The sequence below is a fragment of the Canis lupus genome, chromosome 15 (assembly GCF_003254725.2).
Source record: "Canis lupus dingo isolate Sandy chromosome 15, ASM325472v2, whole genome shotgun sequence".
NCBI classification, from domain to species: domain Eukaryota; kingdom Metazoa; phylum Chordata; class Mammalia; order Carnivora; family Canidae; genus Canis; species Canis lupus.
In genome coordinates, this window is record NC_064257.1 from 13,720,016 (window position 1) to 13,939,355 (window position 219,340).

The 219,340-nt window shown below is 46.4% G+C and overlaps 7 protein-coding genes across 24 annotated transcripts; 6 read left to right on the plus strand and 1 right to left on the minus strand.

The window, feature by feature from the left end:
* The first annotated feature begins 37,384 nt into the window (after nt 1–37,384).
* On the plus strand, nt 37,385–82,352 carry EFCAB14 (EF-hand calcium binding domain 14). Its single transcript, XM_025420197.3, has 11 exons — nt 37,385–38,329; nt 39,793–39,941; nt 45,872–46,017; nt 56,473–56,571; nt 60,507–60,617; nt 62,680–62,784; nt 63,737–63,928; nt 65,355–65,441; nt 67,737–67,848; nt 68,882–69,007; nt 78,961–82,352. Exons 1-11 carry the CDS (start codon nt 38,148–38,150, stop codon nt 79,134–79,136), a joined length of 1,485 nt encoding a protein of 494 aa, XP_025275982.3. The 5' UTR covers nt 37,385–38,147; the 3' UTR covers nt 79,137–82,352.
* On the minus strand, nt 79,337–85,636 carry TEX38 (testis expressed 38). Of its 3 annotated transcripts, none has more exons than XM_025420203.3 (2): nt 85,571–85,636; nt 79,337–85,033 (listed from the first exon to the last, which is right to left on the minus strand). In XM_025420203.3, the coding sequence occupies exons 1-2, from the start codon at nt 85,572–85,574 to the stop codon at nt 84,441–84,443; spliced, it is 597 nt and encodes a 198-aa protein (XP_025275988.3). In that variant the 5' UTR covers nt 85,575–85,636; the 3' UTR covers nt 79,337–84,440. The 3 variants fall into 3 exon arrangements, with proteins under 3 accessions (XP_025275988.3, XP_025275987.3, XP_025275989.3); XM_025420202.3 differs by having other exon boundaries at nt 85,480–85,608; XM_025420204.3 differs by having other exon boundaries at nt 79,337–84,954; nt 85,480–85,592.
* Nucleotides 85,637–89,181: 3,545 nt separating this feature from the next.
* ATPAF1 (ATP synthase mitochondrial F1 complex assembly factor 1) lies at nt 89,182–120,161 on the plus strand. Of its 5 annotated transcripts, none has more exons than XM_049094421.1 (9): nt 89,182–89,285; nt 93,162–93,270; nt 97,736–97,786; nt 98,397–98,459; nt 101,134–101,184; nt 102,338–102,385; nt 107,015–107,110; nt 109,006–109,113; nt 117,306–120,161. In XM_049094421.1, the coding sequence occupies exons 1-9, from the start codon at nt 89,248–89,250 to the stop codon at nt 117,498–117,500; spliced, it is 759 nt and encodes a 252-aa protein (XP_048950378.1). In that variant the 5' UTR covers nt 89,182–89,247; the 3' UTR covers nt 117,501–120,161. The 5 variants fall into 5 exon arrangements, with proteins under 5 accessions (XP_048950378.1, XP_025275983.1, XP_025275984.1 ...); XM_025420198.3 differs by lacking the exon at nt 89,182–89,285 and adding an exon at nt 89,825–90,141; XM_025420199.3 differs by lacking the exons at nt 89,182–89,285; nt 117,306–120,161 and adding exons at nt 89,825–90,141; nt 113,189–113,379.
* Nucleotides 120,162–132,587: 12,426 nt separating this feature from the next.
* Nucleotides 132,588–142,399, plus strand: MOB3C (MOB kinase activator 3C). 6 transcript variants are annotated; one of them, XM_025420206.3, is made up of 4 exons: nt 132,588–132,654; nt 137,184–137,652; nt 139,954–140,156; nt 140,481–142,399. In XM_025420206.3, exons 2-4 carry the CDS (start codon nt 137,235–137,237, stop codon nt 140,508–140,510), a joined length of 651 nt encoding a protein of 216 aa, XP_025275991.2. In that variant the 5' UTR covers nt 132,588–132,654; nt 137,184–137,234; the 3' UTR covers nt 140,511–142,399. The 6 variants fall into 6 exon arrangements, with proteins under 6 accessions (XP_025275991.2, XP_025275993.1, XP_035555123.1 ...); XM_025420208.3 differs by lacking the exon at nt 132,588–132,654 and adding an exon at nt 133,059–133,224; XM_035699230.2 differs by lacking the exon at nt 132,588–132,654 and adding an exon at nt 133,071–133,198.
* A 3,221-nt stretch (nt 142,400–145,620) lies between these two features.
* Nucleotides 145,621–186,855, plus strand: MKNK1 (MAPK interacting serine/threonine kinase 1). The gene is given in 15 exon segments (XM_035699108.2): nt 145,621–145,739; nt 155,632–155,803; nt 157,513–157,663; nt 163,439–163,540; nt 165,622–165,719; nt 168,858–168,937; nt 170,497–170,570; nt 173,127–173,231; nt 176,790–176,845; nt 180,363–180,458; nt 182,171–182,272; nt 182,274–182,366; nt 182,996–183,160; nt 184,395–184,438; nt 185,528–186,855. Coding segments are annotated over 13 exon segments (1,353 nt in total). The 5' UTR covers nt 145,621–145,739; nt 155,632–155,803; nt 157,513–157,560; the 3' UTR covers nt 185,763–186,855.
* Nucleotides 186,856–188,099: 1,244 nt separating this feature from the next.
* Nucleotides 188,100–197,515, plus strand: KNCN (kinocilin). Of its 7 annotated transcripts, none has more exons than XM_049094424.1 (9): nt 188,100–189,697; nt 189,994–190,105; nt 190,971–191,055; nt 191,179–192,080; nt 193,197–193,265; nt 194,139–194,213; nt 195,002–195,024; nt 195,132–195,635; nt 195,726–197,515. In XM_049094424.1, exons 4-8 carry the CDS (start codon nt 191,930–191,932, stop codon nt 195,240–195,242), a joined length of 429 nt encoding a protein of 142 aa, XP_048950381.1. In that variant the 5' UTR covers nt 188,100–189,697; nt 189,994–190,105; nt 190,971–191,055; nt 191,179–191,929; the 3' UTR covers nt 195,243–195,635; nt 195,726–197,515. The 7 variants fall into 7 exon arrangements, with proteins under 7 accessions (XP_048950381.1, XP_035555009.1, XP_035555008.1 ...); XM_035699116.2 differs by having other exon boundaries at nt 188,100–189,427; nt 189,503–189,697; nt 195,554–197,515; XM_035699118.2 differs by having other exon boundaries at nt 188,102–189,697; nt 195,554–195,635.
* A 479-nt stretch (nt 197,516–197,994) lies between these two features.
* TMEM275 (transmembrane protein 275) lies at nt 197,995–204,823 on the plus strand (the record flags this gene model as incomplete). Its single annotated transcript, XM_049094552.1, is given in 3 exon segments — nt 197,995–198,034; nt 204,410–204,719; nt 204,721–204,823. Coding segments are annotated over 3 exon segments (453 nt in total), but the record flags the coding sequence as incomplete, so codon positions are not given.
* Between the last annotated feature and the right edge of the window lie 14,517 nt (nt 204,824–219,340).

Here is a 219,340-nt window from a genome sequence, read left to right on the forward strand (position 1 = left end):
CTATGAGGACCGACCCACACTACCCTGACTGGCTCCTCTTCAGGAGCCATCCTTCAAGCCTCAGCCTGGGAAGCCTTCCCCAGTCCACGGGCACCCAGGCAGAGTGAACCCCTCCCTCCTGAGAGTCCCTGCAAGCCTCTCCCAAGGATTGCAACTTCTGCGGTAATGCCTGGAGTGCTCAGTTCTTTAGATGTGTTGATTTTCTTTTTCTTTTTTTAAGATTTTATTTATTCATGAGAGACACAGAGAGAGAGAGGCAGAGACACAGGCAGAGGGAGAAGCAGGCTCCCTGCGGGAAGCCGGATGCAGGACTCAATCCCAAGACCCCACGATCACGACCTGAGCCAAAGGCAGACGCTCAACCACTGAGCCACCCAGGTGTCCCCTGCTTTTATTTTCATTTAACCTCATAACACACCGCCTATCCGCAGGAATTACTGTCCTCATTTCACCTAAGGGAGAACAGAGGCTAAGAGAGATCAGGACAGTTGCCAGAGGTAACTCAGCCAGGACTCTGACTTGTTCATTCTGGCCACAAAGCCTATCCTTTCCACTTAGCCAGAACTCTGCCATGACTCTGCCCTGCTCTGACTTGTGGGCTCTATGAGGAAAAGAATAGGGGCAGCAGAGCCAGCATGGTGCTCAGTAATATTTGTTGAGAAGACCCCAGAAACAGATGGTCTAGCATGATCCTTTCAGACTGATAAGGAAACTGAGGTCAGGAGAGGGAGAGGGACTCACCAGGCTCGCCCAGCAAATCGTTACTCGTGCTAAGTTAGGACACAGGAAATAAAAATAAAAATAATAAAAATAAAAAAGTTAGGACTCAGATATGCTGACTCTGAGGCCAGAGCTAGGCCCACAGAACCCAGAATTAGATTTGGTTCCTTTTCCTGGGGCCACAATCTCACTTGTAACTAATTATTTGCCCACTAATCCTATTATATACTAGGTCAGAAACAGACTCCAGAACCTGGGAAGGCTGCCTACCATACCTCCCTTCTCCTTCTACCCAAGGAAGCCATGCCAGGAAGCAAAGCAGCCACCCTGCCCAGGAAATCTGGGCTGGGAGCTGAGCCCACAGGCCAAAGTTTAGGCTGGGGCTCCCTTGGGGACACTAGAGAAGTCACAGTTCAGAAACATTTAAGTAAAGGGGCCCAGACATGATTTAGAGAAGTAGCAACATTGTCAAGACCTTAAGGATATGGAAGAGATAGCCAAACACAGAGGGGTGAAAAGTGGAAAGAATATCACAGGTTCAGGGCGGCTGCAACGAAGTTGCCTCCAAGGACATAGTGTTCCCGAGTAAGTGGAGAGGATAGAGTGTACAAGGCTGAGGGAGGCCAGAAATGCTTCTTGAGCAAAGAAAAGAATGGCACTGGGGCCCCCAGGTAGGGAGAACGGAATGAGCAAATGCCACAAGAGGGAACAGAGAAGCTGTTTCAATTACAGCACTGCTCAGTCTAGAAGCTACCAATGGGATCATACCACTCGCCCTCAGGATGGAAACCAAATTCTTTCCCACTCAGGCCTGGCACAAGTGGATTCCTGCAGGTCACCTGGCGTCCCCCCCTCTCCTCCTGCTCCTCACAACTAGGACAAACTCCGCAGCTCTGCTCATGTGGTTGCCTCTGCCTGGAATGCTCTCCTAGTTCAAATGTCACTTCCTCCAGGAAGTGACAACTGCAACCTGATTTTCCCCGATCTCTGCCACAAGGTCCCTAGTGCTGAGTCTACCACAGCTCTGTTTACATAGTTTTGTAATTATATAACAGGAGAGGAGACTTAAAAGTCATCTGCAATCTGGGCCAATTGGGCTTAAGAAGAAGGTAGAGCTGTTCTTAGGGGAAAAATGTTCTGGTTGGAGAAGGGCCCTAAGGAGGGCACTTTTGATGAGATGTCCCAGCCAGGCATTAGATGTGAGCTGAGTGGACAAGTTTAAGTGACTTCGTGAGAAGTTTCCTTCCCGGAGCTCTGCTGTCTCCCCTCTCCTTGCAGTTAGGAAAGGGCTAGGCCTGGGCTTTTGCGATCAGAGTTAAATCCTCGATTTGGGAATTCAAACGCTGAAAACGTTAATTGAAAAAAAAAAAAACCCAGGTTTTGAACTTCAAAAGCCTAAGCCCTGTAGGATTGGAGCATCAGCTCTAGAACATAAAAACAGTAGATCTGGAGAAACACATGATCGGAGCCACTTTTCAGCAGGGGAGACTAGAACTGAGCTGAAGGAGGGCAGCAGGGAGAGAAAAGGCTGGGTGAGGAAGAGACTAGACTCTGGTGAGTGCCTGGGAAACACAAAGGTCCTTGTGTTGTCAATGTGGGAACTCAGGAGAGAAAGAAGGAAAGCGGCAAAGCCAAGCGTTGCTTTGGAAAGGTGGCAAAGAGGGGGGTAGCATGGTTCTTCTGGGCTCCTGGCTCTTAGCCCCACGGCATGGGAGCAAATGAGTGTATTCTGTGCACCCCAGGGTGGGGGGCGGCACAGGGGCGACCGGGAGGGAGATGGAGCTGGAGAGGCTTGCGGTTGGGAATAAGGGAAGACCTGGCCACCCTCTCAAGCACATACAGCTCAGGACATGCCCCCAAGATCAAGCACCCCAAGCCCTAGACTCCCCACCACTGCCATGACTCCTAGACCTCGACACGCACCTGGCAGAAAGAAGGAGGAAACCCCGAAGTCACTGGAACATGGTTCTGCTGCCTGGAGGGCGGGCATCGGAAGACAAGCAAGAGTTTAAAAGTAGAGAAGTAAAATTTCATTTCTGGCAGCCCTCCCATTTATGGACTAAGAATCTAGCTGCTGGGTGGCTCTGGCTAGGAAAACAGGACTCACTGGGGCTAAGGAGAGATAGGAGGACTGAGGGTGGAGGGAGAGAGGCCCAGATGACAGCACAGGGCCAGCAGAAATCCCCTGCGACACCAAGTGCCTGCGAACCTCCACTGGAGTGAGTCTAACTCTCAAATTTGGGTTCCCACTTGTCTAGTCTTTCCTGCAGCTCCCCTCCCGGCCCCAAATCATCCATCTTACCCGCTGCAGACACTAGCCTTACATTGGTGTTGCTTTGTGAGGATGAAGGAGGAGGGGCAAAGGCATGTGTGGAACCCGAGCAGAAAGAGGACCCCCCCACCCCCCGCCAGGACATAGAGTGGGTGCAGCCAGCCAGTGGCTGGGGCGGGGGTCTTCTCAAAGGCTCCCTCACTCGCATGCACTCACATGCCACTCCTATGTCACCTGGGATGTCAGCGGAGGCTTTTGACTAGAACACACACACACACACACACACACACACGGCCTCACACATGTGGCCTGGGCTCCCTCCCAGCAATGGCAGCTGAGTTCCACAAGCAGAGAGAGAGCTTGACAGAAGCTCTATCATCATGTACGGTCTACACTCAGGAATCCAGCTGCATCACTTCCGCCTCATTCTGTTTTTTAAAAACACATCACTGAGGTCATCCCATACTCCAGGAGAGGAGATTAGATGCAACTTTTTGATGGGAAGAATATCACAGAATTGCAGACATGCTTAAAACCACCAGAAAAACCAAAAGGTCACCAGGAGAAACACAAGTCCCTGGGAATCTCTGAAAATATTGGTTGTGAGGGGTCAGCTAGTTTCTCCACCGTGGTAGAAATGGGTCTTAGATTATTCTATTTGATAGCAAAGGGCAGAATGACCTAAGAGGCTAGAGGACTTTAAGGAACCAAGGGCAGGGACACCAGTTTGCCTGATTGACACCCTCAGCAGCAGACAGTACATTCATTCCCTGCCCTCTGCCCTGGGCATTGGACTGTGTGGGTGAATGAGCATCCCAGGGCAACTGGAACGGCTCAGGGTTTCAGCTTCCATGGGGCTTATGTTTGCTTCAAATCTGATAAACATGCAAAATGCATGATGTTCAAAGGATCATTGCTACAAGAGAGGGTACAACACTTTCAGACAAGAGAATGAGCATCTGGAATTGACTCTGGGACTAACCACAGTCTCACATCTTCTGGACACACCCAGGGGTGGGCGATGGTTCCTCCAGTGATCAAAACTCCCAAACTGAACCAGGCAGTTAAAATCAGCAGAGCTGGATTGCAAAATTAATCCCTCCACAACATGGTTAGAATCTAATAATAAAACAATCAGACCATATGTAGCGCAAACATGTCTGTGAGTAGGAGAGGACAAGACAAGGGCAGACAATGTGAATCAGGTTCTGCCAAAAGAAAACAAAAAAATAAAAAAAAGAAGAAAAAGCCTGGGGCTTGCCAGCGCCCCCCCCCCACCCCGTTGCCTCTGAGGACCCTCCCCAGGGGAGATGCAAAGGATCTTGACAGTGAATCGTTCACCTCCTTCCCTGCCGCAAGTGCCGAGTGCCGAAGAGGAGAAATTATTTCTGCTTACTCAGTGCTTGCCACTTCACCCAGAAGAGGAAGCCCTAGAACACAACATGTACATGCTACTCCACCTCTCCACTTTGCCCTCTCCACTTTGCCCTCTCCCATCTTTAGGCTCACCTCCCTCGTCCTCTCTCCTGATAAGCGACAACAGGCGATGAGTAATGTGGAGGCCAGGAGCTGCACAGAGATTTCATAAAGACTGTGGGCAGGGTCACCTGGGTGGCTCAGCTGTTGAGAGCCTGCCTTCCTGCCCAGGACATGATCCTGGAGTCCTGGGATCGAGTCTAACATTGGGCTCCTTGCATGGAGCCTGCTTCTCTCTCTGCCTGTGTCTCTGCCTCTCTCTCTGTGTGTGTCTCTCATGAATAAATAAATAAAACCTGAAAGAAAGAAAGAAGAAAGAAAGAAAGAAAGAAAGAAAGAAAGAAAGAAAGAAAGAAAGAAAGAAAGAAAGAAAGAAAGAAAGAAAGAAGAAAGAAAGAAGAAAGAAAGAAAGAAAGAAAGAAAGAAAGAAAGAAAGAAAGAAAGAAAGAAAGAAAGAAAGAAAGAAAGAAAGAAAAAAGAAAAAGAAAGACAGACTGTGGGTGGAATTTCGGGGCGGGGGAGTGGTTGGGGAGAAGGAAGAAGGAAATGTGCCTCCAAGTTTATACCAAGGTAGAACTCAAAGATAGGCTCTGCCTGTCACCATGGTGGGTGTGGGGGGTGTGGGGAGGAGTTGGGGGGTGGGGGATGTGCCCTAATTGTGCCCGAGGAAGGGGGAGCCTGCCCAGAAGGGACACTGAAGCCAGCTCTTTCTTCATACCACATGGCACATTTTTCCCAAAACCTCAGAAGAGATTGGAGCAGAGAAACCTAAAGCTACAGACCTGAGCAGTGATGCCATCTGAGGTCAAGTTCATACATTCAACAGACACCCTCTAAGGTACTACTGTGTGCTGGACACTGCTATCTCAGACATTGCCACTGGGGTGAGTGGAAGAGAAAGACACAGAACAAATTAAGCAGTCAGGAATTTTCAGGGTGGAACCCTGGGAGGGGAGGAATTTGTTCTAGCTGCGGGGCAGAGAGAGGTCACAGGAGCTTTCCCAGGCAGAGGTCACTAGAACTGAGTCTGGAAAGAAAAACAAGCATTCCCTAGCAGAGGAAGTAACAGGGATGACCAAAGCCACAGAGGTGGAGGACGGCTGACCAGCTGTCGGATTGAGATTGAGATTGCACTAGTTAGAGGATGAGGCACTGATGGAAGAGCCTGGAGAGGCAGGCCAGGCCCAAATCATGCCCAGCTTTGCAGAAGTCGGAGAAATTGGAACTTTACCCTGGAGGCCATGGGGAGCTCTGGAAGACTTGAAGGGAAATGAGGCATTGCCAGCAGGGTGCACTCTGGCTATGATGTGAGGATCTGTGCAAGGAGGTGGAAAGGCCTGGAGAGTGGGGGATCAGTGGGGGAGCCTGACAAGAGATGGTGGAGGCTAATACCAGGGCAGAAGCTATTGAGCCCGAATGCAGGATGAGCAGCAGCAAGACCAGGACAATTGATGAGGCCAGTGGGCAGGATCCAGCCTTGTTCAGTGCCCCAGATTCTAGCCCCAAGCACCTTTTTCCAAGCCCATCTTCAGATGGAAAGATGATGTGATACTGTGATTTATGATAAAAAATATATGTATGACTATGTCCTTTGGTTTCTGGCACAGAGCTCCTTAACACTTCTAGTAAAATCTAAGTCATAGGAGCAATGGGAGCCTCTTTTGTTCTCATCTGTTGTTTGACCCTGGTTTCTGACACAGGGCTCCTGAAACCCTTGTAATTCACTGGATGATAGGAGTGTCTTTTGTTCTAACCAGGCAACTCTGGGCAGATCCTGGATGGCACCTGGATGAGGGCTAATCACCAGAAAAACAAAACCATAATTGGGAACTTAGAATTTTCAGCCTTGCCTCCTATTCTCTTGAGAAGGGTGGAGGGCTGTAAGTGGAGTTAATTATCCATCACGTCTACAAGATAAAGCCTCCATAAAATTCCAATAGTACAGGGCTCAGAGAGCTTCCAGGTAGGTGAACATATCCATACCAGGAAGACAAAAACTCTTAAGCTCAGAACCCTTTCAGACCTTGCTCTATGTTCCTCTTCACCTGGATGTCATCATATGCTTTTATAATAAATTAATAAACATAATTCAACTGTTTTTCTGAGCTTGTGAGCCAAGTTAGCAAACCAATTGAACCCACGAAGGGGGTCATTGGAACTTTCGATCTATATATAGCTAATTGGTCAGAAGCCAAACTGGACTTGTGACTGGGGTCTGGGGGCAGGGAGACTTACACAACTGAGCCCTTAACCTGTGGGCTATTTCCAGGCAGATAGTGTTAGAATTGGCTAAAATTGTAGGACACCCCACTTGGTGGGAGCTTGATGTGGAGAGAAACCTCCACACATTTGGTGACCAGAAGTGAGGTGCTCTGTGTGAGCAGTGAAGGAGACTCACTGGAAGGAAATGCACAGAAGGGAAGAACCCAGCTTTTCCTGCACAGATAAAAAGCTGACAGTTTGTCCATTTTAGAAGGATTAGGGCCAGCTTCAGAAAGAAAAGAAAGAGAGAGGAAAGCACCATGGAAGACGCGGAGCAGTAACAGAATCTGGCAGGGGAGGCAGGGATCTGGGGATATGCGCTCAGCCCTGTGTGATGTTGACTTGGAACAGCAGGATGGCTGGGAAGGAGGAGGATCCTTCCTTGACTTCATTTAACAATTCTTTTTTTTTAATAATAAATTTATTTTTTACTGGTGTTCAATTTGCCAACATACAGAATAACACCCAGTGCTCATCCCGTCAAGTGCCCCCTTCAGTGCCCGTCACCCATTCACCCCACTCCCCGCCCTTCTCCCCTTTCACCACCCCTAGTTCATTTCCCAGAGTTAGGAGTCTTTATGTTCTGTCATTCAACAGGCTTTTGTCCTGGGCCTGCTAAGAGAGACGCACTAATCCTCTGGAGACAGCAGACCTGCTTCACAACCCACTTACCAACTTCGTAGCCTCAGGCAAAGGACTTATTTTCTGAGCCAGTTTCCCTCTGGAAAATGGAAATGGTCATCCCTTCTATGCATAATTGATTTAAGGATTAGAAATAATAAGAATAATATTTTTGTATATTTTTTATTGGATTTCGATTTGCCAAAACATAGTAATAATACCCACTGCTCATCCCGTAATAATTTTATGGCACATCGCAAGTATTCAGTAAGTAGCAGTCATTACTATTTGCCTAGAACTCAGGCAGAGGTTCTGATCACGTAAAGTGAGGCCGAACCCAAACCGGTCCGGGCTTTAGAAAATCCAGTATTTCTGTGCTTCCCTCTGCCGGCCAAAAGGGGCAGACTCCACTGAGAGAATAGTAGGATGCTAATACAGAGCTTTCGGTCTCCCATCCAAAGTAGGAATAGTGAAAGGGAAAATAAGGGAAGGGAGAAGAAATGGGTGGGAAATATCAGAAAGGGAGACAGAACGTAAAGACTGCTAACTCTGGGAAACGAACTAGGGGTGATAGAAGGGGAGGAGGGCGGGGGGTGGGAGTGAATGGGTGACGGGCACTGGGTGTTATTCTGTATGTTAGTAAATTGAACACCAATAAAAAAAAAAAAAATCCAAAAAAAAAAAAAAAAACAAAGTAGGAATCCCTTTGCACGGAGCATCCCCTGTGGGAGGACATCAGCCTCAGTGTGGTGTCACCTCCAGAGGTGACAGATGCGGTGCAATATATAGACTGCCCAGCACTGTGAAATTGGATACATCCCTTCAACCTCTCTGAGCCTGTTTCCTTGGCTACAAAATGAGGTAATATTCCCTGCCAGGTTTCACAGATTTTCTGTGAACCACAAACAAGGTTATATCCGTAGATGTTCTATAAAACACAAGCTATCCTACAAACATTAATGGTCAACACTTTCTGATGCCCCTTGCCCACCATGCTGGGTGCTGGGGGTCCCAGGAAGATGTAAGAAGCTGACCCTGCCTATGAGGAGCTCCAGTCTGCTGGGAGAGACAGCCATGCTTCAGGCAGGTATCAATACGGTAGGTTGGAGACTGTGCGTGTCTAGACAAGTCAAGGAAAGGCCTGTTGTTAGGTCAGTTAGTTAGTTCAGCCCTGAAAGGGCAGAGGTTAAAGCCAAATCCAGGATGACCTACAGGTTTCCAACTCTTGCATCTCTTGGCATGATCCTTCTTCCTACTCCTCAAGTCCATCTCCCCCAAAGCAGTGAACAAGGAAATGTAGAAAGAGGTCACCAGAGTCAACTGGCAAAATCACGGCTGCTTCTGAGTATAAACCCAGCTTATACTTGGGTAAGGCTCTCAAGACCTTACTGTACTTTGTACTACCCTCTCACTGGAATTCTTGGACCAACTCTCAAGGAAGATACCCTCATATCCAAAGTTTTGTTTTGACTTCACCTCAGTGACCTTGTTAGATCACCCAAGAAATGCATTCTGGACGCCTAAATCTGTAGACATTTTTGAGGATGGATACTGACAAAGAATCACAGGGGGAAAGTTTCAGACAGACAGACAAGGACAAATTGGCAGGGAAACAGACATATACTTGGCCCTACCTTCTTTTTTTAAGATTTTATGTATGTATTTATTTGAGAGAGAGCATTAGTGGGGGAAGGAGCAGAGGGGGAGTGAAAAGGGGAGGAAAAGAATCTCAAGCAGACTCCAGCACAGAGCCCAATACAGGGCTCAATCTCATGACCCCAAGATCATGATCTGAGCTGAAACCAAGAGTCAGATGTTTAACTGACTGAGCCACCCATATGCCCACATTTTTTTAAACTTGGCCATACTTTAGAATTTAACATCAAGAAAAAAATTTTTTGCCTGATGAGGAAAACTATATAAATGACCATTTTCCAAACTGAGCAACTCAAACTGATTCTTTACAAGATATTAATAAAATTTCCATGAGAAAGGGATTCCATGATAAATTAAATTTGGGAAACTGTGCACAAAGAGAATTTGATTTTGTTTCAAGAGGTCTCAGCCTTCAATGTTTATTGTTACTAAAATTTTCAAACAGGATGTGCACTGTAGTATATGCCATGTTTCTCAGTTTATTTGACTAAGGAGCTGTTTACTAAAGGTACACTTATTTAACATCTTATGAGACTCAGTTGATTTTGTGAAATTAAATGCTGATATCTGTTGTGATTCCCTTTATGCCTTGGCTTCTAGGGAGCTCAGTGCTAACCATAACGCTCATGTGTAATTGCAAGAAGTATGTTGCTTAGATTTGAGACATAATTATCTCCCCCAACAATATTTCAGGACTTCTGTATAAGACATAGATGTTTTTCCATAGCAATATAGCACAGATGCTACTGAAGATAGTAAAATAATTCCTCTCGCCCCTGATCAGTTTGCGTTTGAATGACTTCAGTTCCTGTAGTTTGCATTTGAATGGTGTCAGTTTATGTCCACTTTTCAATTTGACCTAAGGAAGCACTACTAGGTTTTGAGTGTGCCTAAGTGTTTGAGAAGCTTAAAGTCATTAAAATAAAACCTAACATCAAAAAATCGGAAGCCAAGTAACTTGTGCAGAAGGAATACACAGAAAACTTGGGGTGGTTTGGTTAGAGTATAATTAGGGGAGGGTGTGCATAAGGTAGATTTTTCTGGTTTTCAGAAATTGTAATTTTTTTGATGTGCTATTTCAATTTTTAGTAGCAAATGTGTATGTAGAGGATTATTAAAATTGAGACTTATTTGAATACTTAAAAAAAAGGGGGGTTTAGACCATGTTCACCAACATAAGTCCCTGAATCTTAGGTCTGGCTACTCCCAGGCCTGCAAAAGCTGCACAGCCTGAGACTGAGAAGGCAGCTTCAACTGAGCTTTCCAGCAGGAAGCCTAAAAGCTAAGAATGGGCCCTTAAGGGACTGCCCCCAGGAAATTCCTAGGCTGAACACTTACAGGCCATCTGCTGCCAAAGCTGGGGACAACCAAGATACATGATGACCCCATGATCCACGAGAAATCAGAGTTATCTGGCCATCCTTTGGGACAATGGAAAAGCCTTAGCCCTCAGTGGTTTAGCACCGCCTTCAGCCCAGGATCTCTCCTGGAGACCCGGGATCGAGTCCCACGTCAGGCTCCCTGCATGGAGCCTGGTTCTCCCTCTGCCTGTGTCTCTGCCTCTCTCTCTCTCTCTCTCTCTCTGTATGTGTGTGTGTCTGTCTCATTAATAAATAAATAGAATCTTAAACATTAATAAAAAAGAAAAAAGAAAAGAAAAGCCTTAGCCCATCTCTTGAATGGCTTGAATTGGTAAGAGTTGTCCCAGGATAGCAGCCCCTATAATATCCCTGCTAGATCCTCAACCCCTAACATATTTCTGCTCCCATGGACAGCTGGAGGGACTCTAGAATGTAAGATGGGTTTCACTATTTTATTGGGGAGACCACTAGGGCTTCCAAAGGTGACCTAGAACCAATAAGCCTCAGTGCTCAAAACTTTCCAAAGAAACAGAGATCCCAAGAGACCTTCCAAAACCCCTGGACATGGAAGGAGGCACCCCAATCCTTCTTCCCACTCATTTGCTCATTAATTCACTGGGGAAGCTATAAACAATAGTGATTAAGAGGAAAGTATCAGGAGTTAGACCTGAGTTCAAATCTAAGCTCACCTTTTTCTGACTATGCGGCCTTTGGTAAGTTGCTTAACCTCTCTGAGTCTCACTTTTCTCATTTAAAAATGTAGAAAATAGGGGGACCTGGGTGGCTTAGTGGTTGAGCCTCTGCCTTTGGCTCAGGTCATGATCCCAGGGTACTAGGATCAAGTCCCACATCAGGCTCCCTGCATGGAGCCTGCTTCTCCTTCTGCCTGTGTCTCTGCCTCTCTGTGTGTGTCTCTCATGAATAAATAAATAAAATGTTTTTTAAAAATGATAAAAATGTAGAAAATAATTGTACTCATCTTATAGTGTATTGGGAGTATTAAATAAAATTATTTATGGGGTATCTGAATGGCTCAGTCAGTTAAGTATCTATCTTATGCTCAGGTCGTGATCTCAGGGTCTTGGGATTGAGCTCCATGTCAAGCTCCATGTGTGTAAGTCTCCTTGTTCAGCGGGGAGCCTGCTTCTCCCTCTACCCTTCCCCACCCCTGCCTGCTCGTGTGCTAGTGCTCAATCTCTCAAATGAATAAATAAAATCTTTATAAATAAATAAATAAATAAATAAATAAATAAATAAATAAATAAATTTGTGTAAAATACATAGCACAGTGCTCTACAGGTGGTTATTATTCTCAAATATTCACTCTAGGACAAGACTTGTTTGAGTACCATGGATTCAGAGACAAACCGATCTATGTCCTTAAAGAATTCTGAGGCTAATAAAGGAGACAGAGAAGTGATTGGTCAATACTAATACAATCCTATCAGTGCCAAGAGTGAGGGAAGCATAGGGCTGAGAGCACAAAGGCATAACTGCAGCCCTGATAAGTAAAAGAGACATTCAGGTACAAACAATTGAAAAGGGAGAAATAAAGCTGTTACTATGTACAGGTAATATAATTGTCTTCATAAAAGAAACAAAACAAAACATCCACAAATTATTAGGATTATTAGGTAAGCATGGCAAGGCAACTGGATGTAATGTCAATACACAGAGATCATTGCATTTCTATACACCATCAACAAACAAATGCCATAGAAGATAATGTTTTTTTAAAAAAAGAAAATAATATTTAAGAAAGAGCAACAAAATCATAAAGGACTTAGGCAAAATTGTAACTAGAAGTTGTATAAGATCTATATACAAAAAAACCACAATACATTGAGAGATACATCCTCCACCAAGTAATTAAATCTAATGTTACCAACAAATACACAAATAGCATTGTGTATCCTGAGATGTGAAACTTAGTGACACAGTAGTCTGGCCAAAAATGGTTAACTTGAGTCTAAGCATGAGGAAACAATCATACAAAAAATTGCTGGCAAAAGTGTAGTCAGCACAATCGTTTTAATCTAAATTGAAGGATATTTTTGCAAAACAACTAGCCTATATTTTCAAATATCATGAAAGATAAAATTCACATAGGTCAGTGACAGGCTGAAAACTGTCATTTAAAAAAAAAAGTTGGCTACAAAACACATTAAGAGAGCAATCATTCACCATGATCAAGTGGGATTTATCCCTGGGATGCAAGGCTGGTTAAACACTCATAAAGCAATCAATGTGGTAGATCATATCAACAAGAGAAAAAACAAGAACCATATGATCCTCTCAACAGATGCAGAGAAAGCATTTGACAAAATACAGCACCCATTCCTGATCAAAACTCTTCAGATTATAGGGATAGAGGGAACATTCCTCAGCATCTTAAAAGCTATCTATGAAAAGCCCACAGCAAATTTCATTCTCAATGGGGAAGCACTGGGAGCCTTTCCCCTAAGATCAGGAACAGGACAAGGATATGCACTCTCACCAATGCTATTCAACATAGTAATAGATGTCCTAGCCTCAGCAATCAGGCAACATAAAGAAATAAAAGGCATTCAAATTGGCAAAGAAGTCAAACTCTCCCCCTTGCAGATGACATGATACTGTACATAGAAAACCCAAAAGACTCCACCCCAAGATTGCTAGAACTCATACAGCAATTCGGCAGTGTGGCAGGATACAAAATCAATGCCCAGAAGTCAGTGCTATTTCTATACACTAACAATGAGACTGAAGAAAGAGAAATTAAGGAGTCAATCCCATTTACAATTGCACCCAAAAGCATAAGATACCGAGGAATAAACCTAACCAAAGAGGCAAAGGATACCCTAAAAACTATACCCTAAAAACTACAGAACACTTCTGAAAGAAATTGAGGAAGAAACAAAGAGATGGAAAAATATTCCATGCTCATGCATTGGAAGAATTAATATTGTGAAAATGTCAAAGCTACCCAGGGCAATTTACACATTTAATGCAATCCCTATCAAAATACCACGGGCTTTCTTCACAGAGTTGGAACAAATCATCTTAAGATTTGTGTGGAATCAAAAAAGACCCTGAATAGCCTGGGGAATATTAAAAAAGAAAACCAGAGCTGGAGGCATCACAATGCCAGATTTCAGGTTGTACTACAAAGCTGTGGTCATCAAGACAGTGTGGAACTGGCACAAAAACAGACACATAGATCAATGGAACAGAATAGAGAATCCAGAAATGGGTCCTCAACTCAATGGTCAACTAATATTCGACAAAGCAAGAAAGACAATCCACTGGAAAAAAAGACAGTCTCTTCAATAAATGGTGCTGGGAACATTGGACAGCCACATGCAGAAGAATGAAACTAGACCATTCTCTTACACCAGAAACAAAGATAAACTCAAAATGGATGAAAGATCTAAATGTGAGACAAGAATGTATCCAAATCCTAGAAGAGAACACAGGTAACACCCTTTTTGAACTGGGCCACAGCAACTTCTTGCAAGATACATCTATGAAGACAAGAGAAACAAAAGCAAAAATGAACTATTGGGACTTCATCAAGATAAGAAGCTTTTGCACAGCAAAAGAAACAGTCAACAAAACTAAAAGACAACCTACAGAATGGGAGAAGATATTTGCAAATGACCTATTAGATAAAGGGCTAGTATCCAAGATCTATAAAGAACTTATTAAACTCAACATCAAAGAAACAAACAATCCAGTCATGAAATGGGCAAAAGACATGAACAGAAATCTCACAGAGGAAGACATAGACATGGCCAACAAGCACATGAGAAAATGCTCTGCATCACTTGCCATCAGGGAAATACAAATCAGAACCACAGTGAGATCCCACCTCACGCCAGTGAGAATGGGGAAAATTAACAAGGCAGGAAACCACAAATGTTGGAGAGGATGTGGAGTAAGGGGAACCCTCCTGCACTGTTGGTGGGAATGTGAACTGGTGCAGCCACTCTGGAAAATTGTGTGGAGGTTCCTCAAAGAGTTAAAAATAGACCTGCCCTACGTCCCAGCAATTGCACTGCTGGGGATTTACCCCAAAGATACAGATGCAATGAAACCCCGGGACACCTGCAGCCGATGTTTCTAGCAGCAATGTCCACAATAGCCAAACTGTGGAAGGAGCCTCGGTGTCCATCGAAAAATGAATGGATAAAGAAGATGTGGTCTATGTATACAATGGAATATTACTCAGCCACTAGAAACGACAAATACCCACCATTTGCTTCGACGTGGATGGAACTGGAGGGTATTATGCTGAGTGAAATAAGTCAATCGGAGAAGGACAAACATTATATGGTCTCATTCATTTGGGGAATATAAATAATAGGAAAGGGAATAGAGGGGAAGGGAGAAGAAATGTGTGGGAAATATCAGAAAGGGAGACAGAACATGGAAGACTCCTAACTCTGGGAAACGAACTAGGGGTGGTGGAAGGGGAGGAGGGCGGGAGGTGGGGGTGACTGGGTGGCGAGCACTGAGGTGGGCACTTGACGGGATGAGCACTGGGTGTTATTCTGTATGTTGGTAAAATGAACACCAATAAAAAATAAATTTATTATTTTAAAAAAAGGAATATTACTCAGCCATTAGAAATGACAGACACCCACCATTTGCTTCGACACGAATGAAACTGGAGGGTATTATGCTGAGTGAAATAAGTCAATTGGAAAAGGACAAATATTATATGGTCTCATTCATTTGGGGGATATAAAAAATAGTGAAAGAGAATAAAGGGGAAAGGAGAGAAAATTAGTGGGAAATATCAGTGAGGGAGACAGAACATGAGAGACACCTAACCCTGGGAAATGAACAAGGGGTAGTGAAGAGGAAGGTGGGCAGGGGGTTGGGGTGACTGGGTGTCGGGTACTGAGGGGGGCACTTGACAGGATGAGCACTGGGTGATATGCTATATGTTAGCAAATTGAACTCCAATAAAAAAAAAGAACAATCAGAATTTTTAAATACGGACTGTATATTCAAGAATAATAATGTACTAGCGTTAATTTTCTAAATGTGATCATTATATTGTGCTCTGTATATTCAAGAATAATAATGTACTAGTGTTAATTTTCTAAATGTGATCATTATATTGTGCTCATACAGAAGAATGTCCTTATACTTGAGAGTTATATGTGGAAATATTTGGGAGTAAAAATTCATAATTTGAATGTAAGCTACTCTCAAGCAGTTCAGAATAAAAGAACATATTAAAACATGTAAATAGGGATCCCTGGGTGGCGCAGCGGTTTAGCGCTTGCCTTTGGCCCAGGGCGTGATCCTGGAGACCCGGGATCGAATCCCACATCGGGCTCCCGGTGCATGGAGCCTGCTTCTCCCTCTGCCTGTGTCTCTGCCTCTCTCTCTCTCTCTCACTGTGTGCCTATCATAAATTAAAAAAAATAAAAAATAAAAAAAATAAAAATAAAAATAAAACATGTAAATATAGAGAGCTAAAGTAAATGTTACAAGGTTACACAGCTGCTAATTTACTACTCTTGTTGATATTTTATATAGCCCTGACATTGTTCCAGAATAAAAAGTTGGAAAAAAAAAAAACCTTATAAGAGCTATTTGTTTTTAAAACAAACTTTTTTTTCATAAGATTTTATTTACTTATTCATGAGAGACAGAGAAAGAGGCAGAGACACAGGCAGAGGGAGAAGCAGGCTTTATGCAGGGAGCCTGACATGGGACTTGATTCCTGGTCTCCAGGATCAGGCCCTGGGCTGAAGACGGCAGCGGTAAACCACTGAGCCACCCGAGCTGCCCCTATAAGAGCTATTTTAAAGGATCTAGGTAGGGGCAGCCTAAGTGGCTCAGTGGTTTAGCGCCACCTTCACCCCAGGACCTGATCCTGGGGACCTGGGATCAAGTCCTATGTTGGGCTCCCTGCATAAAGCCTGCTTCTCCCTCTGTCTGTGTCTCTGCCTCTCTCTCTCTGTCTCTCATGAATGAATAAATAAAGTCTTTTTAAAAAAAGATCTACGTAATGGAGACAGTATTTACCCATCTTTCTAAATAGAAATACTTTAATATGATTACTATAGATTCAATGGATCCCCAATCAAAATATCACAGGGCTCGTTAAAAATTAAACTTAGGCAGCCCAGCTGTCTCTCATGAATAAATAAATAAAATCTTTAAAAAAAAACAAAAAACTTAACTTAATAAGCTGATTGTAAGGGCCAAAAATATCCTAGATATTTCCAAGAAGAATAGGGAGGAAGGATGTGTTGTCCTACCAGTTATCAGAACATATTATATAACAAAAGTAATTAAGACAGTAGGATGGCTTATATTAGCCAATATGGTTTAGAATAGACAATCCCAAAGCATACCTATCATATAACATGACAGAAATGAAAAATGTGGAATTGGATCCATATTTCCCCATACATATAAAAAAAATCCACTCAAAATGGACTAAGGACCAAAATGGAAAATGTAAAACTTCAAAGCATTTAATATAAAATGCAGGTTAATATTTTTATAACTTTGATGTAGGGAATCATTTCTTAAACAATTTACAAAAAAGAGATAGAAAAAGAATAATAAACTGAACTATGTTAAAATAATTACTTCTGAACATTAAAAGACATTTGAAAGTAAAAGAAGCAATAATTTACAAACTGGGGGAAAATAATTGTAACAGATAACCAACAAAGGATTTATATCAAGAACCTATAAAATGCCTCAAATCATTCAGAGAAGGAAAAACAATAGAAAAAGAACAAAAGTCATGATTGGGCACTTTACAGAAAAGGAAACCATACCTTCAATAAACATATGTTCAATTTCATTCATAATTGGATAAATGAAAATAAAGACTAAATGAAATCCCAATTATTCCCCCTCAATTTACAAAGACTAAGAAGTCTAACAATAACAAATCTTAGAGAGAATGTGAGTCAACCATTCTACTATACATTGAATATATACTAGGGGTGGAAGTGTCGATTGGCACAAACATTTTGAAAAACAATTTAGTATTATCTTCAAAAGTTGAATTGCCATAAACTCTACAACCCAGAAATTCCTCCTCAAGATATGTATGTATAAGTGTGCGTGTATAAAAGGAGACATGCACCAAGAGGTATGTATAATAAGATTTTTTGCAGTATTGTTTGTAATAGCAAAATAATGGAAACAATTCCAATGTCCATTGACAGGAAAATGGATAAATAAATTGTGGTATAGCATTTACATAAAGGAATATGTATAGCAGCAAAATTGAATGAACTATGGTCCATATTAAAATTTGGATGAATCATGGTAACATTTGTATTGAAAGTAAAAAGTAAGTCTCAGACTGCATACAGCATGATACTCTTTTTATAAATTTCAAAAACAACTAAAACTAAAAAAACATGGTGTGTGTATGTGTGTGTGCATACATATAAAGAGAGGGAAAGGTGAGAAGGAGAAAGGGAAAAGAAGGAAAGAGGGAGAGAGAAGCAGGGATCTGTGCAAGGACTAATGATGACAATGTTATGAGCCAAGATTATAGATAAATTAGTTATGATCTCAGGATTGTGAGATTGAGCCCTGTGTTGGGGGTCCATGCTCAGTGGGAAGTCTACTTGAGATTCTCTCTCTCTCTCTCTCTCTCTCTCTCTCTCAAATAAATAAATAAATCTTTTAAAAAGAAGAAGAGGAAGAGAAACCTAAGTAACCTGGGAGGGATTGGGGAAGGATTTCCAGAATCAAGTACACCTGAAGAACACTTAGGATTTACCCAGGTGAAGGAGGTATAAAAGGACTTTTCAGGAAAAATTAACATGCAAAGTCAACAAATCAGAACGTTTGGGCCTACTGGTTGCTAAAAATATCTGCATGGGATAAAAATATCTGAGTGGGAACTAGGCCACTGTGACAAATAAGACTTAAAAACTAAGAAGGTTTTAACCCACCTCCAACAGCCTCAACCACAAGGGGTGAGGTAGGACCTAGGAATATGACTGGGTCAGGGTCCTCCATTCCCTAGGTATAAGTTTTTCTCAATCTGTTTGGCCAGCAAGACTTCATCAAAGCAGCTATGACCTGAGGGATCTGAGCAGAGGTAGAATCAGGCACACAATTCCAAACCATCTTTTATCAGAACCCAAGGCCTCTGAGCCATGTGACAAAACATGAGAGGAGGCGGGCTAACTGGGTGACAGGCACTGAGGAGGGCACTTGACGGGATGAACACTGGGTGTTACACTATATGTTGGCAAATTGAGCTTCAATAAAATAAAAAAAATAAAAATTAAAAAAATAAAAATTAAATTAAGCACACACACACAAAGAAGAGGAGGTTGGAGGGAGACTAACAAATCAGCACCACGGACAGAGGCCTCAGCAATAAATTTCTTGTCAGAGTGCAGGCCAAGCCTGGAAGACCTAGCTGAAATCTTTGGAAGACAAATCCCTGAAGACTCTGACATTTCAGGCTGGAGGAGTCCACTGACTGGAAGATCGAAGATCAAGAAACCATCATCCCTTATCTTTCCTGATATAATGGCTTCATGATTTCTCTTGTCTCCTCCCTGGTCTTCCTGCCTGCAGGCTCACACCACCCTAACCTCCATTTCATCCCCTCAGTGCTACCAGAGTGATATTTCTACATCTTGAATCTGACTATGACTCTAGAAACTTCCTAGCCTGGCATTCAAGGTCCTTTATGATTTCTCCTGCCTATATTTCTGACATGATTAGTCACCCCTGCTCCTACATTCTTTTGTTCATGACAAAGCTTTTCCTCCTACTTCTCTGATGACCGCCCCCCCCTCTATCCTCCAAGCTCTACATGTTGGAAAATCATTAAGACTCTGTTCTTGGACATTTTCTCCTTCTATTTCTACTCACCCCATTAGTAATCTCATCCCATCCCATGGCTTTAAACATATCTAACCTAGACCTCTACCGTGGACTTCAGATTCATAACTCCAACTAACTACTTGATAGTTCCACTTGGACATCCAATAAACATCTCTAACAGAACACTTCACGTCATTCTCACAAAATGACTCCTCCCACCATCTTCCTCACTGCAGTAATTAGCAACTTTGTCTTCCAGTTTCTCGGGCCTTAAATTCTCCTCTCCCTTTTTCCCCCATTCATTTCCCATAGCTAATCTATCAACAAATTTAGTCAGCTCTACCTGCAAAATGTGTCCATAAATCAATCATTTCTCCCTACCTCCACCTTGACCCAAATCACCATGACCTCTGTATTATTGTAGTAGCCTCTAAACTGACTCCCTGTTTCTGCCCTTGCCCCTTTCATTCTATTCTGATCATGTCACCTGGAGTGATCCAGTTAAAACATTAAGTGGGAACATACAATTTCTTTTATCAAAATCTTCTAATGGCTCCCTAATTCACTTAAAGTAAAACTTATAGTCTTTTCAACAGCCTACCCAGCCCTGAGTTATCTAGCCTCCTACTACCTGTCTGATCTCATCTCCTGCTACTCTTGCATGGATAATTCTGCTGTAGCCATAGCAGTATCTTTCACTGTTCCTCAAAGGTGACACATATGCTCCTACCTTACAGCTTTTGCACTTTCTCATCTCTCTGCTTGAATACTTTATCCCCAGATTTTCACATAGCTCATTCTCACTTCTCCCCCAGGTCTCTGTTACTGCTGCATTCTATTGTCTTAGAATCAATAGTTTAAATCTTTCAACTTTGCCTTCAAAAAGTTTTTGGCGGGGATCCCTGGGTGGTGCAGTGGTTTGGTGCCTACCTTTGGCCCAGGGCATGATCCTGGAGACCCGGGATCAAGTCCCACATCGGGCTCCTGGTGCATGGAGCCTGCTTCTCCCTCTGCCTGTGTGTGTCTCTGCCTCTCTCTCTCTCTGTGACTATCATAAATAAATAAATAAATTAGTTTTAAAAAAAGTTTTTGGCTATTCCAGGTTCTTTGCACTTCCATGTATATTTTAGAATCAGCTCATCAATTTCTACCAAAAAAAAAAAAAAAAAAGGCTCCTGGCATTTTGCTTAAGTCTGCACTGAATCTATACTCAATTTGAGGAAAACTTTCATAGTAACAGTATTATCTTTCAACCACTGAATATGGTTCATGTCTTAATTTATTTAGGTCTTATTTTGGTTTCAGCAATAATTTGTGGTTTTAGTGTACAGATTTTACACATAACTTGTTAGACTCATTTATAAATATTCCATGTATTATATTGTTGGGTTTTTTAGTTATATTTTCTAATTGTTTGTTCCTAGTATATAAAAATACAATTATCAGGGCACCTGGGTGGCTCAGTCAGTTAGGCAGCTGCCTTCCACTCAGGTCATGATCTTGGAGTCCTGGGATGGAGCCCCAGGCCAGGATCCCTGCTCAGAGGGAAATCTGCATCTCTCTCTCTCTGCTCCTCCCCCTACTTGTGCTCTCTCTCTCTCTCTCTCTCTCTCTGAAATAAATAAAATCTCTTTTAAAACTACAATTGTGGGATGCGTGGGTGACTCAGCAGTTGAGCGTCTGCCATTGGGTCAGGGCGTGATCCTGGAGTCCCAGGATCGAGTCCCACATTGGGCTCCCTGCATGGAGCCTGCTTCTCCCTCTGCCTGTGTCTCTGCCTCTCTCTCTCTCTCTGTGTCTTTCATGAATAAATAAATAAATAAAATCTTTTTAAAAACCCTACAACTGTGACCTTTTATCTTGTGACTTTGCTAAATTAATAATTATCTCTAATAGTTCTTTTGTACATCCCCTATGATTTCTTATTTATAGGCTATGATCATATATCACGTGTAAATAAAAAAGTTTTACTTTTTTATGTCTAACTATGTTCCTTCCTTGTCTTTTTTTTTTCTCTTTGCTTATAGCACTGACTAGGACCTTAGTACAATATTAAGTAGAAGCAATGAGAGCAGGTATCCTTGACTTCTCCCTAATCTGATAGTAAAAGTATTCCATCTTTCATCATTAACTATATTAACCATAGGTTTTTCATAGATGCCCTTTATCACATTAAGAAACTTCTCTTCTACTCTTAATTTTCTTTCAGAGTTTTTCTTAAGAATAGATAGTGAATACTTTTTTTTGCATGTATTATGATAATTGTACAGCTTTTCTCTACTTACTGTATAATATGGTAAATTACACTAATTTATTTAGGTCTGGATTTTCTTCTTCTTTATTATTCTTTGGCGGGGAGAGAGGGAAGAGATTTTAATTATAAATTTCATTTCTTTTATGATAGAAGGCTACTCAGGACAATCCTTTTTTTTTCTTGAGTAAGCTTTGTAGTTTGTACTTTACTTTTTTTAAGATTTATTTATTTATTTATTTATTCATAAGAGAGAACCTTTTTTCTTTTCTAACATAAGAATTTAAATTATAAATTTTCTTCTATAAGTATTAGTCACAACTCTCAAATTTTAGTGTCCTTTGTTCTCTTTTCCTACCTTCCTTTCAGTAGAGTTTTTGTTTGTTTTATTATTTCATCATATTTCCACCATTAGCCTGTTAGCCACACATCTTTTAATAGTAACTTACCACAATCAAATAATATGCTGCTTCATTCATATTGAAAGAAACGTAATAATATGCTTCTGTCTTCTTCCTATCCTTTGTTGTCACACATTTTACTTCTACATATGTTATAAACATCATAATACATTGTTATTTTTTGCATTAAACAGTCAATTTAAATTTTTTTAACTAAGAAAAAATTTCTATATTTAACATTCCTGGTGCTCTTTGTTCCTTTGTAAAGGTCCAAATTTTCAGCTGGTATTATTTTACAATTTCCTTTAGCCTTTTTATAGTGAAAAACTGTATGAATTCTTTCACTTTTTGTTTGTCTGAAAATGTCTTCACTTCCCTTCACTTGTGTAGAGTATTTTCACTGATGTATAAAAAGATTGGCATCTTTTTTCCTGCTCTTTCTGTTTGTAAAAGAGATTATCTCTTTGTCTTTTAGCTTGCACTGTTCCTAGTGAGAAATCGATGATAATTCTTATCTTTATTCTACTGTATATATGTCTTATTTTCTGTCTGCCTCAAACATTTTCTCTTTAACTAGGTTTTTAGTAAATTTGTTATGGTGTACCTTGGCGTGGTTATCCTGCTAGAGTTTATTGAATTTCTTGGGTCTATTGTTTATAGCCTTCATATTTTAAAAAAAGTTTGGCTCCTATTTCTTCAAATATTTTTTTGCCCCTACACTCCTGAGGCCCTGGTTACACATTTATTGTATCACTTGCAGTTTTCCACCAGTAATGAGGCTCTATTCACTTTTTAAAGTCAAGTATTTTTTTTTCTTTCTCTGCTATGGTTTGGATTTTTTTATTGCTGTGTCTTCAAGATCACTGATGTTTTCTTCTTCCTTATCTAATCTAGTTTTTAAGTTATACAATATAATTTAGTTCAGATATTATACTTGTAAACTCTTAAAGTTCCATTTGGTAACTTCCATTTCTTTCCTCATACATTCATGTTTTCACTTAAATCTCTCTCGAGAGAGAGAGAGATAAAGATATATATCTTTATAAATATATATATATTTACACTAGCTACTTCAAAGTCTATGTCTGTTAATTCCATCATCTTTGTTGTTTCTGGGTCTATTTCTATAGATTAATTTCTTTCCTGGTTATAGGTCATACTTTCCTGTGTCCTTTCATTTCTAATCACTTTTATTGAATGTTAGATATTGTGAATGTTCCATTGTGGAAGGTCTGAATTTTGTTTCCTTCCTTTAAAGGATGTTAAAAGAATGTTGAAGGTTTTTTTTTGTTGTTTGGACAGGCACTTAAGTTACTTGTGGATCAGTTTTATCCTTTTTTAAGCTTTATTAAAGTAGCCTTAGAGTAGCCCTTACTTTGAGGCTATGTTAGCCTACTACATGATCCTTTTGAGGTCTCTACTGAATGCCCAGGTGCTCAGCAACTTCTCTCCCCTGTAGCCAGCCAGAATTTGAATGTTTCCCAGCCTGGCTCAGCTATACCTCTCCAGTAGTTATGATCTGCCCATCTTCATGGAGTTTCAGCCTGTGCGTGTACAACTTAGGATTTAGACAAAGACTCAAGGAAGACTCCTACATAGCTTTCTGGAGCTCTTTTCTGAGTGGCTTCTTCCTCTCAGATATTCTACCCTCACACTCTACTTGAGTTTCCTCCCCCGGGTCTGCCAGAAATTGCCTTCAGTCATAGAGCTAGGGTGATCATTAGACTCTCCTTGTTTGCTTTCTTTCTTTCAGGGAATCATGGTCCTGTGCTAGCATTGTCCAATGTCTGAACAATTGTTTCAAAAATTTGTCCAGTCTTCTAGTTATTTATGCAGGAGAGAAAGTCCTTTACAACTTAATCATATTCAGAAGTGAAAATTTATTTCCTTTAGGTCCATATGCAGGTGTTACTTCAAAAGTTGCAATCACTCCAACAATGCTCCCAGTCCTCTTTTCCTGCTTCATTTTTCCCTTTTTTTTTCATTTTTCCCTTTTAGTACCACCTTGCAACACTATATATATTTACCTGTCTTATTTTTGCATTATTTCCCTTCATTAGACTGTAAGCTCCATGAAGGCAGGGATTTTTGTGTATTCTGTTACCAGTTGTAGCTCAAGCACAAAGACTAGTTTTTATAAAACATTAAGAATTCAACAAATACATAATGGATGGATGGATGGATGGATGAAAAATCACCTCTTTTCAAAAACTTTCCTTAATGACATTTCTACCCTTTCTGCATCTTGTATCATGGTGCTAATATACTTTTATTGTTTACGTATCTGTTTCTCTCTCCCTCTCTTTCTCACTGCGTGTGTCTGTCTCTCTCTTACACACACACACACACATCAGGAGTTCTTGACTAGCAGGATGTGATTTCGTCTATTTATGAGTTCCCATCTCCCAACATGGGGCTGGTCACGAGAGATAATTACCATTTGCGTGAATGGAAATTCTTCCCATCTTAAAAGTGCAGTTTTCAGGACACCAGCAGAGGGCAGCACAGGGCCACGCATGTCTTTACTGTCTCCCGCCTGCTTCTCTAAGCAGGGATTGGTCTCAGATGGACCTGGACCTTCAGCCTTAGGCGGAGACACTCGCTCTCGCTCGGAGCTAGTGCTATTCCCCCAAAAAGGACCCTGGGGTGGGGGGAGGGCAGGAAGCCTCCCCTAGACTGTCCTGTCACATGGCTTTGCTGGCTCAGCATCTCCCATCATTTACTCCTTCATCCCTAAACATCCTGCTTCTATTGAGGAAGCGTAAACACACACACACACACACACACACACACACACACACAGCGCCCTCCTTTCATGATCCCATCACCTTCTCTCCCAGCCTGTGTGCTATTTAAGTTTCATGGTTCAAATGGGATTTCTCAGAGGTCTGTTTCTTGGTCTCCCTGTTCACTTATTTCACTTAGCAATTCCCTTGAAGCCTGTTAATGCATACCATTTAAATTTAATCCTTACCACAGGCACTGTCAGGAGGTAAGTTTTGTTAGTTCCAATTTATTGATGAGGAAACAGGCTCAGAGAGGAAAAGCAACTTGCCTAAGATCACACAGCTAGTGGGTGGAAAGGGTGAGACCTGACCCCAGCTGTGCTAGTCCAGGCCTCCTGGGGCTACTCGCAGCCCCTTGTTCAGCTCAAGCCCCAGGGATAGGGGGCAGGTGCACTGGAGACCACAATGCAGGTTCTTTCCTCTCAGGATTATTGTTCTCTTCCTAAAAATAAACCCAGCTGAGTGAGGTAAGTCAGTCGGAGAAGGACAAACATTATATGTTCTCATTCATGTGGGGAATATAAATAATAGTGAAAGGGAATAGAAGGGAAGGGAGAAGAAATGTGTGGGAAATATCAGAAAGGGAGACATAACGTAAAGACTGCTAAGTCTGGGAAACGAAATAGGGGTGGTAGAAGGGGAGGAGGGCGGGGGGTGGGAGTGATTGGGTGACGGGCACTGGGGGTTATTCTGTATGTTGGTAAATTGAACACCAATAAAAAAAATAAAAAATAAAAATAAAAATAAATAAAAAATAAAAATAAAAATAAAAATAAACCCAGTCACTCCACACTTGCTGCCCCCCCCCCCATTATAGACTTCTTTTGTGGCATTTGCCCCCAGGGCCATTTCCTCCTTCCTGGGAACTCTTGCAGGGCTGGGCGTGTACTCCAGAGCTTCAGGCAGCAGGCTGCAGGGGCTCCCTCAGAGCAGCGTTGCTGGATGGATGGCTAGATGGATAAAGGAGACAAAAAAGAAGGACAAGGACTGAAAACTCTAGGATTTCATCTACTCCTCTAATAATTTAATTCAGCAAATAGTCCCTGAGGTCCTCTCAGCACTGGGTCCTGTTCTGGGGGCTAAGACACAGTCGATAGATGGGGAAACTGAGGCTATTACACATCCAAGACACCAAAGCTGGCAGCAACTCAAAGGAGGCTGTGCCCAGAATAGAAGGAGAATCCCAGCGGGGGCAGCTCTCACCCCTGCCCACAATAATGCTGGGAACCAGTTGCTGTTTCCGGCTGCCTGGGACCCACCGGGAGAGAAACCATTGTTTAGCTTGGAGCTTGGCCTCTTTCCTACCACCCAATCCTTCCCCTTCCCATTGTCCTGAGGCCTCTCATCAGGGTACAGGATGCAGCTGCTAGCAAATCAGCAAAAAGAATAGTGGAAAGGGTTGGGGAAAGCAGATGAGGCCATCCCAGGAGAGGAAAGATACTTACTGGTGGTCCCTTTCCAGATGAGCTGCAGACAAAGGCCTCAGGCAGCAGGCTCCCTGGGTGCAGAACTCAGGCTTCAGAGGCAGACAGATCCAGATTCAGGACCCAGCATCTGCCACTGATGTGCTGTGTGTCTCTGAGCAAGACTCTTTTTCTGGGCATTGATTTCCTTCTTAGTTAGAGCAGGGGAAGATGCTTGCCTAGCAAGGATTGGCTTATTGTGGTGAGGACTAACACAAAAAAATCCCTAATAACTAAGTATTTATTTATTTATTTATTTATTTATTTATTTATTTATTTATGAGAAAGAGAGACAGAGAAATAGCATGTGAGGGAGGAAGGGAAGAGGGAGAGGGAGAGGGAGAGGGAGAGAGAGAGAGAGAGAGAGAGAAAGAGAATCTCAAGCAGGTTCCACACCCAGCGTGGGGCTTGATCTTACAACCCTGAGATCATGACTCAAGCCAAAATCAAGAGTCAGAACCTTAACTGACTGAGCCACCCAGGTGCCCCCTTAAGTATTTTTTTAAGGTTTTATTTATTTATTCATGATAAATATATAGAGGCACAGAGACACAGGCAGAGGGAGAGGCAGGCCCCATGCAGGGAGCCTGACATGGGACTCGATCCCGGGTCTCCAGGATCAGGCCCTGGGCTGAAGGCGGCACTAAACCGCTGAGCCACCAGGGCTGCCCCCCGCCCAAGTATTTTTAAATGTTCATTTATCTTCCTTCTCCCCATTTTAACCATAGCAAACCACCAAGAAATGTGATGATGGTAAAGAAGCTTTTTATAGCAGATGGCAGCAGCGCTTTCTATTAAGTAAATGAAGATGTATTGCCAACTGAGTCATCATCAAAATCAAATTTTAAGAATCTGTAATAAGTCACATTTAATAATTAATAATGACCTTAATGGGACAGCTGACATTTATTGAGACATTTATTGACATTTACTATGGACAGGCATATTCTTCACAGCTACTCTGAGCCTCATGGATGTGTAAGCAGTGCAGTTGTACAGAGCCCTCCACTCAGAAAGGTGCTCCGTAACTGGGGTTCAATGCTCTGTGATTAAAATTGAAATTCTTAACAATTTTATCTTTGAATTTGTGTTTTGTAAGTGAAGTCTGGTGACATAATGGGGCATGCACTGGGGACTTGGAAACAGCTGATTGTCTCTGGTTGTCTCCCCCCAGTCTCTCCCCAGAATGGGTTCTTGGCTGCCTATTTCCTGGCCTCTGGCCCAGGCAGGGGCTTGGATGCCAGCATAGGGAAAATTGGGTTGAGGATGCCTGCCAAGTCGTGAGGCAGGGCTCCATGCCCCTGTGAGTATCCCCATGCCCAAAGGAATGCAACATTAAATAGTGAATAATAAACAAGTTGAGTGAGAAATCACAGAAGAAAGGAAATAAGCTCTTTTCCTGCTTTTTGAACAAGGAGCTCTGCATTTTCATTTGCACTGAGCCCCATAAATTATGTAACTGGTCCTGGGTATATTACCATCACCATTTTGCAAAAATGAAGGCTCAGAGAGGCTCAGTAATGTCCCCAAGATCACATGGCTACCAAGTGACAAAGTTCAGGCATGGACTTAGATCCTAGAGGAGAAGATTCTGAGGTCTTAAAGAGCCAGAACACAGAAAGGGTCTCAAGATTTGGCATTGTCACTTATACGAGTTGGGATTTTGATCACAACTTGTATAAGTGATCAAAATATCATCTTTGCCCACCTTTCTGACAGAGCTACTAAGAGGATTCAGTAGGCATCACCCATCCAGCATGATACTTCACAGTGTATAAAGCGCTTTCATTCCACTCCCTCCTCTGAAAAGTACTGAGCAGAAAGCAGGACCAGGACTATTCTTATTCCCATTTTACAGACAGGAAAGTTGAAGGACCAGAGCTGCAGAGTGCACCATGGACTTCTCGGTGCAGGAACCCTTGCTCTGAGGAGGTTGGCTTAATCCCTGGCTTTGAGAGACCCAGGTATGGGTAAGGAGGCCAGAGAGGTACCAAGAACTCCTGAAAGAAGACACATGGCCAGCAACTTTCAAAGGTCCTCAGAATCCTTTGGGTTGTCTCCCCATCACAGGACATCTGTTATCCATAGATCAAAAGACACACAGGACAGCTGTTATCCATAGATCATCCCACAGGTGGACAGAGGGACCAAATGACAGATGCAGCAGAAGTATCCCCTTAGCTCTCAGCTCCATTCCTCAAGCCTCCCTACCCATGACTAGTCAGTCCACTGGCTGGTCCTGGGGGAGGGCCCCATCTGCAGAGAGGGTGGGGTCTGACCACCAGAAGTCATTGCAGCTAGGTCATGCATCCTTGGCTCTGCCTTACTTCCCTGGGTTCCTCAGTCCCTGGTTCCCTGGGTGAGGATATGACATCTACAATGCAGGAAGGCCTGTCCAGGGCTATCCTGGGCTATCCACTTCTCTTCCCTGAGGCTTCACATAGCCCCAGAATGTGTTTGTGAAGTGGTTCCTGAAGTCAGGACCCCCTTCCTGTCCATCCTCAGACCTTCCAGGAGGCACTAGAATGGAGCTGTCCAATAAAACATTCAATAGTGATGGAAATGTTCTGTGGTGCCTGACAGCCACTAGCAACATATGGCTACAGAACACAGTGGCCAGTGAGACGAAGGAGCTAATTTAAACTTTTTTTATTATTAATTTATTAATGAGAGAGAGAGAGGGAGAGAGAGCGGCAGAGAGAGAAGCAGGCTCCATGCAGGGAGCCTGACATGGGACTCGATCTCGGGTCTCCAGGATCAGGCCCTGGGCTGAAGGCAGCGCTAAACCACTGAGCCACCCAGGCTGCCCTAATTTAAACTTTTAATTTCATTTTAATTAAGTTAAATGTCAGTGTAAATTGCCATGTGTGTCTAGTGGCTACCATATTGGGCAGTACGGTTCTAGAAACAAAAGGAAGCAGCAAAAAACAATAACTGCACAATAATTGCAGCTTCAAATGCTTTCACAAGCATCTTCTCATTTGTCTGATCTGTGAAACAGATGTCCTTTTTTTAAATTTTTTTTAAAGATTTTACTTATTTATTCATGAGAGACACAGAGAGAAAGGCAGAGACACAGCAGAGAGAGGAGAAGCAGGCTCCATGCAAGGAGCCCGATGTGGGACTTGATCCTAGGTCTCCAGGATCATGCCCTGAGCCAAAGGCAGCCACTCAACCACTGAGCCACCCAGGTGTCCCTGTGAAACAGATGTTAATCCCCATTTTGCAGAGGGGAAAACTAAAGCTCAAAGTAAATAGCTTTTGTGCTGACAGAGCTAGTACTAGAAGCATGGTTTCATCCCACATCTCTTGATTCCAAAACTCTGCTAGTACCTCTATTCAACACTGCCTATTTATGTATGGATTGAATATTAATTGGGTCATTGTTATTAGATGCCTAGTCCTGGGCTAGACATAAACAGACAAATAAGAGACAGGCCCAGGCTTTGGGTGGGTATCTCAGATAAAGATAGAATAGTTACCACAATAAAATGTGGGCATAAAAATGACTTCAAGTGACTTTTTTCCAAGTAGTTCAAAGAACTTTGCTTTATTCTTTTTTTAAAAAGATGTTATTTATTTGAGAAAGAGACAGCATGGCAGGGGGAGGGGCAGAGGAAGAAGCAGACTCCCCACTGAGCAGGGAGCCAGACAAAGGGGCTCAATCCCAGGACCCTGGGATTATGACCTGAGCTGAAGATAGATGCTTAACTGACTGAGACACCCAGGCACTCCAGCACTTTGGTTTAAAATCACCTACATTTGATAGCTCTCACATTTTTATTTCAAGCCCCAGCCTCTGCCCAGAACTCCAAACAGACAGAGGTATACCTCATTTTATTGTGTTTCATTTTATTGCACTTCACAGATAATGCATTTTTTTACAAGCTGAAGTTTTGTGGCAACTCTGAGTCAAGCAAGACTACTGGCACAATTTTTCTGACAGCATTTGTTTGCTCTGTGTCACATTTTGGTAAGTCTTTCACAGTATTTCAAACTTTGTCATTATTATATTTGTTATGGCGATCATGATCAGTAGTTACAATCACTGAAAACTCAGATGATGGTTAGCATTTTTTAGCAATAAAGTATTTTTAATTAAAGTGAGATTGATTTTTAGACATTCTATTACACTTAGGAGCTGATAGTATAGGGTAAACATAACTTTTATATGCACTGGGAAACCAAAAAATTCATGAGTCACTTTATTGAGAAATTTGCTTTATTGTGGTGGTGTGGAACCGAGCCAACAGTATCTCCAAGGCAGGCCTATATACCAAGCAGCTCATTTGAATGTTGAATTGGCTTCTCAAGTTTACCCCCAAACAGCTCTTTCCCTTCTCGGTAAACAGCGATTTCCTTCTTCCATTTGTTCCACATTAAGATTCTGGAGTCATCTATTACTCCTTTTTTTTTTCATACCTTTTATGTAATCCATCAGCAAATATTGTTAGCTCTGACTTCAAAAAGCCAGAGTGCTCTTTTCAAAATATGAGCCAGAGCATGATTTCTCTTAAGTTTTTAGAATCAAAAACAAATAGAGACCAGCCTTGAAAATTCCCTGAGCAGACAAAACCAGTTTAATCATACAAACAAAGCTTCATTTAGCTTTAAGTTAGCAAGATTAATTTGATCTGGGTTATTTCTTGCTTGTGCCTCTGGAAATCATAAGCAAAATTAAACTGTTTCCCAAGGTTGACATGAGGTTACCACTGGCCAATTCCCAATCACTTAAGGAAATTCTAATATTATAAGCAGTCACTGTGAAGAATAGTCGTTGCTTTCCTACTATTTAAACTGCCTTATGACAACATAACCCTGAGCCTCATTCCATATTTTGGTTTGAGTGCCCCAGTTTGCAAATTGTCTTTTTGGTGTATGCACAGTATACTTTTACTAATTATGACGTCTAGGATCCATTGTTTTTACTTCTGTTATTTTTGATCTTCTGACATCAGAAGGGGGTCCCAAAGAAGACCTCCAGCAATGCCAAAGCAGGTGCTGGTACCCAGAGACCCCACTGCGCTCAATGCTTTCTCACCAACCCTGGAGCTTGACAGTGAGTCTGTCTTGCATCCAAGCTCCACTCTGTGCTTTGGAGCTCTTCAACTTTATTGTACATACCTGTGTTTCATTTGTTGGAGCTTCTTGGTAAGTCACCCTATTGTGTTCAAAGGTGAGGGGGGGAATACATGATTCTCTGTGTTTTAGAACAACTGTTGGAAAATATGGCACCTCGTCGTTAGGACATCTTCAAGAATTGAAAGCAAAGATGATTTCCACCTGATCTATGGACCACAGTCTTGTGCCATTTTGAAAAAAAGGGTGAAATTTTGGAATCCTTGTGAAATCTTTCGCTAAGTCCATCTTAAGAGGGTACCCTTAAAAAGAGATGATTCCAAACCTCTTAAAGATGGTAGGATGCATTCTTTAATTGATATGTAGAAACTTCTAAAAGACAAAGACTCCAAAAACAACTCTAAAAGGATTCTTTCAGCATGCAAATAAAAAATCTTTAGTAAAAACTCTTTTGTCATCTGAACAGATAGCCTTGGTCCATCTCCCAGAAACACAATTTGTACCCAACTATTCATTTGAGTTCTGTACCTGAAACATGGCTAAAATATTTAAAACAAAAGCAATAAGATCTCTGTTTGTGTTTGTCTGTATGTATTTTGTGATATTTTTCAAACTCCAGATGATACTGCCAAAATTAATATGTAAAGAGTTCTATTTAATTGGCTTAAAGAAAACTAAGCATTTATACAAATCAAGTATACTCTCAGAAATATAGAAACTAATCCAAATGTTTTTCAAGTTCATGTGATTTGAGATAATCTTTGATAAATAAAAGCTGGTTTAATTTGTGGGTTTAACAAAAGCAGGCCTGTCCTCAAAGCTTGTCAACAAGAAAAATAACTTAGGATGATTAGTTGTTTAATGTCTAATCCAAGCATAACTGTTAAAAGCAATTGTTAAGTAAATATAAATAAAAGTTTATATAAAATTAAACTAAATAATAGATATTCATTGAATATATAAATCATCTGCAAATAAGCATTAAATGCCAGATGTAAGTTTATCTACTTTTGACTTTTTAATTTTTTCAGAGGCAAAAATACTTGGGTTTATTAACCATGTTTTGTGCCACATTTAAAAATTTATTATGAAAAAGAATATACTTCTAGAAATTTATAAAATGTGTTTATAAATTTACTATTCCAACAAATACTAATTTCTTGGTTTTTACTAGGAGTTAAGGATCTTAAGGGCTAAGAATTTTAATTAATATATGTAATAACAACTACTAGAAATAATGAGTTAAAAAAACAACTGTCTATGCAAAGTAGAATGTATTTTTTCAATAAGGAAAGGTATGAAGGACATAGGGTTTTTTGGGTTTGGGTTGTTTTGTTTTTTAAGAGAAAAAAGAATGTAATTTTGTCCTAAAGTAAAACCATTATTCCTAATTAAGAAAGGTAAAAGATAAGACAAAACCTGAATAGATAACAGAAAGTTTTATAAGGTATGTGAAAAAGGAATCTTGAGAAGGTAATTTTGGTCAAGCTGATTAAGATTGAAATGGATTTATTTGTTTTTAAAAAAGGAGAGTTTTAATATCAAAAGTACACCGATACAAAATTAGAATTTTGTTTTCTCTCTGTTAAAAGGACAAAGGCTTCTTAGATCATTAGTTGGCTCTTAATAAAAAATTACAAAGGTTTTTCTTTACCTTTAATATAACTGGCCTAAAAAAGAGTCTGTGTTTTGTCTTTATCAATTCTTTGATTATTTAGAAAGAAATCTAAGTCTTATCTATTAAAAAGCTGAGGTTTGTTTTTTTTTTTCAACTATATAACTTTCTGTATTTGTTTTTTAGTTTTTAATTTTTTTTAATTTTCTTTTTTTTAAAGATTTTATTTATTCATGAGTGACACAGAGAGAGAGAGGCAGAGACATAGGCAGAGGGAGAAGCAGGCTTCCTGCAGGGAGCCCGATGTGGGACTTACTCCCAGGACCCTGGGACCACCACCTGAGCCAAAGGCAGATAGATGCTCAACCGCTGAGCCATCCAGGTGCCCCTGTATTTGTTTTTTAAATCTTTCAAATGTCACTTTGGTTTAGTGGATAACTAAGTATTGTTTCACAGTAATCGATGATTGTATTTTATCAAATGTTTTAAGTCTTTTGACATTTTTAACAAACTTCCCCAAATGAAATTCTGAATAAAGTAATAAGAGAAATGTTAATTTATTTAGGGTCATTTGAAGTGTTAAATTACATGGGAAGCATTGCCAAATGAGAAGTAATTCTAAACTTTCTTTAGTTTATTCTTATATATGTTAACATAAGTGTTCCAGAGATGGTATGAAATTCCTAAACATCTATGTCCTGGTATAATGTTATCAGACATGATTTTAAAATCCACGTCACAAAAATAACCAAAGCTAGTTGTCAGTTTCATCACTCTCTTTGCATGTTTATGTGAACAGATCTTTCTTTTAAAGTCTTTTGTCACTTATAGACAGTTATTGTTTTACTCTGATGCTTTTGCAAAAGTATTCCTGCAAAAATGTTTCCTCTTCAAAGAGATTTATGGAAAAGACCCTGAGAAGTACTCTAAAATTCAGGTTTCTGACTTTTTAAAAATTTTTATTTATTAATGAGAGACACAGAGAGAGAGAGAGAGAAAGAGGCAGAGACACAGGCAGAGGGAGAAGCAGGCTCCATGCAGGGAGCCGGATACAGGACTCGATCCCAGGACTCCAGGATCACGACTGGGGCTGCCCAGTTTCTGACATTTTTAAGATCATAACACAATATAAAGTAAGAATTTCTAAAGCTCCAATGGAAAATTGATTGATTCCTAAAGCCGCTAACTCAAGATGAAGCAAAATTAGGATTAATTACATAACACAAAATGTACTGATGAGATTATAATTTTTATGATTTCAGTTAAAACATTGCTAATTCTTTAATGTTTTATTTTCCACTTTAATGACCCCTTTTTTTCCTCCTCTCTTTTATGCTATTTATAACTTATAGCAATTTGGTAAAATGTCTTGTGACAAATGTTAAGACATTTATCTTTTTTCTTCTTACCTGATCCCTCCAGTATTCAGAAACTCTTATTAAATATTCTTATTTTTATGATAAAATATATATTTGCATAACTTCAATAAGAACCTGTTCTCCTTGTAACAGGACACGAGTGAATAAGTCCTTGGCTTGGCTTCCTAGTCTCTGGAGGCTTTGGAAAGTTCAATCTGAGATGCCTTGTGACAAGTTCTAGCAAAGCAGATTTAAAAGAGCCTATATGGTCAATCACTATTCTTGGCTGCACTTATAATTTTTTAAGATTTTATTTATTTGAGAGAGAGAGAACATGAGCGGAGGAGGCAGAGGGGTAGTGAGAGGGAGAAGCAGACTCCCTGGTTGATTCCAGGAACCTGAGATCATGACCTGACCAAAGGCTGATACTTAATTGACTGAGTCACCTACCTAGGTGCCTGTATTGCAGCACTTATGTAAATAATCAGGCCCAGTTTATTGAAACTACTTAATTTGTAAACAAACTAGTCTTACTATGGTTATCCTTGATAGAAATGGGAATGATTATAGGGAGAAAAATTATGTTCTAGTCATACATCTTTGGGGTTATCAGATTCTAGTGCTGTTAATTGTTTTGGAAGTTTTGTTTTCTACCTCTGAACTGGACTGGATCTTGAATTCTTCCATTTTCCTCCGATATTTGGCGAACTCTCCAAACAAACATTTTCCATTTTCTCCTACTCTTTTTGACTTGGAATCACTATGGAACTAAAACTATGTGTCCACTCAGAAAAATCACCAGAGACATTGACACTGCAAACCAGGAATATCTGTCTGATTGCCATGCTTGCCCTCACTCCACCTAAAGATGCTTCAAATTTGGTATCTAGAAATTTTCTCAACTGGCTGCTCTCCAGACTCAGTATTTATAATTTACTTGAGTAAATTTGAGTAACCTTTGTTTTTCTTTTGTTTCCATAGAAATCTCTCTCATTAAATTACCTGATTCCTCACATCAATAGAAGCCAAAATTAGGTGGAAGTTCACCTGTAACATTGCCTTCTGAAATACAACATCCTAAAGTTCAACCTGTCCTAACTAATCATGATGGTATGTGTTTGCTAATATGTCATGTTGTGCCTATAGAAATAAATAACTCAAAAAAATAGAAACCCAACTGCACATTTTTTTAAAAAAGTGTAGATTGGCTTAAGTAAAATATGAATTGATTATAACCCATCTGAATTATTTAGTTAGTTAAATCTTCACTCCTGGGAACCTCTGCTCTGGGAAATTTCTCAGTCTGGGTTTTGTTTTCCTTATAGTCAACATACCAGCCTCCCTAGTGTGTTGTACATGCTAGAGGGTTTTAAGTGCCTGCCAGCAGCCACTCGCATGCCAAATGGTAGCCACCAGGATCAGAAAACTGGATGAAATCAGCAATAATCACATAAATGATGAAGGTGGTAACTACATGGCCCTCCAGCCTGATGACTCAACTAGTGGAAACATGGAACGTGTGATTCTTTGGCCTGACTACAACAATGGTGGTAACCAAGAATATTGCTATACTGTTTGGTCATACTCTCAGCATGCTGAAACAATGACCGAGGCAATGGGGGGCTTGGGGGGGGTGGGAATGTTATTAAAATAAAGAACAAATGGAGACCAGCCTTGAAAATTCCCTGAGCAGACAAAACCAGTTTAATCATACAAACAAAGCTTCATTGAGCTTTAAGTTAGCAAGGTTAACTTAATCTGGGTTATTTCTTGCTTGTGCCTCTGGAAATCATAAGCAAAACTTAAGCTGTTTCCAAGATTGATATGAGGCAACCACTGACCAATTCCCTATCACTTAAGAAAATTCTAATATTTATAACCAATCACTGTGAAGAATAAACAGTCACCACTGGGTCATTATACGAGCTTCTTTATATCAATATACCCCTGAGCCTCAGTCCAAGTTTTGGTTTGAGAGCTCCCAGTTTGCAAACTCTCTTTTTGGCGTATGCATAATACACTTTTACTAATTACGACTTGTAGGATCCATTGGTTTTACTTCTGTTATTTCTGACATTTTGACATAGCCTTCAGCACCAATGGTTTCACAACATCTCGCCCATGCTCCATAAAGCCCTACAAGATCTGGCCCCTGATGCTTGTCCGCCTTCATTTCCTACCACTCGCCTCCTTGTTCTTTAGGTCCAGCCACACCAGATCTTCCAGGTCACTTCTTCCTCAAGGCCATTGCACAAGTCCTTCCCTCTCCTCCAGGACCTAAGGAAGAAATGTCCCCTTATCAGGAGCCGCTCCCTATCCTCTTATCTTATTTCAATTTTCCTCATAACATTCATCACCTCCTGACATTTAATATACTTGCCTATCACTGCTCTCCTTCACTAGAGTATAAGCTGCAGAAATGGGGTTGACAGATAAAATATGGCACACCCAGTTAACTTCGAATTTCAGATTAAAAAAAAGAATGAACTTTTCAGTATGAAGATGGCCCCGATGTAATATATACTTTGAATACAAACCTCGGGATATAATTATACTTTGAAAAAAAACCTCGTTGTTGATCTGAAATTCAAGCTTTCCTGGTGTCCTGTATTATTTTTATTTTGTTTTATCTGGTAACCCTAAGGCAGGTGGTTATTTAGCTCATCGCTGTGTCCCCAGGGCCAGAGCTGCTCCTGGCAAGTAGCTCTCAATACATATTTATGGGATGCATGACTGTCTTCAACTAGATCGTTTCTCTGCAACACGCCTAGTCTAGGTGCAGCGGGCGAGCGGGGGGTGCGCAGCCCAGAGCACAGCCGGGGGTCTGGCGGCTGGCGAGCTTTCCACGCAGGTCCCGCAGCCGCGCGTCTCGCCGGCCGGTAGCCCCGCCCCCGGCGAGGAAAACTCCGCCCCGCGACTGGAGAGCGGCGGGTCCCAGGGGGCCGTCCTGGGGGCGGGGCCTCCGCAACCGCAGGCGGGACCCCGCCCCCGCCGGAGCCCCGGCCCCTTTAACGCCCCGCCTCCCGCCGCCACTGGCGTCCCTGGTGTGACGTCACCCAGCGGGCGGCCAATGGGAGCGCGGGTTACTGGCAGGCGGCCCCGGCGGCTGCTGCCAAAGGGGAAGTGAGCTGGGGCTGGAGCGATGGCCCGGGTCTGGAGCCCGCGGCCGCCGCCGCCGCCGCCGCCACCGCCAGCGCGTTGGGAGCAGCTGCGGCTGCAGCCGGAGTGGGGGCCGGAGTCGCGGCTGGAGTGGAGGCGGCGCGTGTGAGTTGCCGAGTGTCGCCGGAACACCTCAGACTCCGGGCGGGAGCGCTTCAGGTGGGCTGAGCCGCCGTCGCCCCTCCGCACCCCCCAGACCCGCGGCCGAGACAGCGGGGCTGGGGGCTCCCAGGTGCGGCGCTGGCACCTGGCAGGCTGGGCCCTCCGAGCCGGGCTCTGGGCCTCCCTCGCTCTCGGGCCGCCTTGGCGCCCAGACTGTGTCGGGGTAATAGCGGCCGCGGCCCCTGCTGCTGCCGCCTCCAGCTGGGAGCGACTGGCGCCTTCCCCCCGGCTGGCTCTGCACCTCCGCCGCCTCTCCCATTCGGGAACAAGTTTCTTTTCGCTCTCCCTTGGGAGTCCTGCCCCGGAAGGGCAAAACACCCATCTGTGAGTCCTTCCCCAGCTCCGGGAGCGCACTTAGAAATACTACCTACTTACCGGGAGGTGAAGGTTGCTCCCTTTTCCACTCCCTTACCTGGGACTCCATGCCCCGAGCCTTACCCGTTTTGATCACCAGCTCCCTGGCCGTCTCTATGTGACTTTCCTCACCCCTCCGAGTTCCACTTTCCTCTGAGCTCCGATCTCTAGCCCCCAGCGGATCGGGTCAGTCCCACCCCTGGGTGGGAGTGACCCAGGGCTCTGGCCCAGATTCCCCACCCTGGAAGGCAGCTCCAAGGCAGCGAGAGAATTGGGCGTTGGGTACGAACCTGGCAGCTCAGCAGTGGGTGCTCCGCTCACCCCACACAAAAAGATGAAGAAGCGCAAAGAGCTCAATGCATTGATCGGCTTGGCTGGGGACAGTCGGAGAAAGAAGCCCAAGAAAGGCTCAGGCCACCGCCTCCTTCGCACTGAGCCTCCGGACTCAGACTCTGAATCCAGCTCGGAGGAAGAAGAGGAATTTGGTTTAGTTGGAAATCGCTCTCGTTTTGTCAAGTGAGTGATGCAGTTGGTGGGATGTGAAAAAGGCATTTCCTTGCACTTAGCAATGGGGACATTTTAAAGGAAGGAGAAGGGTGTTCCTAGAAGGAAAAGGATGTAGACCTTGGACGGCAAACAGGAAGAAAAGGTGTTAGGGAGATGAAGCTCAGGTTCTGAGTGAAGGGTTGTCTCTAAGTGTATGAAGAACTCTGAATTCAGGGTGGAAATCCACAGACTTGGGGAATGTGCCAAGAGCCCAGAGCAACCAAGTTGGGAGTGGCAGAAAAGCTAAGAATAGGTATATGGGAGCAAACAAGCCTTTGGAGCTAGACCTTTTTAAAAAGTGCAGTAGAGACAGGGACTTTAAGACTGTAGATTATTCTTTGCACGCTCAATGAGTCCGAATCTTGGAGGTGGGGGGATGCCGTGAGGAACTTACAAAGTATGAGCCTCCCAAGTAGGTGGAGGGTGGGAAACAAAAAGAGACAGCTTCTCCCCAGACCACTTTAGGTGGTGAAGCCACTAGGAAAAATCCAAGAGTGAGCTCTGAGGACCTTGGGAATTGGGGCTCAGGGTGCGAAAAGGCTGAAGGGAACCTTGAAAGTGTCCTTGGACCCTCTCAGGGAGCACACTGAGGGAAAATAATATTGTGCTGAAGATGTGGAAGCAAGGGCTGGCTAGGCAGAAGGTTGGGGTGCTGAAAGAGTTTAAATCCTTTGAGATTTTGTTTGTTTAGAGTGTCTTTGTCCTTTTATTTTGTTAAAGAAGTTTGGTATTCTAATAAGCTTTGTCAGATTAAGTAGTTAAGGGCAATCTTAGATTTGGGAAATGAAGGTCTGATGAAAGGGAGCAGTTCCACTGGAATAGTTGCCCTGTTGAGGGAGTTTAGATATTGAGTGTTGAAGTTTGGTGTGAAATCTAACCCCTTTCCATGTTTCCTGGCTTCTGAGCCAATAAGCTAGAAGGCACACCAGGTGTCCACTTAAACCTACAGTTCCTATTTCTTCCATTCTATTTGCGGTAAAACTTGCTCAAAGGTTTATGAAGTTTCAGTAGTCTGAAACAGGGTCCCCTGGGAGGGTGGGGGAGTGAGAAATAGGTAAATTACAGTGCTGTAATGGACTTTCGCAGAAGCTCTAGTCCTGACACTTTGCTAACCCGAGCTTGTCCCCAAAGACCTGAATCCTTGATGACTTCTGTGGGCTGCAGTGCCCATAAGATCTGTGTTGTGGGAAAAAAAAAAAAAAAAAAAAAAAAATCTGTGTTGTGTATGTGAAGTTCTGAAACCTTTGTGTCCAAAAGATGAACTCTTCATAGGTCATGTTATTTAGTCACTTTCAACCTGTTGTTCACAGTTAAGAATGTGTTGCCCAGTGGTTCCTGGTAAATAACTATATGGTGACACGTGTGCTATTTTTAATACAGCTGTACCCATAATCACTTTTTGTACTCCTGGTTGAATTTGTTCTTATGATCAGGGGAGACTATTTACGATGCTGCAAGATCTGTTATCCCCTCTGTGCTTTTGTCATCCTTGCCGCCTGCGTTGTGGCCTGCGTTGGCTTGGTGTGGATGCAAGTTGCCCTGAAGGAAGATCTGGATGCCCTCAAGGAAAAATTTAGAACAAGTAAGTGTTGCCCTTTTCAGAGTGTTATGTTGTTTCTGGGTTCTGGATCCACAAATTGGACCATACTGAGTTAAGAGTTTTGCCCACTCAGATGAAGCAATTATATATTCCTTCCAGTGTTATAACTCTTTCTTAGCTGTTTTGAATGTGGGAACAATTGTTTGTTTGCTTGTTTTTAAACCTACAAATAAAAAATAGTGCTTATGCATCATCAGGACAAACACCATCTGAAATAATGGCTCTCTGGTCGACACTTAAGGTGCAGGAAGAAAGTGCTAAGGTCCAGGAGACTGGAACCTTGGTTAACCTCCACTATTGCCAACCTCCACTTTATACTTAGGGAAGTATAAAGTGGCAGTAGCAACACTGGGCTATTTTCTTCCTTCTCAGGAGACCATTTGAGAAAGAATGTGGGAGCATTTGTCAATTTCCTCCTTAAGAAAATCTGTATGGAATGAGCAGTAATAATAGCTAGCATTTATGGAGTGCTTACCATGTACCAGATCACAAATAAATATTTGTCTCACGAATGAGTTTTAAAGTTTGAGACTTACTAAGTTGAAGAGTTTTCTATGTTCTAAATTACAAAGTTGTATTTTGTCATATCCAAGGTACTTTATCTGAACAGTGTGTTTGCATCGTAGCTTCAACCAGATTTGACCTAAATATCTTCCTTTAGCAATGCAGATCTTTGGTTCTAGGTTTCAAGGGTTAATTTTCTAAGCTAAAGAACCAGTTTCAAGTTAATCACAAATGGCTTAAGCTTAGCAGCATTAGCACATGGGCAAACTGACCACTAAGCTTTCTCAAGGTCATAACAAAACCTGACCCCAGAACTGGAATTAGAGTTATGTTCTTACTTCTCACCTTAAGCCTTCGGAGATCACAACTTCCAAGTGTTCCTTCACCCCAGCTTCTTTTTGCTCTCTGTAGTTATTCAGGTTCTGAACTTGACCTAGGAACAGCTAATCCTTGGTTACTGTGTTAATGATGTTCTTAAGGATGTTGTTGAAAAAAAAATGTTGAAATACTAATTTTGGTTTTCTTTTGAATCAAAGGAAGAATTGGGTAAACCATAATTCTGTGTCTGAATCATCTTGACTTGTATGTTTAATCAATTGGTGGAATCAGAGTACAGTATAAGAAAGAAGGAGATTTTGTATTCTAGTTAATTTCCTTTCTTAGTGGTTGTCTATCCCAGTATTGGAAAATGTTTTTAAGGCCAGTGGTTTCTTTGTAAGTGGTAATCATAACTTGGAAATGAGGTTCTAAGAAACAATGCTTAACTATAGGTAACCACTAAAGATACCCGTCTGTGCCCTCATCTCTCTGTAATTAACTGGGCCTCCTAAGTTTGTGCTGCAGCATGTTTTGATCACATATAGTAGTTATTTATTTACACATCTCAAAACATTGCTCACTTCTACCCTCCAGGGACTCCTTTCTCTGACTGCTCTGTACCTGTGTTTAGAGGACACCCATGTAACTTACACCTTAGCTGAGCTTTTCAGGGAATTTCTTTTCTTAGAAATGTACATTTGAAGTGTATACAGGTAATAGACCTAACAATCAATCAGTCAACAAAACTTTGTTGAACATTTGTTAATACCAATCCCTGGAAATACTATATTCAAGAGATGCCAAGATTTATACCCTGAACTATGAGACCTGCTTTCTACCACTGAGCAACAGTCCCCTGGGACTCTGACTGCATTTGTCAGCCAGCTGAATGAAGCAGATTTGGAAATGTCAGTCTAACTGCTTTGTTGTCTTTGGTTTGCTGCAATAGAAATGCCAGCCCTGTAATGTCTAAATGGTATTTCTAGAGGGTGGAGCCTGGGGCATAGTCTGTCCATTGGCTGAACCATTGTGGACCACTTGCCCAAGAGTTTTTTGGGAAAACCATTATCTTGAGTAAATGAGGTCAGTCTTGTTAAGCTTAAATAGCCTTTCTTTGAATTACATCTTCTTTCCCTTAGACATATTTCAATAAGTTTATTTTTATTTCCTGTTTTTCAAGAGGATAGTGGAAGTCACTGATTCAAATAAGACCACCTCTGCTGTTCTGGCTTTAATACCTTTTTGAGAAATTCAGAGCTCTTGTTCTTTATTTCAATAAATTTTCAAAGACACTCATCAAAAAAGGAGGCAGGATTCCTGAAATATCTGAAATAGAAAGCAAAGCAGATAGACTTGGTATTTTTTCTTGCAGTCAAGGAACAACTTGGTCCTTACACTGAAGGTACTGAGTGGCATTGAAACTTAGTTCAGTATTCTTTCCAAAACCGGGTACTTCAGAAGACTGCACAATTATTTTAAGGAAAATTCTGTTCTCAAACCATCTTTCCCTGTCACTCAACAATGGAACACAAGAGTGGAGGAAGAGAATTTGGAAGAGAAGGAAAGAATAAATCTGGCTGTTTCTTTTTTGGTCACACAGGCAGGGTAACAGTTTGATCATTTACTACAGAACTTAAAAATGGTCTTGTGGTAATGAGGGCATTGGGGTGTAAGCATCTGACGGCCGTAGTATACTAGAGAGTGTTGGTCCTAGGAGCAGAAGGTTTGACTGTCGAATCCTGGGTTGCTCATTACTAGCAGGAAAATGTGGATAAGTCACTTATTCTTTCTGTGCCTTCATTTTCCCATCCACAAAACCCAAAGACATATTTATGCTACCAGAGCACTTTGGTCATCTCTGTCATACCAGAGATACAACACCACACTGTGTAGTGGTTCTGTGACGACATCTTGCCATCCCCCACTGCCCCCACCCCCAAGTGAGAGCTTCAGGGTCTTCTGTGTACACTGGTGCTAAGTGCAGGGCTGGGCACATGATAGGTACCCACTAACAAGTTGAGTGATTACATAAAAGTTTATTGCAAACTGAAAAGATATTTAAATATAAAATACATTGCTGTTAGCATTATATGTGTTCTATCTAAAGAGTGTATGCAGAAATCTCTACTTCCTGATCTTAGAGACCAGGAAGAGAGCTAGGTAAGTTCTTTTAAGTATTAATATACTAAATTTTAAATGAGTTGTTTTGAAAGAACGTAAATTAGTAATCGTAAGTTGTTTGCTGTACTTCCTCTCGTTTTTTTTTTGTTTTTGTTTTTGTTTTTGTTTTTTAAGATTTTATTTATTTGAGAGAGAGAGAGAGAGAGAGAGAGCCCGAGCATAAGCAGTGGGAAGGAGACAAATGGAGAGGGGGAAGCAGACACCCTGCTGAGCAGGGAGCCTGACTCAGTACTCGATCCCAGGACCCCAGGATCATGACCTGAGCCAAAGGCAGACACTTAACTGTCTGAGCCACCTAAGTGCCCTTACTTGTCCCATTTATAAGTAGCCAAAGTGCCTTGACACAGGCTACTCTCTCCTAAAAAGCCCCAAATAAGATAATGAAAATGATCCTCTCTTGGCTCACACAATCCTAAGTATCCAGAAGGTTTTCAGGGCTTGTCAGCTTTATATGTTTGTTAGTTAATAACTGTAACCCAGGTTATTTATGTATTCATCTTATTTCCTCTTCGACCTCTACTTTCTACTTCTTTCATATAGACTGTAGGACAGAGACCCCCCCTACACACACACACATACACAACCACCTGAGAATGGCAGACATGTGTGGGATAGGTTTTACTTTACAACCTCACTGAAAATGTAAAAGAAAATCATCAAAATGCTGTATTAATTTAGACTGACATAATGTTCTTACTGTTTGAGATGGATGTATTCCTGTAAACTGATGAAAATCAAATGTTAAAGTAAAAGCACTGAGGGAAATCTTTCATTTATAAAGAGATCCTTTCACACTTATTTTATTTATTTACTTTTAAGATTTTATTTATTCATTCATGAGAGACACAGAGAGAGAGAGAGGCAGAGACATAGGCAGAGAGAAGTAGGTTCCCTGCTGGGAGCCTGACCTGGGACTCTAGGATCACGCCCTGGGCCGAAGGCAGGCGCTAAACCACTGAGCTACACAGGGATCCCTCACACATATTTTATATCTCATTTAAAAAAAAAATAATTCTGAATTTTGAGAGAGTGGGCTTGTTTGTAGTAGGGGTACCATCACCTCCACCCTACTCTTTGATTTTTGTGGGGATTTTTTGTTGTCGAGTTTGTTTGATTGAATTTTCTTTGTTTAACTTAATAGGACAACATTAACTCCATTTCATACCCTACAATTATTTCCCTGGAGAAGTATTAGACTGCTGACACTGTGTTGGAAATACATGACAAAAGATCTGGTCCCCATCCTTAAGCAACTGTCTCTCACTTAATCTGGTAGAGGAGACAGATGAGTAAACAGTTAAAGGACAGTGTATTGGGATCCCTGGGTGGCGCAGCGGTTTAGCGCCTGCCTTTGGCCCAGGGCGCGATCCTGGAGACCCGGGATCGAATCCCACGTCGGGCTCCCGGTGCATGGAGCCTGCTTCTCCCTCTGTCTGTCTCTCTCTCTCTCTCTCTGTATGACTATCATAAATAAATAAAAGTTAAAAAAATTAAAAAAAAAAAAAAAAAAAGGACAGTGTATTAAGTGCTTGGTAGAGTTTGGAGTGGTGAAGAGGTGGGGGTCCAAGCTGGGAGCCCAACTATTTGTGGTGAGTCTTGAAAGGAACTAACTAGGCTAAGGTAACAGAAATGGAGAAGAGGCAAGCCAAGGGCATCAGGGCAGAAAGAATAGTGTGTACAGAGTCACTGAGGCTTAAAGAGATTGGTGTGTCTGGAAACTCCACTTGTCTAGAAAATAGATTGAAGAGGAAGATTATGAGAAACGCGGTTGAGAGGTAAGCAAAGGCCAGATTTACTCAGTCAGTGATACTTACCAAAGGGCCTATAATGTGCCAGGTGTATTCCAAGTGCTGACCCCACAGAGAGGAACAAAAAAAGTCATAGCACTTCAATTTTAGTAAATTGTTTCATATCTGTCCTGTATGCCAGTTTTTTTTATTTTAAACAAAGTATATAATAACTAATTAGACAATTTGTGTCTTTAAAGAAAAATTATTTGTGGGTTTTATTCTGGAGGACCAAGCATGACCAATATTTTATTTTTCATGAAAAGGAAAAATACTCTTTAAAGACGGAAGAGAAAGCATTCTTTCAGGCCTCTGCCTTCAGGTTGGCAAATCTCTAAACCAGTCAGGAGATAGTTTCCCAAAGGAAAAGCCAAATATCACCTTATACTTCACCTGACATGTTCCTTTATCTTCTATTTCACTTTGAGCTTTTGAGTTGATTTAAGAGTTAGGAAAACATCGTTTGCTGCTTATGAAAAAGATTTAAAATCATAGTCCACATAATAGCACTTGAAAGGTGGTTAAGAACCCATCTTGCATATGACCAGTTTGAGATAGGAAAAAAGTATATTTAAGCATTTAGAGAGAGAACTTTTGATGTCACCTTGAGCATTAATGGAGTGAAGTTTATAAATCTTCACTGACTAAACAAAAAGCTTAATTGCTCTGGTTAATACTTAGTATTTATTTATCACATGTTGTATGCCTACTGAGCCCTTTTAGTACTTTACAACCATTCTTTCACTTAATTCTAAAAATCCTGTAAAGTATATTTTATCTCTATTACAGATGAGGAAACTGATCTCAAAGAATTTGAGTAATTTACTCAGGATCACAGTAAGTTACAGAGTTGAGATACAAGTTCACTTCTTTCTGCTAATACTTGTTATCATTTTTAGCCATCTGACTTTTAAAAGTTGTACTGCCAATAGTGAAATAGCCCCAGTAAAAATGATGCTTTAGTATTAAAAATGTACATTTACATAAACCATGTAGCTGGTAGATAGGAATTCAGCCGTCCTACCAGGATCACTTCTATTAATCTGTCTTCCTTCATACTGTAAGATAATTTTTTCATCTTGGAGTCAAGATGGCTATTATCATTCTTGTTTTTGCTTTTAGTGGAATCTAATCAGAAAAGCTCATTCCAAGAAATTCCCAAACTTAATGAAGAACTACTCAGCAATCAAAAGCAAGTTGAGAAGATTGAATCTGGGGAGCTGGGCCTGAACAAAGCCTGGATCAACATCACAGAAATGAATAAGCAGGTAGCATATGTGTGATTTTATTTCTGTGTAAGCTGTGAATGTTTAGTTTTGTTTGTTTAGTATGCATTTGTAGGTATAGAGCACTCACTTCTGATTGTTTTACTTTTTGAAATCATGTTTTGCATACTGTGATCCCAGCACATTAAGGTCAGGTAAAATGGGTAATAGTTGTGCATTTACCAGATATATAAGATGTTAGCCCTTTCTGCAAAGAAACGGTCTTATCAAGTAGAGTAGTTTGGAAGGAGTTGGAAATTCTTGAGTCACCTTTTCCTTAGGAGCAGTGTAGGATAAAATAAAGAGAAAGAGTGTCATTCTAACCTCGAGGAAAAATGGGTAGTCTCTTTGTATTAGATAATGAGAGCTTACTTTGTTTAATAGAGTTCACAAACTTACAGCCTTGGGCATAATGCTATACACTGGAGTAACACAAATCTGTAAACCATCCATAGCTAATGATAGTTATTCTAGAGTACCACAGCAGGAGGAGCAGAGTTGGTTAAATACCTTGGCCAGGCAAGCAAGCCTAGAGCAAAAACTTTTCCAGTTCCCAAATTGGCCAGATCTCAGTAGGCATTGATTCCAAAAGAGGGATTCTCCCAGAGGGAAAGGGCTAATGCACAGGAGATTGATCAAGCATCTCCTGTGTAAAAGGTGCCAGAGTTGCCATGAGGTACTGTAGCCGCTGTTCTCGGTTTTTGCAGTTTAGTTAAAAAAGATGTGTGTTGGGGGCAGCCCAGGTGGCTCAGCGGTTTAGCACCGCCTTCAGCCCAGGGCCTGATCCTGGAGACCCAGGATCGAGTCCCACATCAGGCTCTCTGCATGGAAGCCTGCTTCTCCCTCTGCCTGTGTCTCTGCCTCTCTCTCTCTCTCTCTCTCTCTCTGTGTCTCTCATGAATAAATAAATAAAATATTAAAAAAAAAAGGTGTGTTGGCAAGAAAACTCGAGTACAGAAAGAATGGTACAGCTGCAGAGTGCTTAAAAATAGATGCACCATCTTCATTGGGGCTAAGAAGATATTCTCTTCAGAATGGAGTGCCAAAGTTCATAATCAGCCATTGGCAGGGAGCACTGTGCTCTAATAAAGTGCTTACCCACATTTCTGAAGCTACTGCCAGCTTTCAGCAGCAGTGTGGGAGTGGGGCAGGTCAGCACTTAAGTCCAGGGGTCAGTGGTGTGCAACAGTGGCCTGCAACAATGGCTTTCAGATTTCGCCTGCAACCCACAAAAAGAAATGTTTTATGTCATTACCCACTAAACATATACCTACATACATACATGTATAACTGAAATAACAGTTTCTGAAAACAATAACTTACCCTTAGTATGCCTTATGATATCTTCTATTAAGTTCTATTTCCCTTTAAAATTACTCAAAGAGGGGATCCCTGGGTGGCGCAGCGGTTTGGCGCCTGCCTTTGGCCCAGGGCGCGATCCTGGAGACCCGGGATCGAATCCCACATCAGGCTCCCGGTGCATGGAGCCTGCTTCTCCCTCTGCCTGTGTCTCTGCCTCTCTCTCTCTCTCTGTGACTATCATAAATAAATAAAAATTTAAAAAAATTTTTTTAAAAAATTAAAAAAAATAAAAAATAAAATTACTCAAAGAATAACTGACAGGTTGTAGCACTCAGTATCTGCTCATTATCACTTATCTTTGAACTCCAAGTAATTAGAGAAAAACGAGTAGTCACTCCCTTTTTATAAAAAGAATAGGATAAATTGTGGACTTGCTTTTATTGACAGCAAATTAGCAGTTTGGTCAGAGATTATATTAAGTGAAAACAGACCACAGTGAAGCACTGAGAAGTAATTCATTAGCATAATCTCACTGGGGCAAGCCGTGGATTCCATGGAGTCTGTCATGGAGAATGCTGTTCTGAGGCAAGGATGAAATCTTTCAAGATGAAGAGTCAATGTCAGCTCTGTCTCATCTTTTTCATGTAAATCAGCATTGTGGAAAGAATCAAAAGGGGAAATTGGTACTCGGTGTGAGAGGACACACAGGTTTTCAAGTCTTTGCTACATATTTTGGCTTTTGAGTTCTTATTAACCAGGAATCTAACAACAAAGGAATCATTTTGTTCTTGGCCTGGCTCTTTTAGTGCAAGAAGTACATGGGAAAGCAGGTATACAAGAAAAGTTTACTCTAGTTCCAGGACTTCTTATATATAACAGGGAGACATTGAACTGAAACTCTTACCATTTTAGTCTCCGTAGATCTTCACAGATGAGGGGACTGACTGCTGAGACCAGCCTGAAGCAGAGGAATTCTCTGCTAGTGTGGGCACAGAAGGGTGGTGGTAGTGAAGTAAACTTTATATTGGTCCTAGGGGAGCTCATCACTCTGTGAGTGATTTTCTGAAATTAATGTCTGTGTATATCTGATGGTCTGTTCAAGGAAAAGGGATATGTCCTAAATTAGAATAGCTATAAAAATAAAATTGGTATTTAACTATGTTACTATGTCTAAGGGTAACTGTCAGCTAAGATGGCTTTTATTGGCAAATTATGTTTAATTTTTTTTTTGACAATGGATTGGCAAATTATGTTTTAAAGAGTAATTCAAAAGTGACTTAAACAAAAAAAGTGACTTAAACAAGGATGCCTGGGTGGCTCAGTGGTTGAGTGTCTGCCTTTGGCTCAGGGCATGATCCCAGATTCCCCGGATCGAGATTCACATCGGGCTTCCTGCAAGGAGCCTGCTTCTTCCTCTGCCTATGTCTCTGCCTATCTCTCTCTCTCTCTGTCTCTTGTGAATAAATAAATTTTTTTTTTTTTTTAAGTGGCTTAGGGCAGCCCGGGTGGCTCAGCAGTTTAGCACTGCCTTCAGCCCAGAGACCTGGGATCAAATCCCATGTCTGGCTCCCTGTATGGAGCCTGCTTCTCCCTCTGCCTGTCTCTCTCTCTCTCTCTCTCTCTGTCTCTCATGAATAAATTTTTAAAATCTTAAAAAAAAAAAGTGGCTTAAACAATAAGAAAATGGATTATATCACTTAATGAGAACTGCCTTATCCCAATGTAAAGTTGAAATTATTGCCACCTGGGGGGGGAAGCCATTAGTTTGAAATAAGTTAAAATCCAATTTTGCATTGAAAACCTTTAATAGCTAAAATCTTACTTTTCTGTTTTATTCATGAAACCTCTGATTTCATACCTGTAGCCATTCTCAACCACTATAGGGAGTCTCTTCTCTCTTTTTTGAAGACTGTAACTCAACAGTTGTTTAATGAGCTACTTGTATGGGCCTTGGATTCAAAGCCAAAAATGATAATTCCTGCCCCCAAGGCTCTTACAGCCAAATAGAGGAGACAGAAAAGTAAACAATTGTAAAATAGCTTGATGAGCAATAAGAGTCAGGTCCAGATGAGTGCTATTGGGCATTTTTAAGGATGTTTTTAACCAGGGGTCACACAAGCTTCTCACATATCTTGAGCTGAGTCCTGACCGGCACATAGTGTTGGCCAGGTGAATTCTACAGAAAGAGAGAAGTGCATCATCGTTAAAGCATCAATAGAATTGATCCTCATTTGCAGATTCCATATTTGTGAATTTGCCTATTTGCTAAAATTTGTCTGCAACCCCCAAATCTATATCTGTGGTGCTTTCATAGTCATTCACTGACAGGTGTACAATGACAGAATATTTGAGTCACTCAACACAGACATTTCCAATGGATGTCAAGCGAGGTGACACTCTGCCTTGTTTCGACTCTCCTAGTGTAAACAGGTTTCCTTTTAAAATTATATTTAGTGCCATGTTTTCATACTTTTGTGGGGTTTTTTTTGTTTTGTTTTTTGTTTTTTTTTATGATTCTACTGCTTGAAGTCCCTCAAGCGTAATGCTGAAGTACTGGTTAGTATTCCTAAGTGCAAGAAGGCTGTGATGTGCCTTATATAGAAAATATGTGTGTTAGATAAGCTTCAGGCATGAGTTCAGCAATGCACACTTAATAAGATGTCTTTAAACAGAAACACATATAAAACAAGTTTATATATTATATTGATCAGTTGACAAAAATGTGACCAGACAGTTCTCAAGAACCTAAGCCTATACTTCCCTTAGGAGTAGTGGTTCAGTATTCACTAATTCAGTGTTTGCTGCAACTTTCTAGAGCATAACTATTGTGAATAATGAGAATTTACTGTATGTCCAAAAGGATAGAAAAATGAAAAACAGTGTGTTCAGGGAATTTTAGTAGTTCATTATAGTTATAGTTTGGTGAAAAGAGGCTAGATATACGGATATGTCAACAAGAGCCATATCAAGAAGGATCTTGAGTGACCTTCTATAGTATGCTCTCTATCTCTTGGCACTCAGTCCTGATACCCCCTTTTTTTTTTAGTCCTGATACCTTATAGTTATTTGTATATACATCTGATTTTACTAGAAGGTTATATACTGTACTTGTGAGCTTTAAGCATGATGATGATGGTGATAACTGCCATTCATTAAATGTTTTCTTTGTGTAGGCCACTGTTAGATGCACTTACATGTGAGATCTCCTTTTTTGCTTCTATAACCCTATGAAATAGGAAATGGTATCTCCATTTTACAGATAAGAAACCTGAGGCTCAAAGAGGTTAAGTAGTTAGCTCAAGGTTGCACAGCTGTGTGGCATTGCTAATATTAAAATATATGAGGCATAGGAGCCTGTTTTCAGTTTTCTATTCTGCCTTAAATCTTTGTATCCTCTATCAGATGCAGTAGGTGCTCAGTAGATCAAGTTGAAAGGCTGCGATGTCAGGTCCCTACTAAGGCTTATAATCATTCATCATTAATGATTAGCTGTTTTAGTAACTCTTTTACTTACTATTTAAAGAATCCTTAATTTTAACCCCAAAGTAAAAAAAGCAGCATTTCAGACTTTATAGTATAAAATGGTCTAATAAGCAAACGGTCTACAGTGGTTATTTTTAATTCTGCTAATGAAAAGTCATGTAATATGCATAAAAGTCATGATTCATCTTTTGGCTGGAATGTAGGGTTTTTTCCTAATGATTTCTGCTTAATTCAACTTTTTAGACTCTTTGAACTACATTGTGTGACTTTTAGAGATAAATTCTGTAATGCTTGAATCTGATCTGACATTCTAGAATGTCTACCCTGAGACTAGAGCAGTGCCAGAGATAGTAAAAGGAAAGTGCCCCTTGTCTCTCCATTCTAGTTCCATATGTAGCTTTGCTGTACTTTTCCATAGATACTGACATTACTTTACTCTCAAAGAGGAATGCCGAAAGATGGAATCCAGTTTTGCAGTTTTATGGGAATGTAGCTGAGTCCTAGTGACCAGTGTGGAGTTCAGGTCTTGTAAATGAGTAAGAAGGCCTAAGTTATGTTTGGTAATTGAAGAGCTAATTGTCAGCTCTCCAGGGCATACTCTTTCATGGAGGCAGCTTATCCCCTCCCTGGAGTGTTTGGGGCATGGGGAGAAGTGGACCAGTATTTCACTTTATCCTACTTGCATTACTTTCATCTGCTCCTCTGGTTTTGGGTGAAGTGGTAGCTGCCTCCAGCCACAATGGCCATTACCATTCTTGAGATGCTTCTGATTAGCCTCAGGATATTGTAGTACTTGAGAGAATAGTTTCTACCTAGATCACTCCACCCAAAACATGGCTTGCATCTTTTAGGAACTGGCCAGTTATCAGTGGAAAGAGTTTACTCCCTTAGGTGGCCTAAAGGTAATCACACAATGGATAGGGCATTTGGAATAACCATATTCTTGGCCATCAAGTTGGTATTGAGTCATTCGTATACATACTTCGGGGCACTGAGTAAAACATACCTGAGGGAAGGCCTCCTTCCTCACACTTTATGACTGAGCATGTTAAGATAGTCTTGGAAGGCCCAGTGAAGGGCGTGGAAGAAAAGGCCAGCCTAGGAAATCTATTAAACGCATCCAGAGTCTTGTCTTTTTCCTATATGTATATTTCTTTCCCATCTTTTGTCTTTGAAATTTTGTGAATAATATGTGAATGTATTCTTATATAAGATTTAAACAATAAAATATATAACGAACTCTTATGAAAATTCCCCTTCAACCTCATCTCTGTATGTTCCCCCAACACACACAGACATTTCTGGTCCCCATAGGTGTCCACTGCCATGAGTCTGGGCTGCATTCTTCCATGATTTTCTATCAAAATCATAATAGCTTTTCATAAGAATCAGCTTATGGGTAAGTGTGTGTGTGTGTGTGTGTGAGAGAGAGAGAGAGAGAGAAAAAGAGAGAGAGAGAGATACCAAATGGATAGAGTCATTCAGTATATATTGTTCCACAAGATGCTTTGTTCACTCTGGATATATCTCCACATCCTTAGCAATAGACACTTAAATGGTTTCTAGTGTTTTGCTGTTACAAATAGGGAAACAGTAGATACTCTTGTGTATATATCTTTGTGCACTTGAGCAAGTAATGTGTAGATAGATTTCTAGAAATGAAATTGCTAAATTAAAGAATATAAACACTCAAATTTTGACAGATACTCCTAGATAACAGGTCTTCTCCAATTTACATTCCCATTAACAGTGCATAAGAATGCCTATTTTCTTTGAGTCCTTTTCAGAACCTCAGTATTATATCTTTTTAAAGATATGGATGAAAACAACCTTCATGATACAATTGCTACTCTTAAAAGGCTTATAGTTTGCTGAGAGTATCTCTCTGTGGGGTGAGATTTCTCACCCATTTTGTTTTTAAATGCAGAGTTGGAATGTTGAAAATTAGTCTGAAGATTTTGGAGCATTTTGGAGAATTTACATGTTTAAGTGCTTATTAAATTTCACTATTAAGAAACTAACACTAATTGGTATTTTTGTTTGTACCACGTACTGTGCCAAGAGCTTTAATTATATATCTCATTTAATCCTTATGGCCTGTATGAGTCATCTGTCACCATATTACATTCATCCCAGAACTTTGTAACTTAACACAACAAACATTTATTGCCTCACAGTTTCTGTGGGTCAGGAACCTGAATGCTGCTTAGAGTGGTTCTGGCTAGGATCTCTTTAAGGTCTAGGCCAAGGCCGCATCAACTGAAGGCTTGCCTGGGACTAGAGAATCTTCACCCACATGGGTATTGGCACCAGATCTTAGTTCCTCACAATGTGGGCTTCTCCATGGGGCTGCTTGAGTGTTCTCATAACACAGCAGCTGGCTTCTTCGTGTGAGTGATCCAAAAGGAATCCAGGAGGAAGCCCTGGTGCTTTTAATGACCTAGTCTCTGGCAGCTCAGGTGGCTCAGCAGTTTAGCGCCACCTTCAGTCCAGGGCCTGATCCTGGAGTCCGGGGATCGAGTCCCACATCAGGCTCCCTGCATGGAGCCTGCTTCTCCCTCTGCCTGTGTCTCTGCCTTTCTCTCTCTCTGTGTCTCTCATGAATAAATAAATAAAATTTTTTTTTCTTTTTTTTTTTTTTTTTAGAATTTTATTTTTTTTTATTTATTTATGATAGTCACAGAGAGAGAGAGAGAGGGGGGGGGGGGCGCAGAGACATAGGCAGAGGGAGAAGCAGGCTCCATGCACCAGGAGCCTGATGTGGGATTCGATCCCGGGTCTCCAGGATCGCGCCCTGGGCCAAAGGCAGGCGCCAAACCGCTGCGCCACCCAGGGATCCCCAATAAATAAAATCTTTAAAAAAAAAATGACCTAGTTTCCCGAGTTGCCCATTGTCACTTCCACTTTATTATGTAGGGACAGGCCACACTCAAGGGAAGGGGGGTTAGGTTCCAGCTATTGAAGGGAAGACTATCAAAGAATTTATAGACATATTTTAAAACATCCCTATGGATGATTGTTGTTAAACAGTTTTTATTGTTTAAGCCATTTTACTGGGGAGAAAAATGCGTTGACTGCTTATTTATGCTTTTCTCCTCCTTCCTGGCGTCTACCCTCTACTCTGCTTGGACTAGTCTTCTCACTGTCCTTCCTAGACAGTATTCTTTCTCAGCCATACATTCATTCAGTGAATACTTAACTGGTGCATGTCTGTATGCCAGGTAGATGATGGAAGATGTTTAAACAGACAAGGTCCGTGATGTCATGGAGCTTATGGTCTAGTGGAAGAGAGAATCCTTAATCAAGTAATCACACAAATAAATAAATCATTGTCACTTGGAGAAAGGTCATGAAGATAAGATATTCTTGGGCCTGTTCATGCTTTGTTCCCTTCTTATTTCCTAATGCCACACTCACCTATTTAACATAGAAAGAAAACCTGCTTTACTTTTTATATGTATAAAGCTTACTTACTTCTCTATCCGAGTCCTACTTCAGTGAAGCCTGTCCCATTCAGCCTACACAAATATTCTTTCCTCTGAACTTTTTTTCAGCATTACATCTAGTACATAATTATTTATTTAATGTTACCTATCTCTACCTCCCTCTCTACCCCTCTCTCCTGGTCTCTCCCTCTCTTTCTCACTCCCATTATATGTTCCTACCACCCAGCCTTCTTCCCATTCTTTAAATATGCCAAGCTCTTCTTTGCACTGGGGCATTTGCCCTAGTAGTTCCCCCCGGGTAATAAAGCCTTCTGGGGGGGGTTGGGAGAGTAGCTACCTGGTCACTCATCAGGTCACCTTATTTTAATTTTCTTCTAGTGCACCCAATTATCCAGTATATTTCTTATATGAAATTGTCTTTCTCCTTGCACTAAAATGTAAATACCACAAGATCATTGACATCTGTATTAATTCACCACTGGTATGAAATAGGTCTCATTTGTTGCAGTAATGAATGAATGAAAAAATGTCCTGAAGCCCCTGAATATACTCTTCCTTACAGGAAAGAGGGAAAGAGGACTGAGTTCCTGGGCTCCTTACTAGACTTCCTGGTTCAGAAAACTCTGCTTTTTGCTCCAGGAACTCTGTTGAACTTCTTTGCTAGTGCTTAATCCAATACTTTTCTTTGTTTTTCTTTCACCTTCTACTAGGATGTAAGCTCCTTAAGAGCAAAACCTCATGTTCTTGTTTGCCACTGTCTCCACAATGCCTGCAGCAGTGCCTAGCACAGAGATGCCCAGCACTGGTTGAAGGAAAGAATAAGGGATCAGGTTTACTTTGTGTGCTATCCATCTGCCGCCTGCCATGATGTTAGGCACATAACAGAATGTCCAGAAACTTTAGTGGTTACTGTATGAGGCCATTCTGAATATAACTGCTACTGGTAGATTTGTGTCCCATCCTAGAATTCAGGACAGGAAAGCAGTTTGGAACTAAGAATCTTTCAAGACTGTTTTGAGCCATACTACAAAGGTGTTAGAATATGATCTCTGCAGCCTGAAATTGTGTATTATATAGGTTTCCTCAGTCCTCATTCCAGAGAGAAGTCAGGCTTTTTAGAATTCTACCCCTAAATAGCAGAAGGGAAGATATGTTTTATTTTTATTCAATTCCTATTTTAATACATGTACTACATCAGTCAGCACATCAGTGAGTATTTATTGGGCCCCTTCAGTACAGAGTAATACTTTGGTTGAACTATTGAGTTTGAAATATTAATCACATTGTTAAACCAAAACTGAATCCCCAAGTAATCTAAAGTGTTGTACAAGTTCCTATAGACTATATTTTGAGATGATGGGCTTTTACTTAATGTATGTTCCCACTTGGTCAGGAACAAAAGTTCAGTAAATAACCAAGGTGTTATTTTTTATCAAAATGAAATCTTTCAGGGGTCCTTGATCATTAGGTTTCTCCCTGTCCAATTGTTGAAGGATTGTGTTGTAATCTCTGTAACTTAAGATTTTGAATCTGGTAGCTGTCAGAAGTAAAGTAAAGAATGATACTTGCCTTTCTGTCTTTGGCACTGGTGTTTAATTTGGGCAGGGAAAGGGGCACCTGAGTAGCACAGTTGGTTAAGTGTCCATCTCTTGGTTTCAGCTTAGGTCGTGATCTCAGGGTCCTAAGGTCATCAGGCTCCATGCTCAGCACAGAAGCTGCTTGGGTTTCTTTTTCCCTCTCCTTTTGTCCCTCTCCGCCCATTTTTTTTTTCTCTCTCTCCCCCTCTCTCAAATAAATAAATAAATAATTTTTTTTAAATGGGGCAGGGAAAGAAGAGGTATTACTGCTGTCTTCCAGATCTCGGTTCTGTCCAAGGGTTTTTTTGTTTTTTTTTTTAAGATCTTATTCGTTTATTCATGAGAGACACACAGAGAGAGGCAGAGACATAGACAGAGGGAGAAGCAGGTTCCCTGCAGCGAGCCCAATGCAGAACTCAATCCTAAGACCCCGGGATCACAATCAGAGCCAAAGGCAGATGCTCAACCTCTGAGCCACCCAGGCATCCCAAGTCCAAGAGTATTGTAGTTCTCTACTCTTTGAGCTGACAGGGTATAATGTCTGGATCACAGAAACAATAAAAGTCAAGGGCGCCTTGATATCATCAGCTAGAGTCTGTGCAGTAAGCATTCATTCTCCAAATTCTCTTTTCATTATTAATCTCTTTCAGATTTCTCTGTTGACTTCTGCGGTAAACCACCTGAAAGCCAACGTTAAGTCAGCCGCAGACTTAATTAGTCTGCCTGCTACTGTAGAGGGACTTCAGAAGGTAAGTGCTGCATGTGGGCACTAAGATTAACCTGTTGCTGTCATTTTAGCTTCTAACAAGTTTTTTTCTGAAAGCATAGCATTTGAAATTAGCTGCTCCAAGAAGGCAGTAATAGAATATATCATTTTGTTCTAAGCAGTTCAGAACCTGTTTTGGTTTGGTTAAATTGGGCCTTTAATTTGCAACAGGTGAGTTTAGTTGTGGTTTTTATGGATTTACATCTTTTTATTTGGCTCTCTGAATCCCAGAATTTCTCTACTAGGACTCTTAGGTTAACATACATGGGTTTGCTTCTCATCATTTGCCTTCTCAATTCATCATCCAAAATGTCTTCATGAGGGCAGCCCGGGTGGCTCAGCGGTTTAGCGCTGCCTTCAGCCCAGGGCCTGATCCTGAGACCCGGGATCAAGTCCTATGTCAGGCTCCCTGCATGGAGCTTGCTTCTCCCTCTGCCTGTGTCTCTGCCTCTCTCTCTCTCTGTGTCTCATGAATAAATAAATAAATAATCTTAAAAAAAAAAATGTCTTCATGAAAGCAGACCAACTATAGAAGAGAGTTGCTCTAAATTGCTATTTTTTTCATGTTTGAGAAAGAGGTTTTTAAAAAAATAATAATTGGGGGAAGTGCAAAAATTAAAAGTTTAGGATATGATAAGTGTTAGCAAGGATGTGGAGAAAAAGAAAGAAATTTTCAAACACTCATCCTGGGAGCATAAATTGGTAAAAAGCATTTTAGAAAACAATATATATTATTTTATAAAGGTAAAGGTTTACATTCTCTAAGCAGTTCACTTTTATGTACCCTAAACTCTAGGGCCTAGGCAAGAAATAATTTGAAATTTCCATTTACTTGATCCCTAGGATTCTGGACCAAAGCAGGAGGCAGTGACCAACCAAATAATATGCAGCAATATGTAGAGCTGGATGGGGAGAGTGGATAGGGGTAGGAAGGAATAAAAAGATGCCTAATTGGGACACAAGCAACATTAACCCCTGAAGCAGGAAATGGAAGAAGGGATGCTGGAGGAAAGGAACCCTAAAAACTGGGTGTCAAATCTAAGGTCTTTGACTTTTCAAATTTAGTGTATAAAAAGTTTGATTTGACTGTATACCAGGTTCTATAAACATATAAATTGTTTCCACAAAGGAGTAAAGAACTCCTGTGCCACTTGCAGAAACAGAACTTGGTATTTTGTAGCCACACCATCTGTGTGTGTCAGTCTCCATAGTTTGCTGTTTATCCAAGATGGTCATCTGCTTACAACTTAAACGGCGGGGGCAGGGAGGGGGTGGCCTGAGGAGGCGGAGAGATAACTATGATGAGGCAGTCTTCTTGCTATTATTCCCAAGAGTCAAATGGAAAAAAGGTAGGCTTCTGTGGTCTTTAATGCAGAAGCAACTCTGGCAGTCTAGCATTAGAAAAGGACATTGGTTTATTGCATTAATTAATTCAGTAAACATTTGTGGCACTTCCTCCAGTTTGTGCCAGGCACTTTGCAGTTGGTGAGAATACTAGTTTCAGGGTTTTGCTCTAGAGTTCACATGGCTCTGTCAGCTGCTTCCTTAAAAAAAAAAAAAAAAAAAAAAATCTTAAACAAGAGCTTACTATCTTGCATCCTAATGGGCTCATACATCCAGCAAGCGAGGATCATCTAACAGTAGATGTCTTTGAATGCCTGTAGCTTCTGTAGCAACAGAGCTCACATAGATAACATCCCAGCTTAGAGACTTCTAAGAGTGTGTGTTTTCACTTTGCAAAACTGTGCTTATAATGTCAGATTCTACTTTTAATACAAGTGGTTCCATTTTGAAGTGGAAGATCATCCCAAATACCTGATCTCAGTGTATCTCATGATTTTTTTTAAGTGTTGAAAATGTCATCTCTTGGTCTTTTGGGTTCTTAGCTGTCACTATAATAGAAACAACCTAGGTTAAAAATACTAATGTATTTAGTATAAAACTATAAAACCGTCAGTAGATCTTAATGAGAGGCCAGCACCCACCAAATAGTAACACTCTTTTAGATGTCATCCCTTAGGGCAGGCCTTTTTAAAATGATGGTATCTGAATCATATTTCCCCAGTCCCTAGTCCAGTTGGACTCCTTAAGCCTAATTGAAGACAAAGTAAGCCACTACTCGCATCTCATTCCACTCAGCAGTTGCTGGTGGGATTCTAAAGCAAAAGAGTAACAAATGCTGCCGAATGGAATTTTTCCTTCATCTCTGAAACACTGGGCTTCCCAAAGCCAAAAATGGTTCCACTCATTGTCATTCAGAAGTCATCATTTGTTCCTGACGTGATGACGGTCTAGTGTTAGCTGTGGCCTTCTGCTTGCCTACCATAGGGCTTGGTAAGGGCAGTTGTGGGAGACCCTTATCTCTGGGTCCCAAACTTAGGAACTAATTTTTTTTTTTGTTTCTTTAAGAAAATTTGTTTTTTCTCTAGGAAAAGTCCTTTAAATTCAGAAAATTATTTGTTATATATAATTTTATATATACGGGTGACCCTTGAACATGATAGGTTTGAATTATGTGGTCCACATATGTGTTTTTTGGTTGTTGTTGTTGTTGTTGTTGTTGTTGTTGTTTTGAAATACAGTACAAACTGTAAACGTATTTTCTCATGATTTTCTTAACATTTTCTTTAGCTTACTTTTTGGTAAGAATACAGTATAAAATACATACACAAAATATGTGTTAAATGTTTATGCTATTGGTAGGCTTCTCATCAAAGGCTATTAGTAAAGTGGTGAGTTAGAAGTTATATGTAGATTTTTGACTGCAAAATCGAATAACTGTATTATTGAAGGGTCAACTGTATATAACCATAAACATGTATAGTTTCCTGTTAATTATGTCTGCATAAGCTATGTGAAATTCAATTTGAAGAAACTTGAAATAATTAAAAACACTGACCTTCATTAGGTCAGTGTTTACTATAAAATAAAACACAGTGATAAACCACTGTACTCCTAAAAGAATGTCTAAAATTAAAAAGACTGAGAAGAGGAGTTTTGATGGGGATATGAAGGAACTGGAATTCTACACTGCTGGTAGGAATGTAAAATGGTACAACCATTTTGGAACACATCTTGGCAGCTTTTAAAAAATTAAGCATTGGGACTCCTGGGTGGCTCAGTGGTTGAGTGTCTGCCTTCAGCTCAGGGTGTGATCCTGGAGTTCCGGGATCAAGTCCCACATCAGGCTCCCTGCAGGGAGCCTGCTTCTCCCTCTGCCTATGTCTCTACCTCTCCCTGTGTCTCTCATGAATAAATAAGTAAAAATCTTTAAAAAAAAAAAAAAAAAGTTAAGCACATATCTACCGTATGATCAGCCATTCACATCCTAGACGTTATGCTGATGAAAAAGCATGCAATGAAGGGAAGTGAAAACATATGCCCACATAAAGACTTGTATATGAATGACATGAGTGTTGACAGCAGCTTTATTTGTACTAGTCAAATACTGGGAACAACCTAAATGTCCATCAACAGGTGAGTATTTAAAACTGTGATGTATCCATATAATGGAATGCTTCTCAGCAACAAGCTAAGTGGCTACAGCCTGTATAAATCTTAAAAGATGAAGCCAAGTGAAAGAAGCTATACCCCCCAAAAAAAGAAAACAAAAAACCTCCACATACTCATTCACTGATCCTATTTATACAAAATTCTAGAACATGCAAACAGATATGTAGTGGATCTATTGCTGCCTGGGGGCAAGGGAGGGAAAAATCACAATGGCCTGAGGAAACTTGGGGTGATGGACGTTTATTATCTAAATTTTGCTAATGGTTTCCTAGGTATATATGTCAAATCTTACCAAGCTGTAACTTTTGAATATGTGCCCCTTCACTGTGTCAATTACATCTTAGTAAAGCTATTACAAATCTTAAAAAGGAAAAGACACTGGTCTTATGACATGTTTCTTTTCAGAGTGTAGCTACCATTGGCAACACTTTAAACAGTGTCCATCTTGCTGTGGAGGCAATACAGAAGACTGTGGACGAACACAAGAAAACCATGGAGTCACTGCAGAGTGACATGGTAAGGAAATCTACAAATGCTGCAGGAAATCTGCATTCCGCCTATCCTCTTCTCTGCAGTAGGAGTAATGCCATCTTCCCATTCAACTGAACAGACCCTACCATGCACCTTTTATAGTGGAGGAAATAACAGCAGTAAGATACAGTTCCTGGGTGGAATGGATAGGAAGGAAAATGGAGAAGAAAAGGGAAGTGTGGGATCCCTGGGTGGCACAGCGGTTTAGCGCCTGCCTTTGGCCCAGGGCGTGATCCTGGAGACCCAGGATCGAATCCCACATCGGGCTCCCTGCATGGAGCCTGCTTCTCCCTCTGCCTGTCTCTGCCTCTCTCTGCCTCTCTCTCTGTGTGTGTGTGACTATCATGAATAAATAAATAAAATCTTAAAAAAAAAAAAAGAAAAGAAAAGGGAAGTGTCATAGGATTGATAACAAATCACCCTAAACTTAGTGGCTTAAAGCAACACGTTATTTCTCACTCTTCTGTAGGTCAGGAATTTGGACAGACTCTCAGACTTTGTAGCGAAGAGAAGCCAAGTAAAGAGGCATATAACTCTCCTCTCCGGAGTTATATGTACAAATCAGGACTATTCAAGGAACACAACAGTTCCCCAGCTTCTTCACTAATTTCTAGGTCTATCCTGCATGTTCTTTTCCAGCCTTGGAGTTTTGAGTTTAAATTGGGCAATTTGTACCTAGGAGACTTGGGCTATGTTAGAGTTCTAGAAAAGGACGGTTTTTCTTTTCTTCAAAACAAATACCCCTCACTGGTATTTAATGTGGCTGTTCTGGAGAGATATTGAGCTAGGTGTTCAGACACCCTGGATTCCAGTTTCACTTCTCCTGCTGAGTGTCTGTGGGATCCATAATAATAAAGACCTCTAACTCAGCAGTTTTTCCATTACTGCTATGTTAATATCTTGAGCATTTTCTCAAAATAATAAGTATTTTCCAAAATACCTGTTTCCTAAGTCAAAAATTCATGCTTTAGAGAACCATGGGGCCTTTTTCTCCCACCTCTCTTTTTCTTTATTGTTGCCTTTTGTTTCTTATAAAAGCAGGTTGATAAATGTCTGGGATTTCAGATTTCAGGGAAAACTGGTTATTTTCCCTAATTGCATTCTGTTATAATTAAATCTGCCTCTTTTAAACTTCCATGGTTGCCGATGGTAATCCTCCCCATTGGAACATTTTATACTAAGTCATAGATAGAGGCTCTGAAAGATTAACCCATGCAAAGTTTTTCTACTAGAGGGAAAAAGTTTATATAAATGTGTTATACTTCAGTCTCTGCAAAGAGACTTGAGCCAGTGGGAAGGGGATGGGAAAAGGAAGAGTAACCTTTAGACATAAATCTTGGCATATGCTGTTAAAACTGAAAAATAAGTAATGTGCATGATTGGTTGTACTTAAAATAAGGCTAGCGGTTACATGACTAGCTACTCTTTGAGTGTACAGACCTCTTTAGTCCTGGGGAAATTATGACACTAGCCAGGTCCAGACTGAGTTGGCCCCTGAGAAGTTAAAGTGATCCTATAGTTTCTCTGGGAGTACAGGTAATGGAGGAGAGAACTGGTTTCTGGGGAGTTCATTCCATTCCATTCAGAGACTGAGAAACAGACTGGGAGGACCTCAGCTCCCTGATGTGTCTGGGTGCCGTTGGTCCAGTTCATGCTTCCCCAAAAGCACCTGGTGCCCTCAGGGCCAAGCACAAGACTGGTCACACTGTAAGCTCCTGGGAAATAATTGGGTTTTTTTATTTGTTTTTAAGATTTTATTTATTCATGAGAGACAGAGAGAGAGAAGCAGAGACATAGGCAGAGGGAGAAGCAGGCTCCATACATGGACCCCGATGTGAGACTCAATCCTGGGTCCCTGTGATCACAACCTGAGCCGAAGGCAGGCACTCAACCGCTGAGCCTACCAGACGTCCCTCCTGGGAAATGATTATTGATTAATCTGTGGATACGCCCTGTGGGAAGCTAGAATGTTCTAGGACCATCCCAGATGGTTAGGTAGACCTGGTAATTAGTTGTTGCCTATACTAATCTCCATTTCTGTTAACAGAATCAACACTTCTTGAAAGAGACCAGTGGAAACAACCAGATCGTTCCATCACCTTCGGCTATATCAGAATTTGACAATAAAACTCACAGTGAGAATTTGAAACAGGTACTGGCTTAACTCCCTGTGCCCACAATGGACTCTGGGGGCTGCCTGAATAGCTGGGCTTAGTGTTGTGGTGCTTCATCCCATGCCTGCCTGAGAGCTGAGCAGAGAGCAATATGTATTACTATCTTAGGAAACCAAGATGCCATCTTGGCTCTTCTTTGGCACTCTCCTTTTTTTCCCCTGTATGTCAATCAGTGAAGCAAATTCCTTTTCACATCTTGGAAGGCATAGAATAGCCAGATTATCCTGAAGAAGATATTCATGAGAAATAGCAATCTGGGCAAATTAACATTTCTAAAATGTTGGAAAGCGTATCCCTAGAAGTTAAGATGTTCTAAAGACAGGAGGAGGAAAAAGGCTATCAAGTTCAGAATCACATTAAAAAAAATAAAGGAAACCTCCATGGAGAGGAATTCCTGTCCTGAGTTTAATGCCCTCTAAAACCTGTAGTCATCATTCATTTTTAAGTAGCAATCAGTACTAGAGGATGTCAATAAAAATAATTGAATCTTGTACTAAATAATGCACTACTTGTTATGGTTTTGCTACATGAGCCAATTCAGTAATTGGTATTGTTCCTAAGGTAGTTTTGTCCTGACAAATTAGGTTAATAGGCGTTTCAGTTAATAACCCAGCAAGCTTTCCCGCCAGCAGGTGAGGTAAACATTGGGAAATCAATTCCCAAGCTCAGCTTTCTGGAACCAGAGAGTGAATCATGTAGGTAGACCCCTTTCCTCTCTTGTCTAGCTGAGATCAAACAATTCCAGAGGGAGCAAACTTGGAGCAATTTAGAGTGGAGGGACAAAGCCAAGACAGACAATCAATGGTCTAAACCAGGAAGAGGAGTTTACTTCAGTAACGTGACATAGTAATGGTTGTTTAGTGCTGCTGGCCGGCTTGTCTAGTGTATGTCTTTAGCTGGATTCCACAATTTGATTTATTTCCACTCCAGGATATCCTGTACCTTCACAACTCCTTAGAGGAGGTAAACAGTGCCCTAGTGGGGTACCAGAGACAGAATGATCTTAAACTCGAGGGAATGAATGAAACAGTCAGTAACCTTACCCAGAGGGTCAACTTGATGGAAACAGATCTGGTTGCTGTGAGCAAGGTAGAAAAGCAAGCGAACCTGTCCCTCAGTGTGGTAAGCCTTTTCAAATCTTTTGTGGTATGTTCTGTGTTGCAGTGTGTTTTGTCTCTATGTGGATGACATTCCGTAGACTTTTTGGATCCAGTCCCCGGCATATTGGAGGAGCTGTTTGCACCAAGCTTCACACTAGCTTTGTGATGTGAATGCCATGGGCACAGTTAGCTCTGATCTGGAAAGGGAGACGTAGAGGAGTTCATTTGCTTGCCTGGCCTTCCCCACAAGTGGTTGGCAGAAGTGACAAGCTTTCTATCATGTTACCAGTGACCCATCTGGTAGGGAAGCTCTGGCACATATTTCCGAGGGAGGTCTTCTTGCTCTTTTTTAAGTTGTTAAGAGTGGAGCAATGACAATGACAATAACTGAAGAATCTTGTGCTGTTTCTTTAACCCTGAGCTTGACTTTCAGATTTATCCTGCTATGTCTGCATATTAGAGTGATCCTTTTTCATCTAATGCAAGAAAGCCATTTAAAACAGACCAGCCAGACCAGCTCAACTTGAGAGGTCATTGAGTCCATCCTCCCATTTTACATGAGGATACTGAGTGACCTAAGTCTTTGAAGCTTGCGGACTATGTGTTTTACTGGTTTGCATGTTATTGTCAATAAAATTTGTGTTTTTAAATCCCCTTCGTATATACGTTGTGCTGGGATCCATGGGGAAATATTTTAATAGCTGCAAGCCCCATCCTTAACGATTAACAAAGACACAGGCATATGTAAGAAATGGAAGCCTAAAACAGGAAATTGTACCATAAATTCAAGTAAACAGCAGGGCCAGAAGCAAGCGCACAAGTAAGATTGAACTCCAGCACCTGGAAGTCAGATTTTGAACCGGCTCTGCCACAGTGGAGCCTTGGCAGCTTGCTGACATGGCTTGGACGTTAGAATCAGAAGACCAGTTCCCCCTCCCACTTTACAAGGACGTGTGATTTACTACAAAGCTGTGAAGATTAAAGGAGCCTTGTTTAAAAAAACCCTTTTGAACTTATCTAAGTAGGGGCTAGAAATTTGGGGTGATTTGAGGAGTTGTAGGCCTTGAAAGTTTTAGTGAAAACTGAATAGTGAAAACTTACTGCCGCAAACTCCCCGTACTGTCCCTCTCCTCTCCCCGTCCTTTTCCTCCAGAAGAGGAAATTGTTAGTAGAACCCTCTGTCCTGCTGTTTCTTCCAGCAGCATCCTCCCTACTATGCTTCTGGGTGTAAGTCCTCTCGCCATCTATACTTCAGAAGTTTTAAGGTTTCTGAGGCACCAGTTTCAGCTTTGTATCTCAGCAGCCTTTCTCCCTCTCCTCTTGTTCTCCCACTGGTATTTCTGTTGAAGGTACTCTGAGAACCTTTAAATAAATTTGACCAATTTGTCTTGAAAGTGTTGTTTAGGCTTTAATATTTACCTTTAATCTTGTTGTTTTTACCCTTTAAGATGGATAATAGAGCTGCCACTCTGAAAAGAGAGTCCCTGCATCAAGTGACCAACAGAACAGATACATTAAAAACCCAAAGCATAAAGGTAAATAAATAATAGAGGGCTGATTTTGAAGCAAAAATAATGCGTCTGCATCTTTGTGCTTTTGAGGGGTGCCTGGCTAGCTCTGTGGGTAGAGCATGCAGCTCTCGATCTTAGGGTTGCAAGTCCAAGCCCCATGTTGGAGGTAGAGATTACTTAAAAATAAACCAACCAACCACAACAGCACCTTTGTGCTTTTGAGCTACTGTTTCTTTCTCAAAAGGAGCATTTTGGTTCCCATTTGCTGCGACTTCAAGACAAAGTGATTAGTAAATTAATGTATTAGTGAATAAGAGAGTACTTTATCAGGCACCTACCCTGTGCCAGGCCCTTTGCAAGGAGTTGGGGTGACCACAGTGAGCAGGACAGACAGGTGACCCTTATTCTGGTGGAGCTCAAAGTCAGAAAATCATTAATACATAATTGAACAGATAGTTAAGCATGAGTATGATAAGTGCTATAAAGGAAGAGTATAGGGTCTGATGAGGATGTTACCAAAGATCAGGAGAGCTTCCCTAAGGAAATGACTTTTAAGGTAAGACAGTAAGTTATCTGTACTAATGATAGTGAACAGAGGCAGAGATCATTGAAAACTGGTGTCTAATCAGCATTTATTTTTAGATCACAGTCTCTGTACATACATGGTCCATTTAAGTCCCAGCCTGTTCCTTTCACCTTGTCCCTTTCCCTGTTTTTTTTTTTGTTTTTTTTGTTTTTTTTTTAAGTTCTTCCCTGACATATTGTCACGGTAAGACAGTCTGTGATATGCTTTGATATTCCAAGAAAGATAGTTTATTTGCAACATTCTCTGTGACTAGAGTGTTGTTTAATATTATAAGATCTGGGTTAAGATAAAGCAAGGAAGATTGTGGCTGATTGGCTAAAATACCATCTCAGGTGCCCAATGTGTGTGAGGAGCTCAAGGGTGTGAGGTTCAGAGGAAATGCACTTAGAAATGAACCATAATATAGGCAGTTTTCAGTTTTAATACTTTCCACCTATATTTGTTCTTCCATAATTGTTTCGTATAGTCTAGATATGTTAAGATTTTAATGCTTTGTGAGCTAGACTTCTGTTGACTTTTCTAAGTGCTTCTGCAAAATAAATACATAAATACCCCACCTGAGGAATGACAAGAAAAACCAAAGATCCGGATATAAATTGTTGAGCCCAAAAAGTAACAGATGGTTACTGCTAGAGATTTGTAGTGTTTTCAGCAACAATCCAGATTTTAACAGTAAACATCAGAATCAAATGCAGCTCATGCACATTTTGGCCTAAGCTTCCTGGTTTTGCTTTCAGACCCTTTGTGTTTTTACTGTCATCCTGGTGTATTGGTCCCTTTATTCCACTTCATCCAAGCATCCTAACCATATGTAATTTCTCCCTAGTTTCTTCATAAATTCTTCAAGTGTGTAGTACTTAGCTTTAGTCACCTGTGTCCATATATTCGCTCCTTAATAAACCAAGAGTGATTTATATGGTAACTATTTAAAGATCAGAGAGAAATAATTGAATAAAAGAAACATGTAATAACTTGGTATTCTAATTGAACATAGGATCAGGACCTTTCACACTGGCTAAACAGTTAGAAAATAGTAAGCCTCACAGAAACCAGACTTCTCTCTTTTTACAATTAAATGTATTTTTTGTATGCCACTCTGGGTCATCCTGGGAATGAAGAAGGCCATAGAGAAGAAACTTTTCAAAAAGATATAAGCAAGTAAACAAATTAGAAATTTTACAGTTCCTTCTGCGTGTTCCCAACAGTTCCTGCCACCAGTTGAGTCCTCATCGTGGGAAGAGAGAAGGAAAAGCCAGGGTTGGTTCCTTTTTTTTTTTTTTTTTAAGTGATAAGAGTATAACACTCTCTCTAAATTTGTTTAGTCACAAGGTGAAGTAAGATATCAGGAAAATTATTTAGTGTGAAATAGTTACTAGAAAATAATATCTACTCATTTAGGAAATGGGTGTTGCATGGGCACCTGAGCAAGAGTACATTTCCTTTACTGCTGACACATACATGCCTTCCGGCATCAGCCAAATGTTCGCAGTGAATCAGGTCATCTGTCGCATAATGTTCCCCTAATGGTCCAGCTTCAAATCCCTCTAGACCCTTATCAGGCCTGAGTACCAGAGGTATCTCTAGTATTTGTTGATTCATTCCTTCATTGCCTGTAATAGGGAACCTACTGGAAGTCAAACACTACATGCTAAATAGGCTCTAGAAATATAATGAAGAATCAGATAAGGTCTTAACTTCCACCTTAAGCCTTATATGATCTTTGTTTTGGACAGAAAGAAGATAGTTCAGATACTCAAGTATCCAAGCTAAGAGAGAAACTGCAGCTGATCAGTGCTCTCACAAACAAACCTGAGAGCAACAGGCCTCCAGACATCATTAACAAAGGTGAGATACTCAGGGCTGGCTTCTGAATATTTCACGCAGGCTTGGGCAGCTTGCCTCCCACACAGAGAGTGGGGAAAGGTGTTCCAGCAGGACTGATCAAACTGAGGGAATGATGCCTGAGTGCACCGAGATGAAGCTGATACACTTTGGTTTCATTTAGAAAAAGCCCATTTTGTACATGATTTGTATTCCAGTCTATTAAGGAAAGAATGGGTAATGTTTAGCTTGAAATAGACTTCTCCATGCTGTCTGCATCCAATTATAGGCAAAAATGTAACTGTCATAGTGTATATTAAACCAGCCCTAAATGTTGTTTACGGGAGTCTTTTCATTACACTAAGTGCATAAAATTTACTTAAAAATAAATATTAGTCCTTCTGAAAAGCCATTAACAAATAATAATAGGATCATTGAGTTGGAAAGGCTATTGGTTCTAGGTAGGGACATATCTAATCAATATTAGCGAATGTCTCAAGGACATTACCAAAGCACTGGATTGGGTTGGCTTTGACCCCTATTCCCCACAAATATTTCTCATTTTGGGGAAAGCATTACAACCTTTCTTACTCTCTTTTGGATAGGGAACAGACTACAGTGGGAAGCCTGGTCCTAACATCATGCTGCATAATTGTATGGAAGCCCTCTTTCAGCACCAGTTGATCTGGTGACACATACCCCAGATCAGGCTTATAGGATGGCCCGTAGGATGTCAAATATCCAATGTTCTTCTTACTTGCAACTTAAACTCTTAACATCTAAATCTATATAATGCTAACTTGTACTATAAGAGCTTCCCATGGGCTGGCTTCCCACAGCTTAAACCTTAATGTTACATCATATAGATTGATCTTCACTTACCCACACTACGTATCTCAGACCATGCCTTTAACTTCATATAGTCACTGTGCTACTTAGTTCTCAACTGTTTCTCTTAAATTAAGTACATATGCAATTGCCCTAAAACATGACCTTTGGTACTGGTTGAATTTGGTGTCAGTTTTGATAATACTACAATGGTATGTGTTTGTTGCAGAGCATGTACAGAGTTTCACATCAAAGCCATCAGTATTGCCAAAATTTCCACAGTCTCTTGGAGGTCAAATTGAGAAAGCTTCCCAGCTAAGACCTGTTGTCCTACCAGGAATTTCTAGCATCCAAGGTAAATTTTTATATCATTGAGTAATAAGGAACAGGTTTAAAGCTGAAACTTCTTCGTTTCTTTAATTTAAAAGAAAAAGAATTCTATCATAACATAACATTGAGCACTTCCTGTGAGCCAGAAATTTGACATGATATGCATTACATCATATAGTCCTGTTAACAATCCTGGGAACATAAATATTTGTGTATTATACCCACTTTATCAATAGGGAAACTGCCTAAATCCACACGGCAAATACTGGGCTGAGGGAGAATTTACACTGAGGTAGTCTGACACCAAAGTTTGTACTCCTATAACCAATGCACTAGAGAGTCTTCATTCATTGAGTGAGTGCCTAATTAGACCCAGTGCTAAGCAGTAAAAATACAGCATAAGATACCATCTCACTTTCCTCAAGGATGTGACCGTCCAGTGGAGAAGGCAAACAAGCAACCATAATACTGTGAGATTAGAAAATGGAAGTTGACCCTGTTTGCTAAGGCCTTCCAAAAATAAGGGGTCCTTTGGCTGAAAATCAGCAAGATAAACATTAGTAAGAAGGATATGAGTCACAGTAAAACATGTTTTCCTTGCTCCCAGCAGAGTATATGCTATCTTTCATTGTGAAGTTTAGAGTCTTCTGATTTTGCTTTTGCTAACTGCCTGTAAAATCGCCGTTGCCATCCCCCCATCTTTGCCTGGCTCTCTACCTTAACTTAGAAACTATTCCACTAGGAAACAGTTCTTACCTCCTAGGACTGGATTAAGGTGCTTCCTATGTGTGCTCTTTAATAATTTATATTTGCCCCTGTTTAGCACGTCACTCTGTTGTAATTTCTTGGGAAGATAGAAAATTAACTTTACTTCCAAGCCCCTAGCATAGTGCCTGGTACATGAATATTTGTTAAGTGAATGAGTTATCTGCAGGCTATAATAAATGCTTAAAGCATGGAAGACTTAAATTTATATTGCCATATAAATGCAGTTATTTTTTCCCCTTATCCCCAGTTTTTTTTTCTTTCTATTTTCTGGGGAGACCGGAGAGTCTTAAATTATTTATTGGCAACACCACTGCCTTCTCCCACTTTCCATTTATTACATCAAGAATTGATGAGAATTAACATAGGAACGACTATTAGAGCAGATTAAGAAATGGCCATCTTGGGATCCCTGGGTGGCGCAGCGGTTTGGCGCCTGCCTTTGGCCCAGGGCGCGATCCTGGAGACCCAGGATCGAATCCCACGTCGGGCTCCCAGTGCATGGAGCCTGCTTCTCCCTCTGCCTACGTCTCTGCCTCTCTCTCTCTCTCTCTCTCTGTGTGACTATCATAAATAAATAAAAATTATAAAAAAAAAAATGGCCATCTTAACATTTGTACTTCAATCTATAACATAGGCCTTACACACTTTGGATGACTACACTTTTGAAATGATCCAAAGCAGCAGTAAGATTTTTATTTAAATACTGCTGCCAAATTCATAGCACATTTTATAAGCTCATGCCCCATATACAAACAAAAAACATTTTCCAGCGAGCCACTTGGTGGCAGGCATTGAGAGCAAGTGTCCCACCTGCTTTTTCTGGCTTTCAGAGCTTTTGAGACATTAGCTGCTTCGCTGGATCTGTCTCAGGACTCAAAGTAGGACGTTCTTCAGAAGCTGATCTGCAAAATTCCTTGATGGACCTTGTATTGCAATGCTTCCCCTTCAGGGAATTTCCTTTCTTCCCAAGTACCAGGCAGCAGGAGGCCCATAGAGTCTAGATGTGGGGTTGACTAAATGAAGAGAGGAAGAGGATTTAGGAAGACTTCTAAAGAAACTGAAGCCTCATGACTGTCTTCAGCTATTAGAGACTAAATCTATGAAGTTCTTCTGTGGGGGAACACAATCAAGTCCTTTTAGAATATTATGTAAGTAATCAGCCCTCCTAGGTGTTCATTACAGGGCCTTTGAGGAAATACCAGAAGAGACTGGTGATAGAAACTCGCCAATCCTGTTGGCTCAAATAATATAGAAATATTACTACTCTCTCTTAGCTGGGAGAGAGAGCACATAGGTGCCTGATGCTTTATATATACTATATATTATATATATATATATATATATCACTTTAAGGAGATCTGTAGTCTTCGGCTTTTTAAAAAATTTTTTTAATAATAAATTTTTTATTCGTGTTCATTTTACCAACATACAGAATAACACCCAGTGCTCATCCCGTCAAGTGCCCCCCTCAGTGCCCATCACCCATTCACCCTCACCCCCTGCCCTCCTCCCCTTCCATCACCCCTAGTTCGTTTCCCAGAGTTGGGAGTCTTTATGTTCTGTCTCCCTTTCTGATATTTCCCACACATTTCTTCTCCCTTCCCTTATATTCCCTTTCACTACTATTTATATTCCCCAAATGAATGAGAACATACAATGTTTGTCCTTCTCGGATTGACTTACTTCACTCAGCATAATACCTTCCAGTTCCATCCACGTTGAAGCAAATGGTGGGGATTTGTCATTTCTAATGGCTGAGTAATATTCCATTGTATACATAGACCACATCTTCTTTATCCATTCATCTTTCGATGGACACCGAGGCTCCTTCCACAGTTTGGCTACTGTGGACATTGCTGCTAGAAACATCGGCTGCAGGTGTCCCGGCGTTTCATTGCATCTGAATCTTTGGGGTAAATCCCCAACAGTGCAATTGCTGGGTCATAGGGCAGGTCTATTTTTAACTCTTTGAGGAACCTCCACACAGTTTTCCAGAGTGGCTGCACCAGTTCACATTCCCACCAACAGTGTAAGAGGGTTTCCTTTTCTCCTCATCCTCTCCAACATTTGTGGTTTCCTGCCTTGTTAATTTTCCCCATTCTCACTGGTGTGAGGTGGTATCTCATTGTGGTTTTGATTTGTATTTCCCTGATGGCAAGTGATGCAGAGCATTTTCTCATGTGCATGTTGGCCATGTCTATGTCTTCCTCTGTGAGATTTCTCTTCATGTCTTTTGCCCATTTCATGATTGGATTGTTTGTTTCTTTGATGTTGAGTTTAATAAGTTCTTTATAGATCTTGGAAACTAGCCCTTTATCTGATACGTCCTTTGCTAATATCTTCTCCCATTCTGTAGATTGTCTTTTAGTTTTGTTGACTGTATCCTTTGCTGTGCAAAAGCTTCTTATCTTGATGAAGTCCCAATAGTTCATTTTTGCTTTTGTTTCTTTTGCCTTCGTGGATGTATCTTGCAAGAAGTTACTGTGGCCGAGTTCAAAAAGGGTGTTGCCTGTGTTCTCCTCTAGGATTTTGATGGAATCTTGTCTCACATTTAGATCTTTCATCCATTTTGAGTTTATCTTTGTGTATGGTGAAAGAGAGTGGTCTAGTTTCATTCTTCGGCATGTGGATGTCCAATTTTCCCAGCACCATTTATTGAAGAGACTGTCTTTCTTCCAGTGGATAGTCTTTCCTCCTTTATCGAATATTAGTTGACCATAAAGTTCAGGGTCTACTTCTGGGTTCTCTATTCTGTTCCATTGATCTATGTGTCTGTTTTTGTGCCAGTACCACACTGTCTTGATGACCACCGCTTTGTAGTACAACCTGAAATCTGGCATTGTGATGCCCCCAGCTATGATTTTCTTTTTTAAAATTCCCCTGGCTATTTGGGGACTTTTCTGATTCCACACAAATCTTAAAATAATTTGTTCTAACTCTGAAGAAAGTCCATGGTATTTTGATAGGGATTGCATTAAATGTGTACATTGCCCTGAGTAACATTGACATTTTCACAATCTTAATTCTGCCAATCCATGAGCATGGAATATTTTTCCATCTCTTTGTGTCTTCCTCAATTTCTTTCAGAAGTGTTCTATAGTTTTTAGGGTATAGATCCTTTACCTCTTTGGTTAGGTTTATTCCTCGGTATCTTATGCTTTTGGGTGAAATTGTAAATGGGATTGACTCCTTAATTTCTCATTCTTCAGTCTCATTGTTAGTGTATAGAAATGCCATTGATTTCTGGGCATTGATTTTGTATCCTGCCACGCTGCCAAATTGCTGTATGAGTTCTAACAATCTTGGGGTGGAGGCTTTTGGGTTTTCTATGTATAGTATCATGTCATCAGCAAAGAGGGAGAGTTTGACTTCTTCTTTGCCAATTTGAATGCCTTTAATGTCTTTTTGTTGTCTGATTGCTGAGGCTAGGACTTCCAGTACTATGTTGAATACAGTGGTGAGAGTGGACATCCCTGTCTTGTTCCTGATCTTAGGGGAAAGGCTCCCAGTGCTTCCCCATTGAGAATGATATTTGCTGTGGGCTTTTCGTAGATGGTTTTTAAGATGTCGAGGAATGTTCCCTCTATACCTACACTCTGAAGAGTTTTGATCAGGAATGGATGCTGTATTTTGTCAAATGCTTTCTCTGAATCTAATGAGAGGATCATATGGTTCTTGGTTTTTCTCTTGCTGATATGATGAATCACATTGATTGTTTCACGAGTGTTGAACCAGCCTTGTGTCCCAGGGATAAATCCTACTTGGTCATGGTGAATAATTTTCTTAATGTACTGTTGGATCCTATTGGCTAGTATCTTGTTGAGAATTTTTGCATCCATGTTCATCAGGGATATTGGTCTGTAATTCTCCTTTTTGGTGGGGTCTTTGTCTGGTTTTGGAATTAAGGTGATGCTGGCCTCATAGAACGAATTTGGAAGTACTCCATCTCTTTCTATCTTTCCAAACAGCTTTAGTAGAATAGGTATGGTTTCTTCTTAAACGTTTGATAGAATTCCCCTGGGAAGCCATCTGTCCCTGGACTTTTTGTATCTTGGGAGCTTTTGATGACTGCTTCAATTTCCTCCCTGGTTATCGGCCTGTTCAGGTTTTCTATTTCTTCCTGTTCCAGTTTTGGTAGTTTGTGGCTTTCCAGGAATGCGTCCATTTCTTCTAGATTGCCTAATTTATTGGCGTATAGCTGTTCATAGTATGTTCTTAAAATCGTTTGTATTTCCTTGGTGTTGGTAGTGATCTCTCCTTTCTCATTCATGATTTTATTAATTTGAGTCTTCTCTCTCTTCTTTTTAATAAGGCTGGCTAATGGTTTATCTATCTTATTAATTCTTTCAAAGAACCAACTCCTGGTTTTGTTGATCTGTTCCACAGTTCTTGTGGTCTCGATTTCGTTGAGTTCTGCTCGAATCTTAATTAACTCTCTTCTTCTGCTGGGTGTAGGATCTATCTGCTTTTTTTCTCTAGCTCCTTTATGTGTAAGGTTAGCTTTTGTATTTGAGTTCTTTCCAGTTTTTGAATGGATGCTTGTATTGCGATGTATTTCCCCCTTAGGACTGCTTTTGCTGTGTCCCAAAGATTTTGAATGCTTGTATCTTCATTCTCATTAGTTTCCATGAATCTTTTTAATTCTTCCTTAATTTCCTGGTTGACCCTTTCATCTTTTAGCATGATGGTCCTTAACCTCCACGTGTTTGAGGTCCTTCCAAACTTCTTGTTGTGATTTAGTTCTACTTTCAAGGCATTATGGTCTGAGAATATGCAGGGGACGATCCCAGTCTTTTGGTATCGGTTCAGACCCGATTTGTGACCCAGTATGTGGTCTATTCTGGAGAAAGATCCATGTGCACTTGAGAAGAATGTGTATTCAGTTGAGTTTGGATGTAAAGTTCTGTAGATATCTGTGAAATCCATCTGGTCCAGTGTATCATTTAAAGCTCTCGTTTCTTTGGAGATGTGCTTAGAAGACCTATCGAGTATAGAAAGAGCTACATTGAAGTCACCAAGTATAAGTTTATTATTATCTAAGTATTTCTTCACTTTGGTTATTAATTGATTTAAATATTTGGGAGCTCCCACATTCGGGGCATATATATTGAGGATTGTTAAGTCCTCTTGTTGGATAGATCCTTTAAGTATGATATAGTGTCCCTCTTCATCTCTCACTACAGTCTTCGGGGTAAATTTTAGTTTATCTGATATAAGGATGGCTACCCCTGCTTTCTTTTGAGGACCATTCGAATGGTAAATGGTTCTCCAACCTTTTATTTTCAGGCTGTAGGTGTCCTTCTGTCTAAAATGAGTCTCTTGTAGACAGCAAATAGATGGGTCCTGCTTTTTTATCCAGTCTGAAACCCTGCGCCTTTTGATGGGGTCATTAAGCCCGTTCACGTTCAGAGTTACTATTGAAAGATATGAGTTTAGTGTCATCATGATATCTATTCAGTCCTTGTTTTTGTGGATTGTTCCACTGAACTACTTCTTAAAGGGGAATTTTAAGAGTCCCCCTTAAAATTTCTTGCAGAGCTGGCTTGGAGGTCACATATTCTTTCAGTTCCTGCCTGTCTTGAAAGCTCTTTATCTCTCCTTCCATTTTGAATGAGAGCCTTGCTGGATAAAGTATTCTTGGTTGCATGTTCTTCTCATTTAGGACCCTGAATATATCCTGCCAGCCCTTTCTGGCCTGCCAGGTCTCTGTGGAGAGGTCTGCTGTTACCCTAATACTCCTCCCCATAAAAGTCGGGGATTTCTTGTCTCTTGCTGCTTTAAGGATCTTCTCTTTATCTTTGAAATTTTCAAGCTTAAGTATTAGATGTTGAGGTGTTGAATGGTTTTTATTGATTTTAGGGGGAATCTCTCTATTTCCTGGGTCCGAATGCCTGTTTCCCTTCCCAGATTAGGAAAGTTTTCAGCTATGATTTGTTCAAATACATATTCTGGCCCTCTGGCCCTTTCGGCGGCCTTGGGAACCCCAATTAAATTTAGGTTTTTCTTCCTCAGGCTGTCATTTATTTCCCTTAATCTATCCTCATGGTCTTTTGTTTCTTTTTTCCTCAGTTTCCCTCTTTGCCATCAACTTGTCTTCTCTGTCACTCACTTGTTCTTCCACCTTGTTAACCCTTGTCGTTAGGACTTCTAGTTTGGATTTCATCTCATTCAATTGATTTTTAATTTCTGCCTGATTGGATCTAAATTCTGCAGTCATGAAGTCTCTTGAGTCCTTTATGCTTTTTTCTAGAGCCACCATTAGCTGTATAATAGTGCTTCTGAATTGGCTTTCTGACATTGAATTGTAATCCAGATTTTGTAACTCTGTGGGAGAGAGGACTGTTTCTGATTCTTTCTTTTGAGGTGAGGTTTTCCTTCTAGTCATTTTGCTCAGTGCAGAGTGGCCAAAAACAAGTTGTATTGGGAAAAGGAGAAAAAGAGAGGAGAGAAAGAAGGAAAGAAAAGAGAAAAAGAAAAAAGGAAGAAAAAAAAAAGAGAGGGGAAAAAATGGGGGGGGGAAGCAAACAGAAATCAAAAAAAAAAAAAAAAAAAAGCCACGGGGGAGTATCTTCTTTTTTTTTTTTTTTTTTTTTTTTTTTTTTTTTTTTTTTTTTTTAAATATTTGGTATCTTTTTTTTTTTGTAAATTTTTATTTATTTATGATAGTCACACACACACAGAGAGAGAGAGAGGCAGAGACACAGGCAGAGGGAGAAGCAGGCTCCGTGCACCGGGAGCCCGACGTGGGATTCGATCCCGGGTCTCCAGGATCGCACCCTGGGCCAAAGGCAGGCGCTAAACCGCTGCACTACCCAGGGATCCCAGTATCTTCTGATTCTGTATACTTTAAGTCCCTTGACTTCCCCTGAAACTTGTCGGTCTAGCTGGTGTTCTGGGGGAGGGGCCTGTTGTGCTGATTTTGATTTTCTGGTGTTAGCACTTGGGGGAGCTGCTGTGCCCCTGCCTGGTGCAGGGCTCAGTGGGGGTTGTTTACCCCATGAGGCCCCAGGAGGAACAGCCCCAGTGGCAGGACCAGCTCTGGAGCCCTGGATTCAGCCCCCGCAGAACTCCAGAGGTCTCCGTCTGCAGGGCCTGGAGGCTCCGGGGCGGGGCCGCTGATCTGCTCAGCTCGGGGCAGGAGTGTCCTTGCTGTGCTGGGCCCTCCGGCCCTCTGCCTGTCCCGGCCCTCTGCCTGTCCCGGGTGGAGGCAGGATCCTGGGCTGTGTCCCCGGCGTCCTGTGCTCCGGGGCCTGCGCTGTTGGATTCGCGCTCCCGGCCGCGCAGCCCACTCCGCGGAGCTGCCGCCCGAGCCCCTCCGAGCTGCTCCCGGTCCAGCCGTGGGCGCTGCAGTCTTTTAGGGAGCTCGGCCGCGGGGTATGGTGCACTCTCCTGGGCGTGCAGGTGTCTGTTAGTGTCCCAGGGAGTCTGAGGGCATCCCCGCCCTCCTGGGGTCCTGCTCCAACTCCCTGCGAGCACTCGCCCTGGCCTTAGCCCAGCTCCTCGCGGGGCTCCTCCCCCTTGGATGCCTTTTGTTTCTTTATTTCTTTTTCCCCCTTCTTCCTACCTTGATAGAAGCACGAACTCTTCTCACTGTAGCATTCCAGCTGGTCTCTCTTTAAATCTCAGGCCAAATTCGTAGATTTTCAGGATGATTTGAAGGTTATCTAGGTAATTTGGTGGGGACAGGTGATTTGGGGACCCTACTCTTCAGCCATCTTGCTCCTCCTCCTGCTTTTTTTTTTTTTAATGGAGCTATAATCCACATACCTTAATATTCACCCTTTAAAAATGTATAATTCAGTAGTTTTTAGTATATTCACACGTTTTACAACCGTCACGACTATCCAATTCCAGAACATTTTTTATCATCCTGAAAAGAAAACCTGTACCCATTGGTGACTCCCTGTTCCCCTAGCCCATAGCCCCTGGCAACCACTAATCTTTCAACCAAAATATTTGGATTTGTCTGTTCTGGGTACTTCATATAAATGGAATTATATGATCCATGACCTTTTGTATATGCTTTTTTCAGCATGCTTCTTTGACCTAGTGTAATGTTTTCAGGATCGATCCATGTTGTAACATGTGGTGGTATTTCATTCCTTTTTTAAAGGCCAAATAACATTCCATTGTATGGATATACACTACATTTTATCCATTCATCAGTTGATGGACATTTGGATTATTTCTACTTTTTGGCCATTAGGAATAATGCAGCTATGAACATTCATGTACCAGTGTTGGTGTAGGTTATGTTTTTATTTCTTTTGAGTACATACCTAGGAATGGAATTGCTAAGTCATATGGTAACTCTGACCAACAGTATGCCATAATCTGTTTTATGGCTCAGCTCCTATCATTAGCTCTTCAGGCCTTTCCAGTCCTTTTTTGCCCATTCAGCATAAGAGTAGAATCTGGCAGGGGGCATCTCGGTGGCTCAGTGGTTGAGCATCTGCCTTTGGCTCAGGTCGTGACCCCAGGGTCCTGGGATTGAGTCCCATATCAGGCTCCTCAAAGGGAGCTTGCTTCTCCCTCTGCCTGTGTCTTTGCCTCTCTCTGTGTGTGTCTCTCATGAATAAATAAATAAAATCTTAGGGAAAAAAAAAAAAAGAATCTGGCAAATTTGAAAGGAAAGCCTTGGACAGAAAATGCCAGCCCATTCATTTCTGTTGTAATATCTGTCACTGCTTCTATTTTGGATAGAAGGATAATGCCAGTGTCCCTCTCATTCTTAAAGGGTCAAGAATTTGTCTTTTTAATTGAGTGAGATACTAAGCCTTACCTTTTGGAAACAAAGGCTACAAAATAGCTTTTTTTTTTTTTTAATTTATTTTTTATTGGTGTTCAATTTACTAACATACAGAATAACCCCCAGTGCCGTCACCCATTCACTCCCACAAAATAGCTTTTTTTTTTTTTTTTAAGATTTTATTTATTTATTCATGATAGTCACACAGAGAGAGACAGAGAGGCAGAGACACAGGCAGAGGGAGAAGCAGGCTCCATGCTGGGAGCCCGATGTGGGATTCGATCCCGGGTCTCCAGGATCGCGCCCCGGGCCAAAGGCAGGCGCCAAACCGCTGCGCCACCCAGGGATCCCCAAAATAGCTTTTAGTGTTCTGAGTTCAACTGAGGCTACTTTTTAAACTGTTGAGTAAATTTAGCTTTATGTATGGACTTACACAGTTTTTTTTATTTCCTTTTTGACAGATCTTCAGGATTTATTCCACAAGACTGGCCAGGACATGAATGGGAAGCTGACCTACCAGGAAATCTGGAACTCCTTAGGTTCTGCTATGCCAAGACTAGAGACTTTGAGACCGTTTGATTCTGATGGCGATGGAAGATATTCTTTCCTGGAGCTAAGGGTAGCTTTAGGTGTCTAGGCTCATCAGGCATATTTTTAGAAATGGGTATATACCTAGGACTACCTAATACCTACTCATCTAACAAAAACAATCCTTTTACTTACCCATCGATCCTCTGGTCCTCCAAACTACTGTAGCAGACACATTGCCATCTTTTAACTTGTTTGAAAAAGCTATAAAAAAAGTTATTTTTTTAAAAAAGAAGGCCATTTTACTTATATTCAGAAATCTATGATTTCCTAAAACCAGAAAGATCTTAATTTCAAAACCTAGAAAAAAGTCAAGCCCTCATTTTTTTTTTTTTTTTTTTTTTAGGGAAGGAAACCTTATCTTTTAAAACTGGAAAATGTATATAGAGAGTAAGCCACCTTTTATATTTCACGTAAATTTGCCTTAAATTAGCTGCACTTTATACAGACTCAGAAAATGTCTTTCCTTTAAAAGCTAGACCTTTTCTGTTTGTAAATATTTAAAATGAAAGAAAGAATTGTGCATATTTTGTGGGAAGTCGGAAGAATGGTTTGAAACAGGCTGTGAACAAATGACTTGTTATTAAAAATCACTAACGTGTTAACAGCTTAAACTATGTCCATGTCTTGTTAAGGCACCTCCTTCACGTGCTACCTCCAGGCTCAGGAAAGTAAGATTCTGGCAAAGGAACAAAGGTTCCTGTCCACCTCAGCTGATCCCACCGGTGAATCAGAGAAGTCTTGGTGGGGGCCTTTCTCACTTTTAATCCTATTTCAGGGTTTATGAGCCTAGAGTTATCCAGTGGGGAGCTACATTTTCTCCACCAGGTGAGCTAGGTTGTCTTCCCCCACTCGCCGACCCAAGCCTCTCTTAGAACTGTAGCCAACTCTCAGCTCTGGTCCAAGTTCCATTCTGCATGGCAGGGCTGCATCCTCTGCTATGCCAGCCCAGCTACCCAGGAGGAGCTGTAAGGGATGGCTTGGCCCCTCATTTTGACCCGAGGAACTCCTTGAGATTTTACCGGAAGGCTTACCAAAAAGTACCTAGTACATTCCTCTGTGGGCTGACGCCAAAGAGGTAGTAAAGTGCAGCACCTGAAATCATATCAGGTTCCCTCACAGTTGTCAGCTCAGAAGCAGCCAGAGGCATTCTGTCCAGAGGATGCCAAACAGTATCAGGCAGGCCTGGAGCAGGGGGCATCACATGATGGCAGCAAGTTTTTTTCATAGCTCATAATAAGCAAGCACAATACTCTTCCCCTTAAAGACTTCTGTAGACCTGGTACAAAAGGTCCCCAGACTGGAAGGAATCACACACCCATGTTACGTGTGTGTGTGTGTGCACGCGCACGCACGTGGGCACATGCTATTCTTCGAAGAAGGTTTTGGGCAACATGAAAGGAAAAACTGAAATGTAACTGTTTTGTAGTCCAAGTCAGGGAGAAACTAGAGCTTTCATGGCACAGACATCGTTAGTGGAGCTCGTTCACATTTTAACTTTGTCCAGGTTACCCTGTTACCCAGGGATACTGTCAAGCACCCTTAAACATTTAAGGGCTGGTTTTTTTCTTTACGTGATATTCAGTTCAGCCACTGGCTAACCTTGATTTGTTTTTTTCTGAAAGTATTCAAATTTAGTTAAAACAAGATGAGGATTTTTCCTACTAATGTGTCTATTTACCTCATTATGGCTTATGCTTCTCTTTTGTTTTAAGACAATACTTCCTTCACCTATCTGAACTTTTTTTCTTTCTTGGAAAGGTTAAAATATAGCATAAAATTCACCTGGCACTTTAGGTAACTTGAAGACAACTCTTTCTTCTAGCTACCTTCCATGCTGCCCCCCCCCTTTGAAATCTATATACCCTTACAGATTTTGTAACAACCAAATAAAATTCTAGCAATAAACTGAATTATACTGCTATATTTATATATACTGTACCATAAATAGCGTGTCTGTACCTGGAAGGTATTTTTTTGAGAACTGATTTATATGAAATATACTTGAGGGTAATGTAGCTTGTCCTTTTGAGTTTCAAATTCTTATTCACAGGCAGATACTCTGAGGACCCCTTAACTCTTTGTTGTCTGTACTTTTCTTTCGTATCATATAGCTATACCGGGAGAAGTCAGTTTTTTCAGTTTATCACCTTTCGTCCCGCCTCAAGCTCACGTGGCTCCCATCCCAGCTGTATTGGTACCTCTCCCCTACCACATTTGGCAGGTGTTCCTGCTACACTCTCAGACTATGAATACCCTTGCTGTGCTGCTGTCCTATCTCCCAGGCAGAACGAGGGTATCTGGAACTCTTTTGTTCCAGGTTGGAGGGGATTCATTGGCTTGAGTTTGATGAGCTTGTTCTTCAGTGTTAATTTGGGTGTTTTATTTGGAAGTTGTCTTACCCGACGTGTGACTTTTGAGCTGTACTCAAGCCTCCCTAGTCTCAGCTCTAAGAGGAAGATTGGATTTTGGGGTTTGTTTCAAATACTTTTACCTTTTCACCTTGGCAGCTCCTATTGCTACTTTCCTGTTACCCAAAGCAGTGCTTCTTGGTCCTTTTCTTTTGCCTTTATTATCTGGGATAATGTTTATTACTTAGCCTCCCTAAAAATCAGAGGACCAAAAAGGTGTTACAGGAAGAAAAGAATCAAAGGAATAAAGAACCTGGCTTAGGGGTAAGTGTATTGTCATCTTAAGGCAGAGAGGGACCTGGCACTTAGGGATGTGTCTGGTACAGCAAAGCTGAAGAGGACACCCCTCACCTGCTACTTTTCCTTCCATTGGTGTTTCCTCACTTTACGTTGCTTTGCTGGACATTGCTCTGTTGCCCCCACTTCCACTGCTGGTCTTGCCGGTCACAGTTGAAGACTTTGACTGTGATGGGCTCATACGCATAATGGCTTGCTGTTGAGTTGTTTTTAGTGACAGCTTTTGTTTGCTACACACCTCATTGGCTTACTTACCAACACCAGCTAGATGTGGTCCCTTCTTTCATATCCAAACCAGAATGCATTTGGGTATTCCTGAGACTTTATAGAGTGTGTATTGTTTGTTATACGAACCTAACCTACCTTGTTGTTTTCTCATATTAAGAGACGTAAATCTACTTTGCTTTAGTGGAGCTATTTTGGTAATGTATGAGCAATTTTGGTTCCCTTTGGGGAGTGAATGAATTCAAAGTCTCTATGACTTACGCTTTGCTTATTTCATATCAGTAATACAGCTATTTTAATTTATCTAAATAAAACATTTCCTTTTTCTCCTACTGTGTCTGTGACTAAAGGTTCCCCCCACCTCATACCTTCAATTACTAAGAAAACAAAAATCTGCTTTGATCCCTATTTTTATAGACTCCTTTATCCTTTCAAAAGCAAGAACTAACAGATGGTGAAGAATCTGCCTTAAGAACTGCAGCATCTAGCCTGAAGAAGTGAAGTCTGCTGCTTGGGCATCTGCCGGGCTAGAGGCAGTGGGATAAAGGGAGAGGGAGTCCCTTCGTCTCTCTGTATCAGCCAAACTCCACTTGGTCTCTATTAGTGTTTTGTGTTTTAGGTTTTTGTTTGGTTGGTTCTTGGAGTTTTTTTTTTTTTTTTTTTTTTTTTTTTTTTTTTTTAAGGTTCAGTGGAAAAGCATGTTTACAAGGAATGTTCCACTGTCTTTTATACAGGTGGCGGGGCAGAGAATGAAATCCATTACAAGAGAGAGGTTATATAGGGGCTAGGGCTTTTTCACACAGGGGAAAAAAAGAAAAATTCTACATATTTACTAGGATTCTGGGATTACACACACATAAGCAAACATACATGATCTGGGGGGCCTTTCCCTTCAGGGGTGACTACATAAAGCTTATCTCATTTACAAATATGGTGAGATGATTTCTTCATTCCCAAAGTGAAGGGGAAAATTTATATCCTGGGGTTATTTCTGGGGTGGAGCTGGGCTTCCTTTAAAGTGGAACCAGGGGGGATCCCTGAGTGGCGCAGCGGTTTGGCGCCTGCCTTTGGCCCAGGGCGCAATCCTGGAGACCCGGGATCGAATCCCACGTCAGGCTCCCGGTGCATGGAGCCTGCTTCTCCCTCTGCCTGTGTCTCTGCCTCTCTCTCTCTCTCTCTCTCTCTCTGTGTGACTATCATAAATAAAAAAATAAAAATTAAAAAAAAAATAATAAAGTGGAACCAGGGATCCCTGGGTGGCGCAGCGGTTTGGCGCCTGCCTTTGGCCCAGGGCGCGATCCTGGAGACCTGGGATCGAATCCCACGTCAGGCTCCCGGTGCATGGAGCCTGCTTCTCCCTCTGCCTATGTCTCTGCCTGTCTCTCTCTCTCTCTCTCTGTGATCATAAAAAAAATAAAAAATAAATTAAAAAAAGTGGAACCAAATAGCCAATATTTTCTTTGTCTCTGCTTTTAGGATTGTTTCCAAACTGCACAGAAATTAATATCCCCATATAGTGGATATTAACTTTCGGAAGGTCCATGGATCCCTTTGATAATTTAAAAAGAAAAAAAAAAAACATTTTGTATGTAATTTTAGAGGGTTCAGTGACCAGCCCTTCTCCTAAGCCAGTCTATCGACCACATTAATTACACCCTGCAGACACACACACACAATCATTTGCCAAGTGTTTTCTAACAACTTATCTTCAGGGAAGGGACACCATGGTGTTTGCTGAGAAGACCAAGAACTTTGGTGCTAGACAGATACAAAATTGAGACCTGGCTCTGCAACATAAAAGCAATATAGCAAATGCCCTTGGAACCTGTCTCTCCCCTTATAAGAGGAGGATTGTGAGGTCCATTTGGCAGTTTTCTTGTATTAATGTAGGGACAATCATAAAAGATCTCAGTGCATCATCAGTATAGCATGCAGTTCAGCCAGGAATGCAGTGTGGCTCGTGGATCTCATGACTTGTTTTGCGTGTGGCATGGCCACTGAATTGCCATAGCTCATGCACCCCCAGCAGCTCTCTGGTGGCAGCAATTTTTAATGTCCCACAGAACAGCAGTGCCCCTGGCTGGATACCTGGCCCACAGTCTGGAATGTGGGGTTTTTTTGGTCTTAAATACTGAATAAGAGGGATGTTGCTGATTCACTCTTTTCCCACAGCCAACCCTCTAGTTCCTGTTTATGACTTGGTGAACTTCAGCTCAGTTTGCAAAGTGCCCCCATCCAACAGGGGAGGGACATTGCCTTCTAACAACAAATGAGACACAAGGGAGCCTTGAGCTTTTTTTTCAGTCTTTCATAATGTGACATCCAGATGGCCTTTGGCCTCTGTTAATACCACCTCCCTTGGGTTAGCTCCATTCTCCTGCTCTGCCCCTGTTACCTCCAGCTCCCGCCGTCAGAGCAGGCTACAACTCTGAAGCAAAAGGCTTGGCATTGAAGCAGTGGTCTCCATGGGCCATCGTGGGTAGGGAACGGAAGTGGATGTTCCTTTCAGGACAGGTGTCCAAAGGGTAGGAGACTGAGTGGTTCATCACTGGAGGCAGGTTGCACAGGGAAATGGAAAAGGGCACCTCCTGAAAGATGGGAACTGGAAGTGGGGAGCTGGTCTGGGACCGCAGCATTGGGGAAAGTAGGGGCTGCAATGCAGGTTGTAGCAGAGCAGGGCCCTCCACCTTGGGGCTGCTGTCTTCGGCAACAGAGCTCCTGCTCTCAGAGATGTCCAACTCCCATAGAGGATCTGAATTCTGGACCTCAGTCTCAGTCTTGGTGGCAGCAGGGGGAGGCCCCGTGTTGATGGCTGTGTTCATGCCATAATACCGACGCTTGTTAATCCAGTACAACAGTGGGCTGTAGGTGAACGTGGCGGCTCTCATCACCTCCACCCACGCCTGGGCACGCTCTTCCCGCCTCAAGTTCTTCCTCCAGTGCAGAAAGAGAATGCAGCCACCAGTTACCACAGAACACAGCCCCAGAAATCCAAAGTACAATGAGACCCACACTAAGGCAAGAGAGAAAAAGAGGCAATGCAAGATAAGGAAAGCTAGGTCTAGAGAAAGCATGACCTGCCCAGACTCAGTCGAGCCTCTTGCTCCCAACCCTGGACCCATCCAATCCGATTTGAGAAACCTTACTAATGGCAAAGCCCATCAAGGAAGCAAGAGTTTATAGGTGACAGGGACACTGGTGTCCCATCCTATTCCATCATACCCACATACCCATTCAGCCGTGATGGCCTGGGGTATTCATAGTAACCCCCTTCTGGTTCAGCGGAGAAACAATGATTCTCTGCCACTGATCCCTAGTTTCCTAGAGGAAACAATATCCTAACTGCTTAGCACTCCTCCACGCAGGCAGCCACCACCCCATCCATGTAAAAGGTCTTCCCTGAGTATCTGCCCCAAGCTAAGGTACAGGGTAAGGGACAGAGACTGAAGGGGCATTTACCACCAGGGAGGCTCAGATCCTCCTGCTGGGAATCCATAAGGTCGAGTCTTGGTACCCAGCTGATGGCTCTGGGGAGAAGGAGCTCACTTACCCATCTGCCCAGCCAATAGAAGGCCCTGGAGTGCTTAGTCCCATTGTTCCCTAAAGCTGAGGTCACTGGGTTCTGAGCATTAAACATTCTAGGGGCAGTGCTTATGAGGTCTTGGGTTAACAGAAGGAAGAGATTCCATCCAATGGTGTCTCCTAGGCCTAGTGTGTCTCTACTGCCTGGGACTGATCCTCCCACCGAATTGTCTGCCCTCCACCCCTTATGGTGAACTCTCAGAGAGGCCCCCATGTGTCTTAGAGGTCTATCCATGTTGCTGGGCTTTAAGAAACAGTTGATGGACACCTGTCACCAGTGGGGAGCAGGGCAGGGAGCACACACAACTTTGGGCAGCCTTGCCGTCAAGACTTCTATAACCAAGCTACAGGAGAAAATCTGCTCAAGGCAACTAAGTGATCAGCGCCTCAGTCCTTCACTCTTAGAATCTCTTGTTTAGTTACCTTCCTTCAATAGGTGTTAACCAATGTTTCCTGGGCCTCAGGCCCTGTGGGAGCTCCCTGCCAGCCAGCCCTACATCTCTTTCCAGCCTCACCTTCCTCCCTATCCTTCATACACCTTATGCTCTGACCCAGCCAGACTCTTGAACATACCTGGCCTATTCACATCTCTGGCGTTTTGCTCACACTGCTCCTCTACTTAGAAGTGCCCTCCCTGCTACCCCCTGGGTGAACACCTGCTTGTCTTCCAAGCCCAGCTCAGTCCCCTTACTCTGGGACAGTTGTTTCTATTGGTCTCCCCAAATCCCATCATCTCCAGTTTTAAGGGACTTTGAGAGTTGTGTAGTCCAGCTCTGTCAGGAGCCTGAACCCCGGGGGTAGATCTCCCCTCCTCAGCAGCCGGCACCACAAGACTCCCCTGAGTGGGAGACTTGCGGCACATCCTGAGGTGGTCCAGTTAGAAAGCCCTTCCCTAGTGAAGCCCTGAGTTGCACCCCTGGGCCAGCTCAGCTACTGGCACCATTTTATTACTTCTTCTCTGTAGCCCCCCACCCCCGGCATGTGACGTGGGGCACTATTCAGTGTGGATTTTCCTCCAGGTTCTGCTTGCTTGGCTCTCCTATCTCATTGGCTGCTGCTTTTCAGTCTCATTGCTGATTTCTCTTTTCCCTGCTCTCTAAATGCCAGCGTGCTCCAGGCCTCAGCCCTCCGTCCACTTTCATTCCGTCAGTGGTCTCATCCAGACTCATGGCTTTAAGTGTTACACAGACACTAACAGCTCACGCCTTCTATCTCCAGCCCAAACTGCTCCTCAGGACTTTGGACTCATTCACCTCACAGCCAGGTTGACATGCCTACCTTTAAGGGGATTAAGTCTATCAAGTTATCTCAAATGAACATGCCCAAGCCAGACTCCCAATCATCCATCCTCCAAAATCTACCCCAGCCTTCCTCCTCTCTGTAAATGGCAACTCTGCCCTTCCAGTTGTTCAGGCCAAAAGCCTGGATGTCACCCTCAGCTCCTTTCATTTGCTCACAGCCACGTTCACTCTGTTAGCACAATCATTAGGCGTTGCCTTCAACACACATCTGGAATGTGACTACTTTCCCACCACTACTACTGCATTCTATGCACCACCCTCCCCTGCTTGGAGTACTGGTCACCCTACAGGGAGACCCGGTTGCCTGGGACTGAGGAGGTTTTCCAGGACATATGATTTTCTACACTAAAACCAGGAAAGTCTTGAGTAAACTAAGACAAACTGGTCACCTTGGGAGATCTTCCATCCTTGCTCCCCCAAACCTGTATTTTGCCAGAAGCCAGAATGATCCTTTTAACAAGTAGGTTAAAAAAAAAAAAAAAAAAGAACATGTTACTTCTCTGCTCAAAACCTACAGTGCCTTTTCCCCTTACTCAGAATAAAAACCAAAATCCTTAAGCAAGGTCTACAGAGCCCGAAGTGATCTAACTACCCCTCCCCATACCTCTTCACATAAGAACCTCTTTGCTAGGGATGCCTGGGTGGCTCAGGGTTGTGTGTCTGCCTTCGCCACAGGGCGTGATCCTGGACCTGGAGTCCTGGGATCGAGTCCCACATCGGGCTCCCTGCATGGAGCCTGCTTCTCCCCCTGCTGGTGTCTGTGCCTCTCTCTCTCTTTCTCTCTCTCTCTCTCTCTCATCTCTCATCTCTCATGATTAAATAAATAAAATCTTAAAAAAAAAAAGAACCTCCTAGCTATTCCACAAATAGGGCAAGCCTGCTCCTGCATCAAGGCATTTGCTGTTCCCTCAATCCGAAAGGCTCTTCTCCCAGATATCCAGACAGATGATTCCCTCATTTCCGTCAGCATTCTGCTCAAGTGTCGTCTTATCTCCATCTCTCTCAGCCTGCTTCGTTTTTTGGCATAACATGTATCATTATCTAACATTACAACTGACCCTTGAACAACATGGGGATTAGGGACTATGACCTCTGCACAGTTGAAAATCCATGTGCAACTTCTGACTCCCTCAAATTTATCTACTAATAGCCTACTGTTGACCAGAAACCTTACCAATAACACAAGCTGTTGATTAACACATATTATGTATATGTATTATATATTGTATTCTTTTTTAAGGTTTATTTTTTTTTTTTTTTTTTTTTTTTTTTTTTTTTAAATTTTTTTTTTATTTATTTATGATAGTCATACAGAGAGAGAGAGAGAGAGAGGCAGAGACACAGGCAGAGGGAGAAGCAGGCTCCATGCACCGGGAGCCCGATGTGGGACTCGATCCCGGGTCTCCAGGATCGCGCCCTGGGCCAAAGGCAGGCGCTAAACCGCTGCGCCACCCAGGGATCCCTTAAGGTTTATTTTTAATTTTGAGAGAGAGAGAAAGCACGTGCACACAAACAGTGGGGAGGAGCAGAGAGACTCAGACAGATTCTGTGCTGAGCATGGAGCCCGTCAAAGGGCTCGATCCCAGGACCTCGAGATTATGAGCTGAGCCAAGATCAAGAGTCTGATGCTGAACTGACTGAGGCACCCAGGCATCTCTTATATACTATATTCTTACAAATAAAATAAGCTAGATAAAAGAAAAATGTTAAAGAAATCATAAGACAAAAAATAAATAAAAATTTAAAAAAAAAGAAATCATAAGACAAAACACATTTACAGTGTTGTTAAAAGTCCACGTGTATGTGGATCTGTGCAATTCAAACCCATGTTGCTCAAGGGTCAACTTTATTTTTTGTCCCTCATCCCACTAGAATGTAAGATCCATGAATTAGTAAACAAGAAAATAAATACCTAAGCATTTCAGATGGTCATAACTGCTATGAAGAAGATAAAATAACGTAATGAGATAAAGACTATAAAGGGACAGCGTCCATCAAGAAAAATACCTTTGAGGTGCTGACTTATGAACTGAACCATAAATGGCTGATGCAGATCTGAGCGGAGGGATCATCAACCAGTGCAAGGATCCTGAGGCAGGTATAGGTGAGCACACTGGAAGGACTTCCTAGTCTCAGAGTCCACCACACTACTTCCAGCACAGGCCAGGGCCTATGAGTGCAGGGTGGCCTGAGCAACGCTGGAGGCCCTGGCCCTGGCCCTGCCCCTGGCCCTGGCCCTGCCCCTGCCCCTGGCCCTGCCCCTGCCCCCAGGGAGTCCACCATTCAGGCGGGGGTTTCTACCAGGAAGACCCAGACAAGGACTTCCACGAAGGCAAACTGGTGGATGCCACTGCAGTGGGCTTGCCCCAGGGCTGGCAGCAGGTGAGGCACAGATGTTGAGGTCTCTGTGTCTGACACCGGGAAATCCTACTTGGTTCAAGGGGATGAAGAAGATGGTGGTATTGGGTCAACAGAGGTGAAGGAAAGAGCATTACGAGAATCAAAAGCAGCCAAAAGAGGGGCGCCTGGGGTGGCTCGGGTGATGATCCCAGGGTGCTGGGATGGAGTCCCACATCGGGCTCCCAGCTCGGCGAGAGGAGTTGCTTCTCCCCCTCCCTTGCCCCGCCTGTGCTCTCTGTCTCTCTGTCTCTCTCTGTCTCTCTCTCTCTCTCTCTCTCTCAAATACATAAATCTAGAGAAACCAGCCAAAATAAGGGCTTGTCCGGGACAAGGAGGATGTCCGGAGACAAGGCTGGCATCTCGCAGGGTTCCAGATGCTGAAGGGCACCCAGAGCGCCGGGAGACGGCCTCCAGGGGCGGACGGCGCGCGGCGGCCGCTGCATCCGGGCGGGGGGCGGGGCCCCGGAACCCTGCGCGCGCGGAACCTCGGGGCCGGAGCGCGGGCGCGGCGGACCCGGAGCGCGATGGAGCAGGCGCGCGAGCAAGCTGAGGCCGCCGCGCCCGCGGACGAGGAGGCGGGGGAGGCGGCGGCAATGGCGGCCGTGGCGGCGGCGGCGGCTGGCACGGGCCCGGCCGTGCTGCAGGTGGCCGGGCGGTACCGGGGCCTGTGCGCCGTGCGCAGCCGCGCCCTGGGCCTGGGGCTCGTGTCCGCCGCGCAGCTGCGCGTGTTCCCGGTGCGCCGCGGCTCGGGCCGGGCCGACGGCGGCGGGGTCGGGGCGGAGCTCGAGGCCAACCCCTTCTACGACCGCTACCGGGACAAGATCCAGCAGCTGCGCAGGTGCGGGCGGCGGGCGGGCGGGAAGGGAAGGGAAGGGAAGGGGCGGCCGCGTCCGACGCCTGCGGCGCTTCGGGGACCCCGTGCGGCCCGGTGCCGGCCCCGGAGGGGAGCTGCCCGCGCGGAGGAGCGGCGTGGCCGGCTGACGTCGCGCTGCGGCTCGGCCCTCGGCGTCCCTGCGGGGCCCAGGCTCCCGCCCTGCCCCGCGCCCTGCCCCGCGCCCTGCCCCGCGCCCTGCCCGCGCCCAAGTTCTCCAGGCGCCGCGGCGGGATCCTGCGTCAGCCCGGGTGGAACCGCCGTTTCCAGGACACCTGCCCTGCTTGTAGAATGGGAGCGTGAAGCCTTCCATAGCGGGGCGCGACTTAGGCGGGGTCGCGTGCTGAGCCCCTGAGGCCTGGCCGGGAGCTCCGCTTCCAGGCCTCAGGCCGCAGCCCCGACTGCAGGGAAGGAAGCTGGGGGAGGGAGCAGGGCTCCCGGACTACTGGGCTCACAGTTGGACCGGCCCTTGAACCCTGTCTTTAAGAGGAGGAAACAGAGTCCGAGACCTGCCAGAGGCCGCAGGGCTGCTTGGGATTCATCTGATTTGGGATCCAGGGTTCCTTACACTACCCCTCAGCTTCCAGATAAAAGGACTTCGAGATCCCGAGGCTCGAGGTGGGCGGGTGTAAGGGGGCCCAGGGAGGGTCTGAAGAGTGGAGGTGGACAGAGCTGAAGGAGTGAAAGGGGATTAGAGGGGCCTGGGCGAGAATCTGGCAAGTAGGCGGGCAGCTGTCTTAGGAAGAAAACCGGGAACTGTGCCCTGTAACTTTGAGTTTTGTCTCCTCCCTACTTCCATGGCCTTCATTTACTCCTCCATCATCTTCTGGACTGTTGCAGTCGTCCCCTAGCGAGCCTGCCCCACTTCACCCCAGTCCATCTCACTGCTGCCGTGGTGATCTTTCTTACCTTTCTGAAAAATGTCAGTAAAGGCATGATCGTTTTTTGCGCTCTTTCCAGCAGTATTCAAATACACTCAAGGATTTCCTTCTTGAAAGCCTTTTCTTGACCTACATTACCCTCCAGGCTTTTCTTCCCTTTCACAGGCAGGCATCTTAGGAGAATTGTCTACTCAGACTCTGAATACTTCCCATTCGCTCTTACTCATGAACCAATGAATGGAATGTTTTACTCCTCCACCAGATCATTCCCATCAATATTTACACATACTCTTATCTTCTAAAGAGTGAGCTTTCCAAAGCACCCTCACTGACTAGATAATGTCCATCTTCCTTAGTTTCCATACAAGGTTCTTAATCCTGCAGAGTCTGTCAGTCTCTCTATATTCACTAAAACCTGGGCTCTTGGAGCACCAGCCACAAGTTTGGTGTGAACCAACAGTGGGATAAGGCTATGTGCCCTGTTGACCCCTTAAGCCTAGTAACTGGATTTTTGCGTCATACTTTGCACCAGTGAATTGGGAGTATTTGATCTACCTGTAGACCTATTGTATCTAGAGTATGGACAAACTGGAGGGTGTCCAGAGAGCAGCTTTATAGTGAGGAAATATTCACAAATCACGTATATGAAGAGAGGCCAAAAGAACTAAGGACATTTGACCTAGAGAAAAATTTAAGGGGCGACAAGAGCAATTTTCAAGTACTCAGATGAAAGGGATTATACATTTTTTCTTGTCCTGAGTGTGAAGATATGATTGGATAGATTTAGGCTCAGAACATTTTTAATGATAAAAGATGTCCAAGGTAGGAATGCACAGACATTGGCCACTCCTCACTCTGTCCACTCACCATGGCAGGCCCAGGTGTGGCTGTGGATGCTTGCAGCACTAATCCTGGTCCTAGCGTTTACAGCCCTAGTGGAGCAGGTGCCACACCCCACGGGACAGGATCCCTGGAGTGACTTTGCACTGAGTGGGTGGCCTGCAACGGAGGGGAGGAAGATCTGCCCATGTAATGGCATGAAGGGAGTAGTGCTTGATGTCACCTCTGGAACTGAGTTTTATGGAAGAGGGGCTCCATACGATGCCTAGATCAGGAAGCAGTCCACCAGAGAAGTGATCAGGATGTCCTTGGATCCTGCAGACCTATGACACTACAGGTCTCATGGAGCTGTAATCCCTGTTTGATGTCTTCCCCAAAGTGTACAGGGCCAAATATCACATTGAAGAATTCTTAAGTATGGCAGCCCAACTACACGTTAGGCTTGAAGACCAGCTTCATTTTAACATAAAGGACAAGCTCTGGTAATTCATCTGCCGGAGCAAATTCTTTGGAGAGAGAGTTAGGGAGAAACTCAGGTGCTAAATCTTATCCTACAGAATTCACTGTTTATTTTATTTTTTTTTAAGATTTTATTTATTTATTCAAAGACACAGAGAGAGAGGCAGAGACACAGGCAGAGGGAGAAGCAGGCTCCATGCAGGGAGCCCGACGTGGGACTCGATCCGGGGTCTCCAGGATCATACCCCAGGCTGCAGGCAGCGCCAAACCGCTGCGCCACCAGGGCTGCCCCAGAATTCACTGTTTTTAAAGCCTCTAAATCATCTGGATCTGGATTAACAGATGTTGAACCTCTGAATGGGGTGAAGATGTCTAAGAGCTAGATGTGTTCAAGTTAAAGCTTGACACCTAGTAGGAATGCTATTGGATTCCTGCTTGAGTAGGATGAGCAAGCAAGATAACTTCAAAGTCCCCTTCCCATCTTGAGGATTTGAATTCCAAGGACCCAGAGTATAAGTACCTGAGGGGCCAAGCTCTGCATCACTCTAGGAAATAACCTGCAAGAGAAGAACGTTATACAGGCCCCTTGAAGATTAATAGTAAATAACTGAATTTCCTTGTCCAGTTTCTTGATCTGGAAGATCAAAGGATCAAATCCTTTGCTATTGAATGCCTGTGTCTTCTCTCTCTCTCTCTCTCTCTCTCTCTCTCTCTCTCTTTCTCTCTCTGGAGGTGGAACATGATGCTTTGTTATTTCCAAATTCAAAATGTCCCAAGTGGTTTCACTTTTGGTTTACCTTTAATCAGGTCTGACCCAGCTGCTTTTGAATCCCGACTGGAAAAGCGCATTGAGTTTCGGAAGCAGCCAGTGGGACACTCAAAGCAAGGTGACTTTATCAGATGTGTAGAACAGAAGGTAAGACCCTCTTTGTGTTTATTGGCTCACCAGTGTACTGCATCCCCATCCCTCAACCCTATCCTGGGAGTGGACTCACTGATGGGCCAGCTGGATGAACTGAACGTAGCCTCTCTCTACACAGCTCAGTCTCCATCCATAAATGGTATCCTGCTTTTTCTGGCCAGGTACTGTAATCATGGTAGAGATCTAGAGGGATGAAAAAGGCAATCCAAGCTCCAGGGGGGTGCAGTAGGTCAAGGCAAAGCACACATGGCAGTGGGTTCTAGGGATAAGGGGAAAAAAAGTGCTTAATAGCTACTCTTACCCTTAGACAAGAATCAGAGCTGGGGAAAAGCATGGTGCTTTTTTTTGGTACAGTGCTTTTCAAACTTTTTGATCATGATACACAGTAAGAAATGTATTTTACACTGCAGTTCAGTACACACAATTGTATATGACTGTAGCTGAAGCAGAGTTTTTATAAAACAATGCTTTTACTACATGCAATGCACTTTTTTTCCCTTAAAAATCTTTGGCCACAATCCAGTAAATTGATTTCACAATCTATAATTTGAAAAATACTTAGTATTGGTTAGTACACATTTGTTCTGGTACACAGAACGAATTGGAGTGGGAGAGGCTAAAACCAGGAAGTATATGTAATAATCCAGGTATGGGCAGTTTGGGCCTGAAATAACATACAGTGGAAAATTGGGATTCTGCACTATGTTTTAGAAAGAGAGGTGTCTATTTAATTTGGACAGTAAGTTTTTTTTGCCTTGAGTATTCTAAATTTAAGTGTATCCACTCAATTTAAAAAAAAAAAAAGAGTACCCACTCAATCTTTTAATAACTGATTAAGTTCATTAGAACAAAAGCAAGTCACTTAATTTGGGGAGCAAATTCAACCTCCTATGACAAACATAGTTTAGAACTTTATGTGAACAAACAAGCCTCTACTACAAATATTTTAATAAATGTAATTTCCTATAATAAACATTTATAGTGCCAATGTTACAATCAGTGGCTCTTGGAAGTATTACTGTATTACAAACTTTCAGTATGACATGGGAAAGCCTTTTGCCCCCTTTTGTAAACAGACTTAGCAATTCAACTTCATAATGATAAGATGTAAACATAAATCAAGATGTAACTTAAATTATGGCAACTCTTGGGTAAATAATGACTTACTGTGTTTCTTACCTAGATAGAAGGCTGCTAATGACTCCATTTGCAAAGCCTTTTCATTACTCTGAGTCATTGGCTCCCTACCACATGAGCCTTTCTTATAAAAAAATTTCTTAATTCTCCATTTTGTACCCTCAAGTGAAAAGTAGACAATGTAACCCACTAGTACACATAATTTCAGGGGGGAAAGAAATCAATATAATGCCCTAGCTGTAATATAAAGGAAAGAACTTTTAGGTGTTTTTTTTTTTTAAGATTTCTTTATTTATTTACTAGAAAGAACACTAGCACTGGTGGGACAGGTCCAGATGGAGAGGGAGAGGCAGATTCCCCACTGAGCAGGGAACCCCATGCAGGATCGGATCCCAGGACCCTGAAAGAGAGTGCGTGCACTTGAGTGCACATGAGAATGGAGGGAGGGGCAGAGGAAGAGAATCTTTTTTTTTTTTTTTTTTTAATTTTATTTATTCATGAACGACACAGAGAGAGAGAGAGGCAGAGACACAGGCAGAGGGAGAAGCAGGCTCTATGCAGGAAGCCCGAGGTGGGACTTGATCATGCCCTGAGCCAAAGGCAGACACTCAACCGCTGAGCCACCCAGGCGTCCCCAGAGGAAGAGAATCTTCAAGCAGATTCCCTGCTGAGTGCGGAGGGTTGATGTGGAGCTCCATCTCAGGACCCATGAGGTCATGATCTGAGCTGAAACCAAGAGTTAGATGCTTAACCAACTGAGCTACCCAGATGCCCCAAGGAAAGAACTTTTTAATAAAATACTTATTTTGTAGATGATATGAGTGAAATTTCTCTATAAGTGAAATTTTTATAAGTGAACTTTAATATATAAAGTTCTTGAGCACAACTATTCTGTGAAACCTAATGCAGTCATCAGAGGCTCTCTCACCTATATGTGAAATTATCGTAAATACATAGACAGCAAATGCTGACTGGTTTTAGGGGTGTTGTGTTATTACTTTTAAAAATGGTTTGGCGCCTGCCTTTGACCCGGGGCGCGATCCTGGAGACCCAGGATCGAATCCCACGTCGGGCTCCCGGTGCATGGAGCCTGCTTCTCCCTCTGCCTGCCTGTGTCTCTGCCTCTCTCTCTCTCTCTCTGTGACTATCATAAATTTAAAAAAAAAAAAAAAAGTGCCTAAACCGGGACAGGATGCTTGAGTAGCTCAGTGGTTGAGCCTTGAGCCTTTGGCTCAGGTCGTGATCCCAGGGTCGTGGGATCGAGTCCCACATTGGGTTCCCTGCAGGGAGCCTGTTTCTCCCTCTGCCTGTGTCTTTGCCTTTCTTTGTGTCTCATGAATAAATAAATAAAATATTTTTAAAAAATTAAAAATAAGAAAAATTAAAATTCCTAAACCATGAGCAGTGTTGTCAGTGCTCCTCATGAGATTCCACAATGTGCAACCTTCTTTTAAGTTATATAGTAGTTGCATTTCTAAAAAACCTCAGTGTTTGGGGCACCTGGGTGACTCAGTGGTTGACATCTGCCTTTGGCTCAGGTTGTGATCCCAGGGTCCTGGGATCGAGTTTTGCATCAGGCTCCCCACAGGCAGTCTACTTCTCCCTCTGTCTGTGTCTCTGCTTCTCTGTGTCTCTTATGAATAAATAAATAAAATCTTTTTAAAAACGTAATAAAAAATATAAATTAAAAACTCAATGTTTATTAAAGCCATATTTTAAAAAAAAGAAAAGAAAGGGAAAGCAAAACAGAGTTAGAATGTAAACCCAGATAACTTGAAAAGGTTTTTCAATTACAAGGACATCTGGCCAGACACTGAAAAGTTGTGCAGGGTGGGGTAAAATTCTTCATTATGTGGAATTCATTTTTAAGATTGTAGGTCCTGGTACCACTTCCCCTCCCATAAATACAGATGTCCTTATCTAGTCAACTCTTGTGGTAACAGAAAAGTTGGTTCACACAGATTTCCAAAGTATCTGGAGGGAAGTAGTACCCATTTAAATGTCTTATTAAGTGCTCTTGAGACTTTTGGCACATACTTTCAACTATAATTTTAATTATTATAGTTCATTGGTTTTAAAGCCCACTTTTTTTTTTTTTTTTGCATTTTAACATTTCCAGAGTTGTCTTAAAATTAATGTGAAATGAAGATATTTTGTTTTATTATTTAATTGGCATAATTTTCTGATACATAAAATAATGTTGCTTCTTAAGTAGTGTCTTAGGTCAAAATAAAATGCAATAAGCTTATACTTGGAGCTTAAATTTATTTGTATAAGCACAAATGGGAATAAAGAATGGATTGGAGGGACATTGTGGGAAAAGAATACACCGGGCTTAGAGATTAAAAGGTGAAGGCAGCTATGCAAATGGAGAGTTTCATTTGTTTTATTTTCACAATGCACCTGAAGGTGAGTGATATGAAAATGAAATCAATTTTCTTTTTTCTGCAAAGTTTATGTGTGAAGGACAGACTGCATTAGGATGCTGCCACTACATAGGGATATGACCAAAAAGACGAGGGTATATCCAACAGATTTTTCTACACCAGACTTTTGTCTAATGTATAGGTACCAATTCTGTGGGCATCATTTAGGAAAAGTTTCGATTCCTTAAGGCACAGAATAACGAAAGACAGGACTTTATATGGGCAAGTTTTTCAGTCTCAGAATCCCAGCTGTAGATTGTACTTCTCTGGAAAGGCTTGGACTTGAACTGAGAAATTGAATGAAAGACTTAGAACAACCCATCCCTACTGTCAGAAACCTCATAATAGAATTTCCTGGCTGTGGCCTTTATCAGAGATAGTGGCCTAGAGGAAGAAATAATCACTAATTAGATAGAGGGAATATTAAGAGTAAGTTGAAAAGACTCTAGTCTGGTGAGGATGCCTTCCATCAGAAGTGTGTCACAGGTGAGAAGCAGCCTTCGAAAATTCATTTTTCCATTGCTCACCTCCTTTGTGGCACAACATTGAGCAGATCAGAGAGCAGAGCACAGAAAACCCTCATTCTGGAAGGATGTAGCAGGCCTCACTCTGGGAAGGAGTACTTCATATCCATAGTGGCAGGTATAGAATGGACTCTCAATACCAGTATATGGTAGTTACTAACAAATCTTCTGTCATCTGTATCTCAAAAGCTGAGTCATAGAAAAGTCTCACAAACAATAACTCCTAGAACAGTGTGTGTACAGTTACTGTATAGGATGGAGAAAAGTGAGTTTTCAAGTGTCAAGTTACTAAATGAGATATTACACACATGTAGTGGTCTTTTTCTTATGAGTAAGGTATGGATAAATATCCTGTCTCATCATGTATTTCAGACAGACACCTTGGGGAAACAGCCTGTGAGCAGAGGATTCACTAAGGACAAGGTAGGTTGAAAGATGAAAGATCTAAGTCTGAAGTCAGAACATCTGTAACAAGAGACTGCATATTTGAACATATTTACTGTGGTTCAGTGATTTTGTGATTTTTTTTCCAACTGTGGAGATGAGAAATATTTCTAAACATTTTTATGTCCTTGTTACAACCTCTAGCATATTATGTGTCCTGGGGGTGCTAGAGGAAATATGAACGAAATCCTAGTGATATACCTCCTTCCTATAGGAAGTAGTTTTAAAAGATCAAAGCATGTTTACTCATTTAATTTGCAAATAAGGAGCCACCCCTAGTAGAATAGCAATTAAAGGTGACAATCAGATTTTCTCCTCTTACCAGCTACAAAGTGCTGTAGTGCTCATTAGTGAGGATAAAACATTTGGAAAGTACTTACAGATATGCCCCAGGAATAGCACTGTAAAAACCTGCCTGAGTTTAGGGGTTTACTTCTCTGAGCACGCAGGTTTTCTTCTACACATTCTGTACTTATTGAAGATCTGCTCCACTGTCCTGACCTATTGCTTCCCACAAGGCTTACAGATAGTTAAGCTGTTTTATTTTTTTTAATTGTGGATATTAATTGCCTTTTATTTTCTCATTCAGACTCTCAGTTCAATCTTTAACATTGAGATGGTAAAAGACAAAACCGCAGAAGAAATAAGACAGGTAATGAATGAAAATGGGTTGGCACACTTTGTGAAAATGTGTGCTCTTTGAGCCAGATCTGAAAGTAGAAAGGAGTGTACACTTCTTGACACCTCTTTCTAGCCAAAATGAAAGGTGGCCATAGAAAGCAAAAGTGATACGTTAGATGAAATGTGATGGCATAAGAAAGCTTGTCCTTCTTGATTTTACTCCTATATGGCTAATCAACTCACATTACCCCTTTCTGTTTCATTCCTGTTGCCCAGATCTTATTTAAAATCATCAGTATTGCGTTCCTGGCTTACTATATGGCCTGTCTAAATAGGTTTCCCTGCTCCTCCACCTCTCATAGTCTTACTAGCTGAATCTTCTTAAAGTTCTGCTTTCATTATGGGAAAGCATAGTGTATTGGTTAAGAACACAGACTCTAGAGTCAGGCCACCAGTTTTAAGTCCTAGCTCTGCCACTTACTAAGTGAATGACTTTGATAAGCTAGTTAACCTCTCTGGGCCTTCATTTCCCTATCTGCAGAGTGGAGATAACTATAGTACTTATCTCATAGAGTTATTTGGGGAATTAAGTGAGCTCATACTTGTAAAACATATAGAACCATGCCTGGCACAGAGTAAAGTACTGCATTTGTGTTTTTAAGTAAATGAATAAAAATAAACACTATGTCAGTGACCTGCTTGCAAATATTCAGTGACTTCCTGTATTCCTTTGCTTGCCGTGCAGAGTCCTCTTATTATGGGACCTGCTTCAGGAAGCTTTCTGGATACCTTCCTTCTAAGTACTCATAATCTATCCTACCTCCTTAGTCATTCCATACACCTTGCATTGCTATTTAATTTTAATTTCTATGATTCTTCTTTCTCTAATTAGGCTATAATAAACTATTTATTGACATTCCTTGTAATTCCATGAAGTATTTTAGGTATATTGAGGAAAAAATAATAAGAAAAGCAGTAGACTATGTGTCAGGTACTGAGTGCTTCATATGCACTATTGCATTAAATTCTCATAACTACCTGGAAGTGTAGGTGCTATTATTTCCAATTTACAAGTGAAGAAACTATGGTTTAAAGAGATTAAGTAACATAAGGGTAGAGCTGGGACTCAAACCCATGTCTGTTTGACTCTGCATCCTATTTCCTGGTGGGAAGTTGTGCCAATTGCCATGAGTTTCCTTTGGGTGCTGTTTTTTGTTTCAACAAAAGCATTTATTGAATACCTACTAAATGTCAAGTTGTATGCCAGACACAGAAATAAATGAGAGAATCCCCTACTCTCAAGAATTTTTAGCCTAGTAGAAGGACAAACACAAAAACAGATGAGAATAGCACAGGGTTCTAACTTGTGTTAATAGAGGCTTATGCAAAGTCTCTAGGAGACCTCAAACTATGTTCTCGGGAAGAGATGCCAATAGAAAGTGGACACCAAGCATGTCCTTTAGGGGAGAGAGAAGCCAGGCCCAGGATGCTTGAGCATATAAATATCATTCAGGCCTATAATTTTAGACACAAATTTGTGTTCATTATAATTTTGAGTAACCAATGTCAGTTATGTTAGGAAACATTTGTCTGTCTTACAAATTTCGGTGTTGATCATGAACTATCTATCAATATAAATTAAATAAAAATAGCAAGATATGATCTCCTTAAAATGAAAAGACAGTGTCTGACATGCAAAAAAAAAAAAAAGGGCAAAGGAACCTTTGGCTGTATTGACAGTGGTCAGGTCCTGGGAGGTAATAGTTCTGTATCCTGTGTTAGTTAGATCTTACTTTGATTGGTATCTTCAGTTAGGGGGCCCTCCATTCTTAATGAAAATAGTGACAAAGCAAAGCATCTCTAAAGGAGGGTGGCCTCCTTCAAAAGCTCACTCAGGTGTCACTTTGGCTGTGATGCTTTCCCCAACTTCTCTGCCTTTGCTAATGCTGTCATTCTCTGCTTAGAATGTGTGTCTTCTATCCTTCCTGTTTTCTTCCCAGCCTCCTTGTTCACCTGGCTAACTCCTAATCATTCCTCACAATATTGCTCAAGTATTCCCCTCCTCTGGCACTCATTACCTAACTTGGATTAAGTGCCTTTTTGTTGCCCTCAGAGTACCTTGGCTCTGGTTTGCATTGTAATTCTGTTGTATTAAGCACAAACATATTATTTCACCTAGTTTTCACAATAATCCTCTCAGGTTGATATTATTGCTATTTTACTGATGGTTATATTGGTGTTATTTAGTGATTTTCAATAATTTGTCCTAAGTAGCATGACCAGCAGATGATTGGACCTGGGATTTCCATCCAGGTCTACCTGAGTCCAGAAACTCGGTTCTGAATGACTGATGCCCTGGCTGTCTGAGAAGCCCACAGTTGGCTGGGGAATACTGGTTTTGCAAAGGAAAAGAGAAGATATGAGAACGTGTCTGTTACATACAGGCACATCTTGAGGGAACTGATTAACAAGGCCATGAAATCTATTTGAAAGGAATTTGTTATTAAGAGTTACAGTTTAATCATCTAGCAAGCAGATGGTATTAAATATTTTTGTAACATATATTAGTAATAAAAGTATTATGTTGGGTTTTCTTCCTTGTTACCAATAGCATGTTACTCTGAGCAATGAAAGCTGTCACCATTTCTTGGCATAGGTTGCAAAGATTATCCACATGTCACAGACACCCTCTCTTTTTTGTACAGATTTGGCAGCAGTATTTTGCAGCAAAAGATACAGTCTACGCAGTTATTCCTGTAAGTAGTTTGGAGGGGAAAATGAAAGTGTTATAGCATGAAGGTCAGCGATCTAACCTTAGCGGGCAGTTGCCTTTACTTTTTCTATGTTTATTGCCTCTCGAGAACTTACATTTATAGCTCTGAGGGTTTTTATTATGCCCTAAGCACCAAATATTGGAAACTCCATATGGTATATTTATGGCTCTTGTTTTCCGTCTTTCTGGTTTAGAAATGTCTCTTTGACTCAAGTCTCTGACAAGGGAGCATGGTATAAGCTCATGTTGCTGAGCAATTTCCAAATGTGTTTTACTTCTTTTTGGTGTTTTCCAACCATAGTGTTGGAATTTCAGACAGGGACCCTAACATAGCTTTTTTCCCCTTTCATCTGTAAATGGCCTATTACTGAGCTGACTTAGAGCCTCCTCTAGGCTTTTTCTGGCATTTCCCATTAGCAAGTGGCATTTTCTTTATTTTCTCCCTTCTTGAAATTGCTGTCTTGGAGATAGTCACTGGCCACTGCTTGGCCATTGAGGTTTATGACTAGGAAGGGGTGCTGCTGGCTTCTTCTACTTTAACGTCCTTACACTAACTTTTGCATAAAGCATTTTATCAGCTAGTTCTGTAATTGCTCTTCTTCCCTGAAGAGGAAGTCATTTAGGTTAAATTTACATCAAGCACTGAGTTTACATGTATGAGTTTGAGATTAAGGAGGAAAACTTAGAGACAAAAAGGTAAAGTCGGGTCTTTTGTTTGCTCTAAGAGTGTTGCTACCCCACCTTTTACACACACAGACTGTTGTTCAAGAGTTCAACGACCAAAGGATCTGCACTTTCTGTGATATTTGAGATCTCTAATACTGACTCATTGTTTAAACAGGCCTTCTTGGCTCTCCCTCAGACAGCCTCAGGGACCTGAAGTCTCTGACACTTGGCAGAGTCCCTTGCCGAATTTGGAGCATTTGTAGTATCCACTCTTCACATGTAATTCTGACCTTGAGCAGCCAAACATATATCCAGTTTTTCTCTTTATCGTAAGAGGGATTTGTAAATGATAGAACTTAAGAGATCTTTTTAGTTGTATTTTACTTCTAGAATTCAGTCTTGGTGAATTTAAATATGATTGCAGCCTTATATTTTCTTGGTTTTGAATTTAATTATTTTCTAACCTACAGGAAGAGAAGTTTGACCTGATCTGGACCCGGGCTCAGTCCTGTCCAACAGTAAGTTTCCAGTGACCAGATGAGGATTGCTTATCAGTGCTGGCAAACAAGGATGTTTTCTAGCCTATCCCTTCATACTCCATACTATCTCATGTTATAGTGCTCTGCTTATTTAACCAAGATGCTCACGTGTTAACTGTACTGATAAGAGGTTTTCAGCTGTAAGGAGTCATGTGGGTTTGTCACAGTAAGTATCTCAGGATCTCTAGCTCCCTGGCATGGTGCAGCCCCTTTCTGATTTGGATCTCTGTCATTATAAGTGAACATGGGAGGCAACACCTGAGCCCATAACATTTTCACCCTCCTTCAAGCTTCTGTTTTATTGCCAGTTTCTTTTCCATTTTGGCCTTGCTATTCTGCTTGTGTGTGCCTAAGGAATTATGAGCTTGTTGGAGTCCTGCACTGCCAGAAGACCTAAGGGAAAGGGAATTGATGAGGTGGACCAGCTAGCTGACTTGGTGTCAGTAATAATTTCTAGGATTTTTCAAAAAGATTTTCCAAACATCGCTGAGAGAAAATTAAAAGCATCTAAGTAAATGGAGAGATGGGCTATGATCATGGATTGAATGACTTGGTATTGTCATCATTTCTCCCCAAGTTGATTTCTATAGAGAAATATCCCAATCAAAATCACAGTAGGCTTTTTTTTTTTCTTTAAAGAAATTGACAAGCCAATTAAAAAAGAATTGTTTGGATATCCTAAGGACCTAGAATAACAAAACAAGTTTTGTTTTTTGGGCATTTTTGCTTTTGTTTTTGAACAGCAAAGCAAGGTTTATTGAGTGATAGTGAAGCAAAGTTAAGTGAGTGATAATACGAAGCTCCCAAAGAGGAAGGAGACCCACGAGGGTTGTCCTAAAGCAGTTTTGAAAAATGAACAGTTAGAGGACTTACATTTCATGATTTCAAGGCTTATTTTAAAGGCTTATTTTAAAACTACAGTAATAGGGCAGCCTGGGTGGCTCAACAGTTTAGCACTGCCTTCAGCCCAGGGCAGAATCCTGGAGACCCAGGATCAAGTCCCGTGTCGGGCTCTCTGCATGGAGCCTACTTCTCCCTCTGCCTGTGTCTCTGCCTCTCTCTGTGTCTCTCTCATGAATAAATAAATAAAATCTTTATTTTTTAAAATAAAATATTTAGGGATCCCTGGGTGGCGCAGCAGTTTGGCGCCTGCCTTTGGCCCAGGGCGCGGTCCTGAATATCCGGGATCGAATCCCACGTCAGGCTCCCGGTGCATGGAGCCTGCTTCTCCCTCTGCCTGTGTCTCTGCCTCTCTCTCTCTCTCACTGTGTGCCTATCATAAATAAATAAAAAGTTTAAAAAAAATAAATTAAATAAAATAAAATATTTAAAAAATAAAACTACAATAATGAAGACAATATGATTGTGTCATATAGATCAATAGAACAGAACAGAGAATCCAAAAATAGACCAACATGGTCGGTCAGTTATTTGTTACCAAAGGTGCCAAGGTAATTAAATGGGGAAAGGATAATCTCTTCAGTTGAGATATCTATATGTAAAAAATGAACCTCTACTCTTACCTCACGCTGTATCCAAAAATTAACTCAAAATAGATCCTAGATGTAAATGTAACTTTTAGAAAAAACAATCTTGGGCAGCCCTAGTGGCGCAGCGGTTTAGCGCCGCCTGCAGCCCAGGGCATGATCCTGGTGACCCTGGATCGAGTCCCACGTCGGGCTCTCTGCGTGGAGCCTGCTTCTCCCCCTGCCTGTGTCTCTGCCTCTCTGTGTTTCTATGAATAAATAAATAAAATCTTTAAAAAAAAAAAAAAAAGAAAAAGAAAAAACAATCAGGTTGAATGTTAATGATCTTGGGTTTCGCAAAGATTTCTCAAGTATGTCACAAAAAACACAAACTGTAAAAGAAAAAATCAAAATCAGTAAATTAGATTTCATCCAAATTAAGCTTTTCTATTTGTATTCTCATGTTTATAGCAGCATTAGTCACAATAGCCAAAAGATGGAAGCAACCCAAGTATCCATGAATAGAGGAATAGATAAACAAATTGTGGTATTTACACCTAATAGAGTATTCAGCCCTAAAAAAGAAGAAAATTCTGACAGATGCTACAACATGGATGAACCTTGAAGACATTATACTAAGTGAAATAAGCCAGCCACAAAAGGACAAAACTGCATGATCCCACTTACATATCTAGAATAGGTTTAAGTACCTAGAATAGCCAAATTCATGGACAGAAAGTAGAACGATGGTTGCTAGGGGATGGAGAAATGAGGGAATGAGGAGTTATTTTTTAATGGACATGGAGTTTCAGTTTCAGAAGATTAAAAAAGTTTTGGAGATGGATGGTGGCGATGGTTGCACAACAGTGTGAATGTACTTAACGTCACTGGATTGTACATTTAAAAATAGTTAAAATAATAACTTTTATGCATATTTTACCACAATAAATAAAAAATAAAACTTTCTACTTTTCAAAAAACGTTATAAGGGATCCCTGGGTGGCGCAGCGGTTTGACGCCTGCCTTTGGCCCAGGGCGCGATCCTGGAGACCCGGGATCGAATCCCACATCAGGCTCCCGGTACATGGAGCCTGCTTCTCCCTCTGCCTGTGTCTCTGCCTCTCTCTCTCTCTCTCTCTGTGACTATCATAAATAAATAAAAATTTTAAAAAAATTTTTTAAAAAAAGTTATAAAAATGAAAAGACAACGCACAGACTGGGAGAAGATATTTGCAAGACACACATTGATAAGTGACTTATATCTAGACTATATTAAAAACTCTTACAATTTAAGGAGATAGGCAACCCAATTAAAAAATGGGCAAAAGGGACGCCTGGGTGGCTCAGAGGTTGAGCATCTTCCTTTGGCTCAGGGCATGATCCTGGAGTTCTGGGATCGAGTCCCACATAGGGCTCCCTGCATGGAGCCTGCTTCTCCCTCTGCCTATGTCTCTGCCTCTCTCTCTGTGTCTCTCATGAATAAATAAATAAAATATTTTTAAAAAGGAGGGGGGGAACGCCTGGGTGTCTCAGTGGTTGGGTGGCTGCCTTCAGCTCAGGCCATGATCCCAGGATCCGGGATCGAGTTCCACATCAGTCTCCTGCGAAGAGCCTGCTTCTCCCTCTGCCTATATCTCTGCCTCTCACTCTGTATCTCTCATGAATAAATAAATAAATCTTAAAAAAAAAATGGGCAAAAGATTCAGACAAATCACCAATTAAGTGGAATGGCAGATAAGCACCTGAAAAGATGCTCAATAATATTAGTCATAATGTGAATTACAAGTTAAAACCATGATGAGATACCACTAAAATGACTAGAGTTAAACAGACTGGCGTAGTGCTGGAATAAGTGCTGGTGAAGGTATGGAATAACTAGAACTCCCACATACTGCTGACATAATAATGTAAAACAGTATAAGCACTTTAGAAAACAACACAAGTTTCTTTAAAAGTTAAGCATATGCCTGCCATACTACCCAGTTATTCTACTCCCTAGATGTTTTCCCAAGAATTGAAAGCATATGTTCAGACAACACAACTGTTCATAGTGGCTTTATTTGTAATAACCAAATACTAAAAGATATCTATCACAGGTAAATAAAGATATTATGGGGGGAGAGGAGATTTTGTGTACAGAAACATATACAGTGGAATAATATTCAGCAATAAGAAGCAATAATCTATTGATACATGCAACAACATGGATAGATCACAAAACAATTACACTAAATGAAAGAAATCATACCAAAAAGAAGTATAGCTTCTTTGGCTCCATTTATACAAACTTCTAGAAAATGCACCGTGACTAGGAGTGACAAAATCAATTCAGTTTTCTGTTAGCTAGTCACTGAGGTCATGTCATCTGAGAAAAATAAAATAGAGCCTGAGTGGTTGGCCATAAGGAGATAGTTCCATGACTAACACATACCAGACTGATGATGCTTTGTTTTGTCCTGACACCATTCTCTTCACCACTCATTCCCAAACATCTTAAGCATAAAACTAATCATTTCTTCGTGTTTACAACCATCCTTCAGTATCAGCCTCGGATGATAGAATAGGAAATGATTATAATTGGAACAGAAGTTAACTCAGTGGCATTAGAAAGTTTAGAAATTGAAAAACTCAAATGTTCATCAATAGAAGAATAGATAAATTGTGGTAAATTTCTATAGTAGCTTTCCATACAACAATAAAAATTAATGAATTAGAGTTATACTTATCAACTTAGATAAATCTCAAAAGTATAATGTGAAGTGAAAACAAGTTGCAAAATGGACATATAGCTTGATAAGATTTACGTTTTTAATCTTGTAGTATTTGTGGTTTATGGATATGTGTATGTGCATGCACACTTAAAGTATAAAAACCCAAAACAGACACCAAATGCAGGATATATGTTACTCTGGGATGAGATTAGAATAGGTTACAGAGAAAGCTTCTATTGGATCACTAGTGCTTTCTTTCTTAGGTGGGATGGAAAATATATGAGTTAAATTATCACTTAGGAATTTCATAATTTAAAAAAATATTTAAAAACCAGACAGATAAAAAAATGGAGTAAATGATACAGGCAGTTGGACATGGAGCAAATGATTGTATTTATTCATCTGTCTACTCATGTATTTGTTTCTCACAGTTTCTATGTGCACTACCAAGAAGGGAAGGTTATGAGTTCTTTGTAGGACAGTGGACGGGTACTGAACTCCACTTCACTGCACTTATAAATATTCAGGTAGGTGGCTTGTGCTCATTCCCGAGAAAAAAGAGGCTGCTCTTCTGTGGGACCGTGAGCCCTTGCTGAGGCTTGAGGACACAGAGTATCTACTAACTCCCAGCAGTATTTGCTTTGGCGTTGATCGATTTGTATATTGGGCTAGCTTTCTAGGCCCTACTCAATACCTATAAATTGGAAAAGACCCCAAAATATATTCTGTGACTACATCTGGTACCTCCTGTTTCTTCCCCAGACCTCTATAACATTTACTGCTTATGCCCCACTTAACTAACATGAGTCAGTTATGATGGTTATCTTTTTAACCCTAAGGTAGGCTCCATGTCTTCCTTGTATTTTATGAACGGAGTCAGCACTTTCCAAGATGCTAGATGCATAGTTTCCATTCCATAGATGTTTTGTTTGCTTTCTTTCTTTTCCTTTTCTTTTATTCCCAAATATTGGATTAAGAAGTTCAGTCCAAAGCATTTGAAGCTCTTAAAAATGAAGTCAATATTTTAAATCAGATCATAACTAGATCATAACTTTAAATCATCATAGAATGTCATAGATTGACATTTCATGTTTAGAGGCCAAATCTGCCCAAAAAACAAGCATGTGTTACCATGGCTTTGAAGGTGAGGGTAAAGGAAGTGCAAAATAGAATGAGAATTTGTTCATGACTATATCCCATGTGCTTGTATCCTAAAATTGTACTATACCTTAAAAAAAGAGGGAGGAATAGGATAGAAAAAAAAAGCAGAATGAGGGGGCAGTTTTTACTTTGATTGGATGCATTATAAAAGAACATTTATTAATATCTAGCATTTGATGTACTTACTATATGTCAAGTGCTTTATAAACATTATGTCATTGAATCCTCACAGATGTCCCATGAGATAGTTACTGTTATAATTTCTATTTCTAGAGAAGAGCATGGGCTCAGAAAACTTAGTTCCTAATGTAGAAGAGAGAGGTAATAGGTGGCCTAGCTGGATTTGATTGATTCCAAAGTCTGAACTGAGCCCTTATGCAGCTGCATTAGAGACAATGCTAGGACTTAGAAACCTGTGAGACAAGGTCCCTGCCCTCCTGAAGCTCATAGACAAGTATGGGAAGAAGATCCAGAAACATAATTATGATCAAAATGATCAGTATATTTGAAGTATATGGGGGAGAATTGAGAGGCTGAACCCTAGCAGTAGTTAGGTATTGATAATTAAAACGACCTTTGCTGAAATTTAGAGATGAAACTCCGAGATCTTTTTTGAATGTGTAGTTCTTTCCTCCTATACTATATGAGGACTTTCACTTTGAACCCAGCCTCTTTTCCTAGTCTGGACTGAGGTCTGGTAACCACTGCCCTGTCCATTCTTCATGAAATTATGATGTTCCCATTCTTCTTTTCCCCCCTATCTCCCACCCAGATTATATTTTAAAACTGCACATTACAAATCTGGCCCATGTGCAAACTCTCCAGCTATTTGCTACAGCTTAAAAGAGCTCAGTCTTCAGAGCCAGCCAAGGGGAGTAGATTTCAACTGTGAAATGCACTAGTCCATAAAAGTGGCAATTACACAGGCATATTGCTTTCTTTAGAACTTGATTTGGTAGCTGCTTGTGCCATTTTGTTTTTAAATATATGGCCATGATGAAGGATTCACTGCCTACTGTAAACATTTTCTGGGAAAAATGCCAAACCTTTTTCAATTGAAGACACAAATAACACTGTGCAAACTGTCAGTTTCACTGTGCCTTGGCAAGCCTGACCATCCCCCACCTACCAATCCTCTGACTCACTAGCCACCCAAGGGGCTGTTAAGAGCCTGAATTTCCTCTAGACTCTCTATTGCTCTGAAATTGCAGTTTTGTGTGGTGGTACCTTATTGAGCCTTGATAAGTGTTTCTTGTTACAGACCCGAGGGGATGCTGCAGCCAGCCAGCTGGTTTTATATCACTATCCTGAACTTAAGGAGGAAAAGGGCATAGTGCTGATGACAGCAGAAATGGATCCCACATTTCTGGTAAGAATTAATTTTTACCTCTTCGGATTTACCTGGTGGCCCTGAAGGTACTATTCTTTTGCCAAAGATCATGAGAGTAAAATCCCAGAGACCTATATGTACTTGTTTTGTAAAGTTGACAATGATTTTGTCTTGCACAAGCTCTTCCAAGTTGAAGGTAGTACAATCATTAACTCAGTCACTCATTCACAATTTTGAAGTCCAAAAGCTCTGAAAACAAAGTTTTCTCATAATTCATTTGGTCACAAGACCTTATCTGACTTGAACTTACTTTGTAGCTAAATCTTCATTGAAACTGATATAAAGGGGTGTCTGGGTGGCTCAGTTGGTTAAGCATCAGCCTTCAGCTCAGGTCATGATCCCAGGGTCCTGGGATCAAGTCCCATTTCGGGCTCCCTGCTCAGTGGAGAGCCTGCTTCTCCCTCTATCTCCCCTGCTCGTGCTCTCTCTGTCTCTCTCTCACTTACTCTCTTTCAAATAAATAAATAAAATCTTGAAAGAAAGAAAGAAAGAAAGAAAGAAAGAAAGAAAGAAAGAAAGAAAGAAAGAAAGAGAAAGAAAGAAAGAAAAATAAACTGATATAAGGCCATTTGTAATCCTTATTAATCCCACTTGGTGTGGAATATTCATGCATTTTACTAAGGAAATATTAATGAGTTTGATTATGGGGAGTTACATAATAGATCTGTCGCCTTTCTAGAATACAGTAATTCTGACTCTGAAACACATCCGGTCCTAGGGGTTTCAAGTAAGAGACTATGAATAAGCAAGCAAATGGTTTCTTAAGCGTAAGGACGAGTTCAAAGTCCAGAATAGTTGTTAATCTTTTTTCTTCCTCCACACTGTTCACATGTACTACATTCATCATACGTAGTGATTTCTCTTCCTCCTTTTCTTTCTTTCTTTCTTTTTTTTTTAAGATTTTATTTATTTATTTATGAGAGATACGAGAGAGAGAGAGAGAGAGAAGCAGGCATAGGCAGAGGGAGAAGCAGGGTCCCTGCAGGGAGCCTGATGTGGGACTCGATCTCGAGACTCCAGGATCACGCCCTGGGCCGAAGGCAGGAGCAAAACCGCTGAGCCACCCAGGGATCCCCACCTTTTTTTTTTTTTTTTAAGATTTATTTATTTATTCATGAGAGAGTCACAGAGAAAGAGAGAGAGGCAGAGACAGAGGCTGAGGGAGAAGCAGGCTCTTCGAAGGGAGCCCAGTGCAGGACTCGATCCCGGATCCCAGGGTCATGCCCTGAGCCAGAGGCAGACACTCAATCCCTGAGCCACCCAGTCATCCCACTCTTCCTCCTTTTCCCATTCCCTGGTATAGAGCATTGACCATATGTCCATAGGTAATGATGTCCACTGTGTTTGTTCTCCCTGTATATCCAGGGCCAGGAACAGTGTTATGGTTATTATACAACTGGTTTGTCTAGACCTTGCTCGTTTCCGTCTCATTGTCTGGCAGGATTTAAGTTCAGGATGTCAAGATAGTGAACACTATAGTGCTTCTTCTCCAGAGAATCTTCATTACAGTACCCACTCCTTTTCTTCTCTCTCTTACCAGCTACTTACAGAGAGGGAAAAAACGACTGACTCTCAGCTAGTATCTCAAAGTAGCAGTAAGCCCCAAGTCTGGGACAGAATTGGAACTCTTCTTTCCACTATCACACTCAACTGGAAGTCACCAGAATCCTATCCAAGAGAATGGAATTGCTATTAACTGAGGTAGACAAGATTGCAGGAGGAACAGATTTGAGAAGAAGATCAGGAGCTTAATCTTGGGCATGTTAAATCTGAGATTCCTATTAGATAAGCAGTAGGCAGTTAGATGTATGAGCCTGGAGTTCAGGAGAGAGATAAATGTAGGAGCTGTCAGCAGACAGATTGTTATTTAAAACCATAAGACTAAAAAAAAACAAAACAAAAAAAACAAAACAAACAAACAAAAAAAAACATAAGACTAGGGGATCCCTGGGTGGCTCAGCGGTTTAGTGCTTGCCTTTGGCCCAGGGCATGATCCTGGAGTCCCGGGATGAGTCCCACATCGGGCTCCCTGCATGGAGCCACCTTCTCCCTCTGTCTACATCTCTGCCTCTCTCTCTGTGTGTCTCTCATGAATAAAGTCTTTAAAAAAATAAAAATTAAAAATTAAACCCATAAGACTAAATAAAAATCGCTAAGGAAGTAAATGAAGATAAAAAGAAAATAGGGGGCAGCCCCGGTGGTGCAGCAGTTTAGCACCGCCTGCAGCCCGAGGTGTGATCCTGGAGACCTGGGATCGAGTCCCGTGTCAGGCTCTCTGCATGGAGCCTGCTTCTCCCTCTGCCTGTGTCTCTGCCTCTCTCGCTCTGTGTCTCTATGAATAAATAAATAAAACCTTTAAAAAAATAAAAAATAAAAATGAATAAAAAGAAAATAAGTCTAAGAATAGCCTGGAGACCTGAGGAAGCATCAGCAAAGTAAATTAAAAAGGAATATTTAGTGAGGTAGAAGGAAAACTAGGACGATAAAATGCCCTGAAAGCTAAGATAAAATGTTTCAAGGAATTGGGAATGCTCAACTGGTCAAGTCTCACTTGCTGGTAGGGCAGATGAGATGAAGACTGAGAATTTGTTTACTAGATGTCACAACATGGAAGTCATTAGCGAGCTTTCTCAGGACAGTGTCAGAGAAGTGGTGGGACAAAAGCATCATTGGAGTACATTAAGAGAGGTTGGGAAGAAAACTTACAAAGAGTAAGCATAAACAAGTCTTACAAGGATATTTCTGTGAAAGGAAGGAGAGAATGGGGCAGTAGCTGGAGAGAGACAAGTAGGGACAAAAATGTTTTTTTGTTTTGTTTTAAATATGAGAGAAATAACATTATATTTGTATGCAGATGGAATGATTCAGTAGAGAGAGAAATACTGATAATGCAGGAGAAAGAGGAGAGAATTTTTGAAGTATTTTTGAATGGTTAAGCCTGGAAATGAGGGATCGATCTTTGCCAGAAATATAACAATAGGAGAGAAGCCAAAAATATAAGGACACAAATACAGTTTAAATAGATAGAGGTGAACTTCTTGTAGAAGTTCTCCAGATTGCTTAGTGAGAAGGCTGACTTTATCTTAGTGGAAGGCCATCAGCTGAGAGTGAAGATGGAGGAATAAGTGTTGGATAATTGAGTGGAATAGAAAGACAAGGTGTGAAATGATTTTCTAGGACAGAGTCAGCAAACCACGGCCTGGGACCAAATTCAATCCATTATCTGCTTTTAGAAAGCCCATGAGTTCTATATCTTTAAATGGTTGGAGGAGGAGAAGCAGAACTAAAGAAGAAGAATATTTCATGGCCTGTGTAGTGTTCAAAATTCAAGTTTCAATGTCTATAAATAAAGTTTTATTGGAACACAGCCATGCTTATTATTTACATATTATCTAAGGCTCTTTTAGGTCCACACCAGAGTTAACAAGTTGCAACAGAGACTACAGGGTTAGTAGAACCTAAAATATTTACTGTCCCTTTACAGAAAGTGTTTTCAACATGTCATCTAGGAAAATGGGAGAATGGCTATCTGGGTATAGGTGCAGAGAGGTGGGGGCTAAGATTTGGGTTTAACTGGGGTTATGGTTCAGTGAGTGGCCTAATGAAGTGAGTTGGGACCAGAAAATTAAAGGTGAGTGCAGAAGAATGCTGATAATTCCCAACCATGGAATGCAAGCTGGATAAATAGGAAAGTGAAAACATAAGGAAGGTTAGGGACCAGAAGAATTGTGAGTCCTAGGGGAGTTAAAGGATTTTTGAAGTTGTGAGTGAGCTTAAAAGATAGGAAATAGCTAGGGTGCCTGGATGGCTCCATTTGACTCTTTATCTCAGCTCAGGTCACTCATGATTTCAGGGTTGTGAATTCAAGCCCCAACTTTATTAATTAATTAATTAATTAATTAATTAATTTTTTAGAAAGATAGGAAATAAATAGACCAAGTATAGCTGTTTCAAATTGAGATTTGGAGGGATATAGTTACGAGTAATGACAAGGTTTAGGATTGGCCCAGAGGAAGGAGGGAGTAACACAGAAACTTTATTTTCTGATCTTCAGCAAAACCCAGCATCTAACTGTAATGAAAGTGGACTCTGGAGGTCACAGAAGGCCCTTCTGCTCTGGCATTTTTACCACCTTACTCTAGTGGTCTCAAACTGCTGCACAGGCCTCATCAATGTGAAAATTTGCTTCCTGGCCTTATAATATCGGACAACATACCAAACAACATACATTTGCCTTATAAAAATTAATTTGACTGTGAGTTTCTTCATTCTTAGAATAAATTCTAACTAGATATGTTAGAATTTATTGCAGGGGTACATGATTCAGAGATGGGAAACGTAGAAATGTAATTAATATATGATTCCTTGCTACTCATGCATGAATTTACACTTTGGCATAGTACTTCCAAATACACTAAAGCAAATGAATAGAAATATATAGAAACTAGAGGTTTCTTTTGAACTAATAACTTTATGTTTTTTTTTAATTTTTTTTTTATTTATGATAGTCACACACACACACACACAGAGAGAGAGAGAGAGAGAGAGAGAGGCAGAGACACAGGCAGAGAGAGAAGCAGGCTCCATGCACCGGGAGCCCGACGTGGGATTCGATCCCGGGTCTCCAGGATCGCGCCCTGGGCCAAAGGCAGGCGCCAAACCGCTGCGCCACCCAGGGATCCCTGAACTAATAACTTTAATGCTGAAATTTAGGAGAATATTTGAAAACCTTATGTGGTTCCACCTCTGTGTCAGTAGATGATTTCATTGGAATGCAGTCAGTGCTCAGAGTGCTAGGATGCTCTTGCAGGAGGTGTCCGTACCCCATAAAGAGGAAGAAGAGAGATTGTAAAGATGACACCTGGGCTGAATCTCAAAGACGAGCAGGAGTTTAGCCGGATAAAGAAAGGGAGGGGAAGAAGAATGTTCCAGACAGAGGGAATAGCAGAAGTACATGTTAAGAGACATAAAATGACTTGAGATATTCTAAACAGTTTTGTATCACTAATGTATTAAAAAGGTGGTTTGGTGGGTTATGTTTAGAGGTTTGGCTTTATCCTGAGGACATGAAAGGGTTTTGAACAGGAAGTGACCTAGAAAGAGTTGGACTTCAAAGCCATTAACCTTAATTGTTTGCTTCCTAAATGTTTTTTAGTTTTAGCCTGGTAAGTGTGAACATTTAGAAGACATTTGCAGGGCAGCCCAGGTGGCTCAGAGGTTTAACACTGCCTTCAGCCCAGGGCCTGATCCTGGAGACCCGGGATCGAGTCCCACATCAGGCTCCCTGATTAGAGCCTGCTTCTCCCTCTGCCTCTCTCTCTCTCTCTCTCTCTCTCTCTCTCTCTCTCTCCCTCCCCCTCTCCCCATGTCTCTCATGAATAAATAAATAAAATCTTTAAAAAAAAAAAATAGAAGACATTTGCAATAGTGTGAGCGAGAGAGAGTGGACACCTGAATTAGAGTAGTAAGAACGATAGAGAATGACCCCAGAAATATACAGGGAGTAAAATGGGCAGGACTTGGTAAGGTGATAGTGATCTATGAAGATTGAAAAAAAAAGGGAGGAATCAGGGTTGTTAGTATACCTCCTTACTGAGCAGCATAGGAATTAATATATTCATCTTCTCAGGTCCTAGAAAGGGTGGAAACTACTGCTTCATGTTGAGAACTAAGTTGGGGGAAGGGGGCTTACCATAACCCTCTATGAGAGACAAATACACATGTCTCCCTACCCACTATACTAGTGGTCTTTAGACTAGTGGTCAGAACCCTTTATCCAAATAAAATCCTTTTTTAAAAAATTTTATTTATTTGAGAGAAAGAGAACATCAGAGTGGGGAGGTAGAGGGAGGGAGAGAGGGAAAGAATCTCAGAAAAGGAAAAGAGTGTGCTCATGTGGGGCTCAGTCTCATAACCCTGAGATCATGACTTGAGCCCAAATCAAGAGAAACAATCAACTGAGCCACCTGGGCACCCCCAAATAAGATCTTATTATGTGAATCCTCTGCTATAACAGCTGAAACAGTGCTGAGGGACCTGAAGCACCTCCACAGAGCCCCTAGAACTCTGCAGTTTGAACAGCACTGTTCTATAATGAATACAGCTGAAACTACCCCTACCTCCACTATCCTGGAGCCTCAAATTAAAGTTGATTGTCAGAGGCCCCTACAGTTCATGGGCCCAGCAAGCAGTGGTATCCACTCCAATGATGGCAGTACACTTGCTCTTGAGCCATGTTAGAGTATAGGAAAGGTAAAATTGATAGAGTTATCGCCCTTGATCAATCTTAATTATTTTGCCCCACCAGAAGGAGTATCAAGATGAAGTAGAGGGAGTACCAGTCTAGGAATCCATAGGTCTGCCACTTGCTAGCCATATGACCTTGGGCCCAGCCCTGAACCTCATCTCCTTTGGTTTCCTGGCCTATTAAATGAAGACTGGGTGATCTCTGAGGCCCCTTCTAGGTCTAAAATTCTATTAATTTGAAATAGCCAGCATTTTGGAAAAAGGCTTTTGATTGAAAATCCAGTTTCAGAGATGAGTCTTTGCCTGTAAGAAATGACCTGAAAGCCCTCTGGGAGATAGTGGAAGTAAAGCAGCCAATGATATTTATAAATCTGTTTTCATCATTCTATGGCTAGACATAGCATATTTTTGATAGTTTTAGTGGGAATTTTCCAGTATCTTTTGGGGTTGGGTTTTGGCCATATGAACACAGTGATAATGAACAAGTGCCTCTGACCAGCTAGGACTAGTGAAATGTATAGGAAGCAAAAGTCATAGTAACTTGAGGTTTCTTTTGTAAGGTTTTGAGACACCCCTCTGTTACACAGAGTGCACCATTTCTCTGTCACTGTGGACCCTTCTATTTCCTGGAGCTTCGCTGGTAGAGTAGTTAGAAGTAGCTGCATAGCAAATTACTCCTAAACTTAGTGGCTTAAAACAAAAAAACACATTACCTCCCAGTTTATGTGGGTCAGGAATTTGAGAGCAGCATAGCTAGGTGGCTCTGGTGTAGAGTCTCTCATGAAGTTGCTGCCAAGATGTTGGCTCAAGGGCAGCCCAGGTGGCTCAGCGGTTTAGCGCCGCCTTCAGCTCAGGGCCTGATCCTGGAGACCCGGGATTGAGTCCCATGTCAGGCTCCCTGTATGGAGCCTGCTTCTCCCTCTGCCTGTGTCTCTGCCTCTCTCTCTCTCTCTCTCTCTCTCTCTCTCTCTCTCTGTCTCTCATGAATAAATAAATAAAATCTTTAAAAATAAAAAAAGACATTGGCTTAAGCCATAGTCCTCTGAAGAAGGTTGATTGGGCTCATGGATCCACTTTCAACCCCACTCTCATGGCTATTGGCAGGAAGCCTCATTTCCTTGCCACATCAGCTTCTTTGTAGGTCTTCTTGAATGTCCTCATAACTTTGGCAGCTGACTTTCCCCAGAGCAAGTAATTGAAGAGAGATAGCAAAATACAAGCTACAGTGTCTTTTGTGACTTAGTAGCAAAAGTCATTCTCCCATCATTTCACCATGGTCCATCTGGAAGAAGGAAGTAAGTACAGCCTACATTCAAGGAAAAGGAAACTAGCTTTCCTCAAAGAGAGAAGTTTCACAGACTTTATGGGCAAATTGTAGAACTACAGAGCTGGCTTTAGCACTAGTTTTCTGCCTGAGGTAGTATCAGGAACAGGTTTTATTCAAGAGTTTGTCTGGTTAGTCAAGAGCTTAGTACTGACTCACAAACTACTTCTAGAAGCTGAGTACCTATTGCTCTCCCTCCCCCTCTCCTTGAACATATACTTACCAGTTATTAAGAAACTACATGAAGAGAGAAATTTCAGACATATGTGTTCCTTTATTCAGCAGACATTGACTAGATGTGACCATGTGCAGGGATGTAAAGCAAGCACATACTTGGAGGAATTTATCCTAGGGAGGACAGACAAAAAGGCAAAAGAGAAAGAAAAGGACAGATACAATATAGTATGATACACACTATGGTAGAGGCCAGCGTGGGGTAATTTGAGTGCATTTGGTAAGGTGCCCAGGACTTGGATGTCAGGGAGTCAGAGGAGCTTCTGGAAGCAGTGACTCCTGGGTAAGGCCCCTCCACTTGCCGCAAGACTCAGACCCAGAGCTTTATGGCCCTGCGCAGGGAATGACCTATTTTTTTTCCTTACAGAATGTTGCTGAGGCACAGTGCATTGCCAACCAAGTTCAGCTCTTCTATGCCACTGATCGGAAGGAAACCTACGGCTTAGTGGAGACTTTTAACTTCAGACCGAATGAATTCAAATATATGTCGGTCATCGCTGAATTGGAGCAAAGTGGACTTGGAGCAGAACTGAAATGTGCCCAGAACCAGGATAAGACTTAGAGCTGTAAGGGTTGGCTTACAGAGTCTGCTTAGCCCCGGATAGCTTTCTAAAGCCCACCCGCCCCCTTGAGCTTTTGGGAGCTTAGCAGCTATAAGGAGCAGTCTCTGATGGGTTGCCCTGTGTGCTTACAAGAAGTAATCATGGAGGTGAGCCCTATTACTTGATATTCAGGAGTGAAGGTACCCAAACATTCTGATAATTATCTCCCAGCATACTTAAGCTTTCCTTTTTAAGTGTTTGAGGCCATAACCAGAGAGCTAAGGATCCACAGGATGGCGACTTGACTTTACACAGTGTAGTAGTGCTATGTATCCTTTTGACCACACAGCTCCCAAATGTTCAGTTCCTCGTATTTATAAACTTGTAACAGGATAGTAAGCTTGAAGGCCTGCTGTAGTTAGATGTGGGCTTTGCATACTCTTCCTGTTTGCCTCTTGACTGGCCAAAATACCCTGTTTAGACTCTAGGTCAGCCAGATATTGCCATCGGAATTGAGACTTCATCTAGATGTCCCCAGAGTCTGGCTTGGAAGGTCAGTAGATTTCAGGTATAGTTAAACATGCAAGTACAGTGCCTGCATACTTTTAAACCATAGTTCATTATGCCTCACCCTCTAACTCTGCCTATTAGAAGCTATGTATTTGGAGGAGGTGGATCAGTGCAATGTAAATGGATCACAACTTTTTTAAGGAGAGGATCCATCCCAATTTGCATGTTTGGTTTTATTTCATTTGTTTTAAACAACTCTAAGCCATGCCAGTATTATGTGAAAAAGTAGGTAGAAGCAAATGTTCTCAGATTGGGTGTGGGAAAAATGTAGCAATAAAATAAAGTCTGGCTTAGGGTCTTTTTACACTAAACAGTGAAATCTAACCTATGTGCTGCCCTTAGTGCCAGTGCACATCAGTGAACTGATTAGAACTCATCTTTGGACTCAGCAATTGGTTAAAATGCCGAAAATAAGAAAAAGGTTAGTTCTTCATTGCTGAATACTCACTTTTGGTTTGTAGTGTCACTGCTGTGGTTCCAAGTTCAGTGATAGAAAAGGGCAGTGGTTACAACTAGCCTTCTGAATCTGAGGTCCCTGGAGCCCCCCAGTATTTTTGTCAACCCCCATTTCTATGCCTTTCCTTTTCTTGATCTGATGTGCTCCACTTTGCTGCTCCTGTCCAAGGTCTGCTTGTGTTGGCACTGAATTGGTAAGTGGGAAGGTAACCAGTAGTTGCAGTTTGTGTGTTTGTGTATTTTCTTTATTATGGAAGATTATTTATAGGTTGGGCCTGTCCCCAAGCTCTTTAAATGGGATTGGACCTCCCATTACTTTCTGGGCTGTGTCTATTTTGTTGCACTTCTGAGTCTGTGTGTAGAATGAGATAGTGTTTAACCTGGAATTGCTGCTAGCCTTTCACAGTTTCTTTAAAGGTTGGACTGTTTCCTAATGAAAATTCTGGACCTGCCTCTGGTTCTGACAGGTCCTTTTTAAAGAAACTTCGGTCTGGATGTTTTGAGTCCCAGGAATCTTTGACATCAGGTGGAGTTGCTTTCATGGGTATACGCTTATTTTTGCTTTTCTCTCCAGATGGACCCAGTTCTTGGTCATAGTACATTTTTATAATACCTCCACCAGAGGGTGAGAAGATGATGGGAGAAGAAATAAGAATTGGCCTCTCCTTCCTCCCAGCTTTGCCCTAAATCCCCACTTGCCAGAGAGGGATGTACACATGGACAGTTACATTGGACATGATCAAAATGCCATCTGGATGTTCTTTATATTTACCCGGTGCAATTTCACAGAGAACTGAAAGAAAATTGTAATAATCAGTAAAATTGTACCCTGGTGCAACATGGTGTTATAGAAAGTAGACAAGCTTTAGAGTTAAATGAATCTAGATTCAGATGTCACTGTTGAGATTCATTAACTCTATGATGTTGAACTTAACATCTGATTGTTTCTCCCCTGATTGTTTACTTAAACCCTCTGATTGTTTCTCCCCTCCATCTGTAAAATGTGGATAATAATAATAGCTACCTCATAGGATTATTGTGAGAATTAAATAGGCTTATACATAGACTATGGTAGAGCTTAATTAATAAATGTCAACACCCTTCCTTTTTTCTAATTCCCCTCCTCTCATTAAAGACCAACACAAATTAGCATTTCAGACATACAGATCATTCTTCATTCCTGTCTAAAGAGCAGACTTTATCTCACAAGTTCTCAAACTTTAAGTTGCCATAGAATTACTTATAGAGCGCTTTAAAAATGCAGATTCTCAGGTCTCCAAACCTGCTGGATCATAATCTTTTCAGGTGGTGCTGGGAATTTGCATTTAATATGTGCTCCAGATGATCTGAACATGGGTCAATCACTAGTCACACTTTGCGAACCATTGCCTTATCTGTTCTTGAAGGAAAAAACACCATTAGATCATTCTTTCCTATGGACAAATAACCTTAGGATTGATTCCATTGCTCTTGCCTCCCTTAGTGGTCTCCGTTTACAGTATAATTATGTATGTATGTATCTTCTTTCCCCACTAGACTGTGAGCTCCTTGAGGGACAGGGTTTATCTTCATTCCCAGTGCCAAGGAAATGGCCTGGACATAGAAGATACTCAGTTGTTTGTTGAATAAATAAATGACATGGATTTTAGCCAAAACGTTATCTTGTATATGTACCTATATTTAAATACTCTGAATTTAAGAGAATCTCTCAACATGCGTAGATTAGAGCTTACTAAGTCGTAATATTTGCAAACCAAAATGCCAGCTATACACAATCTTGTATCTTTCCAGTCCACTGGCATGACCTTGGCAGGCTGTCGGCTCAGGGCAAGTCAGCAGTCACTCACAAAGCACTTACTCCAACCACCCCACGTTAGGTGCTGACACAGCAAGATGAGGAAGATGATCCCCTGCTCTCGAGGTCTGTTCTGGCCACTGCTTATGTGTCTCTTCCCTCGGACCTCACATCTAGCACCTGGTCATAGTTTACCTTGTCTTGTTCTCAGGATGTTTATGCTGCTGCTTCTTTCCTCAAACAGTTTGGAAGCAGGAACTTCATCTTTTGGGTATTTTTGCACTCTCTGTAATATCGACCTTTAGTTCAGTCTTGGAGAAGAGGTATAAATGCCCACCCCCAGTCATTTGGTTTAGCATTAATTTAGCATTCATTCATATTTGTTGAGCGCCTATTTTATTCCAAGCACAGTTGTAGGAAACGGGAATACAGCAATGAATAGGACAAATAAGGCCCCTGTTTTCATGGAGCTTATGTCCTTGTGGAGAAAACAAATGAATAAGCCAATAAGATTGTTTGAAGTACTACAGAGCCATGAAAATAAAATAGTGTGCTAGAATGTGGGGTGGAGACAATAACTTAGTAGTCAGGAGAGCCATCTCTGCAGAGGCGAGATGATACATGAGGAAAAGTGCCAGGTAGAGCAAACTGCGAGTGCTGAGGCCTTTGAAGCAGGGCCAGCTGAACACGCGTGTTTCCAGGTACAGATTTAAAGGTTTATTCCTTGCCCTCGAGGAGCTCACAGCTCAGCCAGCAAAACACTGATGTGAATAATTATAGTGTAAGGCACACTGACCAGTGCCATCTCAGAAGAGGGGCAAGGAGGGCTCAGGAACGCTGCCAGGTATTTTGGGGAGGCACATTCTTGCCAGACCATGGCACCCGCCCCCTTCCATGAAGTGCGTATGTTTTTTTTTTTTTTTTTTTTTTTTTTAATTTTTATTTATTTATGATAGTCACAGAGAGAGAGAGAGAGGCAGAGACACAGGCAGAGGGAGAAGCAGGCTCCATGCACCGGGAGCCCGATGTGGGATTCGATCCCAGGTCTCCAGGATCGCGCCCTGGGCCAAAGGCAGGCGCCAAACTGCTGCGCCACCCAGGGATCCCTGTTTTTTTTTTTTTTAACAGGATAATTATGTATTTATTTTTAAAGATTTTATTTATTTATTTTTAAATATTTTATTTATTTATTTATGAGAGAGAGAGAGGCAGAGACAAAGGACAAAGGGAGAAGCAGGCTCCATGCAGGGAGCCTGGCCTGGGACTCGATCCCGGGTCTCCAGGATCACACCCTGGACTGAAGGCGGCGCTAAACCGCTGAGCCACCTGGGCGGCCCACGGATGGTTTTAAAAACAAATACAGGGATGCCTGGGTGGCTCAGAGGTTGAGCGTCTGCCTTTGGCTCAGAGCATGATCCTGGAGTCTGGGATCGAGTCCCACATCGGGCTCCCTGCATGCAGCCTGCTTCCCCTCTGCCTGTGTCTCTGCCTCTCTCTGTGTGTGTCTCTGATGAATAAATAAATAAAATCTTAAAAAAAAAAAAAAAAACAAATACAGGTAGATAATATCAAAGTCTCAAAGAATTTGTGCTCCATGCAGACAGGCCTGGTGAGTTCAGAGCTGGCCTCACAGTATATAACAGATTTGCAGTAAACACTAGCATTGATTACTAGAAGCTCACCGTGTGCCAGGCGCTGTGGAAGCCCTTCATGTGGATTATTTCAGTCCTCACAGGTCTGTGAGGTCAACAGGAACCTGCTGGTTGGTGAGATGCATGGCTGCTCTCCAGGTGCCAACCCTGTCCTCCTCATCTTCCAGCTCAGAGCAGATGGCAGCCTCACAGCTACCCCTAACCCTAGCTCTGGCCTCCCGCTCAGGCCCTGAGAAGTCATCAGTGGCCCCTGAATCAGCCCTTGCTCTGAGACACAGGTGTGCCAATTTTCCTGCTGTCAAATCAAGAACAAAATGCATGCGTTAGACATTTCTGATTCCTCCAAACTTTATTTCAAAAGGCATCGTGTTCTAACTAAGGAGAACTTGTTTTGTGTTTTGTGCTGCATGGAGCACTTTGGTCTTGGCAGTTCTCCTAATGTGGCAGGTTGGTGGCAGCATTCTTTATCCCTTTCTGCTGAAGGAGAGACTTGGTACACAAAAAGGAAAGAGATGACTTAAAGTTCGCTGCCTGCATTAGGAGCCAAGCCAGGAATAGAAGGCGACTGTCCACGCTCCAGATTTAATGGTGTCATTTGTAACCTCCAATGAGCAGGCTCATCTCTCACATTCATAGGACTACCTCTTAGCCCTCCAGACCTCAGGAAACTAGAAGGGCTTCAAGAAAAATTGGTTTGGGACCATTGTGAATTCTCCCAGGCTCCCCCGAGCATTCAGAAGCAAGTTCCCTTGGATCAGCTCACAGGACAAGGAACTTCAGGATCTGGTCAACTTTTCCAGGCTCCTCTCGTGCTAGGCCCCCACCCACTCCCTTAGCTCCAGTCATTCTGGATGACCAGCAGTTTCCTGAATACACTGTGCTCTTCTTACCTCTGTTCTGGTCTTCAAGGATACTTTTGCCTACCTTGAATGCCTGCTCTCCCTTCATCAAGTTAATTCTTACATGTCTTTCAAATCTTCACTGAAGCATCCAGACCCTTCCTTGACATCTACCCACCTCCCTACTGCCTAGGATGTGCTCCTCTGTGCTTCCCCAGCATTTGGTGTTCCACCTTTATAAGGCTGCCTCTCCCATAGACTGGACACTTTTTGGAGACAGAGACCATATCTTAATGGACTTTATTTTCCCAGGGTCCAGCATGAAGCCCACACAGAGAGATAAGATACCCGTCAAATGTTAAATTCCTCCTGGATGAATGCTCAACTCAGACCACCTGTGTCTATAAACATCCCTTGCATAATGAGATCCAGCGCCGCCAAAACGCGCTGTGATTATGTCCCAGCCCGGGCAGTGGGCATTTTGCTTGCTCTGCAGCTGGGAGGCTGCATGTAGAAAACAAAACCATGGGGCCATCAGAGGAGGCAACCAGATTCGGGATATGTAAGCAGGAAAAACTGAGAGACAATGTCCAAACGTTTGGAGCAGGAAAATTATTATAAAGTACCAGCCCAGCATGTTCGAGCTCCTGTCCTAGCTTACCAAATCTTAACATTACAAAAGACCTTGGAGACTGTCCAGTCGCTAGTTTTCAACTGTGCTTCAGGAAATGCCAACAGTTCTTAGAGGTGGGGATCCTGGGAGCCTGGTCCTTACCCCAACTCAACCAGAGAAACTATGTTATTTACTGGGCTTCCCCTAACTGTCATTTGAAGAAACAGTTTTCAACAAAGACTGAAAAACCGGGTCTGGTTTAACCTCCTGCCATAACAGCAGCCTTCTCTACAGCATCCCCTGGGCAACTATTGGAAAACTCCCAGAGCCTGGGAGCTGTCCACCCTGCTGGCTGACCTGAACCCTCCTGAGACAGCTCTGAGTGATAACAAGTTCTCCCCCACCCTGCACTGAGACCTAGCCACCTGGCACTCCTCATCTCTCTGGGCTTCGTTCTGCCCACCACAGCTGGAGCCTCCCAGAAAGTGTTCGCTGTTCCACCCCATAGCCTCTCCTGCGGGCATACAACAGCAGCTCTCAAGTTGCCTTGTGGTCTTTGCAGCAGAGTCAATCAAGGGTGGGGGGTTGGGTGACTGGGTGACAGGCACTGAGGAAGGCGCTGGATGGGATGAACACTGGGTGTTATATGTTAGCAAATCGAACTTCAATAAAAACAAATTAAAATCTGGAGGAACTTGGTCTCAGATAAGCCATCCACAAATAATCAGGCAGGCCTTGCACCTTGGCCCGAAACTCCTAAGTGTCACCTGGTTTCTGACCCTATCCTAGGTATGGGCACTGGGTCCAGCCAGCTGGTGATCAGGAGAGATTAATAGTGCTCATTCTAACCTGAATGCTCTGGTCTGGGCTTACCCAGCCTTCCCCTCCTTGCTCCCCACCTGTCGGTTTGTGAATCCAGCCTTGAGATCCCCAAATTCCGCGACTTTTTTTTTTTTTCAGATTTTATTTATTTATTCATGAGAGACACAGACAGAGAGGCCAAACACAGGCAGGCAGAGGGAGAAGCAGGCTCTATGCAGGGAGCTCAATGTGGGACTCGGTCCCAGGACACCGGGATCACTCCCTGGGCCAAAGGCAGGCGCTAAACTACTAAGGCACCCAGGCGCCCCCCTTCCACAACTGTTTGTTTCCCAGAGTTAGGAGTCTCTCATGGTTTGTCTCCTTCTCTAATTTTTCCCACTCAGTTCCCCTCCTTTCTCTTACATAGTCTCTTTCACTATTTCTTATATTCCCTGTATGAGTGAAACCATATGATGATTGCCCTTCTCCAACTGACTTACTTCACTCAGCATCCTACCTCCAGATTACAGATCTCTGCTTTCTTAGTTCACTAGATAAAACAGCTTACAGGTTAAAGAGACCAAAGCCTATCATTCCCACCTGGCCGAGCATCAAAAACACCTAAAGAACTCATCACAGATGTTGATCCTTAGGCCCCATCACAAAAATATGGATTATTTTGGTCTGGGGTGAGGCCTGGGATACTATATTTAAAAAAAAAGTCTCTAGTCTGGTTTGGGGACTTCTACAGTGAGTTAATGATTTTATTTATACCTGAAGAAGAAGGCTCTAAACCAGGCGAAATGATTTTCCCAGTGTCACACAGCATGTCAGTAGCAACATTCTTTCTATCTCTTTGTTGTGAATTTTCTCTGCACTTTGGTTCTGGGGAGCCCCACAGTAAAATATCTGAAAAACAAGGGCTGGCTTATTGTCTGCCTTCAGGAAAGATTTCTGGGATGAGATAGCTTTTTCCAGCATGTCCCAGGTAAGGACTTTGGAGGATAAGAGAGGAAAGTAGAGGTCTTCCCAGACTCTGGGAATCCAGATGGCTTCCCTGTCTGATTGCAGAGAGCTGAGAATTCCCCAGCTCATGAGCCCGGGAGCCAAATGCTGGATTATCTGTGCCTGGCCCCCGCAGCTGCACAGAGAATTGTGTGTTGCCCGTGCCGGCTGAAGCTCTTCATCCATCCTGTACATATTTGCTCTTGCCTGTGGTGAGGGAGCAGAGGGGGATGATGTATGGAAGCTGGGCAGGCAGGGGGATGGATGGGAACTCAGCTACGGAGCTCGGCTGGGAGACTCACACCCCATTGGAGCTGGGATTGATTGGCTGGAACTTCCCAGTTTGTCTCAGGCCAGCAGCCTGCACTGTGTCCTCTGGGCGCCCCTGTGGACAGGGGATTGCTGTCAAGGTCAGGGAAGCTCTGGGTATCTCGCTGGTGGTCCACCACGCACCTTCTTCCTGAGGCAGAGACCCTCCACTCTAGGAACAAGTGACCCTCAGATGGGCCTTCTGTTCCTGACCCCCTTCTCTGTGTTTGGTCTCCTTGTTGTGTCTTTCTCCTTTTCTACCTGCAGCTCACCCTAACGACTTTCTCTCTTGGGTGCTTTGTGTAGGATGTATGGAATATGACCTGCACCACCAGAGTCTGCAAGGCTATCAAGAGTGAGCAGGGAATCTAAGGCGCTGCCAAGGTTTCTGAGGATGGTGGATGAACTTAATGCTATTAATTGCTTTAACATGGATCCAAGTACACACGGCTGTGTTTTCATCTACTTTCCCAGGAGGCCATTTTTAGAAAGTGTCTAGCGGCCTTGCAAGCCATTTGTTCTGCTTCGCCTGATTTACCCGTGGGCGCATCTGCTAAGTGCCCAGTGTGGGCCGGCGCACCGGTGATTGGAGTTAGGAGGCCTGGGTGTGAGTCCTGGCTCTGCTGGGTTTTTTCAGGCTCTGCCTCTTGGCCAAGTCCTTTCACCTTCTGGAGCTAGTATTTGGGGTTGTTGCAGGACTCAAAGAGTGACCAGAGGGGGGAAAATCACTTTGTAAACCAGAAAGTTCCTTACAACTGTCAGTTGTTGCTACGGGGTTCCAGGGGAGGTAAGATAAGTAAGAGCCGGCTTTTCAGGGTTTCCTGTCCAGAGGGGAAGACAAAGGCAGGGGCTTCACCGGGAAGCCGGTCTGCAGGCGCGAAGGACTGTGCCAAGAGCTCCCCCGTGAGGAGGCTGCGTCCGGCGGCTGGGGTAGGAAGAAGGCTCCCTGGAAGCAGAGCGCGCCCTCATTCTCTCCGCCTTTGGCAAAGCTGCGCTCCTCCAGCTGCTTTTTGAAAAAGCCCTAAACCCGGTACGGCCCCCCACCCCGCCCCGAGGAGCCGGAAAACAAGTGCGGGAAGTCACGAGCCCTGCTGGCTGTGGAAATCAGGCTCCGCAGCGCGGGGGGCGGGGGCAGCGCCTGGACCCTGCTTTCTGGCTGGGCGGGGTTGCAAGCTTCCTTGCTCCCGGGAGCGAAGCCAACATGGGACCTAGGGCTTCCCCCGGAGGGAACTGTAGGGCAGACTTGGGGGGGTCATCCTAATTGCACACATCCAGTGCCTTCTTTCCCCCTTAGTGTAACTGCTTGTTCTCTTGCCCACTCCTGCATCCCTCCCTCTAGAGGGAAGTACAGTTTAACAGCTCTAGAAAGATAAACCTCCCTCCCTCCCTCCCAGGGTCAAAGAGAGGAAGGAAGGAGAAAATGCATCTCAAGCACAGGTGTATAAAAGGTTCACTGAAAGGCTTTTATTGTCCTTCTTTATCTTTGGGCCCATCCTGTTCACTCCCCGTGCCTCATTTTACCCATTTACTCTGAGGAAGTTAGATTGAGATAGTTACTGGGCCCTTCCCCTTCAAGAGCCAACCCTTTTGTGACTGGTTGGTTGTGAAGATCTTCTGTAGCCTCAGGTTTTTTGGTTTGGTTTGGTTTGGTTTGGTTTAAAGTAAGCTCCAGGGCAGCCCCCGTGGCTCAGCGGTTTAGTGCCGCCTTCAGCCCAGGGCGTGATCCTGGAGACCCGGGATCGAGTCCCACGTCAGGCTCCCTACATGGAGCCTGCTTCTCCCTCTGCCTGTGTCTCTGCCTCTCTCTCTCCTCTCTGCGTTCCTCATGAATAAATAAAATCTTTAAAAAAGAAAGTAAGCTCCATAAATAAATGAATAAATTCTAAAAAGTAAGCTCTTTGCCTGAGTAGGGCTTAAAGTCACCACCCTGAGCTCAAGGGTCTTGTGTTCTATCAACTGAGTCAACCAGGTGTTACAGGGCAGCCTCAGTTTTATGAGCTGCGAAATGGGCCACCTGGGCCACCCATCTGCCCTGGGCCTGCATAAGATCTGCAGAAGACCGAGGCTTTTGTCATCACCCACAAAGCAAGGCCAAGGTCTGCATGGGGGCCACATACCGTGCCTGCCAACTGGCGAACCCTCAGTAAATACTCAGAATGAAGGAATAAATGAACAAATGAACGAGACAGGCGTAGTGTCTCCATAACATGTTAAAGCTACACTAATTTACTACTGTTGTGACTAGAAGGCATCTCCCGCCCTCTGAGAGGCCCTCCAGCTTTACCCTGCGCCACAGGTAAGCCCGCAACAGGAAGGTTGCCTTGGGCTGCTTGGGCTGCTGTAACGGAATGCCACAGACTGGGCGGCTTAAAAACAGCAGACATTTATTTTTCCCAGTTCTGAAGGCTCAGCAGTCCAAAGCCAAGGCATCCACGGTTTCAGCGTCTGGTGAGGACCTGCTTCCGCTACCTAGACGGCCAGCTCTTTGCTGTGTCCGCATCTGGTAGAAGAGGCGAGGGTGTCTGTGGGGTCTCTTTCGTAAGGGCACTAGTCTCATTCCTGAGGGTTCCATCCTCATGACCTCTTCGCCTCCCAAAGGCCCCACCTCCAAACACCATGACACTGGGGATTAGGTTTCAACATATGAATGTGCAGGGGAGGCGTATCAACATTCAGTCTATCACGGGTGTTTTCAGATATTTTCAGACCTCAGTCTTCAGAATAAACATCACCGGGGAGCGTGCTAAGCAGCAGATTCATGGACACCGCCCCTCCTGAGATACTGAAACAAAATCTCTATGAGAGAGGCCCAGAAATCTGCCCTGGTGTGTTTCCTTTTTTAAACTTATTGTTAATAACTTTACTTATTATTGTTAATAAGTAAATACTTGTTATTTAAAATACTAAGTAATACTTATTGCCATTAATAGTTTACTTATTCTTATAAGTTTCAACTTTTTATTGAAATATTAAAACGTGGGATCCCTGGGTGGTGCAGCGGTTTGGCGCCTGCCTTTGGCCCAGGGCGCGATCCTGGAGACCCGGGATCGAATCCCACATTGGGCTCCCGGTGCATGGAGCCTGCTTCTCCCTCTGCCTGTGTCTCTGTGCCTCTCTCTCTCTCTGTGACTATCATAAATAAATAAAAATTAAAAAAAAAAAAGAAATATTAAAACGTATACAAACTATAGAGTAGAGCCAATAGTGTAAGAAACCACCAAGTGACTATTACTCAGCATAAAAAATTTTCAACACATTAACAATCTGGTTTCATATATACCCTCACCCACTTTCCCTCCAAATCTTGGACAAATATTGTTTCATCTATACATATTTCTGTTTATATTTCTAAAAGACAAGTACTTTCAAAAAAAATCCTAAAGTAAATAACAGCAATTCCTTATTATCAAAAGTAGTCATTCAAATTTCCCCAATTATTTCATAATTTTTTAAAGATTTATTTACTTATTTATGATAGACATAGAGAGAGAGAGAGGCAGAGACACAGGAGGAGGGAGAAGCAGGCTCCATGCCGAGAGCCCGACGTGGGACTCGATCCCGGGACTCCAGGATCATGCCTTGGGCCAAAGGCAGGCTCTAAACCGCTGAGCCACCCACGGATCCCCCATAAATTTTTTTTATAGTTTATTTGTTCAAATCAGGATCTAGAGAAGATCTGTACCTTGTAACAGATAAGTCTTTTGGTCAGTTTTTTTAAAACTTATTTTTAATAATTTTGGACTGAGGGATGCTGGGTGGTTAGCAGTTGAGTGTCTGCCTTTGGTTTAGGGCATGATCCCAGGATCCGGATAGAGTCTTGCATAGGGCTCCCGTCCCGCATCGGGCTTCCTGCTTGGAGCCTGCTTCTCCCTCTGCCTGTGTCTCTGCCTCTCTCTCTGTGTGTCTCTCATGAATAAATAAATAAAATATTTTTTAAAACTTTATTAAAAACATAATTTTGAAAAAAAAATAATTTTGGACTGACATAGAAGTTGCAAAAATGATAATTCCCATTTGCCCCGCCCCCGTGTCCCCCAGTGACAACATCTTATGTAACCACACTAAGGATCACAACCAGGAAATTGATGTTAGTATAATGCTATTAAAACTACAGACTTTAGGGGCGCCTGGGTGGTGGGTAGTAGGTTAAGGGGCTGACTTGGTTTTGCCTCAGGTTATGATCTCAGGGTCCTGAGATTGAGACCCGCATCTGGCTCCCTGCTCAGCTCGGAATCTGCTTGAGATTCTCTCCCTCTGCCTCGCCCTTCCCTCAAATAAAATAAATTAAATCTTAACAAAAAAACAAAAAAACTACAGACTTTATTTCGATTTTATCAGTTTTTTTATGCACTTATTTTTCTTTTCTTCTTTTGTATATAGTTCTATGGGATTTTACAGCACATATAGGTTTATGAACCCATGATCAAGACACGGGCCTGTAACCCAGAGGAAGTCCCTTGCGCTATGTCTTTAGAGTCACATTCTCCTCCCCAACTCTTTTTTTTTTTTTTTTTTCTCCTCCCCAACTCTTAACTCCTAGCAGCCACTGATCTGCTGTCCATCACGAGTAGGGTTGGATAGAACTTCCTGTGCAGGCTTTGCGGTGGGCTCTATGGAAGGCTGAGCCTAAGACACTGGTGAACTCCCCACCCCCCCCTTTACTATTACCTCCCCTGGGAACTAACCGGGAACTAACCCCAGTGGTTGGACAGTGTGCACCTAGGGGAGGGGGCTATGTCTATCAGATCCATGTCGGGGGGCAGGGCAGAGGGCTATGAAATTGTCCCAAGGCCCATATGCACACGCTATGCCTCCCACTCCAAGGGTGGGTGGGGAGCCCGGCCAGCCTGTGTGGTTGGACAGCTCTGATGGATATCTGCCCCCTGCCTTCCAGGACCACAGGGACAAGTGCAACCTCTCTTCTACATAAAACCCTGCTGGAGGCTTGACGGCAGCACCCCCCAAAAGACTGGCTACAGCTTTCTGCAGTTTACAAGGACTATCACCTTTTCAACCTTGGCTTCCTCTGTCACATTCCCTTGAGCCTTGTCTTCCTCAAGCTAAAGGAAGTCTAAGCTCAATTCCTCTTACTGCCATGACGTATCCCTCACTTTTTTTTCCTCACTGTGCCAGGATGAAAGACTCAGGATTAGAGATCTTGCCTTCTGGGCAGGGAGGGGCAGAAGCTGAAATAGAAACTTTTTCTTGGAAGAATGAGGGGACTGTGGGTGCCATCAGGCTACAGGAGCTGCCGGATACCTAGTGGGGTGATACAGGGGACTGTAGTTCAGTCTGGGAGGAGTATAGAAATGAAGGCAGCTTTCCTGGCATAGGAGAGGCTGGGGAGTCCCCAGGGAGAGGTCACTCTGTATCGGTAGAGTAACTGGGTGCAGGCCTTTGGGGGCAGGAGCAGAGGGTTGGTCCTAAAAAGGCATTTGGAATGGTGTGGCTGAAACCATTTTGTGGTACAAATGGGGAAAGTAGACTTTCCCAGATACACACAGCAGGATGGTGCCCGGGTCTAGACACAACCCAGCGGCCACTTGGAGCTCTCATAGAGGAGTCCTGTGCCCAGGCTGTGTGATGGAAGAGAGTGCATCCTCCACTAGATCCTTGGTGACTCCTGCCAAGCTTCAAAAACAGGGCCTTAGTTGAACCACTTATACTCAGGACACAGTGGCAGGGACCAGTGCCTGTCCTGTAGGGTTACAGCATGCCATCAGAGAGGGCAGCTAATGTGTTGTATAGCCAGGACCTTGTTCTCCAAGGTCTGGGTTTTTTTTTTTTTTTTTTTTTTTTTAATTCATGAGACACAGAGAGAGAGGGGGGCAGAGACCTAGGCAGAGGGAGAAGCAGGTTCCCAGCGAGGAGCTTATGCGGCACTTGATCCCAGGACCCGGGGATCACGACCTGAGCAGAAGGCAGACGCTCAACCACTGAGCCACCCAGGAGTCCCAAGGTCTGGGTCTTAGTCCCAGCAGAGCCTTCTGGAAGGACAGTCTCTCTTGCCTAAACTGAGAGCCATGCAGGTGTTTGAGGGATTTGGGTCATCTCTGGCTTCCTCCGCCCTTCCATCTGCCTCCCATCCCACCTGCCAGCCTATCAGCTTGTATTGAGGCAGACACCAGGGAGCAATGTGGATAAGCTGGGAACTTCTGAAATACCTTCAGAATGGATCATTTATATCTCCCACAACAGAAGGTCCTGTGCTTTTCACTCTTCACCAGGCAAGCTCCTGCCCATCCTATAAAACCCAGCTCAGAGGGACAGCAAATAACCATGTTCAAAGCCACAGGGGGAGTCACGTCACATTCCACAGAATCTTACAGACCATGATCTCTGACCACAATGCAATATAATTAGAAGTCAACAAGAAGAATATAAGCCTCCCATAGGCTGAGACACTAAAACCATAGTTGTAAATCATCCATGAGTTAAAGAGGAAATGACAATGAAATTTCGAAATATTTAGAACTGAAATGATAAGGAAAGCATAAGCAGTTTCCATTTCCTTTATGAAGTCACAGTCTCTGGGCCCACGTGCCAAGCATTTACCTTCTGTTGCCCGTCCAGCTACACTCTGCATCCTCCCTCCAGCCGTAGGGGAATGCCCACATCTATGGGCTGCACAGAGGTTCCTTTGTCCAGGGCTTCCGTGGGATTTGCCCCCCAGTCCTTGGCACCATGATTGCTCTGAGCTGGCTGTGCTTGGCAAGCGTAGGCTGCAGCTCCTGTCAGTAGCCCCCTCCTCATAGCCCCCACTTTCACCACCCTGTCCCAGCACCCCCTCAGTCAGGCTGACAGCTTCCGCCCAGGGTAGCTAGAAAAGGGCTGCTCTTGCTAGCCCTTGGTGATATGCCACCACTGTGGTCGCCCTGCACCCTGACTACACCTGTAAACGATGCTTTCTTTAAACTCTCCGCAAAAAAAAATAATAATAAAAATAAAAATAAAAAAATAAACTCTCCGCAGAGTGCCCAGTCTGAGTTTCCACGAACTTCCTGTGGATAAGCCCACTCTTTCGAAGCGCTGGCCAGCAGTCCAGAACAGTGTTCTCACCGCTGGATGACGGAGCTCCGACCTTGCGTTCTCCCTCTGTGCGTTGTCCCTACTGCTGACTTGTCAGCACCTGAGGTCAGTAGCTGGGCGTGCTTCATCACCTGATCTTCTGCCCTCAGCGCCCAGACAGGGTATTGATTAAGTCAGCAATATGATTGTCTTATAGGGGATTTGGGGCAGAGTGAAGATTCAGACATCAAGAAGAAAGAGAACTTTAGACTTTAGACCGTGACAAATATAGGTGCTTAACAGAAGATTGAATCCTCAGTTCTGAGCTGGGATTCTTAAGGATTCAGTCTGTTCTCAGGCCATCAAGCGAACAGAAGATCCAGACACAAGGGGAGCCGGGTGGGGCATCAGGGCCACGGTAGATGCCTACCTCCGGGGGGGGGGGGGGGGCGCTCGCCTCCCGCCCCCTCCGCCGGGACTGCGGGAGCCCATCTCGCTCCTCCCACCCTAGACGGCCTCCAGCCTTCCCTCCCACCCCCGGGCGGAGTCAGCCACCGGGTCTCCGGGCCTGGGGGCCACAGCACCTTGAGTACTGGTTTGGGACACCTGTCTGCCCTCAGGGGAGGAACCTAAGTTGGAAAGTAGAGAGAGAGCAGACCAGGTCTTAAAGGTTTGGCTTTGGTTGGAAGGAAGGAGGTAAAAAAGATCTTCCAAACTGGGCAGAGCTGGAACAAAGGCCTGGCGGGGGGAACGGGGTGACTTGGGGAGAGGGGTGAGGAGAGTCCGCGCAGCCTGGGTGGTCGGGAGGCGGAAGGGTCACCTGGCCTCCTTCAGGGCCTGTCCTTTCCGGGCTGGGTGAGGGACCCCGCCCGCGCGCCCCAGCGCAGGTGGGCATCGAGTGCGTCCTGGTGCCAGGCACCACGCCAGGAGCTGGGGGCTCGGGTGGAGGGCAGCCCCGATCCCTGGCTGAGCTCGGGGCCGGGGGCGGGGACCCACCGGCGGCCCCCGGTGCGCTCCACGCGGCGCGGCTCCGCGCCCACTTTACAGCCCGGGAAGCCGAGGCCGGAGCGCGGCGGGGTCGGCGGGGTCGGCGGGGTCGGGGGGGCCGGCGGCTCGGGGCCTCGTCCGCAGGGAAGCTGCCGGACGCCGCCGACTTCCCGGAAAGGCGGGCGCGCGAGCGCTGGGAGGGGTCCCCTTGCCCCGCCCCCCCGGGCCGCGGCGCCGCGGGGCGGGGGGGGGGGGCGGGGCCGGCGGCGCCGCGGGGGCGGAGGGGACCGCGGCCCCGCGGCCGAGAGAACCGGCCCGGCCCGAGGACCCGGAGGAGGCGGCGGCCCCGCGGCCGGAGGAGGAGCGAGCGGCCCCGGGGTGAGCGCCCGCGCCCCGTCGGCCCGGCCTCGCCGCCACGCTCAGAGCGGCCCCAAGGCGGGCGGGCGGGCGGCGGCGCGCGGTCGGGGTCCGAGCACGTCGGGGGGGCGGGGGGTGCAGGAGGGACGAGGGGTGCAGGGGGGCGGGGGGTGCAGGGGGCGGGGGGGCGGGGGGGCGGAGGCGTGACTCGGAGCGGAAGCGGGCCTGCGCCTCCGGGTCCTAGAGCCGCCGGCCGTCCGCTGGGCGAGTGGGGCGGGGGCCCGGCGCGGCCGGGGCGGGGGGGGGGGGGATCCCCACGTCCACCTTCCTCCTGGCTCTCGGCCCTCGGGGCGCCCGCACCCCCCGCGGGGACGCTGCGGCCTGGTTCCCAGGGGGGCCGGCCCGCGGAGTGGCAGGTGTGGCCCTGGAACGGGCCGGGCCGCCCGTGGTCCTGGCTTGGGAAGCGGGTTGCCCACCGAGGGAGTGAGGCATCCGGGGCACTTAGGGGCAAGAGCCGCCCGGAGTCCGGGCCCCGGCGCTAAGGGGCCCAAGTGGCCGTAGTTCAGGGAGAGAAGGAAAGCCAGTAAGGACACGGGAGTGGAAAGTGAAGAGACAAGTGGCATGCCACTTGTGTAGAGTCCCCCTTCCCCTTCCCCTTCCTGATGTCTAGCTCACTGGTCTGGACATTCAAGGTGCTGGGGGGGTGGGGTGGGGGAGGTTCAGCATGTTGGGGGAACAGGAATGGGGTGGGTCTAATTGATGGGAATCTTGCTTCCCCTCTCCCTCTGCTTCCCTCTTTCCCCCTTACCTCCTCCAGACCAGTGACCACCCAGCACAAGAAAATAGTCCTTTCCTCTTAGTGATGGGCTGAACCCACCTTCTCCCAGTTCCCAGTTCTGCCATTGGAGATCCCCTGCCAGTAACTTGCTTTGTGAACGGTGGCTGCTCAGAAAGAGGGCCTCAGTTTCCCCATCTGTGCAAGAAGTGGGTTGGTCAGTTGATTTCTCAGGGCTCTTACAACTCTGCAGTTCTTGATTCCAAGCTTTACTTAAAGCCTGAGCATCAACCATATGCCAGTCCCTGACCTGGGCTGGAGGGGAGGACAACAGTAGCCAAAAGAGCACCTTTCACCCAAAGAAAAAGACATCTGGGTTCAGTGGAGGGGGCTGTGGGAGGAGATGCCACTCAACCTGACCTTGCAGAGTCAGACAGAGAGACCAGTGTAAGAAAACACACAGAGGCAAGAGGGTGGGGACAGGCTGGGGGATCAAGTAGCAGCCCCCTGTAGTTGGTGGAGGGAAGTGGGCAGGGAAGATAGGCTGAGGTGATCCAGGTGGGGGTCTGTTGGTAAGTGTCAGTAGAGGGTGCTGTGCAAAGTAGGACAACCAGGACCCCCCCTCTCGCAGTGGGAGTGATTTTGGAAGCATTCAACCCAAGCAGAATTTGGAATACAGGTGCCATGTGAAGTGTGGAGATCTGTTCTGGAGTCAGGGAACTCAGCGTCCACACTAGGGACTTCTTTGGGTAGAAGTCGAGGATCAAGGAATGGATGACATGACTTTCTACATCTTTGAGGGATTTTTTTCAAGAGTACAAGATCCTGCTAGGCGACCTGCCCCTACTTGCCAAACACCTGTCATTCACTTAACCATCCCCATCCTGGCCTGCTTGTTGTGAGTACAAGGAAGAATTCTTGTTCCAGACTCTTCTACCAGCCTGGCTTGTTGCCTGACATGTCACCTTCCTCCAACTATCACCTTGTTCCTGTCCTTCTCCCCCCCGCCGCCCCACCATCCTCCCTGAGCATTATTAGAGACTCTAGAAAGTTCAGTGCTCCAGTGCTCCAGTGTCAGCTCTGAGGTTAAGGCAAGGCTTCGTGGCTGTATTCAGCCTCAGTCTAGGGCTAGAGTCAGGACTCAGATGATCAGGGTCAAGGCCAGGTCAGAGGTCAGCTTGGAACCACAGCTCAGTGTTTCGCCTACACTCAGCCTTAGCCCTAAATTCTGGTCTCAGCAGGTACCTGGGGCCACCTTTCCCAAGGGCTCACACACCCATAGGGCAGGTGAGATGACTACCACGTGAGTCCCAGAAACCTGGCCTCTATCTATGGGCCAGACTCATGCCTGTTAACAGTGGTCACCAGCCATGGTGGAGGTGAAACTAGAATCCAGGACTCCTGCTTCCAAGCCTGGGGCTCTGACTGTTGTTCCAAAGTCTGCTCTGACTCTGAGATGCCTCCATTTAAGAGGCAAAGCAAATTTGTCTGAATTCTAATAGGCCCAGCTGGGTAGATCTCATTGTATTTTTCCCACCTCCTGGTGCCAGGCACGTAGTAGGTACTCAGAACATGTACCATCAGGTGCAGGAGGAGAGGCCAGTGGTTTGTTCTGGTTTGGGGCTGGAGGAGGCTGGCTTGGTGGGGAAGGATCTCTAGCCACTGTCAGAGGAAGTGGCACCTATCTGGACCTGCCACCTCCCCCTCTCCTCCAGCGCCTGCAGCCCCACTCAGAGGCCACCCAGCTGGCCATATCAGGGCCCTTTCCTCTTTTGGGGTAATAAAAGGAAAGTACATTTTTGGTAGAAAAGTCCCTCCTGCTCCCTGGGAATCCCCGGTGGCCGGATGGACTACGGGATATCCCATAGGAAGCTGAAGGCGGAGCCTTGCCACTGCCCCGACCCCCAGCACAATGCAGCCAGGCTCTCCCACGCTGCACCAGCTGGCCCATGGGGTGCCCCTGAGGTCATTTCATCCAGGCCCCTGCCTCTTGGTGGGCCTGCAGGAAGCTCCCGCCACCTCTCTAATGGTCAACAAGAAGACAGATGAGCACCTGTTTGGAGCCCAGGCCCAGATCTCTGTGAGATGCAGTGAGAGGGGAAAGGAAACAAAATGAGATGGGAGGGATCCCTGGGTGGCGCAGCGGTTTAGCGCCTGCCTTTGGCCCAGGGCGCGATCCTGGAGACCCGGGATCGAATCCCACATCGGGCTCCCGGTGCATGGAGCCTGCTTCTCCCTCTGCCTATGTCTCTGCCTCTCTCTCTCTCTGTGTGACTACCATAAATAAATAAAAAAAAAAAATTAAAAAAAAAAAATGAGATGGGAGGGCTGTGTCCGCTTGGCAGAGGGAGGCAGGGGGCGCCTGGAGGCAGGGCAGGGGCCTGGCGCTAGGGGGTCCGGAGGATCTAGACTCCGGGCAAAGGCCGCAGAGGCTGGCCCAAAGCTGAGGGTGCGAGGGAAGTGATGTGTTGGGCAGTCAAAGCCGTTTGGTGAGGACCTGACCACCACGCTCTCTCTGTGCCCTTGGCCCTGGCAGGGCATCCACAGGTCCTGCCCCTGGACACCTGGCCCTCGGCCCAGCCGGGCCATGGCGCTGTGCCTGAAGCAGGTGTTCGCCAAGGACAAGACGTTCCGGCCTCGGAAGCGCTTCGAGCCAGGCACACAGCGCTTTGAGCTATATAAGAAGGCGCAGGCCTCGCTCAAGTCGGGCCTGGACCTGCGCAGCGTGGTGAGGCTGCCGCCGGGGGAGAGCATCGACGACTGGATCGCGGTGCACGTGGTGGACTTCTTCAATCGCATCAATCTCATCTACGGCACGATGGCCGAGCGCTGCAGCGAAACCAGCTGCCCAGTCATGGCCGGGGGGCCCCGCTACGAGTACCGCTGGCAGGACGAGCGCCAGTACCGGCGGCCCGCCAAGCTGTCGGCACCGCGCTACATGGCCCTGCTCATGGACTGGATCGAGGGCCTCATCAACGACGAGGACGTCTTTCCCACTCGCGTTGGTGAGTGCCACCTGGCCAGCCGGGGAGGGAGGGAGCCACCAGAACCCATTCCACAGATGACACATTTAGTTTAACATAGTGATTCTGTAAGGGGTTGGGGTTGGGGTTGGAGGGGGGGCATGGGTTTCATCCCCATTTTGTAGAAGAGGAAACTGAGGCTCGGAGGGTAAGTGTCTGCTCAAGATCAGGCATCTTGAGCTGGGACTGCCTGCCTCTCAACTTGGGATTCTTCTTATCTGAAGCTTAAATGTGCCTCCAGGAGCCACCCTGGCAAGACCACTATGATTCTTGGAACCTTCTTGAAGAGATGCCTCTAGGTCCTCCTAGCCTGTCACCTTTCCTGGGTTGACTGACTTGCAGCCCCCTGTTACCTCTGACTCGGCTCCAGGAAAGGGAAGGGGGTGGGGATTGGGAGGGCCAGATTGTATCTCAACCTCAGAGGGTTCTGAGGGCAGAATTTTTCCTTGTCAGGCCCAAGCCGTGGGGCCTTCTCTTATCTCAGCTGGGCAGTCCAGCGAGGGTGGCAAGAGATGATGAGTAAAGCACACTGGCTTCCCCACCCAAGGGCAGCAAGAGGGGGCGTGGGCCCAGGCGCTGAGCATGACACTGTATTCATCATGGCATCCCTACCCCCACCCCTACACCCCTCCCCCTTCCCCGCCCAGCCTCCTCTTCCTCCGGGTTAAGGCTATGGGAATCAGAGACGGGTGGGGCAGAGTGGGCAAGCCTAGAGGGGAGAAGTCTGAATACTGAGAGAGGCTGGGCAATGACTCACAATTCAGTGCTCACAGCCCCTCCCCATCTAGGGGTCTGCCATTTCCTGCACTATCATGCCCAGCAGTGGACACCTGCATTTCCCTGAGGCCAACAGAGGGACAGTGCATTGAATCAGAGATTCGGAACTGCAGTGTGGGTCTGTTGGGGTCCAGGGCCGCAAGTCTAGATGAGCAGGACAAGTCTGAGGAGCCTGGGCTGGGCGTGGAAGGGCTCACAGAGAGGCAGGGCTCAGCCCTATCTGAGAGCCGTGAGGACCCATATGGAGCAGGGTGCACCAGTGTGGGCCTGTGTCTGGGCTCTTACTACCTTCTAGTCTTAACCTCCAGGCCTGGGAGACCCCAGGTGTCTGCCTTAATCCTGGGGATGGCTCTGCCACAGCAGAGAGGAAGGCATAGTCACCAAGATCTCTACCCTGAGCGCGGGGCACTGTGCAGAAACTATGCCTTTTTCACAGATGCTGGAGCTTCCCTTGGGCAGGAGCTGTGGTGTTATCTCTGCGGGTTGCTGCAGTGCAGGGCCAACAGCATTTGAATTGGCCTCCAGTCTGTACTAATTAATAGCATGGCCTTGGGCAAGTGGCGTTGCCATCATACACTTCTACTTTATCATCATATCTGGAAGGGCTATCCCATATCATATGAGGCAAAAGATGCAGAGGATCCAGCATAGAGCCCGGCTCAAACTTGGAAGGTTCTTTGTGTTACTGTGTAGTTGAAGGGATGAGAGGGACCTGAACTAGTTCTCGAGGAGATTGTAATTCTCAGGATTAGGGATCTGGGGCCTGCTGTGTGAGTGTATGAAGAGGAAGGAGTTGGGATGGGGCTGGAGGAAGAGGCTGGGGTCAGATCATGGAAAGGCTTTGGGCAGCCACCATGCTGTAAAGTTAGAACTTAATCCTGAAGACCTGTGTTTTTTAAAATGGACTGTAGATGTTGATAAACTCACCTTAGAACTATATCCAAGATGTCATGGGGCAGCACCTGCAGATGCACATATTTCTGCAGAGAATTTGGGCAAAACTTCCATCAAAGTTGAAGAAGGGTTGGTCAGTGACCCCAACATGGTTGCAGAGTCCTGCTCTGGGTGATGGGAAAATGTGGGAGATGATTTGTATTTCAGCAGGGGAGGAGAGGCATAGTGAGATCTGTGCTTTGTTTAAAAGGGAAGCAAGGAGGGGTGCCTGGGTGGCTCACTCAGTTAGATGGTTGCCTTTGGCTCAGGTCATGATCTCAGGGTCTTGGGATCAAAGCCCACATTAGGCTCCCTGTTCAGCAGGGAGTCCGCTTCTCCCTCTCCCTCTGCTGTTCCCCCTGCTTGTTCTCTCTCTCTCTCGTAAATAAGTAAATAAAATCTTTAAACAAACAAAAGAGGGAAGTGGGAAGAAAGCAGACCTTGGTCTCCCTGTCTGCTGCGGGGCAGTGGCCATCCTGGGTGAAGGCTGCCTGTGGCGGGGAGGGCAGGGTTGGGCAGCGTTTCACCGCCAGGATGCTGATCCCCTCACTGCTGCCCATCCTCGCCCCCTAGGAGTTCCCTTCCCCAAGAACTTCCAGCAGGTCTGCACCAAGATCCTGACCCGCCTCTTCCGGGTCTTTGTCCATGTCTACATCCACCACTTCGACAGCATCCTCGGCATGGGGGCCGAAGCACACGTCAACACCTGCTACAAGCACTTCTACTACTTCATCCGCGAGTTCAGCCTGGTGGACCAGCGGGAGCTGGAACCACTGGTGAGGCCAGGCCCCTGCTGCCCTCCCCTCCTGGGGCTGACCTCAGGGCTTCCGGATCCGAAGGCTGACTACTTGCAGAAAATCCAATACCCAAATGGCTAAATTAGGGGAAGGCAATTCATTTAACAGTGGATTCTTTAATAGAGAATTCATTCAAGTCTCAGTTTAGAGACTCAGATCTACAGCTTGGAGTTGGGGTGGGCAGGGGGCTGGGTGGGAAGACGCCAGGTTTAGGCAGAGCAACAGCCAGACCCTGTGGTTTGGGAAGGGGCTGCCTGGTAGGCTGAGCTCTGAGTGACCCCTTGCTACCTTATGTCTCTGCAGAGGGAGATGACAGAGCGTATCTGTCACTGAGCCCAAGCCTGGAGTCGCTGCCTGTCAGATGGACCATCTGAACACAGAGTCACTGGGAGGGGACCCTCAGGAGTCTGGTGGTAGAGGACCCTGAAGTCCCTGGGACCCCTCCACACACACAGAGCCCCTGGACTTGTGGTTCTCTGGCATCTGCCCACATGCCCCCTGACCGCTTATGGATGGAGAAGGGGAGAGAGAAAGGTGGGCAAACAGAAGGAAAGAAGGAGCTACATCTCCACGTGATGTCCAAGGGTGCGATAGGCTAGGGTTCTGCTTCAGGACTTACCCCTTCCGTGGTGGTTCCCACGCCTATGTGGGGAATGTGGATGTGGCTGAGTTAGCAAGAAACATACAAGAGCGGAAGCAAGGTGTGTGTGAATAAGTGCAGATGACTCTCTGTGAGTGTGTGATTCTCACTGTGGGGTGTGTGTGTAAGAGCTGGCTGCTGTACCCTCCCTGGCACATAGTAGGCCCTCCCTATGTGTTAGGTCAGTGGTTGAATGAAAGGAAGGAAGTAGGGATTGGGACCACCAGACCATGACCACTGTAGGAGTGACGACAGGTCAGTGCCCCCACTCAGTGTGTCTGACCACTTGTGTAAGTGCACAAAATATGATGTAGATGTAGCTCTGTATTTGAACTTTCAGGCTACCATCTTCCATAAGCATGAGTTCTGGGGAGCAAAGGAACATAAGAAGGGAGTCTTGCCCTGAGCACCTAAATCCTTGGCCCCCCACAGACAGAGATTCTGATTTGCTCACCCGGAGATGCCCAGGAGCTGTCATTTCACTCATCCTTCTGCCTCCAGGAAAGTTTGATTATAGACAGCCTCCTGAGCGCTGGGGACTATCCCTTATGTCCACATAGGTCCTCTGGTCCCTAAAGTGGGAATCATACACTCCAGTCTAGCTCCCAGAATCTATAGACTTGGCTCTCAGGATCTGAAGCCCAGCACAAGATAATCCTCCAACCCAAGGAGCTAGTGAACTTGAATTCAGAAACCCCAGAGAATTGTCTCCCATCCCAGGGCAGTGAAGACGTATTGCTAGTGAATGGACTCTTCCAAGCTTGGAAAGCCCCCATTGTGCAAGGACCTGCCTCCTGCCCAGCCATCCCCGAGACATTCCAGCTGGTTGGATAGCTGTCCACAGAGAACCTGGGATGTTCGTTCGACACTTCATTACCCCACACTGCCACGTCCAGCCCTGTGCCCAGACCCACAGGTGGGGAAACTGAGGCAGGGGATGGAGAGCCAGGATGGAGAGCCAGAAAGGGCCTGAGGATCCCTGAGGATGATTCAGTCTTAGAGATAAATCTGTGTACATAGGAGGAAGCCGAAGCTCACACAGCAAGGCTTTTGTGGAGCTGGAGTAGAAACCAGGAGTCCTGACTCCCACCCCAGAGCATGTGGATTGCTGCATAGGGATATGAGCTGCATGGGGAAAAAGGGTTTGACAGCCCCTCCCTAGGGCACAACTGTTCCTGCCTTGAGCAAGGATTTCTCATGAATGCCACAGTGCCCCGCAGCCCCTTGGGTCTTCTGGAGCTGTATGCTGAGCCAAGCCTCCAAAATTATGCCCCTCTCCGTGGCCCTGCAGCTGGCTGATCTCTGAAGAAGCAGATGGGGCTCCTGGGGCCTGCCAGCTGGACCCGGGACCGCTGCCTCTGGAGAAGTTCCCAAGGGAAACACTGACCCAGCAGCTTTGCCAGAGGCTCTGGGGTGTGGTGGGGTCCAGGGGTCAGAGATTCCCTCAGGTTCCCTGTGGTTCTAGGCTGCGGCCAGTGCTCACTGGGGAGGGGGTGGGAGACGGGAAATCTATTTTTGTGAAACAGAGGGAAGAGTTTATTATTGTTATTTTTGGTTAAATAAAGGAGGCAAACTAAAGCGACATTGGTGGGAAGCTGTGGTCTGGGTGCCACATGGCTCCTTGGCAAGCTATGGAGGGAACTGGGCCAGAATGGAGAAGGGAGGGCTTTTTGTCCTGAGATCCCAGGCCATGTGGAGGGCTGACTGGTGTGGTTATGTCTGGTCTAGCTCTCCAGGGTGGAGACACCAAAGTTTTCCCAGGGCTCTGGGAATTCTGGACCAAGAATTTCTGGCCTAGTCTAGGACCCCCAGAGTAAGGAGGGCTGGCCCTTGCCTTCGGGAATTCAGTGTCTTGGGAGTCTTGTTTCAGTTCAGGTTCTCTGGCATGGCTATGCTCACCTCACCCTTTTAGTCCGGGTGGTTTATTGGAGCTAATGGGCCAAGGCACAGAGCAAAAATACAGTCCTAACCCTAATCATAGAAAAGGAAGCCCTTCTCAAGAAAAGGCTGTTTGTTGGCTGCTGGCTAGAGCTCAGAGTGGGGGTGGCAAGACATGGGGCTGACCTCTGAGCTTATTCCTCAGGAGACAGTTGAGCCTGTAGCTAAGGACTTGCTGTCATTCCACTGTCCCTTACCTACCAGCTGCCCAGACGAGTCAGCAAAGGGCCACCTAGAGCTCTTTCCTCTCCCTGTGAAGGAGACAGCCCGGCTCTGTTCAGTGGCCCTCCTGGGAGGCAGAGGCCTGGAGTCCAGTCCCAGCCCGGTCCCTGAGGTATGATGGTGGGCCTCTTTCCCCTCTAGACCTTGATTTCCCAGTCTGTTTCATGACCAGGTGTGGGACTGGTCAGTAAGACTGACTTATCTCTGAGCTCCTTTATTACTCACAGTCTGTGGATCATTCACAATCATAAGAGTAATAGCTAATACTAAGTGCCGGGCACAGTTCTAAATGCATGACATGTAATAGCTTACCAAAACAAGTCTGTCTTTGGCTAGCTGCCTGGCTCCCTTCCTGGTGCCCAGTATCCCTGCTTTCACTGCTGTACCATCTGGAAGGCCCTCCACTCTGCTGCTCCTTCTTTGGGCTCACCAGAGGAGGCCCAGCCCAGCATTCTAAAACGTGCCTCTGCTTGCACACCTCCTGTGACAGGTCACCCACTACCTCCTCAATGACTGGACAGCTCAGACTCAAAGTTCAGTGTCTGGGCTCGTAATTCTTTTGGAAAACACCATGGCAGAGAAGGTAAATTTATCTCAGGACTGTGTGGCCATGGCCCGCATTTATCATGGGAATGTCTGAATACATCAGGAAGACATCACAAAACTGCTTTGAGGACCTCCGAGAGGGATGCTCAGAGAAGACTGGACAGAGGTAGGGGAAAAGGAGGATGCAGACCAGAGAGCTGGTGCCTCAGCAAGCCAGAGGAAAGCAGGGAGCATTTCCCCCACCACACAGGGTGGGACTCAGCAGAAGAGGGTCTTGTGAGAGGCAATGTGTTAGGGGTAGAGGGGCAGCTTGGTTGGGCAGCCACTGCAGAAGGCTTTGTTTTCCTGACTGTTCAAGATCCATAAAAATATTTAGAGCAAGGAATGAGGAGGAACCAAGGCACTCTCCCCATTTTGGGTCAGAGGCACGAGACGTTGGCCCTGGTGAACGCCGTAGCTTCTTCTGTGATGTTTCCTGCTGCCATGCCCTCTCTCCCACCCCTGGGAGCTGTTTGTAGTGCGTAGGGAAGGGAGCCACAGTGTGGCTGGAGGTCCACTTGACTAGGGAGCTCTCCTGGAGCCCTTCCTTCTCAGAGCCCTTCAGAGCCTTCACCTAGTATTAACTGAACTTGGTCACCATGAACATAGAGACATAGCAATTTTGAAAAACTGGACTGAAACAAAGGCCTGAGAGATCAGGACCAGCTGGCTAGTGAGATATTCAGGGAAGAGAGAGAGGAACAGGCCGGCATGGCCACTGAGGACATGAAGCTTGAGGAGCCTAGAAAGTGATGGGTGGGAGAGGTCAGGATATACAGGGGCCTTCAGGCTGGACTGCGGGATTCTGTGACTCAACACAGAAGCTTGGGAGAAGGCTCCCTGTCCAGCCTTCACTCAGACTGAGAAATGTAGCAAATCCCTGATTGTTCTCTCCTGTTGCAAACCTCCTTCCATCATGCAGATGCAAAGACTGGGCCCAGAAGGGGAAAGGAACAAACCTTTATCAGGATGGTGGGATGGAAGTCTCAAGAGGCTTTTAACTAGCAGTGCTGACCACCCCCACACGACAGTCCTGAGACAGGGAAGGGAGATTTTACTTCCATTTCAATAAGGAGGAAACACACTCAAGAGTCAGGACCTGAATTAAACCCAAGTCAGCACTCGCATTCCCTCATTACACTTGCAGCCTGGGGAGGGCTGGGGGCTGGTTGAAATAGTAATGTGAATGCAGTTAAAATATTAATTTTCTCCAAGATATGAACTTTTAAGTGTTTTATTTTGAACTACTGGGGGTAACGCTCTACTCAAGGAAACCCTTTACAGTGAAATGCTAGGTACACAAACGTCTGAAAGTTTCTTTTTTTTTTTAAGACTTTATTTATTCTTTTTTTTTTAATTTTTTTTTATTTATTTATGATAGAGAGAGAGAGAGAGAGAGAGGCAGAGACACAGGCAGAGGGAGAAGCAGGCTCCATGTACCGGGAGCCCGACGTGGGATTCGATCCCGGGTCTCCAGGATCGCGCCCCGGGCCAAAGGCAGGCGCCAAACCGCTGCGCCACCCAGGGATCCCGAGACTTTATTTATTCATGAGACACAGAGAGAGGCAGAGACACAGGCAGAGGGAGAAGCAGGCTCCACGCAGGGAGCCTGATGCGGGACTCGATCCAGGATCACGCCCTGGGCTGAAGGCGGCGCTAAACCGCTGAGCCACCCGGGCTGCCCCAAACGTCTGAAAATTTACAGAATTAGCCCTCGTTTTAGGGAAGACTGGCAGCATTTCCCCACGTGCAAAAGGCACTTTAAAAATCCCATCCTAGCTCAGGAAGCTCCTGCCGCTGCTAGGCCGCCTCCCGCCTGGCGCTTCCCCGACTTCCCGACCTTCACTTTGAAAACGCAACCAGCTCGGAGCCCGCCCGACTCAGCCAGCCCACCCCGCCCCGGCGACCTCCCCCGCCCCGGCGACCTCCCCCGCCCCGGCGACCTCCCCCGCCCCGGCGACCTCCCCGCCCGGCTCCCGCGCGTCTCCCCAGTTTACTTGGCCCGCCCCGCCCCGCCCCGCCCCGCCCCGCCCCGCCCCGCCCCGGGGCGTAGCCACCAGGGCGCACGCGCGGCCCCGCCCCCTCCGGCCGGGCCCGCCCCTCGGCTCTAGTACCGCCTCTTCCGCGTTCTCGGAGCGACCTGCAGGTGGGTGCGCGCGACCCGTGCCGCCGCTGAGGTAAAGGCGACGTGGCGAGGTATCCCTCCTAGCGACCCGGGGCGGGGAGGGGGGTGCTGTGAACGAGTCGGTGTGCCCGGGACGGGGCGGGTCAGGGCCTTCGGAGCGGCCCGCGGTCACGATCCGATGGTGCTGCGGAGGGACGGCCGACGGGAGGGCCTCCTGAGGGCTCTCGTCAGGGACCGGGTCTGTGACCTGCGGGGTTGCGTCTGCGGCAAAGCTCAGGACGCGGCGCGTGTCGCCGGCCCGGGCGCAGCCGGTGTCTGGGGTTAGGATGAGTCTGCGACAGGTGCCCGGGTCGGAGCTCAGTCACTGGCCCACCTGAAACTCCGTCCCCACCAGGCTGTTTGGCTCAGAATCCCAACAGCGCGAATCGATTTTCACGTGCGGAGTTTATCATCCGTGTGCGCGACCTTGTCTTAAAGTCAGCTGTGGTCATCTGAGCGCCCTGCCCATGTGGGGGGCGCTGGACAGTGAGAGGAGGCCAGGCGTGTTCTCTTCTTTTTTTTTTTTTTTTAAGATTTAATTAATTAATTAACTTATTCATGAGAGACACAGAGAGAGGCAGACACAGGCAGAGGGAGAAGCAGGCTCCACGCGGGGAGCCCGACGCAGGACTCGATCCAGGATCACGCCCGGGCAGAAGGTGGCGAGGCCTGTTCTCTTCTTAGGGAGTCTCCTGAACACCTGTCAGATGGTCAGTGGCAGGTCAAAGCCCAGCGCAGGTGACATGAATGAAATGTTGGACGTGCTTGACGTTGGGCTCCGTAGTCCTAGGTTCCTTTTTTTTTTTTTTATAAATTTATTTTTTATTGGTGTTCAGTTTGCCAACATATAGAATAACACCCAGTGCTCATCCCGTCAAGTGCCCACCTCAGTGCGGGTCACCCAGTCACCCCCACCCCCGCCCACCTCCCCTTCAACCACCCCTACTTCGTGTCTCCCCCCTGCCACTTCCTAGCCGTGTGTCCTTGAGTCACTTCCCCTCTCAGAGCTTTGGCTTGTCTTGTATAAAAGGGGTGTCGTAAGGTCGTTGTGAAGGTTGACGAGGATGACGTGTGTCACCTAGTATGGCACCTATTCTAGCAATAGGTCATTTGGGATGGGAGCACTTCAGAGAGGCCCTTGGGGAAGAATTGAGCTGACCCGAGTCTTGAAGCGCCTGTGGACTTTGTAGGTGGAACTGACCATGCAGAATGGGATGGGAAGAGGACTAGTGCGTTTTGACCGTGGCTCATGTGCCAAGCACCTCACTGGACCATTGATGTATATTGTTGCACCAGTGACACTAGTCGCACTAGCAAAAGAGTGAGGCTGGAAGTGTTGTAAAAAGAAGACCCAGGGTTGGGTTCTCATATGGAGCTGAACCAGCTGGAGACTTTGGTGTCCCCTTCCCCAGTTTCTCCCACTTGCATGCTTCCTTTTCTGTGATCCCAGAATTAATTGGGTTCTTGACTTTTGAGAAGCCTGTTACTCTCGTGCTGTAGCTGATTTTGATGGTTAGAGGGGCTGGCAAGTGAGCACCTCTTAAACTTAGATTGCGTGAGGCTGGACATTGGCAGAGAGAGGCTCTGTGAACTGTTGGATTCCAGCACATGCTTAGGAAGTGTGTATGGTCTCCTGTTATGTCGTCCCCTAGCAATCTAGTCATTTGGTTCCTTTTGCATCCTTTTCCTGGGTGCCCATGTGATCTTCCTCAGACAATGTTCTCATCATGTTATGTCTCTGCTCAGAAACCTTGGCAGGCTTCCTTGCCTACTATATAGAGTCTGGAATCCTCAGCCACAGAGACAAGCCCCCGTAATCCGTTCTCAGACTTCTCTCCTGCCTTATTTCCCTTTGTTCTCCCAAACCTGCACCCTGTGCCTCAGTCAAAATAAACTAGTTTTTGTTCCTTAACCCCCCATCCGTGTTCCTTTGCTTGTACTCTCTTCGTGGCATTCCCTCCTCCTTCTCTCATCTTTCAAGATCAATGTCTCATATGACCTTCTCAGTGAAGCTTCTCTGATCCCCTTGACTGAATTAGTTGCCCTCCTTCCCATTTTCTATAGCAGGGGCTGACCTTCAAATTTAGCTCTGATTACTGTCTACCTTGGGGTATGTCTCCCCATGTGTACTCATGTCTGTTTCATGCCTCCTCTTCCTGGCACATAGTAGGCCTTTGCAGTGTTTGTGGTTGAATGAGTCATTAACATTTTTTATGTACTCGCTTTGGTCTTTGTTTTATGAGCTTTCAGATTCAGAGTGGCCCTTTGCGTTTTTTCCTTGTCTTTGTGCCTAAGGAGAGCCCTGGTTTAGATTGATGATGCTCTGACTACAGGCATCAAAGGCAAGAAAGTGCAGGAATTCTGTACAAGGTAAGATTATTCATTGCTGAACAGTAACTGTTCACATGCCTTTGCTGTGAGTTTTGTTGGAAGGTGGTGCTCTGTTCAAGGACCTGAGCTGGGATCCCTGGATGGCTCAGCGGTTTGGCGCCTGCCTTTGGCCCAGGGTGCAATCCTGGAGTCCCGGGGTTGAGTCCGCATCGGGCTCCTGGCGTGGGGCCTGCTTCTCCCTCTGCCTCTCTCTCTCTCTCTCTCTCTCTCTCTGTCTCTCTGTCTATCATGAATAGATAAATAAATAAATCTTTAAAAAAAAAAAAAAGGACCTGAGCTGAGTGTGATACAGTTCATGCAGGGGAAAACTCACAGGTGGTTTATTAATCTGGTGTCCTGCCTTTGGGCTTGGCATTGGCCCTGGTCCTTTCCACTGGGAACCAGCAACTACAAATTCACAGTTTTCCTTGCCAACAGCTTCAGCGTGTGGAACAGAAGGCTCTTTGATTATCATAGAAAAATGCACATTGTTGATGATAGAAGGAGCTTGGGAACCATCTGGTTCTACTTCTGATTTTACAGATGGGGAGAAGACCCAAGAGGGGAAGGACCTGATTAAGACTGCACAAGGAATCAGTCAGTGGTGGAGATAGTGCTAAAAGTGAGATAGTACTAAAAGCGAAAGTCCTGACTTTCTTTCCAGTCCACTATCTTTTAAATATAGTATTTAACATTTATTGAGCACTTACTAGAAAAGAGATACTGTTTTCATGCTTTAGATGTAACACCTTATATGTAGCTACGTTATATATTGACTCCAGAGTTGGACTGGGTAGATTTGAGTCCTGGCTCTATCACTTGATGGCTGTGTGACTGGGGCACACAGTCTATAAACAGACTTGGAAACTGAGGCAGACAGAAATCATTCAGATCTACTTTCTGATTCCACTGCTCTGATTTTTAATATGATGGAAATGACAGTCATCTCCTTACCAGGGGAGTGGAACAGTTTTCTAAAGAGCTTGCTCCCAAGTCATGTTCTCTCTATGAGTGAGAGATTTCCTCCTGGCCATGTCCCCCTGTAACCTGGGGAAATGTCTTGAGAGGAACCCGGAATGTGTTGAAGGAATGAATGAAAAAATGAAGCAAGCCAATGAGTATTAGTTTATCATGTTTATCAAGTCAGGTAGTAAGTGCAGTTTTAGAATAAACTCAGTCCAGGATCTTTCTGTAAAAGTACCCAATCAAGGGTGGCATGATTCAATTCAATAAACACATATATTTGTGCTCTTGCTATACACAAAACTCTGGTATTGAGAAATACACACAGAGGAAAGCAACACATTTCCCGCCCTCCTATAAGTAATTATCTTCTCAGAGCCTTCTCCCTCCAGTGCAGTTGGGAAGACAGAGAAGCACATAAATAACTGAAATCAGACTGGCTGTGGTAAATGTAGTAAGGAATGTAAACAAAGTGGGAGTTTGGGAAAAGGAGAAATCAATCCCGGCACAACCAAAGGGGGTCTAGAGAAGGATTCCTGAAAGTGGACATTTGTGCTGGGCTTTGGAAAAAAGTTCATTCCTATGAGAAGCTGCAGTTTGAGCAGTGGTCTAGAAGTGGAGATGAACAGGTGTGTGTGTGTGTGTGTGTGTGTGTGTGTGTGTGTGTGTGTGTAGGAGAGGATTGGACTTCGTAAGGAGAGTTAATTATCTGAAGTGGTAGATTGTGGCCAAAATGTAGAGGAGAGTTGGGAGGAAAAACATTAACATTTATTGAGGGTCTGCTCTGCATTGTGACTTGCAATATGTTAGATGCTTTACACACTATAATTTAATTAATCCTCACAATCCTACAACATGGTTATATTTATCGCCAACTTAAAGATGAAGAAGACAGACCTTAGAAAGATTAAAGTGTCCAAGGACAGGTAGCAAGTAAGTGACAGAGCTTGGTCCAAACTTAAGAGTGTTGGATTTCAAAGACCTATGTTCTTTCCATTATGCTGCAAGGCTCCTAATACCATGACTTGGGCTTGTTTACTCGGGCTGCATAATGGAGGCCAGCCTGGAGCAAAGAAGGTCCCAGAAGGAGAATATCAATGAGGAGCTGTTGGAATAATCCAGTTCAGGCTTAAACTGTGAACCACTAGCCTAATATGGAAGTTACCTGGTCCAGATCTGCTTGATTAGTTTAATGTGTGAGCATTTTTGGCAGCTGCTGTAGCACCATCAACCAAGTGCGTTGCCATCCTTTGCTAGTAGAATCTCAGAATCAGTTTACAGAGGCTGCTGGCAACCTTATGTTTCACATTCAGTTCTAATGTGAGATTAGCAGTTCGTTACAGAAGTGTCTGGGGAGGAAACCCATTTGGCGGATATCATTCCTTCATTTTCTTACCCTCATATTCAACAAGAATCTATAATGGAAGAAAGAGATCCACACTCAGAGTCACTAGGCTGCTACATTCAAGTCCTGGTTCTGTTCATTATCATCTATGAGCCCTTGATCTCAGCTTCTTTCTCTGCAATATTGGATCTGTGTTGCTTTCCTCTTCCTGGCTTGGGGTAGTATAAAGAAGTGGCCAGGAATATGCACCTGGATTCTGAGAGATTAGGCTTTAAATTCCAACCTCTTATTCTTCTTCTGGATTGATAGTAGTTAGGTTATATATAGACTCCAGAGTTAGACTGGCTTAGATTTGAGTCCTGGCTCTGTCACTTGCTAGCTGTATGACTGGGGCAAGTTATTTAACCTTCCTAGGTCTCAGTTTCTTCATCTGTAAAATGGGGATACAAATACTACCTACTGCATAGCGTTGTTACAAGGATTGAGATAACATGTCAAACACTTAACACAAGGCCTAGCACAGAGTAGGTGCTTGATGAATGTTAGCTTTAGTAGTAATCATATTAACCATGATTATTAATGCTATTGTTTTTATAGAAGGTATATTTATTTGGTTGATTTTCCCTACTTTCTTACTCTGACATCTATTTTTCTTGCCTTCCATTGCTTCATCAGGAAACTTTGAAATAATACATTGTTCTATCACAGAGCTGCAAAGTATAACATGACAGAAAGTGCCTGCAGGAAAAGGGTCAGTCGAAAGTCAGTGGCTCATTATAAAATCTTACCTGACTTGTGTTTTCGCCTACCTATCTCCACAGTAAACAGGAACAGAGCAGCATATTTATTCCCTTTTGCACAGCCTTCAACAAAAGTGCTAAGTAAGACCCCTCCAATGCACTTGCCGAAAAGTACAATAACAGTATCTCTGGAAAAGTGGTACCTAATTTGGTTCTTCTTTCTCTCCAGCTTAAACCCCTCTGACCTTAACTTAAGTCATTTCTTCTTATTCCATTTTCCATGAATGTGGAAAATTTTCTTCTGATTATGAAGGCAGGATGAGATCAAGATTTTCTCAAGAGAACCTTTTGTGTACTTAAAGCCAGAATCCAGTTAGGCCTCCTCTTCTCTTCTCCAGGCTAAGCAGTCTTGGTTTCTTTTACCTCACTCTTAAAACCTATTTTCCGTTGCTTGGATCACATTGGTCATGCTTCTTTTCTTTCTTTTTGGTTTTTCTACTTCTTGGCAGTGACCCAGACTGCTTTGTCTGCTAATAAGAGTCCAGCTAAAACAGTTTAAGAGAAGAATAACTTCAGGTGTTTTCATTCATTTATTAACATTTATTGGGTGTTTGTCCCATGCTGGGCCCTTTGCTAGATGTAAGGTATCCAGAGAGAAATCAGACATAGTCTTTATTCCCAGCCCACAGTCCAAAGGAGGTGTACAATCACATGTTACGTAAGTGTGAAGAGCTGGAAATTGTTGAGGGCAGTAAGTAGAAACAGATCATCCATTTTACCTGAACTATAGGTCAGGATTTCTGCAGAGGAGAGGTAGGACATAATGCAGGAGGGGCAAGGTTGAGGAGGCCCTGAGTGACAGCCCAGGAGTTGGGTTATTCCAGTGGTGGTGGACACCCATTAGAAGTGTTGGAGCAAGGAGATGACAGGCTCAAACTGGCTTTTCAGACCAAGGACAGAGATACTATAAGCTTTAGTCTTCTCTGTCCTTCAGGGATGTTTTCATATTACTTGAAAGTAATATGATGGATTCCTTGTTTTTATACAGGCTTTTTGCTCTAAAACTTCTATAGAAAAAGAAGTTCAATAGTTCTTGAACTCTGGAAAAATTTCATTCTGTATACAGGCAGGAAGTTCAGAAGAAATGAGAGGGAATTGGGTGCCCAGCCTATATAAGACCCAGTGACAGGCTGCTATATGTAGATGTGTTCTGGCCACATTCATCCTTTCCCAGCCCTGTCCCAGGAAAAGGTCCAGGAAGGAAGAGAGGGCTCCAGGGCTCATTGGGGTATTTAGTAAGCAATGCTGAGAAGATTCAAGCAGAGTGAGAGTCAGAAATTCTTTCTGAGGAGGATAAGGGGCCCAGAGGAATTTGAAATGATGGCAGAAGGAATCAGGGCCAACCAGGCACTTAGAATCCTAGGTCATGAATCTGAAAACCTCCCAATTCTATCTCTCTGCCTTTGTACTTTATTATCAGCTTATTCCTTCTGGCTGCCTTGTTGTGGTTTACAGAGTACTTTTGAGGGCCACAGATGATCTGGGGAAGCCATATCTCAAGCTAGAGTCATAATTGCTATTTATTGAGTGTCTACTCTGTGCTAGCAATTGTGCCATGAACTTAAAATACATAAGCTCATTTAATTCTTACAACCTGCAGTGTAGGTGTTCTTGCCCCCATTTTATAGATGATGACAGTGAAGCAGAGACGTTAAGTATTGTGGCCAAGGCCACTTCATTAGTAAATAGGAAAGCCAGAGTTAAATCTAGGCCCCCATGGCTTAGAAGCCCATGCACTTTCTACTTCCCCAGCCCTTGAGTAGTTCCAAACAGCAGAATAACACAAAATCCATAAAGGGGAATTCTGTTTTTAAGTTTTTTTTTTTTTAATTATTTATGATAGTCACACACAGAGAGGGCAGAGACACAGGCAGAGGAAGAAGCAGGCTCCATGCACTGGGAGCCCGACGTGGGATTCGATCCCAGGTCTCCAGGATCACGCCCTGGGCCAAAGGCAGGCGCTAAACCACTGCGCCACCCAGGGATCCCGAATTCTGTTTTTATTATAGGCCTGCTAGAGATGGAAGTGAACAGAGATGCATTCGTGTCCGTATGTGAGCTGGGGGGAGGGGAGGAATGAAGTTAGTGAGGAGGAGAAATAAGCAGGGTTGCAAACTATGGCCTATATGCCATATCTGGCTTACCACCTGTTTTGTATGGACTGCAAGTGAAAAATACTTCTTATATTTCTAAATGGTCAGGGGAAAAATTCAAGAGATTATTTGTGACAGGAAAATTATATAAAATCCAAATTCCAGGGGCACCTGGTAGCTCAGTTGGTTAAGCACCCAACTCTTGGTTTCAGCTTAGGTCATGATCTCAGAGTCTTGAGGTCAAGCCCCACATCAGGCTTCATGCTTAGCAGGGAGTCTGCTTGGGATTCTCTCCCTCTGCCCTTCCACTCATGTGCTCGCTCGCGCTCTCTCTCTCCCCCCTCCCCCTCCCTCCCTCTCAAATAAATAAAATAAAAGGGTGCCTGGGTGGCCCAGTCGGTTAAGCATCCAACTCTTGGCTTCAGCTCAGGTCATGATCTTGGCGTCCTGAGATTGAGTCCCACATCAGGCTGCATGCTCAGCAGGGAGTCTGCTTGAGATTCTCTCCCTCTCCCCCATCCCAACTCATGTGCATACTCTTTCTCCCTCAAATAAATAAAATAAAGGGACACCTGGGTGGCTCAGTCATACATCCAACTCTTGATTTTGGCTCAGGTCATGATCTCAGGGTTGTGGGATCAAAGGCAAAATTAAGTAGTCACGACAGAGGTCATGTGACATGGCCTAAAATATTTATTATCAGGCTTTTTGTAGGAAAGAAATTGGCCAACTCCTACCGCAGGCAACAAGAAGGAACCTGGAATAGACAAAAGGCAAAGAGTTAAAGTGCAGAGGTGTCCAAGGTTGTCCCTGGAGATGTGGCCACAAGGAGAGGGAGTGTAACCTGAGCTTCTTTGGGCCCTGGAAACAGTTTCATGGGGCCACAGAGAGTTGTTGGAGAATAAGAAGCACAGTAGGAAAGATAATTGTATGTGCTAACATTCTCTGTTGGACAATAAAGAAATATTTTATGGATGAAGTAATTTAGTCAGATCTTTACTAGAGCCCTTTTTGAGCCAGATATTAGGTTAGATATTAGAAATAAAAAGATGAAAAAGATCCATCCCTGCCTTTGAGGAGTTTATGGCCTACTGGGCAAGCCACATCTATATGTGAATCGCCAGCTCTGTAACATGCCGTGGATGAGATGAAATGCTGGATGAGGTAGAAAAGAGCTAGGGACTGCTGTAATCTGTGGGGCCACTTTCAGTAATTCGTGAGAGGCCCTGAAGATGAATAGGTGTTATTCTCAAGAAGCAACATGCCGGGCTGAGGGACAGCTTGATCGTGTGCATGTTTGGAATGACAAGGTTAGAGGAGAAAGAGACTGTGGAAATGATTTAGATGATCTGTGGCTAGGCAGCTGGCAGGGCAATAGAATTCAATAGAGAAGAAGGGAAGGGATGAAGGATAGGGGTTGGACAAGTTGAGTTTAGGATACATGATTTGAGGTTATGGTGAAACATATCTGGCTTCTAGTTGGAAAACCATTTTAGAAATGTTAGCACAAGGGCCCAGAACTTAGATTTAAAAAAAAAAAGATTTTATTAATTCATTTGAGAGAGATAGAAAGAGCAGGAGCAGGAGGAAGGGACAGAGGGAGAGGACAAGCGGGGAGCCTGACGCAGGGCTCCATCCCAGGACTCCAAGATCATGACCTGGCCTGAGCCAAAGTGAGACGCTTAACTCATTGAGTCACCCAGGCACCCTAGAATTCAGATTTAAACTGCATGTTCAGAGCGTTTCCACTGGAGAAAGGGGAAGCAGGTACTCATTTGACATATGGTAGCTAGTCTCAAGATTGAAAATTGCAGCGGACATATAGAAAATGAAGTCATCACATGGTAAGCTAGCGATAATTATGCATTGTTCATGTTTATACTGCCTGCTACTCTTAGCATTTTCTTTATCTTTCTGTCTCTGTGGCCTCCTGTCTGCGAGACTGGGACCTAGGCACCAAGAGATGGAGTCAGAGTTCATTCATCTCTAAAAATGTGGATGCCAGAGAGGTGTCAGCTTTTACCTTCTGCAGAACACACCTCAGTGAACAGAGCTGTCCAGATCTGTCCTCCAGGTCCAGGTCTGCAATCCCACAGTGGAAACAGAATCTGAAAACTTTTACTCAGACCCTCATTAAATCTTCACATGCTTAGTGTTGGCATTTTCAAATGATCAAATGCCTTATTTTAAAGACAGGAAATCTGTGAGGGCCTTGTGTATATCTACTTACCAGTGTGATGTATAGGTTTGAGGGACACATAGGGTGATCTTTATCTTCTCTGATCATTTTAAAGAAGTCAGATTTTTATATCTTTTCTTTTTCTGCTCTTTAAGGATTTTCATGCCAGATGAAGCAAAAGCCAGCGGGGAAGTGAAGAATGCCTGCTACCTCCAGAGACTATTGAAACACTTCCTTTAGCTGGAAGACGGCAGCCCTCTGGCAGGAGCATTACTTCATTATTTCATTTCAGTTTACAGAGGATTTAGTTCTCAGAAGCTGGGCAAGGTAAGGCTGGATACACATTTTGCTTAACCTTTTAGATTGCTTTGGGTTGGATGTGGGTGGGAGATTTTGGTGTTCAGTGGGCAGCTAGGATTAGCTGGGCTGCCTGGCATGCCTAAGACAGTCACTTAGTAGGGATGAGCACATTTCTACCAGAATACAATAGCAGAGAAGGTCATAAGGAAAACCGTGTAGTAAGTAAAACATACTTACTTACTTTTAATTATAAAAGTAAAACAACTGTGCCATAAATAACAATATCAAATACAAGGTATCAAAAGTATAATTCTGTACCCACCCAACTTCCATCACCCAGAGTAACCATTGTTAATAATAGCTTGAGATGTATCTTTCTAGTTTTTTCTTTTATTAACTTGTAGTATTTGTGACATACATGATGCTATTGTGAAGTGTTCTTGAATGCCTGAGGCTCCATCCTGCCTGGCAGGTTAGAAAAAATGCCTTAGTTGTAGATTGAGTCAGATGAAGGTTGGGCAAGGATGGTTTGAGCCTGATCTGTGAGCTTTTATAGTCCTTTGTAGCTGTGTATCACCCTTTTTCCTCTGAAGTTTCCCAGTGACACACCGTCTTCCCTTTGCCCCATTCCCAACTAGTTCCCCTTCCTGAATTCTCCCCTTCTTTGATGGTACCTCTGCTCTGTGGTTACGTGACTTTAGTTCAGAAACATATATCGAAGTCCCCCTCTGTGCTGGCTCCTTGCTGGGTAGGGGGGACACCCAGAGAAAATAGGCCCCCTCTCTTCCTTCAAGGAGGATAGACATCTCTGACTCTTCACCATCTCTAGCTGCTTGGCAGAACTAGAACCAGTTCTGCCTCCAGCTTCATCCCCTCACCTCTTTCTCTTCCTTCCATCCCTGCCTCAGCCACAGGCCTTCCTTGCTTTCTTACTGGCTGCAGCAGCCTCTCTCTGCTCTCCCAGTCCCCCGCCAGCCTCCACTTGGTTCTGCACATCACAGCCAATTTCATGGCCCAGTCTCTTCTCACTGCCTAGAACAGTGGTTCACAAGTGGTGAAAGTGGGCTCTGCAGATGTTGGGGGTCCTTGAACCTTTACAGGGTATCTACCAGGTCAAAACTGTTTTCATAATAGCACTAAGATGTTATTTGTTGTTGCAGAGTGGCAGTGGGTAGAAGTGGTGGTGCTTTAGCATGAATCTAGGCAGTCCTAACTGCCCTAACTAGCCCGGAACTGTCCTAACAGTCATTGTATTCCTCATTGCTACACTTTCAGTTTTCTTAAAAATGCCATTTTCACTTAAGAATGTCCTGATGAAGCAGTAAAGATTGCTAATTTTAGTGAATCTCAACCCTTGGGAACACATCTTTTTAATATTCTGTGTGACAGAGTGGAAATACTCGTAAAGTACTTATGTGCATACCAGAGTACAGTGGTTGTCTCATCAAAAAGCATTTGTGGGATTGTTTGAATTACAAGCTGAACCAGCCACTCTTCATTTTCCCGAGAAAGAATGACTAGGGCTCGGTAAGGTTGCAGAGTATCTAGGAACCAGATGCCAGAGGGCCTTGTGGCCACATTTATAAGCCTCAGTGATGTGATTTCAGCCTGCCCTTTTCAGCTTTTTATCCTGTCCTGCTCAAACAAACACAATCCTTCACTCTTGCTTGCTCTTTCTGAAGCAAACACTTCCTTTACCCAGGCTCCATCCTTCCTCTGATCATTCCTCCCCCCAGGAGATGCCATGACAGTTCTAAGGCTACTGTGATCCCAGAGTCAGAACAATGGAAGAAGATGGACCTGACTCCAGACCTTTTCCCTCTGGAAATCTTGCTATCCCAGCCCTGTTTGAGGCCTGCTGTGACTTGGCACCCTGCCAGCACCCTGGTGGGTCTCCGACTGCCACTTTCACTGCACTTGAGTGAGATACTGTGGTCTGCCTAATGAGAGCTGGCCTCCTACACACAGGACTCCTGGGTAAAACCTGTGAAATGGCCTAGCCCCTTGGAATCATGCTCACCGACTGTCCTTTGATTGAGCTGATGACACAGGTGGCTCCTTTCACCCATTATGCCTTAAATTGACTAGCTTCTGTTTAAGTGTACTTTTTCCTTGACCTTGTCCCCTACGTAGTAATGATACCATTAGAAACGAAATTGACCAACTAATAATAGGTCAGAGAAAAGAAGAATGTAGCCTTGTACCTGATACCAGAACTACCATGAAATAATGTGGTTGGACTGGTTTGTAGCTCATCCTCCGTAATATGCCAAAACACAAAATACACAGTTATCTCCAAGTAAAACAAACTTCTGATAAATCAGATTTCAGAATAATACAGTAATGATAATGTGATGATAATGCCTTTGTATTGTATAAGCTAGAGCAGCTTTGCCCAGCCTTTTTGACATCATAGCACACACAGAAAATGATACTGTTCAGCCCGGTGATGGGATCAATATTTCATTCACAGCACATCAGTAGGGAAGCTCTGTGGTAAGGTTTCTAAATAAAAGCATTCTTGTTGGTGCCTGGCTCACTCTGACAGGCTATCCCTCCTGCCTCTCAGCATGAATGCTTAAATATAATATTAATAATATTTAATATATGAAATATATAATATTAAGTATACTGCTAATAACCTCATAGTTAAAAACTTGAATTTTAAGCCAGTTTGTCTAGATTTGAATCCTGGCTCTGCTACTTACTAGCTATGTGGCCATGGGGAAATTAATCACTTAATCTCTTTGTACTTCAGTTTCTTTACCTGTAAAATGTAGGATAATTATACTTCTCTCATAGAGTTGTAAAGATTAAAGAAGTTAGGCTATGGAGAATGTAGTGTTTTGCAAGATGCTTGGGACATTGCCTGGCAGCTGGTGAGCCCCATCTAAGTGTGTGTGCTGTAGCTAGTAGCAGTGTGCACCATGGCTGCCAGTAGTACTCCTTCAGAGAGTACTACTGATGAGCTCTTTCTTCCCAGGCCCCTCGTCATTGCCTCCTCCTCAGCCTCATGTTTCTCAGTCTTGGTTCTTCCTTTCACTTCGTCAGGTTTCCATTGTTGGGGGGCCTCCACCAGCTGGTGACTAGGAAGCGACAGGATGGACCACTGTACTCATCAGCTTGCTCTCACCACTCTTCCTTCTCTGGAAAGCCGTTGTGACTGAGGGAACTAACTCTTATAGGTTGGGAGGAGGAGTGAACCATAGACTTTGAAAAGAACTCTCGAGTACTCGGGAGGAGTGAATTGCATTTGCGGAGCTGAGTTAGCCAGCAAAGACGTGTTCTTATGGGGCAAATGATCATCTTCGGTATCACACACCAGGTGCAGGAGCTGGTCAGTTGTCCATAGGCTCCACCAAAACATGGAGAACAGATCTGCTGATCTGGTGGGCAGTGTGGCTCATATAATGAGAAATGACAGTTCTTTCAGAGGTATGGGCCTTAGGGTCCCCTGTGGGGAGGCCAGCAGATGAAGAAGACTTGCCTGTTGGGAATATCTGTCCTACCAGTTGAGATGCCTCAGCCCCTCCTCAGCTGCTCTGGGAGTTCTCTCTGATTCACACTGACCGGCCAGGCTGCCTCTCTTTAGGCTTAGCACATGCTCTGTCTCTGTCTCTCTCCCCAGGCCCCACCCTGGCCAGTTCCCACTCATCCTTCAGATGTCAGCTTAGCTGTCCCTTCCTCTCATTACCAAACTGGGTTTGATATCTACTTTCACTCCATGGCACCTGGTACTTCCCTATCATATGGCACTTGTCCCACTCTATTGAAGTTGTTTTATATGTCAGTGGATTTAAATTCCTAAGAGCAGGGATACTTGGGTAGCTCAGCGGTTGAGCATCTGCCTTCAGCTCAGGGCATGATCCCGGGTCTGGGGATTGAGTCCCATATCGGGCTCCCCTCGGGGAGCCTGCTTCTCCCTCTACCTATGTCTCTGCTTCTCTCTGTGTGTCTCTCATGAATAAATAAATAAAATCTTTTAAGAAAAAACTCCTAAAGGCAGAGACTATGTCTTCTATTCTCACTGTCTAGCACAGGACAGTCGGTAGGTGCCCAATAAATACAGTATTTGTTGAGTGAGTAAGTTAGTGGTACTTTCACACCATGTCTTCTTTGACCCTCACCACAGCTTAGTGGTGTAGGGAGTCCAGGCCTTACTCTGACCTCTTGCGGTATATGAAGAAACTGATACTTAAGAGAAGCTATCACAGACAGTAGACACAGGTGGTGGGGAGCCAGGATTTAAACTAGTATCTTACAGGCTCAAATGCTCATTACATAATTTTGGTTTTTACGAAGTTTTTCTTTTTTTTTTTCTTTTTTTTTAAGATTTTACTTATTTATTCTTGAGAGACACAGAGAGAGAGGTAGAGACACAGGCAGAGGGAGAAGCAGGCTCCATGCAGGGAGCCTGACACAGGACTCGACCCCAGAACCCCAGGATCATGACAAGCCAAAGGCAGATGCTCAACCACTGAGCCACCCAGGTGCCCCAAAGTTTTTCCTTTTAAAAAAATATCATTAAAAAAAATTAAAATAGTGTTTGTTGTTTTTCAATATCATAAAAATAACATCTTCAAAGCACTAGTATTCCTGAAACATTTTTTCCTCACTAACTATTGAGATTCTGTACAGAGAAATCTAGTGCACTTGTTACTTAAAGGGCCTGGGTGACTTGCACTGCACCTAACACTAAGTATGTGCATCATTTCATATCATTTCATTTCAGTGCAAGTTTTCTGATGGTTGGTGTGTATCTGACACTGTGCATGGCTTTTAGGAGAGGCAGGAATGAACAGGCAACAGTCCTGGCCTTTAGGAACATTGAAGAATGGGACCTCATGGCCAAAGCCCATCAGTTCTCTAATAGAACTTCTAGCAGGGTGTTTGGGAGCAGAGGAGGAGCACCATTAGTTCTGTGCAGTAAAGCCATCTATTTGCCTAGTACCTAACTGATTTCCAAAGTGTTGGTACAAACTGAACTCATTCAAAGGGGGTGGAGACTTTGGGGGTGGGGGGAGCAGAGACTTTTGAGTTGGGTTTTAGTGGCTGAGAATAAGTCTCGGGCCAAGGGAAGGAAGTGAGCCAAGGACCAGTGTGATTGTGGAGCCTTACGCCCCAAGGAAGCTTTCATCAAATGTTTGCATGCTTAATGAATTAAGGTCCCACAGACCCTGCCAGTGGACTTTCTGTGATAGAATAGAGATTATGGACAGGCTTCAGATGGGGAACCTGTCAACCCCTCAGTAGGATGATGACACCTCTCCCTCCCTTCCCCCACAATGTAAACAGGGAAGCTAAGCGTGTTGTTGGGTTTTTTTTTTTTTCTTTCATTTCACTGCCTTCCTACATTTTTTTCTTTCTAGTTTCAAAAACAACTCTCCTTCAACAAGTTCTGTTTCCAAGGAAAGTCTTAACCATTTGTCCCTTCTGGCGTACCCTCTTCCATTGAAATCCATGCAGAATAGACCAGGTACTCTGTCTTTTTGTGTGTGAAGCCATAAAATCTAATATTGAGTATGCGGCAGTGCTCAGAGGTATGATTCTTCCACAAGAGGCTCCCTCAGCCCTGCTGTGGTAAAAGCCAAGTATAAATTGCCACTAACAGGGTTTTCTAGCCAGAGTCGTAAGTATGTCTGAGCATCCTCTGTGAATTATAATGCTGCTAGCTCTTTTGCTGCTCCTCTGCATTGCCTGCCTTTTGGCTATTTTGCTTGTCCTTAGGCCTTCCATCCAAGTACAGGCAGAGGAAGGAGAAAGAGAAGCAAATCCAGAATCAGTCCACTCTGCATTTACCTCACAGCACTGATAAGAAAACAGATGGACTGGCACTGGACTGCACGCAAGGGCAGGGCGAGAGGGACAACGGCCCCTCCTCCTCAGCCCGCTTGCCGCAATGGCCAGTGCCCCTCCCTGTGCTCCGGAACAGCCCCCAGGGTTTCATTTCTGTAGAATTTCTTACCGTGTTGGGCAGCTTTTTCCCTTTAACTTAGCACAGTGAGGATGGATATTGGGTGCTAATATTTAAGTTGGATCCTCTGAATTCATAGTGTGTTGCAATCCCCAGATAGATCTTGTGCTTATACTGTTGGCCAGAGTAGTATTTTGAGATCCTCTGTGGATTCTTTTTGTCCATGTGTTTATCTGTTCTCTAAAGTATAATTGAAAACCTGCTGGCATCAGATCCAAAAATGGGAGGAAGAATGCACCTATACTGAGCTTTCAGACACTTGGCTGCCTAACCATGCTTTCCGGATTATGGTTGAATGTACCATTGTCATGTGTGCTTTCTCCTGATGGCTGTTGTGTACTCGTTTCTGAGAACGATGTATAGATGTGCATTGGCCCTAATCAATCTTCTCCAGCAGACTTGCCATTTCTCTGACCGTATTCAGCCAGGGTCCTCTGAGAAGAAAGTGGGCCTTTCCCCCCAATGGGCAAAGAGCCAACTTCCATTACAAAATCTCTTAGAAAAAAAAAAAAAAATCCAACAAGCCAGAGCCTGTGTTTATTGAAGGTTGGTCTAAAAGTCTCTTACACTGAATGCCCCACCAGCACCCAAGTGCCTCTATTTTAGAAGGATGTAAAGGTTTAATCACCCTGGTGGGGATTTAGACCCAGAGACTTCAGAGAAATCTTATTATTTCTAACTGCAGGCAAAGAGTATTAAGGCTCCACTCTGGATCAGGGGCATGACATGTTCTATAAGTAATTTATCTTTAACAGGGGAAGGCCCTTACTAGATAGAGTGTCTTAGAAACAGTGCCATGATTGGGCCCTGGTTCCCTGTTCCTCCTTTCTCTTCCCCCCTCTCAGCCTCCTACTTATTCTTTCCATCCCTACCCTTTCCTGCCTGGTGTGGCCAGTGTTGAAATGTCTGCCTCACAAATGCTCCCTTTAACATGGGGAGCCTCCCTTTAACCTGCTGGCCAGTGAGAGATAATAATATTTTTGCAATGAATGACCTCACCCAGCAGCCTGGTGTAGACTCATCAACTGCAGACTTTTCAGACTTCTAAACAGACCTGACCACATCCTCTCAAATTAGGAGCTGAGGAGTAGGGGAGAGTATCCTTGGGGTCCCACAGGTACTCCGGTCTGTGCTCCTAAACATAAAGTAATTTAGGCAATCCTCAGAGCCGCTCTCTGTCCTATTGTACCTCCAGGGGCAACTCCACTGAGGCCTATGGATCCCTGTGCACATCCACTGGGTGTCACTGAGCCTATGATTTCATTTGCATGGGCCCCTCCCAAGCCACACCCTTGTAGCTCCCTGGATCCTGCCTTTCTGGTGCTGGGGCAGGAGGACGTCACAAGTGGGATGCTGCTTATGGATTCATTGTTTTTATTGCAAACTGCAGTTTGACTAGTGGCAGATCTGAATCCATGTGCTAATGAGCTTGGTTAGAGCAGGCTCTGCTATCCTCTTTTAATCTAGCCTGTCTATCTGAGTTCCTTTCCACAGTTAATGATCTCCAATAATGGCTTTGCCTTTAGTTTTGCCTCCTGGGTCAAACAAATCAATAGTCCTCATAGATATTTAAAAACCATCAGTGTAAAGCTCCTGGGTCCCCCCTCCCCTCCCCTTTTTTTCCCTTCTGGGTGAACTTATGGCTTGATCAGTATAGTGATATTTCCCTTACATCTCTTTTCCCCCAGAGATGGGGAGCAGTGAACCCCTTCCCATTGCAGAGGGTGACAAGAGGAAAAAGAAGAAGCGGAAGGCCCGGGCCACTGACTCCTTACCAGGGAAGTTTGAAGGTTGGTCACACGACTTCTCAGATCTGGGCCTGTAGCTCCCCGGGCATGAGAGGAGCATCTTGGTAGCCCATAGGTCTAGATCAGAGCATGCGTCATCTGAGAGTCAGCTCGTCCTTATCTGTGTGACAGGGATGAATGATGGGATGAGAGAGCTCTTGGATGGTGCGCTCTGAATAGTTTCAGCGTTCACTGTAGGATAGAAAGACCAATCTGTCAGACTTGTGTATGGAGAGAGATTGGTTGGTGCATTTTAGCCCTTTTCTGATGCAATCTTTTCCCCCGCCATTCCTGGAGTCACTGCTGAGAGGTAGAACAGCCATGTAAGAGGATGAGAGAACACCAAGGGCCACAACTCCAAATGAAAGTTAAATCTTCTATAAACAGAGGATTTGACTCCTAGACATCACAGCTACTTGTGCTGTATGAGTTTGAGTCGATTTTAAGAGTTCATGCTGTGTTCAGGGGACATGATGTTGGATCGTCAAAGATTCTGAACACTGTGTGAGGCACAGGCTCAGTGCTGGTCCTGTCATCACTGAGTATGTGATGATGAAGTGAATCATCGAACACTTCTGCAAGGGCCTAAAAGGATCAGTAGCTCCTCCAGGAATGATATGCCCCCCTCATCCATTGTGTTTCTTTCACTGTGAGACCTGAAATACCTTCCCCTCATGGTCCCTCTTTCCAGTGTTGTAGGTACACTAGTGAATTGATTGTTTTGTAGAGCGGTTCCAATAACAAGCCCTTTATGAATCATGAATATTGGACTTCCACCCACCAGGCTATCCTGACATGCATGAAAGGCTAATCCAAAGTATCCATTGTGAGTGAAGCATGTCATTTAAAATACTTAAAAACAACAGTGTGCATGCTTATAAATAGCTGCAAGACCATACCATGATGGATCCAGGATGGTACTAAGTGTAGGGTTTGTCTGTTTGTCTTTAACTTAAACAGTAGATATATATGTATAGGGGTGTAGGGAGGGATGGACAAAAGTCTCAAGGTTTTTAGAATAGTTTCCAGATCAACAGGTCTTGCTCTTACAGTGAACATGAGACTATATCCTGTTATTCGAGGATGACTTGTACAATTATAAGCCTCTCATGCTAAGAGTGATAAAATCTAATTTCATGGTTTGAAAGTATTCTGCACACCCTGTGGGTTTAAATGCTGGGCTGCCTCAAGAGGAAAAAAGGTGAAGAATGGAATTTAGGGGAGGAGGAGGTCAGCTTGGCAAAGGCCATGATGGAGCTGTGGTTTCCTTTGGAAGGGAATCAAAGAGTCTGCGCTATTTGTGAGCTTGGGCAGGTCACCTAAATGTTCTTTTACCCCAGGCCTAATACTCTGTTAGAACTGCTCTGAATCAGCACCCTAAAAACCTCGAAGCATCCGTTTGCATCCTCCTTCTGTCTCCTGTTTCCTGTGGGTGACTTCAGAAACTTCTCAGAAACCTCCAGTGACTTCTATTAAATAAAATAAAATAGTGCTTTATTTCCCTTTGTATCACCAGGGTCTAGCACAGAACTAGAGCATAGAGCAGGTGCTTAACAAATGAGTAAAGGAATGAATGATGTCCATTGAAATCATACTCCTTCTGTGAGGATCCCATGGTTTCCCTACACAGATCTAACCTTTCCTTCCCCCTATTTTTTTTCCTGTGTCTTGTCCTTTTATGGTAGTGCTCACTACTGCCCGGTTTATTCTGGGGTCACTTGTCTACATGTCTGTCTTCCCCACTGGACTGTGACCCTCAAAAGGCAGGGACTATATTTTATTCCTCACTCTGTCCCTATTAATAAATTTAATACATTGTTTGGTACATAACAGGTGCTCAGGAAGCTTGGGCAGAACTGAAATTCACTGACCTCATCTCTAAAATGAGGAACAGGATGCTTTCAATGTGGTCTAGCTGTTGAGAAACTGAGTCCTGTGATGACTGGAAGAGTTGATGGTCTTCCTTGTCATTGTGTGCCCGTGCTATCACACCAGGGAAGCTGAGTGACAGCAGCTCTTCTGTCCATCTGAGCTTGCAAAGGCATGACTTATCTTGTTTTTCCTCTCACCCATTTCACCTCTAGACACGTACAAGCTGACCTCTGAACTGCTTGGAGAGGGAGCCTATGCCAAAGTTCAAGGTGCTGTGAGCCTACAGAATGGCAAAGAGTATGCTGTCAAAGTGAGTGTCTCATCTGGGTGCCAGACTTTAGCTGGTCCGAAGCCAGATAAATTTTATATTCTGCAGTATGGCAGCTCAGTAATAATGGGGACTCCAAAGATGTTCTCACTGGATTCAACTCTTGGTTTCTGTACTTACTTGCTGTGTTAATTAACACTTTTTTTTTTTAAGATTTTTATTTATTTTTGAGAGAGAGAGAGAGAGCACAAGCAGAGAGGGGAGGAGGGGGTGAGGGAGAAGCAGGCTCCCCTGCTGAGCAGGGAGCCCTGACTCAGAGCTCCATCCTGGGATCATGACCTGAGCCGAAGGCAAAAGTTCAAGCGACTGAGCCACCCACCCAGGCTCCCCATTACTTAACACTTCTATCCTTCAGTTTCCTTCTCTGTAAAAGTCTTGATGTGGGGATAGAGTATGTGTACAGTACTTAGAACAATGCCTCACTGATAGTAAGCTACCTCTTATTATTCTGAAAAATGAAGTAAACTTCAGAGAATAGACAGCCAAATATCAAGTTAGAAGGCCTACCTGAATCTCGGTTTTACCAAACTGCTACTTGACTTTGGACAAGTCGCTGAAATTCCTTCAGCCTCAGTTCCCACATCTCTAAAATGAGGGTAACAGTACCTGGCCTTCCTGTCTCAAACAGAGTGGCTATGAAGGTGAAAATAAAAAGGAACACTGGTAGAATTAGAAACACTACCAAACACACAGTGCTATAAAGTGATGTGCAGTATCATCAGAAAGAGGACTGAGCACTCAGCTTTGGGGCAGGAGGGGTGGCTCCTTGCTGCATGGCCTTGGGGTGTCTCACTCTACCCCACTGTGCTTCCATCTGCTGGCTCCACATGGAAGAAGGGATAGATCTGGAGCACTGGTTTTCAAAGTGCGGGAGCATCAGCACTGCCTGGAAACTTGTCAGAAATACAAATTATCTGGCCCCATCCCAGACCTGCTGAGTCAAAAGCTAGGGGTAGGCCCAGCAATAGGATTTTAGCCAGATCTCCAAGTGGTTCTGACACTGAGGTTGGAGAAGCCCTCATTTAGGGCTGTTTTACATTTAGTGTGGATCAGAATCATCTGGAGAGCTAATAGCACAGAGACCCAGTTTTCTTGGTAGAGGATAGGGCCTGGGTCTTTGTAGGTTCACCAAGTTCCCCAGGTGATTCTTATACCCACCAAAGTTTGGGAACCACTGATCTAGAAACCAGGTCTCATTAAATCCAAGGGGGGCAATTCAGATGTATTTCACATCATCCACGTGCACCCCCAGGTCTAAACCCTGCCTCATACAGGCAAACCCAGCCAAAGTGCCTCCTGAAAGAAGTGTTTCTTCTCTTAACCAACTGGCCATAGTCCCAGCTGTGGATTAATAAAGGAAAACACTTCTGCCAAGCCACATTCCTTTTTGCTGGAGTGTGGCTTCATATGGTAACAAAAGCACTTACCTCAATTCCTTTTTGGACACATCAGTATAAATTACAAATAATTTTTTAAAGAATATATTACGTGTGGTAATAAACCACAAATATAAGTTGATTTTCAAAAGTTTGGGACATTTATGCATCCATCCAGACCTGTTTCTTCAAGATTGGATCATAAAAGGACAACCTGGCCCTCTGTGCCCCTGGGCATCTTTGGTGCAAACATTGAACCCTGGCTTGGTCATTCTTTGGTTTGAGCAGTTCGGCACACGTCTCTTATCTCTCCTGTCCTTTGGAAACTCCCTAGAGATGGGCTACTTCTCCCAGCATGGCCCCACAACATTTAATTTTATTAGGGCTTCCCTGTAGCCATCCAAATGATGAATCCTAGAGTCTCAGGGTTGAAATGAAATTTCAGGATAATCTGGTCCTGAATTTCTTCCATAACTCCTCAAATAGTTGTCCATGTTCTGCTCCATGACCTCTGATAGCAGGAGCCTATTACTTCTGCAGAGAAAATAATGCCATTGCTGAATAGCTTGCGTGCTAGAAGGTACTTCCTGACTTTAATCTGAAATGCTAGGTAAATGAACGAGTTAAATAGCTTCTGTGCCCCAGCATTGCACCTCTCTGACTGCCTAGAACATGGGCCCATGATGGTTTACTACCAGACATGGACTGTATAGACAATTACACCTGGTCATGGGTGTTTGTGCTGCAACACACTGGAGAGGTTTGAAGTATTCTACGCAGCGGTCTGGAAACGAAGGAGCAGGGTGTTACCATCTGTGCTGCCCACTCCATACGTAGGACCTTAAGGCAGAACCAGCTCTGCTGAAGACATGCCCCCAGGCTCTACTTGGAATGGTTTGGGGCACTCGGTGGGTCTATGGAGATGTTCAGTTAGCCAGTCCCTGTTTTAACCACTTGTTCATCTCTTGGCTCACCCAGGCCTTCAGTTCATACTTGCCAAGCATCTCTAGGTATAGGTGGGAAAGACAATGCCTCTAGGTTCTGTGAGAGAAGCTGGATGGCACATAGATAGGATATGGCACAGGGATAGGATAGCAAGGCAGCTCTGGGGTTGAATGCCAACCCTGTCACCACTTATCAGAGCTGCGGACAAAATGTTTGACCTCTTCCTGTCTTTTGGGATTGTATTATAAGAAATAACTGAAACTGTACCTGAGTTGCTTAATGCACTGCCTGCAAAGGCTAAGTTCCCTGCAAAACTGCAGAGATGGGGTCTGACCTGGGCCTTGGAGCTTTAGTTCCTCTCCACTGTGTCCTCCATCCCCCTTGCTCTTCCTCCAACCCTGGAAGATCCTTCAGTGGAGGTTGTAAACCTTGCCCTTAAGACAGGAAGAGATGCCCTTGAGGTAGGAGCTGGGTAGAGGTAGCTTTTTATCTTCTTGCTGGCTGCCTCAGTGTCCCTGGGGCACTGGGGACAGTCCACAGTCAGCTGGGGACAACAACCCCATTGGTTTCCACAGTGTTTGCTTGTCAGCGTCAAAATAGGCCCGGCCAGCCTGGAAAGCCCTTGGGTTGGTCTCTTGTGTTGCTGGCAGGGTCACAGTGCCTGTGTCACCAAGGCCTACTCCATGCTTGCCCTTGTAACTGGATGTGGGCTGAATTGGGCCTTGGATTCTCCCAGAGGGCTCCTGCTGAGAGGTGTTTCAAGGTCAGATGGGTATGACAGGTTTTATTCTTCCCACAGATCATCGAAAAACAAGCAGGGCACAGTCGGAGTAGGGTATTTCGAGAAGTGGAGACGCTCTATCAGTGTCAAGGAAACAAGTGAGTACAGTCTTGGGTTACTTGCTGCTTCTCTTGTGGGGATGCTTAGCTGCAGAAAAGGTCATTTCTCATCACCTCCTGACCCCAGCATTTAGCTGTCATGACTTGGCCACAACTGTGGAGGATTTTTTCTACTTTCCGTGTTTAAAGAGAGAGAATGGAAAGAGGAGACGAGGCAGCAGCCTTTGCTTCTGTTCAGGCTGAAGTACTGAAGTACCCAGGCAAGTCGGAAGAGTGAGCAATCCGAATGAAGGGCCGGGAGAAGATGGGGTCCCTTCCTTCAAGTGCCTATGGGAATGAGGTTGACGGAGTGTCACCTGGTACACGCGGGCCCAGCTTTTGGGACTAGATGAGGACAGGAGAGCTAGTACGAATCCTTACTGTGTCCCAACATACACCCAACATAGTAGTGTATGTGCAGCTGCCGCTCAGGCTCCAGGAGCCCACTCTAGCGCTCTGCTGGCCAGCTGGGCCCAGGTGGTTTCCAGCCCCGCCTCAGCCAGCTCACCACTAGCTCCAAATGAGTGGTTCTCCCATGGTGGCTTTAAATCAGGGTCACCTCTAAGACTCTGCTTCCCACCCCCCCTTCTCCTTGCACAGCAGGGTCAGCGGGGAGCCAGCGGCCAGGTATTGATGGCTTTGTCATTAAGCTTGGAGGATGGGGGCTGCTGTTGATTTAACTCCAGGCGCTGCTTCTACAATCTTCTTTCAAATCAGGCCATTTTAGTCATCTTATTTGGATGCCTTCACACTAGTAAAAGCCCGGTGTCTCCCAAAGTGGTCAGCATTTTTTTACGAGGGACAGATTTTTATTTTCAGCCCTGCAGCTTCTGAGTTCAGCATTAGAGCCTCTACTTGGTTTATTTCGTTCTTTAAAAGAAAAAAAGCCCCCAACACGTCCGATATCCAGGCCGGTAGTTTCCCTCCTGAGTTACAAGACGACCTTGTTGGCAGAGCTCCGTAATGCTCAGGCAGACAGGGAGTGCTCACCGGGGAAGGCCACAAGTGCTACGGCGGCCGGGAACGCGGCCGTTTCATTAAGCAGCGCTTAGCAGTTAGGGTCTAGCGGTGCCCACGTTAGGCCCCAAGTCTATTTGACAGATGTTTCCATTTTCTCCAGGCAATGTAAATACTGCCCCGTGATTTATGGGCAAGAGGGAGGGCAAGTAATTATTTGCTGCTTGCCTCCAGGACACACACCTACTATTCAGTGTTATTACCCGCAATTGCTTCCAGTCGGCTGCAGATTTTATTCAGTTTAATGTGACCGGGACTTTTTTATAACTCTACCTAGTGGGTTTTAGGGTTGGGGTTTGACAGCACAGACTTGGTGAAAACACCAGAGACTGAACATTATGGAAAGATAAGGTGACCTGAGTCTTGCTAACACCATTGGCTACTTCTCAAACATGGTCTTTAATAAGCATTCTGATTTCAGGTTGATTTCTGCCCTGCTACAGGGCATTGTATATTTTTTTCATTGTATATTTGTAAGTGGGCCTTAATATATAATACCATTTCCCTTTTTTCCCCTTTCCTCCTATTTTTTCCTATTTAAGGAACATTTTGGAGCTGATTGAGTTCTTTGAAGATGACACAAGGTTTTACTTGGTCTTTGAGAAATTGCAAGGAGGTACTTACTGTTGAGTATGTGTTTGGATTTCTGATTAAGACCCAGGCTGGTGATCATCCATCATGAATCCCAGAGACTTCTAAAATGAGTCAAGCTAATAAAAAGGATGAAGGACTTAAAACTGCCCTTGATTTGGGAGAAGGGAGGCCGGAGGGAAGAATAATAATTAGCATTTTGCAGAGCCTAGAATGTCACCTGTGTGGACATTCTACAAATGCCTTCTCATTATAATAGGACTCATATATAGGTACCTTTAGTCATCAATTTATCAATCCATTGTTTTGACCTATTCACTATTAAGTTAATTATGGGGTGGAAACTCTTACATACATTGTGAAGTCCAGAAAGGTTCACCAGGGAAAGGAGGGTCCCATGGCTTAGGACATAGATCCAGGATAGAGAGGAGGCCTGAGAATCTGTATCCTTCAGATGGAAAGATGCCACTCTTGACTGTCACCACCAGTGCTATCACCCACACACATAATCACTGGAATGTGTATTAAACTTGCTTGCTTTTCTGACATAAAGAAGAGGATAGAGCAGCCCTTGCCCTCACCATTACTCACCCAGCCTAAGGATAGATTTGCAGGGTGCAGGTTAGGGAGGATATCTGGAGCTGAGTGGAGAGCCACGTGGCAGGGTTTTGGTGGCTAAAGGAGCATGCTTTAGAAGCCAACAAAGCTGGATTTAAGTGTAGCTGCATCACTTACTGGCTGCGTTACCTTGGGCAAGTCACATAACCTATCTAAACAGTGTTCTCATCTATAAAATAGGGATAATGACACCACCTTTCGATAGCCCTGAAGATTAAATGAGATCTTTCATGTGAAATGCTTGGCATAGTGCCCTATAGACAGTTAGGGTCCAATAAATGTCACCTATTAATATTATTAAAACAATTGAGTATGCCAAAGGCTATCTTAGAAGTCAGTAGTATATTACTCTCCATTTGCCCATTTAACAAATTTGGAAACAAGAGACTCACTACAGTAGGGCAAACCTGAGACCTAGCCAGGAGCCAGTTATCTGGGAATGTTCCCTAGCATGCTGGGATCCTTTCATTGTTTGATCTGGCAGGTAAGAGATGTTTCATCCCCTCCCCATGCCGAAAACCAGCAGTAAGTAAACCTATGCCGTTTTTAAAATGATTTATTATTAGAGAGAGAACAAGGGGCTTATGGAAAGGGAGAGAATCTCAAGCAATCTCACAACCCTAAGATCATGACCTGAGCTGAAATCAAAGAGTTGGACACTCAGCTGACAGAGCCACCCAGGCACCTCTGTGCCATTTCTACCATGCAGTGCTGGCTCCTCCAGCCCAGAAATACTAGCTTCCAGTAGTGAGCACAGACTGCATGGAACCAGGCCATGTGCTCATGCCTGTGCCATATGTTCACACCCCTGCCCTGCCCAACAACACCAAGATGTTACATTTAAAATGCTGGGAGATGGGCAGCTGGGTGGCTCAGTGATTGAATGTCTGCATTCAGCTCAGGTCATGATCCCAGGGTCCTGGGGTTGAGTTCCACATCAGGCTTCCCACAGGGAGCCTGCTTCTCCCTCTGCCTATGTCTCTGCCTCTCTCTGTGTGCCTCTCCTGAATAGATAAATAAAATCTTTAATAAGTAAAATAAAATGCTAGGAGTTATCTGTAAATGTATTGCTTAGAGTGCAGCCCTACTGAGGCCAGACCCACTGCAGTAGGTAAAGAGATTACGGTTGGCTCAGGGCAGCCCATACCCCAGCAGTTAGACCACATATCCATTTGAGGGACAGTCTAGTCTGGACAGGTGTTACAGCCACATTTACTGGACTTAAGTCCTGATGCTTCCACATACTGGTATTTCATCTTGAGCAAGTTGCTTAGCCATTCTTGGCTTCAGGTTCCCCATCTATAAAAGGGGATAGCCATATTTTGTACATTTTGTACAGTTGTGGTGAGGCTAAGGTAATCAGTCTATCTGAAGACTATTATTACATAGTGCTTGGCACACAGTAACTATCCACTAAATGTTAACCATTGCCAACAAAATAATAATAATAATAATAATAATAATAATAATAATAATAATAGGAAATTCAGAAGGAAAGCACTTTTCCCCCTTTTACTAGACTTCCTAGACCTTTACATAACTGGCAAGGTTGGGGCATTTCTGTTTGCAGGCTTGTGCTCTTGTTTGAATCTGATATCAAATGCAGAGGGGGAAAAGTTCTTATGGAGAGGTCCCCCAACCTTATGTGAATTCACTTTTAGTTCTTTCTTATTTCAGAAGCCAAATCTGCCCCAATGGCATTAATATTTTTGGTCATGCAAATAGTTGTTGTCTCTCCCTTCTGTGCTCATCATGGGCAGGTACAGAAGATGGCAACCCAATTCTCTTCAGTCCATTTTTGCGCTGGTACCTCCTTCTCTGTGCCAGGTACCACACTTGGTGCTGGACATTTAGTGATGAATAAGGCTGTATCCTCACCCCAAAATTGTGGCAACTTGACCTCTGAGAAGTTAAACTCCTAAGGCCCGAAAAGGCATACTTCTGTGTCTTGTCTGTTCCCCAGGCTCCATCCTGGCCCACATCCAGAAGCAGAAACACTTCAATGAGCGAGAAGCCAGCCGAGTGGTACGGGACGTGGCCGCTGCCCTTGACTTCCTGCACACCAAAGGTGAACCAAGTCTTTGCCTCGGTGATTGGGTTGGACCGGCCAGTCTCTGGGGACTGAGGGAGAGGTGCAGGCCAGGCAGAGAACTAGGCCAGGAGCTGGTACAGCTGGCACCCCCACCCATGAGGGTGAGGGAGCAAGCCAGGATGGCACTAGACTTTCGATGTGGATGGTGGGCAGATGTGGCACTATTAAGCGTAGGGACACAGGAGAAAGAACAGGGAGGAAAAGGTAAACTTAACGTTGAATAAGATATATGAGTGTATGGGTATGGAGGATCTCCTTTTCCTGTGACAGAAGGATACAACCGCATCATAATACTATTCTAGTGTAAATATTTGGGTGTTACTATTTCTAGTTTTTTTTTTAAACTCAGGACCCTGTGATCAAGACCTGAGCTGATATCAAGAGTCGGATACTTAACCAACTGAGCCACCTGGGCTCCCCCTTTCTAGCCTTTTGAAATATGTCCCCTGTATCTCTCTTTTCAAACTCGGCATGGTAGTTTATAACTAGTTTTATGTCCTGTTCACGATAAATAGAAAATGCATTTTTCTCTTAAGATGGTTAAGTTTGAGATATCTGTTGAACATTATGATGATAAATTGCGGGTTGCTGTTGTTCAAACTACACTTCAGTTTACAGTCCCTTATCTAGAACTGATTATTTAAGAACTCTTATAGTGAATTAAATCTTTTTACAAATTAAGTATTTTTGTATTTCCATAAATGTGTTTGACTATTACATTTTTAAAACATGCCTAACAGCAGTGCCATGGAAAAACTAATTCTGGCGTTACCTTTTTACGAGCTATATGCTCTCTCAGTAATAATGTCTACCTGCAGAGTCATGGTGGGAAGAGAGAATTATATCCTCAGCAGTAGTCACCACTGCTATAGTTAGCGTTAGGCACTGTTCTCACTCGCTTATGGAACCTGTACACAGCCTATGTATGAATTGTGTACCTATAACATAATTGGGGCCTAGTGCTTGGCACATAGTAGTTTTTCAATATAATAGTTATTTTTAAAGATTTTTTATTTATTTATTAGAGACACAGAATGAGAGAGAGACAGGCTCCATGCATGGAGCCTGATGTGGGACTCGATCCCAGATCTCCAGGATCATGCCCTGGGCGGAAGGCGGCGCTAAACCACTGGGCCACCAGGGCTGCCCCATAGTAGTTCTTCAATATTGTTCTTTCCTCCATCCTAATCCCCCCCACTTGACAGAAAGCATTTTGATTCCTAATATTAATTACCTTAAAATAAAGTATTCTGGGGCATCTAGGTGGCTTAGTTGGTTAAGCGTCTGCTTTTGGCTCAGGTCATGATCCCAGGGCCTGGGAATGGAGCCCCGTATCAGGCTCCTGGCTCAGTGGGGAGCCTGCTACTCCCTCTGCTCCTCCACCCACTTGTGCTTGCTCTCACTCTCTCTCTCTCTCAAATAAATAAAGTCTTTTAAATAAATAAGTAAATAGAGGATTCTGTCTGGATGAGGAGTCGGGGTAGATTGAATAATTGGTGACTTAGCTCTGCTCCCTTCACTGTGGTGGATATTGGCTGGCCACATAGGTTGTGAATGCCTAAGAACACTTGTAGGCATGCTGGGCATATGTCCTACCTTGTGCCAGCAGTGTAATGCAGACTGGGAGGAGGGCACGTGTGCAGGGAGTTAAGCCTCACTGGTCTTACCTCATTTCCTCCTGCGGCTGAAGGGAGGTCTCCACACTGACAGTGCCCATGTTTGGCGCCTGACCTGCACATGTGATGAAAGTTCCTAAAACGGGTGTCTGTACTTGGCCCAGCATGATGAATAGCACTGGTTCTGTTTCTGAAAGCCAGGATGCATGTAGGTAACACCTGCTTGACAAAGATTTACAACTGTTCCCCAAGCTGCCTCTGCAAATTGCAAAACTGGGTCACACTTTTTGTAAGACCCATACCTTAGAGGCGGGGCAGAGGCAGTTTTATTTTTTATATATTTATATATTTATTTATTTTTAGAAGAAGGCACTAAAGGGAACAGAGCTGGTGTGTGTTAGGAGTTCTGTAGTGCTTGCTAACATCTAGCCAGCCAGTTGCCCAGGTGACTTGAAGTTGGGATGAAAAACAATTTCTGGCTGAACTTGGCTGTTTTCTAAATAACTTCACACTGGGAAGATGAATTGGGCAGGAATGGGTCAGCCCGGAAACAAGTTCCACACTTTTAAATACTGGGCACGCCGCAGCTTAACCTCTGGGAAATGAAGCAGAGCAGCTCGATGGCTGGCGTGCTCACAGAGGCAGGCCCATTATTCCAGCATGGCGCTCAGTTCTCAGGCTGCGGGACGACTGGGCCATAGGCACCTATTTGGAGAGCAAGTCTCCATGTGTGGCTTGTGATCCTTCTGTGGGAGCACTTGGTGTAATGGAAAATATCTTTCACTTTTAGTGCAGCTAGCTGTAGCCCGACTCAATTTGTACAGCCTGGACTGAGTTGCTCTGGGTTCTCATTCAATTAGGTGACTGATGAAGTTACTTAGCTGCTGGAGCTCAAGTTTTCCCTCCCTGGTGAAGTACCTCAGGTGGGCTGGGCCTCTGCCTCCTACCAGGGAATTGGAGGGCTGCCTGAGAAGTTGGTCATCAAGGGAGTTTTGGAAAAGCAGATTCTGCTTTTCCCTATGACTCCATGAATCCTCTGAACATTAGCTGTTTGGCTCTTGCTCCACTTTCCAGCCCTTCTGTCTATACATCGTACATCCCGCAGGAGGTAGGACGGTTGGAGTTTCTGTGTCCACCGTGGCCCTATGAGTTGGTTTTCTGTCTCTGTCTGTGTTCAGAAGGTGGTCCTCCCCCTTCCCCACTGCTGCCTCGGTGCCTTGTTGGCCAGGTCAGCCAGGTCAGCAGCTTTTAACCACTCATGGAGTAAGCTGCTATCTGCTGGCTCCTTTAGGAGATCTAGTCAAAATGCAGGGAAGGTGTCTCTTAAGAACAGCCCCCTTGAATCAAAGCAGTCTTTGTTGTGCTTCCGCCAGGACTGTCTTGGACATGCAGAACAGGTGAGAAGGGGATCAGGCAAGCTTTGGAAGATTTGTTAGCTAACCCTTGGTCCTCTGAACATTCAGGGAGTCCCACCTATGGAATCTTTTTTTTATAAGTTGGCCACACAGAAGAAATGAGATAGAGCAGCTTCAGCCCCCTGAGATGCTCTTAAACAAGGCACTAATTATTTCTGCATTGCTATTCCAAGCCTGGCCATTTGCAGGACTCTGCTTCATTTTAGGCTTCTTATTCTTGGTTGTCACTGCAGTACTGAGAGGTAGGCTGGCTGGGATTCATTTAGCCCCCTTCTTATCCCTGCCAGACTTCTAAAGCTTCGGGTTCAAAAGAACTTGCAGAATCAACTGTGCTTTTGGTTTGTCTCTGGTTACTTCTGCCTCCTGCAGCTCGTTGATTTTTTAATGTACCATAATTGGGAATTAATCTGTGAACAACAGCATTTGGAAAAAATTAATTGTGTGTGGAATATTTGATAATTATGTGCATATGTTAACCATTTCTTTGCTCTTCGTCATTTCAGGCATCGCTCACCGCGATCTGAAGCCAGAAAATATATTGTGTGAGTCTCCAGAAAAGGTACATAGGGCTGACTTGGGGAAGGGGCGGTGTCAAAGTTTACATGATGTGGGGAAGCCACCTCCACTCTCAGTTAGGTCGTTAGCAGTTTCTCGGCCACAGATACCAACCTGCACTGATTATTACGGACACATGAGAATGTTAGACCAAATGTGTAGTGTTTCTGCATTCCTTTTTTTTTTTTTTAAGATTTTATTTACTAGAGAGAGAGAGCAAGAGAAAGAGAGCATGAGCAGTGTGAGGGATGGAGGGAGAAGCAAACTTCCCACTGAGCAGGGAGCCTGATGGGGAGCTGAATCCCAGGACTCCCTGGGACTCCAGGATAATGACCTGGGCTGAAGGCAGACACTTAACCAACTGAGCCACTCAGACGCCCCATGTTTCTGCATTCCAAATCGGGTTAATCCCTGTCTCATCTTTGCTCTTTATCAATAGTGTGATTGGCTTAAGCCTGAGAATTTGTAGAATACATAAGACCTGCACAAAATGTTTTCTAGACTAGTGCACCTGTCTTTAGAGCGGTGGGTGTGTCATAAACAACAACTGAATCTTCCGTGAAGCAAATCTTCCGTGAAGCAAAGGATGTTTATGCTATGGTATATATGCCAGCTAGTGCCCACCACTTAAAGTAATAATTAGGAAGCAAGCTCCTGAAAAGGGTTTCTGCTTCCATTTGTATTTCCAAAAGTGCCCATTAAAAAGCAAACATGTATATGTGGTATTGAACAGATGCAACCTATTTTAGACTTGTACTAGCAAATGGAAGCATTTGCACTAGCTATAAGTGTGTCAGCAAATGGGAGCATTTGCACTGCTATAAGTGTGTCAGGATCTGACAAATTCTGTGTTTCTGTGAAGGGATTGAGGCCCTGGTGGTTCTGCTGGCACATATTCATGGCTCTGTGTGTATGTATATGGGTGCGTATGTATGAACACATATTGTTGGGCTGAATTAAGGGATAGCCCATAAATAGGAATGGCTGCGAGTGAATGTGTTGAGTGTAAGCTGCTGCTTATAACTCTTTTGTGGGGAGTAGTAATACATTAGCTCAAATAAGGTCTTGTGACTTCCTGTCAGTGGGTCTGGCATAAGACTTTATAATTTGTAACTGTTATCATTATGATTGTTAATAATCATAGTTAATAGTTCTTGAGTGCTTACATTGTGCCAGGCACTTATATTTTATTAAATACTTATAAAATCTTATGAGGTCAGTACTATTATTATCCTCACTGTATGGATGATGAAACTGAAGTGCAGGTAGATTAAGAAGCCTGCCCAATGTCACCCAGCTGGTAAGTAGTAGAGTATAGATTAAAACGAAGATAGTATGACCCCAGAACTCCACAGGCGCTCTGACCTATTCTGTTGCCTCTGGGTACAACATGCTTTCATGGCTTTTGTCCTCTCATTTGATCTTAGTGGCTCAGGATTGTTGCTCCTTTTCTGTGATTGAAAAACTAAAACTAAGAGCGACTGAGCATCAAAAGGCATTATCCAGAAAACTAAAAGATAAGCCACAGAATGGGAGAAAATATTTGCAAAGCATGTATCTGATAAGGATTTAATATCCAAACTATAAAGAAATTCTAAAACTCAACACTGAAAAGACAACCCAATTTTAAAAATGGGCAAAGGTCTTGAATAAATATTTCTCCCCAGAAAGTATACAGAGGGCCAGTTATATGAAAAGATGCTCAACATCCTTGGTCATTAGGGAAATGTTGATCAAAACCACCATTAGGGGCACCTGGGTGGCTCAGCCAGTTAAACATCTGCCTTCTGCTCCCAAGGTTCTGGGATCATCTCCTTCCCCCATCCCCCAACATCTGGCTCCCTGCTCAGCGGGGAGCCTGTTTCTCCCTCTCCCTCTGCCCTTGTCCTGGCTCATGCTCTCACTCACTCTCAAATAAATAAAATCTTAAAAAAAAAAAAAAAAAAGCCACCATTAGACACCACCTCACAGCTACTAGGATGGTTAGAATTAAAAAAAAAAAAAAAAGAAAAAACAGTGAAGAGCAAATGCTGATGAAGCTGTAGAGAAATTGGAACCCTCATACACTGCCGATGGGAACAGAAAATGGCGCGGCCACAGTGGAAAGCAGTGTGGCAGTTCCTCACCAAGCTTAACACGGGGTTGCCATACTGCTCAGCAGTTCCACACCTATGTATTTATCCAAAAGAATTGAACACAGAGGCTTGAACTTGAACATTAGTGTTCATTGGAGCATTAGCCACAACAGCCAAAAGCTGGAAACAACCCAAGTATCCATGAACAGGTAAATGGATAAACAAAATGCGGTCCCTCCGTACAATGGAATATTGTTCAGTTCCGATCCACACTACACTGTGGACAAACCTTGGAAACAGTATGCTAAGTGAATAAGCCAGACACAAAAAGACAGGTATCGTGTGATTCCACTTACATGAAATACCTGAAGTAGCCAAATTCATACAGATGGAAAGTAGATCGGATGTTACTAGAGAGAAGGGAGGAATGGGGAGTTTATAACTGATGGTTTTGTTTGGGATGATGGAAAAGTTTTAGAAACTTAACACTGGAGATGGTTGCAGAACAGTGTGAGTATAATTAGTGCTGCTGTATTATACATTTAAAAATGGCTGAAGCAGATTATTTTATGTTATACATATTTTATCACAAAAAAAGAGGCTAAGTGGGGGAAAACAAGAGTACAAGAGAGAAAAGAAGGAGGAAGGGAGAGGAGAAGAAAGAAAGGAAGGGAGGGAGGAAGGGAAGTTGAGAGACTGTGCTGGCTTCCTCTGAAGGTCAGTGGCTAAGCTGGGATGCCCACAGCCCGCATTTTTGAGAGGCTCACTGTGCCGTTCTGCATGCACGTGAAGTGTCCTCCTGGTTGGCTCATGCTATCTGTGGTTTCAGGGGCAACATCCAGTTTGGGTGACCAGCCATCACAGTTGGTTCAGGCCTGAGGGGTTTCCCAGGATACACAACTTTCAGTACTGCAGCCAACAAAGTCCCAAGCAAGCAAAGACAAGCTGGTCACCCCAAGGCACCTAAGGTGGTACCCTCCACTGAATGAGTCACAAGGAGTCTTTTCACGAATACATACTTAGTTCTGTGATTCTGCAACCTACACCATCATCTGTCATCTGTGGGCAAGAGTTCCATAGGTTTGCTACTTGTTTTACTAAGTTCACAGTAGTCTGACACCACGTAGCACACCCACTTTCTCTTAGGAAGTGAGAAAAGAATATGGGGCAAAGGACACCTTACAATAAATCCTCAGGTGATTTCTAGTTAGCCCAAGGAGAGTAAACATGATGTGACAGATAAAGCAGGGCTTTGACATGGCAGCCAGAGAGAGAAAGAGACAGACAGAGTGTGTTGTGTGCAAGAGTGAGAGTCAGCGAGTAAGAGGCCCCTACCCTCCACACGGGGGGAAGGAGTGAGGGAGGGTGAGTGTCACAGTCACATTGGTCTCTTCATGCCCTTGGGCTTCTTATATTTGTAACCTTTGCTTTTTCCTTCGTTTTCAGGTGTCTCCAGTGAAAATCTGTGACTTTGACTTGGGCAGTGGGGTGAAACTGAACAACTCCTGTACCCCCATAACCACACCGGAGCTGACCACTCCAGTATGTATGGCTGGGCACCCTGTACCACCTCCTTCAGGGCTCCTGTACATTTGAAGTACCCCCAGCCCAAAGGTGGAGTCCAGAACAGAGGGCTAAGGAAGGAAAATCAAGTGTTTCTACCTCACTACCAGCTGCCTGAGTTGTCCTTTGGCCACTGCTTTGTGAGCCACCCCTATCCCGTCAGTGCTCAGTTGCAAACAAAATTGACATGAGAGCTTTTAGTTTGGGGCAGGTCCTCTGCCAATGATGAGACAAATTGTATCTGTGGGAACAGACTGGGCCCTGACGCCTGTCCCAGGTAGAGACAGACACTATCCCACGCCAGCCCTTTGCACCTGAGCACATGATAGCTCTGTCCCTGGCAGCATCTCAGCACACCCCCCTGTGATGGAGGATGGAAAGTGTGGTCTCTCTGTGGCCAGAACTGAGAGGTCCCAGCTTTCTCCATGTAGAATCACTTGGCTAAGTTACCTTGTTGCTTCCTTCACTTCGCATTTCATGCCCAGATGTGCAGCTAGGAGCTGTTCTTCCTAAGACGTATCTTGTACATACCCGATGTACTATAATTATTATGAATCTTTTGAGATTTTCATGCCTCATAAGTGAATTTTCCTAATAACCTTTTTTAAGACCTGCATTTCAATATGCTCATGTCTTATTAAAATTGACATTATTAGAAATGTTTCTGTATTAGCTTCTACACTGAGCTACCTTGTTCTCAAAGTCATTAACTCTAATTGCCAATAACGTGGAAAATATCCTTTCTCTACTTCCTATCTTCCCATCTAATTAGTTGTGTGTGTTGAAGGCAAGGGAGGTATCTCTTGGCAAGCCTGAAATAATGAAGAGGGGATCAAAAAGAATTTGTTTTGTTTTTATCAGCATTTTCTATGCAAGGAGAAAGGAAAGAATCCCAAATTCTTATACTGGATTTACCACTGATGTGCTTGAACCATATCCTTACCCCAATCTAACCATTGTTTTCTCATCTATAAATGGGAGAAGCAGGGAGATTGGATTTGTTCTAAGAGCTCTCCCAGCTTTGATGGGATCTTAATCCTAAATTCTCTTACCTCCTTGGTGTAAGCTGGAAGAGAAGCTTGGCAGGACTTAACTTTAAGAACTTGTTTTATTGGGGGAACCTGGTGGTTCAGTCAGTTAAACATCCGACTCTTGATCTCCACTCAGATCTTGATCTCAGAGTCATGAATTCAAGCTCCATCCTGGGCATGGACCCTACTTAAAATTGAAAAACAACAGCAAAAACAAAAACAAAAACAAGAAAAACCTCCTTGCTTTATGGGATTGAGTGTCCACAGATGCCTTCCCAAAACCGTGCCCCTGGTATGTTGAAGTATCTGTATATTAAGTGTCTGCAGAGAGCTGAGGTAGAGATTCCTGCAGCTTCTTGACCAGGGGCCTCTGCCTATCAGAATAGGACCTGGAATGATAGGAAGGTGACCTGGAACTGGTCTTGTGGATCATGGGGAATGCTAGGACTCACTCCATTTACAAATGCTCAGTCGGCCCAGCTTTTCTAAGTGCCTTGGTGGTATCAGGTGAGCCCTGGCTGGCTGTCCTGACAACTCCCTGCTCTGCAGCCTAGCCTCCTGCTCAAGTTCCATTACCTTCTACTCTTCACCATCTCCTCTCCCTGTGACTAAACCTCTCCCTTCTCTGCTGTTTCCCCTCCTCAACTTTGGCCTCCACAGTGTGGCTCTGCAGAGTACATGGCTCCAGAGGTGGTGGAGGTCTTCAGGGATGAGGCCACCTTTTACGACAAGCGCTGTGACCTGTGGAGCCTGGGCGTGGTCCCTCTACATCATGCTGAGCGGCTACCCCCCCTTTGTAGGTCACTGTGGGACCGACTGTGGCTGGGACCGGGGAGAAGTCTGCAGGGTGTGCCAGGTGAGCACAGGACCCACTGCACCAGCCTTGCTGGGGGTGGTCAATGTGGTTATGGGATGCCCAATGGGACTGGGCTAGAGGTGGTTTCTGCTCTAGAAGGAGGTCTCTAATGCCCTTTCCCCTTCTGCCCAAGGGCCAACAGTAGGATGAGAGAGAGATAGTCAGACACTTAGCCCAGTTGGGCATTCAAGGGAGAGTTGCTAGAGGGGAACAGACCTGAGCTGAGTCTTCATGAGGGTATGAGACAGCTGCAAGCATGTGGGGAAAAAGAGTGTAAGTATAAGGTTGGTGCTGGGGGTAGCCGAGACCTGATAGTTTGTGAGGGCCACATAGTTCATTTGTGAGGGCCACATATGAAGGGCCAAGGAATTTCAGCTGTGTTCCCTAGTTGGCATACCCACCCAGCCCTCCAAGTGGCCTAGCCACCCCTGCCTGCAAGGGGCATTCTGTGTGTGGTCTGATGACAGCAGGAAGTAGGGATCAGGGGAAGGCCCTAGCCTCTGGCATCCTGAAGCCATGAGCTGCAGCTTCAGCAGAGGCTGATGTGACCCAGGGTGACCAAATCAATGGCAGGCACATCCTGCTTGTTCCCTGGCAGGGTGGCCTCAAGAGGAATCTTCTTTACCTAGAACAAGCTATTTGAGAGCATCCAGGAAGGCAAGTATGAGTTTCCTGACAAGGACTGGGCACACATCTCCCCCGAAGCCAAAGATCTCATCTCCAAGCTCCTGGTTCGAGATGCCAAGCAGAGACTGAGTGCTGCCCAAGTCCTGCAGCATCCGTGGGTGCAGGGGGTGAGTAATCTGGGAGGGGCGGCATCCCATCTCCTCAGGCCTGTGGCCTGGCCATGAGGAAGCTTTTATAGTAGTAGCAAGTGCTGGATGGCAGCCCAGGTGCTGACCTGAGCCAGAGGGAAACCATATGGCAGCTTCAGTCCTTGTGCACGTAGAGTGAACTGGCCACTGATGTTGCCCCAGAAGGAGCCCCTTAACCAGTCATAGACTTGGCTCTGACCTTGGCCTCAGACTAGGCTCCTAACTGACCCTTGCCTCTCAGGAATGAACAGAGGCCTCGGGGATTTGGCACATGCATCCTGCCATTCTCGGAGGCACACAGTCTGGGAAGCAGCCTGGTATTGGTGCTGGGGGCCTGTGGCACCCTCCCCTTATACAGACGTATCATCAGCTAAGAACGCCCAGAAGCAGGGCCTTGCTTCCCTGCTTACAGTGAGGATACATTGGAGGCACGTAGATTCTCCTCGTGGTCCTTGGGTGCAGCTTGCCTAAAAGGGAAATGGTGGTATTTCCCCCAAACGAAGGATCCAAGTCTTTACCAGAAAACATTTTTAACCATCCTCCTCAGTGAGTCAGGTACTGACTTCTGCCCCTCTGAGGGGTCAGCCAGGCCTCTGTGATTCGCTGTGTCATTGGGCTGCCAGGCCCTGGCCAGCCTCACTGGCCCTTCCAGGGGAAGGAAGCAAGCTTTGCCAGCTTGTTATGGGGGGGGAGGGGACCCAACATAAGAACCTCTGAGTGACTAATTCCCAGCCACTCAAGAATTGCTGTCTTTACTGAGCACCTACCCATTGCCCAACTCTGGCGAGACTGGGATGAGTAAGACCCAATCCCTGTCTTCTTGTCTTGGTGGGGAGAGGGGGACAAGGGAATAAATGATGGAACAGTGTAGCAAATGCTTATCGAAAGTGCCAGGGGCACAAAAGGACGAGGCTTCCCCACTGCTTGGATGGAGGTCGGGAGGCGGCTGGAGTGGGAGAGTGAAGTGACCCTCGAGCTGGGTCTTGGAGGACAGAGGACTCTGCCAGGCAAAGGGATGCGTCTCCATGCAGAGTCAGCTGGGTTCAAGTTGTCCTCTCTTGCTCTGTCCTTGGAAGGTCTGACCCTGCAGGCACGCTTGGCCGAGTCTCTGTACTGGGCCAGGAGCCGCTAGTAGCCTCTGCACTGGTGTGGGTTGGGCAGCTCTTGAAGGAGGGAGCAGTGCTTACCCCCACGTCTATCCTTCCCATTCCAGCAAGCTCCAGAAAGAGGACTCCCCACGCCACAAGTCCTCCAGAGGTAAATGCTCCAACCACACCTGATGCCCTTCTTTCTTTGGCTTTGACTTTCCCTCAAACTGTCAGCCACGTTGGGGTGGAGGTGGGACGGGGAGCCTAGCTCTAGGCTCAGGTGTCGACCTCCTGAAGGGGCTTCCCCACCTGCCTTCTCTGCGTGTCTCCTCCTCGCTTTCCCCTCTTCTCTTCCACCACCTGACGGCCTCCCCTGCCCTCCAGCTCCTTCAAGCACCTTGGGTACTGTTTGCAGGAGAAAAAACTCCATATCCACTGGCATCTAACTAAAAATCACCATTTATAGCCCAACAACCCTATCTGTAGGTGATTCACCCCAAGGTTTCCTTCTGCTGCTGCAGGTTGGTGAATGTAGCAGGAGAGGGCGCTGCGAGGCAGTTGGACCAGTTGTCACATCACCACTAGACTGGTGCATGCCAGAAATGGTGCTAAGGGCTCTACAGAGATTCTTTTCATAATCTTTATGATAAATTTAAAAGAGAGGTGCCCCAGTTACTCCATTTTGTGGATGAGAAAACCAAGAATAGGGAGATTGAGGTAACTTGATACTCAGGGCCACACAGTTGCCTTGGGAGTTGGACTTTGAACCTAGATCTTTGACTCTAATGCCTTTTAACACAAGACCAGGTTTCTAGTGAACACTGCTCTGTTCCCAAGGCTACCACACCATGGGCACCCCTCCAGGAAGCAACCTCAGGACCGGTTGCTGGGAGTTGCACAGGGAAGTCTTGCATCCCTGTATTCTCCACTGATGTGAGCCAGAATGCCGCTGCCCGGTACATGGGTGCACCTGTTACGTGCCAGGCCCTTCCTCTGGGGGAGCTGGGTGCAGAGCGTGGGAGCATGGAGGAGGGCGCTCTGAATGGAAGGGGGCATTTGTCCCAACTCCCAAGTCCAAGGACTATAGGTGAGGCTCAGAGCCATTCCAGCCTCAGTGAAATCAGATTTCAAACCCAGGCAAGAAGGACTTTGGTGAGGAAGCGGCCCAGAAAAAGCCTGGGGAGGGGGGATTCTGGGCACTGGCGGGCCAGGGTGCCGAGCCCCACTCCCCTCTGCTCTGTGCTGTCCTCCCCTGTAGAAATAGCAGCACGATGGACCTGACACTCTTCGCAGCTGAGGCCATCGCCCTTAACCGCCAGCTTTCTCAGCGTGAGGAAGACGAGCTGGCACAGTCATCCGAGTCCCTGGCCGGGGGCCTCTGCTCTGTGAGGCTTTCCCCTCCCTGCAAGTCACGCCTGGCCCGTCGAAGGGCCCTGGCCCAGGCAGGCCGCAGCAGCGACCCCGAACCGTGCCCAACTCCCGCCGCACTCTGACCCACTCCTGGCCACGACTTCCGGGACCTCAGCCTGCGTAGGCCCCGCCAAAGTCCGCAGGGCAAGCAGAAGAAGCTGCTCCATAGCCCCATCCTGGAGAAGGCCCTGAGATTCCCACCCAACCCCCTATTTCCCTGGAGCCCTCCAGGAGAAAGCTCTATCCAAAGGGGTTGTCTTTGAAAAGGAAAGCAATCACTTGTCACTTTGCATAATCGCCTGCGGCAGGGACATCTCTCTGCTGGGCTCCTGCCCACCTGCTCACCCGCCTGCAGATCCAGGATCCAGCCTGCACTGCTGGGCTGCTGGCGCAGTGGTGGCTGGGGCTGCAGCCTTCAGGGAGCCAGCCTTGAGAAGCGGCAGCTGACAGAGGCTCTTTCCTCTCTGCACTGTCACACACACACACCCCCAACACTGGTCCTTCCTCTGTCCTCCGGATGTCCTCCCCTTGGCTAAGCAAAGCCATCCCCTCAATTCAGGAAAGGGCAGGGAGCCTTCCACGTTCAGGAGGCCAGATCAGTCTTCCAGTCTGTAGCGCGGGAGAAGCACATAATCTTTCTTTGCCGGGACCAAAATGTGTCCCTCATTTATCATCCTCTTCCTTGTTTGGGATTGCTGCTGAAGTCCGTATTATTTCGTTTTTTTTTTTTTTTTTAAGTGTTCTTTTTAACCATGCACTTTCAGCAAAGATGGAACTTTAAAACTCCACTGCAAGCCGGATTTTCCAGAGCATGTAATGATTTGCTCTTCCTTGAATGTCCAAGCATGTGAAAGATTTTATTCAACTGTTTCTTATTATTCTAACCAGTTTTAAGCTGTTAAGATGACGAGTGACTTCAAGGCTGTGTCTGCTGGAGGGCAGCACCAGTCCCGGGCAGTTAGAAGGGACTCTGTGCCCGATGTGGCACCAGATCGCCAGCAGCCCTGGTTCCAGCAATGGGCTGGCTGCTGCCGGAGAGCATGAAGGCGCATCTGGCCTCGGAGAAGCCGAGCTGCTCAGCTGCCTAAAGAAAATGGGTTTGTACAGGTCAGACACACACCACCACAATGCTATTTATACAATGTGCTTGTTTTAATAAAACTGTTTTAAATTCTAGCTGTGGCCTTCTGGGTGGTCCTTTATTCACCTGTGAACCTGAGAGGGAGACAGGCCTTCTGGAGAGGGGCCGAGTCCAGCCCAGTGGGGAGAAGGTGCCCCTAGTTGGGACCTCTAAATCTAGCCTCTCATTGGATCCACAAAACAAGGTGGAGGAGATATCATTGCTCTTCTTCTTTTAGGTGAGAAAATGACGTTCGTCAACACTTGTCAGAGAGGAGTAAGAAACAGCCCCTATCCTGTAGCCTGTAGGGTCTCCCCATCAGGTGGAAGAGGTGGCATCAGCAGCCATCACAAAAACTGGCTCCAAAAAAATGCCTTAATAGGTGTACCCTGCGCCCAGGCCAGCCCCGCGCCCAGGTGGGAACAAAGGTCCCCTTTGTCTGGAGCAGCACCCAGCTTTTCCAGAGGATCTGTTGCTTGCCCAGGACTTGCCAGAGTTGGAACGAAGAAAAATGGTGCCTCACATCCTCAGCTCTCATGTTCATCATGCCAAGGGCTCTCATGTGCTTTGTCCTGTGTCACCCTCAGAACCACACTGGAGAGGCCTGGGCTGGGGAGGAGCTTTATAAGCTCCCAAGGGGGCGGCAGGAGGGAGGTCTGAGGGGCTGGCAGCTTTTCTCCCCAGGGGCGAGGGGAGATGGGGTCACTCTAGGGGCTGTCCTGTGGCTTGGATGCCCCCGTGCTGACACTGACATACTTGCTGTTGACAGTCTTCCCTTTGCAGCAACTGTTACCACCCTCACATCCCATCTACCGGGAGCAGGATGGGTGGGAAAAACAGGTCTGCAGATCTAAGCCTTTGGCCCAAAGTCTCCCAGTCTCTGGGGATTGGGAACCAGGGTATGAGTTTTATCTCGACTTCAGCCCCAACCGTCAGTCCTTCGGGTTGGCAGGCTGAGAGGTGATTTCTGGGGGCTTTCTGGACTCAGTGCCCCCCCCCCATGCTGCTCTGGGTGCAGCTCCTGCCAGTTCTCAGGCTTCTCCACCCTCTACCAGGCTGCCTCCCCGCCCTGGTCCACCTGGTGAGGGCCCCAGCCCTCTTCACAGCCCCACCTGGGCGCCACAGTGCCTACTCTGGTTTTGTTAGTGTCTTTATGGGCTTACTAAGCAACAGCTGCTTGTGGAGAAATGTCCAGGCGTTATTTACTTTTCACAGAAGTCATGTGAGCTAAGGTACTATTATGTTACCCCAGAAGTGAGCAGAGAGAGCAGAGAAAAACCTAGATGTCCAGGTAGGAAGACAGAACTGGGATTCTTCCCGGAGAGACTTGGGGCCCAGAGCTGTGCTGCCTGGGTTCAAATCCCAGCTCTGAGCCCTGGGCAAGTTACTCAATCTTTGAGAGCAACGGTTTCTTCAACCAAAACTTGGGGGTGCTAGTGTTTTCCTCATGGTGCTGCTGTGAAATGATGGATTAATAAGCGCAAAGTTGCGGGCAGGTCCAGGCACACAGAGCAAGTGCATGAGGCCGGCTGCAACTGTTCTGGTCGTTACAATGCTGTCTCTGGAGGCACAGTTCCTCAGCTGTGGTGCCCGTGATGGAGACAAGTTTTCCCCCTCTCCTTGGCTTCTGTGGGTGGAGATGGATCTGGGCTTTCCAGATGGGCCCGGCCTCTGGCCCCTTGTGGGGTTCTCCTGCCAACAAGTTGCTCTGCCCCTCTGGGCTGGGGTCCCCGTCCCCAAAGGGCAGCCGTAGTACCAGAGGCAGAGTCTGAGTTTGGGCAACAGGGGTCCTGGGTTCTAGTCCCGCCACTCTTCACTTGGTGACCTTGGAAAGTTCCTTGCCCTTTCTGAGGCCCAGGCCACACGCCTGGCTCTTCTAGGCAGCGGTGGGCATGGCAGACACACTGAGCGGGGCGCTGGGGCCTGGAACCGTGGCGGCCAGTCTGCTGGCTCTAGGGCTCAGGCGTGGACCGGGCCTCGGGAGAAAGCTGGCCCCAGCAGCCGACATGTCCCAGACCTCAGGCCTCCTGTGCGACCCCTGTCTGGAGGCCTGGGCAGGGAGGCCAAGTCTTCCTCCCTCCAGATGTCCACCTGCCTGAGCTCCTGGGGGCCCCTGTCCCTCCGGGCTGAGTGCCTCTCACCAGACCCTGCTCCCGAACAGCAGTGCCCTGGGCCCGTGCCAGCTGCTCCAGCTGCTTAGGTCTGGAGGGAGCGAGGAGCCGGGTCCCCCCACGGCTGGCACTCTTGTTGCCATGGTAGCAGTTGCCTTGGAAGCCACTTCCCCGAGTTCAGCTTCTGAACAGTCTGGGAAGGCTGCCCGTCCCCCAGGGGACCGGTGCATTAATCACGCTCTTTTCCAGGGTCCTCACCCCTCGAGGAATATAAACGGAACTAAGCCACGCCGAGGCCCCCGACTCTTCCTCCCCGCCCCACGCCAGCCCGGGACCCAGCGCCTCTGGGAAGGGGAGAGCCTAGGCAGGCAATCCAGCTGCGGCCTCGACGGGGAAACAAAGAGAGATTTTTGTGACGGGTCTCGGCTGTGACCCATGGCCTGCCCACGCCCTGGGGTCCAGAGGCCCGGGGGGCCCAGGCTTCCGCGAGCAGGGCTCCGGGGCTTACGGGGAACAGGTGGGGCTTCCATCTCCGTTACCTGGTACAGGAAGCACATCAGCCAAGGGCAAGCTTCTATTTTCTTTCTCGCAGAGGAACAGCCTGTGTTGAGGAAAGGGTCAGCAAGCCTCCCCCTCTACATCAACCGCCCGAGAGCAGGCCTCACAAAGATTTCCAGGAGCCTTTGGTGACACTCCCCCGTCCCGAGGGAAAAGATGAAGGCCTTGACTGAACACAAGGTCTCCCTCCGATGGCGGGTTGCCAGTTCCTCCACCTCAGATAAGGCAGGTTAGACATTCACGGACCCAGAAAGGCCAGAGCGCCGCCCTGCCGACGGGAACCCGGGCACTGAGGTTCTGTCAGGGGCTCTGGGGCGATGCTCCCAGTCCCTGGTGTTTCCCCATCTGTCCTATAACGGCGCTTGGACAGGCGTGCAGTTCTGCGGTCTTGCAGCTGATACCGGCTTACAGTGTCTCTCCTCCGGATTTCCTCCTCCGACTGTGGGCCCTGAGGGATTTACGATGTCAGAAAGAAAAAAGAAAAAATTAATAACCCTCTAATTTAGAATTTGGTCTCCTTTTTAGAGGTTAGAGTGTTCTTCTGGAATCTGAAAACTCACCGTGCACAGGCGTCCCTGACTCCAGCCTCTGCCTTCTCCACGCCCCTTCAGCAGCCGGGCAAAATGAGGTCCAGGAGGTGAGTGGCTGCCCAAGTCGCGCAGTGTGAGGTGCCCCGTCCTGCTGACCGCGGGAGCCGCCCTCGCCTTACTGCCCAGCCAGTGATGCAGACACCTCATGGGAGTGAGGGCATTGACATTCCCAAAGCTCAACATCTCAGGAACACATTTTCATAGACAATTATTTTGACAGCTCCTTCTAAAACTAGTCAGTGGGGGATCAATTATGTGTGACAGAGACATGGGTTGTCATTTGATGCCTAATTAGAGGAATAATCAGACCTCATCCTGGAGAGAGGCGCAGGGGACGTCAGCAGCAGCCGCTGTAGCTGGGGAATGCCCACCTCTGGGGCTTCGTCTTCCAGGGGCAGGGGCGGCGGGGGCCCGGGGTTGGGGGGACACAGCCTGGGGTCCCGCTGGGGCTCTGCAGACACTCAGCAGAGGGCAGCAGCAGAGAAGCAGAGGAGCGAGGGGCAGGGGGCGACTCGCTGGCAGGCAGAGGGCCTGGCCCTGTCAGGTGACAGACATCCAAATATCATAGGGGAGACAGAGGCACCCAAACAGAGGCCAGTTGGGTGGTGATGGGACCCTGGGAATAGTGCCAGCGGGAATCCCCAGGGCGGGATTCTGGAACCAGAATGGATCTGGGCCTCCCTGATCCGCAGAGGGCCGGAGAACGCAGCTGGCTGCAAGGACTGAGTCTGGGGGTGGCATAGGGCTGGGCTACCGCTGCCCAGCCTGGAATTGGTGGGTCCCACCAGTAGGATGGGAGTGCCAGCCAGGTCCTAGTCCTGACACTGGCCACTGACACCCAGTCCCTGCCAATCCTTCTCCCTGTTGTTTTCCTGCAACCTCATGCCCCCACTCCCTGCTCTTCCTTCTCAGCCCCCTGCCAGGGATCCCGGGAGGGCTCCCCTCTCAGCCTACGGCAACAAACGGGTGGATCCGGAGCCTGCCTGAGGAAAAGGAGGTCAGCCTCAAACCAGGACCCCCCAGAGGCTAGTGAGGGGGCAAGGGGAAAGCCCGAGCTCACAGGAACATCTCTTTCTGTCCTCCTGTCCCTGTCGCTGTTCCATCTCTTGGCCTCCCCCAGGTCCTCTCCCATGCCTGCCTCTGAGTCCCTGAGCAGATGCCCCATGTGCCAAATGACAGAAGACAGCAGAGTGGGCCCTGAGCACTGGCAGGGAGTCTCCTCACATCCCTGGCTGCTACACCCCCCAGGAAGCCCCTGGGCCATCCTGCCGCCTCAGCCCTGCAGTGGACCCTAGGCTGAGTGCCCCAGCGGGCCCCTGGCGCAGCAGCAGCTCACGTTGCAACCTCATGAATAACTCAGGACCTCCGCGCTGCCTGCGCCGCCCAGGAACCCGTGCCCCCTGGGCCAACCTCCTCCACTGCTTTAAACTTTAATACGCCAAGGCCCGGTGGCAGCCGAGCAGGCTCCAGGCAGCCAGGGCAGGATGTCCTGGGCAGGGGGGCTCAGGCTAAGCTCTCCTGAGAGGAAGCTAAGCGGGGCCGACCCCGTGGGGCAGGCCCGGCTCTCCAGAATTCGGACAGCCAAGGCAGGATGTGATCAGACCAGAGTCCCAGGAGTGGCCCCCAGATTCAGGGGCCTTCAAAGGAGGAAGAGCAGGCTGCGGTGACCTGGCACGGATCCCAGGTCTAGGTGCCGCTGGGGCCTTCAGGAGCATGGTGGGATAGGGTTACCAGCCCCAGACCTTCCTGGCCAGAAATTCCCACTCTGAAGGCAGAGCTCCAAAAAAGACACATCCAGGAGGACTGGGACCTCCAGGGCTTTCCTAGGGACAGGCCCCACTGGCTGCAGACAGTACCCCGGGCAGGCCTACATGGACATTCCCATCAGCAGCCGAGACTTCCGCTGCCTGCAGCTGGCCTGTGTGGCCCTCGGCCTGGTGGCCGGCAGCATCATCATCGGTGTGTCTGTGTCCAAAGCTGCAGCTGCCGCGGGTGGCATCTTTATTGGCGCGGCCGGTCTGGGTGAGCAGGGGCCGGGCTCGGAGAGGGAGCAGGGGCATGGTCAGGTGAATGGGAAATGGAGGGAAGGTGGAGGTGTGAGCAAGGCAGCTGGGTGCGGGTGCTGGGTGCAGGGAGGCAGAGCAGGGGTGTGGGGGGGTTCCTTCTGCCGGGGGTAAGGAGACTGTGGAGAAGGCAGCTGGTTGCCACGCTCCTCTCTGGCTGCTCAGCCTCTTGGCCTTTAGTCCCAAGCCCTGGGCTCTTGGGTTTTTGGTGGAATCCATCAGCCTGTAGGGTGTGGGTTGACAGGGGGCAGGTAAAAAGAGGACAGAGGTCCCAGTAGGACACTCTGAGCCAAATAGGACCCAGCTCAAACTGTTTCCTGTTTTCCTGGTGTATCTTGGCAGGGCATCTGTCTGTCCAGGCATCTGTCCATCTGTCTATCTGGGCCAGTCCCACTGATATCCCCACAATGATGCTGAGTACCATCCCTCTCCCCACTCCACTACCCTGGGGCAAAAGCAGAGCCAGAAGCACCAGCCTGATGGGTTCTTGGCATCCGTACCTACAAACTCGTGCCAAGGGCCACAGACACTTGGTCTGGGGATGGAAGGGGGCAGGGGGGGCAGGGCATGGTCCACTCTTCTGCTAACCCCTCCCCAGGACCAGGTGGAAAGGAGCCTGCTCGGAGCTCCCAGTGCTGCCCTGGGGGAGGGTGGGCAGAGGAGAGTTGGTGGTGGTGGTGTCAGCAGGGCCCATCTCCAGCCGGCTGAGAAGGAAGGAAACCAACCGTGCTAATCACCTGGACAGGCTGGAGCCAGAAGCCTGGGCCTTCACAGCCTTGGAGCCCCTTCCCTATAGAGGCACTACTCCCTGTCCCCTCTCAGGGCCTGGTGTTGGGGAGCCACCAACATGACTGTGGGTGCGTAAGCGTGAGGCTGGGAGTGTTGCGGAGCCCCACTCACAGCCTCACGCTTACGCATCCACAGTCCCAACCTGCACACTCACACTCCTCCCGTGCGCATCTATATCGCCCTCAAAAACCACCCCCAGGCTCACAGCCTATGCACAGCTTCGTGCAGCCTGCACCCACCAGGCCCCCTCCCCTCTCTCAGAACCCCTCTGCCTCTCTATTTCCAGGGCTCCTCATCTTGGCCTACCCCTTCCTAAAGGCTCGGTTCAACCTGGACCACATCCTGCCCACCATAGGTGAGTCTTCTCCCCAGCCCCCAGCAGAGCCCTCTTCCCAGGTCTGCCATGTGTACATCTGAGGCACACTGCGTGGTGAAGCTGAGCCCATGCGTGTGACTGTGCACGGGTGGGTGTGTTGGAGTTGCTGTGTGGTGTGTGTGTGGTGTGCTGGCATTGCCATGACTACAGAGCAGCCGACTCCAGCCTGTTGCTGCAAATGTGCCTCAACCAGCCCAGAGCATCAGAACTCCCATCTTTCCCTGAGGGAGTTTCCAACTCCCCCAAAGCCTCCAAGATCTCCAGATAAATGCATTTCATTCCTTGAGCCCCCATAAACACCCTCTACCACCCCTAAGACCTCAGGACCCTTGTAGAGCTCCTTAATTCATCTCAGCTCCCCACATTCCTGCTGCCACCTCCATCAATCCAGGCAGGGGGCTTCACATATCCCTAGTTTTCCCATGTCGCCCACCTCCTTAAAAGGTTTGCCATCTGGGCAGCCTGAGTGGCTCAGCAGTTTAGTGCTGTCTTCAGTCCAGGGTGTGATCCTGGAGACCCGGGATCAAGTCCCACGATGGGCTCCCTGCACGGAGCCTGCTTCTCCCTCTTCCTGTGTCTCTGCCTCTCTCTCTCTCTGTGTGTCTCTCATGAATAAATAAATAAAATCTTAAAAAAAAAGTCTGCCATCTTCCCCTTCAAGGGCCTGTTTCTTCCATCTCGGCTCCCAAATCATCCCAGATCATGTGGGAGACCTAAAGGAATGTGGTGGAGCTGAGACAGCAGCAGGGATGGAGATGAGCCAGCAGGGAGGACTTCCCTGCCTGAAGCAGGACTTGATCTGAGAATGGCTTAGTAACCCGGGGGTCTGGGGGGGTTGTTCTTATCCTGCAGGGAGCCTGAGAATCCACCCCCACCCAGGGCCAGACCATGCGGAGGGAAGATCCAGTGTCAATGGCAATAAAGAGGGTAAGTGTTAAAAACTCCAGAGTCCCTCTTCCATCTTCGCCCTCTGGCTGAGCAGCTTGTGCGACCCAGGGAGAAGCCTTGACACTGCCGGACACTGCCGTCTGCGGGAGCCAGCAGATTTGGGCAGTGCTCCCATGCGTTTGGTCAAAACCCTTCTTGCTCCCAGCTGAGCTGGGCTCCTCCTGTTTGACCTCAGGACTTCTCCTTCGTGCCCAGCATGGACACTGGGACTGCCCCTGGGTCCCACATTCCGGGCTCTGCTCTGACTCTCTTCTCCCATGATGGAATTCCAGCTCAGAGCTGGTATCTGAGACAGAACATCTTCCCCTCCCATCTCTCACACTGGAAAATTCTAGGGCAGGAGTTTCTCAAAGACGGCCTGGGCCCACCACGCCTGCCACCAGGGGTTTAGGGGACTGAACCCCCACCAAAGGTCCCATTCCGGACCCTGCTCCCAAACACCATATATTTAAGTCTGTTCCTTTCTCAAAACAGCCATATGAGGGAGGTACTGTAATGAGGCCCACTGTATATGGGAGGCAACTGAGGCACAGGGAGATGGAGTAAGGCAACCAGGAAGCGGTAGGGCCAGAACTGGAGCCTGGAGTCCTCTCTCTAACCGCCCCCACCATGACCCCGTCCTCCTGAAGGGCCATCTGACCATCTAGGTCCCTTTAAATTCAGCTGAAACTGGCCCCTTGGCCCCCTCTCTCTCCCCCGCGGTCCCTCTGGGGTCTCTGCCCCGGAACCCGTCTGCTCAGGCAGCCCTGTCCTGGTCTCTCCCCCAGGAGCCCGCAGCAGCCTGTCCACGGTGAGCAGAACACTGGAGAAGCTGAAGCCGGGGGGCCGGGGGGCCGGGGAGGGCTGAGGCCGGGGCCAAGGAGCTGCACCCTCCTCCCCACCGCCCTGCTCCCACAGCCCTCCTGGGTCCAGACCAGAGGCGAGCCGGCCCCCGAGGTACCAGCCCTGCGGTCACCTGAGCAAAGCTCTTGCAGATGGATTCCCCGGGCAGCGCAGGGCAGGGCCTGAAGCCAGGTGCCGCTGGGGGCCCACGGGTGACCCTTGGGTCAAGCTTTTGACCCGGGTTTTCCCTCTGGACTGCAGCTCAGCGTCCTTCCCTTTCTGATCCACTGACTGGTTGCTCTGGAATTTGGGGCCAGAGAGACCTCAGTCTCTTGTTCCAGGCGGGCCACAGAAGCGAACCACAGGCCCACAGGAACCACAGAGGGGATGCCCCTCAGCCCTGAGGGCCTGGCCCTGGGCCTCTAGAGCTCAGTGGCTACACAGAGGGGCTGGACCAGAGTCTTTCAGGTTCTCAGAAACTCTGGGCAACTCCTCAGGAACGGGCTCTTGGCAGCAATGAACCAGACAGCAGCCGGTCTGGGACAAACAAAATGGTCACTGCCATGACACGGAGGCCAGGTGAGGCGCCGCCCTGGAGGCTTCCAGGAGGAGGTGGCTCTGGAGCTGAGTCCTGTCTTGAGACTTTTGTATGTGATTCCACCATTCAAGGCTTTTTGTGACCTGACTCCAGACAAGATCTCTGGCCTCGCCGCTTGTGCCCAGCCTCTCACTGCTCCTGGACAATTTCTGACATTCCAGCCTCCAAGCCCTGGATTGTGTCATCCTAGAGGCCTCCTAGTCCTATCTGCCTATCAAAAGCCCCCACCTTGAAAGGCCCAGTTCCAAGGATCTCCGTAACACAACACTCTCCTTGTCCTCTCCCTGTGCCTCTGCCTCCCTCTCTCCACAGTGTCTAGCAGGCTGAGGGCTTCTTTCTCACAAAACGTTTATTAATCCTACTGAAACCTACCATATGTTGCCCTTTTCTGATCACCATCAGGGCATACAGTAGGTGCTCAATAAATGTTAGTGGCTTAAATTTAATGGAAAACCAATTCCCCAGTCTTTCCCTGGAGGGCCACGTCAGAGCCCCCATGTACCCACAGGGTTAGAGGCAAGGAGGCCCTGGCCCAGGCATGTGTGCTGTGAAGCAAACATTGCTACACCCTCCACGCCTCTCCTTACTCACCTACGTCCTCAAGGTGGAGCAGGTGTTTGACTGCCACAGAGTCACCATGTGGCCTCTGTCCTGGTTTGTGAGAAGAGGACAAGCTAGGAAGAGTCTCATTGCTCAGAGATCAGTGAAGATGACACCTCCTCTGGGAAGCCTCCCCTGACTTCACTGTGCTCCCACAGCCCCAGGGCTTCCCTCCGTCACAGCCCACATCACTCTGAGTGGTCCTTGTCTACTCCTTCCTCTCGAGAGCAGGGGCCAGAGGACCAGGCACACAGGTACCCAGTGGATGTCGCAACACCAAACCCGAGGGAGAGACCACCTCAGTGTACAGATGGTAAAGCTGAGACCCTCCAGAGAAAGGGACTCATGGAGTCCTGTGGGGAGATCTGACCTGCTAGTTTGGGGAGTTAAGGAAGGCTTCCTGAGGGAAGTGACGTCCTGGCTGCACCCTGAAGGTTGAGCTGGAGTTAGCCCCGTGAAGGGAATCACCTGCGGTTCAGAGGACACTCTGAAGTGGAGGGTGCTTGGTGCAGGCAGCCCCGTGGAAGTCACAGCCCTGTTGACCCATCTGGAGGACTGACCAGGCTGGGGCTGGAGTCTGGGGATGACTCACATCCTGCCTCTGCTTCCCCCACAATCTGGGAGCAGGGGGTGCTGGGCAAGAGGCTGTAGGGCCTTGCACCTCAGTTTCCTCATCTGCAGACAGAGGACGAGTGGCGCCCTAGCGCCCTGCTTTCCAGGGCCACTGTCAGGAGGAAGGTTCCTAGCACACGGTTCCGGTCAGGAAGGGTTTAGGAATGGAGGAGCAGATGAATGAAGGCAGAAGCTGGAGGAGATGCTCTTGCAGCTGAACCCCTCCAGGTTCTGGAAATCAGCACCTCGGTCTCCCACCCAGTGCTCCCTCCCCACCCCTCACCCCCAACGGGCCCTTAGAGATCCCCCAGGGAGCCAGTATGGCCTCCTCCTGTAAGGGGCTGGTGGCCACACCCCGTTGTGGGGTGCGGGGTTGTGGGCGGGAACTGGGGAAGGGGGGCTGAGAGCAAGCCCCCTCCCCAGGAAGCCTCCCGCGCAGCTGCACCCGCCCGCTCCGGGAAGGTGGGGGACTAGCTGGGGCCGAGGACCCGCCGCTGCGCCCCTGGCTCCCGCGGGGGTGGCAGGGTCTGCATCCCGGGCCCCCAGGGTCCGGGCGGGAGGCCGCGGGGTGCCGGGAGCTCAGTGCGGGGCGCCTGAAGCCGCCAACCCGGAGGAGGGAAGGGGAGAGAGGCGGCGCGGGAGCCCGAGAGCCCGGGAGCCGAGGGGCCCACCGGCCGCCGCGACGCTGCCGAGGGACGCCCGGACCCGCCGCCCGCGCCTCCCCGCCCCGCCCCGCCCCGCCCCGTCCGGGGCCTCCGGGGCCTGCGCTCCCCACCCCCGGGCCCCGGGCCCCACAGCCCCCCGCTCCCGCGAGCCCCTGCCCTCCTGCTGGCCCGGGCTGCTCCGAGCCCCTCCGACCGGCTCAGGCAAGTGAAAGCCCCAGGAGGCGGGGAGGCTGGAGGGGAAGGGGGGGGCCGGGAGCGAGGCTGGGGAGGGAGGACTCCCTGCAGCCGCCGAAGCCCCGGGGGGAGTGGGGCCCGGACAGGACGTGGGGACCTGTAGCCTGGGCCAGACTTCTCAGAAAAGAGGCGAGAAAGACGCAGCAGGAGAAGGGGACAGACGGCCTGGAGTGGCTGCCTGGGGCCCCTGTGCTGGACCCTCCCCCTCCCTGCTCTCTAACCCCCCCCCCCAGAATCTGCCCAGGACCCTCCGCCAGTCCCCGCCCAGCTGAGGGCCAGCCCCTGCCCAGGCCCGGGTCATCTGGGAATCAGAGAGAGACCGGCGCACGGTCACTTCAAAACCAGGACACAGGTGAAGCCAGGAAGGCAGGAGACCCCCGTGACCAACTCCTCTCTTCACTGTTTGTTTCCCCAACATTCCTTGGGCACCTGGGGACAGTCGGGCACTCGGCTGCAAGGTGGATATAATGCGCGCCCTCCAGGAAGAAGGTTGGAGGATGCAGACCTGGACACCCGACTTGACTCAACCTGCTGATCTGGGGGGTCAGGGAAGGCTTTCAGAAGGAGGTGAGCTCCCGGCTGCACCCCGAAGGTTGAGCTGGAGTTAGCCGGGTGAAGGGAAAGTCAGCCACGTTTCAGGTGGAATTGTGGGGGGCATCATGTTCACCTGACCACACCTGGTGAGTTCAGCTCCGCTTGAGCAAAATCAAGGGGGGCACCTGGAAGAAGCCAGCCAGGAGGGCAGCAGTGGGGCACCCAGGAGGGATGCAGCTGTGAGGGAGAGATCGGGAGGGGTGGGCGGGATAGCCATGGGGTTGAACAGGAAGGGATGGATTGTAGAGATCCTCAGATGGAAGAATCTGCAGGGACTGGTGATGGATTGGCTTGGAAAGGTGTGGAGGAAGGCCAGAGCGAGAAGGGAGAGCGAGGGTGAACCCCGGGTTTCTGGTTGGGAGTCTGGGCTTTGGGGGAGAAGGTGAAGTTTCAGGAGCCTGTTTCCAAGTGGGAGAGAATACTTCCAGAAGGGAGGCTTGAGTTGGGCCAAAGCTGTGGTAGCTAAGGACTGAACTGCAGGGAGGCAGCTAGTGGCCCCGGAGGGAGCCGTGCGATGGGACAGAAAACAGACTGGAGTAGAATGAGTCTTCCCGAGGTAAAGTGTAGACAGGCAGGGAGTGTAGACCGTGCTTGGAAGGAGGGGAGAGGGTGTTAAGTGGAGGCAGATGTGGGGTAGAAGGAGGGTCTGGTTGTGTTCTAGGATGGCAGAGGCATGAGTGCTTCCAGGAGGAGGTGCAGGCACAGTGAGGGGGCCCCCAATGAGCACTGCCCCGGCAGGGGGCAGGTTCCCCGGAGCCTTGAAGGCCTGAGTGATCCAGAGACGTGCCAGCTGGTGATCTGCTTTTCACCTGTGAGGCTTAGCAGTTTGGGCATAGACTTGGAGGAAGCAGCCCCACTGAGGTAGAGTGGCCTTTGCGGGGGGGCTTTGGCAGAAGGATGAAGGAGAAAGTGAAGCTGCAGGACGAGGTAAATTGCAAGGGAGTCACTGAGGTGAGGTGGCACAGCAGGAGGCTCCGAGGAACTGCTGAGAGCTCCGGGGCTGCCCCTGGCCGGCTAGAGGCCCTGCAGGGTCCCAGCTGAGAGCGCGGCCTAGCCGTGCATCCTGGATCTGCCATGTAGTGTCACCGTGTCTGTGACCCTGGGCACGTCATGTGACCTCTCGGACCTGTGTCCCCATCTGGAAACAGAGATGGCAATAGCCTGTGCCTATTGAGTCGTCACGAGGCTGACCTGAGATGACACGTAACTCAGATCGAGGGCTCAGAAGGGTGTTCCGCACAGAGGAGGTGCCGTAGCAATGAGCTTACGGTCAAGGGTAGGATGGCAGGCTTCTGGGAGGTGGAAGGGCTCGTGGTGCTTACAGGGGCGACCAGGCCCTGGGGAGGGGGGCTGGTGAGGGAGAGGCTCCCTGAGCTAGAATGGAGGAGTTGGGCACTGGAGCTGAGGAGCCAGCTGACCAGGAGGGCTCAGGATGGGGTGGCTGTGGCAAGGATGCTGAAGTCTCGGGGTGGGGGGGAATTGGGCAGGAAGGCCACCTCCACACTGGGCAGCCCCCCGTCCTTCCCTCCGCTCCTCCCACTCGCTCCAGGCAGCTGGCAGAGGGGAGGCAAGGCCCAGACTGAGGCTGGGAGCCAAGTCTGGCCACAGACCCGGCCCCTGCTGGGGGCTGTGGCCCAAGGAGTGTGGTGGGCAAGTCTGAGCCCCGGAGGAGCCAGGAGCACCTCGCCCGGCTCAGTGCGGACTTGGTATGCGGACCCTAGAGCCCATGTTCCCCGGGGCCCCCAGCAGTGCGGGAAGCTGGGGTCCACTGGGCTGGCAGAGACCATCAGCCCAGACGCCCACTTTCCCGTAGTGAACCTGAGCCCAGAGCGGGGGAGCATCAAGTACCCTGAGCCTTTGCAGGCACAGGGACCCGCTGTGGAGGGGAGGGCACCAGCAGCACAGCTAGAATGGAACTCCCATCACCCCTCCCCGAGGCCCCAGCTCTCCTTATCACCAAATCACACACATGCACGCGTACACACACACACACTCCCAGGCAGAGAGAATTCTCCAGAGCACCTCTACTGGGGAGAAACTCATTTCCACTGGATAGACAGGCAACTGAGAGAGTGTCTGTGTGTTGGCCTGTGTGTGCAGCTCTCAGAGTGTACTATGGCTGCGTTTGTGTTTCTGGGTATGTCTGGTTACTGAGTGTGCATGTGTGTGCACGTGCACATGCACTCAGGGATTGGGAGAATGGGGCCCAGAAGCCAGACACAGGAGCTGGGAGGCCACACCTTCAGACTTCATCCTCGAGCCTTAGTTGCAGCTTGGGGAATCTGTGAGGGGACAGGGGTTGACTGGGGTGGGGGTGGGAGCAGCTCTTTGGGCTCCGGGGAGGCACAATTCAGTTGGCAGGAGCTGAGAGCTTTCAGGGTAGTGAGTAAGCCGGCACTGACTAACGGTGGTGTGGGAGGTTCCCTGAGGATAGGAGAGGGTGGGGATAGAGACCATGCAAGAAGTGTTAGTTGGTCCAGATTTTCAGGGACTGAGGGGGAAGAGAAGGGCTAGGAGTGGTGTGGGGGTTTTCCTAGTGAGGAGTAAAGAACCAGGCTGAGCAAACCCGGGACTTGATCCCACCCGGAGGACGGGCACTCGTGGCTAGTGCCTGGACTCAAGCCCCAACCCCTCTGCCCAGAGGCTCTTGAGCCCTTAGAGCAGGATCCTGGGCTTGGGAGGCCTGGCAGCTGCCACTGGTCAAGCAGCTGCTCTTGTAGAACCGGACATCCCAGATCCATGGACTGGGCCAGGGTAGGGGGTGACCAGCTGATCTGATGGGGCTTCAGGCAGGGACCCATTTCCAGGACCTCTTGCCTCCACCTACTGAGGTCCACCCTCCGTGGGCCCCAAGCATCTTGATGATTAGCTGGATAGTGATCAATTGCTTTATTTTTTAAAATAGTCAAACATCTCTATACCTTCTAGTAAGCAGAAACTCTGGTGTAGGGGAAACATGGGCCTTTCAGCCTGACACGTCTGGGTTTGAACCCGAGCTTTACTTGTTACAACTGAGTAAAGCAGAGAAAGTTCCTTCACCTCTGCAAGGCTTGGTTTCCTCCCAGTGACCTGGGTTCAGGACTGTAGCAGCTCGCAGGGGGGTAGTAAAGATTCACCGCATTAGTGTAGGCACAGTGTTTCGCACAGAGTCACTGGTCACTGGGAGAGCCCCTCCCGCATAATCAGAACTCCTGGGCAGCAGGTGGCTTCTCAGGGCAGTGACACAATCCCAGCCCAAAACAAAGAACAGCCCTATCCCAGATCAATGTATCATTTTTAAGAAACATAGAAAAGAAAAATACCAATTTTTAAGAAAAATATCGATATTTTAAAGAAAAATATCGATATTTTTGATATTTTGATGGTAATTTCTGACAGGTTCTCATTGTCACCTCCACAAAGCACAGGTAGTTGAGTGAGATAGCAGGTTGAGGAGTTCAGAGACAATAACCCGGTTAAACCTTTCCCTGCAGTTAGGCAGCTGAGGCATAGAGAGGAGCCCAGCCCTCCCAAGTTGCCCAACCAAACCAAAGTTGATAGTCTTGGTCATCTGAGGCCTCGCCTCTGGTGTCTGCCTCTGCTCCAAAATGCTTCTGGCCTAGACTCCAAAACAAAGACCGCAAGGCCTCTCCTGCCAGAGGTAGGGCAGCAGGGAGGGTGACTGCTTGATCGGGGTCATGGGCAGTGGAATGACAATGGTCAGGGCTCTTCCTGGGTGGGAAAAGCATGGTTCTGGTCTGGCCTGGGCCATAGCCTCCCTCCCTGTACCTTCTCATTCTAAGCCTCAGTTTCTCCCATCCATTGATGAAGGCTTTGAACTAGGTGACTTCACCAGCTTAGCAGCCTGGGGTGCTCACTAAAGAGAAGGCCTGATCTAGTCCCAACAACTTATGATTCAGAGCAAGGACCGTCCCTCCTGCTCAGGCAGTGAGGTCGAGGGCTGGGCTTGGGATGAAATAGAGGGGCTTGAAGGATTCGGGAAACAAGAGCATCATCTCAAAGCCTCCTGCTTCTGAAACTAAATACTCCAGTTGTGATGCAGCTGGAAGTGCTGCAGGTACACAATTCATTGGCCAGAACCACTCACATGGCTCCACCTAATCACAAATTGTCCAGGAAGTACAATATTTTCTCTTTCTTTTTTTTTCTTTTTTAAAGATTTTATTTATTTATTTGACAGTGAGAGATAGCACAAGCAGGGGGAGTGGCAGCGGGAGACGGAGAAGCAGGCTCCCGGAGGAGCAGGGGGCCCGATTCGGGATCCGGGCTCAATCCCAAGACCCTGGGATCACTACAGGAGCTGAAGGCAGCTGCTCAACCAACTGAGCCACCCAGGCGCCCTCAGGAGGTACAATCTTAACATGTGTTCAGAAGGGGGAGAACGAAAGAGATCTAGTGAAGAGCACCAGGGACACCCCACAGCAGAGCCAGCCAGAGCACCCGCCTCAGAACAGTACCCAACATCACGACAGCCCCGGCTGCAGGGCCGCAGTCCCACAGAGGGAGAAGGAGGCACAAACTGAATTGCAGTAGCTGGGCAACCTCAACATCTCAACCCTTTGCCCAGGACATCCCAATCAGCCAGGGTGGAGACACCCACCAGCCCTTGGCCCTCTCTCTGCCTGGGGTGGGGCCTCTGGGAGTAGGTTCATCTTCCAGAGTCAGCTCTGCCTCTCAGGAGCCAATGGGGATCATTCACTGACAATTAGTACCCAGAAGCTCAGCCCCTCCTCCGTGCTGGGTGTTGCACTGAGTGTGTGAAGCCAAAAGGAGAAAAGTGAGTTTACCTTTCTGGAGACAGGCGCAGAACACGCCAGCCCCCTCCGCTGTTGTTGACATTTGAGCAGTGTAAGTGCCGATTATAAGAGCTTATCTACAGGCCGTGAGGAGAGGTCAAGCCCCATGCTCCAGTCACTCAACGAGCATTGAGGACGTGTGGCACTAGGCCAGCTGAGAGCCCAGCCACCAGGTTTCAGGGCCTGGCCGTACCACAGCCACTCAGAGTGAGTGAACTTAGCTCATCTTTTTGTGCTTCAATATCCTCATCTATTAAACGAGGATATAACAGTAATACCTAATCCCATGCAATAAAAACTAAAGCAGAGGTTACTGCAAACAGAGAGGCCAGGCAGAGAAAGGCTGCCCCGAGTGAGGAATGTGCTGGCCCTCCCTGGCCCTCGCCTTCGCTTTCACTTGCTCAGTCTTCAGATTCTCTCCTACCCCACTGTGTGCAGGCTTTGGACACCTGGGAAGGACCATTCAGGTGCCAACCCTGAGGCACTTCCACCTGAGGGAGAGATCAACCGTCCTGGTTCCATACTCTGAGCAGCGTGTCCAGATCTGAGCCCTTGCAGCCCCCTTCTCTGGCAACCACCACCGTGACAGCGTGGGTGACAGTTACTGTTCTAAGCACTTGATTCAGCTGAAAGCATCTGGCATCCTAGCCAGATGGCAAGGTCATTAGGTCCTGGTCCTGACTCTTGGAACGGGAAACTGCTAGACCTCTCTGGGCTTCGGTTTCCTCATCTGGACCAGATGGGGCTTGAGCAGATGATTTCTTTTTTTTTTTTTTTCTTTTCTTATATATTTTAAAATTGGAGTTCGATTTGCCAACATATAGTATAACACCCAGTGCTCATCTTGTCAAGTGCCCCCCTCGGTGCAGATGATTTCTAAGGCTGGGTGCCTGCCTCCACGTGGGGGATGGAGGAAGTTGTCTAAATTCCGGGAGCTGACACCCGCCCTCTAATTAGGACGACGGATAATGGGTCTCATTTGATGAGCACTTTACAGCCATTCACTCAATTAATTTAATTAATGCAGGAAGGCTTCCTGGAGGAGAAGAGCTGGAGGGACAGCGCCGGCCGGGGCCTAGAGAGGATGGCAAGAGCGGCCTCCGCGGACTGCAGGGCCTGAGTGGGGGAGCCACGGCCGTCTTCCCACCCAGGCCGCGGGCAGAAGCCGGGGTCCCCTCCCGCCATGTGGGCCGGGCGGGCGGGCGGCGGGCCGCAGCCGGAGCCCCCCAGGCCCATGCGGCCCGCGGACGGGAGGCGCGCGGGGGCCGCGGCGGGGGCTGCCGTCGCCCGCGCTCTTCTGCGCCTGCGGCCTGTGCGTGCTGCTGGCCGGCCTGAACGGGACGCTCGCGGGCGCCCTGGCCTCCTCCCCGCCGCGGGGCAGCGCGCCGCTAGTCGTGGGGCCCGCGCTGCTGGCGCTGGCGCTCGGCTGCTTCGCCGCCTGCTGCGCGTGTAGCCGCCGGGGCCCCGCGCCCCCCGCGCGCTCGGCGGCGGCCCCGGGCGGGGGCGGGGGCGGGGGCGGGGGGGGGCCGCTGGCGCTGGAGAGCAGCGAGCGCACCGCGCAGGACCACGGCCGTGCAGCTCAGCCCCGCCGCCTCGGCCGCGTCCTCGCCCTCCAGCCCCGGGCCCGCGCCCCGCACGGCCCCGCGCCCGCAGCGCCGGCTCCAGCTCAAGCCCGGCCGGCAGCGCGTCGCCCCCTAGCGGACCCGGGGCCGGCCCGACGCCCCGCCCGGCAGGCCCGGAGCGCGCCCCCTCCGTCGGTGCCGCTTGAGAAAAAAGGAGGCGGCGGAGCGGGAGAAGGACGAGACGAGGGAGATTCCGTAGGGTCCGGTGCTTCGCAGGTGGCTCCTGCGTCCCCCCTTGGGGACCTCTGGAGGGGAGGATGCCACGGGGCGGGGCCGCGCCCGCCAGAGGAGGGAGACGCCGGGCCCTGCTTCCCCTCCCCCCAGGCTCCACGGAACCGGGCACGTGGGCGCCGTCAGCCGAGCCGCCCTGAGGGGGACTCCCTCCCTGCAAGGTCCGGACCCCAAGGGGCGGCAGCAGGGGCAGGGAGGCATGTCACCCGGGCTGTCTCCTGCCCCTGCGCGCTGCCAACGGCCCCAGCTTCCCCTCCGCCCTCCCTGCCCTCCTGGTCTCTACCCCAACATGATCTTTTGGGCGCAGCGGGGTGGGGGGTCCCAATTTGAGCCAGGGTGGTCCCCCGAGGGTGGAGCATGCCCCTGGTAGAGGGTGAATGGGGGCAGGCTGCTCCACCCCGGAAGGCCTCCGTGTGGTCCGCACTGCGCCTTCCCGATGTGCCTCCCTCCTCAATAAAGCACCTTCTGGGTCGAGTCCACCGTGACGGTGCAGCTGGGAGGGACGGGCTGACCCGGGAGCTGTTAGCGGAGCGGCCTTAACCTGGGGTCCTCCCAGCCCACTGCTTCATCTGCTTAGCACCAGCCCCTCCTGGAGACCTGGAAGGGGACCCCAGGGGTGAGGCCTGTGTGACTGTGAACATCCGCAGGAGCAGGCCTGAGAGATTGGGCCCTGGATGCACATATGAGTGTGTCTGTGCGTGGGGTTGCCTGGCTACGTGTGTGAGGTGAGGAGTGTGGGAGTATTTGGGTGACACTGACATCACACATGAATGTGAGCATGTGTGGGTGTGTGTGGTGGTGATTACGGGGTGAGTCACCCAGTGAGGAGGCTGAGAGAAGGGCTCCCCAGGGCTCCACAAAGCCGGCAGCTTTCTCCTGGCCTGCCTATGCTCCGCGTGGGTGGGTCAGAGCACCTGTGAGAGGGCCCAGGCTGCCTCAGGAAGCAGCAAGGTTCCTGGGGGGCCTTGGTGGAAGAAGCTGCAATCCTGAGTCAGTCCCTCCTCTCACTGCAGTCCCCTCCCCGCCCCCCGCCCCCCCCCCCCCCCCCCCCCCCCCCCCCCCCCCCCCCCCCCCCCCCCCCCCCCCCCCGCCCAGCCCCGCCAGTGACGGTGGGCGCCCCTTGCTGGCCATAGCTCCCTGCCCACCCACCTTTGGGTTTATCGGCCTCCCTTTTTCTTTCTGGGCAAGCTCTACTGCTCTTCTGCCCTGTTCTGGGACTCCCCACCAGCCCTGGGAAGGGCTGACCCCTCCGTTCCTCTGACCCCCTCTCTGCCTCTGCCTCTCCCGCTGACCCGGGAGAAGGGGGGCTCTATCTGCAAGGTGCTAATAAGCAGGTCAGCTCTATTAATTCATGTGGATCGATGGGCCCTAACCTCTGAAGCATCCAGCCCCTGGAGCTGATGACCTCTCCCCAGAGCACTTCCTCGCATGCACATGTGTGTGTGTATGTGTGTGTGTGTGTGTGCCAGTGCACCCACCATCTCCCATGCACATGTGAGGAAGGCCACCCTCCCAAGCTTCAAGCGGTCTCATCTCCTCTGGATCACTGGTCTGCAGCCTCAGACGCCACCTGCTGCTGCCTCGGTAGAGCGAGAGGTGAGAGGGGCTGATGCCCATGCTGCCTTGGGGTGTGGTCTGAGCACCCTCCTTAGGAGGGGGCACCCCACATTCTAGCCCGTTCGCTAGGCCCAGCCCAAACCCTTCTCCCACCTGCTGGCAGAGGCCTGGAATTACACCACGAGGGCTCCTGCCTCTTCGCAGAACACTTGCAGGGCCGGTGTGGGAGCCCGGCTTCTGGGGGGAGGGGGTGCAGAGTGAGGGTGGTTAGGGCTCAGGGCAGTGGGCCACAGATGGACGGTGTGAGTGAACAGAATGGGGGCGGCTCCAGGGGCAACCCTGGCTCCCTGGAGGGTCCCTTCCACGGCCACCCCCAGCTGAAGGTCATCCTTTGTCCCATCTGTGCCCTCTCCCCCCTCCACAGGCACACCAGGAGATAGTCTCCTACCCCAGGGGCCCTCTTCCCAATCTCCCAGCCCTAGCAACCACTCCTTCCCCTCCTCTCCTCCCTCCCCACAGCCCACTGCCCCCCCACCCTGCCCCACCTTTCTGGGCTGCTATTGCAGGGGGCTCCCACCCCCCCACTCCTTCAGGCCTTCCTAGGGCAGACACCACTGAGAAGGCCTGGGAGCACCCCACTCTCTCACACACGGGCTGGACAATTGCTCTGTCCCCACCCATCTGCAGGCCCCTCTCAGGAAGGCTCCAGGGGGGTCCGTCCATGGAAAGTGAGGACACAACCCTGACAACACAGGGCCGAAAGCCCCTGACCTCGAGGAATGGGAGCAGGGACGCAGCAGAGGAGCCCTGGGATGGAGGCCAGACAATCCGACGCCCACCCTGAGACTGAGAGTTGAGGCACCAGGGCCTGTCCTGCAAGCCCGGGAGCTGCAGTGCAGGACACAAAGCTGGTTCTTCTGAGAGGACGGGTGCTTCCTGGGGCCTGTGGGGCTCAGGGGTGACAAGGTGGGCCCCACTTCCCGGAGGGAACTCCTGATAGCATGGGAGGAGGGAGCCCACCAAGGAGCTGGGAACCCGGATCTCCTCCTTCCCACTGCAAGCAGTGAGGGAGCCACTTAGGACCATTTTTTATGAGTTGACTGAGCCCTAAAATGTGTCCAGTGCTGGGAAGATAGCAGCACGCGGGCAAGCTCCGGCCGAGGGGGGCGAGCATCCTCCCTGGGGGGACAGACAACACAGAAGTAAGTAAATAAGACCAATATTAGGGCAGCCCCGGTGGCTCAGCAGTTTGGCGCTGCCTTCAGCCCAGGGCCTGATCCTGGAGACCCAGGATCGAGTCCCACATCGGGCTCCCTGCATGGAGCCTGCTTCTGCCTCTGCCTGTGTCTCTGCCTCTCTCTCTCTTTGTGTCTCTCATGAATAAATAAAATATTTTTTTAAAAAAGACAAATATTAGCTAGTGGGAGGGCTCTGCAGAAAATCACGGGAGGGCCTGGCGGAGAGACTTGAGGGGCTGCGAGGTCTCCTCTGCGAGGTGCCATTTAAGCTGAGCTCCCTCAGACAAGAGTCAGCCACGCAGAGTTCTAGGGCAAGGACATTTCAAGGTCAGGCGATGGCCAGTGCAAAAGCCCTAAGGTGGGGATGAACTGCGCCTCTGTGTGTCCTGCCAGGAAAGAAGGGCTGGAGGGCTGGGGTGGGAGATGAAGGCTGGGGGCGGGGGGCTGGGGAAGGGGCTCCGTGCTCAGCTCGCGGGGGGCTTCGGAAGCCAAGGTGCCGAGCTGGGCTTTTATTCTCGGTGAAGTGGGAGCCACTGGAGGGTTTGAAGCAGCGAAGTGACGTGGTCTGATTTATGATGGTAAAGGCCGCTCTGCCTGCTGTGTGGAAAATAGAGTGTCGCGGGGCCAGAGGAAAGACGGGGGGGGGGGGGGGGGGGGGGGGGGGGGTTACTGCAGGGTGATATACTGGCCCCACTGGACTGGTGGCTGGGAAGTGGGGGACTCGCCTTCCCTTTTGCCATCTCCCTGGGGGGGAAGTTCAGGAGGAGTGAAAGGAGAGAAATCCAGAAGGAATCTCTAGAATTTTGGTTTGAGCAGCTGGGCAGAGGGTGGGGAGGAGCCAGGGCTGTGGGAAGATGAAAGGTCTGTTATCAGTGGAGCTGTCCTGGAGTTGCTGGGGGCACAACCCTGAGTTCTGGGAAGAGGATACAGATTTAGAAGCCACTGGCAGATGGGTGGTGGGGAAGCCATGAGTCTAGAGGAGGCAACTGAGGAGAGAGGGAGACCAGGAACTCAGAATCTAGAATAGTATAGAATAGTCTAGAAACCTCTGGATCTAGGGGGAAGGAAGGACCCCTGAATGCCCAGTTCTGAAACTCGCCCAACCCTTCGCTGAGGCAAGTGCCCTTCTGATGAGGTCCGTGGCCTAGGAGTTGGGGATTCAGGAGAAGCGAGTGGAATGTGCGCTCCGGAAGGTTCGCACGCACGGCTGGCTTATTCACTGCTCTGTGCTCAAGTACTCACCTGGCGCACGGCAGGTACGCATTAGATATTTGTTGAATGACTGAATGAGCAAAAGGTGTGGATCTTATCCCGGGGCCATGACCAGAGGTCTCCAGTAATAGGGAATTCTTAAGATGCCGGCTCTGGGCGGGAAGGGAGAGATGCTCCTTAAACGTGTGTTGGGAGCTCCTCTGGCCCGCTCCTGTTTTCTGCTTCCTTGTGGGAGGTAGGGTGACACAGGAACATGCAGCGGGTTTGGCAGATGCGCCTGAGGGCCAGGCTCCCAAAAGGAGGAAACGGCCAGGGACGCCTGGGTGGCTCAGCCGTTGAGTATCTGCCTTTGGCCCAGGGCCTGATCCTGGAGACCCGGGATCGAGTCCCACGTCGGGCTCCCTGCATGGGGCCTGCTTCTCCCTCTGCCTGTGTCTCTGCCTCTCTCTCTGTGTCGCTAATGAATAAATAAATAAAAATCTTAAAAAAAAAAAAAGTAGGAACCAGCTAGATTGGCCAAGCCTGGGGAAATCGGCACTGCTGAGGAGTGCCGCCAGAGGGCACCCTGGGCACATGACAGTCCGATAGCGCAGGCCCAGCCTAGCCAGACCGCACAACTGCCTTTCCCCTTCCGAGGGCCAATGCCCTGAGGAATAGGGGGAGAGAGGACTTGCGCACATAAAGGGTAGGGGTGACGGATGTTGGGTCACCCAAATTTACTGACACCTCCAACCCTCAAACCTGACCTTATCACTGAAGGAGGCCTGACTCTGGACAAAGATAGCCTCTATTCGGGTCACAGGTAAGTCCTGAGTCTGGGCTTGGACTGAATCTTCACCTTGATCTTAGACTGAGCCCTTACCCCAGTCCCTACTGAGTCCTGACCTAAAGTTGATCCTGCTCATACTCTGAGCCTTAAGACCCTGCCTGGTCTCTGTGCTGAATCCTGATCCTGATTGTAGGCCAAGTTCTGAATCAGTCCATAGACTGAGCCCTGATCCTTATCAAAGATGTGAACCCTGACCTGGGCACAGACTGAGTCTCGATCATGGACATACATTAAGCCTTTTTTCTGGTGACAGACTGACCCCTCAGTGTATACACCGAGCCCTAAATCTGGTCCCAACTTGAACTCTGACCCTGATCCATACACTGAACCCTGACCCTAGACAAAGACTGAATTTTCATCATGGTCAGAGACTGGGTCAGGTTTCAACCCCAGAAGGAAATTACTCCTGGAAATACTTTGAAGGGTAAGAGAAGGTATTCTGGGCCTCAGAATGGTCCAGAACTCCTGGACATTGGAGCTCTGAGAGGCCAAGCAGAGACAGGCTGCCCAGGACACAGGGAAGGAAGGCCAGCTGGGCTTCTCCAGATACCCTTGGAGCCCTGGGGGGTAGGGGGGCTTCCTGCCTGCTTGTGTGTCTGGGGGGCTCCAGGCTGGGAGTTTCATCCATCTGCACTTCTGACTCCCAAGGAACCTTGGGCAAGTCCCTTTGGTTGTCTCCCCCTTGTTACTTAACTGTTCAGGGACAAGGTAAGGAGAAGGTGACCTTCCATGTGAAGGTGTCGCCGATCGGCCGTGACTGAGGCCCAGCCGGAAGAGAAGCCCCTTCACTGGGGAGCTCACTCTGGCTGGTCAATCCAACCAGGCAAGGAAAAGTGACTCATGCTCAAGGTGGCACCAGCCAGGCCTCAGCCTCAGGTGGGCAGGTGAGCATGAAGGTAGCGTGGGTTGGGGAGTAGAAGTCCCAGAGGTCCCCCTACATTCGGGGGTCTGCTGGTGTGAGGGCTGGGGGGGGCACAAGGGACCACACACCTGTCCCCAGGGCACACGGACTAGTTGAGTTTCTGCCCTACTCAGGTTCGGCTGGGGTGCGTTGCCCGGCAGGGCCCCCTGGCCAGCTCACCTTGGGAGGTACTGAGGCAGGAGTGGGGGCCAAGCCAGGCAGGAGCCAGGCGGGGGAGGGGACGGCTCTAGTCAAAAAACGCTGACGCCAAAGACAATGAGCTCTCCGAGGCTGAGGCAACTCATTTGGTCCCGGCCACGCTTTATTAAATTCTCATAAACCTGTCAGGGGGGACAGGGCTCGCTTCAGTTTACCTCATTAGCCCGACACAATGACAGTGGGGGGGGGGGCCGAGGGAGGAGGCGGCAAGGGGAGGCCCTTGCTCAGCGCTGAGAACTGAGCCAGCCAGGAAGATAATTGAATTAAGTGGCTTTTGTTAATGGTTTTTAAGACTCCGAAGTGTAAATAACATTTAGGGGCTTTCTTTTAATGGTGCTGGGGTTTTAGAGACCCAGGGAGCTTAGAGGAGGCCAGGCAGGTCCCTGCCCCTCTTCCCCACCCAGGGGAGCCGCCCTGAGCACTGAAGTTAGACTGGGAGGAGCGAGGGGAGGGGCCAGAGAAGGCAGAGAAGGTTCCACAACTTCCCAGTGGGTCTTTGAATAGAGAGGGGCCAGGGACCTGAGCAAGGGAGGGCGGGGGTTGGTGGGGGGTGGGGCTGACCGAGATCACCTGCCCCCCTGGGATGCCACCAGGGGACAAAATGGCCAGAGAGCCCCCTGGGGTGTTACGGGAGGCATGGCTTGTGGGTGTTTGGGGGACCTGGCCTCTGGGGGCACCCAGGGCTCATTCCTCACTGATGGGTCACGGGCACCCAGGTTCTGGCTTTGTTGCTTACTGCCGGTGCGAGGGGCTCCCCTGAGAGGTGGCGAGCACCTCATGGGGGCCTGTGCTGGTGGATCACACCAGACCCCAGGCTTCCCAAGGGAGACTGGACTGAGCCATAAGGCCCTGCACAACGGGTGGGAGGCTCACTTCTCTGGAGGCACAAGGGCCTGGGGTCACCACGTGCAGGGACACAGAGACATGGGCAAGGTGTTTTGGAACCCGACCCCTGGCTTTCCTCAGCGGCAGCTTCTCCCTCCCTGCAAATATGACCTGGTCCAGGACCTGGTCCAGGCCTTCGCTGGGCTGGAGGTAAAGGGCCCTGACAAGATCCCAAGGAGCTGGAGGTGGGACCCAGCAGAACTGGCCCTAGGCCAGCCCACAAAGGGTTAAGGCATTAATCGCCCTGCATGCGACAAAGGGAAGTGAGTTTTCTGATCCAGAAAGGATCAGTCCCTGGGACGCCCCATCAGACCCTACAGCGTGAAATTACACCCCAGCAGGGTGCCGCCCCCGCCCCCCCCCCCAGCTACCCGCCTAGGCCTGGCACAGGATTAGGGCCTGGAGTCATCAGTTTAATAGGTCCCACCTCCCTACCCCTCTCCCCCCAGGAGCCTTCAGTCCTGCCTGCAGGCCGGGGGTGGGGGGGCAACCTCTGTACCCACCCACTGTCCACCTGGCTAGGGCTCTGCGCAGTCATCTCTGACCTCACTCTTGGTCTGGTGGTTCCATCAGTCTCCTTGGCTGAGCCCTGACCCCGCTTCCTATTTTAGTTTCTTCATAACCTTTCATCTGGATCCCAGGTGTATTTGTTTCCTTGCTTATCTGTGTGTCCTCTCTCTCCCCACCAGCACTAAGTGCCTTTGGAGCAGAGCCAGTCTTCCCAGCCCCGTACCCCCAGTGCCCCTGCCCTGTGCCCTGTGTGGCCCATAGATGGTGCTCAATAAAATTAGCTGACTGAGGTGCCTCCCACCCACCTCACAAAGACTGGGCTGTGGTCCCGTAACTCGGGACTTTGGTACTCAAGACTGGGAGGTCGAGCTAAAGCCTGTGCTAGGCCAGGGCTGTGGCCTCCAGAAGTGACAGGAGGCTGTGCCATTATCGCTCCACCTCAGGCCCAGCCTCATCCTTTAAAGATGCCATGAGTGAGACAGAGAAGGGAGAGGCCCTACGTGGCCAGAGGGTGCTCACTCATCCTTGGGTGCCATCCCTAGAGACTCTTGCACCCACTTCCTTGGGCTGCTGCGAGGCCTTCGCCACACAAGTGTCTCTCAGCCCCATCTGCACCTACAGCTGGGCACCCAGCATGGGGAGGGGGCCTGGACGGGACAGTTAAGGTGGTGCAGGGGTGGTGATCTCACACAGGAGAGAAAACCCGCAGGACATTCGGAAACCAAGGCTGTCCCAGGTGGGCAGGCAGCCTGCACAAACTGCCCTCCAATGTCCACACAGGGAACAGCCCCCGCCAAAAAAAGCCAGGGGTCGCCCAAGGCCACACAGCAAAGCCAGACAGGGATCGGGTTCCCGAGGTTCTAGGCAGAGCTTGTCCTTCACACTGCTACTCCAGTTGAATTTGACAAGGCTGGTATTTAGGTTGAACACCAGCTCCGAGCCAGGCTCTGGGCCATGCCAAGTCCTGCTCAGGGCGTTCGTTCTATGTGGGTGCGGGCAAGAACCGTACGTAGTGGCCAAGAGGGTTCGGGAGAGGGAAGGGGCTTCCTCTCGAGACCCTGGTGTAATCAGGCCAGGCTCCCTGGAGAGGGTGGCTTGTGAATGGGTTCTGAATAACGAGTGGGCTTTCCCCGGGAGGACCAGCAGGAGCAAACAGGTGAGAAAGGGCATGGTGAGTGTGCGAGCTACCACGTGGTTCCGTTGGACGTCCCAGAACAGGACAAGCAGGCACGTGCACAGCCCCCCGACCCCACGGCAGGCCAGGCCCGACGAGGAGGTGGCCGCTTTCAGCTCAGTGTGAGGAAGAGCTTCTGCGTAGACCTGGTAATGAGCTTCCCATCCCTGCAGATTTGCGAGCGGGGGCCGGGGGTTGGTGACCCCTGGCCACAGGGGGCTGAACTGGAGCCCCCGCAGGTGTCTGAGAACCAGGAGCAGGAAGCTCCAGCCCTCCAGCAGGCAGCCCGCCAGCCCACCCTGTCCAGTCTCTCGGCAGGACCTGGCGGCCAGGAGTGGGGAGGAGGGGAGAGGAGGCAGAGAGGCCCTCCTCCAGCTGCTCAGTGCCCTGCTGTGCATCTGCAGCTTCCACCCCGCCTGGTCTAGGGACGTCGCACAGGCCCATATCCCACGTCCAGCGGCAGACGGGGCCACACGGTCCTTCTCTGGGTGGCTTACCAAGGGGCGTCTGAAGGAGGGACTCCCCCCGGAGGCTGTGCCCGGGGAGACCCCGCGGCCTGACGATGCCCGAGCATTCTGCAAGAGGCGAAGCGTCCCCTCCACCTGCCCCACGTCACCAAGCATCCGCCTCAGCCTAACCTGGATTCCTCCTGAGGGAATGGAGATTCCTTCCTCTGAGGGAAGCTGGGAGTAGAGCCCCCAGTGTTTGCCCCGCTCTGGCTGCCCGACGCCTCGCGCGGAGGCCAGCGGCTGGACCGGCCGGGACGCTCAGGTGGAGGCGGCAACAAAGAGCGGCTTTGTGCACGCGGGCCCGCGCTCACACGCACCCGCACACGCCCCACACAGGCTCTTTCCAAGAACGGCTCCCGAGCCTGGTTGCCAAGATAAAGGAGCCACTGGGCGGTCAGCCCCCAGGAGGAAATATCGCTCCCGTGGCCTTTGTTGTTCAAAGGGCTTTGCGAAATCTCCAGACTCCTCTTGGAACCGATCCCGGGCTGAGGTGGCGGTTTCCCCGCAGCTGGAGATGGAGGCCAAGGATGGCACAGCCTCCCGGGCCTGGCGGGAAGGGGGGGGGAGCAGAGCCGCCCCGGGGGGCCAGGCTGGGAGTCCTGAGCAGCCCGGCAGCTTTAATCCTTCACTTCCAAGATTAGCTCACTGGATTCCCACAAGCCTGGGGGTAGGCAGAGATCTCCCCATTTTATAGGCATAAAACAGAGGTTGGGAGAAGCCTACAGCTTATTAAATGGCCCTGCGGGGAACTGATGCTGGAAATGAGACTGACTTGGCCCCAATCACGGACTGAGCTCAGCCCTGCCCTGGCCCCGTTCTGAGCCCCAACTCTGACCTCTAATTGAGCTGTGACTTGCCCTAGACTGAGCCTGGCCGCTGGCCTCAGCTGATCCCTGATCCCAGCTACACACAGCGCTTTGACCCCGACAGAACTGCGGCCTACCCCAGCCTGATCCCTGATCCTAGCCTCGGATCCTTCTCCTGTCCGCTGTAAACCTCCTGAGGTCAGAGGTCTGCGCTTCTCATTCTCCCCTCTACTTTACATTCCCACTGTGACTGCTCAAGCAATCTCTGTTTTACCTACCAGACTATATAGGGCCAAGGGGCGGAGTCTATCTCGTTTGCCAGCACTTAGTAAAGTAAGAGCAACAAATAACAAGCACTTCTTGAGCATTTGCTAAATGTCAGGCCTTGCACTCCGTGTTATACAGAGGCTGTCTCATTAATCCTCACAAAGAACCCTGAAGCAGGTATTACCCTGAGTCCATTTTACAGATGAGGACACTGAGCCCCAAGGTCACACCAGGAGGCGGGGGGGGGGGGGGGCGGGGGCAGAAGTACAGGATGCTTTTAGTAGTTCCCTCATCCATTACATTCAGCTGCCTGGTGAGGGCTGGGGGCAGAGAGGGAAACCTCAGCGGTAAGAGGAAGTGGGCAGCTGGGAACAGCTAAGAGCTTTCTGGAGACTGAGTTTCTGAAGCCATAGAAGGGCTGGGGAGGGGGCACCTGGGTGGCTCTGTTGGTTAAGCATCCGACTCTTGATTTCGGCTCAGGTCATGGTCTCAAGGTGAGATGGAGCCATCGAGCTGGGCTCCAGGCTCAGCAGGGAGTCTCCTTGGAGATTCTCTCCTTCTGCCTCTTTCTCTCTCTGTCTCAAAAATAAATTTAAAAATCTTAAAAAAAAAAAAAGGAAAAAGAAAGAAAAGAAGGGCCAGGTGAATCAGACTAGGGACACTTGATGAGGGAGCCAGACCAGCTACGTAATTTGTGGAATCCAGTTCAGAGTGAAAGTGCAGGGCCCTTGTCTAAAAAGTAAGGATTTCAAGATGGCAACATCAGAACATTCTAGAGCTTGAGGGCTTGACCACAGGTCACACTCCCAGGAAGGCAGCCCTGAGAGGAAGGACAGCGTGTGAGGACAGACGTGTGGATCAGGACACCAGTGTTGGAGGGGCAGCGAGGGTTGAGCGCTGATTGTTGGGTGGGCATTTGGGCAGCGTCTGGGGCAGGCACAAGGCACCAGTCATGGAGAATGTTCGGGCAGCAAGCTGGCTGTGCGGCTAGGGAGGCCTGCATGTAGAGGGGAGTTGGTGCCACTCTCTGAGTGTTCAGGGGTGCCTGTGTGGAGTGCAAACTGAGAAGATTGCACATCTGGGGGGGTGGGGTGAGTATATGCAGAACGTCCAAGAGACAGAATGGGCTGTGTGTCTGAGGGCTTGCGTGGGACGTGTGTCCATCAGGGGGAGACAGCAGACAGACAGCCTGCAACTGTGTAGTCCAATGCAGACGTCAGCATGTCCCGTGGGTGTGAGAGAGAGGACGTATGTGGCTGTGAATGGGGAAGAATGTAACTGGGAGTGTCTGGGAGTGTGCGTGTGACTGTGTGTGACAAGGTATGCGTGTCCCAGCCGCCCTGCTGGCACCAGCCTGGGCCGCCTTCCCTGTTGGGAGGGGCTCGCAGGTGAAGATGCCCCCGGCCCCAGGGGGCCAGAACCCTCCAGAGACATTCCAGCCTGCCTGGGGTGGGGAGGCCTCTGGGGTGATCCCGGCCAGCCCCAGCCGAGGTGTCAGGTTCCCTGGGATGCCAGGATGCCGGGCCCTCCCTCCCCAGCCCTCTGAGGGCCTTTGTTGGAAGTTCAGACAAACTTGTCAGGGGGGCGGGCAGGAGGCCACCTCCTAATCGGCTTTCCCAGAAGGGAGAGGAGAATGCGGGGTGGGGGCTGGCGCTGGGTCCGCAGCTCTGTGGGAAAGGGGGGAGGGTCAGGCCTAACCCTACTGGCCCCAACGGGGTCCATCCCCCACGACCTCTCAGAAGGTTCTCTGTCCCCTGGGCCCCTGAGGAACTAGACCCCTAGACTCAAAGAACACTGGGACTGACACCTAAGAAAAGGAGGATTTGGGGGGAAGCTTGAGGGAACCCCACGCTGCCTTTCTCCTCTCACCCTCCACCGGCTGTCCCCCCTGCACCTGCTGCAAGCCAGGCCCCTCGCCTCCTCCAGGGTTTTCTCCTCTTCGTCTCATCCAAGCCTCCCCGGAAGCTGGACAGAGCTAATGATTCCCACCAACAGAAGAGGACACTGAGGACCAGAGAGGGGCAGTGACTTGCCGGAGTAAACAGCAAGCTGAGGGTAGCCTGCCCCAGCTCCGTGATAGAATCTTCTTTGCTTGTTTGCATTTCCCTGAGGTCCCATCCTCAGAGTCACCCTGTGTGATCTCATGTAGTAACGAGGCCTTCGTTCACCCTGTCTGTTGACAACCACCAGGGTTAAGAGCATGGATTCCGAGGTCAGCCAGGGTCACACCTTGGCTCTGTGGTCACGGGCAAATATTTAACCTCTCTGTGCCTCAGTTTCCTCAGTTGTCAAATGGCCGTAAGAGTACCCACCACATAGAGCTGTGCGAGGATTGGGTGACTGAATACTTGTACCAGGCACAGAGAAAGTGCGGTGTAGTATTTGTTAAATTAAAGTCCCGGTCAGTGGTGTAGACAGACTCCTCTCCTGAGCCCCGGTCCAGGACACTCCAACATCTTCCCTTGAATAAATCCTTAAAGGCTCCTCAGCTGTAGCAAACAAGGCCAGACTGGGCCCAGGCACATTCCCTCACGCACTCCTGCCCAGGGGTCTCCATCTGCCATGTGGCCCACCCAGAGACTCAGGAGCACCCTTGACCCTTCCCACACCTATAATCACCACAGTAACTCTACTTCTTAAACATCTCATCAATCTGACTCCTTCCTCCACTCCCCTCTCCTCCCAGTCCAGGAGGATGCCACCCTCCTCTCACCAGGACGTGACATCCGCCTCCCCCCTGGTCTCCCAGCCTCCTCATGAACCCCATACTTTAAAGAGGTGGGGGAGGTGGGTTTACTAAGATGAGGTCTGATCACCCCACTCCCCCACTGCAAATGCCTCCCACGGCCCTGGGCTGGAGGCCAAACTTCTCCTTCCATTCTCAGCCCCTGACTTGTAATGAGGTCACCCGATTCTTAATCCCTCCAGGGTCCAGGGGCTCACCCAGTAGCTCAATCCTGCAGCTGTGTGTGTGCCCTGCCTCTCCCAGGACACCAACGCTGGGCCCTCCTGGCCAACGCTGGGCCTATGAAGCACAACTCCAGTCTTTCTCCCAAGGGACCTCCTTGACCTCCCCAGGCTGAGCTAGGGACCCCTTTTCTATACTCCCATAGCTCTCTATTTTTTGAACCCCAAATCACCCTGTGTTGTAACTCTTGAGAGCCGTGTTTTCCTCACTCATTTCTAGGTACCTGGCACCCAACACAGGGACAGGCATACAGCAGATGCTCAGTGTCAAGTAGACGAGCGACTCAAACTGCAGGATTATTACCTGAACACCAGGAATGTGCGTACCGTGGGGCTGAAATATGGAGGAGGCACACAGTGGCTCAGGTCTGGGAGGAAGCAGTGGGAGATTTGGGGCAGATACTTGGTCTGCCAGCCTCTCCTAGGGAGGTGGGAGGGCTGGGTGAAGGGGGTGACCCTCCTCTGCCCTAATCCAGTTCAGCCCCACAGGGAAGAGAGGAATGCGTCTCCTGGGGTCAGCAGGGACCAGCGAAGTGGGGAGATCAGCGCCCTCCCAGGGTCCCTGTGGCTTGAGGCACCTGCCCCCTGGAAGTACAGGGAGCAGCTCCCTGCACACTATTAGGGCCTGCTGGGGTCCCACCAGGAAATCTCCAGAGGGGACCCTCACCACCCCCAGGCCCCAGCCCTGAGATTGCACTACCCCTCCAGGCTCAGGGGCCCTGTGCAGATACTCTGGAACCCCAGGGAAGGGTAGTGGAAGCTGAGCAGGGAAGATGGCTCGTCATCTTTTTCTTGAAATGCAGCAGAAATGCGCAAACACACACACACACACACACACACACACACACACAAGCAGACACTTAGGAATTCATGGCGTGGGTTCTCAGACATACATACAGACTTAGAGGCTATGATCACACACACACACCCTGCTCGCCCTGAACCGGAAGGACCTTCATAAGTCTCTAATCCATCCTGCCACCCATAGCAGAGATCCCTTCTTCATTCTCTGCTTGCTCATCTCTGAAGACAAAGAGCTCACTCCCTCCAGAGGCCACCCAGCCCACTGGAGAACAACTCTGGCTTTAGGTCCAAATGTGCCCTCCTGTCATCCCTCTCTGGTCCTGGCTTACTTGCCATTTCCATGGAATCCCGTGCCTCTCTCCATCCTACAGACCCCTCACAGCCCAGGCTGCCCTGAATACCCCCAGGGGCCCTGCACCTGCCACAGAAGCAGCCCACAGAAGATGGGGCCCCC

What these genes read in the sequence shown, in the direction of transcription:
- EFCAB14 (XM_025420197.3), top strand. Translation starts at nt 38,148, where the DNA reads ATGAAGAAGCGCAAAGAGCTCAATGCATTGATCGGCTTGGCTGGGGAC. An exon ending in CAAGGAAAAATTTAGAACAA is followed by an intron (nt 39,942 to 45,871) that starts GTAAGTGTTGCC and finishes TTTTGCTTTTAG; the next exon opens with TGGAATCTAATCAGAAAAGC. An exon ending in CGAACCTGTCCCTCAGTGTG is followed by an intron (nt 63,929 to 65,354) that starts GTAAGCCTTTTC and finishes TTACCCTTTAAG; the next exon opens with ATGGATAATAGAGCTGCCAC.
- TEX38 (XM_025420202.3), bottom strand. Translation starts at nt 85,516, where the DNA reads ATGGATTCCCAGCAGGAGGATCTGAGCCTCCCTGGTG. An exon ending in GGATCTGAGCCTCCCTGGTG is followed by an intron (nt 85,034 to 85,479) that starts GTAAATGCCCCT and finishes CTCTTGCCTTAG; the next exon opens with TGTGGGTCTCATTGTACTTT.
- ATPAF1 (XM_025420198.3), top strand. Translation starts at nt 89,828, where the DNA reads ATGGAGCAGGCGCGCGAGCAAGCTGAGGCCGCCGCGCCCGCGGACGAG. An exon ending in TCAGATGTGTAGAACAGAAG is followed by an intron (nt 93,271 to 97,735) that starts GTAAGACCCTCT and finishes CATGTATTTCAG; the next exon opens with ACAGACACCTTGGGGAAACA. An exon ending in GAGGATTCACTAAGGACAAG is followed by an intron (nt 97,787 to 98,396) that starts GTAGGTTGAAAG and finishes TTTCTCATTCAG; the next exon opens with ACTCTCAGTTCAATCTTTAA.
- MOB3C (XM_025420205.3), top strand. Translation starts at nt 136,560, where the DNA reads ATGCAGCCAGGCTCTCCCACGCTGCACCAGCTGGCCCATGGGGTGCCC. An exon ending in CGTCTTTCCCACTCGCGTTG is followed by an intron (nt 137,653 to 139,953) that starts GTGAGTGCCACC and finishes CTCGCCCCCTAG; the next exon opens with GAGTTCCCTTCCCCAAGAAC. An exon ending in AGCGGGAGCTGGAACCACTG is followed by an intron (nt 140,157 to 140,480) that starts GTGAGGCCAGGC and finishes ATGTCTCTGCAG; the next exon opens with AGGGAGATGACAGAGCGTAT.
- KNCN (XM_049094423.1), top strand. Translation starts at nt 191,930, where the DNA reads ATGGACATTCCCATCAGCAGCCGAGACTTCCGCTGCCTGCAGCTGGCC. An exon ending in TATTGGCGCGGCCGGTCTGG is followed by an intron (nt 192,081 to 193,196) that starts GTGAGCAGGGGC and finishes CTCTATTTCCAG; the next exon opens with GGCTCCTCATCTTGGCCTAC. An exon ending in CCACATCCTGCCCACCATAG is followed by an intron (nt 193,266 to 194,138) that starts GTGAGTCTTCTC and finishes CTTATCCTGCAG; the next exon opens with GGAGCCTGAGAATCCACCCC.